General features: G+C 36.9%; 7 protein-coding genes and 2 long non-coding RNA genes across 51 annotated transcripts in view; 2 read left to right on the top strand and 7 right to left on the bottom strand.

Annotated features, from left to right (window-relative positions):
- osbp2b (oxysterol binding protein 2b) overlaps window positions 1–39,312 on the bottom strand; it is a 142,475-nt gene extending 103,163 nt beyond the window's left edge. For 5 of the 9 annotated variants that reach the window (XR_002458776.2, XR_012405999.1, XR_012405998.1 and 2 more), the window contains exons 1-3: window positions 38,921–39,312; window positions 3,513–3,721; window positions 1,970–2,011 (exon numbers count right to left, since the gene is read on the bottom strand). Coding sequence is in view for 4 of the 9 variants with exons in the window: in XM_021476216.2 (XP_021331891.1) it covers window positions 1,970–2,011; window positions 3,513–3,721; window positions 38,921–39,228 (559 nt within the window). In the remaining 5 variants the exon portion in view is untranslated. Of the gene's footprint in view, window positions 1–1,969; window positions 2,012–3,512; window positions 3,722–3,931; window positions 4,054–38,920 lie in introns of those variants that run through there. The other 4 variants (XM_068221228.1, XR_012406001.1, XM_073950573.1 and 1 more) reach the window with 4 other exon arrangements.
- An 8,223-nt stretch (window positions 39,313–47,535) lies between these two features.
- rasl10a (RAS-like, family 10, member A) lies at window positions 47,536–77,910 on the bottom strand. Of its 3 annotated transcripts, XR_012405629.1 has the most exons (5): window positions 77,377–77,910; window positions 76,997–77,267; window positions 55,899–56,023; window positions 48,779–50,603; window positions 47,536–48,382 (listed from the first exon to the last, which is right to left on the bottom strand). XR_012405629.1 is itself a non-coding variant. In XM_073949572.1 (4 exons), exons 1-4 carry the CDS (start codon window positions 77,436–77,438, stop codon window positions 50,333–50,335), a joined length of 729 nt encoding a protein of 242 aa, XP_073805673.1. In that variant the 5' UTR covers window positions 77,439–77,910; the 3' UTR covers window positions 48,720–50,332. The 3 variants fall into 3 exon arrangements, 2 of the variants coding, with proteins under 2 accessions (XP_073805673.1, NP_001121838.1); XM_073949572.1 differs by lacking the exon at window positions 47,536–48,382 and having other exon boundaries at window positions 48,720–50,603; NM_001128366.1 differs by lacking the exons at window positions 47,536–48,382; window positions 77,377–77,910 and having other exon boundaries at window positions 50,333–50,603; window positions 76,997–77,212.
- An 893-nt stretch (window positions 77,911–78,803) lies between these two features.
- Window positions 78,804–82,304, bottom strand: LOC141385811 (uncharacterized). The gene is made up of 3 exons (XR_012406853.1): window positions 79,962–82,304; window positions 79,661–79,755; window positions 78,804–79,569 (listed from the first exon to the last, which is right to left on the bottom strand). It is a non-coding gene; the product is annotated as an uncharacterized lncRNA (long non-coding RNA).
- Window positions 82,305–83,421: 1,117 nt separating this feature from the next.
- Window positions 83,422–139,833, bottom strand: ap1b1 (adaptor related protein complex 1 subunit beta 1). 16 transcript variants are annotated; one of them, XM_068221236.2, is made up of 24 exons: window positions 139,778–139,830; window positions 133,264–133,324; window positions 132,510–132,615; window positions 130,467–130,602; window positions 127,312–127,557; window positions 126,945–127,135; window positions 123,669–123,890; window positions 123,435–123,555; window positions 121,767–121,862; window positions 121,447–121,562; window positions 120,952–121,117; window positions 119,673–119,771; window positions 117,193–117,452; window positions 113,868–114,066; window positions 113,398–113,418; window positions 112,957–113,022; window positions 110,559–110,588; window positions 110,184–110,324; window positions 108,694–108,839; window positions 105,263–105,392; window positions 99,783–99,867; window positions 97,358–97,444; window positions 95,774–95,928; window positions 83,422–84,959 (listed from the first exon to the last, which is right to left on the bottom strand). In XM_068221236.2, exons 2-24 carry the CDS (start codon window positions 133,298–133,300, stop codon window positions 84,885–84,887), a joined length of 2,931 nt encoding a protein of 976 aa, XP_068077337.1. In that variant the 5' UTR covers window positions 133,301–133,324; window positions 139,778–139,830; the 3' UTR covers window positions 83,422–84,884. The 16 variants fall into 16 exon arrangements, with proteins under 16 accessions (XP_068077337.1, XP_073806744.1, XP_005165223.1 ...); XM_073950643.1 differs by having other exon boundaries at window positions 95,754–95,928; XM_005165166.5 differs by having other exon boundaries at window positions 139,518–139,830.
- LOC141385812 (uncharacterized) lies at window positions 90,015–92,753 on the top strand. Its single transcript, XR_012406854.1, has 2 exons — window positions 90,015–90,493; window positions 90,786–92,753. It is a non-coding gene; the product is annotated as an uncharacterized lncRNA (long non-coding RNA).
- A 3,531-nt stretch (window positions 139,834–143,364) lies between the features above and the next one.
- Window positions 143,365–196,798, bottom strand: gas2l1 (growth arrest-specific 2 like 1). The gene is made up of 5 exons (XM_695912.10): window positions 195,657–196,798; window positions 162,268–162,375; window positions 154,260–154,356; window positions 153,238–153,547; window positions 143,365–148,451 (listed from the first exon to the last, which is right to left on the bottom strand). The coding sequence occupies exons 1-5, from the start codon at window positions 196,350–196,352 to the stop codon at window positions 146,438–146,440; spliced, it is 3,225 nt and encodes a 1,074-aa protein (XP_701004.4). The 5' UTR covers window positions 196,353–196,798; the 3' UTR covers window positions 143,365–146,437.
- Window positions 196,799–200,698: 3,900 nt separating this feature from the next.
- ewsr1b (EWS RNA-binding protein 1b) lies at window positions 200,699–209,496 on the bottom strand. Of its 11 annotated transcripts, none has more exon segments than NM_212630.1 (16): window positions 200,699–201,037; window positions 201,130–201,340; window positions 201,422–201,519; window positions 201,602–201,734; window positions 201,811–201,924; window positions 202,018–202,147; window positions 202,230–202,342; window positions 202,591–202,623; window positions 203,040–203,077; window positions 204,992–205,121; window positions 205,204–205,460; window positions 205,928–206,111; window positions 208,040–208,193; window positions 208,465–208,516; window positions 208,601–208,637; window positions 209,443–209,496. In NM_212630.1, coding segments are annotated over 16 exon segments (1,737 nt in total). In that variant the 5' UTR covers window positions 209,459–209,496; the 3' UTR covers window positions 200,699–201,000.
- Window positions 209,497–209,771: 275 nt separating this feature from the next.
- rhbdd3 (rhomboid domain containing 3) lies at window positions 209,772–214,484 on the top strand. Of its 2 annotated transcripts, none has more exons than NM_001128359.1 (5): window positions 209,772–210,192; window positions 210,263–210,646; window positions 212,663–212,792; window positions 212,893–213,105; window positions 213,178–213,736. In NM_001128359.1, exons 1-5 carry the CDS (start codon window positions 210,030–210,032, stop codon window positions 213,332–213,334), a joined length of 1,047 nt encoding a protein of 348 aa, NP_001121831.1. In that variant the 5' UTR covers window positions 209,772–210,029; the 3' UTR covers window positions 213,335–213,736. The 2 variants fall into 2 exon arrangements, with proteins under 2 accessions (NP_001121831.1, XP_068077422.1); XM_068221321.2 differs by having other exon boundaries at window positions 209,775–210,168; window positions 213,178–214,484.
- emid1 (EMI domain containing 1) overlaps window positions 213,604–288,358 on the bottom strand; it is a 129,484-nt gene continuing 54,729 nt past the window's right edge. The window contains exons 4-17 of one of the 7 annotated variants that reach the window (XM_005165225.6): window positions 260,532–260,621; window positions 260,038–260,099; window positions 259,696–259,822; window positions 249,579–249,623; window positions 243,310–243,408; window positions 236,357–236,458; window positions 229,003–229,092; window positions 226,169–226,221; window positions 223,951–224,013; window positions 223,829–223,873; window positions 223,646–223,690; window positions 223,473–223,484; window positions 218,356–218,440; window positions 213,604–215,262 (exon numbers count right to left, since the gene is read on the bottom strand). In XM_005165225.6, the coding sequence (XP_005165282.1) occupies window positions 215,126–215,262; window positions 218,356–218,440; window positions 223,473–223,484; window positions 223,646–223,690; window positions 223,829–223,873; window positions 223,951–224,013; window positions 226,169–226,221; window positions 229,003–229,092; window positions 236,357–236,458; window positions 243,310–243,408; window positions 249,579–249,623; window positions 259,696–259,822; window positions 260,038–260,099; window positions 260,532–260,621 (1,055 nt within the window). In that variant the 3' untranslated portion in view covers window positions 213,604–215,125. Of the gene's footprint in view, window positions 215,263–218,051; window positions 218,441–223,472; window positions 223,485–223,636; window positions 223,691–223,828; window positions 223,874–223,950; window positions 224,014–226,168; window positions 226,222–229,002; window positions 229,093–236,356; window positions 236,459–240,148; window positions 241,804–242,501; window positions 243,409–249,578; window positions 249,624–259,695; window positions 259,823–260,037; window positions 260,100–260,531; window positions 260,622–288,358 lie in introns of those variants that run through there. The other 6 variants (XR_012406859.1, XR_012406858.1, XM_005165226.6 and 3 more) reach the window with 6 other exon arrangements.

The raw sequence follows: 288,358 nt of genomic DNA on the forward strand, positions 1-288,358 counted from the left end.
CCCCTCTTCCTCCTTTAAAAGGGGGAGTTCTCGAAAACTACCTGATCTTGTACCCCCTTATAGGCTCATCGACCAGGCAGGAGCCCTGGGCTCAATTATCTCCAAGCTCAGGGTTCTGTCCTGGGACAGCATATCTAACATGCTAATGTTATTAATATCTAAGTGCGAACTCTTGAAAGATTATTATGAGATTTTCCTGGTATGTGCGGTGTGCTAAGATTGACTTGATCTGCTCATAAATAAGTCGGAACATTACAATCACAAATCATAATTATTCAACATGTTGAATGGATTGCGATCAGAACACATCCAATCATGATGTGTGAGGGGAAGAACAAATGTGTATGTGTATATCACATAAAACAAAACAATATCCAATCAGAACGCAAGCTGACAAAAAGATGGAAGCATAACAACTGTCATGATGCAGCAACAAGTGAACTGGATTTGGACAGCAGAGATAGAGGATCAGCTTGTTGATTTGTGGCAACAGTAGGAATAAATTTTACCTGACAGCATGTTTATTCTTAAATTTTGAGGTTATGCGAGATTTTCTGTCTTCAAATTAAAATCCATAGGTGTGCGGTCTTTGTCACATCACAGAACACCACTTATTTAAGAGCAAAACTGTGAAGTCTAGAAGTGTTTTGTCATTATGTTTATAGTCTATAATCTTTTGAAAATGTCTTAAGATTTAAACGATTTTTAGAGTGTACCCAGGTGAAGGGGTGAAGAGATGGGCTATATCCAAAATTGCATAATACTCAGTAAGTACTGCATTTGAATTTAATTTTACTACTCAACTGTTAGAAAAGTAAGTTCTATACAGTATGAATTTGAGCTGTATGAATGGAACTCGGACGTACTATATTCGTCATGACCTTGTGACTTACCCACGTCAAACTTCTCTATCAAAATTAAAAGAGAGTGAATAGAATATACTGCTACATTTGCACCGACTGTAATAATGTGTGATCTGATTCTAAATAAGATTCTCAGAATAATTTCATTCGTATCTTAATATTTAGATTTGCACTTGAGGTTTTTGATTAACGAATGCTGTCATCAAACTGTTTATATCCATACCTCAAGAGTAAATGTAGCTGGAATCGTGCAGTGCATGTAAACAAGATCGGAAGCCAACAATGGAATCCAAAATTCTGAATAGTGCTGTTATATAAACATAAGCCATAAAATCATGCTCCATGCAGTCCTCAAAACCAAAGGCACCATCTAGCCTGGTAAAGCATTCAATTAATGATACTTTTAAACAGATTTATGTTTTGATTAAAGGCCAAAGGTTAATACCACCCGTTCATGTTCAAGGGATAGAAATATTTGAGTTGTCTGAAGCCAAGCAGTGACCCACATCAGAGAGAGCAAACAAAAAACAAACCCTGCAAAACAACATCTCTGACCCAGTGCAGTCCAAATGCAATCATTCCAGGGCTCAACAATAGAGGATTGCCTGAACAACAGCATGATGCTTTGATACCAGCTGACAGAGCTGTCTATTGTCTCATGAGGCCTGTGTTGGATTCTCACTAAGACTTGCATACAAACTCTTTAAAATTTCATAGTACGTTGTCAGTAATACATGATACATTTTGTGAGAGCATCCATGAATTCATAACTGTCAGAGATACATTATAGATGTTTAAGTACCAGCTCTTTTTGAGTAAATATTTTTTAATAATATATTTTTATATTGAATTAATTAAAATTTCTGATGATATGTTTTTGACTGAGTTTGTAATAGACATTATGACATAAAAACTGTAAACAAAACTTAAAATATGTATTTATTTATTTATTAATTATTCATAAAGTCATTATTCTCCAAAAAAAAAGAGAATGTCCTCGTTGTTGAGCCCTACATTTTCTTGCAAACACCTTGTATTTACTCTGAATTACACACCAACCCTCCAAACATGATGCAAATCCTCTGTAAGAATCCCAGTCACCTTACCAGACTGATAACAGTGTGTTAGCGAGGCTGTGTGGCCATTGTCTAAAAGCACAAACATTTCCCATTTAAAACCATTATGCTGCAAACATTTTCAACCACATGAAAATATGCCACATTGTAAAAATGCCTGAGTGTCATGAGGTGCTTTGAAAAGCACATTTTATTATGAGTTATGACATACTTATTTATTCCAAGAATGTTCAATCAAATAAACAGTAGAGACTATGACAGGTGTGATTAAACTATAGATGATTTATTACAATCACAATATTCAATTTAAAATCCCCATGAACTGTAAGTTGCTGACTATTACACTCATCGGCCACTTTATTAGGTACACCTTACTTGCTTACATGCTTTCATGTTGTTGATGCCAAATTCTGACCCTACCATCTGAATGTCGCAGCAGAAATCGAGACTCATCAGACCAGGCCGTATTTTTCCAATCTTCTATTATCCAATTATGGTGAGCCTTTGCAAATTGTAGCTGCAGTTTCCTGTTTTTAGGTGATAAGAGCAGCATTCATTGTGGTCTTCTGCTACTGCAGCTCATCCGCCTCAAGGTTGGATGTGTTGTGCATTCAAAGATCTGAGCTTCTGCATACCTCAGTTGTAACGAGTGGTTATTTGGGTACTGTTGCCTTGCTATCAGCTCAAACCAGTCTGGTCATACTCCTCTGACCTCTGGCATCAGCAAGACATTTGCACCCACAGAACTGCCGCTCACTGGATATTTTCTCTTTTTCAGATCCTTTTCTGTAAACCCTAGAGATGATTGTGCGTGAAAATCCCAGTTGATCAGCAGTTTCTGAAATACTATAATAATAGTATTATAAATATAAAAATAATATATAATATATAAATAATATAAAATAATTATTAAAAATATAATAATATTTGAACTGCAGCAGATCGTCTTGACCATGTCTACATGCCTATATGCATAAAGTTGCTGCCATGTGATGTGGTTAGAAATTTGCGTTAACAAGCAGTTGGACAGGTGTACCTAATAAAGTGGGCGGTCAGTGTATTTCAGTATGCTGATGCATTTACAACTGAAATGGAATATTGCGTAGGCTTTCTTTCTGCATCATTCCCTCATAGCAAACTAAAGGTAAGCGGGGTGTGGTTAAGAATGTTGTGGCTGAAGCCGTCAAACTAACATCAACAAATAAGCACCGCAACTCCAAACATGGACGAAAATTTTTTGACTTTGATTGAAGATTACTAAAACAATTGTGGATTAACTTGTGTCAAACTCCGCTGCAGCTCTGCACAGTTTAACTTAACTCTAACTAAACACACCTGATCAAACTAATTAAGTCATCGCACAGTTGAAGCAGGGTTGGAACTAAACTATGCAGGGCTGCGGCCTTCTTAAAACCAGAGTTTGACACCCCTGACATAAAGAATAACAATGTGTGGTAGCAAAATTAACAATGTACATTTTGATTTCTCACCGACTTTAAACTTCCAAAGTAACTTTTGCTTAATTGAAATAATACATTTTATCAGAAAATACAAATCTCAAAACTGGTCTTACCGGACTGATCATTCATCATGCGGATGGCTTTTGCCTTGGCCAGCTCCAGCGCTGTGACCCATCTCTGCCTTTCCACCTCTGTGCTGGCTTTCAGATGGTAAGTGCGCCCTCCACTGCTCAGAACAATATTGCAGGCATCTTCGGTGTCGATGTGCGCTGTGGCAAGGTTGATAGTGCCGCGACACGTATGGGCCATCTCTGCCTGCGTCCTGCCATGATCAACAGAAAAAAAAGAAACAAAAACAAAACATGAGGGGCACACAGGAAATGAGAAGGAGGTGTTAATACATGATGAAATAATGACAACATGGGAAAGAAAACAAAAATCAAATAATAAGAAGGAGAAAAAAAGAGAAAGTGGTTAAAATGATATATTTCATTAACAATAATTTCCAGTTTTACAAAAGATGTCAAAATACCTTAAATGTAGGTTAGCTTGTGAATGAATGAGGTAAATCAACATTGATCTGTCATGTGTAAGAGACAGAAACCGTGAGCACCTGCGAGCGTTACATTACTACAAAAGCTGCAAACTGAGTGGACAGAGAATGGAGTTTGACATGGCTATTGTGTGTCAGCTGACCAAACAACAACACTCAAACAATCCAGCCAGTGTCAGTCAGAGAGAGAGAACAGTGTGATCTAAACCCTGACAGAGACCAGACAACAGCAAAGCAAACTACTGAGGCCTATCCTAATGGAAACACAGCACACCTTAAGCAAGAAAAAGAGTTTATTTCTTTATGCATTCTTGTCTACAATACCACCAGTGGTGAAAAGAGTACTGAAAAATCATACCTAGGTAAAAGAGCCATTACTAACCTAAAAATGTAGTGCAAGTAAAGGTATTTGTTGTAAATATTACTCAAAGTATGAGTAAAAAGTAGCCCATTCAAAAGTAAGAGTAATGAGTAGTGAGTATTGCTCTGTCAAAAGCTGATGCATTTATATGTTATTTGTGGATATGTGTAAACATAACATTCTGTAGAGCATTTAATTATTGGTCAGAAGGCACACAACATCATAAGACATTAATATTAGGTTAGATTTAGGTTTTGATGTCAGGTGACCAAAATTCAATGTCTAGCCAGCTTCTAAGGACAATGTTATTTTGTCAAATGATGTACACCCAGCTAGCAAAATTCATGTGGCTCAAATCCGGCCCACACCAGACACTAACATCCGGCCCACATACAACATGGAATGATGGCACTTGGGCAGTCCACTCCTGTTTGCCAGATCTGGGCCACAGTTAAGCCATAGCAAAATCACATATCAGTCAGAATTCAACCACATGAACCAGAACCGACCCTATTCTGGGCCACAGATTGCTTTTATTCTGGCCCAGATCCGGCCCACACCAGACACTTACTTCTAGACCACATACTGAATTGAATGATGGCTCTAGGGCAGTCCGCTCCTGTTTTTCAGATCTGGGCCACAAATAAGCCAAAGCAAAACCACGTATTAGTCAGAATTCAACCAAATGAACCAGAACTGACCCTATTCTGGGCCACAATTTGCCTTTATTCTGCCCTAGATCTGGCCCACACCTTACACTTGCTGAGTGTGGCAAAGTACAACAATCCCAGCATGCATTGCAGTATGAATTGATTCTATAGATGCAGTTTTCATTATTTGCTTTTGATTTTGCTGTTTATGTTGACGTTGTTGATTTTGTCACTTTTAGTATCCTGTTTGTCATGTTTGTTCATTTTGTTAATTGTCACCATTGTTGAGGTTCATTTGCTTATTATTGATGTCTCTTGAAGTTGAACCATAACATTTTTTTTAGCTTATAAACCTTCATAATTCTGTGGCATTTGCAAGCATGTTATTAATTTACTTACTTTAAGGAAAGCAGTGGCGTAAAATAACCCAAGTAAGGGAAGGGAAAAGGAACAATACAATTTTTTTTAAACTACTTAGTAAATTACAATTTCTGAGAAAAACTATTCAGTTACAGTAATTTGAGTATTTGTAATTTGTTACTTTACACCACTGAACTCAGAAAGGCTTCATAAGTGTCTCTATATCAAGGGTGGCCAACCGTGTTCCTGGAGAGCCACCTTCCTGCAGATTTCAGTTGCTACCCATATCAAACACACCTGAACCAATTAATTAGGATCTGAACACCACGTGATAATTAAAGGCAGGTGTGTTTCATATGGGTTGCAACTGAAATCTGCAGGAAGGTGGCTCTCCAGGAACAGAGTTGGCCACCCCTGCTCTATATGATCATTAGAAGACCAATTAGCAAACAGATTTCCACTTTAAGAATATCAACATAAATAGGCATTCTGATTACAATAATAATTTCCTTCTTTCTTTAAACATTTTATTAAATACTTGTGTAAAATGGTATAGTTGACAAATAAGAGTCGGTGGATTTGAAATGGCAAACATTGCTTGTCATCTTTCTTGATAAATATGAGCTTATCTATATTACATGTTTTAAAATTTAGTAAAAGGAGTGCTGGACAGAGTAATCACAATTAATCACATCCAAAATAAAAGTTTGTTTAGACATAATATACATCTGTGTATTTTATACATATCCGGTATAAGTGATAGAAACAAAACTATACAAATTCAAAACAAATTATTTTTACATGTACAGTTGAAGTCACAATTATTAGCCCACCTGAATTATTAACCCCCCTGTTTATTTTTTCCCCAATTTATGTTTAATGTAGAGATTTTTTTCAGCACATTTCTAAGTTTCATAACTCATTTCTAAAAGCTGATTTATTTTATCTTTGCCATGATGACAGTAAATAATATTTGACTAGATATTTTTCAAGACACTTTTATACAGCTTAAAGTGACATTTAAAGGCTTAACTAGGTTAATTAGGTTAACTAGGCAGGTTAGGGTAATGAGGCAACTTATTGTATGACAATGGTTTGTTCTGTAAACTATTGAAAAAATGTATAGCTCAAAGGGGCTAATAATTTTGAAAATTTAAAAACTGCTTTTATTCATGCCAAAATAAACCAAATAAGAAAAAATATGATCAGACATACTGTGAAAATGTCCTTGCTCTGTTAAACTTCATTCCGGAAATATTTAAAAAAGAAGAAAAATGTAAAGGGGGGTTAACAATTATGACTTCAACTCTTCATTACATTTTGTTACAATTGATACTTAAATGTGTATATATATATATATATATATATATATATATATATATATATATATATATATATATATATATATATATATATATATATATATATATATATATATATATATATATATGTATATATATATATATATATATATATATATATATACTGTATGTATATATATATATATATATATATATATATATATATATATATATATATATATATATATATATATATATATATATATATAGTATATACATATCTAATAATATCTAAACAAAACAAACATTTTCTCAAATATATTCATGCATGTGTGTATTTGTACATTTATAATACATTTACAAAATGCACAAACAAATTATGTCAAAACAAACTTTTATTTTGCCCTTCCAACTGTAACCCAGTACTGGGAATCACCCATACACTCTCACATTCACACACACTCATAGACTACGACCAATTTAGCTTTCCCAAATCACCTGTACCGCATGTCATTTGACTGTGGGGGAACCCGGAGCACCCGGAGGAAACCCACGCGAGGACAGGGAGAACATGCAAACTTCACACAGAAATGCCAACTGGCCCAGCCCGTACTCAAACTAGAGACCTTTTTGCTGTGAGGTGACAGCGCTAACCACTGAGTAACCACAAAGTAAAGAACAGTAGAATAGAGTTTTTAAACAACGGAAAAAATAGAAGAACACTAGAATAAACTCAAGTGTACTGTCTATCTGTCTGTCCTTGACATAATCGAATCCCAGGGACAGACAGACAGACAGACAGACAGTCTGGGTGAAGGTGGCTGGTCTTTTGTAATATCTGTGTGAAATATCTCAACCCTGAAAGAATCCTGGAGTCTCTTGTGAGTCTGTCACTCGGAGGAGCTCTAATTTAACCAAGCCTAACAAAAGCCTACAGCCTCACAAAACACAGCCTGAGAAAGACAGAGATTCCCCACTCAGCTGCTTATGAAACACTGATTCAAACTCTGTCACCCCACTGTAGCTTTGCTAACCCACAGAAAGAGAAATCCACAAAAGTTGAGCATAAGAGTGACAGTAAGGGAATGAGACAATAAAAAGAAGAAGAGTCAAAGAAAAGCAGAAACCTCTCACTCTCTCTCTCTGTGTGTTTGTGTGTGTTATTGCTCTGGTTACCCAGTATCTGTTGCACATCTCTAGTGGAATGTTAAAGCTCTGACCCTCAAAGAAACTTTAAGCACTACTTGTTCAGAAGCTGTGTCTGAATTTGCATACGACTCTTGTATGTAGTTTGAATTTAAACTTATTTCACAACCATTACAAAAGCATGCTCTATACAGTATGAATGTAAGTAGAATGAATGCATCTGAGACATACTACATCATCACATAACCTACCCTTGTAAATTTGAGTTCCTTCACTCCCATTCATAAATTTTCTTTCATGGCTTCATGTGATAGTACAGTCTCTATTGGATGTTCACAACAGAATCTCACCAGAAATAGTAACTCATAGTTCTGGCCTACTGTTTTTTCAATAATATAAAGAAGTGTGTGTGATTTCGGGCAAACCAAGAGATTTTGTGTTGTTGGAAATTATCGGCTACTTTATTAGGAAAAATGTTTTGAACTCATCATAGCTAATACAAATATCTAATTAGCCAATCAGATGGCAGGACAACACATAAACATGACATCCTTTATTCCCCATACATAAAAATCAAATCTAGTAACATTTTAGCTGATTGTGCAACCTCTCTATCTCTACTGGAGGTGTCAGTGTCAGTATGGTTAAAAAAACACCATAGTTCTTACTATAAATCACTGTAGTATAATTTCATGTGGGTGTCTGACAACTGAAAACAGATCCGACATTAGATAGCGCATGCCTCTGCTACTTTTTACCTTTTACCAACTTTTTTGTTAACATTTATCATTATTTATTTAGAGTAAGCGTTTTTAAATACGGAATCAAATGCCTAAATTATTAATTATAATTAAACGACTGTAATTAAATGAAATATTCTTAAGAATAATATATGTGTTCTTTAAGTGTACATGCATTGTGATGATCAGTGTTTGGGGTAATGCGTGAGTAACATAAAGTAACATGAGTTACGTAATAATATTACAGTTCTACACTGCTTTTCTTAAGATTTTTTTGTTTTCTTTCTTGTCCAAATATCTAAGTCTTATATCAAGAAACATTTTCTAGGCAAGCAAAACATATTGTCTTGTTTTCAGAAATAATATGCCAAAATTAAGGGATTTTTTCCTTAAACAAAAACAAGCAAAATAATCTGTCAATGGGATAAGCAAAATAATCTTATGTCAAAAGGAAAAACAAGATTATTTTTCTTGTTTTAAGGGAAAAACTTAATTTTGGCATATTATTTCTGAAAACAAGACAATATGTTTTGCTTGCCTAGAAAATGCTTCTTGCTATAAGAATTTTTAGATATTTGGACTAGAAAGGAGACAAAAAATCTAAGTTAAAGCATTTTTTGCAGTGTACAAATAATGAGTAAAGTAACGCATCACTTAAAAAAATAAGTCATAACATTTGAGTTACTTTTTTAAAAATGTCACATGAGTTACTTTTTAGTTTAATGAATTACAGTAGCTTTAAAAAAATTGCTGAATTAAAATGAAAGTAGTCACAATGAATCACGCAGTAAATGAGATGATGTGTTCATTATTTTGAACACACCAAAGAAAAGGAAAAAGGGGATTGCCTCAATGAACAGTGATTTTACTTAAGACAAATAGTATAAAAGTAGCAAACATATCGCTTTAAACTTTCAGTAATCTGTTCATATGGCATATACAGCTCTGGGGTAAGGATTTCTCAGATAACATTATCCTAAAATATTATTTTATATATTTTTGAAGGTAAATGTAGGTGCAGGTTATAACGTGTGTTGTTAATTGCAGAACTCCTCTATTAAAAAAAAGAAAGAAAAAATAAGTTTTGAAAGAGATCAAGCTTCAGCCAGGTAATAAAAAGTAACACAAAAGTATTACTTACCATAAAAAGTAACTAAGTAACTCAACTAGTTTTGGGGGAGTAACTCAACATTGCAATTCATTACTTTCAAAGGTAACTGGTGATGATATTATATTGTCATTCTGCCATTTTATGAGTGGCATTAAATCTTAAAATGACAATAATATTGTTTATTGGAATATATTTTGGTGCAATATATCATACTACCAAAAAAAAAAAAAAGATATTGTAACAGGCGTAACTAAAAATGGCATGGTTGTGGGTGCCAGACAGGCTTGTATGAGCATATCACAAACTGCTGATGTGCTGGAGTTTCTACACAACCATCTCTTGGGTTAAGAGAGAATAGTGTAAAAAAAGAGAAATATCCAGTGAGCAGCATTCTTCATTCTGTTATTATTGCAGCCTGTCAGATAAAAACAAAAAACTTCACGGGCTCGCAAAAACTGAACAAAAGAAGATTGAAAAAGTTTGCCTGGTCTGATGAGTCTTGGTGTGATGTTCAGGTCATTTGGTATTGATCTAGGGTTCAGGTTGCTGCTGTTGGTATAATGGTGCAGAGAATAATATAGGCATATTAAATCCCTTCAGATTACACTGTTTTTATTATGTCAGTTATGACAGTCAAGATTATGATTATGAGATTTTGTCTTGATAAAATCCTGACATTCATTCATGCATTTTCTTTTCGGCTAAGTCCCTTTGTTAATTTGTTAATTAACACCCGAACTAAACATGAACATGGGGAGAACATGCAAACTCCACACAGACATGCCAACTGACCCAGCCAGGGCTCAAACCAGCGACTTTCTTGCTTTGAGGCGGTCATGATATTCACTGCACCACCTTGATGCCCCCAAATCCTGACATGTTGTGGGTAAAAATATGCCACACGACAAAAAATATATATATATTGAATCTTGCGTCCCGATGCCCATTTGTCATTTGCAAATCTTTCCAGAATCTAAAAAGAATTGTGTAATTTGAACAGGGCTTAAAAGTTCAAAACACTCTGGAGTACTTTTAAAAAAAATTTTTAACAGATTTGTGTGTGTTGAGCATCAGTTAAGACAACATAGGCACTGTGTCTACATTGAGATCTGAGAGAAGTGCTCCTCATTTATAGTGTTTATGTAAAAACATTATCTTTATTATGATATAACAAATTGTGGTCATGTGTATATGAAATTACGAATAACATATGTAGCAGGGCATTAAATTACTTACTGTTTATTTGTTAAACTTTGTAAACTATAAAATCATGGAACTCCATGTCCATCATGGAGCATTTTTTTTTTTAAATAAGTTTGAGGTAGACTTAAACCGAAAGCGGGATGCTTCAGGTTCTTCAAATCCCGCAATAAACCTGAAGGCTAAGTTCAAAAATCATTTAGAAACAACAGTTGCAAATGTTCTTATTCAGTCTGTGCGGAGTCTAAAATTAGCTCTTTGCCAGAGACAAATATGAGTACATTTAGCCGTTGGAAAAGTGTTACTAACCAGTTTCAAAAGAGAGGTTTCCCTGAGTTTTCCAAAAAATAAAATAAATAACTCTATGATTAAATAAATAGTCTTTCTGTCTTTGTTTTTAATAAAACATGTTAAAATGTATATATGCTGGGGCCTGTGCACTTAGTAATATTTAGAATTTTTTTTTAAAATTAAGTCTACTTTGAAAGTGATGAAACTTAGCAACTTAGCACGGTGGCTCAGTGGTTGGCACTGTCACCTCACAGCAAGAGGGTCATTGGTTTGAGCCCCTGCTGGGTCAGTTGGCATTTCTGTGTGGGGGTTGCATGTTCTCCCCATGTTCGCATGTTCCAGGTGCTCTGAACCGGTTTCCCCGACAGTCCAAAATATGCAAAATAAGTGAATTGAATAGGCTAAATTGGGCATGGTATATGTGTGAGAATGCAAATGTATGGATATTTCCCAGTAATGGGACATATGCTGGATAAGTTGGCAGTTTATTTCGCTGTGGCAACCCCTGATGAATAAAGGGACTAAGCTGAAGGAAAATGGATAAATGAATGGATGAATGGATGGATAAATGAATGAATGAATGAATGAATGAATGAATGAATGAATGAATGAATGAATGAATGAATGAATGAATGAATGAATGAATGAATGAATCTGAGTAAATGTGGGGATTGGAAAAAAAACACTTTTGTTTACATTCACAGGACACTATAGTCCCCCAATCATGTGTCATGAAAAATCAAACCTTCTAATGGTCTGATTCTCAAGCAAACCAAGTAATTGGCTGAATCAAACTCAGGTGACCAAGTCAGTAGGGGGAGGGAGAAATACACTTTCAGCTCACAGACCAAACATCAATTACCATATTCATTCTAACATGGCAAACCTACCCCTCCAGAGCAAAGATCTTATACTTAAACCCACCAGAACACAAGCAGACAGGAGAACGGGAGGGAAGTTGTGAGGAGGAGGAGGAAGTATGGAGGGGGAAAAGCAGAGATCTTAAATTAGCTTCACCCACCCTGCAGGGGACAGACTGGACGCAAATGGCAGTAAGTGGGTCAGAACTGAGAACATGAAGCCAGAGAAAGAAACTACCATGCAGAGCAAAGGAAGAGAGGCAGAGATATACCATTAAACCTGCAGAGAGAGAGAGAGTGAGAGAGAGAAAGCCAGAGAATGGAAAGAGGCAGACTGAAGACTCAGAAAAGAGTATGGGAGAATGATGCAACAGCAGAAATAGCAGATAACAGTTATAAGAATTCATCCAAAAAGAAAGAGGTTTTAAAAGAAGAAGAAGAAATGAACAAATATTGTGATATTAATAAAAGACAGTCTCAGATATTTTTTTTTTACATACTTCTATTTGGGGTTGTGAATTTTTTTTTCTTTAACAATGTGTGAGCTGACATTATTAAGTATGTCACTGTTAGATCATTTAATTTTATTAATTTTATTTTTTTGTATGTATACTTTTAAAGGAACCTCAAAATATTGTTATAAATTAATGTGCTTTTGGATATAATCACATGCTCAACTGTAGTTTTGTAATGGTTGGAGTGTGCCAGTTGCAGGAATATTGTGCTGACAAAGAATTGGGTACATGACTCTACAAAACAAATAGTTTAGAGCAATGATTAAGAACAATGCTTCATCATCTGTTTGTATGCCTGAATAAAACCTGGCCTCAAAGGTCTGTCCTTTGAGTAACCATAATGGAACCTCTTGTGCTTCGTCTGTGTTGTTCCTTTACTGAAAGAACATTGAATCTTTGAAAATGAATCTTGGGTCCTGGGTCTAATTTTTGATCTTGACAGTCACTTTTCAGGGGGAAAAGGGCCAATAGCATTCCCTGCATGCTCAAATAATTTAAAAATGTATGGGTAAGATACAAGTTAACAATAAATGATTACAATTTTTGACAAAAAATTTGTCTATATTTTAATGCATTTATTTTTGCTTGTTTTATTTTCTCCCACTCGCAGATTGCAAGGTCAAATCAAACGATGGTCCCTTCATAAGCAGTAGTGTTTTCCTTTTCAGTTGACCATATTATTAATGTCACATTAATTCTATTTCTGATGATGATGTTTTTTGTTTTAACAGCAAAAATCAGTCCAAGGCACTTGAAAAATGTAGAAAAAATATTTAAAATCCTTTATTGACATGGCTATTCCGGAGAAGCCATGTAGATTTTTGCTATTTTTTTCTGATGAATCCCTTACCCAAAGATAACCGACATGTTATTTAATCCACCCATGAGCACTTTTTTTTTGAATGATCTTTTGTTTTTTTGTTTGTTTGTTTCCCCATTTTGTATTCTTGATGATCAACTCTCCCAATGTCAAACAATTGACTGAATCAATAAATGTTGCTCTATGTTCAAGTGTTCAAAAACGCTATTCTCATGCAAGAGAAAAAACGTTCGAGGTTACAGAAGTAACCCTTCGTTCCCCGAGGAGGGGAACGGAAGTGCCATGAATGGGAGGATTCGGATCAGAAGCCGCTTGTCTGGAGAGTATTGAACGGGCCAATGAATGAAATTAATTGGCAGCGTAAGCTTGCGCAGGTGTGCGACATCTGCAATTATCTCAGCATATAAGCACACCTGAAGCCAGCAGACGCCATCCTTTTAAGCTGAAGAGACTTTCAAACAGCTAAGGGACAGTCATTATGGCGACGGAATATGGCACTTCCGTTCCCCTCCTCGGGGAACGAAGGGTTACTTCTGTAACCTCGAACGTTCCCCTTCGGTTGGGGAACTTCAGTGCCATGAATGGGAGAAGTATTGAAAGCGCCATAATGACTGCACCTTACCAACACCCCCGATGAGGAGATAGTCAAGCAAGCGTGACGCACCCACATCATGGGGGGCGCGGTCCTCCAACGTGTCCCTGGCCCTAATTTATCCTACTTCAACAGAAGTTTTACGGATTTAGATATATTTTTTGGGAAGTCGTGAGCATCTAGATAATTCTAGGAAATACGACAGTACGTTGGGAAGCGTGCAATCCCGATAGGGAGGACGCTGCGGAGGCCATCCGTTACCCAAGGGGGGGATAGATGGCAGAATTTACATATGGACTAGCCCTAAAAAGGGGGAGTACGCATAGCAAAAGAGTGGTTAGCGGAGAGGGAAGACACGGGTCCGCCCAGGGGGGGGACTTAACCGTGGCGGAATAAGCATATGGGATCACCTAGTGGGGATCACGCATAGCAGGCACCTATACCCAAAACGCGGGCTGACCAGCGGGCAGACCTACAACGTAGTGGGCCAGCAAGTGACTCCTCCGCTGAGTCAGTGCTGGGGGCCACGGAGGAATCTGCAGGGCTCACCTGACGGGGAACTTTACTGACAGATAAAAAAGGCGCACGTACCGTGTTAGGGAGAATGGCGCAGCAAGCGTGTTTCAACACCCTACCGAGTTGTCTCCTCAATCACCAAAGGGTTACCTAATACCCTTGAGGAAACCGGCTCCACTCGCAGATTGTAAAACCTTGCAAATGTGTTGGGTGTCGCCCAGCCCGCAGCTCTACAGATGTCTGTTAGAGAGGCGCCGCGTGCACGCGCCCAAGAGGATGCAACGCTCCGAGTGGAGTGTGCACGTACTCCCGGGGGACACGGCTGACCTCGACTCGAATAAGCGAGTGAAATGGCATCCACAATCCAGTGGGATAATCTTTGTTTCGATACGGCACTTCCCTGCTGCCGACCGCCATAACAGACAAAGAGCTGCTCAGATGATCTAAAATTCTGAGTACGGTCCACAAAAATGCGCAGAGCGCGAACTGGACAAAGTAAAGAAAGGGCTGGGTCTGCCTCCTCCGGGGGCAGCGCTTGCAAGTTCACTACCTGATCTCTAAAGGGGGTGGTAGGAACCTTGGGCACATAACCGGGGCGGGGTCTCAGGATGACGTGAGAGTAATCCGGCCCGAATTCCAGGCACGAGTCACTGACCGAAAATGCCTCCAGGTCCCCGACCCTCTTGATGGAGGCCAACGCAACCAGCAGAGCTGTCTTCAGGGACAGAATCTTAGAGATACTGATTCGAGTGGCTCAAAGGGATCAAATCACAGACTCGTGAGAACGAGGGCGAGATCCCAAGAGGGCATGAGAGGGGGGCGAGATGGATTAATTCGCCTAGCACCCCTAAGGAACTGGATGACCAGGTTATGCTTTCCCACGGTGCCGCCAGCTACCGCGCTACGATAAGCGGAGATGGCGGCCACGTAAACCTTGAGAGTGGAGGGCGACAGCCTGCTGTCCAACTTCTCTTGAAGGAAAGAGAGCACAACACTAATCTGCCAATTTCGGGAGTCTTCTCTGCGAGAGACGCACCATTCAGTGAATAGACTCCACTTCAGGGCGTAGGCGCGCCTCGTGGAGGGGGCTCTAGCCTGAGTGATGGTATTAACCACCGCAGTCGGTAGGTTACCTAAGTCTTCCTCGCGTCTAGGGACCACACGTGGAGGTTCCAAAGATCGGGGCGAGGGTGCCAGATGGTGCCCTGTCCCTGAGAGAGTAGGTCCTCTCTCAAAGGGATCCGCCAGGGGAGGGCCGTCGCGAGGAGTGAGAGCTCTGATATCCAGGTCCGGTTAGGCCAAAGGGGCGCAACTAGCAGAACCTGTTCCTCGTCCTCCCTGACCTTGCACAGAAACTGCGCGAGCAGGCTCACTGGGGGAAACGCATACTTGCGCATGCCCCGAGGCCAGCTGTGGGCCAGTGCATCCGTGCTGAGAGAGCCCTCGGTCAGGGAAAAAAACAACTGGCAGTGAGCGTTCTCGGGGGAAGCAAACAGATCGATCTGGGCCTCCCCGAATCGTGCCCATATCAGCTGAACAGACTCGGGGTGGAGTCTCCATTCTCCAGGGCGTAACAGCTGTCGTGAGAGCGCATCGGCTGCACGATTGAGCGTGCCTGGGACGTGAATGGCGCGCAGCGATTTCAGCCGCGGGTGACTCCAGAGGAGCAGACGGCGGGCGAGCTGAGACATGCGGCGAGAGCGCATACCCCCCATGCGGTTGATATACGCCGCCGCCGCCATACTGTCCGTCCTGACCAGCACGTGTTGCCGCTCCAGCACCGGTAAAAAGCGGTGGAGAGCGAGGAACACTGCCTACAGCTCTAGGCGATTGATATGCCAATGCAGCTGGGCACCCTTCCAGAGGCCCGCAGCCGCATGCCCGCGACACACGGCCCCCCAACCCGTGTTGGAAGCGTCTGTTGAAACAACAACATGGCTGGACGCCTGTCCTAGAGGCACACCGGCCTGTAGGAACGAGGGGTCGTTCCAAGGGCTGAGGGCGCGGCGACACAGCGCAGTAACCGAGACCCGGTGTGTGCCCGCGTGCCATGCGCGTCTGGGGACCCGATCGTGAAGCCATTGCTGAAGTGGTCTCATATGGAGCAATCCGAGCGGCGTGACGGCGGCTGCGGATGCCATATGCTCCAGGAGCCTCTGCAAGAACTTCAGTGGGACCACTAGTTTGCTGTCGAGCTCCCTCAGACAGTTCAGCAACAGGCGAGGTGCGCTACCATGGTGATCGAGTCCAGCTCCATCCCGAGAAAAGAAATCCTCTGCACGGGGGCGAGTTTGCACTTTTCTCGGTTGACCTGAAGCCCCAGTAGGCGGAGATGCCGAAGCACCTTGTCCCTGTGCATAATCAATTGCTCCCGCGAGTGGGCTAAAATCAGCCAGTCGTCGAGATAATTGAGTATGCGAATGCCCGCGAGCCGAAGGGGCGCTAGGGCACCCTCCGCGAGTTTGGTGAAGACCCGCGGAGACAGAGAGAGCCCGAAGGGGAGGACCTTGTACTGCCACGCTCGACCCTCGAACGCAAACCGCAGAAATTGGCGGTGGCGTGGAAGAATGGAGACATGGAAATACGCGTCCTTCAGGTCTATGGCTGCAAACCAATCCTGAGGACGAACGCATTGGAGAATGCGCCTCTGCGTGAGCATTCTGAACGGCAGCCTGTGCAGACAGCGGTTCAAAACGCGCAGATCTAGGATTGGCCGTGACCCACCGCTCTTTTTGGGTACGATGAAGTATGGGCTGTAAAACCCACTCTCCATCTCGGCTGGAGGAACCGGCTCGATTGCACCCTTCGCCAGGAGGGCAGCAATCTCCTCTCGCAAGACAGGGGCGGACAGGGGGTTGACCCTGGAGAAATACACGCCCGTAAACTTGGGGGGCCGTTTCGCGAACTGAATCGCGTAACCGAGTCTGATTGTGCGTATGAGCCACCGTGAGGGGCTGGCCCGCGCTAACCAGGCAGGCAGAGCCCCCGCTAATGGAGTCATCGCTACAATCGCTGACGTACCAGCGGTGGGGCAGCGCGGAGTGGGTGTGCTGATCCGGGAAGCACGAGGGTCCCGCGGAAGAGCTGGAGGAGAGCGATTCGCTCTGGCTCCGCACCCTGACTCCGGAGAGGGGGCTGGAGGGCTGAGGGAAGGGAGACCGTCCCCCCAGCGCTCGTGAGCCACTGGCGAAGCACGTAGAGTCTGCGAGCCGGAAGGCAGTGCGTCCCGGACTGGCAGAACTCGTGCAGTCACATCCGGGGAAGAGAAAAAGTGCTCTTTTACTGATGTTTTGGTGGCACTGAAAAGTACCGTTGTTATCGGGGCCCGCCCTCCAGCGGGGAAAGAGCAAGTTTCCTCTTCTCCGGATGGCCTGTCTCAGGGACGCTTCGCGGTCCGTTTACCGGACTTAACGGCGCCCTGGGCAGGAGGGGCTGCCTGCTTTCGAGGTGTACGCCGCGCCCGCTTGGCCGGAGGCGCAGGCGGGGGCGGGGCAGCACTCGTTGGCGGGCGCCCTCAGCGAGGAACAGCGGAGGTGGATGGCTCGGCGGGCGGAGCGGGCTTACGGCCACGCCGATAGATGACATTGCCCATCGCATCCGACTGCTCTTTCACCGCCTTGAATTCCTGGGTGAATTCACCGACGGTGTCGCCGAACAGGCCTGCCTGGGATATGGGCGAGTCAAGAAAGCGAACTTTGTCAACATCGCGCATATCGGCCAGGTTTAGCCAGAGGTGGCGTTCCTGAACCACAAGTGTGGACATCGTCCTCCCCAGCGCACACGCGGCGGACTTAGTAGTCCGAAGAGCATAGTCGGTCGCGGTGCGCAGCTCATGTAATAAGCTTGGGTTGGACCCGCCCTCGTGCAGCTCGGCCAGCGCCTGCGCTTGGTAGCGCTGGTAGGTGGCCATCGCGTGCAAAGCAGAAGCAGCCTGGCCCGCAGCCTTATAAGCTCTGGCTCCGAGGGAGGCAGACAACCTACAGGCTTTGGACGGGAGGCGGGGCAAACCCCGCCACGTAGAGGCGCCGCGCGGACAAATATTGACCGCGATAGCGCGCTCCACTGACGGGATCGCCTCATACCCCCTGGCAGCTCCGCCGTCAAGGGCGGTGAGGGCGGAGGCACACGCAGCACGGGCAGAGAAAGGTGCCCTCCAAGACTGCGTGAGCCTACTGTGCACTTCCGGGAAGAAGGGGACGAGAGGCTTCGAAGGCTTCGCCTTCTGGTCCTCTACGTAGCACCCATCTAGTCGGTCCGGCCGCGAAGCTGGGGGATAAACCATCTCCAACCCCACGGCCGAAGCAGCCCGGGAAAGCACGGCTAACATGTCCGCTTCAGGATGCGATTTGACAGCGCTCACCTGCCCGGAGGGGGCGAGCGGGTCCGGATCTTCGTCGGACAGTGAAAGCCCACCCTCCGATGCCGCAAAGGACATCTGATCTCCGGTGTCAGCGAGTGTGAGAGCTACCATCTGGTTAGACGGATCACTCCCACTACCCGAAGCTTGGATGGAGCGCCGTGAGGAGCGAGAGGTCCGCGAGCCCGTGGCCGGCGGATTATCTCCCGCTGAAACCCTCAGATCTGCCCGAGCGCCCGCTGCTTTTTTAGAACAGGAGGCAACTGGGGTGGCTCGCTCTCTTGCGAAAGTTAGCCGCGATCTTAGCTGTGCAACGGTCATGGCATCGCAATGACGACATGAACCGCCCGCGAGCACCGCATTAACATGCTGGACCCCCAAACATGCAATGCAGTGATCGTGTCCATCATCCGGAGCCAGGAAACCCCCGCATCCAGAAACGCACAGTCGGAGCGCCATCCTGAAAAGGACGTGCTGCACGACTGTGTTGCTCTTTTAGGAAAGTTTGCAACAATACGCACCGCTCTGGAGGACCGGACCCAAAGAACCGCAGGCAAGGGAGAAACCCAGCTCGACCGTCTGCCACCGCGAAGACCCACTCTGGACCGGGAGACACACTCGTTCGCTCTGAAGTGCTGATCAGCAAGAGGAACCCTCATCAACTCACTCAGAAAGGATCTGAAGCGAAAAGGATGGCGTCTGCTGGCTTCAGGTGTGCTTATATGCTGAGATAATTGCAGATGTCGCACACCTGTGCAAGCTCACGCTGCCAATTAATTTCATTCATTGGCCCGTTCAATACTCTCCAGACAAGCGGCTTCTGATCCGAATCCTCCCATTCATGGCACTGAAGTTCCCCAACCGAAGGGGAACACACAATCAGCAAATATAATTCCTTGGCTTGAACTACCCAATGCAGCACAAATAACTGAAGGAAGTGTGCAAGTGTCAGTGCACACATCGTGCAAAGGCTATGAATGACATTCTAAAACTCCCTGCTCTTGGTTAACCTCCCATAAACCCTTGAGGAACACAGCCTCCTCGCAGATCATGTGACTACATTCTTTCCAGCAGAATGGAGCATTTTCACTCATTGGAAAATAAGGTCAGGCATTGTCAGGGAGAAAATAAAATGCAAAAAATAAAATCAAAACATTTGGCTAATAGCCATTTTTGTTTTTATGTTGCTATTTTATTGTTGTACATGTTTTGTAAATTACCAAATACTTCTTTATGTTTTGGCTGATATGAATTTTTTTTAATCAGTTAGCATGATAAATTTTGCTGTTTCTGTTCAGTCAATGTGAAATAGCAATACACCCTATTTCGCTTCTGAATGTAGTTTAGCCAAAATGAGTTTAGCCAAAATGAGCACACCTCCTTTTGAAAATCAATATTTTTATTCATTTCTCTGTGAATCTAGCAATGTATTTTAAATTATTAAACACATATATACATTAACTTTCTAATATCTTTAATAAAAGAAATATAATACATTTAAAGTCAAAGGAGCTTTTGCAAAAAAATAAATAAATTACAAACAAAAAAACTGAACTAAATTGTAAATATTTTTGTTTCTATTGAATTTTTCTGTTAATTAAAATAGTTTTTAATATTTTTCCCCAACATATTAATTTGGCTGTACTAATTTTTGGACTGTGATCTATTTTTATTTTTTTTGTGTGTAAGATTGGTTATAGTTTTGGCTTTGGTACTGAGTAAGGTAAAGCACATTGCTGTAGAAAATATTAATTTTCATTTGCAGAGCAAAGACATTTGCCACATAATGGCAACAAAGACCACAGAATAAGTCCTTAAGGGAGAAAAAACTCGACGCTTTATTTTCGTGTTTCAAAATATAGCTGACCAAATCATTATAAAACAAGTGACATTGTAAATTGATCTCTCTCTTGTATTTTGTAGTGCTGTATTTATACCATAGTAATCTTCTAGTGTTTGTTTTGTTTTAAGTTTTTCTAGGTTAATTATTGTTAAAACGGTTATGGTTAAAATCTCTGTAGACTGATGGCTTTTCATGTCGTTCAGCCTTATAATCTTAAAATGTGAGCAAAATCACCTGTTTTGTCATCACTTTAGACATTATGCTAGGGAATCATGCTAATACTAGCTCTAAAGTGACATTTGTGAAGCAGTAACTGTTTCTGCTGTTCTGATGTCAGCGGCAGATGTGAATGAATGGCGGAAGAAAGTAGTTCCTCATACAAAAGTATTTTTGAGACTCTCAACGTCCAACTGTTGGCCTGTGGCCTCATGCCAATACACGCCTTCCATTAGTGCCGATACACAGCCATATCGCACTGCTATATAGCAGTCACTTGCTTAGTTTCTAAACAATTTTGCCATTTAAAGCAAATCATTTGAATAAACTACTATTTCTATTAGTATGATAAACATTATATGGCATCTTCAGAGCTGAGCCACACCAAACTATTAAAAAATTGGCAAAAACCAATGACACTAACCAGTTACTAGTGTTTGCAGCCAGAAAGTTTTCTCTAGCAAGCTGCTCTGGCAAACTAACATGAAACAAAACTTTGTTTTTGGCCTGATTTTGTTTTTATATCTAACCAGTTCCATGAAAAGGAGAACACTTGGCAATTCAAATCAGTTCCTCTGGATTTACAATGAATAGTTCTGCCTACTAATGATGACATTTGTTCTACATTTGAAATAAATATTTTCATATAGAGAAGAAAGTGTCAATTGGTCAAATTCAGAACACAAATGAAATGATTAGTTATTTTGTATTAATTAGACAACTGTAATTGCAAATAATAAATTAAATAGCAAATCAAAATGCTCTGAATAACATTTTACTATGAATTTGGAAGAAATTTAATCAGACTAATATAAAATAAAACAAATATAAACATTTTACTCAAACACACAGTATATTACCCCTAAATACAGTACACCAAAAAAAAAAAAAAAAAAAAAAAAAACCTGACAAATAACAAATGATCTTAGTTTTTTCCATAGTTGTTTATCAGGGCCTTTAGCAAACACCTCATCAACTAACTAATTTCCAACAATATCCAGATAATATTTTTATCATTTAAAAATACAAACACATTTAGAATCAGATCAAATCTTTACTATCTACATTTTTTATAATCACATTTTACCAATAATAAGTTCATCAGTTTACTAAAACAGCTTCCTATTGCAAACAGCTAAAATAAGCACATCCAAACGCATTAAAGATGTGGGAAAAAAACTATTATGAAATCAAATGTACATACTGTAGAAGGAAGAGATGAAGCAGAGTGAAAGGAAGTGTGTAAAAAAAAAGGAAAGATCTGTGACTCATCATGAGGAAGAGGAGGAGGAGGAGGAGGGGAAGTGCTGCGACCGAGTGCAATTTACGCAGGCCATTACACTTTAGCGTGTTTTAGCACTGCAGATGACAGAGGTGCGGTTGTGTGGGGGGTGAAGGTGGGGGTTCATCTATTGCCCTCTGTAAAACTAACACATCAGCAAAACACATCCAAGGCACATCCTATAGAAAACCGCCTTCAGCAATTTCCTTCAGCGTGACAGCACTACAGGGAGCTGAGTGCTTCAGAAGCGATTGATTAATGCGTCTCTTAGTAATGATCCACAAGTCTGTATGACAGCAAGATCAGTTCGATCCAGCCCATTAAAGCCAGCCCAGAGAGATGAAGACAAAGAAAGAGAAGGTGTCTGTGTAAGTATACGGAGATCAGCGGCAACATGTCAACAAAAGGATCATCGACTCATGTGACTTGCTGAAGACATGCATGACTCTCATGTCAGCTCTTAGATGCTCCCTACAAGTGGAGGAGAAAAGCAGAAATTCTGAAGTCGTAATTAAAAGGGCTCCAATTTTAACATTTTACAAATTATAAAATAAGCTTTTTGTCTCTCCAGAAGGTGTGTGTAGTTTCAGGTCAAAATAACTCTCATCTTAAAAAATGTCCATTTTTGAGTCAGAGGGAACTGTAGCTGTTGTGGTACTGTCATAGTCAGTCACCAGCAATCCAGCCCATGTAGATCGCTGGTATTTACAAGGATTGCTAACGGATTATAAATCCGCCATTTCATGGACTGCAAAACCCAGATATGCACCACACACACATACAGAGATGTTCCTGATACTGACTGATTGCACACACACCACCTGAGGATTGTCAAAGACTGATTACAGACTATTTAAGCAGCACAGACACCCACTCTAGTTGCTGAGTCTTGTTTACTTTGGCGATATTACAACGCGCTACCTTTGTCTTGTTTTGCCATGTTTTGACCCTTGTCTTGTTTGTCTGTTTATCCCTGTTTGCTGCATGCCTTCTGATCATCTGCCTGTGTATCTGACTATGAATCTGGATTGCCTGTATACATCTGTTTGCCCTTATGTTGACCATTCCTTACCTGAAGTTTCTATAAAAACTTCCTTTTTGGATCCGCACTTCCGTTGTCAGCCTCACATCCCTTTACAGGTGCAGTACAGTACGGTATGGGTCGGTACGGGTCACCTTTATCAGGCTTGCGTTTCCACTGCTTAAAGGGTACCAATTGTAGCCTTTTGATGGGCATGGTGTACGACAGAAAGTTTCAGTCTACGTCATTCTCGCTCAAGGAAATGTCAAAGGATCGGTCACATCATATGAGAAGCACTTCTTAAAACACAGATGCTTTATACACATAAATACTTGCATATAAATGTTCATTACTAACCTTTCTATGAACAGGAGTTGATTATAACTGCAGATAAATAATAAAAATAGCAATTAAATGTAAATGTAACATTTGCAATTGTATAAAATAAATAAATGCAACATATATGAACACATACAGCCCCTTACAGTCTCTGATATGTTACCAATTACAGAAAAACTACACACAGCATACATTAAGTCCTTATTTAGGTTCAAAAACAACACGCAACATATAGCCTATAGTCAGTGAAAACCTCTTATCTGTATCTTTTATCTTCAGCAGCAAATGTAAACTCTTGTTAGAAAGTAATTCCATCCTTCTGTGTTCATAATAGTCCAAAAGGTGATGATAATAGTTAAACATAGCAGTTTGTTCATGTTTCAGGTTGCTGAAAGAATCATTTGCTCCTTAGTTTTTTCTGGCTACTCCTTTGTGTTTTTGCGCATCACTCTCGCATTTGTCCGTTTCTGAAAGGATCGGATATCAGAAGCACTTCAATGATCACGCGAACATAATTTTTATCAGCTCAAGAAGTTTGTTATTTCAAATATAGACACGAAGCAAACACACACAAGAAAGCAAAACCGCTCTTGCTTTAGACGGCTTTGTAAACAACAACAGGGTAGATTCTGCTCTTTTTCTTGGCTTTGAGGCTGTTCATCAAGATGATGAAGGTTTGTTTGAGCTCGGGTCAACCATGGCTCGTTATTATACAGGGCATGAAATGAACCTTTTAGCTTGGTAGCACCGGTGCTCCTAACTTTAAAAATTTAGGCGCATCAACCAAAATTTAGTCACACCCACCTATTATAGGCACCGTTACAACAAGTTATATACGAACAGATTTATTGCATTTGAAATCACCATTGATCAAACTAACAAGCAAAAAAATATATATGAATGAGTGAGGAAAATATGTCTCAATGAAATTCCGTCATTACAAGAAAACATATTTTTATAACCAAAAGATACACGGAGCGCTCACCGGCCCTGCACGCACTGCTTGACATGAATGAATCTGTTAACGATATAACTGTGCTGTTCTCATGGGTGCTGTCTGATATTGAACTGATGCTTTTGACACATACTGTACTTCAATTTATGCATACGTCATGTTAATAGCAATACCGGTCTTTTCATGAGTAGTGATATTAGTTTACTCAGTGTAAGCCCGTTTGCGATGGTGTGTACGTGGTGTTTTATATATAGGAGCCAATTGCACGACGGACAGCATCTGCCGATTATGTAAAGGATTAAACAGCTCTCGTGCTAAATGTGGCAAACAGTTACCTGAAATTTTCATCCCACAGACTTTTCATAGCAGACTTAAAGCCCATGGAAGTCTTATCCACTCTTGGAAAAGTGTAGATGGTGGATTAACATTCAGCACAAGATCACTACTAAAATGTGTCATTATTTGTAGCTTTAGAAGGTTTCTAAAACAAAATCTGTCAGTGTTATTTTCATTCTCATCTTCAGCGCTTTACATTTTCAGGATAGTACCTTTCCCTGTCATCCCAAGCCAGAAGGCATTGACTGTGTGATTGACAGCTGATATTAACCAATCATTCAAGTTCAGTTCTAGAGCAGTGGGCCAATAAGAAGAGCGCGAAGGCGGGGAAAGCATTACGGACTTGGCTTTGTTTACTGCAATAAGTTGACATGACAACTGTTTTAAACACGTGTGCTTAATGCAGAAGTATAAATCAGCCTTAAGACTGAACCAGGAAATTTTCTAATGGGTAATGTAGTTTATTTAGCCTTTCTAGCTGCAAAAATGAATGAGCCACACACAAATGCCACAAGAATAAGAGATGGTAATACATGCTTGTCAATAATTATTGGTGAACAGGGAAATCACACTGCTATGTCACACTGTGGTGGACCTGAAAAATATCTGGGATTTGGATTCTAACATCAGGTAACTTTATTTAAAAAAAAAAAAAAAAAAACTTGTTGTTTAAATCAGTCCAATAGTGAACAACTATACCTACACAGATTTTGGGCCAAATAGTTTCCAAAAGTTGATTTTGCATGATAGGTGCATTTTAAATTCTGAAGTTAGTGTTTAACTTCAATTAAAGATCAAACAAAATTACCTGCTTTTAAAAAATCACGAGCCAGTAGCCTTGTTAAAGAAAACAATCTCATCACTGTTGAGCACTGGAGGAACGATGCTTCCCAAAATTAATACTGATGCACTTTTCTACGTCATTTTGTAGTATCAATAGTGTAAGCAGTGCATTCAGACTGAAAATTCTAAAATGATTAAGTGTGATGTACTTATTCATTCATTTTATTTTCGGCTTAGTCCCTTTATTAATCTATTATTAATAGGAGTCGCCACTGCGGAATGAACTGCCAACTTATCCAGCATATGTTTTATGCAGTGGATGCCCTTCCAGCTGCAACTCATCACTGGGAAACATACACTCTCATTTACACACAATTTAGCTCACCCAATTCACCTACATACAGTATAGCGCATGTCTTTGGACTATGGGGGAAACCAGAGCACCCGGGGGAAACCCACAAGAACACGGGGAGAACATGATGACTTATTCTACTGAAGAAAAAAAAAAACTTTTGACAAATGAAGTACTCATGAAAGGTAGACTACTATTTTGGTAGTTTGGTCATCTATTTCTGTTTGGAAAAAAGTTAGGGTTCCATTTGGGATGACACTAAACTTATATACTACATGGCTGAATGTTCTATATAATTGCATAAGCACATAGGAAAAGATTTACCAAACTGGGGAAAATTTATGCAAGTCGGCAATTCCAAAACATCGCGGATAGGCATGGAAATTTCTGCGGATGATTTACAAACAGGGGCGACACGGTGGCACAGTGGTTAGCACTGTCACCTCACAGCAAGAAAGTCACTAGTTTGAGTCCCAGCTGGGTCAATTGCCCTTTCTGTGTGAAGTTTGCATGTTATCCCCGTGTTTGCATGGGTTTCCTCCAGGTCTAAAGAAATGCGCTAAAGGTGAATTGAAAAAACTAAATTGGCCATTGTGTATGTGTGTGGATGAGTGTTTATGGATGTTTTCCAGTACTGTGTTGCAGCTGGAAGGGCATCTGCGGTGTAAAACATATGGTGGATAAGTTGGCAGTTCATTCCGCTTTGGTGACCCCTGATGAATAGAAGGAAAATAAATGAATGAATGATTTACCAAAAATGCACAAATTAACGAACAATGACATCAAATTTAAATTGCACATAGACCACAGGTGTCAAACTCAGTGCTTGGTGGGCCGCAGCTCTTAGTTCCAACCCTTATTAAACACAACTAATCAAACAAATTGAGTTCTTTAGGCTTGCTTGAAACCTATACAGGTAAGTGTGCTGATGCAGGGCTGGAACTAAACTGTGCAGGGCTGCGGCCTTCCAGGAACTGAATTTGACACCCCTCATATAGACCAATGAAATAGGAGAAGCAAAAATTTGTGGTGGCAAATAATCAAAGCCAATGCTCATGAGGTGTGGATTAACTACTATGACCAGGAGGCAAAACAAATAATCAATATTCATGAAGTTTCAAGTTAGCCTACTTCAATAAAAAAATCATCTTTGCAACCACAGGAAAAATAATATCAGAGTGTTAATGTTGTGCATACTGTACTGCACAAATAGATCTCTATTCCACTTGTGAGAAACACAATTAGAAATTTGAATTCATCATTATTATGATAATTGTATATGCAATATCCATTTTGCAAAGAGGGTTGACTTTTTTATGTACCAAGCGTTTATAGGATGTTTATCCAAAGTTGTCCAATCAGATGGGGCCTTGCAATGTTTAAACCATAGACTGTGTAGGGTCCAGCCAGTTAGTCCAATGACGGTATCCAATGGTGGATGAAGGTTCACTGCATGTTCGGTCTTTCCAGTGCACAATGTTGATTTATATTAAACTTAACTCATATCTGACTCCAATTTTAGTATGAGATGGTTTAGAATATTAATATGTTTATCCTCGTTTTATCTGACTCCAATTATAAAACATTGATAAGATTATTTTGTTTCCTTTCACATTATTTTAGATTATGATTGAATATTCTTTTATTTTGTTATTATACCTTATTCTCATTTACTCAGATTCCGATAGCATCTCGAGTCTTGCACCGGCCGGGTATACAATCTCTTAATACAAGCTTGTCAGTCTTGGTCATTAAACAGAGGCGATTAACCACACTCCTAAAAAGGCAGAACCCTACTTACTCAATTTAGGAGATTTTTATGTGGTCCCCATAGATCTGTTATCTACTTAATCAAGACAAAGTATTTTAATAATAATCGCACAGGATTATAAATTTGTAGATGAAGGCCTAAATATTCACATTTAAAGTAGTTTCAACAATATTTTGTTGTTCTAAATAGAAAACCCATAGTTGGCCTTTTGCAGTCTACGTATACATGAAATAATCCCAATTTGCTAGTCGGATCTCTAACAACATTGTATAGCGTGCCACGCTGCTCCGTCTAACATGTTTTAGTCCGTTACTAACCTGTATAGTGGCTTGTAGTGCTATGGACAACAACATTTATCAGTGATAATAACACGAGGTTTGAATAGTTTAAAACATAACAATTTATTAGTCTGTTAAATGTATTATGCCAATTCAATCAGTCAATTCATAAACGATCAATACAAAACATCAAATTATCAAAGATAAATGCAAGATTAAAAGATGCATTCCTGACTTTTTACATAACGTGTAAATTTTACATAACGTGGAGCCTGGGCTCCACGTTATGGGCTGATCTGGGTAAGCAGAATCGCCCTGAGTTTTTCTCAAACCTTGCCTTAAATAATCCAAGAATTCCCTCAAGGAAGGGGGTGTGTGTAAAAAGTCACACCCTTCACAGTGGTTCAAAAGATGCCTGAAGTTATATATTTATTGTGTTGATTATATCTATTTCTGAGAGAATGAGACCATTGTACCAATCGCACTGAGACATTTCAAATGATATCAAACATGATAATTAAAGTCAGTTTGGTTAATCTAAAACATTCAAACATTGAAATGACCATATGCGTGAGTTGGGGGGATGAAGCTGAGTCTCAGCATAGTCAGATGCAAATGCAGCAGGAACTGGTTTTTCACGCATTCCCCCCTGGTGGGTTGTGGAGTCCATTGGCCCTGTCTTCAGCTCATGATTTGAATTGTCAAAGATATCAGAATATTTGTAATATTTCAATTCTTACAACTGTAAAAGATATGGACGAAGTATCCGTGAAGTCACCCATAGGTTTCTGAAGAGCCCAAATGCAGCTACAACTAATGCATTATAGGTCTAAAGAAAATTATAAATAATAATAAACTTCAATAAAACAAATACATTTGTAGATATGGTATATACAGTAAGTAAATCATTTCGCTCACCTGGGAAAAGGAGGCAACTTGAATGGTTTGTGAGCACAATAAAGTGCACACAGCATGCCATATTATCTGATAATAGTAGGAACTAATTCCAAAAGGCAACTGTGTAAAGCCACATGAAACAAAACAAAAATACGATATGCCGAGTCCAGCAGCTAATCAGCCGGTAATAACATGACGGCGACCAGCAAGACCTAGCTGTCACTCAAGTGGCCACGCCATTGTCCTTAAATGCAGACTTAATATAACTTAATAAAAATGAAACAAATGAGTTATAAAACATACACCCCCTCACAGCTATCATAAAGGGTAATATTAGCTATATGCACCAAAACCATCTTTTGTACCAGGCTGTAAACATGTTTTTATCAGCTGTAAAATTGGCCAATTTAGCATTGCAGTCAGTGAACATCTGGACTTCCTGGAGCCAGCCCCCAGAGGCATGTCGATGAATTGCAGTTTCAGTTACTTGCTTATTAGCTTCACGAGGAGAGTGGGAGGTTGCCGCTTGGTTTATACCCACATCTCAGAAGATGCTATTATACTATTGGCCAGACTGTGCCTAAAAGTGAATACAGTGCCCCAGAGCAAAGACCAGAAATGAAATACTTTTGGCAGGAGTAAAGACAGGCGAGAGAAATGACAATGAATAATAACTTTAAATAATTTTCTATTTTTTATTTCAATGGTTGACATTTTTTTATTTATATTTTTAGTCATTCAGTGTTTTGCACTAAATGTTTTAGCCAGAATTAGGTTGAATTAGATCTAAAGCTAATACAAATTTTATTTCTCTACACTAAAAACCCTAATAAGTTGACTGAACTAAATTAATCGAGTAAACTCATTGCCTCAATTTAATTAAGTAATGAAGTCTCCCAAAACTTGCATATTTAAGTTTATTTGACTTGCTGGTTTTGTAGACTGAACTAAGTTTGGTGAACTGAACAATTTTAGTATAGTCTATAAAACCAGCAAGTTAAATAAACTTAAATATGCAAGTTTTAGGATACTTCATTACCCAATTAAATTGCGGCAATGAGTTTCCTCAATTAATTTAGTTATTAGGGTTTTCAGTGTAGGGAAATGTTATATCGGACATTTATACATCACATATCCCATAGTTTCCCAGTATCATGCAGCCTTGTTCTCTATACCAATTTGCTATGTGGAGTATATTGTATGGGCCCAAAGTTTTTCTGTGGATTTCTAACTGAATGGCCGTTTATGGCCGTTAGACTGATATCAGCAGAAAGTAAGAAATTGCTGATACAGAGCACTCTCAAGAGAGCAAGTGCTCTGCATTTAACTGCGGGGGGTGTAGTAATTGTGCATATTTAGCAACATGAAGCAGATTTGAGTTGTAAAGTCTTTCCACCTGCTTGACTTGCAATATACTGACCACTATTAGACTAATAAAATGTAGACATAAAAACAGTTATTTGAGTGCATTTGGTGTAGTGTGTAGTGCACATGCTCAGCTGTCCTTCAATAAAAGGTCAGTACATGGACAATCTTAATAAAACTTAGCCCTCAAAAATTCATTGACAACCTGTACACTATTTTTACATTTACAGACATAACTCCATAATACAGCCATAAACACATTACCTAAAGTTCAAGTCAGAATTATTAGCCCCCCTGAATTATTAGCCCCTTTTATTTTTTCACCAATCTCTGTTTAACGAAGAGATTTTTTTCAACACATTTCTAAACATAATAGTTTTAATAACTCATTTCTAATAACTGATTTATTTTATCTTTGCCATGATGACAGTAAATAGTATTTTACTAGATATTTTTAAAGACACTTCTATCCAGTTTAAAGTGAAATTTAAATGCTTAACTAGGTTAAGTAGGTTAACTAGGCAGGTTAGGTTAATTAGGCAACTTATTGTATAATGATGGTTTGTTCTGTAGACTATTGAAAAAATATATAGCTTAAAGGGGCTAATAATATTGACCTTAAAATTGATTTAAAAAAATGTAAAACTGCTTTTATTCTAGCCGGGAAAAAAAGACAAATAAGACTTTCAATTTAAAGGGGGGCTATTAATTCTGACATCAACTGTCCATATACAGAACAGACCAAAAGTTTAGACATATTTTCTAATTCAAAGAGTTTTCTTTATTTTCATGACTATGAAAATTGTAGATTCACACTGAAGGCATCAAAACTATGAATAAACACATGTGAAATAATATACATAACAAAAAAAGTGGGAAACAACAGAAAATATGTCATATTCTACGTTCTTCAAAGTAGCCTCCTTTTGCTTTGATTACTGCTTTGAACACTCTTGGCATTCTCTTGATGAGCTTCAAGAGTTAGTCACCTGAAATGGTTTTCACTACACAGTTGTTCCCTGTCAGGTTTAATAAATGGCATTCTGGCCTTATAAATGGGGTTGGGTTGTGCAGAAGTCAGGTGGATCCACGGCTGACAGTCCGACTGAATAGACTGTTAGAATTTGTACTATGGCAAGAAAAAAGCAGAAGTAAAGAAAAACAAGTGGCCATCATTACTTTAAGAAATTAAGGTCAGTCAGTCTGAAAATATTGGGAAAACTTTGAAAGTGTCCCTTATTGCAGTCACAAAAACCATCAAGTGCTACAAAGAAACTGGCTCACATGCGGATCGCCCTAGGAACGGAAGACCAAGAGTCACCTCTGCTGCAGAGGATGAGTTCATCGGAGTCAACAGCCTCAGAAATCGCAGGTTAACAGCAGCTCATATTAGAGACCAGGTCAATGCCACACAGAGTTCTAGCAGCAGACACATCTCTAGAACAACTGTTAAGAGGAGACTGTGTGAATCAGGCCTTCATGGTAAAATATCTGCTAGAAAACCACTGCTAAGGACAGGCAACAAGCATAAGTGACTTGTACATGCTAAAGAACACAATGGACATTAGACCAGTGGAAATCTGTGCTTTGGTTTGATGAGTCCAAATTTGAGATCTTTGGTTCCAAGCACTGTGTCTTAGTGCGATGCAGAAAAGGTGAATGGATGGACTCTACATACCCGGTTCCCACCGCGTGAAGCATGGATGAGGAGGTGTGATGGTGTGGGGGTGCTTTACAGTTGGGGATTTATTCTAAATTGAAGGCATACGGAACCAGCATGGCTACCACAGCATCTTGCAGCGGCATGCTATTCCATCCGGTTTGCGTTTAGTTGGACCATCATTTATTTTTCAACAGAACAATGACCCCAAACACACATCCAAGCTGTCTAAGGGCTATTTGACCAAGGAGAGTGATGGGATGCTGCAGAACTACATTCCAATCAGCCAATCAGAATTGAGGGATCAATTAACCGTTTATGTTAGGTTTAATCTTATGGTTAGGTTAGATTTATGCATTTCTACATGATTGTCATCTAACTATTATTCCCCTTTGATGTTGGGAATAATTTACAGTTATGGTTTGGTTTAGGGGTTTATTTTTTAACAAAAATTATGTTCCAGGATAAACATAGATGTTAATCCAGGATTGCATTGTACTTGGCTAAAACATGATGCCTGACGTTGGGTTCTGATGTCAACCTAATTTGGTTTTCCTACTGTGGAAGTCAATGGTTACAGGTTTTTAGCTTTCTCCAAAATATATATTTTAAATATCTCCATCTTCTAATCTTTTTAATAGTCTTTTCTCTATAATTCTCCTAAATAAAATGAAAAAATCAAATAATGTGTAATTTGAGGGGATTTTGAAGGGACTTCATTACCTTACTATTTGTATGCATCTCTTCTGGGTCAAAGCAGACCTAAATTCAATATATATAAGAACAACAAAAAAGGAGTAAACAATGGCAGAAATGTAGTTTCATAGAAAACAATACTAACCGAGTTATTTCATTTAAAGGAATTGTCAAGCAATTCTTCAAAATGACTTTATACACTAGCACTGAAACGTATTTACACATTTTCTGTTGCTCTCTTCAGCAACCCCGATTTGGCAGGTTGATTTGGCAGACATGAGCGCAGCACGTTATCCAGACACTCCATTGTGTTTGCCTACCCGTGAACTACTGCCAAACTCTCTGATGACAAGCAGATCTAGCTTTACACCACTGCAATCACCTTCCACCATAATAGACTATTAATAGAGGAGAGCAGCAAGACACATGCTTCTTCTCTTTCAGAGTCAGCTGAGTGTCGCTTTCCCCTTCAGACTCTCCAGGGTGGGTGGAGGGAAACCCTGTGGGCCACACTGTGAAGGGCTGCCCACTGGAGATATGGACTGACGGACGTTGCTTCAGTGCTTTTACAAGAGCCTTTGGCCTTATTTCATTAGCCGCTTGACTACAGATCTACCCTATGACGCTATCACGATGACCCTCATGACCATCTGATAAGCATTTGTTCCAGATGACCGTTGGCACACAATACACTTCTGACAAGACGAAGGCTCTGAAATAGACTTCCTGAATGTCTTCAGTGAGACTTGCCGCATTTATAGACAATTATAAAGATTAAACACTGCAGGAGTAAACCAACTTTCTTTAATGCTGCTTTGGAAACGCATTGCTCTGAGTCAGCTATTAAGTGGTGAGCTGGAAACAATGCAAAGACTAAATAAAACAAAAGATTTACATTGTCAGCAATGAACAAATAACTAGTGACATTTGGCTTATATATTTGCCCTTTTATTAAAGCATGAGGATGTTATGTTAATGTTTTAAGCACATTGCTTAATTGTTTGAATTTAAACCATTTATATGTTTTACAAAATGACCAATGTCATATTAATCAGGTTTTCTGCAGGTTGCAGGTCAAAATTAAGACCTTTAAGACCCTTTTAAGACCCTTTTGAATGAAATGCTTGACTCATACAGGGCTACACACTAAGGATTTTTTCTAATAGTCCAGTTACTCCTGTATATAGTTTTTGTATTAATGGAAGATTATGTAAAGGAATGTGTTATTTTAGTTTTCTTTCTTTGATAAAGGACTTCAATTTGGAGAATTTCTAGTAAACATATCAACTATAGCTGTTTGAATTGAATCTCTTTGCAATGAAAAAACTTAAATATATATAAATAAAGTTGTGTCGGGTGTCAGCCCGATAGGGTAGCTTTACTTGGACATAGGAAAATTAAGACCTGTTTAAAAGGATTTAAGACCTACAGCACAATATTTTAGTGAATTTAAGACTTTTTATTTGTTGCTTTTGAAATTCAATACCCCAGCAGGCACACAACATGACAAGACGTTAATGGGTTAGCCTTAGGTCATGAGGCAAGTTGACCAAAATTCAATGTCTAGCCCAGGGGTCGGCAACCCAAAATGTTGAAAGAGCCATATTAGACCAAAAAAAAACAAAAAACAAATATGTTTGGAGCCGCAAAAAATGTAAAGCCTTATATAAGCCTTATAATAAAGGAAACACATGCTGTATCTATAGTAGCTATATTAGCCTACTATAAAAATGACTAAGTTGGCTACAAATACATAATGAGCCTTCATGATTAAATAGCCACTGAAATCAGGTGGTTGGTGTTTATTTCGTTGTCATTTAAACACTTCAGCACAGCCTCTGGTCTTTCAGTGATATTAATTTGATCATTTCTTCTTGCGGCCCATCAGAGTTCATGCATTAAAGCGAATTGAATATCGGTCACATTACAGGCAATTGAGTATGCTGGCACTGAATTAATGTCCTTGGTTTGCTGATCGGTGATGTTACCTGCCATTTTAATAGCCCTTTCCTTCACTGTCTTAGCGGAGAGAGGTATATCTTTAATTTTTTGTATTATCTTGGTTTTGTTTTTGAAGTCTGCAAATAGGTGTTCTAATATGTTGATGAATGACTCCTTTATGTAGTCACCATCTGTGAACGGTTTTCCATGCTTTATTATCTCCCGGTTTATTTACAACAGCCACCTGCCTGGCATCCCGCCCTGCTGATAGAAACCTGTGTCGCAGGCTATGACGCAAATCTTCGTTGACAGAAATGTTGAAATTAAATATTAATTCTACACACTTTTACAGCATTGGAAAACGTTAAAAATGTTTGTCCTCCAATAGAAATCATATTAAAACAAAAATATATACTAACCTTCCCCATCTTTTTGAACATTTTTGAAAAAACTTCAGGGAGCCACAAGGGCATCGCTAAAGAGCCGCATGTGGCTCTAGAGCCGCGGGTTGCTGACCCCTGGTCTACCCAGTGTCTAAGGACAACAATATTTTGATGTCCAATAATGACATCAAATTACAATAACATTTGGTTGATTTTTTTAATTTGTGTTGGAAAGTGACCAAAATCCAACGTCTGATAGATGTCAGTGGTGACATCCACACAACGTCAAGGAGTAACATGATTAGACATTAATATTTTGTTGAATTTAGGCTGATTTTAAGTTGACATACCCACAATGTTGGAGTATGACTTCATATGATGTCATGTTGACGTCCTATGTCTGCAGGGACAATTTAAGACCCTGCAGACACTCTGATAATATAAGTGATTATATCTGATTATTGTCAATGTATTATTTTCACCAGTGAACTTTTTGTTTTTATAAGCTTTTTTACATATTAAAATAGTATGTAAACAGTTTTCTGTGATAATCAGTTTGTTTTTCACCAAATGATTTTGTCAGTTAAATACCATTACTTTTCCCAAACTTAAAAATAATTCATTCATGTTTTAGGGTAAATGAAAGCTGATTTTGAGCAAATCAAACACTCACTTTTGGGCACTACTGTAAAACTGAACTCAACATCATAAAAAATGATTCATTATCACTTGTGCTATTAAATTCTGTGCTACATAAAGAAACAGATGAAAGTAAAGTTATTATCAACATACATGTTTTCTGGTTTAGTATAATATTATGTATATTGATCAAAGAGCAGAAAGCAAGTCTATTCTAATGTTCATGGTTTGCCTCACATTTATCCCATGTATAAACGAGTGATAGGAGTGAATAATTTACATCACTTTGAATTCCGAAGTAGTTATTATTCATTACTTCTTACACAGTCTTTGTTCAGATTAAATTTCTTACATGTTATTTTCCAGCTTGAAGTCTGGAGTGATAAAAAAGGCTCAGAGCACATTGTAGCTGAACTTGAAGTCGGCATATTCTTTCTGGGGGAAAAAAACTCAATCACTTTGAGAAAACTTTTTGGCAAGTGCTGCTTCAGTATACTGTACAATATTTGACAACAAATAAGTTTAGTTAAAAGAGCTTTAAAGCAGAATTAAAAAAAATGCAATGGTTTCTTTCTGCTTTATTTTTGCATGTGCAAAAATAGTAGATAAAGGGGGGTTGAAGGGTTTGACCCACTCCTAAGTAATGCTTGATCGCCCCAGAAGGCGGTCAAAACAAGATATATTGAGGGGGTTGGCATTCATTTATTTATTCATTTTCTTTTCAGCTTAGCCCCTTTATTAATCTGGAGTGACCCCAGCGGAATGAACAACCAACTTATTCAGCATGTTTTACGCAGCAAATACCCTTCCAACCGCAACCCATCTCTGGGAAACATCCACACACACACTCATACACTTTGGACAATTTAGCCTACCCAATTCACCTGTACCACATGTCTTTGGGCTGTGGGGGAAACCGAAGCACCCAGGTAAAACCCACGCAAACGCAGGGAGAACAAGCAAACTCTACACAGAAACGCCAACTGACCCAGCCGAGGCTCGATCCAGCAACCTTCTTGCTGTGAGGTGACAGCACTACCTGCTGCGCCACTGCATCGCCCTTGGGGGGGGGGGGGGGGGGGGGGGGGGGATGGGGGGGGTCAGTTCTCTAATAATCAGAAATATTTCACTTTGATCTGTAAAAATCTGTAAATAATAGATAATATTAATATACATTTGAAATAGATTATAAATAGATTACATTTATAGATTACATAAATAGATTACATAGAATACATTTGAAGTTCAAACCATTGTTAATGCACAATTGTGCCAATTGGTCTACTCGAAGAAAAAGTCTGCAAGTGGCAGATCTAAAGCACAGATTGACATCATGTTCGCAAGACTTTTTTTCTCCTATAATAGGTGTTTGTATCTACAATTAGCCTGAAAATAAAATCAAATTAGACTCATAGTTTGTTCATTCATTCATTCATTCATTCATTTTCTTGTCGGCTTAGTCCCTTTATTAATCTGGGGTCGCCACAGCGGAGTGAACCGCCAACTTATCCAGCAAGTTTTTACACAGCGGATGCCCTTCCAGCCGCAACCCATCTCTGGAAAAGTTTGTAGTTTAACCTAAAGTAATTCTCTGAAATAGCTAATTAGAGAATACTGTAAATCAGAATACACTAAATATTTCTCAAATTGCTTTACACTTAAATAAATTTAATTAACAAACTAGATGTAATTAAAAGTAAATACATAAATGACTGAAGCATTACACAAACTAACAGTTGACCCCCCCTGATCATCAATATATGATTCGCACACTGGTCCAGCAAACAAACAAACAGAACAGGTGTTTGTATTTTGTGATGCTAGAACTGTAGAGTAAGATTACATTCATGTTGTAGAGTTGTGATAATGAGCATTACATTTCTCCAACACTTTTTCCAGGAAGTCCATTTCCCCCTCTTTCTACCATGAGAAATTCCAACACAGACTCGCTGGAAACAATGTAAGTGTGCGATGTTTTCAACATGCTTGATATGCAGCTATGCAGTCTGCCAGAAAGTTCAGTAACCTCAAGGTCACATTACGCAACATCTCAGAAACTGCAGAATCACCAGCAATATGAAACGTCTAATCTGTACAGCTCAGATATTCTAATAATTATTTCTCTGTGATTTTCATCAACTGAGCCACTTAATGAGCAATCACTTACACATTCCACTGAGCAATATTTCTGCTCGGCTCGATCATTAAATGCTTCTAACATGAGGCCTGAAAACTGTAATGAAGCAATTGTTTGCGACGGTCACCTCATCTGATCTACCTGTCTTCCTGACACATGGGGAGAGATGAAACACGAATACCACTGAACAACAGGTGTTACTGGCAGAGCTCACAGGTGACACATGTGAAGAAGGTTTAAATTTTAAACAGATACTGTATCACTGCATACATAGAGGCTTCACATCATCAGGTATCTCAAGCCGTCATTTGAGATGCTGTCACAAAGAGAAAAAAGATCTGAGTGTAATTTTCCAACAAATGTGTTCATATAAACATAAAAATATATTACATTAATGTGACTCACTAAAATCCAGCTTTAAGGCACTGTCAGGAATTGTATTGAATTGAATTAGTTTATATTTATATATATATATATATATATATATATATATATATATATATATATATATATATATATATATATATATATATATATATATACATATATAGGAAGCTGATATCAAATGTATGACATTTGTTCTGTTATGTTTTCAGGAAAACTGCGTACCATGACAAATGTTTACAAGGGATGTTCTGGATTGTTGCGTGTACGTTGGCTAAAAGCTAACGCTGGCTAACACATCTGTAGCTGGCCAGCGGCTGAAAACTGACCGGTATCAATTAATAATGACCAAGTTCGCCATAACATTAAGCCAGAAATATGATTAGCCCTAAATTTGTAAGACACGCCCACATACACACGCAAAAGTCGCCTGTCAGATATTAAAGTGAAACGACTCTCTCGTAAGCGTCACAGAGTATCGCTGTTGTATGACAGTATAGATGTTAGCACGAGCGCTAGCCGACGCGCTAATAAAAACAACGCTAACATTGAATGAGTAAGACATGCGTTTATCCGCTCATAATAGCATTTTAAAAACGTGGTTTAAAAGAAACACTTGCTCTTAAAGTGAGGTAAATAATGATTCGCATCTGTCCACACTCATGTTGTGCACTAGAAGTGTCCGCATGTGTGTTTGACAGCTCTCATGACCTGTATTGACATGACAGATGTTTACACTATTCGTCCATAGAAAACCATACATTACTTAATATAGCCTATGGTATATTCATATATTACATTCTCCAAATAAATGAGTTACATTAACACATGTTCATAATATTAAGGACCGCGCGCGTGTTTTACCGTTACCTGTAATAGGACAGCAGTCCATTGCTGAGCACGAACCATCTGCGCTGGTAACCCTTGATGTAGTTAGTCCATTTAAAGAGCCAGCCTTTGTAGGTGTCCGAGCCCGGGGCTGGTGTCCCGCTCGCCGGCGTGGACGCGGCACTCTTGCCCTGCTCGCTCATCCTCCTCCTGCCCCGCTCCACTGCCGCAGACTGATGGTGTTGCTGCCGCCGCTGCTGCTGCTGTTTGCAGGATAAACACGGGACTGCGGTGAGAAAGGACACGATCCTGCCGGGGCCGTTATTGCAGGGAGCGGCCACTCTCCCCATAAACTCGCCGCCGATGCGCTGAGATGGACGGGCTGCTGAGGAGGACGAGAAGGATGGTATGGGGCAGAGAGATAGAGATAGAGTGAAACAGCGCACTTTCTCTCCCCGATGATGACAGAGAGATGAAGAGCAGCGAGAGGACCGAGAGAGAGCTGGAGCGACGACCACAGGCGCCACAGCAGAAATCACCGTTCAGTCCGTCACATCATAGTACTCGTGCAGTAGGCCTGTTGAGTTATACAAAACATGTGTTCAACTAATTTAGTGTATTTATAGGACTTGATGTAATTGACGCCTTTGTCTATGATTCGTTTTATTTACATTTACGTAAAGAGTTTACTCAAACACATTTGAAATTTTAAAGGGATAGTTCACCCCAAATTAAATTTTACTCATTTTTAAGTGGATGCAAACCCTTATAACTGTATATATATTTTTTAGTTCTGTTGAACACAAAAGGAGATATTTTGAAGAAAGCTACAAACTGTAAACTGGAAAACTAACTGTTTTCTGTTGGAAAAACAAGTACTCTGAAAATCAATGGTTACAGGTTTCCATATTTCTTCAAAATATCTTCTATTGTCTTCAAGTGAAGAAAGTCAAACAGGTTTGGAACAAGCAAATGGTGAGTGGATAATGACAGAATTTAGATTTTTCGATAAACTATTTCTTTAATAGCTATGAGCTGACAATTTATTCTCTGGCCTTACAATATGTTAGTTGGTTTATTGTTTTAGCAGAAGTTGAAATACGTTTGTTTATTTATTTTTGCTGAAAAGTCAAAGAAAAGTAAGTCAATGGCTACTGGTAGCTGAGTGTCAAAAAAATGTGGCTTCTGGTGATACATTTTGCTTTTAAGAAGTAAAACCATCAGTCTGGAGAATATTGTAACCTATATGTACACTTTACAATAAGGCTTCATTAGCTAAAGTTTTATTTACTAGATCTAAGGATGAACAAACTTTTACAGCTATTGTTAATCGTAGTCCAACATTTGCTAATGCATTATTGAATTCCAAAATTTAGCTTGTTACAATTAGTTAATGCACTGAGAGTTAACAATGACCAACTTTATTTTCATTAACTGACATCAACAAAAGAATAAATAGCCAACTGTAATAGATGTTCTTGATTGTTATTGTTTGTCAGTTTGTTCATGTTAGTTTATAAACATCAACTAATGGAACCTTATTGTAAAGTTTGACCATTACATTTAATCTCAAGTAATTTTTTAAAAAGTTAAATGGTCATTGTTATTACAATAGTACCCTCAAAACAATAATGAATAGCTTGTGCTAAAAAAAATAATATTACACATTGTAAAATCCTGAGATTTTCACAAATATTTAATCTAATAAGGCAAGGGTCTCAAACTCAATTCCTGGAGGGCCGCAGCTCTGCATAGATAAGCTCCAACCACCTCCAACTGACACCAGCTAAATAGTCTCTTGAATGGTAAAGTCTATATCCGATACGCGGCTGACCAGAAGTGCGATATGCACATCAATATAGCAGCATTTTTTATGACACTGTATAACCATAATACATTTTTTACACTACTGTGATGATTGGGTTTAGGGTTGGGGAGGCGGTAGGGGTTAAAACATATTCATTTGGTAATTTAATAGATAGCATAAATAATACTCAGTACAACTACTGTTTTTACATTACTGTGATGGCTGGGTTAAGGGTCGAGGTAGACGTTGATAAAATACAACAAATGGGAAATTTAATAAATAATATAAATATTTTCATTAACTTCCGGCTGCAACCATATCCGATATAGCAACAACCATCTTGAACACATTGATTGTTTGAATCAGCTGTGTTAGATTAGGGTTGGAGAAAAACTGTACAGAGCTGCAGCCCTCCAAGAATCGAGTTTGAGACTTATAAGGAATGTTCGTATTCTTTCAGTTAATAGGTAATGTTTCCCGGTAGGTGGCAGCAAGTCACACAGTGAGTTTTCCAAATGATTCACTATACACTTTACCAGAAATGCCCAAACTAGGGCCAGTGGGCCAAAGTTGGCCCATGGTAACCTTTGATTTGGCCTGCCATTCCATCTGAGAAAAGAGAATGATTGGGGTTTAGAGGTAGTCATTTCAAATTTAATTTAATCTTTTGTTTGTTTGTTGTATTGTTAAGCTACAAAAAGCTAACTGAAGAGAAATTTCAATTTAAATGGTGTCAGTTAATCAGATTTAGTTTAAAATGCCATCCAATGTCAAAGGCAGATTCTGCTTGACTTGTGTATTCAGCATTGACTCCACTGTGTTATAAATGTGATTGTTTTTTTTCATTGCAATAAGTTATCATTTAAAAAGTTATACTGCATTAGTTAATACGATTCAAAGTAATGTTTTTTATTTATTTTGAAATACTATGAAATAAATTAGGAAATTACTCATGGCAGATTTAATATAATATAGTCTGGTATATGGCGCACGGTGGCGCAGTGGGTAGCACAATCGCCTCACAGCAAGAAGGTTCCTGGTAAGAGCCTCGGCTGGGTCAGTTGGCATTTCTGTGTGGAGTTTGCATGTTCTCTTCGTGTTGGCGTGGGTGTCCTCTGGGTGCTCTGGTTTCCCCCACAAGTCCAAAGACATGCACCATAGGTGAATTGCACCAGATTAATAAAGGGACTAAGCTGAAAAGAAAATGAATGAATGAGTTTGGTATGTTTATCTTCAGCCCACGGCTCTCAATGATATTTGTTTTTGGCCCTTCATAAGAAAAAAATTGGGCTTTCCTGCACAATACAGTATACACTATGTCACTGTGTCTAAGAGAGTCACCTCTTAACCCTTAAAACAGAATAACAAAATAGATAAAAATATATATGTATTGACAATATCATGTCTAAAATGGTTTAAAATAATAATGATAATAATTGTCTCTTATAATTACAGAACGACTTTTGCTCATAGAGCCTCATAGTGCAAGCTTCTGAAACTCAAGACCATTTGCTGATGCTGTGGTTTAAGGTTATGTTTTTTATGTATGTTTTTTTTTTTTGTGAATTAATAGTTGAATAAATTAACAGTAAATATTATTTTTGGGTAAACTATCACTTTGCGTGTTAAACTTAATTACAATTAATCTTAACTGCTATTCTCTGTTTCACACCAATTTGTTTTTTTAATCATGTAATGTTTTGATTTCTCGCCAGTTGATGGCGCCACAGAGCTTCAAAAGTGGCACGAGCGTTTGGCTTGAGTTTGAGACACAAGTGATGTATAAAATATTCAACATAAGAGGAGAATGCTGAGACGTAGTTCGAAACGGTTTATTAATTTTTCATTGATGAAACATTACAACTACTAAAAGAAAAAAAAAAAACACATCTGTTTTCATTTTAGAAAAAGCAGGTAGCCCTTTAAAATCTAAAACATTGACAAAAATATCAAACAGTCCTACCAAGAGATTCCATATTCATCAAGTCTCAATGTTCAGTCTATTACTGCCTTTAACATTACTAGCACAGGACACATTCCACAAGAACATGACATCTGCTACATGTTTCCTAGTCCTCGGTCCACAACCATGGCACTTAACACAGTGTGGGATGCAAACGTATGAGCCCACCTCGGCTGTTTCTTAACACTAGTCTGACCGTTTCCCCATCAGTTACACTTAAACCACATGCTAAGCTAATTCCACACTGACATTATATAAAAAGACTAATGCTAAAGTACTGTTACAGAAATCTGCTTGTACTCACTTATGTAGGCTAGGTACATCAGTGCAATTTACCCCTGAATAGTTTTCCCAGTTAAAGCATGCAGCTCCATTAAACACAAAACAGAGACTTTATGGTTAAAAAGAAGTCTGAAGCATGACCCAAGCTGCTAACTTTTCAGTTTTCAGCTCGTCATTGAAGATGTGCATAGATGGCTCTCAGAGTTGCTTTCGAAAGAAACAAGGGAGATTTTTTTTCTTTCCAAAACACACTGATATGAGAATATTGTGTCTGTGATATTTTTTTCTGCCTTGGGAAAGTATTTAGGGTGGGTGTGAGGCTTCTTAAAGGGACAGTTCGCCTCAAAAAGAAAGTGTCAGTTTGTTTACCATCAGGCAATGTAAGATGTAGGCATGAGCCCTTTCTGATTCTGACAGTATGATAACCTTGAATAAATATATCACGGTTTGACAGTATTGTAATTACTGCTCTAAAATATATTCTTTTTTTAAATGTCTGGGTAAAAAACAAAAAACATTTTTCCCCTTTGAATACAATTTCAATTTTTTTTTTAAATTTGAGATTTGAATTCTTCTGCTGTCTTCATTTGTTTCAAAACACAGATTTCTTTACAATGATTTATTGGATATCTTTGCATATCTTTTTCTGCTGGAGATACTGTTGTCCTATAAAAAAAAAAAAAAAAACATAAATCTTACATATACCGTAGAAACAGTATAGCAAAAAATTTTGAATATCAAGGTAAACCTTAATATTTCCAAACCGAAGTATACCTTGAAAACAATTATCGTCCCATGCCTAGGAAGATGTAGGTGACTTTCTTTTCTTCAGTAGAGCATTAAAAGTATAGTTCACCCAAAAATTTATCCCATTTGTTTTTCTTTATTTACATTCAATCCAAATAAAAAGATATTTTAGAAAATTCTGGTTGCTGAGACTCCTGACTTCTACACTGTTTTTTTCTTCCTAAGGAAGTCAAGGGGCATTTGTGTTTAACAAGAGAAAGAAACTTGTAAAAGTTTAAAACCATATACTGTAAGGTAGAGTCAATGATTTTCATTTTGAATTCATTTTCATTTTTGGATGAGCTTTATCTGTATTTTATATAATAAAAGTCAATGTCTGCCAGTATGTAACAAGCTAAGGCTGGATTTTGTACTTATGCGTCGAGTGATTGGTGTGACCCACGGCGCATGCCTTGCACATATGCTTGCATTTATACTTCAGCGGGCTGTTTGTGTTGCTCTGCAATAACACTTCCGAAACACTAGCTGGCAGGTTGGGTAGGTTTTTATGTTCCTCTGTGTCAACTTTGACTGTGTCAAACAATGGGTGTTTTGTTGTACTATGCTATTAGTAGCTAAAACTCCCTCATTCAGAGGTGGGAACTGGCAGACGTGCTACAACTTTAATCATAAGGTAAACACAAATCAAAAGTTTCCAACTGAAGCTCCTTCACGGAAATCCACACTAGTAAATATTTGCTCCATTGGGCTTGCAGCTCTCAGCACCGTTAACACTAGTCAGCGCTACCAAACCGACCAATCACAAAGCTTGCACTATGCATCTTTGCAACATGTAATTTTGGATATGCACATAAAAAACGATTGATGGAAACACCAAGATTCGCATAAATTTTGAAAATGCGCATAACCGAGTAGGATAAACTTTTTAAGAAGTGCATAAATTACGATAGAAACACTTTTACTGAACAAATTCCAGTATGCGCATTTAAAAAGCTTGTGATTTTGCTATAAGAAATCATGTGATGATAAAAAAAGTGCGTGAATGGACAAACCAGTTGGCTGAGCACATTGTAAAACATCTAAAAAGTTGTTTTGGACATTCTAAAATGTCTTAACCATCTCAGTATTGGTGTAAATATATTAATAATTACCTCCATATCTGACAAGAGCCCCTGTGCTCCGCATCTCATGCCTTTAAACACCACCATGCATTCATTGCATGTTGGCATTGTCTTCTGAGGCACAAGTCATTTATCAAATAAAGAAAGTATTCATGCTGCTTCTACTGCAGCAAATTCAGTTTTTACTGTTGATATTTGGCGCCAGTTAATCAGGAAATTACAATTATGTTCTCTGACCACTTTCCTTATTCGCACTTTATTCGTCTTTTATGCTATATTCCAGTGTGGCGCATACATTTAATTCGCATTTTTGGCTGGAAACATGGCTACTGTCGGCGTCAGCCACAGTGAGGGGCTCTTGACTCTAGACAAATGCACTCAGAACATTTTGTAGAGTCTGTGAATTAAAAGATAAAATGGACTTTCTTGTTTCACTTCATAAGTCCTCAATGTTTTGTAAGGAGCCATGGTAATTAATTTTGTTTAGCCCATTTATTTATTTTATTGACTCTAAAAGTACCAATAGATATTGACTTGCATTTTAAGAATAACCAAGAAGCACAGTTTCAGCTAAAATCCTGTTTAATCTTCTACTGATGAAAAGTCACCTGCAGCAAACTTTCATTTTGTTGTGAACTACCCATTTAAGCACTATCATTTTTTTTTCAAACCTTCAACCATTTATTACCTTACAAGCCAGTAGGTGACAGAATAGCTGCAGAAGTGTGACGGCTCTAACTGTGGATCAACACTTCCACACAGACAACCAATCAATCATACCGCAGACATGAGCTCTCTATATATTAGCCCATTTGAAGCTTATAGCCCAAACATATGCTCGTTCTCTACACACTAACAGAGTAGGATATAAAAAAAAATTAGCCCTGAATCTCACTGCAGACTCTGAAGCACTTTAACTTTAATGTATTCTGCATTCAGAAATACTCCAGAGAGGATGTGGATTGCGCTGTCATCTAGCGTACAGACTGCAGTCCACTGCAGTAAAGCACGTAGGCCTGCTCTGCATCTCGCTTCAGCAGAAATCTTCAGGTTTAGGGAAGCCCCAGAAGATCTGTTTGCTTTCCCAACGTTGCTCACAGCTCCCGGATTGTACATGCTCGCTGAAATATGTACACAACACCTCACTATCCCACCAGAGGAAGACTTTATTTTGTGCCTCATATCTTCAGTGATCTATTTCTAGGAGGTAGAATGTTTTAGTAGATGTAGCAGGGCATTTGCAGGGAACTTACATCAGTTTTAGCCAACAAGTGTATCAATAATTGTTAACCAAAGCAGAGACGATGAGATCTAGTGATGGGAAAGGCGGATCATTTTACTGACTCTGACCTTTGAGTCTCGTTCATTGAGATGGTTCAATTTGCCAAAATATTATTAAAATGTTACGAGTTGCTTCCAAACTCATCTACAACTAGCCCAGACTTTGACCACACTACAAACAATTCATAACTAGAATGCTATAAGAAAAGGAGAAAACAATCATTTATTGTTTACCTGCTCTTTTGTCTATGATTATGTCAGCTCACTTCTTCTGACAGATCTTTAAATTTGAGTGGTTCGTTCACGTCAAACAGACCAATATAAGCTTAAACAATGCACACAGTTTGAGCCAAAACGAGCCATGATTAGTTCACCCTTCAAGTCTTCTGGTTTTTGAGTTGTTTGTTCATCATGTGACAGCATGTTAAGAGAGATGACTCAAACCCGAATACTCGAGAAATAAACGAATCAAATCGTTTTCCGGCTCTACATGCATATGATTGGCTTCTGTCTCTTAGGTGATGAATGAGCAGCTCAACATCGAAAGAAGCCTCGAAAAAGGAACTAATTTTCTGTTCAATGCACAATTGTGTGTATGCGCATATGAACGAATCACTCAATGAGTACTCATCGTTCTCGAGTCATACAAAGTATTCGTTCAAAATGAATGAATCGTTCAAGAACAACCCATCACTAATGAGATCAGGGGGTTTTGCATGCAGTTACTGGAACTCAGTCATGGGAATTATCTCAACAGCACAAAAAAATCCCAACAAAACATTTTCCTTCATTTTCCTCAAAACATTTGAGATGCATACGCTCGCTAAGAACTTTGAAGTAAACTGTCCAACAGTGACATCAAGTAGCATATTCATCTATAATAATCGATCAAGAACTTGTACTATGCTGTGATTGTGTCATGTTCTGTAATAATGGAATGCAGATGTATAAGTTACTTGTTTGAAACAACTAAAAACCTGTAGTGCTACATATCATTGAGGCTGAGAAAAGAACACAACATTGCAGGTAAATGAGTTAACATTAGCCTCATTATAAAAACATAGTGATATATATGTACATTTCTGGAGAGCGCCAAATATGTACCAGAAGCTACTTTTTTTTGCATTTTGCAGTTTTTGTTTTCGCAAATCCACCAGAGGCTGCTGTGTACGCTTTTTCAGATCTCAAGTTTCTCTCGCGAGTGCCATTCGTGCCTGCTGTTCTTCCTTAAATCCACCAGAAACCACTGCTGACTGACTGACTGTCAGTCCTTTCTTAAACCCAACCAATACTGTTTTCAAAAGCACTGATTGACCTGCCCACCCACTTCCCTAAACACAACTGACAGTTTAAAATGCAATCCAGAAAAAGAAAAGCCCTCGCTGGATTTTTACAACATTTTTCAGATTTTACCACATTCTCAATCTGTTATTTACATGTTTATTTTTTTTCTTTTGGGTTCTGTTTTTTTGTTACCCGCCTTCTGGAATTGTTCTTCGCCAGACTCGTACCTTGTTGTCTTGTTCAGGTCCTCTCTGCATCTCAAGTCCGCCATTGTACATGGTGAGCTAACTGAACAAACCAGTAACAGCAGGAAAGCCGTCCATTCATAGGTAAGCAGTCAGCTGGTAAATGTGAACAGAAATGGGTCATACCAGATCTTAGCGTTTATTTTAACGATGAGATGCAGCCATACGTAGTTCTGGCTACATAATTCACGCTCTCCAGAAACGTATATAGTGCTACGTTTTCAGAATTAGCCTGTGTTGCAACCCAGTGTGCTGACGTTTTATATCGCATGCAAAAATGCTCTGGTCTTTTTTTTTTTTTGCATCATTCTCCTCATCTCATATTTACTAACAAGTTGCTGTCAAGAAACATAAATAACTCCAGAGTCTTTCAGCATAAGTATTATGGAGGTGTTAGCCATCATATGACTTTATATGTAATTAAGGCCAGGCAGTAGAAGCTGTATGAGTAAAGCTCACTATTCTGACCTCATAAAGTGCACTATAGTGACAGATACTAGATACTAGAGTCTTTAGCATTCTTGTTAGCATGTCCCATGAAAAAACACTGATTTAAATGTTGCTCTGAGAAGTTTAAGTACAACCGAGAGGATTACAGTAGATTTACAGTGCTCAGCATTTATGAGTACACCCCTCACTAATCTCTCTTTTAAATTCATATTTTTAATAGGAAGCTATACAATATTTAATTTGTGCATATACATTATATTAGTCAGTACTGAAGCCAAATCTGGCAAGTGGTGCTCGCTGCAGAGCCATTTGAGGAGAGGTGAGCTCCAGAGAGGGGGAGCTTAAGCTTGAGCTCCACCTTTTTTGCACTTCTTCTACGAGTGATGTCACTGGGGGTAGGGTTAGGGGTGGGGTTGATGTACGCATTAAAACAGCTTACAGGAGGAGGAGCGACAGCTCATGCTCCCCCTCTCTGGAGCTCACCTCTCCTCAAATGGCTCTGCAGCGAGCACCCTCTCAAATCTGGTGCTCATCTAACAAAATAACTTAAGATATTGGTCCAAAAACTAGTACACCCAAATAAAAAAAAAAACTGGAAAAATCAAGAGCAGCAAAAAAATTGAAAAATTATTTGAAATTTTCTAGGTTGTAATTTGTTTTTGCAATATTTAGTTTTAAATTAATTGTATTATCATTCAATTTCTGAATATGTTTGGTGACTAAAATATTATTTTAATAAATATATCTGTTTTTTTAAATGCATCAAAATACATTGCCTATATTCACTGAGAAATATAGGGAGTACTCAGTTATGCTGAGCGCTGTAGCAACAAGTAGTGGTATGAATCAGAATTCCCATCACTTTCTAGAACATGGATATTTACAAAAATATTCTAGAAATATTGAATAAAATAAACACAATGTTTATAGGGATTAGTTAGAGGAAAAACAGAAGGGGAGACTATTTTAAACGGAGAATTTAAAATGACGTGGTACTGATGGATAAAAATAGAGTATGATGGAAAATGTACAGCTTATTCAAGCAAACTTAGAATAAATTTGGTAACACTTTACAGTAAGATTGTACTAGTTAATACATTTACTAACATATACAAACAATCAACAACACATTTATTACAGTATTTGTCCATGTTAATTAATTTATGTTAAGTCATAGTGCATTACTAATGTTAACAAGAATAAATTTGAATGTTCAGGCCTGTAACCAGGGGGGTTTCGGGTGGTTCAGAAGACGCACTGAGATCTACATTCTTATTATGTTTACATGTGTGTGAGTGAGGAAACTTGAATGAGCTGGCCAGTTTGTTATTTGCCTAATAAGTGACAATAGGGTACAGTTTTTAATTTAAAACCTTAACAAATTTCTATTTTCTGTCGAATGATATATGATGTATTCAATTTGTATTTAAAAAAATAAGTATTTTCATATTTCTTTAAATCTTTAGGAAATATTTTTGGTACATTAAAAAGTGTGGTTGTGATGACCAACCAACAAGCTAATTTGGCTAAAACTAGTGCTTAAAATGTCACTAAAATGCAGCATTTAAATCTCACAACTAAATAAAAAAATGAAGTGAAAAACTGCAAAAATATCAACTTTTTGAGAAAAAATAACCACCCTTTTAACAGGGTAGCTACAGGCCTGATGTTAATAACGCATTAGTAAATGTTGAACTATGTTAATTAGTAAATGCTGTACTATTGTTTATAATTAGTTCATGTTAGTAAATAAATCAACTAATCAAACCTTATTGTAAAGTGTGACCATAATTTCTTTTGATCTAAAGTTCCCTAAAGCGGAAGTTCCACCCACAGTTTAAAATGCAGTAGAAGTGTTCATTAAAAAAGTGTGTAAAAGCTGCTCCAAAGCAATCCTCAAAAACTGAAATGCACCCACAGCATCTGAATTTAAATCAACGCAAAAAGCAGAAACACAATCCAATCCATTCTAACTCTAACCATGAAAGACTTGGCAAGATGAAAAAAATCCTTATCTGCTTCCATCGGTCTGCTTTAAAGAAGAGAAAAATAAAATCAGTAGTACCTAAGGTAATCCCTCAGATATATGCATCAGTTACGGAGGCCCCGAGGTGGTAGTTTTCCAGCCATTTTGATTGACAGAATGTCCTCAAAGCTCCATCCTTGTGGTACAGCAAAGTTGACTTTTCACAACCAGTTTCGTTTCAGACAGTTAAATCTGAGAACACAAACTGGTCCTAAATAAGAATTCATTAATAAAAGGCTACATATCCATCACATGACAGTACAGCGATTCCTCTGCAGTGCGCCCTGGAGGCGGATGGAGGTGTGGTTTGGGCGCAGTCCTCGGGACACGGCTATTCCCAGGAGCTCTTTGAAGAGCAAGAGCACATGCCAATTGTATTTGGCAGAGCACTCGACGTAACCACACTTCCAGGTCTTCTTTACCAGTACAGACACGGCCCTGCGCTGGGTGAACCGTTGCCGCTGGAGGTCCCGCTTACTGCCTACCACCAAGATGGGCACTTCACTGCTGCTGCCCACTCTTATGGAAAAACACAGAAAGAGACAGGAAGGGGACAGTAGGTGAGGACAGCCATGTAAGAAATAGATAAAAAGGCACCTATTATTAGAGTTGGGCGATACAGCAAAAATATTATCACGATATGTTTCATATTATTCAGTATCGAAAATTATTGAGTTAAAAAAAAAATTAGGAATATTCTGAGTTTTTTTAATTTATTTAACCACTTTATTTTAATTTACCAACATTACTAAGCCAAATAGTTTTAATAGTAAAAAAACAAAAATATTTAAACAAAATATCTGATCTCTTTATGATAAAATAAACACAAGTGTTAAAGAGACTCCTAAACTTGATAAATAAAGTGTGTGCAATGGTAAAGTGTAAACGCTGAACAATCAAAGCAAACTTTAAGGTGTGAATAAGGTGTGTTGACTCTGTCAACAAAATAAATTATGATAATAATAATGAACCAGTATTCATATACATATTGCAACATTACAAATTGTCAAGTTGGATGACTATATTTCCCCTATGATAAAAATTATTTCAGATGGGGTGCTAGTGGCTGAGATGCACAATAAAAGAAACCCAAAAGCCACTCTGGCTATGGCAAGCCATTTTGACTTTTATTCATTTTCAGGATATATACTCTTGATATCAACAATTCAGCTCAAGTCAAAACGGCTGGCCATACTTTGATGACATACTGACATCATTATCATAAACAGTACTGAGTGAAAAGCAGCCCTTTTAACTTTGCTACTTTGCCAACGATCTGCATTTTTAGTTGCTCTTTTTAAAAAGAGGGCTGGGGAGCACAGTCTCCACTGAATTTAAAGCGACAGTCACCAAAATGCCCCAATTTGGATCAAAGCCTAAAATGGACAGTTTCAATACAAAAGCATTATTTATGGGGTATTTTGGGCACAAACTTAACATGCACACTCTAGGACAGTGGTTCCTAAAGTGGGGGACGCGGGGCAATGGCAGGGGGTTGGTTGGTGATTTTCAAAAGTTTAAATAATTTTATTAAACTATCATGATAATTACCATATTTTACACATAACCCACAGAAGATAAAAATATTAGTTAATAGTTATATTAAAAAACAACAACATGCAAATAAAAAGCCATCAACCTTTAATTTTTTTTATAGGATTGGTGTATTTACATTAAATTGAACACAGCAATAGCATCAGCTTCAGCAGACTGATTTTGCAGCACCATGTTAAACTTTCTGACACCTTTATGGCAATCAAATACATTACAAATAAATACAGGCCACGACTGAACATTGAAGATGATCTCCGTGTGGCCGTCTCCAAAATTAAATCAAGCCTAGACTTGTGCTGAAAACATTGTGCCCACTGGTCTCATTAGGTGAGGTTAACATTAAATTAAACAGATGAATACATGACCATATAAATTATAGCCTATGGTTGTTAGACTGTTGCACATTTTGTGTTGTCAATAAGCTCATGTTTATAGCGGCCTATTGTTGTGTGTGTGCAACATATGTATATTTATAACCACCTGAATGTGGGGGTCTCGAGTCACTGGCATTGTTATTTTGGGGCTTGCGGGCTGAAAAATTTGGAAACTTCTGCACCTAACCCTACCCCTCACAGTGATGTCACTAGCTCCATTGAGATCTCTGAGAGATACAATTTCAGCTTGCATTATAAAGGCTGCATCCAGAATTATTGCACTCTAGGGACATCAGACATGTTGTAAGAGGGGGTATAATAGATTTCCCTTATAAGTAATTAGTAAGTCAAACAAAAGAACCACGTGGGACTGGATCTGTTTCTTAAACGACATTTATGCTGGACATAATATTTGTTCATGTTTGAATGCTAATATATTCAGCAAACATGCACTGGCAAACACACACACACACACAAACACACGCACACACACACTAATTTGAAAGCCGCTTTGCTCCTTGACAGGCTTCATAAAAAAAAAAGCTCTGAGCTCATGATTTGTGATGGGGAATGCGTGATGTGTGTCCTTTCTCAGTGCTTAAATGCTCTTGAAGGTCACACACGAGACACACACACACACACACACACACACACACACACGGGTAATGAAGAATGAAAGCGTTTCATGTTCAGAAGGCTTCAAAGGCATTTTGTTCAATTGAAAAATGTGCAATAAATTTAATTGGCAGTTAAATGTGCACAAGGAGCTGAAAAGAAAGGTTCACTTTTATATTTAATTTGCTCAAAAAAAAAAGTCCATTGTGACATATGTAGAAAAAAAGGTAGAATCTACTGTATGTAGATATTAAATACATTTTTGGCCACTCAGAGCTCCTTTATATAATAACAAATTACGGAAGGGCTTCATGCGCAAACAGATTACATGGCATAAATATTTGAAACTCATTAAATGTAATTGCTGACCCAAGGCCATTCCATCTCATTCATTTTGACATTAAAAGGCACACTATTATTGCTACAGCTCCTACAGTGCAGACTCATTTCATTTCTGTGAAATACTGAGAATGTTTGCTATTATATGAGTGTGTTTCAGTACATTTCTAAAGACAGAAAGAAAAAGAAAGTGAGTGAGTAATATCAGCACAAAAGAGGTGAATAATCTGTCAGATAGACCAGTGGCATTGTGTTTCATAAGCCCACACCAATCCCTCATGCCTGTGTCTGGGCGCTTGTGTCATGTTTTACGCTGATTTATCCTCCTTTCATATTGTTTATCAGCGCTTTCTCAGTATGACTTCCCGTCTACCACCTCGCTATCTCTCAAACCTTTCAAGTCCATGTTTAGTCAGAGCACTGTTGTGAAATCTTCGTCTACCTCAGCGCTTTTTTAATAAAGCCTCTGTAGGTGTTTTGAGTCTACGTTCTGTTTTCTACCACATTATATATACGCATACAGTGGCGATCAAAATTTCTGCATGGTCTTATTTAAAGTCATACTAAAAGGAGAACAAGAGAAGTTTTTAAACACATTTCATGAGTATTCTGAAGCACAGCATGACTTAAATGTGATAACTGAGAAAGAACACTGACCGATTAGAGAACATTTGTATATTCATTACAATTATTTGTTTCAGTCTCTAAAGAGTAATAGTCACAGCAAGAGAAGTTGGATGTTCCAAATCTGTAATTTCTATAACATTGCATCTTTACAACTCGTTCAAGTCCCCCAGGCAGGATGTCCTCAAAAGGCAAATGCATGAGAGAACAATATAATGCTGAGAATCTCAGAAAATGCAGCTGGACTTGTCAGAGAACTTCCAAAGCTCGTCCAAAGTTCACTACAGTCATGAAAGCAAGATCAATTTATTTGGGTGTAATGAAAAACAATTTGTTCCTTGTAAAACTGGATGAAGAATGAACCCAAAGTGTGTTCAAAAAATGGTCACATGACAAAATTAATGTATGCATGTTCTTCCTGCATTCGTGTGGGTTTCCTCCGGGTGCTCTGGTTTCCCCCACTGGTACAGGTGAATTGGGTAGGCTAAATTATCTATAGTGTTTGAGTGTGTATATGAATGGATGTTTTCCAGAGATGGGTTGCGGCTGGAAGGGCATCCGCTGCTTAAAATCGTGCTGGTTCATCTGCTGTGGCGACCCCGGATTAATAAAGGGGCTAAGCCGAAAAGAAAATGAATGAATGGATGAATGACTGTTTATGAAAAGTTCCTTCCACATGCAGTTTCTTCGTCAGCCAATCATCTAGCAACTTACAAGCTGTTATTTGCAAGCAGCTTGTAATAAATGTAAAACAGAAACAGGTGTAAGTGTGTGGTGCATGAAAGGATTTGAGGTTCTTTTGGTGGCAGATTTGTAGTTCTTCAGTGATCTGTATGGACTAGATTACTGGTGATTGTGATACAGGCAAGACAATTGGCTCCGTCACACAGCAAGATTGGTAAAATCCTTGAAGCTAAAAACATTGTGATTATAAAATGGCCAGCCCAGAGTCCAGAGTTAAACCTGATTGAGGATCTTTGGAAATCTTTGGAGACAAAATTATAAATAAGAATCCCACTACAGTCAGAGAACTGTGGATGAAAAAAGCAAGATCAGTGCACATTGGGGGCAATTTTTGTTCGTGCTTATTTCTGAAATTTAATGCCTAAAGAAAGGGTGCCAATGTGAGTGTTTACATTAATGTAACGCCAGGCTTAAAATACCTATTAAAAAACACTTATGTTTTCACAGGACATGTTAAAACTGTTGCAGTACACAGGACTTGACTGCACTCATTGGGCTAAATGGACTAGGTAAGCACACATCCCTAACAATGAAGAAGATGCATTGAGGCAAGATGAAAGTGGAGCTGCTTGTAGCATTGGTTTCTGAACACTGAGCTAAGCTGTATGATAAAACACTGACTCTCTTCTTCTTTATCCTTATGTTCTGTGCCACAAATAATCATACAAATGGGCAGCACCACCTTGCGTACTGGTGTATTTCAGTTGTTCGTCAAACACTATCTTTTTTTGTGTGTTTTTTGTCTAAGGTCAAGAAGTGATTTTGCACAAGCTTTTATTTTGTTTAAGTGTCTTGGTTATAAAATTATAAATGCAAAACTTTAAAACAAAAAAAAGTACTTGTTATAGTCACAACTAAAATTTCTTTAAAGTATAATACATGTTATCATTTCTGGAAAAAATAATCTAGTAAAAACCTAGTAATCATAAATGCTTCTCTAATTTTGATCTCCACGGTATCTGCATGCATTCTCTACAGAATATATTTACTACATCTGAATATGATGATCATTAAAATGATTCACATTCTCTAATTAATGTCATTTCTACTCTAAGCACATGCAGCAAAAACCCTAGCAGCATCTGTAAAACAGAGATGTGAGTTTGTGGGTGGAGAAAAGGGGTTAAAGGTGGAGACTGCAGATGATTTTCTGTCATTTATTCAGTTCACATAAACTATGCAAATGCGTGATCCTGCACTCAGTATATGGGCACAAGACCTGCATATATAAAAGAGGTTTCACACTTGCATCTGTTATATTCCTATCAGCTGGAGTGAATGGTGACCGTGTTTATGCTCTGTAACTGTCACTCATCCATATTCTCAAATGTCACCTCATTATCTCAGCTTCAGCCGGGCAAACAAGGGCCAACTGTTATTAAAAACATCAAACGCAATCAGTGGCTTGTCACTGCAGCTGATACTATCACATTAATCAGTAATGATGTGCTTCATACTGCTGAACTGGAGAGGAAAAGCTTTGAATGACCATAGTCGGCTTCATATGATAACACTATAATCGTTCTCTATTATTCTTTGTGGTGGGTCAGTTAATTTTTTGTACCTGTTATCCACAATTTGCTGTCGGATCATCTTGACATACTCGAAGCTCTCCACACAGCAGATGTCATAGACCAGAATGTATGCGTTTGCGCTGCGAACTCCTCTACACCGCGAGTCCAGCCACTCCTAACAGAAACAAACAGATAAACACTGACACTTCAGATCATGATTGGTTAACTGCTTAATAGAGAAGATAAATATGTGCTTATTTGTGATGATACGAGGCCACTGTACTACAAATTTATAAAATAACAAACTTTTTGGTTGCAGATAAGTTGCATGGAATTAACTTAAAAATTAACTTAAACGTTAAAAATATACAAAGATTCTTTATACTGTATGTCATATAGTTGTTTGCAAATATGACCACAATAAAATGTTTACACCTAAAACATTTACCTGCTTCTTTCAATATAGTTCACAATCAATATCAAACAAAATCCCATTGAATTTCTCTTTGTTAAAGAGGTGGTCCACAGTGTATTTTTAAGGCTTGGTTGTGTTTATAAAATCAATGCAAAGGACATGATGCAAAGGACAAAAATCTTAACGAATAAAAATACAGTTTGTGGCTCACAATCTACAGCTTTGCCGGTTGGAGGAGCTTTTAGCCGAATACAGCACTGAACAGGGAGAGATTTTGGAAGCTGCCCGTTGTCAAATGCTAGCTATATCTTTTTTATAATTCTCTGGAACATAATTCAATAAATTCTGTAAGCATTTCTGTCTTTGTGTCCTGTTCTTTGGAAGCCCAAATACAGAAACAAAAGAAGCTCAAATAGCAGCACTTGGACAGCATTTTAACTTTCTCTGCTACAACATTACAGCGCCTCTGGCCACGCCCATTCGCTGTGCGGGGTGTATACGCATAACCTGAAGCGTTTGTGATCTCACTAGCCTGGATGAATTTATTTATATTCCTCAAACTTTGTTCGCTGTGGGCTTTGCTAAGCTAACTCTGTTAAAGTCAGTGTCTCCCTTTGCATTGAACTTTAAGCTTTTACATTTAGAAATGTTGTTTTTGTTTACACAGCTACTTTACACATCCACTAAAGTTTAAAATATGATATAACAGTGGACCACCCTTTTAAACATCAGATAATATATAAAACAGAAAAAAGTATTGCATTTATAAAATATAAACAAAGCAATAAATAAAATAAAGTAAATGCCAAGGATGGAAAGAAAGAAAGAAAGAAAGAAAGAAAGAAAGAAAGAAAGAAAGAAAGAAAGAAAGAAAGAAAGAAAGAAAGAAAGAAAGAAAGAAAGAAAGAAAAATGAAACATTCATTAATTAATCTAGTTTTTCTGTTGGTACTTACAAAGAAGGCTCATACAATTTAAGGCTTTTAATTGATTGAAAAGCATAAAAAAGTTAACTCGAATTACTTCCTTCAATAAATCGTTTCATTCCTACTTTAAAAAGGTACAATTAAAAACACAAATCACACTTTAATTAAGCAAAATCAAAATGATATGTCATGGAAACGATCCTAACCCAAGAGTAAAACAAGAGTACAAAACAACTGTAATTAATATATTCATTCATTGTTACCACTAATTTAATAAAATCTGATTAATGAGATCAGTCCTCTTGATAAGGTTCACAGAACAGAATGTGAAAAAAGCAGGAACAAAACATAAAAAAAAAGAAATTAGCACAATTAAATCCATTTCTTTGATCCACAGTTTGCTTTGTTGCTTTGTAATGCCATCTCTCTACTTCAAGGTATTTGCACAATGTGTCATTTACATGCAAGTATGTTATAGTGGCTAATCTCAACAGTTCAATAGAGTGCAGGAGAAATAAGCTTGCAGCCAATGAATAGTAATGATTTTGTGAATTACATGAGAGTGCTGAATAGAGGACAGCTGAAAGGGGCAGTGAGCACATTTCTCCAGCATTGACACACTGACCTCATCTCCTCTGCTCCTCTCAGACGAGCTCTCGTGATGTCAACTGAATATCAATTCCCATATTCATTTACACCGTCAAGTGTTGTACCATTTGTCATGTCAAACCATTTCTATTAATTGGTCAATGATATATCTGTTCTGCAGTTTAGAATCTACTTAATGCATATATACAAATGAGCAGAAAACAGACTAAAGGTCTCGATCCCAGAAAGAAGAAAAGAATGACAAAATATATTTAAAGAATGTTGATCATTGACTTCCATAGTATTTTTTTCCATATACCGTAGATTTAACAGATAATTCATATTCTAAATATATAATAATAATATCTATGATAATTAATATAATTAAAGATGAGTGGTGCAGTGGGTAGCACGATCGCCTCACAGCTAAAAGATCAGTGGTTCGAGCCTCGGGTCAGTTGGCATTTATGTGTGGAGTTTTCATGTTCTCCCCATGTTGACATCAGAGTACTCTGGTTTCCCCCACAATCCAAAGGCATGCACTACAGGTAAATTGAGTAAGCTAAATTGACAGTGTATGGGCTCTATTTTGACAATCCAGGTGCAAGCGATAAATCAATCAAACAAACAAACAAACAAACAGAAATTCAGATCTATAAACAACAAGCCTTTAAACTTTTCTTCAAATATTTTCTTTCTATTTTTGTCTTGATTTATATTTATCCCCATTCTAGTTTTATAGTATCATTCCAGATCAATCAGAAGTAAATGAATGATTTGTAGTCTGCGCTGAAATTCTGCTCTCAGGAATGAAAGCTCCTGTCGATTAAGGTCTAAACAACAAATTGCACTTTGATTGACTTATTACAAATATGACAAGTGGTATGGCAATGTGACAAGTGGCATCTTTTCTGAGAGCACCTTAACCCTGGTGAAAAAAAAAACAGACTTCACCACACACCAACCCAAAATACAATCAGTTCTGAGCGTGCCTCACACAGGTGAGTAGGTTTAACAAACAATCTGTAGAAAACGGACTCATTCATCTCACTGACACATTAACCGACACAAACACTGCATTTATGAAGTGTGCTTCGCACAGTGAGTGGGCTTGACAAACCACCTGTAGAAGCAATTTCTCTCTCTCTCTCTGTCACATCCGTCTGTGACCACCTGAGGGCGCTGTAGCGCTCTAGGACTTTGTAGGCGCTACAGTGCTCCAGGAAAAAACTACATTTTCATACATGCCCCGCGCACACACCGGAACACCTACACTGACCTGCCATCACATCTGTTTTGTGTTACCGTTGATTATCTGGACTATATATTCTACCATTCCATCTATGTTTGTCATCGCGTCGTTTGTCTTCCTTGTTCAAGTTTCCAGTAAGTCTTAGATTTCCAAGTTTGTATTTCTGATCCTGTTCTCGTATGTTTGCATTAGTCTAGTTCGTGTGTCATTTGTCTAATCTGTTTTCTAATTAGGTTTAGTTGTTTGAGTTTGTTTTTCCTGAGCCTCGTCTCTGATTTAGTTTCTGGTTTTGTTGTTTATTTGTTACTTTGTATTATCACCTTGTTGGCTGCACTGTAAATAAATAATCTGCACTTGGATCCGCACCTTTCTGTTTTTTGTTTATTGTTTTTGATCACGCTAAAACGTGACACTCTCTCTCTAAAAAAAAAAACTCTAGCACTGTTACTCTAGCATTAAATTCTCTGAACATCTTGTTTTGTGTTCAATAGAAAAAGAAAATCATACAGGTTTAGAAACACTAGAGTTTGAGTAAATGATGAGGAAATTTTCATGTTGGGGTGAATTATCTCTTTAACAACACTAACACTATACGAGCACATCCTCATAAAACAAACTCTAAATCAGAGATGCCCGAACTAGGGCCAATGGGCTAAAGCTGACCCATGGATAACATTTGATTTGGCCCTCCATCCCATCTGAGAAAAAAGAGAGAATGATGAGGATGGATTAGAATTGTCATTTTAAATTTAATGTAACTTTTTGTTTGTTTGTTTTATTGTTATGCTACAAAAAAGTTAATATAAATTAATAAATTTCTATTTAAATGGTGTGAATTATTCAGACTTAGTTTACAATATACATACTGTCACCTGACAGATAGGGGACTTTGACAAACAAATCAAGGGAAAGGCTCACCTGTGTTTAAAATGTGATTGTTTATGGTTTTATTGCAATAGTTATAATGACAAAAGTTATATTGCATTATTTAATACAATTCAAAGTGATGTTTTTTATTTATTTATTTTTTTTATATCAGGTAATGAAGTAGGATATTACACATGGCAACTGTAATGTAAAATAGTTTAGTATATTTATCTCCGGCCCATGGCTATATGATATTTGAATTTTGGCCCTTCATAAGAAATAGTTTGGGCACCCCTGCACTAAATAATTAGTGATCACACTAGATAGAGCTTGCATGTGTTGAAATTCCAGCAGATCCTGTTTAATTACCATATCGATCTGCATTTGTGTGTATCTTGGGGTCAGATAGAAGAAAAATCGAGTGAGTGGGGGAAGTCAAATTGAAGCCATTCGTCACAAGCTGATCTTGCTTGTAAAGAAAATCGATGTCAAGTGTAGCAAAGACTGTGGTTCCGCATTCATCTGAACAGGGGAATAATTACCTTCGTCCTCTAGCGACGTTAGAAAAACAGACTCCTGCTAATATTTCACACACAGATTCCGATGCAGCGCTGAGATTCACACTCGCACATTAATCTAATAATGAAAGCAATCAGGCTTGTAGATAAACACACCGCAATATTGTGGATCGCTATTGTATACAAACAGACAAGGGAGGAAGGGAAATTTAAAGAGACACTTCACCCCAAAAATTAACTTTTTTCAAGCCCTTCAAACGAACTTTCACTCATTTTTCCAAAACCACTTTTCAACGTCCTTGAACGATCATTTTTAGCATTCAAGACACAATCTTCCAGCTTCTGACGGATCTATAAATCCCCCCAAAAAGGAAGAGAGTTCATATGTGCGCATTTGGGTTTAAAACGGTCCTTAAGAAGTCTCCTTTTTTCCAGTCTCTTTTTGCTTCATTCTTCTTTTTCAATTTTCTGCACCTCAGAAGCAGAAAGCCTGACCCTTAATCTCCACTGGGAAATCTGACGCTTCTCAGACCTTATTAAGCCCAAAACTCAGCACTGGATGAGGTTCTGTGTGGTTCTAGCTCAGTAATCATTCATTGGTAGACAAAGCAATTATCTGCTGTAGTTTTGAGCATTTACTGTGGAAATGTTGCACGTGAGCCTCAAAGCTTCCGGTCTTTTCTGCTGAGCCCTGTTCTTACATAAACGCTTCCCTCAATGTGCCTGTGAGATGTTTCAGATGCTCTGCCATCCCTGTGAAAGCTAAAAATAGAAGCTTGTCTCTCTCTCCTCTTGTCAAACCGCAGTACTGTTCCTCCCTGTGATTGTGAGTAAGAGGAAGAACATATTAAAGTTAACTTTCATCGCAATTCAACAGTTTTGTCTGGGTGAGGAAAGTGTGCACATTAAGGAAACGAACTTTGAGAGGCGTTCAGATATTTCGGCATGGGCAACTGTGCTGCTGAAAGCTACAGGCGAGTTCACCAAAGAAATGCAATCTGAATCATGAATGTGTTTCATGATGTTGTGAATGAACAGCTCAGGCTGTTAGACTGCAATAGCAGGATAGGAACTAATTAAGGGTTTTAAGAATATAATTAAAATTTAATTAGTGATTAATAATGTTTCTGACTTGTATATTTAGCACATTTTAACAGATCTTCTAACCCTAACCAACAAAGTAAAGCTTTCTAAATAAATAAACAAACAAATAAATAAATATGTAATAAATCAATAATAATAATAATAATAAGCAGTAATAATTCCTTTGATTTATACAGCTCTTTTCAGTACACTATACTGCTCACTGATCCGGCACCTGATTTTACCGATCCCCCTCCTCAACCGCCCTCCTCCCCTGTCCGCTGTTCACTTTCATTTTCTTCTGCGACTCCACAACCCTCTTCACTTTCGTCCGCGACAACCCCCACCTCACTTTTGTGCGCGACACCTCTCCATACTCGGGTAACATGCCGGATCCGTTACCCCTATCTGTTCCGACAGCAGGTAGACCACCTTCTCTGGCCTCACTAACACAATTTCCAGCAGCAACCTACTGTAGCTTTCCCATGTGGTCTCTCATTCAAGACAGTTCTCGCTGCAGCTCCACTGCGTAAGCCTACATCTCCCCCTACCCTAAACCCAACGGTCAAAGTAGTATGTGCGTTATCTTAGTGAATGGTACAAGGTCCACTACTTATTGGACCTGGTCCAGTACGTCATCGTGATCACAGACTGCAGCAAGGACATCTTGTCCCATCCAGGTACTGACCAGGCGCAGACCTACTTAGCTTTAATAGGCGACCATGTGAGAGTTCCAGAGAGCTACAGTTGAAGTCAGAATTATTAGCCCCCCTGTTTATTTTTTTTCCCCCTATTTCAGTTTAGCGTAGAGAAGATTATTTTCAGCACATTTGTAAACATAATAGTTTTAATAACTCATTTCTAATAACTGATTTATTTTATCTTTGCCATGATGACAGTAAATAATATTTGACTAGATATTTATCAAGATGCTTCTATACAGCTTGAAATGGCATTAAAGGCTTAACTAGGTTAATTAGGTTAACTAGGAAGGTTAGAGTAATTAGGCAAGTTATTGTATAATGATGTTTGTTCTGTAGATTATGGAAAAAATATAGCTTAAAGGGGCTAATATTTTCTACCTTAAAATGGTGTTTAAAAAATTAAAAACTGCTTTTATTCTAGCCAAAATAAAACAAATAAGACTTTCTCCAGAAGAGAAAATATTATCAGACATACTGTTAAAATTTTATTGCTCTGTTAAACATCATTTGGAAAATATTTTGAAAAGGAACAAAATATAATTCAGATTTCAACTGTATCTGCTGGCAATGAAGAATTCCACTATAAGTGCACTACATATAGTGCACCACTTTAACTGCACTACATTAAGGCCACTTGAAATAATCAATACAATCTGAGTCAAAGACGAAATATCTAACTCAATAAAATGCAATACATGATCCATTCATTTTCCACCTAACACTGAAGAATCTTTCTCTCAATGCCCCCTGTTTATTCATGACTAAACACAAACCAAAGTCATAATTTAGCACAGCATTCATTCATCTACGTGACGGTCTGTTTATACAGTGCCAAATGGGAATGTGGAAATAATCCAGAAAAGCACTAAGACAAATAACGGCATGTCTCATTTAAATCATTACATGCCAGGGAACTAAACTGTTTGTTCATTACGCAACATCTTTATCCCACGGCTCAGTCCCTGATAATTGATGGTGTAATTACTGAATTACATTTCTTAATTCTATGCTGAGGTGTGTACAGACGGATATGTTGTACGGTTTTCTTTTTTATGTCTTCCTGACACTGTGACGTATGACTACTACGCATCCTAAAATAGAGATTACACCTTTCGGGCATGAAGATAATAAGAATATCCATCCTTGAAACGGAACTGCATTTGTTTTAAAGGAGACTGTAAGAGTCTTAAGATTGTATTATTGTGATATTTTGTCATGTTTTATGTTACAGATTTTGAAAGAGGATCTAAAAAGCTGTGAAAACTATGTGTGAGTAGTTTCATCTACATTCATCTAAATTAAATTATCCAGGAACTCTTATTAGGTCATTTTTTTCCACAAAAGCAAATACATAATCTCTAAACAAGCTGTTCACTGAAACCATTAGACAGCAAAGATAGAAATAATGCTTAAGGAACTTTGGCATAAACACTACTAAACAAGGTGTGTTTCTATGTAAAGTGTTTTGGAAAGACAAAAAACAAAGAAAGAACAAACAAAGTGCTGGAGAGAAGTTTTGATATTTTCAAATGAGTGTAGAAAATCTTCTAGTATGCTAACTAACCACTGTTAATATTACTGGAGAAAACACTACTAGCTGAAAAGATCCGATGCATGAGATCATGAAAAAACTCCCTTTCCTAATGCAGACTACTAAACAAGCATCTTGGTTAAGATCCTAAATGTCAGTGAAAATCTAAATGGTGTCTATCATTAGCCCAAAAAACACACTATAGTCATCAAATGGACCCTTTTCAGTCATAACGGGTAAGCCATGTGCAGTAAATAGGAGAGTGCAACTAGCTTTTTTGCAATCATATTTGCTGAAATAGAATTTTAAATTTGTTACAATAAAGCTGTAATCTGTAGACGAATTAGACAGACTTCACTTGTGTAGACATTCATGTCTATAAACACTTTTCACAAATGTTTTATGATGCGTCTAACAGTCATCAGCATCTTAAATGCTTGAAAGTTTTAAATATTTAGATTTTTTTTAAATAATGCAAAAAAAAAAAAAAAAAAACTCCACGATGTTGTTATTAAAACTTTCAGAAAAAGGAAAAGAGTAGTTAACTTATTTTTAGTTGACTGATAACGGCAACCAGAAAAGAGAACAATGTCAAATTTACTCTCTTGCCCATTCACTCTGCATTACAAACACCTTGCACAAACGGGGATTTGTTTTTTTGTAATTTTATGCAAATATGATATAATACATAGATAAATACATCTAAATGTGCATTATTTAAAAAAACTAAATATTTAAAACTTTTAAGGATTTAAGATGCTGATGACTGTCAAACACATCATAAAAATCTTGTGAAAAGAGTTTATAGACATGAATGTCTACACAAGTGAAGTCTGTCTAATTTGTCTGCAGATTACAGCTTTATTGTTACAATTTTTAAAAGAAATGATCGAAGACATTTGTTTTTATACTAAATCATGTCTTTCTGACCAAAAGCAGTCAAAATACTCATCAAATGACTGGGTAAAGTTGAGCACAGTGAATAGGAGAGTGTAACAAATACGTTTCTATTAGCTGAAGTAATAAAAGAAAAACTCCAAAACGCTGTTATTAGGACTTTAAAAAAAGGAAAAATAGTGTCAGAGTGATAACGGCAGCCAGAAGAGTCTAATTTACTGTCCTGTCCATATACATTGCATTAAAAATGCATCACACAAGCATTAATTCGTTTTTTGTAATTTTATCCCAAGAAGAAATAATACATGTATAAATACATCTAAATGTACAGTAGTTTTTTTTTTAATCAAAATATTAAAAACTAAACGCTAAAATCTAAATATTATTACTAAATGCGTCATAACAGTCTTGTGAAAAGGGACCATAGAAAGGAATGTCTACACAAGAGAAGTCTGTCTAATCTGTCTACAGATTACAGCTTTAATGTTACAATTTTAAAAGAAATGATCAAGGACGTTTATTTTTATTCTAAACCATGTCTTTCTGACCAAAAGGACTATTTGAAATTCGTAAAGGCACAGATATACTGATAAAGATCTGGTAAAGGTCTGCTAGTTGTCACGCCTGTGGTGGGGGGAGCTCCATGATGCCGATTGGTCAGCTGAATGTCTCAGATTTGGCTTTTAGCCACATGGTCAAGGAAAAGATGGAAGAAGATTAACTGATTAACTGTTGCTCTCGCTCTTTTTCGGGCCTTTTCCCCATCGGTTTCTGTCTAGAGGCTCTGCTCTTCTCTCTCTCAGGCAGTTTTCTACTTTTATCCCAGGTGCAATTATATTTTATTTTATTCATGCCATCTATTTGTAATCAGTTCAAGTGTAACCATAACAAAAATGCTACGATTAAACCATTTCAGTTACAGATTACATTTCAGCTGCTTTTAATTTAACATTTACACTGAGTTCCTACCTACTGCGGTACAATATAGTCATATTATAGTAACACTCTCCCACATATTTTGTTGTTAATCACCATGATTTTCAAATCATGTTGCTGTGGTGCATGTTTGTAAGTTCAGGTATGAAAATCCGGTGAATTTTCCTGACTTCATAATTAGTTATTAGCATTTTAATTATTATTATTTTTTAATTATGAGTTACATGATAATTGGATAAATACCCGTGATAAATAAGGGAAAGGACAATTAATGAATAAACTAATATTTAACTGTTAAATGTATTTAACAAACATCTAATTATTCATTTTCAGGTTATGTACAATACACAATTAACAATAACAAAGACACAAAAATAGGGAGTGCCAGATCAATTCAGATATTTAAATAACGGCTACAATAGTAGTGTACAGGTGTAATACCTTAACCCTTTAACTGCCCCACCAAGAAAAAAAACAATTGGGTTGCATTTCTTCCCAGCAGGCACACAACATCACAAGACATTAATATTATTTTAGATTTTGGTCGTGACATCAGGTGACTAAAATTCAATGTCTAGCCAGCATCTAAGGACAATGTTAATTTATATTGGATTTTTTTATATTGTTTTATTTAGAATCTATTTAAAATAATTTGGTCTTACACTTCATATTTTCAGATTTTCTTAGTATATATATATATATATATATATATATATATATATATATATATACTATTAAAATCTGAAAATATGAAGTGTAAGACCAAATTATTTAAAATATATTCAAATTAAAATATTATTTAATACTAAATCATTTTTATTTATTTAAGTATGCCATAAAATATTTTAGATTCTCATTTAACAGGTTTTGTTGTTGTTGTTGTTTTCTTACAATAAAATCAAAATCAAGAGTAGTAGTGCAACAGGTTTATGTTTGTATGATTTTTTTTTTTTTTGTAAACCAACAATGCTGTGTGTGTACACAATTATTTAAAACAGTAGCACTCAAAATACGGTCAACCCTTTGGTAGCAGGCAGTTAAAGAATGAAGTATTAATTAAATTAGCCTAATCCTCTTCAATTTAGTCATTTCAGTATTTCAAACTTTTCTAAAACACTGCAGTGGCTTATCTGGCTTTAAACACAGACGAGTGATAAATCAACCTGATCATTTCTAAACAAGAAACAAACAATCCTTCACATAACAAATGACTCTAAGGCAGGAGATTGAAAGAGACAGAGCAGTTGAGAGAAAAGCAAGGGTCATAGAAGAAGAGGACGAGAATGAGAGGAAGAGTCAGACTGTCAGAATCAATGAAGAGTATTTCCAAAATGAGAGTTGGCAGTGTGACATTGGCAAAGCCACCGAGTGACGACCCAGAGCTGAAAGAAAAGAGACCTCAACAGAGAATCAGTCACGTCAGCGCTCAGAGCAGGAAAAAAACGAAACCCAAAGTTAATATTCCTCAACCTCAGCAGCCAAACGAACAACAGAAATCTCCACGGGGCACGAGCACATTTTCCTGAGCAGAAGGAAGCAGGCTCTGGGCAGAGTGAATTCTCTCACATTCTGAGGACCATTACATGACCAGGGAACTGTAGACACGGGGGAACGTGTCACTGAGCTCTCTGTTGACATAATTGAGGGAGAACAAGAGCGAGAAAGAGAGGCTGGCAGGAAAAGGAAATCCTGAATCATGCTGCCTTTTGATCTGCTCCATCTGCCATGGCATCATGCGAACAAGCTGCGACACTCACACACCAAAGTTGCCAAGCAGTCAAAGATTATTATTCACAGTTGTCTATACGATGAATAGCAGTGGATCTGCATGATTCGGTTTCATTTTGCACTGCAGCACAGAGATACAGCAAATATAAAGACATCTATCTAGGTTTAATGTCACCGTTTGTTTATCACTGAAGCTGATGTTGTGATTTACATTGGGCAAAAGGAGGAAAGCTGATTTAAGTGACTTGCTTGTTTGGGATATTTCACAAACTGCTGACTTGAATTTGTATTTTCACATTTTTACAAAGTGGTCCAAGAACCATCCACAACCTAGCAGATCTGTGGGCAAAAATGTCTCGTTGATGCCAAAGGTCAAAGGTGTTGATGTAAAATGTTGACTTGATACAATAGAAAAGTATCTCTGAATGCACAAGACATCAAATTAGAACAGCAAACTAAGGCTACTATTCTCACAGAAGAATGTAAAAAAAAAGTTGCCTAGTCTGATGAGTCTTGAATCTGCTGCCAAATTTGAATGATGGAGTGAGAATGTGCCTTGAAAACATGACAGCATGGGTCCATCTGTATCAAAGCAAGTTCAGGCTGCTAGAGGGGCAATGGTGTGGGGGAGATTTCCTTGGCACACTTTTGGGCCCCTTAGAACCAACTGAGCTTCATTTAAATGCCACAGCCTAACTGACAATTGTTGCTTACCATCTCCGTCCCTTTATGACCACAGTGTGTGCCCATCTTATGTTGGCTCCGCTTGTTTTAGTATACCTCGAATGTTAGTATGTAAAATGTTTCAGCATACCAAAAAGGTTGAGGTATGGTTTATGTTTATGCTAGTGAGACAAGTGTGGTGCTAATCGACAAGAGGAGGCATCGATAACAGCCTAATCAAGCAATACAACTGTTTATTGCTAGTACACACAGCTGATATCAATTATCACAATAATAGTAAATAATCATGAATCATACTCAGGAACATCATTAATCCAAAAGGCTTATTATGCGATATAAAAAAGAGTAGTAAGGATTACATTGTAACATTGTAACAAATTCCACTGTTACCCCTAAAAGGGTCTGGGATCGTTCTACGTGAGTTTACAAGACCTGGGGCCTAATGTACAAAGACTTGTTGAATTAATACTAAAACATTACGTACGGACAAAGCTATAAATGTGCGTACGCAGTAAAAATTCAGTTGTATAAAACACTGTGTACGCGGAATTCCACGCGTATCCTCTTTTTACATCCGAATTACTATTAGAACTGATCGCACATGCTCAAGCGCAAATCCCCTCCTGCCTCTGCCCCCCAATAAATATGGTAATGACTGTACTTTGGCAAAACCAAACGAAAAACCAATGACAAAAGCAAACAAGAAGAGAAACTTCACAGAATGTGAATTGGAGGTGCTCCTATCAGAGGTAGACCGGAGGAAAAACTGTGTTATTTGCAAGTTTGTCCTCCGGAATTAATAGCAAACGAAAAAAAATAGAGTGGGAAAGTTTAGCTGACGCGGTTAACGCAGTGGGGTCTGAACATCGCACTGTGAGTGAATTACAAAAGAAATGGTCCGATGTAAAGGTGCAGGTTAAGAGGAGAACATCAGCGCACTGTCAAAGTGTGGACCGAACAGGCAGAGGAACAGGGGATGCTGAACTAACAACCTTTGAGGAGAGAGTTGCTTCAATTGAGTTTAAACAGACAAATTAAGTTGAACATTTCTAAATTTAATTTGTTTCTTTAAATTCAGCCCATAAGAATCGTTTGCAACCACTTACCTTAACAAATGTAGCAAATCCAATAAATCATTTTTTCGGTGTACTTTCAACAGGATAATGCACAACGACAAAGCTCAAATCATCTTAAACAGGAGTTTTGAATTTGATCATCGTATAAACGGCCTTCATGGTCACAGGATCTAATCCATTAGATGTTGTAAAAGGGGAGAATTTCATCATGAATGCACAGCTGACAGATCTGCACAAACAGCATGATATTATCAAATCAATATAGACCATATGTAGAAATGTTTTATGCACCTTGTGGAATCAATGCCACAAAGATTTAAAGCAGTTCTGAAGTCAAAGGGGGTCCAACCAGTCAGCATATAAAACCAGCATTTGACACAAGCAGCTAGAAGCATTTTAATAAAGATATCACACACACACACACACACACACACACACACACACACACACACACACACACACACACACACACACACACACACCTTCTCCTCTATGTGCTCGAGCCTGTCGCGCTCTGAAGGGAGCTAAATGGCATTTAGCTGCAGCAATCTTTGGCTCAATTAGATTGCGGTATCTTAATGTGCTCACAGGACTGAAAGCAATGCCCTCCCTCAGCACCGTCGCACAGAACATTCATGATTTTTATTATTCCATTTTGCTGACGTGACATGAGAACCACTAACACCTCACCGATTCCCAGTGGGAATATCATGAAACTACCGTAAAGATCAATCCTTTTTTTATTTCTCTATTCAACACAGCCATCAGTCTATAATAGCATTTCTTTCTCAATGTTTTGCTGGTGTCGACACTTTACTTCATAGTTGGTAATAAACAACCTGACAACAATCAGCAGAATCACTTGTTGCCGGGGCGACCTTGGGGGTCTGCATTTGAAGTGGGTCTTCAAGCTGTGTGAAGTGGTCACGATGCAGTTATTTACTCCCAAGTACTGCCAGGGAAAATGAGGTAAGAAAATCCATTTCAGTTATAAACCCTGACAGAATGTCTCAAGAACAAATAGCATCTTGCATTCTGCAAGCAGCACAGAATCTTTCAGATGACAAAGCAAAGGCCACACACACACACTGGAAAGTTTCAGGACTGACTAAGGCTGCATGATTTGGAGAAAAATCCAGTTGCAACTTTTCTGATCAAATTTGCTATTTAAATTGTGATTTACTACTATTTTATTAAAAAGCTACAGGTTAAATGTGGTGTTTAATCAGAGAAAAAAGACAAAGCATAATCACAAGGTAAGCTACAGTACGTTACTCTTTATTTAAAACCTCCTAAACGTTGTTGGCATTTTTTTTAAATAAAGTTGTCAGTTGTCATGAAAAAAAGAAGAAAAAAACATGACTATAGTGTCTTAAATAAAAGAATTGGTATATAATGTACTGAGGAGATTTTCAGAAAATCAGTCAGGCAATAAATTAACTCAGGTTTCTTTCTAATTAAAGACTTTCACTGATTTCTCATGCAGTATAAAATTTAACTCTGATGAAAAACTGTTGCTCTGTCTTTCTTTTGTTTACTCTCCTATCTCGTAGCATATCTTAAAACAGTACAATAATGACAGAGCAAGCCATTACAAACCGTAATAGTGAAATCAGCAAAAATTTACACAGATTAAATGGATTAAATATGTATTCAGGCTAACTGACAGAGCTGGAATTGCTTGATCTCAGTGCTGCATTTGACACTGTCGACCACAGCATACTTCTACATAGGCTTAAAAACTGCGTTAAGCTGTCTGAGACGGTCCTCAAATGGTTCAGATCTCACCTTGTAGGGAGAGGTTACTATGTCAGTATAGATGACCATAGGTCAAAGTGGACACCCATGACATGTGGAGTCCCACAAGGTTCAATTCTAGCACCTCTCCTGTTCATCCTCTAAATCAGGGCTGTCAAACTGAATTCCTGGAGGGCCGAGACCCTGCACAGTTTAGTTCCAACCCTGCTCCAACACACTTACCTGTGGGTTTCAAACAAGCCTGAAGGACTCAATTAGTTTGATCAGGTGTGTTTAATTAGGGTTGGAACTAAACTGTGCAGAGCTGCGGCCCTTTTGGAACTGAGTTTGACACCTGTGCTCTAAATGCTCCCCCTGAGCCAAATAATGAGAAGGAATTCTCCAACCACAGCTATGCTGATGACACTCGAATAGGACTACAGCCAAATTGACACCCTCTGACAATGCATTGATTAAATTAACAGTTGGGTGTTCCAAAGCTTTCTTCAGTTAAACAAAGAGAAATCTGAAGTCACTGCATTTGGGAACAGAGACGAGGTTCTCGGTGAATGCGTACCTTGGCTCTAAGGGTCAAACAACAAAAACGGTCAAAATCTTGGTGTAATTCTGGAGTCAGATCTGAGCTTTAACAGTCATGTCAAAGCAGTTAGTAAATCAGCATACTATCATTTTAAAAACACTGCAAAAATTAGATGCTTTGTTTCTAGTGAAAACTTAGAGCAACGTGTTCATGCTTTTATTACCAGCAGTGTGGATTACTGTAAAAGACTCCTCAGTGGCCTTCCCAACAAGACAGTCAGACACTTGCAGCTCATCCAGAACGCTGCGGCCAGGATTCTGACCAGTACCAGGAAAACAGAGCACATCACACGGGTCTTTAAGCTGACTACCTGATCTTACACTTTTTAGAATCCAAACACACTGTAAACTATTTAACATCAGTACAACACTGACGACAGTTTACATTAAAGGTTGAAACACAGCAAACAATTTTGGATTTTAAAGTATAAAATAAATAATGAAATGTGTCTACTTCATTAGCACATTGTCGTCAGTATGACAGGATGTGCAATGACACTAAAAACGCAAGAATCCTCAACCAAAGCTTAATGCTTTACTGTAAATTGAAGGCTAGTATGATAGGTAAAAAGCATCAAAAAATTTAGAAGAATTATTTAATAATTAAGTGTAATGACTGACACACAATGGGTCACAGATCAACACACTGACAACTGACAACTGTGTGAGCAAATGTGAGCAAATTTTTTTTATTTACTGTAGATGTACTTTCTTTATAGATTTGGATATTGTTCATATTGAAGAAAAGCTGGATTATAAAATCAGCCAATGATTAGTTTTGGAAATTAATGACTATAGTGCCATTGATTTATTAGCAAACTTCCTTTGTGTTTCATGTTCCTCACACGGATTTTAATATACATATATATTATTGCAATAGATGCATATGACTTGTGAAACTATGTACATTATAAACATAAATGGCTTAATCTGCCATTGATAAACTGTATCAATTTAAAGGATTAAATGATTGTTAATTAATCACTGGCATCAATCACTAGTAAATAATGAGTGCATTCTGCTGCCATGTCCTTTTTTGTTGTGGGTTTTTTTTTTTTTTTGCTCAGCTCATAAAGCAATCAAATGTATTTATTAAGTGCATTTAATGAGAATTATTAGACTTTTATTTTGGCTCACCGTGAGCTTGAGTTTGTTTGCTGGTCATTCAGTTTGTTTCTATTCCCACTTTATGGATTTTTTGTGAGTTCATTCGGATGTTAAATGCAGTTGTTGCTCTCATAAATCACTCTAAGCACACAACAGAACTAAGCTGTAAAAGGTGAAGTGACAGCCGAATTAGCTGCAGTGTGTATGTGGCCTAAAGGTAGTATGAGAGAACTGTGTGAAATTGTGTCTTAAATCATACAAGTGTAAAAAACTAAACCTATATTTCATTTCTTCTGCATTCTGGAGGTTATAGCAGCTCTCTCACAGCAAGCCTTAACTTTTTGATTTAGTGGCTAATTCATAAAAACTTGTATGGTCATATTTATTCACTCATTCATTTTCCCTCAGCTTAATCCTGTTATTCATCGGGGGTCACCACAGTGGAATGAACCAACAACTTGTTTAGCATATGTCTTACACAGCAGATGCCCTTCCAGCTGCAAGTGAAGTGGATTTTATACTTTTTAAAGTGTGAAGTTAATATATATATTCAAATTGTATGTATATAATCTGCTTGTAGACTTGCATACCATTAGAAGAATTACCATATCACAAGAACTGGATAAGTTATATAGTTACCAGGTTTGGGTCAGGGGTTAATCTAGGTGGAAATTGAGGTCAGGGGTTAACCTAGGTGGAATTTGTATGACATATGTAGAAATAAGGGAAAAACAGATGACAGAGGTGGAATTTGGAGTCAAGGGTTAAACTAGGAGGGATCTTGTGTGACATATGTACAACAAAGGCAAAAACAGAGTATTTAAGGAGGGAATTTTTCAGACAGAGATGCTACTGGGGGTCTCCTGAAAGTTCTCCTTTGTTGTCGACAATAAAGTATATTCTTCTGATATTCATAACCTCCAGACTGAGTTTGATTTAGTAAGAGAAAAACCAAGAAAACCACTACACAAGCCAGTTCTGGGATGCACCCATACAGTCTAACGTTCACACACATACATTACGGTCAATTTAGTTTACCCAATTTACTTATACTGCATGTCTTTGGACTGTGGGGGAAACCAGAGCACCCAGAGGAAACCCACGCAAATATGGGGAGAGCATGCAAACTCCACACAGAAATGCTAACTGACTTAGCCAGGACTCAAACCAGCGACCTTCTTGCCACCATGTCACCTTTTGTATGATCCCATTCATGCATTTTAATAAGATTTGCTCATCCATCAATAATGGATGGGCTCAGTGGTGGGATTTTGGGGCACCCTTCCTTTTAAAGTGCACTGAAAAAATTAATTAATTTGGATTTACTACATTTTTTTAAAGGTAAGTGGTTGCAGACAATTTATATGGGCTGAATTTGAACAAACAAGTTACATTGAACATTACCAAAGGTAATTGGTTTGTTTAAATTCAGCCCATATAAATTGTTTGCAAACACTTATCTTAACAAAATTCAATGAATGTCTTTTCTACCAGTGTATGTTCTTTTTCGTACATATAAAATAATTTGAATTGTCCATAAAATACATCCAGAAAATAATTAAATTTCCTCGTTAGTTCATGCTGGTGTACTCTGAAGGGACCACCATGGCTTTCAATACTTGCCCATGTCTTGAATAAGAATTAGGAGGCAAGCAGATTTCTCTGGATTTGTAGGGATTTGTAAGGATCTAGCATTGCATTATGCTGCTATTTATCAATTTTATATAGCGGATTAATTGCGGCAGCTTGAATTATTGTGATTTTATTAATCGCGTTGGATAAATTAAAACGTCTGTAATTGTAAATCTGATATAAATGTTGAAAGCACAAATGTATTAACGTCTTAGAAGATCAAATCTATTTCCAGCTCCGATCAACGCAAATGTGGCAGGATTCTTGTGTCCATGCGCTGTCTGTGTTTTCCCATTGCCCAGTGTTCCATGTGCGTTTGTTTATGTCATGTGATCCCTTTGTTCTAGTTTCCCGCCGTTATTAATGTTTATTAGTTTCACCTGTGCAACACACCCTGTTTGTGTTCAGTGTAATTATAGCCCTGTTTTGAGTTCAGTCTTTGTCTGTCAACGTTGATGTGTTTCCATGGTCAGTGTGTAAATTAATGTGTTTTTGCTCATTCCTGTGCCTTCGTGAAAGAACGAGATGTGACAATATGAAACTGCAAATCAAGCTTTTTATGTTCATTTACACTTTTTAAAAATACTTTGTAGTTAGAATTAGCCTGCGACAAAAGTAGACCTCAGAGATTGAGCATGAGCAATACACCACAATTTGGTTTCAACAAGTCATGTGATGCAAGAACCTGTAAATGGTATAATTGCTAACAAAATATGCATCTAATTTTGCCACTTTCCCTTTTTAAAATGGATTTTAATAGTTTTTTGGGTGAAAATTCTGAAATATTGGCAATTTGAGGATCATCTTAAAAGAAAAAATTGGAAGTTTTTCTTTTTTAAACTGCTAGATGATTAGACAAAATAACAGGAAGACTAATAATGTGTGTGAGTGAGGTGGGGGAGTACAGAGGGGGAGAGAGAAATATTTGCCAGAGGGGAGGATACAGAAAATAAGCTTAGAGATGCTCTGTTCAAGCCTCGTCTCCATAGCAACTACTCCAAATGAGATTTTTTTTTTTTTAGAGGAAAGCCCCTCTCCTGAAGCATTACACCGACATTCCTGAGGAATCTCTATCTATAAATGGATCTGTTTAAAGATTCAGTTCAATCTAGCTGGGATGATTGCAACACAAAACACTTTTTTTTTTTTTTTTGAAGCGACTGTGAAGGTGTGAATAATGGCATACCAGAGATGGTCTGTGCTATAGGTCAAGCAGGTGGATTATGAATGAACGTGTTTAATGAAAGGAAAACAGAACTATGGGAATAGGTGTCAACAATGCATTTCGTTATGCAATTTATTGTGCTTTAAAACAATATTCCACATGTATACTGATGTTTAGACATAGAATTGTCTTAATTTTAAAATAATTGGATATAATTGGATAATAGAGAGCAATAGTCTGGTTCTGTAAGTTAAAATCCAGACACACTTCTCACTTCGAACACAAGTTGGAATCTTATAATTGCAGTATTTCTAATATCTGGTTTTGTGTGCATACACTGAGCTGTTAATGTTGTCATCTTAAAATGGAGCAATTGTGACTAATTGCTTGGAATCAAAGTTATAATATTGTAACTGTTTAATTTGGTTCATGAATTTTCCTATGGAAAAAAGAGGGACTAATGCACTCCTTACGCGTGTATAGACATAAACCACATAAAATAATTGTACACTACAAAACTGTTGAACTTCAAATATATACACACACACACACACACACACATATATATTTACATTTACATTTAGTCATTTAGCAAATATATATATATATATATATATATATATATATATATATATATATATATATATATATATACATATACATAAATTTAGAAAAATGTATTAGATATTTTAACAGTTAAATAAAGACAAATGTGACCACAAAACCAGTTGATATGGATAAGACAAATTTGGAAAATCTGAGGGTTCATAAAATACCTAAACATTAAGAAAAAATGCCTTTAAAGCTGAATTAAGATCTTAGCTATGGATTTTATTACTAATAATAAAGAGTTTTAAATATTTTTATAGTGAAATGTTTTTAAAATGTATTGATGGAACATATTGTGATGATTTTAGAAGAACATTTTTGACTGTATTGCTGGCCATTACTTTAAATATACACATGCATTTTAAGACTGGTTTTGTGCTTCAAGATCACAATTTGTAAAAACTGTAAAATAAATAAATAAATAAATTCTTAATAAAACACATCTTTGGGGGGAGGTGGAACAAGCTGAAACTTAATATTTAAAATCATATTCAAAAAAGAAATACATGTACTTTCAAAGAAAATTATTATTATTAAATATAATAATTAATTAAATTTATTGAATAAGTGTTGCATTATGCACTGAACAAAAAATAATTCAAAGATAATTTTTTTGGATTTACAACATTTTTTGGTAAAATAAAAAAAGTTAAATGATTGTAAACAATGCATTTGGGCTGAATTTAAACAAATTAAGTTGAACATTACGAAAACAAATATGTTTAAATTCAACACATTAATTATTTGCAACAATTATGCAAAATATTTTTTTCAGTGTGTTTAATGCCCTTGTGTAGTCTGATAAACAAATTAGGGGAAAACAGGGACAAAATGACGATTTTTCATGAAAAGCTATTTTAATAGATAATGTTTTAGACAGAAATATATAGGCTATTTACTATGTGTTTAAGTGTGCTTTATCAATATGGTGGTATTTAGTACAAAAGTAATAGCACAGTCTACTTTCAAAGAAAACTAATATTTCTATTTTACGTTCTGTAATTTATTTCATCAGTGTTGTCTTATGTTTAATGGTCTGATGCATACACAAACTGTACCATCACACATTGGCGCTTTTGAAGAGTGTACAGTACCTGACTCGGGCTTGAAGGAAAGGAGGATATTGGCGGGACATCCAAAATCTTCAGGTCGTACATCACACCGTTAAGAATGACGGAGGGTCTGTAGACGTATCGCGTTTGGGTGGGAGTGTAAGTCTCAGAGAAGTCATTGTAAATGAACTGACGGATGATAGAAGTTTTCCCGACTCCAGGCGCTCCGATGACGGCGATGCTCAACGTCTCCACCATCCCGCGCCGATCAGGACCGAAGCCAGCCACTGCCGACCGACACACGCGGAAACCTCTTCAACAAACCAAAACAATGCCAATTGTAAACCTGAGCCTTTTTTTTTGTGGCTAAAAATTCCCGCCTCCGTCGATTACAAGACACTTAAAGATAAGAGTTTGCTCACAGATGTGTTGTCTTCTGGTACATTTCGTTATCTTTTTTGGTGAAACACACAGTCAGTAGCATCCGAACGGATCAACAAACCAACTTCATTCACTGCGGCAGTTGCGCTGTCTTTTCTGCATTCCATCGGGGAAACCTTCACCGCTCCACTGTGATCCTACGCAAAGCTCTGGGGCTGCAAAGCGGTCGTTTTCCAACAGTATCCGTCTGGCTGCTGTCGGGGTTGACTGTGCTCTTCGATTTGGAGGTTACCATTGACCCTTTCTCCTCGTAACCTCTCGTGCCTTCCCCTCATCGTCTCAGCAGTGCGTGTTGCGCGGGCGCACCAGGGCTCGTTTAACCGCGCACCTCACCGCCAGCCGAATGCAGTTTGCGTAAAGGTCCATCGTGAAGCTCCGTGAGACTGTAAAGGTGGACGGTATCTGCACTGAAGCTGCAGGTGAAGCAGAAACAGTGACCCTGCTGTGTTGTACTAAGCGCTGCTTCTCCGCGCGCACTCATGTGGTTCAGCTTGACGCGCGCGCATTCATGACTTGTGCTTACTGGCTACAAACAGGTCTAAAAGCTCACTCGTCGATAATACCAGGAATTTACTAGCATAATTAGAAGAGTACACAGTGGAAATGGAAGCGTGCTCAAACAGCAAACACGAGCTTCGCTTGTTTGTTAAACAAGTTAAGGAAGTCCATTAACATAGCTTAACACCGCGTTGAATTTCTGAACAAAACTGATTTGTCAAACATTTTATGTAAGCTAAGTTTCCATTCAACTGTAAAGTTAGTTTGTGAATTTCTTCAATAAGAAACATCGAGTGGACATGTCCTCTATTAAAGTCATTAAGAATTAGTAAATTCCAACTGATAATGCTCACCCTTCTTTGATTTCAAATATGATTTTCTTTCTTCTGTTGAAAACAAAATAAGATATTTTAAAGAATGCTTTAACCATTGACTCCTGTAATATCTGTTTTTATACATGTGCTATATAAATACACACATTACATTAATGTATATGATAAACTCTGGCTTAAGATTTGCTGAAGTCAACAGTCTGTTCTCTCCAGCAAGTTGATGCTTTTTATGTTCATTTGACGTTCAGATATCAGATATAGATATTCAGATATTTCATGGTAAAACCATGAAATATCTGAATATCTACACAAATGAAGAATGCTGTCTGTAAAAAAGTGCAAAAAAATAAAACAAAAAATTGGTTCTAAAATGTTTACAAGCAGGGGCTCCACGGTGGCGCAGTGGGTAGTGTAAGGCTTGAAGCTTACGCTGCTATTCTGAACCAATAATCGGAAACAGGAAGCAGTTGAAGGATGGCGTGTTTAAATCCATTATTTATCTGACTCCATTGTAATTAATCTGACTGTTGTTAGGTCAGTTGTTATCATCATTGATGAAGAGAAAGAATCTCTACGTCTTAAAGCGGGCAAAGTTGTTTATTAAGTTACAGGTTTAAATATACAGACATTAGAATGAAACAAACTAACATACTGTATAAAGAAATTAGCTGTAACATATGCACTGCTGAGCAACAAAGACAGTGAAACTGCCTTTGTTAGCATATGAGGCTACGCACTGGTGTGCGGGAGATGCAGAGTAAAAGCCATTCTCCCCGATCAACAGTTACCTTTCCTTATTATACCCTGAGCAAAGCATTGTCAAACATGAGTGAAAATCAACCCCCAAAACCAGCTGAACGTGAGAGCAAAGTTGAAGAGATGAAGTGGGGGAGAAGTACATTAACATACTCTCCTCAGGCCATGACCCAACAATAGTAAATATATTGTAGATTGAAATACAATTAATCAATGTCTCTGTTGATTTCATGACTACAACACTGAAGTCATAAACTGTCAAATGACACCAAACATGACAAAGTTATCTGAAAGAAGAACACAAGCAGATTAATTGTGTATGGTGAAGAGCACATGGTTAATGTAAGCAAATGGCAGAGATGTGTATCAGAGCTGTGAGGAACTCTGCCTCACCAGGAGGACCCATCCCATGCTTGGAATGTCTCAGTAGTCCTTCATTAGCATAGAAGGAAATATATATCATATTTTCTCAGCTTACAGTAGCACAATCACGTCACAGCAAGAAGGTCACTGTTTCGAGCCCCAGCTAGGTCAGTTGGCATGTTCTCCCTGTGTTTGCATCTGGATGCTCCGTTTTCTCCCACAAGTCTAAAAAAACATGTGGTATAGATGAATTGGGTAGGCTAAATTGTCCGTAGTCTATGTGTGTGTGTATTGATGTTTCCCAGTGAGGTTGTACCTGGAAGGGCATCCACAGTGTAAAACATATGCTGGATAAGTTGGTGGTTTATCCCGCTGTGGCGACCACAGATAGGTCGCCACATAGGCACTAAGCTGAAAAGAAAATGCTAATGATGATGATGTTTACAAGCCAAAGAACTACCTTATAAATAACTGCTAAAGAACCAGTTTGTGTGTGTGTGTGTGTGTGCGTGTTGTCAGCTATCAATTGCATAACATATTAACCTTTAATCATTTCACACAACAGAGTCAACATCGGAAAACCACTTCTAAATCGCAAATATGAAATTTTCCTTTACCTGGGGTCAAAAGCGATGTTCGTTTTCTGCTCTTCTGCTATGAGGCCCATCTGCAGGAATATCCTCACAGTCCCTAATCCAGACGAGGAGACACTCATTTGGATAATAGAAGTGGTGGGTATCAGAACAGCATGCAGTGTAATCTAATCTAATGACATTTGGATTACTGACTGAATTCCTTCACCCATTAGCCCAATTTGATTTACACAAGAAAGATTAATTCAGTCCACATTTTAAAAGGTGATTTTTCTCCGTCTGTCAGACCTTTAGGCCATTGCTAAATCCAGTGAAAGATTCAGGATCAGTTGCAGTTGTCAATATTCACACACAGCAACACCAATTTAGCATCAATCACACATGCTATAACATCTAAACGCAGCTTTCAATTGCCATGCTGGTGACCAGGCAGAGTTCATTAGCATGAGCAATATAAACCAAGCCTCCTGTCTTCCCAATTTAGATTGCTTGTCATCAGATTTGAAAATGAGCTTCAGGCTTGGTGCATGAATGTACATCCATGAATTACATGGTTGAATACACAAGTCCTTCAGCTCCTTTAATATGACTAAACATTACAGATTACTTCAGGCTAGTAAACAACTCTTACATGGCTCAACAGGAGTAAATATCGCACTGGCAAATTTAATGTTCATCATAGATCATAGAAGAGGAGAACATTAAAAAAACGACAACAGGAGTATTGCTTGGACTCTAGAGAATGCCACTTCAGTACAACTAATTATGAGTAACTACAGAGGCTGGTTTAATGAAGGACTGAATGAGGCATGCCTGCAACCCATAATAAATGACATTTCCTGAAACCTTTTCAACCTCAGCTTCGGCAAGGTAGCCTATTAGCATCACTCATGAAAATGTCATTAGATAAGATACAGACTCAACTCGTGACCCACAGGAGATAACATTAACCTCTAAATTTTCCCTGAATATAAAAAAAGGTGATATTTGGAGGTCTACATGTTAAATTCAGAGGCCTTTTTATTAGTGACACCAGTGGCCGTTTACTTGCTAATGCACTCATTCATGCACACGCAAGAGCCTGAAGGTGATTCAAGGTCCTGATACTCATGGCAAAGTTTCTTTTCAGGTTTTCTCTTTAATTAGAAAGAAGAGTGGACAATTCTGATTATTGAAATATAAACCACATAGAAAATGCAGATAATACATTTGAGTAACGTTTTTGATTTATTTAAAGGACTAGTTCTCCCAAAAATAAAAATTCCCGAAAAAGTGTTCCAAAGCTGTTTCTTTCTTTTGTTAAAGAAAAAACAAGATATTCAGAAATTTTGAAAGCAGCAGCCATAACCCCTTCCACACTGTGATAGCAGTAAATATCCAGAAGGACTTTACCTATAAATAAAAAGTGCTGTTCACATAGGCAAGCACGTGGGGGATTTTTCTGGAGAAGACCATTTACACATCTATTCCAAAATACGGGTAAATTCTAACATCATTAACCAGAAATGAGCTCTAAACGGTTGTGCTTGTATTTCTAAACATAATAGGGGTAGGGCTTTTGTTGATAGTTTCACTTTTATCTAAAGCTTTAGCATTCATGTAGCTGATTTTGTACCAGAGACATCCAAATGCAGAGGCGCGAACCGCAGCTAATTATTTACACATTTGACTACATTACAAAATCTGTAGATGGATGGGTATTGTAACTTCGATGAAAACATATGGAGGTACACTTTCGCATGTTGAGATGTACATGATGCGTGTGTGTGTGTTGGAACTCATGGTAACGCACGCAAGCAAGGTAAACAAACAGCGGCTAATCATAAGTGTTTTATCAAAATTTTTTCACACAGTAGGCATTATGAAGGAAAATAGAAACGTTATCTGACTAACATCAAGCAGCTAAATGTGTCAGGAAAAATATTTAAATGCTTTTATTTTCATAAACAGCGCAGATGTGACAGCGTCTGAATGTTCTGATTGGCTGGAGTAGATGTCTAACAAGAGTGCCATCTAAACGCCAACACGCTCATTCTGGCAATTTTTCTACTGTATTCACACCCGTCATTGGTTCACACAAGGTAGAGTCTAGATTGGACACGCGGCCAGCCAGAAGTGCGGTATGCACATCAATATAGCAGCATTTTTTATGACACTGTATAACAATAATTAATATCTTTACAATACTGTGACAGTTGGGTTTATGGAAGACGTCAGGGAAGACGTTAATAAAACACAATAAATGGGAAATTTAATAAATAATATAAATAATTCTCATTAACTTCCAGCGACAACAGTATCAGATCTAGCAACAACCTTCACACAGATCAGCATTCCGGCAAATTACCGGTAATGTTACAACTTCCCTTTCCTGAAAATTGATGAAACTAATTTACAGGTATTTTCAAAAAGGGGCTGTTTACACATGATCTCTTTCCAGAAAATTGCCAGTAATTCTCCAGAAAGGTCTATATGTGTGAAAGGGGCTATTGACTTCCATAGTATTTTTGTTCCTATGGATGTGTTTTTCAGAAAGGGATAATGTGTGAATGGGCTCTTTTTGAAAATACCAGTAAATTTGTTCCGGCAATTGTCAGGAAAGAGAAGTTGTAACTTTACTGGTAATTTCGGTAATGTTGCAAAAGGAACATTTCTGGAAAGACATGAGACGTCTTATCCAGCCAATCAAAACATTCAGATGCATACAAATCCGCATTGTTTATTAAAATAAAAGCCTTTGAATATTTTTCCAGACCCATTTAGGTACTAGTTGTTATTCAGATAACATTTCTATGCTCATTATTAATGCCAACTGTGGGAAAAATGACCAATAAGATACTTATGATAAACCGCAGTGAGTTTATCTGCAAGCTCATGCACGTGAAAGATAAGCGCTAGCACAGAAATAAATTTACATCTCTATATGCGAAAGTATTCCTCCATTTGTTTACTACGAAGCCATTTACAATACTTATATGTAGTGAAATGTGTAAACATTTAGCTGTGGTTCGCATTTCTGTCTTTGGATGTCTCGGGGACAAAAGCAGCTACATGAATGCTAAAGTTTTAAATAAAATTGAAACCATCAACAAAAGCCCGACCCCGATTATGTTTAGAAATACAAGCACAGCCGTTTAGAGCTCATTTCGGGTTATTGATGTCAGAATTTACCCGTATTTCGGAATGGATGTGTGAATGGTCTTTTACAGAAAAATTCCGGAATGTCCTTGTTTTTTTTAATTTACCGGTATCACTGTGTTAAAGGGGCTAATTGCTGCTGGTTTCTAAGATTCTTCAGAAAATCTTGTATTGCGATCAACAGAAAAAATAAAGTTAGACATAGTTAGAATCACTTGCAAAAAATGGTAAAGAAATATACATTTTTGCATGAACTATCCCTTTAAGAGATTCAAAATGGACCATGCTCACTGCTTTTCTTTTCTTCAAACTCAGAATAAGGCTTAAAAGATTACACTAGAATATATGGGTAATATACTTTTTTAATTTGCTTAACAGATGATGCATTCATGACAGAACTCAATAAAACGTAAAGCAAAATTCTTTGCTGGACATCTCCTTTTAGTCACCCTCATGACTAAGCCCACAGAACATAACACACACACACACACACACACACACAAACAGAATCAAACACCAAACTATGATTAAAAGAAAAACAATCATCAATATTACTTGGAAATATTTAAGCGCATAGAGCATTTTGTGTGTCAGTTCAGCAGTATTTAGTCTGGTGGTGTGTTTTTTTTTTTTTTTTTTTTATCTTGAGAGAGATACGTAGTTTGTCCTGATTGGAAACATGTATAAAAAAAAAGAAAAAAAAAGAAAAGAAATAAGACGATTTTAAAAGTTTAGCCTTAACTCCTGTCATAAGTCCCATTAAGAATGGTGGAGCAAGTTGTTTTGCCAAGTATGAGACCTTAAACGCATCATGTTCAGTGTTATCTGAGATATTCCAACCATAACCATAACCTTCTGCAAATTAATCTGAACAGCCGAGTAGAGTCTCCCTCACAGATTGAGCAGTTTATCTTGCTTGCAACAAAAAGCGCAGACACTAAATCAACAACCTCCAGGATATGTGGGCATGTGTACACAAACAGACTGATGGAGGACAGGGAAGATTGCCATAAGAGGGAACAGAACATGCAGAATGTTGCACCTCCAACTCACTCTCACACACTCATAACTGGTACGCAGCACACGACACACAGTAGTGACTAAAAATAACCTAAATAAAAATAAACTGTAGAAACAAAACATGACTGCAATCGTAATCTTAACCAAATATAGAGATGCTGAATCCAAAGACAAGTTATACTCAGCAATGGTGTAGTGCTTCTGCATAAACACACAGCATTCCCTTCAAAGAAATAATGGAAAGACCAAAATTATCGAAGAAAGAGACGAGCGTTACCGAAACTGAAGAAAATAAATAAATCAAGACTTAAACTTTGAATTTTCAAGCAAAAATGCTGATGACGAAAGCTAAATTAAAAACAGCAGTGTTGAAGGTTTCTCTCAACTGTGGAAAACAAACCCTTCCCACCACTAGATGGTTAAAAGCGAGATCTCCCTCATGTTTGCCCACCATGAGTGGTGAAAAAACGTTTACTGGGAACGCACAGGGAAGCGATCATACAGTAGAGGCAATGAGATTTGCTAAGAAGAACTTCTGTGGAATAAAGTTGATATTTTTTATCATTCATGTTGCATTTTAGATATCATGAGAATGGAAACAGAGGGTGTTAGGAATGGAAACGAATAATGAGGAAAAATTCCTTGGGATTCAGTCAATGCTGTGAAAGCACAGTCTGAGGGAAAGTAAGACAGTGGGGGGGTTCTTCCTCTGACTGGTCCAATCGAGTTTTGGGTTTCAGTCACCCGAAGAACTCCCGGTGAGATCCTTCTGGTTTCCCCCAAACTTCTTCAGTTCTTCAGCACCAGCTCATAGCACTGGTACACAAACTGAGAGACCTCTGGCGCTCTGCACTTTATTGACAGCTGAGGACAGAAACCACACAGAGATTAGAATAAATCAAAGACACGTTGGCAAATACTGTATCAAACGCTGATTTACATTTCAGAAAAATGTTAAGATGTTAAGATTTGAGCTCATGCCACAATAAGAAAGTTAAGACATTTCAAGGTGAAGAAAAAGGTGCGAGAATCTAGTAAACCAATGCTGAAAACCTGCCAAACCTATAATGTAATATAAAGCTTTTTCACTGCGCCAAGCGCAACCACGAAACGAAATTACAAACAATGTCATGTAGAGGATCACAACAAGCTCTGATTTTATGGCTAACACGTCCAATTTTCACTCTTATTATAAAGCTGCAGCAAAGGTAAGCGTGATGTTAGTTTTGTGTTCTAAAGCAGTGTTTCTCAACCGCGTTCCTGAAGGACCACCAACATTACATGTTTTGGATGTCTCATGTCACACACATCACAGGTCTTTTAGTCTCTGCTGATGATCTGAATCAGGTGTGTTTGATTTAGGAGACAAATAAAAAATGTGCAGAGCTGGTGGTCCTCCAGGAACATGGTTGAGAAACACAGTTCTAAAGCATAAAATAACTCTAAGTTCACTATTGTTCAAAAGCGTGGGGTCTGTAAGATTGAATATTTGAATCTCGATGTCTGGCGGGAACACTTTTAGCTTAGCTTAGCAAAAGACTATAGAATGTACAAGACATGTCACGTCGATCGCTGTATGGTGAAAAAGCCCACCTTCTAGTATAGGAGCCAATCATCAATCACTACAGACTGACGGTCCACAGGGGAAAGGGCTTGGACAAGATTCGAGTTTCTGCAGATTTTGTGTGATTTGGAAGTTTAGAAATGAAACTAAATAGACAGTTGTTCTTTAATTTGTTTGGTGATTCTTAATATGAAATTCAACTGTTAGCTTGGCAAGCAATTGTGGAGAACTTGATGTTTCCCTATTCAAACAGAATGCTAGAGCATACCGCACGAAAGTTGTTTCAAACATGGCCGCGAAGTGAAATGACTTGCTTTAAAGGGACTTTGGCTAAGCATAGATCATTGAATCAGATGAGACCATTAGCATCTCGCTTAAAAATACCAGTTTACTCATGTAATAAGGCCAACAGAAAACAAAAAGCTGCTATTTTCTACAGCAGCAGGCACGATGATATTACACCGCACCTGAAAAAAGACCCCTGATAGGTAAATGTACAAGCAAATAAGCCAATTTTCAAGCACTGCATAATATCATTACAGAATGAGTATATTTCCAACACATATCAGCCTAAAATTAGCAACTTTGTCATCTGTCTTAGTACACAACGCTACAATCAAAGAATCAAGTTTTAAATAGGAAAATGATTAAAACATGTCATTTTTGAACGATATGCTAACGGTCAAATCTGATTCAATGATCTATGCTAAGCTAAGCTACTGCTAAGCTAAACTAAGCTAAGCTCCTGCCAGACCCAGAGAAAGAAAGAGATCGGCTGAATGAATTCCTTTAAGTGTTAACATTAAATTGTGTGGGATCTGAAAGAAAAAAATAATAATTAGGTAATGTTTATTACAAATTAAAGGGTACATGAAATGACTCAAAAAATCTGTAAAATCTTTTGTGTTTATGAAAGAAATTTATTACAAATAAATGCTGTTATTTCTAACTAAAATATTTTATTTATCATATAATCATAAAAAAATTTATGACTTTCCACAGAAATATAAAAAAAACTTTAAAATCAGCATTAATTCAGCACATTATAATGATTTCTTAAGGATCAAGTGACACTGAAAAATGCAGTAATGTATTTTCGTAATTCAGATTTGTCATTACAATGAATTACATGGAAAATAGACATTTAAATTGGGGGTAAAATTCTATGAGTTCTGCCTTTGTGAGTCAACACTTTCAAATGTTTCTGCAGCAAACAACTGCAGCAATGTGTAAGTAAGCAGTGTTTACTTGCTGAGAACTGCTTAAAAAAGCTGTTCCTCCTAAAAGGATTGCATTTGGCACGCACAGAGTATCAGACAAACAAATGCAGACTAATGTCAGAGGAGCAACTGTGCTTGGAGAGGTCACAGTGAGTGGAGACCTTCATCTACTGCAACACCTGCTTCCTCTTTGTCAAATGAACCTGAGGCATCTCGCAGACCAATCCTACAGAGGATAATCAGAAAGCCAGTAGCTAAAGCGCAAGAGGACACTGCATGTGTGAAAGGGAAAGAGATGAGCGTGAGGGAGAGATCAATGGCACAATTTATCCTTCCTGAATCCAGGAGTTCTCTCTGGGTTTTAGTGAGATCGCCCTGCAGCTTTCCAATGGGCTTTGGCAATTGTGAATTTTCCACTAGTGAATAGAAAGAAATCAGTGCTGCTAACACTCAAACAGACTACTAATACAGTGCTTACTCGATATGATAACTCCAAACAAACACTACACATCTGAATAAAGTAAAATGATTTATAATAGAACAGAATCAAAGCTAACAAGAATAAATGGTAGTTTTTTCCATTTGTGTATTAATTGTTAGATATAGTTAATTAAATACATGAATAATCAGTATTTTAATGTCTGTATTTAAGTATATTATAGTACTATACTAGTATATTAGTAAATTAATAATTACGTTTTTGCACACTTTTCCTTTTGCTGCATCACCATGAAGAATTACAATTAATACAATAAAATGGTCAAACCTTCAGCTCTCGCTATTAACAAACATATATATATATATATATATATATATATATATATATATATATATATATATATATATATATATATATATATATATATATATATATATATATATATATAYATATATATATATATATATATATATATATATATATATATATATATATATATATATACACACACATATATATGTATACACACTATATATATTAATACATAACTTTCACCTCAAACTCTTAATTTGATGCTTATTAATATTTAGTAATGGTTAGGTTTAGGTATTGGGAAGGATTAGGGATGTAGAATATGATCATGAATAATTAATAATTGGCATAATATACATAGTAAGTACAATAAACATCTGATATATTAATATTGAGCATGTTAATAGTAAGAACTGTAATAACTAGTTAATTGAGAACTGGATCCCATTCTTAAACACACCAGATTTTTCTGAAAATAGGCTCATTTTACGACTCCCCTAGAGCCAAACAGCTGAGTTTTAGCATTTTTAAATTGTTTAAGTCGATCTCTAGGTTTAATGTCACAGACATAGAGATTAGCTTAGATCATTGAATCAGATTACACTATTATCTTGATCAAAAAGTTTTGATAGTTTTCCTATTTAAAGCTGGACTCTTCAGCAGTTACCCTATATATTGAGAATGACAGAAAATGAAAAGTTAATGGCATGGTTACACATTATCATTCCCTGGATAATGCTTTGTCAGGTCGCGCTGCTCTTCTGAAGTAATTCACAACTTTGTCTTGATGGCGAATCTCCTTCAGAAAGCGTTTACAAGTTTGTGGGCGTTTGAGTAGTTGCTCTCATGTGATGTGTGTTTGACAGGACGAACTGTACCTCGCATTCGCTTCATACAGATATCAAAAAAACATTTGTTTTCAAGTGAACTTGGTTCATTTAAAAGTACAGATTTCAGGCTTTATGTGACTATATTTTTTATGTCTTTGAAAAAAAGTATTTTCTGAGATTACAGTGTGTTTGTTGACCACAAAATCTGTTATAAAAGCACACGTCTGGTCCGACCTTCTCCCCCCGAAGTAAAGTCAGTCTATGGCAATCTGTGATTGGCTCCTCTACTAGTAGAGGACTACTTTTTCCCCCATTTAAAACTATACAAGTGACACGTCTAGTGTATTCTTGAGTCTTTGATAATATATTGCACCTAGTTCAGCCATTGTACAGCAACAAAGTTCCTTGATCATCAAGTCCAAATGAGAGTACAGTTCCTAACCATAAGAAAATAGCAACTTTCTATCATCCGAACTTGTCTGAAAAGCTTAAAAAAATGGTAAACTCAATAGTTTACCTCTAAGAGATTTGCAAAACAAGCCTCTTTTTTTTTTTTTTTTTAAATGGAGTGTTCCTTAAAGTATTACCAATGACATTTGAAAAGCTAATTTAAGATAATTTGCTAACTAGTAGCTAGCTCTCTGCAACTCTCACATGGCTGCCCTCTAAAGCCAAACAGGGCTGCACCCGGTCAGTACCTGGATAGGAGACCACATGGGATAGTTACGTTGCTGTCGGAAGTGGTGTTAGTGATGCCAACAGGGGATGCTCAACCTGCAGTCTGTGTGGGTCTTAACACCCCAGTATATTGATGGGGACTCTATACTGTTCAGTGAACGCCATCTTTTGGATGAGATGCTAAACCCAGGTCATAACTCTCTGTGGTCATTAAAAATGTCCTTCGAAAAAGAGTAGGGGTTTAACCCTAACATCCTGGCCAAATTTGCCCACTGGCCGCTGTCCATCATGCCTAACCATCTCCATATCATAATTGGCTTCATCACTCTGTCTCCTCTCCACCAATCAGCTTGTGTGTGGTGTACGGTCTGGCGCAATATGGCTGCTGTCGCTTCATCCAGGTGGATGTTGCACACTGGATGCGGAGATTCCCCCCATTGTGTAAAGTGCTTTGAGTGACTAGAAAAGCGCTATATAAATGTAAGAAATTATTATTATTATTACATGACGATCATGCTATAAACAGCCAAAAACATCAGCAGAAGAAATATGCTAAGAACATCCAAGAATGAGTGAGCATATCCCCAATCAAATCCCACTTCGCACTCCCATTAGGTCTGTCAGACGTGGAGGATTTTGTCTTGCTTTCACACAGAATGTAGTGGGAGCAAACACACATACAGTGATGACACTGCTGACTTTCTTTGTGGCATCATCTTCCTGTATGCAGAGGCGTTTCATTAACAGTTGCATTGTTCTATAATTTGACTCGAGAGATTAAGTGAGAGAGGAAAAAAATAGGAACGAAAAAAAAAAACAGATACTGCACAGGTGGGTGGTGGGCAAAAACCACAGAGAGCAGGAAGAGTGGATGGTGTGACTTGAAGACTTGGAGATTTGGCAGCGGGCTGCGACAATGGGGAAGAATGTAATGAAAGCGCAAATGAAAACAGATGAGATGGTGGGATGACAAGAAGAGTGGAAGCAGCAGGGTGCTGCATGGAGGACTGTGGAGAAATGCTTCAACCGATTCCTGCCATTAGACGCTCGCTCGCAGTGTGTAAAGGGGAAACAGGCCGTGCCATTGGATGCTTAGTTGCCATAGGGATGATGAACAGTGACAAATTGTAGAGCTTTATAGCTAACAGAAACATTGATGGATATTTGGAAAGTACAGTATATCACTATAGTTCACAATATAGCCGTTTTTCAGGGCGTGCAGATAAATATTGCTTGTGTGCGACAACAGGCAGGAACAAAACAACCATGATTCATGGAGCATGTGTCTGAGCTGTGAGGAACAGTTCTATCCCTTAAGGCGGCTGTTAAAACGGAAGATTTGCAGACCCATAAAGGTGTGTTTTATGTCAGTAATTTTCCAACAAAAATCTGTGCATCTTACAATTTAAGTGCAATTTTTAGTCTTATAATTATTTACAAATTGAAGATGTATTACAATGTTTGTCCTTGGTCTTCAAATAATTATTCAAATAAGCAATCTAAAATCTAATCTAGCCAATAATCTTGTTATATGTTTTTGCATGCAGTGACAGGAGTAACTGGTTTTCTCTGTATCATACTCTTATCTCGTCACATTTAATTCAGACTGGCAGCCCATATCTCAGATAAAATATCATTTCTTTGCAGAAGCGATGGAGTGCTGCTGCTTAAAAGCGCCGCAGGAAAGGCTGATGTGTGTAAAGGAGACCGAGTCTAGTGCACATTAAAAGCGCATGCCGTGAGTGGATGGGCTCCTGTTGAAGAACGAGTCCTTTGATGAAGGCTATTCAATTTGATTATTCCTGGAATGAAATGTGAAAACAATTCTGAGGACACAACCTCTGCCCCCTTTCCATAATTTCATGCTTGTTTTATGTGACAGACATGGAAAATTTAGAAATGTGACTATTTCTACACAATTCCTCATACTGTCAATATTCAAACCAGTTGCTGGAACAAGACGTCATGTTTTGTTTTGGGTGCATAAATGAATACATTGTCCCATAAATAATAGGGATTAATTATATTACTTTCATTTTAAGATTTTTATGCGACTGATTATGTAATGATAATATTGTAATATATCATAACCAAATTTGAATAAATTGCACTATAAATATACAGTTAGTTTTCTTCAGTTTAAAATCATTGGACCACATAATCCAAAAAATAAATTACACAAAATTTTCAGAAATGTCTTTGGGACAGATAAGCATCTATTGAATTTGTCATGGTTTTATTTTTTGCTCCAAGATTCAAATTGGAACGAATCTTTGCATATTTTGGTACAATTACAGCTGGATCAGATTCTTTTAATTAAGGGATGTTCTGAAGAAAGGCATTAATTAGTCAGTAAACAAACTGCCAAGGAGGTTTTTGCTATTGTTTTGGAAGAAAATAGGGTATATGCAGAGCTAGTGTTTTTTCCATACTGATAAACTTCCGTTGAACGATTAATGTGACTTTTTCCATTTTATGCAGTTCCTTTTACAGCATTAATGTTGTAATGTAATTAAAATATAATCAGTTGGCATTCATTTGGTTGTTCAAGAAAAAAACAAGACAAAAAGCCGTTAACTCACACACGCTCGTCAGAATCGGCAGGCTAGCGCAGAAGCTCCATTAAATATACTGAGGTAAAATACATGTTCATATTTTAAAGACATGGCGGGGAAAGATGTAAAGTGAATTAATGTAGTGTTCTTGTACAATCTGAGACCCACTTTATATGGTATATCAAACAGACCTTAAACACCGGCGGTGCTTAACCCACATTACTGACAAACTAAAAGTCCTTTAGCATACTTCGGCATATAAACCATAAGAGACTTCAACGTGTAAACTATGGTTTTACATTTTAATCTTCTTGGGTACTCTTGAATGGAAACCTTAAGCAGTTTTACCAAAATCTTGGCATCCATGTTTGCATTTTTTCCTATATCATGTTTTGCAATTTTAACAGGAATATAGAAGGGATGGTTTGTGATGAGGGGGTTTTTTGTTATCATTGCTCGATCTCTTTTCTCTATCCTTCTAATTTTATTGCAATCTTTGTTTATGTAATATGTATACAAATTATATAAAATTGCAAATCCTTTTTGAATCTGTGTTCAATAAAAATTGAAGAGATGATCCCAAGGTATCCTAAAACGTGGCCCAAGCGGTATCCCGAGCTGATGCTGTTGTGGTCATGGAGAAATGGAGTGCATGAGACTGATTCTGAAGGACCACCATGACAAACAAGTCCCCGCATTGATCCTGTGGGCCAGCCTGACCTCCCGCAGCTCCACACAGAAAGTTTGGCCAGAAGAATAATGGTCGTGCCCAACAGAGCCTAGTTTATCTCGAGGCTTTTTTTTCCCTTCACTTCGTCAATTGGTGAATTTTTTTCTCGACAGTCACTGCTGGCTTACTTGGTTTGGGACTTGTGGAGCTGTGCTTTGGTGTATTTTTTTTAGTGTTTGAACTTTCAGAAGTCAAAACTAAACCACACTCAACTGAACTTCAACTGAAATCTGGACTTTACTAGAACTATGTGAAGTTACTTTGACACAATCTACATTGTAAAAAAAAAAAAAAAAAAAAAATTAAAAAAAAAAAAAAAAAAAAAAAAAATCGCTAAATACATAAACATGAATTAAATTGAATAATTGGCGGTTCATTCCACTGTGATAACCCCGGATAAATAAGGGTCTAGGCCTTAGGAAAATGAATGAATGAATGAATGAATGAAATGCAAAAAAAAGTGCAGGATAATTTACTATAGTACTTAGGTTAGGGTTATTGACAGGTCTAGTCATGCAAGTGTGACATACAGCACGTACTCAACTGAAACAAAGCTGCATGTCTGTGTAGTCATAAAGTAAAATGTTACTGTTATACTGCTGTATAGTTGGAAGTAAAAGAAAGAACCATGCTCATGTGAAAGCTGCAAGGCGTTTGAGATATTAAGTGTTTAGTTTGGCAAAGATGTTTAGCTCAAGTAAAAATATTTTTTTTGGGATTTAAAAAAAAAAAAACACCCAACCTCCATTTCCTGCATTGAGATGTCATCATCAAAGGTGAGTGGAGAGATGAGCAAAAACACAGGGGACAAAAATTAAAGAAAACCAACACCACATTCATTAATGTACTGTATGTGCGTTTGTTAAAGGGGTGGTCCAGAGTGTATTTTTAAGGTTTGGTTGTGTTTATGAGATGCAAAGCAATGTGCGTTCATGCTTCATTCGTAAAAAAATGACGTTATTTTTTTATTTATCTTACTTTGATTATATACTGCTACTCAGCTAACATGAAAATGACGGTCATATTTCCTAGTTCCTCCAAAAGGTCCACCGTCAAGAGGCTCTGATTGGTCAGCTAACATAATGTGCTGTGATTTGCAGATTGGCTCCATGTCACCAGGAAAAGTGTCATGCCCCTACAAGCACGCGCTTTTGCGCTGTGTAAACACTGTCAGAGTAGCTGTTAGCCGTTTCAGTTTGTGCCTGAATCAGATAGAAAATGAAAAGGACATAGCTGAACCTTACGCCTGCTCTCTAAAATAAAATCCAACAAGTGTACTTCACATATATTCAGAATAAGCATGTGTAAGTAATATGTAACATTATCTTTTACGAGTTCGTTACTTAAGATGTATATCGCAGGGAAAGCAGCCACATAGAGAGACACTGCAGAGCTGCTAAAGATTGTGGGTGTTTACAGCGGTTTGACGAAAAAATATGAATTTGTAGCTAAATTGTTAACAGTGCCAAACAGCATTTCCCATTGTTTACATCCTTGCTACAACATACCGTTAATGCTAGAAACTGTGCATGTAATGGATCAATTTTAACAAAAAAACCCTTACAGGTTGTGGCTCACAATCTACAGCTTTGTCTATTATGGTTGGAGCTGCTCCTTTTTTAAAGAGTTTTTAGCCGGATCCAGCACTGAACTGGGAGTGATTCTAGAAGCTATCCTTTGTCAAATGCTACAGCTATATCTATTTTTTTTATAATTCTCTGAAACAAACAAAAAAAAAATAATAATAATAATTCTAAGCACTTCTGTCTTTGTGTCACGTCCTTAAGAATCCCAAATACAGAACCAGAAGAAGCTCAGTGGAAATAGCAGAGTTTGGACGGCATTTTAACTTTCTCTGCTATAACATTACAGCATCTATGGCCACCCTCCGGTCCATGCGTTGGAGTGTATGCGCATGGTGAATGTGTGTAGGCCAAAACGTTTGTTATCTCACTAGACTCTGTGTATTTTTTATATTTCCCAAACTTTGTTCGCTGTAGGCTGTGCTAAACTAACTCTGTAAAAGCCAATGCCCCCCTTTGCATTAAACTTTAAGCGTTTTACATTCAGAGAGGTTGTTTATGTTCGCGCAGCTACATTACACATCCACTAAAGTTTAAAATATAATATCGTAGTAGACCACCCCTTTAATGTATTTACTAACATGAACAAACTAAAAAAATGATGTTTGCTGTTTGTTACAACTTATTTAAAATGAGCTGCAACAATTAACGTTTTTTTCTTAAAAACTTAATTGTTTTATGTTCAACCAACATAAATTTGTAAAAAGTAATAGGTTAACTTAATTTCTTTATGTTGTGTTGAACCCAGCATTTTTCAAAGTGTAGAAAATGAAACTTGTTCATGTTAACTCTCAGTGCGCATTGATATTAACAAGCATGAATTCGGATTTTAATAATGCACTAGTAAATGGAGATCTATGATTAATAAACGCTCTACAAGTACTGTACATTCTTGGTTCATGTTAGTAAATACATTAACTAACGAAATTGTAAAGAGTGTTCAATGGGTTTAGATGCCTTTATATTAGATAAGTTTATGTAACATATCTAAATCAAAGCAAAACTCTGTCAAATACCATTTGTGCCTCTTTTGCTTAAAAGAAAAATCATTTAAAAATGTACCGGTGTAATTATACCAATTAAATCTGAAGGATTTTTTTAAAAATGCATATGATATTAATAATTAAACGCTTTTCGGTGGATGTATATTCCACTACTGGGAATACACGCTGCTGTTGCACACGATACTAGCTACACTGGAGATCTGAAGGAGACCTGCTTTCTTACAACTATGCTTGAGGCATGATTCATGTGGGAGAGGAACATGAGAGAGAAGAAACATACTCTCTGAGTGATAAGGACAAATCCCTCAAACCAAGGGGAGGATTGACATGTTTTTCCTGACAGGCTTCTCTTCTTACCTTCACCCACCCAGGATTCATCGAACACAATGTTTTAGTCTCTAACCTACAGCATTCAAGCTGACTACACAGCATTTCTGGACAAAAAAAGCCATTAAAAGGCATGCAGCTTGCTAGATTTTAAGACAGCGTTTGATCTTCCCAGCAGTCCTTTCTCCTCTGATTGTCGTCTTCTCTCAAGTGTGCACACCAACACACAGATCTTTCTCCCATATGATTCATTAGGAAGTAACAAGAAGGTCGTTTTGTGAAACACTCTCTCTCCAGCATATCCTCTTGTATTTATCGATCTGTGTGTGTGTGTGTGTGTGTGTGTGTGTGTGTGTTAGAGTGGTAGTTTGCTAGTCTCTTCACATCCTTTTAAAAGCCACTGCAAAGTCCTCTACCTCTCTTTGTTTCTATTTACCGTATAGTTAGGGTTGCCAGTTTGCACACGCATTTCTGCCAGCACCCAGATGCCATTGGTGAGTTTGATGGACTGGTAGAGCATGTCTTGGGCATCCACTGTCCTCTTGGCTATGGTGAAGATATTACTGCCCTGCAGCTTGTTGCTGGCTGCATCTGTGAGGAGAGAAAAGTTACTCATTAACAAAACGCACAGATTTTCTGAAAACAAACGAAACCTGAGAGAGTCTCTATGGCAACTCTGCTGCTAATGTGTATTTTTACTCGCACATTGCCATATGAAGCCAGTGATTAGTCTGATTTAAAAGAATAGTTCACCCTGATGAAATGTATATTCCTCAACCCTTTTGTTCAAGCTTTAGATTTTAATTTCTCTCTAAAAGAAAGAGATCTCATGTGGAGATTGCCTTATTTTACAGAACTAAATGATGTATTTTCACTTCATTAGGTATGTTTCCATCAACCTATTTTTATGCGTATTTTAAATATTGAATATTAAATTTTAAATATTAAATGTTGATGGAAAGATGTGCATGAATTTACTTATTTATAACAGAGTGGGATAAACTTTTTATTCTAGAAAAAAAAGCACTACAAAAGGAACACTTTTACTGAACAAATCCCAGTATGCGCGTGTGATGATAAAATGTGTGTGAATGGATAAACCAGTCGGCTGAGCAAATTATTAAACATCTGACATGTTGTCTTAGTCATTCTAAAACACCTTAACCATTTCAGCTTTAGTGTTATTATATTATCAATTACCCCCAGAACTGTCAGGAGCATCTGATGCCTTCTTCTAAGGTGCAAGTCATTTATCAAGAAAAGATTCAAGCAGCTTCTACTACCGCAGTTAACTCCATTTTTATGATTGATATTTGGCACCAGTTAATCAGGAAGTGATTTTGTTCGCTTCGACTCATTGCATGGAAACGCTGCTTTCTGTGCTTTATTCGCAGGTATTTTATGCAATATTCCAGTTTTTCGCACAAATTTCATTCGCATGTTTGGATGGAAACATAGCTTATATTTATATATTATGTCATTTCATTTTTTTATTTGCTACCCACTCAGACATTCTAAAATTAAATTCCATCGAAATTGCAAACCCAAATCCTGATATATATTTTTTTTAAATTCTGTGGGTCAGCAAATTCTAATATGTTTAATACCAACCCACATGGAGTGTAAAAAAAGGAGAGGGATTTAAAAAGAGCACCAAAGACACCCACTGTGCATTCATTAGCAATATCACTGAGTATGTGTGTGCATGTTCATGCCTGTGTGATTCACAATTATTTTATGCAAACAATCCTGCGGAAGTGGATCGCTCCTTAAAAACCTTCCTTGAGTTAATTACACTCAGACATGCCATTGGATCAGCACGGCTCTTCAGAGACAGCAACAGGACAGTGTGTTCATTTTAAAAGATGTGTGTGTGTGTGTGATTGTGAATATAACACCAAGCACAGATATGGGTAGAGCTCGTTTTGCCATCTTTTCTTTTATTATTTGTTTCTCTCCATTCACTTTCACCTTCCTTTCTTAATGCACTCATGCATGGCACACCATTTATTCCCATTACCTGAGTTGAGGTGTACGTCTTTGATTTGGAACTGTGCCTCGTTGTCATTTGGGATGTCCTTCCAGGTGGCCAAAAACACTTGACGTTCTAAAGAGCAGAAGGACACAAAAGCAGCATGTGAGAGGACGCCCGTGAAAAATGAGGAGAATGAGAAGACGAGAATAGTTTGGCTTTGTCTGAAACTGAAGGTTGCCATTTTGCTGCCAGGAAGACGTTTCTGTTTTAGACTACAATGTCATGTCTAAAGATGTACAACCAAATATAGTGGGGATTAGAGATTCCAAGCAAATATATACTTGTCTTTTGGTGCAAACAGAAATAATAGGTAACATGGAAAATGTAATTATTACAAAATAATGATTCTTTTCTTCATTAAAACTTGCAAAACCATCTCGTCAAAAAAAGTTCTGTTCCAAGTGTAAAAATGTATACAAATTCACTAGCTATAAAAAACTCTGCTGAAACAAAATGCATGAAATATGATGTAAATGAGTAAAATATATATATATTTTTTTTTTGCCAAATGGGGACATTCTGTTTTAAAGGTCAGCTTAAGTGTATCCAAAAGTACAAACAATTGGCTGTTATTAACAATGAACATATTGAAAACAAACATAATAATAAGTAATAAGCAAAATAAAAGGTCTAAGGCACTTGAAAAAGTGAAAAAAGGTAGCCTGATAGACCAAATTACCATGTTCATAAAGTCTTTTAAAGGGCACCTATTTAAGATTCTGTGTCTTCAGAATGTGTCTGTAAAGTTCCAGCTCAAAACACCTATCAGACCATTTATTATACTTATAGCCGAATATTGAATTTCTGCTTTGAACACAATGTAGCTGTTTGTTATCCCTGTGCCTTTAATGCTAGTTCTTCTTGCACACTGTTCCTGCATGTCAGTGTGCACCTCAATCTCCAGCTGTGATAAACAGTACAGTGACAGACGTAAAGGAAGCAGATCTCATATAAAGTTTGTGAGAAATACTTCAGTAAGAGCTTTCCCAATGATTATTTGATGTATTTGTTGTGGAGTTAATACAAGCCTTTCTGCGGCTGTGGTGATAAAATAAAGACAGTAAAAATCGCTGTAATTAATTACACGCATGCACTATTTGAAAACTGTTTAAAATTTGTAAAACTCATTCTTGGTAACATTTGATGATGATTGATAATCACAGAGAGCTGAACAGCTCTTTTAATCTCAGTTGTTTTGCGAATGTCTTGTCTTGTTGATACGAGTATACACGTTACTACAGAGACATATTAATACGCGACTGTCAATCAAATTGGTGGAAAAGGAAACCCCACTCCTACGTCATGTTGTGGTTAGCCTCAAAATTGGAGGGATTTGGATATTATTTTAACTTCAGAAAATTTTAAAGAGACGTATTGTCTTCATATCACTCCAATATGACTGTGGACACACAATACCTACACACAGTTGTCCAAACAGCTTACAAAAGATGATTTTCATCATAGGTACCCTTTAAAATAATTTTCACTTTTTTTTTTTTTGAGTGCCTTGGACTTATAATTTTGCTGTTTATATTTATCTTTATGTATCCTTTACCCAAAGAGCAGGGACACATTATTTACATTAATAACCCTTGAAGCACTTTTTGTTTTATTTCAGATTTTTAAAAAACTATAACCTTTCAGCTTCTCACCATAATGAAATCCAAAAACATCCAACATTCTGTAGCATTTTTTGCATACAATTCCATATTCACTGACTACTTCTCTTGTTCGTCAATGCAATAACTTGTTTTGTTAAAAGCCAAAATCATGTCTACCATCATACAGTTTATCATGTGCGCCACTAAATATTTTTTAGCTTATTGCCAATGTGTCTAGTTGTAATGACTACAAATATTTTCATACAACACTGTGCTTTTTTATAAATAATAATAACACAAATACAATTAAGAAAAAATCTTTACATTTAAACTAATGCGTACAAATCAAAAATATTGCCCAAACCTTGGTAGAAAACAAGATAAAGCATCCATATGGACGTTAAAATTTCCAACCCTGCACAGCGCCCCACTTGAAACGTGCCCAGATGCCCATATGGTTTATCTGAACCTGATTGGAGTGTGCCTTTCTATTTTATATTCTGCCTAGAAAGACAGTTTTTTTTTTTAACCACAGCCAATGTGCATCTGTATGACGCCCTGGAGATACTGAACTCCATTTAAAAGACTCCTGAGGAAAGCTGTAAGTACTCACACACTTCCCAGGATACACATAAACGTCCTTTTGTGCACATGCTCAGTTGGTCACAGATCTGCTCACACTCAGATGCATATAACTCACAGACAGGCACACAAAAACAATTATCTAAAGGACTGACGTCACAGTCACCGCTGCTTGCGTGTGAAAGGACGCATGCCGCGATTAAAAGCACACACACACACAAACTCACCCATCTTTCCATCCTCTACAAAGAGCAGGCTAAGAGGATACTGGCAGCTGAAGTAGAACACGTCAATGTTATTCTTCACAGCTACCTGCAACACCGACAAAAAGAGAGAGAAAAAACACATTATGAGTGTGATTTAAGACACCCTGAGGTTGTGGACAAGGCACTCAAATCCTGTTAAGGGCAGGCAGGTTTCGTCCATAATTCTGACAAAATAAATTGCCCTCTTTTTCTTCAGTGCTTTGAAAGAATGGCACACACACACAAACAAACACACTAACAGAAGAGAGATAGATGGTCCTTTGATCATGCCTTTCTTTGACATTTTGTTTCTCTCTCACTCTATTCTTTTGTTTAAGCCCCTCTGTGGCTTTGCAAGGGTTGGGTTCAGGTCCTGCGTGTGGAGTTCACGTTTGCACGCCAATATGTGAACTTCAAACATGCACGAAAGCCTCAGAGGCACAGCCTGACTAAGAGGATTGAAGATGTTCACTGACAGCTGGAGAAAGCAGAGCGAGTGTTTCTGTCCTGGTTGATCAGATTCAAAAAAACAAAACAAAAAAACACCTGCTTTAATGAATAATCAGCATTGAAAACTTAGAGACCCTTTGAAATTTTCTAGATTCTTTGGGTTTACAGTTTATGTACTTACATTTTAGTTTTATATTCCATAATGCAGTCTTTCAAGACATTTATATGTTTTGACAACTTAATTCAAATTATGTTTAGGTAATAAAAAATAATATAATAAAATAAAATGACTAAAATAAAATAAACATTTGTTGAAAAAACCCTAATATTAACCCTTTGACAGCGCCTCTATCAAACAGTTGACCATGTTTTTACTGTTTTAAATAATGACTGTTAAAGTCATTTAAAGAATGACTGTTTTAAATAATGGTTAACAGACACAGCATTGTTGGTTTACAAAAAGAAAAAGAAAAAAAACATTCTGTTGCACTACTACACTTGATTTTGGTTTTATTGTAAAAAAACAACAACAACAACAACAACAACAACAACAAAAACAAGAAAACATGTTAAATTAGAATCTGAAATATTTGACGGCATACTTAAAAAGGGATATTTAGTATACAATAACATTTCATTTTGAATATTATAAAAACTTAATTGTTCTTACATTTTATACTTTGAGATTTTTCATAGTATATATATTAATTCTGGTACTTTTACCAAAAACCGACATATCAACCATTTGGTAGAGGCTGATATTTTAGATATTATGGGATGTGTTGAAAAAAATGCATTAAGTGTGTTAACTTACAACATTAGGAGTTAAAAAATGCAATCCACACATTTTCTTCTTGGTGGGGGAGTAAATAGTTAAATAGCATCCCATTTTACTCAAACCTATACCTAATAAATTCTTAAAATGCTTAGAAAATGTAAATGACGATTTGTTTTTGTTTTGTAGATAGCTCTATGTATTTTATAATATTATCTGTATTATTTGGATTGCACTGCATGTGATGATCATGACTTTTGAAACTCAGCCAAAACAACAACAACAACATCAGAAACACCAGAGAAACCACCTGCTTTAATAAATAAACAGCAGTGTAAAAAAAAAAAATTAGGAGACCCTGTTGATTTTTTTATTTTTTGGGGGGGTTTACAGTTTCTAGTTATGTACTTGAGTATAATGCATTTTCTTTGTTTTATATTCGATAATCCACTGATAACGTTTCATAATTTAAAATAAAAATTTCATATAATAAAATGCAACCTTTTAGGGCATATTTATAATTTTAGAAGACGTGATACTATTATCTTTAGATAATTAAAAAATGTTAAAATAAAAATAAAATAAAATAAATAAACAAACAAACAAATATTTGTTGAAAATTTTTTTTTTAACTAGCAACCTGTAAAAACTCAATTTTACTCAAATTTATAACTAATAAATTCCTAAAATTCTGAGAAAATGTAAATGAAGTGATCTCTTATTTTTGTTTTTGTAGTTAGATATGTATTTTATAATATTACCTATATTATTTACATTATACAGTATATGATGATCATGTCAATTTTGAAACTCAGCAAAGTTTTAAAAAAGCTAAAAATAGTAAAAACTAAAAAAAAAGAAATAAATCCAATCATTTCTTTAAATTTTAAACATTTACACTTTGTAAAGCAATAGATTTGCAACTGAAAAACAAAAAACAAAAACTCAACACCACATTTTCATCTGATTATGGCTGTAAATCTTTTGAGAGCATGAGGGATTGAAAGGCACCCAGGGGAGCTTTGTTAAAGCTGACAGCAGGTGCGCAGCATCCATCAAAATACAGGCTACACAGACCCGGATAGGGACAGACAGTCCCGCATAGACATCCAGACCTGCTACACTCTGCCTCTGAATAATTCATCCAGCCAAACCGCTCTGAGCTGCACATGCCAACTTCATTCATCCATCACTTATATAACTGCAGTTAAAAACTAAAACCACCTGACAAAATAATATATGGAAAAATATAAATTCCCAAAATAATGCCAAATCAAACACTTCATTCATTCATTTCCTTTTCACTTAGTCCCTTTATTAATCAGGGGTCGACACAGCGGAATGAACCGTCAACTTATCCAGCATGTTACATGCAGCGGACACCCTTCCAACTGCAACCTGCCACTGGGAAAAACTCATCCACACTCATACACTACAGCCAATTTAATTTATTCAATTCACTTATAGCGCATGTCTCTGGGGGGAAACTGGTGCACCTCTCGAACCAGCGGCCTTCTTGCTGTGAGACGATTGTGCTATCCACTGTGCCACCGTGACGCCCCAAATCAAACACTTATTAAATTTAATCAGGGATGCTCCAGTCGATCGGTTAGAGATCGGTATGTGCCGATAAATCACACTTCATGACTCGATCGGTACTCGCTGATCTGGCCGATTTTACAAACTGATCACATTTGTTGGTTTACGAGTTTTCAAACAGGACTTATAAGAACTGAAAACTTTCTAGATTTCAGAATTTAAAGTTCTGTGTTTTCAACAATATTGCAAGTTAATTAAAACCTGGCTGGAAATATTAGGGGGAAAAAAATTTTACTTTAATATTTAGTAATATAACTTATTGCAATAAACACTAGTTTACAAACCTATTTCCTATTAGTAAACAAGCATTGGATTTAGAGGTGTGCGCTTTAACTTCTTATTCATCAAATATGCACTCCAAACGTCATTGAGACATGCTGAATTCTTCTTTCAACATTCGCAATGTCTCCAAATTGCTTTGTTAGTGATTATTCTTACCAATATATTTAGATCTATTTTATCTATTATTTTCTGGAAAGCTGCTTCTGACCATGATGTGTCAACTCTAAATGGTTATTAGAGAGATTTATAAGGAATTCAAAAAAGGACGGTATCAAACTTAATAATAAAAGTAAAATTTGCTTTATGCATTATAAAGCTTAAAGCATCAGACTCGGTACTTTATATCGGCATGACAAGGAATTGGTATTCGGTATCGGCTGCAAAAATCCAGTTTGGAGCATCCCTATAAACTGAATTGTTAATTATTTTTACATTTTAATTATTTAATTATATTAAATTATTCAATTATCTACAACAGGGTGCAGGTTTCATCATATCAAATTTAAGAACTTTTAAGACCCCTTTAAGCCCATTATAAATGAGATTTTAGACTTCTACAGGGCTAAACACTTAAGATTTTTTGTTATGTTCCGGTTGGACTAATGGAATTGGAAAAAAAAACGAATGTAATTATTTCTTGACCACGTTTTAATGTGTCAAAACAAGAAAACTGTAGTTGTATACACTTTTTTTCAATTAATAAAATCTTAGGTTTCATGACTATTTATAAATATGATGTCCACTCACCCTTACTTCTGTAAATAGTTTTTGTGTAAATGGAAGATTATGTAAAGGGATATATTGCTGCTATTATCATGAAGAATTGTGTAATTGCTGTTAGTTTACTTTTTCTTTTTAGGGGATTTAATGAAGAGAATTTGCTGTAAAATGTCTAACAGCTGTTGTGAAATAAACATCTCTTTGCAAATAAAAAAAAATATTTGGATGGGTTGTCGGGCGATTGGCTAATTTTACTTTGACAACTTTTAAAAATAAGACCGGTTAATTAAGACCTGCAACACAATATTTCTGTGAATTTAAGACTTTTTATGGCCTATAAAGTTGTTTTTGAAATTTAAGACATTTTAAGATCTCACAGACACCCTGTATAACTACCAGAACCAAAGAAAATGTATATTAGAATCGGTTTCTCTCTTGTTAAATGCATCTACAATTTTATTGGCCTTGATGACAGTGAGTCAAGCTGCAGGGAGAAAAAAAATAAAACATCTTTCATTCAGTGTATGAGTAACTAGGATTCACTTCCTGTGATGCCATCGAAGTGAATAACTGATCTATTATCGGCAGCCACGTGTGAAATTAATAAAGCCACAAGACTCTCTCAGCTCTGGAACTATCAACTGGTGTAATCCACGCCTGCAAAGATTGGAAACGCATTGTAAGCCAAAGCCCATCCAAATCAAAATCCACGTGCTGAAGCGGTGAGCCGCCTGAGCTCCAGAAATATTGTTACATCAGGCCTGCAAAAATGGAGATATCTAAAGAAAAAGTGTGACAAATCCCATAATCATCACAGCTCTCCCAGCCACTAAAACCCCTACTGATGACTTCAACGATTAGCATAGAGCGGAAAGTGAAAGAGACACATTCATGAATAACCATTTGATGTTAATCTAACATGTGAACTCCGACATGATCTCCCTCTAGGAAAGCTCAATACGTGCAACCAATCTGAAAATGGCACCCTATAAAATCTTCAGATTGAATCTTGAGATTAAAACGCTACATTATCTGAATCTTTTTCAGCAGCTGAAACCCTCCATTCTACATTTTGGCATTTGCTGCATCCAATCATAACAGTTCCCAAAGCTCAACGCAATCTTCTGCTTGTGTTTTAATTACTACCAATTAGAGACTCTGTGTTCCACAATGCATGTGCCTTCATTTACTCTGTTGGCTTTGTGGGTTAATCCCTAATGCGCTCGCTAGAGAGAAATGTGAATGACTCCACTGAGGGAGATAATATGCTAGAGCTAAATCAGACCTATTGCTGTGCTGTTGCAGACCTACATGATGGATCGATAGAGGACTGAAATGGACATGGATGTAATGATAGGAGGAGAAAGGTAGAAAAAAGACAATTGCAGAAAGGGAGAAGCAAAGGGGAGCCACTAATGATGATTTTTTTTTTTACTGAATCTCAGCTGCTCTCCTCCACAAGCACCCACACATAACTGTCTCTCACTGGAGTGGCTTTTTTGGGCTGCAGCATTTGGTAATAATGCCCGCAGGGAGCTTGTTTTATTGCTTAGTGTGCTGAAATGCATATCGGAACAGCACTGGTTTCATATAGTGCATGAAGTATGATGCAGCAGAAATGCAATGCAAACGTCACCTGGAGATTGTTGAGTGGTTCCATTTTCATGACAGGGCCAGTTGTGCCGAGAGGCAGACTGACATCAATCGTCTGATTTGGGGTCAGAGGAGTCAGAACCTGCAGGGGGCCAGCAGGGGCCAAACCAAAACTACAGAAAGAAACAGAAACACAATTAAGAACAGTGACGGAAACACGTCTTACTAAAATACCTAAAGTCAAAACATACCCAAAAGCAATGTTTCTGAAATGAACAAATGTGTAACTGTATTTGGAAAAAATAAGTCAATAAGGTTATACCAAAATCATACTGCATGATTTTCAGAGTAGTAATGTCATAGATCTTTTCACACTGCATGACTGTCTGGGATAGCATTCTGTTGCTGCTGTATTTACACTGTTTAAACTGCAAGATGGATCGGCGATAGGGGGTTTCACACTGCATGAGTTTACAATATGAAGAATAGCCGACAACTTTGTCTTGGTCAAACCAACCAAACCCACGCGAAAAGTGACATAGAACCAATGGTAGGTCACAACGTATATCTTTTTATTAACTATATAATGAGAAAGAAGCTTTAGTGGGGTAGAGAATGTACTTATTTTGCTCACCAGACTTTTAAAGGAAATAATTTGTCCCTCACCCTTTTTGACTCCTGCCAAATTTACACTATTTTTTCCTCCATTTAGAATAGACCAAAAAGAAGTTCTTTTAACTTCCCCCCAACCTCCTGCTGGCCTGCAGATACCCAAACTAGTGGAAGCTGCGCTCTCATCGGCTGTAGGTTATTTTTAATCAGAACACATTACACACTGCATGATTTGAATCGCTAACAGCTCCAGATATTTAGCATGACAAATATCTCACGGTTGTCTGCGACTCATCTGCCATAGTCTCAAATCATGTCTATGATAGTTCACAATGTCTGAATTTTACTCATGTGAATGAAATTTCAGGCATTTGTCTGCAAATTCTCAAAACCTGTCTGCGAGTTAAAATCGGGGCTAAAATCATGCAGTCTGAACTCGACCTTAGTGGTGGTATGCAATTTAACATAATTTGTTTTGATTGAATTTTTATTACACAGCACTTGATTCTGATTGGTCAATTACAACATTCCAAGACATGTTATTCACTGATAACAGCCAATTATACAATAACATACAATACAATACAATATAATAACAAGCTGCTGATAAGCCTATCAGGTTTCATGTCAGGGATACTGTACATCTAGGCAGTTGTTCTCACAGAATAAAGTCTCAAAGGGTGTAAAAAATGTTGAAGAAAAAGCTGACAGTTTTTAAAAGGGCTGCATGGAGTATACATTAACCTACCATATTATTAAGACATAAGATAGCATCAAACAGTCAAAAACAGCCGCAAAACAGACAAACATATTAACAGATATGGATGTATTCATGTTCAAAATATGATTTGAAGCACCCCAGATGAGTTATTCAGCAGTTGCTATCTTAGAATAAAATACCCTGGGATTTTGTGACTGACCAATCAGAATCATGTAATTTACACAACCATGTATGATCTGCGATAACAACCAGCGGCATGTATATATCTCTTACATATAGCATGGTGGTCCTGCGGGGGACAACTTTTTATTCTATTTTGGTCAGAATACTGGAATTCAGAACCAATTGGTACTGAAATAAATTTTTTTTAAAAAAAAGTCAATTCCCCACGAACATTTGAGCACTGTTCAGCACATTCTTAAACGCCACTGATTTACCATCGTGCTTAACAGAAATGACTGTGATTGGCCATGAAGATCATTAGTTCACAGAACTCACCACTGCTTATTGAGTGTAAACACAAATACAGGGACACTGGAGTGTTTCAAAGTCTCGTCAATTAGCTGTTATGTCGATAAGCTGACATATGAGCGATGCGCTAATGAATCGCAACATTAAAACGCTTGTATCCCTGTATCTGTGATTACAATAAGTAAACAGAGGTGAGTTTGGTGAACCGATGACCTTCACAGCCAATCACAGTCATTTCTGTTGAGCATGTGAACAAAACGACAAATCAGTGCTGTTTAAAACACGCTAAACAGCTGTGTCAAATGTTCACAGGAAATGTTTTTTTTTAGTACCGAATTTCAGTATCATGACAACCCTATTCTATTCTACATGTCAACATATAGAGAAATCACAACATACAAATGCTCTTCAGAAATTAGCTATTGAATTATGTTTCAGCCAAACAAATGTTATATATTCCAGCAGTGCTGTCAAAAAATATCTATATTTTTAATACATAGTGATATATAAAACATTCAGATTCACTTTTCTTTACAGTACTGGCACTAGATACAGGCTCTCTTGCTCTCTTCTGTCTGACAGCAAGTTCACTAAGATAACAGTACTACACTAATGTCTCCTCTCATTCTCTCAGCAACACAGTCTCATTAGTCCAGCTGAATCTCGTTATAGTGCTTCAGTGACAGCAGTCTAAATAAACCGCCTGCCGCTTGTTTCATTAGTGTTAATCAACAAAAGACAAAGAGAAAATCACTCATTGCTCTTGACTGATTTGCTGAAGGAAAGATAAAATGTATCTAAATTAATTAGTCGCACTTATTTTAAGCTACAACTCTTTCTTTTAATAAACCAGTAACTATGACTTTTGCCTTAGTAAACTCCTAATCTGCAGCCTATTAATAGTTATAAAGGTAGCAGTTGGGTGTAAGTATTACAGTTGGCAATGTCAACCACTTTGGCATCATACAATGTCTGATGTTAAACATCGCAATGGACGATGGCATCGTCGTCATAGGTGGCAGTGAATTAATTATTAATGAATAATTAATTAATTCATAACAAATAAATTGTTTATAGCCTACCGTTTCAACAACCTGACCCACAAGATTGACTTATTTAAATCTAATAGAAATGTTGCACACTTAAAGTTCAGATTTTTAATGCAGTCGTCTTTCTTTTTTCTAGCATTGAAAGCAAATTCACTATAGCAACCGCAACACCCTGTCAATCACTCACAATAGGTTAGCGTTATGTGAGTGACATGACTCAGTATGGTAAACAATAGTCTGAATGTGCTCTGCATTTGACCCATACAAGTGCACAGAAACAGCAGCAGACTCTGTGGCAGTGAGAAAGCATCACTTTACACATAGATAAGAATATGACCTTCTGATGCCCTTGTTTTAGTAGAAAGACCGTAGTATGTATTACCATTTCCAAAAAAACAGACTTTACAACAGTAGAAAGTATTTCTAGACAGAAATCCTTAACTGACATGTAATGTGTATTTGAAACATCATCATTATCATCACCATTAGGTACTTGAATGATTCCACTGATCACATTCCTGCATAAATAAATGCAGCATTTTTCAAAGCATACCTCCAAACTGATTAGGAAGCACAGCAGATACTGCAGAAAGAAGCCTCCTGTTCTGACAGTTGACTCACCTGTTTCTGTTGAACTGAATGGCGAAGTCAGTCATAACGCTCATGGCTTTGTTGGTGAGAGACAGATCCATCTGAATGATGCCGCCACGTCGGGCAAATGTCCCAGAAATCTCCAGCCCTTTAGCCTTCATTGCTGGTAAAAACAACTGAACCCACAGTTAAACAGGTGAGAGTTAGGGGTGTTTTTCAATAGTTTTCTCATTTACTGTGAAAAAAAGTGCATTAGATGGACATTGAATTACTTATGCAACGTACAAGCTTTTTTTTCCCCTAATGCTATGAGATTTGCTTTTTTTATTCCAGTTTCTATTGAATATTATAAAATTATAATATAATACTGATTCAATTTGACTCTGTATTGAAAACTACAGTGGTTTTTGTAGGGCTTTTTTGTTTTCTATTCAAAATTATTCAAAATATTCAAAAATGTTCAGGATTATCTCTTCTTAAGTGCATCACAGTAATGCTTAAACTAATTAATTATACAAGTAATATTAATTATTCACCTTCATAATCATGTTCAACTCCTGTCTCTATTACTATGTAGGAAGTCATTTTATGATCAGTGTTTTATGCCAGTGGCCAGTCACCTGGACCAGAGGGACTTTTGACCACCTCTGTACAGGCTGCTTTCTGGTTTAGGAAAGGCTTTCCTCTCCACAACAGCCATCTCAGTCCCAAGTGAAAGAGTTTTGTTCATCAGCAGGGGACATTGTAAATGTGCAAAGACTTCAGCTTATCCCAGAAAACATAGATATGCTGACATAATTCTTTTTTTTTTAAGTTATTTTTAAAATAGCAATTTGGTTACGGCAGAAAATATATTGTTTTGCAAAAAAGTGCAGCATTAAAGACAAAAATGAAAGGGCTCTTCGCCTTAAATATGTTTCAAATTATTTCTTAAAAAATAGTGACTAAATCGTATCATGAATCGTATCGAATCATGAGTCAGGTGAATCGTTATATCTCTAGTGCCAAGCGTTTGTGTGCTACATGTATAGGCTGTTTTTCCAAATCTGACCAATCAGATGCAACCTTTCAGTCAGGTTTTCAGTCATTTGTGGTGTTTTCAAGCCTAAATTGTGGCATCTTGATAGAACTTTTTAACAGGTATTTATCTAATTAGCTCAGAAAACTATGTATTTATTATTTATTAATAATCAACAATTTAATATTATTATTAATATTGTTATATAAGTATTTGTTTTAGTATGATTATAACAAATATATTATTTTAAATTGCTTATAAAAAAGCATTTTGCAAGTTTGCTATATTGTAAGAAATATCCTTATTGCAACATTCAACAATAATATAGCATATTTCATATTTCCAAAGTATCATGCAGTCCTTATTGCATGCTCCCTAAGAGTGTAGGAAAAGCTGACACATAACAAAACAGAGTTGAAAAAGCAGAGGAACTGCTTATATATGATTCCTGAAGTCACAACCTAAGATATTAATTTACAGTATTGATTGATTCTATACTTACAGTTTTAGGAGCAACATAGAATCCCGTTGGCATGCCAACACCCCCACCGAGGTCAAAAAGGTCTCCCAATCCACCTCCAACAGCCGGAGCATTGCTCAGAGCAGCAGGCATGGCTGCAGGGGCCCCCAAAGCAGCACCCATCTGAGCAGAAAGAAATTAGCATTACAGCTTTACAAGACAATTACAAAAAGGGAGACATGAACAGAAGTTAACTAAGATAAAAGACTTAGAAGGGTGAAATTTCACAGCTCTTAGATTAATGAAGGCAAACCCCTATGTTGATGCTAATGCTTCTCTGATAAAGCACATTTATCAAAGTCTGCATGAACTTTGCAAAAAAAATAAATAAATAAATAAAGAAGTTCTCTGACTTACCGAAGGACTTCCACCGATGTCTCCTCCCAGCTGGCAAAACAGAGAGAGGACAAAAAGTCAAAGTAACGATCAGTGAACAGGGAAGATGGTAATAATTAGGAAGAGGTTGATGAAGGGTGAACGAAACTCAGTGAAAGCAAGTCAGGGTATTGCTAAGAAATCTGCCAGACCATTCAATTTAACACTCTTCTTGCATTCTAAACACTGACTCCTTTAAACTACTTTCAACTAGGGCTGGGCGATATAAAGCATCAATCAATAATAAAAAAATAAAGTATGTAGTTTATACTGCTGTATGCTCATTGTATAATTTACAATCATACCTGTTTTCTTAATGATCATGCATTGCACATAAAAAACATACAAATAAAACCACTGATTAAAAAAAAAAGTTAAGATCTTTAAGTTTGATCAATGATAAATATTCTAAAATTTCTCCAGAAGACACATTTCCTTAAAAAAAACAAATCTGAACAAAAATTCCCTCTCATATCACTTAAAATGTTCATCGCTTTAAATGAAGGTTTTATAGTGAAAATATTATTAAAGTAAAAAATATATATTTTTCTTCACCCTTGCAACAAAGGAGTGTGGGAGACTTAAATGGCCAATTCTACAACTTCACTGTGAAAAATGCTGCGTTCCACAAAATTATTTTGTTATCCCTACACAAATTGATTAAGTTAACTTCATTGTTTTTACCAATTTAATTGGATTGAGCATAACAATTGTGTTGTCCCCAAAAAACAAGAATTGTGTTTTATCAGCTTATTTTAAATATGTAGTTTGAACTAGCAGCAAAAATATATATTTGTAAGTGTTGCATGTACAACCTTGTCTTGATTTAACAACAATAAATGCAGATTTTGCTTAAATAAACAGTTCAAACTTATGAGCGGATTAATTCGAAGATTCTGTAACAATTATTCGATGTTAAAAAGTCCCACTACACCACTGTAAATCCATAAAATACATATTTATTTATTCCTTGTTTATACACTGGAAAAATGGTTCATTGCAAATTGCTGCAAAACATTTATAAAAGCTGAATTTAAACAAACAAATTAGGTTGAACATTACTAAATTTAAAGGTGCAGTATGTAAGTTTGACACCAAGTGGTTGAACTAGGTATTGCACTCTTGACTACAGCCTAAACTCTAATTTAAGTTGTGTTCTAAATAAATGCAACGGCACGTGATAGAAGGAATATTTTCATATTAAAAGGAGGTTTTTATCCAAACAACATGTGGAATTTCTTCATTTTATAAACAGCTTCTATTTCTCACAGGTGAACAACAGAAAACTGACAATGATCACCTCCATAACCATTTGAAATTGAACTTTAGAACTCTGAAATAATGCAAACCAACACATATCAGTGATCCAGCATCTGCATTTAATAATGCTAAATATGTAATAATTAGATTATAAAGCTTACCATTTCATGGGTGTGTGCAGATTCTGTGCTTCTGAATGGCTACATTTAAATTTCTGTCATGTTTCGTCTGGTGTAAACAGCCAATTTGCTGATCATAGCAAATCTCGTTACGTAACGTGTTGTTAGGACACAGGGTTAGAATGTAACCTGCTCACCTAATGTTTAGGTTCGTAATATTTATATTATTTGCTAATTAATAACCTTATGTGGCCTTCTGAATCTGCATCTCATTTTGGAGTCTGCTACTGTCCACCAGAGGTCGCATTTTGGTCATGAACGCATGCTTTGAGAGCCTTCTTGACTGAATGAACGAAATACACAGTTTTCCAACAAGGCAACCCGGGGAGCTGAAAAATAATTGGCTAAAGTGGTATTGGGCGGGTTAAAAAAACTGAAGACATCGTTCCGGCACATAACTCACATCTGACTTTAGCATTGTTTTTCAGATAAACAAGAATGCTCGCTCATGTTTCTTAAATATCTGAAAACATATTGTGGTATTATTATGCTTTAGAACAGTCAAAACTTGCATATAGCACCTTTATTTGGTTTGTTTAAACTCAGCCTATATAAATTGTTAGCAACATCTTAACTTAAAAAAAAATTAAATCCAATGAAACATTTTTTTCAGTGTAGTTTCAATCAAAGACAAATAATAACAAATCAGCTTTTTTGGTGATATGTATATCATTAGTGTGGTATCAAGATTTTAGTCATGATCGCCCACCCCTACTTTCATCATACTACACACTTTATACAAGACGTGCCTACATGTGCAGAACTACAACTACCACTACTAAACCCATATATTGGGCCAAAATAAGAGTGGAAAGGTGCTTAGTGTTCCTTCCAAACTGATCTGAGAGTAATTTATGTTATGCAACAGAGAATAGTCTGAGATCAGCACAGAGGAAATATTTAAGGATGAGCAAGGTGAGAACATCAACACCCACACAGACCTCTCTCTCAGAATAATCAGAAGATGGCTGAGGAGACTGCATCTCGGTCCTGTGGGAAACACCCGGCTGACAGAGCAACAATGACAAACGGATGAAATGTTTACAGTGAGTCAAAGCAGAAGAAATGAAGAGAAAGAGACTGGGGATTTATATAACTATATAAACATTTATGGTGTAATGTGGTTGCATCAAGCCTTGGATTTTTTATGATGCCCAATGACATCACAGATAAATCACAGCCATTGAGATATATTATTAATGCCGAGAATCTTTAAATGCAGGAAAAAGTGGTGGTTGTAAATAACAGGCTTGTGTTGTGGCTGTAAGCAGCCCTCTGCTGGTGTGAAGTGTACATCTGTATACCAATACAAATCCTCAATTCAGACTAATGAAATGGCATGATATGAAAGTGTCTGCTTCCTTTTGACTAAGTTTAATTACCGTATCTGATTCATCGCCCATCTGCAAGTGTAGCGAAAGGATAAAAGAGAGAAGGGGACGGAAAAAATACAAGAGTCAAAAAAGAGAAGACCAGAAGGGAAATGAAAGCAAGGAAAGTCAACTCGAATTATGCACGAGCATCTGTGATTTCTCAACAGACACAATTACATTGGTTAAGGGACTTTGGATGTGTGTTTAAGGAGAAGGCAGCTGATCTGGGATCAGAATCTACACGGATGATCTTGATTTAGTAAAGTAGGTCTGGATGCCAGCCAAGTCAATGCCAACTCAATATAAATGTCCTACAACACACGCGAGTTGAACTGACAAACACATAACCAAAAGCCTGGATGCCACAGTTAATGGACACACAGATGGGACAGATGGCTGTATTCATTCAGGCAATTACACAGTTTTTCTTCTACGTTAATCTAATTTCACCACAATGGGGTGATCATGTTTGAACTTACCAGACTATCCAGACCTCCTCCAAGTAGGTCCATGGCTCCCATCTGCATTGAAGGCTGAACTGAAGGAACAGTGGTTGTGGCCGGGGCCAGATCCAGGTTCAAAAGGTCCCCCAGGAGATCGCCCTGTGATGGAATGACTGCAGGTGGAGCTTCAGAGGTTCCAGACTGGCCAACTTCAGGGCTCTCGGCACTCTCTCCACTAATAGAGACAAAAATTTGACAATCATTTATATACAAAAAGAAAAAAATTATTTTTTTTTAATATCAGGGATGCTAAATCCTGTTCCTGCATATCTACCAAAATGCAGAGTTGATCAAACACACAAGCTGCGTCCCAAATGGCACACTATACACTATGCACTTATTACATTCATATACTGTGCTGTTGAGAGTGTCGTCCCAAATGGAAAACTAAGTTTTTTTAACCAAGCAGAAATTCATACTGTGACCCTATGATGTTTGATAGTTGCCTAAATAGTGAAATAAATGAACAAACTACCAATTAATACCTGCCATGAATAACCACATTTACCATCAAGAGGTGTTATAATCACTCTCATAGGAGAATTTTGCTTTCGCAATACAAAATAAATAATCCAACATCAGTGCCCGAAAGCTCTGCCCCTTCCGCTACGCATGCGAAGCAGCTGCCATTAAGCGAGTGAAGTGTCCAACATTCCACACTTCATTTTACTGGTTGAATAAGTGCATCATCCAGGTATTTACAGTGCACTTACTATTTTTAGTGTTTCAGTGTGAACGCACTACTTGCACTATAACCAACCTTCTGTCTCGCTACAATCCAACTCGCTCTTTAAGATCTCAAAACTCAGGGCTTCTGGTAGTACCTAGAATAGCAAAGTTGAGTAAAGTAGGTTGAGCTATCTCATTTATGGCTCCTAAACTCTGGAATAGCCTTCCTGATAATGTTCGAGGCTGAAACACTGTCTCAGTTCAAAACTAGATTAAATACCTATCTTTTTAGTAAAGCATACACTCAATGCATTACAAACCGGTATTTTGCATGAATGTGCTCCACGCAGGTGAGCTAGCTTGACAACCACCTGCAGGACACACTCCTCTTCAATACACAAGACATTGTGTAAGAAACTCTTATATGCTTTACATGTTTGTTTCTGTGTTTGTTTATATAACTGGTATTTTCATTTATACCAACATCTTTGCATCTCGTTTAAATACACTATGAACAGCAGCTATGCTAATTATTCTCATTCAGAGGTCCATAAAAACTATGCAGCGCTGTTGATGCGATTCCAAGAATCCATAATCCTAGACCAGGCAGTATCCTGAGCTGATGCAGTGGTCGTCATGGAGGAATAGAGTACATGAGACTGATTCCTGAAAAACCACCACAACAGAAGAGTCCCACACCTGCAGTTTCTCCACAATGGACGTCCAGCTTCTCCAGCCTCCGGCACCAAGACTACAGTTCCACACAGGAAGTTTGGCCAGAAAAACAATGGTCATGTTCAACAGAGCCTGGTTACTCTCTGGGTTTTTTTACCAGCAGGACTAATGGCTAAAATAGACAGGTCAGGAGACCTGCTGCACTGAGTCTGCATTTAGATCTATGATTCAGACCCGGGGATTGAGGGAGAAGTCCTCATTTATAGTGTTTATATGAACACGATTATCTTTATAATGATATAAATTGTGGTTGTCTGTATATGAAATTACGAATAACAAATGTAGCAGGGCATTAAATTACTGTTTATTTCTTTGCATTTTAACTTTGTAAACTATAAACGCATGCGTCTCCTCACGGTTTGACTCATTTTGTGAGCTAACTGACATCAACAGTTGTTCGCTCCCCTTCTCCCCTGCTGGCCACGCCCACTCCTGTCCTATGCTCGCGGAGCTCCACACCCATTAATCATGCATCTTTTGAAAAAATTCTGAAGTAGACTTTAACCGAAAGTGCGGGGTGTCATGGCCCTTTAAGCCTCGATCACACTAGAGCTTGAGCTTGCGAAATTCTGTCGTAAAGCACTGTGAAAAGAGGCTAAGTCAGTTGATTAGACGTTTAAAAAAAGCGAGCAATTGCTCCATATTTAAAATTTCTGTACAGAGAGGTCATGTTTTGATCTTCTATTAGTCCCGTGCTATCATGTGATGCTATTTCGCAGGTCAGAATTCCCCAAGCTTAAACTTTTTGCACAAAACTTTAGCTTGCGTTTTTCGCATATAAATAGAATTCTATGGGGCAAAAAGTGAAGTGTTTTATATGATTTAAATAAAGATAAAATAAATGAATCCAAAAAGTAAATATATATAATCGCAATGTCAAATTTTTTTATATGTACAGGTATATAATGAAACTAACATTTTGATATTTAGCTTTTCTGCCATATATTTTGCGATATACTTTGTTATACTTGTAAAGAATTTTTGGTCACACTTTATTTTAAGGTTCAGCTCTTGCTCTAAGCAAACCATTTTGACTTTTGCTACATTCATTCATTCATTTTCTTTTCAGCTTAGTCACTTTACTAATCTGGGGTCGCCATAGCAAAATGAACCACCAACTTATCCAACATGTTTTACGCAGCGGATGCCCTTCCAGCTGCAACCCATCCCCGGGAAACACCATACACTCGTTCATTCACACACATACACTACGGACAAATAAGCTCATCCAATTCACCTATGTCGCATGTCTTTGGACTTGTGGGCAAACTGGAGCACCCGGTGGAAACCCACGCGAACACGGGGAGAACATCCGTGAAGCCAACTTTTGCTACATTAAAACTTCTAATTTGCTCCTTAACAGTTATTAAAGTAGATTAGGTATTGGGTAAGATTAGAGATGTAGAATGATATCATACAAAACATGTATAATTAGTAATAATATTTAATTAGAAGTACTAATAAGCAGGCAATATCTCAATGCTAATAAGCAACTAATTAACAGTGAGAATTGGTTATTAACTTCTCATCATAAATTTTAATTGACTGGGATGACTCTGTTGGAGAGTGAATCATGCAGAACATGTAATAAACAATTTACAAGCATAGATAAATCCAACAGCAAAGATAATAGTGAAATAAACAAGACACTATTTATGGTTTCGTATAAGTAAATGTTAAAATAACACTGCAAAGTCAACTCAACATTGCATATCGTTGCAACGTGACTATTGCAGATGCACACATTGTAATATCAATGCTAAAATGATATACAGTGCAGCCCTAATAAATACAAATAATTAATGTATTCAAAATTTCTTAATTTGTAAATACCATTGCACATTTTTAAAATATATTAAAAATATTTATAATGTCAACAAAAGTTAGAGAGACTCACGAGCCAGCACGAGCAGGAAGTCTCTTGTGCTGAACACCACGGCTGCCTTCCACAAAAGCACTGGGAGGTTTGTGGTAGACTGAAGCCAGAGTCCCAATGTGGCAGATGAGCTCGTCCAGCAGGGTGGGTTCAATCAGGTCTGTTTCCTCTGAGATCAGTGGCTTTTCAGCCAAAACCACCTCTTTAGCAGCCACAGGGTCCGTGGAGAGCAGACGCCAGTAGATGTAGCCACGGTCACGCAAGTCAGGGTTATCAGAATCCTGCAAAGAGAGCAAATTACAAGAAAAGTGAAATTTACAAATAGTGGAGCGAGGGGGAATATATATGCTTTTGCCTTTTTTATACAAAAATGATGCAGTATATGTGACCGTTTCTTCAACAAAGTTACATCTGAAGGACAGAAACTTGTGTAAATAATGCAGAACTCCTTCCAAGCTTCAATTCTTCTGCGTGATAAGATCAAGTGGTGCGCCAGCAACACCCAGAGCAAAACAGCGGTGAGAGAATTAGATCTGGAGGCCATAAAACGGAACCTGGGATAAAGGAGGACATTTTGTATTCTGACAGAACCCTGGCGGCGAGAGCAGCCTGTGGCACCGAAGCTCAAAGTTAATAATGACAAGATTCAATCTCAGATCCCAGTCTGACAGTGCAAGCTCGCAGCTTCTCTGAATATTAATGAGATCACACACGCACCCTAGTGCTCACACACACAAACATTAAACTTGTTTATGCCATCAGTTTAAGAAGCGCATAAAGTCAATTTAAACTGACGCATAATTATGAATAATGCAATTTCCTACAAATCATCAGAAGTGACGGTGTTGACTCCTTTTATATACAAAATGATTATTAAAAAAAACAAACAAAAAAAACAGCAAGGAATTTTTCACAGTTTCCTGTAATATTTTTTCTTCTATTTTATTTTGGGTAGAATAAAAGCAGGTTTTAATAAAAATTAACAAATAAAAAAAAATAAAAAACATTTTAAGGTCAATATTATTTATTAAGCCCCTAAAGCAATAGTTTTTTTTTTCTGATTGTCTATAGAACAAACCCTTTAAGGGTGATTGGACTTTTACACTTGGACTTTTGTTTCGGAACCTTATTTATTCAATTCAATTCAATTCAGCTTTATTTGTATAGCGCTTTTACAATGTAGATTGTGTCAAAGCAGCCTCACATTAATGGTCATAGTAAATTGGAACAGTGTAGTTCAGTTTTTAGTATTTAAGTTCAGTTCAGCTCAGTTCAGTTCAGTGTGGTTAATAATCACTACTTGGGGCCTAAACACTTGAGAGCAAAAAAACAGACTATTTATGAGAAAGTCTTACCTACGATTTTATTGCTCATCGACATAAATTATAATCAGGACGCATGACAGCTGAGCGGGACTCTGAAAATAAATCGTGGAACTCTGTCTAATGTGAGGACATTTACTCGCACAAGACTTGTTTTCGCTATTCTGGTCGGTTTAGAAATGTTGCCGTGTGAAAGCAAACCACACCAAGAACAACATGCAACACTAACAATTTTAATTCTTGTTACGGAAGAAAAGAATAGATCCACAGGTGTGAAAGCACCCTAAATGTCACTTAAAGCTGAATACTAGTATGTTGAAAAATATCTAGTAAAATATTATGTACTGTCATCATGGCAAAGATGAATGAAATGAGTTATTAAATCTATTATGTTTAGAAATGTGTTGAAAAAAATCTTCTTTCTCTTAAACAGAAATTGGGGAAAAATATACAGGAAGGCGAATAATTTAAGAGGGCTAATAATTTTGACTCCAACTGGGTATAGGGTATAGTATAGTATCTTCTGCGATTGATTCATGTTTAATTCAATATAATTATCAGTAAATATTTGTGTGCACACTACTAATTTGAATGGTTTAAAGTTGTTTAATGTGGTAGCATCATTAACATGAAAAGATTTTTTCTGATAACGTCACAAAAAAATCCTCAGTAGAGTAAGGAAGAAAAAGGAAGAAAAGGGCTTACTGAAATTACTAAAGCCTTTTTTAATAAACATAAACCTGTCATAAAACCTGCTGTTTTAATGTGGTGCAAAGTACAAAATTCTAGCCCACAAGCACCAACCTTCATTGTGAGAGAAATAAGAGCGCTTTAGTTTTTAATACGAACAAATATCATATCTTAAAATTGATAAAGTCATATTTTACAGAATTAGAGGAGTAATACAATAATACATCTGATAATCACCATCAGTTCCTGTTAACTTTTTTTTTTATCTGCTTGAGTTTAGCAATAACCAAGCAAGAATAAACATGTCAGGGTGTTCAGCAACAATTCCTTTAAATATCTCAGTTTTATTTTTGGAGTGATTCTGCAAGTCCAGTGTGGTCTTGCTACTGAGCTCTGACATCTGAGGATGGCAACACCTTCAGAGTGTCCATGAAGGTGTGAGCAAATATAGGCGCTGTGTTTTGAGAAGTGTCCATGTGGATTTCTCACCTGTGTGGCGAGACTGAGCACTTGTTGCACAAGCTCCTGGGTCTCAGTGGGTTTCTTCAGGAACAACTTCACAATAGCTGTCAGCAACTGAAGCTGCACCTGAAACAGAACCGAGAAAGAACATTAACACAGACAAAACATGTAGCACAACCTCCCGAGACTAGTTCATGCAAGTTCACTAAAGCATTTAATACAGTACTATTGTATGATTGTCATGATACCAAAATTTCAGTAGTCATTATAACTATCTGATTTTACTCCCCTTAACACGAGAACATGCCAGAGGTTATTGTGTATCTACATTCCACCAATGATTAAAAATAATGCGCACATGACAGTTGAAAGTATCGCTCACCAGACGCGCACATTTACATGCTATTTAAAATTAAAGTATTTAGATGGCACTCTGTGGCACGGCAGAAATATGAACAGTGTCCTGAGTCGTGGTTGGGCACCGTGGACAGTCGCCAACTTTTGACACCGGTGTGTGTACCCTGATAGAAATCTAAATTTAGAATCCTGAAATGCATGGCGCAACGCATTGCGTCGCTGAGCGGCGCTTCTGGTGTGCGACCTTCTTTATAGTCTTCAACTATGATGCTGTGCAGCCCTAGAATGTATCCCTTACCACTGGATGGCAATAATTATTCATTTTAAACGTTATTAAAAAATACCATTTAGGATAACTAGATAACTAGAATGTTTAGTCCATTTGTCTCCCAGTTAAACTGCTTACTTTCATGCTTTTTTAGGAGAAACTGATGAATTAACATGTTGTAAATCCAGCAGCTCTGTATACTCCTACAGTGTACTAATGCTCAGTTAATATTCAGATCAAATAATATGATCATTAAGCTGATTAAATGACTAAATACATGTTCTTACACATATTTGAGAATCTGAAAATTTCACATTATTTTGAGAATGTTTGTCAATATTTGGAGAAAAATGAAAAAGGAAATAAAATGCTATATGCATAAATCGTTGGGCTGTTGTGTATCATGCGATAATCTTGATAAATCACTAAAAAAACTTTATATAAATGCATTCTAAATAATGAGTAAAAAAAACTCATGCATGGAAGTCAGCGAGAGTATTTAAACCTTATGTGTAAAAGAGTTGTAAATAACTCAGTTTTAGCTAAAGTCGTTGACTGGGATACATGGATATTTTATTGAAAATCTGTTGGGTGTAGGCACATTTTACTATGTGCTAGTTCTAGTAATAAAACTATTTCACAAACAAGATTTATCCTGAAGCAGTTTAAAATGCTCCTGACCTGTGTGCTTTCATCATGGAAGCCTTCCAGGAAGCTCTCCAGCAGCTCATCGGCATTGTCAATCCTCTCTGCATATTCACCCACAATCCAGATCATGGCTGCCCTTGCCTCGGGCTCATCCAGAGAATCCAGGTTCTCACACAGAGTGGCAATCACGCTCTCATACCTGACAACACATTCAGCCAGAAAGCATCGATGAAGCAGCAAAAAGACAAAGTTGAAGATGACTGGTTTTTAAGGAAATACAGTACGGTACAGTAAGGTTTGAAGTGGATCATCACCTTTCATTCTTGTCTTAGGAAAATTTAGAAAAACCTTTTTGATCCACTTCAAATATTGACTACTGTATTTTGTATATGAAAGGAAGGTTCAAGCTGAGGCTATACAAGGACTGTGAGCCTCAGAGAAACAGATAAGGATACTGTTTAGAAGGAGAAAAAGAAGGGTCAGGGACAGAGGAAACTGTAAAACAAGCTCAAAAAAATAAAAACCTACTTGTTGGGGTACTTGCGGAAGATGTCCTTGATCACCACAATGGCTTCCTGCACCACATAATTGACCTTGGTCTGAATGAGGTCAAGCAGTGTGCTGACACAACGCTCTGCTGATTGCTAAAACAAAAACAGGACAGACAGAAAGAGTCATGATCTATTAGGACGCCAGTGGGATCATCCAGAAATCAGGCCGTTGGCTTTGACTCATATCAAGTTGAATTGTTTCATTAGCAGAGATGAACTTTACAATTAAAACTGAACACTGATCAGACAGCTGGTGGAAATGATAATGTGATCCTAATCAGGGTCAGGCCAGCTCACCTCCACTTTAATTGCACAGCGGCCAATGGCTCGTACAGCTTTACGCACAAAGTCTACATCCACTTCAGTGGCATATTCCTTTAGCTCAGCCAGCACCTACACAACACAAACACACACAGATTTATCACAGACTTGCATACGAGAATGAAGACTGAAGTTAAAAGATTTAGCATTTAAAAAAAAAAAAAAGAATGAACATTATTAGGGTCTGCAGCTTTTACGAAGCTACATTTAATACTTTAATGTGTTTAAGACCAAGTAAAGAATACTTAATTAATTTTTTGAAGGGAACACAAAACATCAGTGTGTTTCTTTAGGGAGCACATGATAAAGTATTAGCAACACAAAAAAACACTTTGTACCAATTTTCATTACTTTTTAATTCATATGACAAAATTACAGTTAAGGTCTGAACAGTCTGCTCCCAAATAAAAGACTATGAAAATGGTTTTCATTGTACCTTCTGATCACACAGCAAAATGAGTCATGTTTCTCAGAATTGTTGACTTTTCTTGTGCAAAATATTCTTAAAACACACATTTACTTGGACTTGGAAAGCTACAACACAAGATGAAAAAACCTTCTGTTCTGTGAAACTTTAAAGCAGGGGTCACCAAACTTGTTCCTGGAGGGCCGGTGTCCTGCAGATTTTAGCTTCAACCCTAATCAAACACACCTGAACAAGCTAATCAAGGTCTTACTAGGTATACTTGAAACATCCTGGCAGGTGTGTTGAGGCAAGTTGGAGCTAAACCCTGCAGGGACACAGGCCCTCCAGGACCGAGATTGGTGACCCCTGCTTTAAATGAAGAGAGTTTATGATTAAAAACTAGAACAAATGTCTGCCAATGGGCTTGAAAAAAAGCAGAATATGTATACTTCATACTGCATTGACAGATTTGTTCTTGTTTTAAGCATAGACTTACTTTTGGGCTGTTTCTCAGAAAACAAGACTTAAACCTCCCTAATTTTGCATCTCAAGTAAATGTATCCTGATTTAAAAGAATATTTAGATGAGAGATGCCCAAACTAGGGCCCGCGGGCCAAAGCTGGCCCATGGTAACCTTTGATTTGGCCCACCATCTCAATTTAAGGCAGTATTTTGTTAGTTTGGTTGTTTTATTGCTAAGCTCTGACAAAAAAAAAAAAAAAAAAACTAATTGAAATTAAAAGTTGAATTAAATGTTTTAAAATGATTTTTTTTTTTCTCAAAAGTACACACTGTCAGACAATGCAGAGACATCAGTGAGCAAATGAAGGCAAAGGCAGATTCTGCTTGACTAGTGTATTTAGCATTGATACCAATGTTGTAAATGTAATGGTTTATGTTTTTATTGTAATAAGTTATCATTTTATTAATTATACTGCTAATTAGCTAATACAACTTAAAGTAATGTTTTCTATTTATTTTTAAATATTATGAAAATTTGATAATTACGTATGGCAACTTTAATGTAATAGAGTAATAGAGTTTGGTATATTTACCATCGGCCCACAGCTCTCAGTGATATTTGGTTTTTGGCCTTTCATACAAAAACATTTGGGCACCCCTGATTTAGATGTTTGTATTAAAACCAATAATACTGAACAAGGTTTTTTTTTGCAGTGGTTGCAACATTTCATTCCAAAACTTTAACTTAAGAGCATCCATATGTGTAATGTGTTTACCTGAGCAATGTTGGCCTGAGAGGCCAGGCGGATCATTATATCCAGCTTCTCCAGCTTGACATAGATTGGGTCATTATATTTCACAAAGAAAACCTTCATCTCATGCTTTAGGATTTCAGGCCTGGTGGAAACAGTAAAAATGAAAAGAGAAATGATCTTCAAAAAAATAAATTTAAACCCACAAATCATCTTTTCATCTTCAAATAATCATATTTCCTCCAGATCTGCACCTACCGTTTCTGTACGATGAGGTTTATGTTCCTCAGGGCAACATACTGCAGTTCAGGTTCAGCGGAGAGCAGCGTTACCAATGGAGGAGCAAGTTTCTTCAACAGAGTGCCATAATAATCTAGATCTTTCGGCAGCATCTCCATAAACTTCATCAGAACCTTCACAGCAGACAGCACCACGGCCGAGTTAGCATGAGAAAGCCGTGGAGTCACACGCTCGCAGATACTGTAGAAAAAAGAACGAAATAAAATGTTCAACAAGGTAGAAGAATACGATTTTTGGGGGGCAAAGACATGCTGTGTAGTTTTATTGCTTAACACTAGAATCATCAGGGGTTGCTGTACACATAAAATTGCCAGTGTGTAAATTTTTACCCACACGTGCACATTTCTGTTTAGAAATGGCAAAAAAAGTAAATAAAAAAACATTTCACTGTATTATGCAACTGTTAAAAAAAAGAAGCGTCTAGAGTCATAAAATAATGTCTAGTCATCAACATTGTTTATGCTGTTGTTTTAGTTTGAGTGTTTTTATGCAGGCTACACAAATCACTTTCAAAATGGTTGTCTATAAGCTAAACAAATCACATTGACATTTAGAAGTAAATACATATTTGAGTGGTGTAATATAATGCAATGCTGTTAATCATATATTAAGATGTAAATTTAAATTAAAATTACAACAATGAACAATGAACAACAATAACAAAGCGATGACTAATTGAAGCGCACAGCTTTAACTAATTAACAATTAATTGGTTATAATTCATAGTTTAAATAGGAGAACAACGCCAATAAAGTTTATACATGAGTTTGCTTAAACATCTCAATTTGACTGTGCGTTGCATCTCTGAGGCTCTGGATGGCTGTAAGATAAGTTGTCAGATACTGAGGCGTCCCAGGTCGCATCACTTTTCCTGCCATTAGACTTAGTTTTTCATAGCATTTTGCAATTCTACTACCACTACAAAACGCCTCTTTTACTCAGTGACTTTATTTATTTGTTTATTTTAACCACAAATTCACTGAGTTAAAGACATTGCATGGCAACATTCAAAGTTAAAATATAAATCAAGGCATTATATACAGGGTTCATACACATTTTAACACTAAATTCCATTACTTTTCCATGATTTTTCCAAGACTTAAAGTAAATTAAATTTCATGACCTAAAGATTTATGCAATGTCAACATATGTGTGGTAAAAAACATGTTAAAATTTATTACAGCATAACGTAAAACACGCAACAATCTATTTAGTTTCAGCTTATATTTATATCTATGTAAAATTGATTTAGATAATGCTTACACCATACTATTAATGTGAGAGTGTGATTGGCCAAGGAAAGAAAAGAAATAAATAACCTATATTTAAGCACACAGATATCTATTTTCCATGACTTTTCCAAAACTTTGTGTTTTTTTTCTGATTTTCCAAAACTTTTCCAGGCCTGGAAAATACCATGTCAAAATTCTATGACTTTTGCAGGTTTTCCATGACCGTATGAACCCTGTATATAGCAGGTAAAGATGCCCCATTTTTAGACTTAGTTTTATTGAAATGTTTAACACGGGGATCTCAAACTCAAATCGTTGGGGGGGGGCCCATTGCAGTGACTGACAATTTATAGAAGAATTAATTTTCACATTCAAGCACAAGAAAAAAAGTGGAAACCTGACGTAATTGATGCACCTTAGGACAACATACATGACGTTTATATTTCAAGCATTACCTGTGACCAGTGATAATGCAAATTAGCACATTCATCCATCACACAACTACTCAAATATATCTGTGGCCGTTGTGTAAATGGCCGAGCACTAGACACACACTCAGTTATTCTTCCACAGAGTATATGCAGTCAAAACTCCAGCTGTTTTTTCTTGTTGTACATATTGAAGGGGTAGTTAAATTGCTAAGAAAACAATACAATTAATAGGCATAATAATAATAATAATAATAAATTATTATTATTATTCTGTCCCAACCAATTGTTGCTTAACCAAAAGTTTAACAGATATCCTAAAAACAGCAGAAAGCTGGGTAACTTTAGTGACTTAACTTGCAATTGTTCTTCTCAATATGTGTTTTTTTTGTAAAACTACAACACAGTAAAAGTATGTACATATTCACATTAACTTTTAAAATGTTCAATTAAACCAGCAATTAAATTTTAATAATGTACATAGTTTTTAAACAAATCTTAATGAGAAAAATCTATTAAATGGGATAATTTCCCTGGGTTTCCCTGTGGTTGTTCTTCAAAAATTCCAGAAAATATAATTATAAAAAATAAAAAATAGAGCACTTACAGAAATAAATGTTAACTTTTAAATCAGCCACAGAAATAATCTGCATTTGCGTTATTCTTGACTACACAGACTGAAAGTCAAAACCACAAGTGGCTACAGTACAGGTGACTGCACAACAATGATAGTGATTCAAAAATATATATGTTTGGAGAGCCGATTATAATATATATCCATTATATTTTGACGTCAGTTGTGGGCCAGAGGGAGAAAGAGGGGGTCATAAATGGCCTGTAAGCCGGCAGTCCGAGACCCCTGGTTTAAAAATTTTATCTCAATGTTTTAAATCTAAGAAATGTTAATTAATTCATATATTTATTTGATATTTTTCAAACAGGAAAAGATGAAAATATAATCGGGCCTGACACAGCATGAATGCTGTTTTTCAGCAGGTTGCGGGTCTGCAGAACATAAAAACGACAGACACCCTTACCATCTCATCCATCAACATATAAAAACAGTACAAACAATCACCAAACATACAAAATGAAGAGACAGGCTACTATCTACAGCGATAATTGAACATCAGATGATGAGCATGTGATTTAAAAAAAAGGCTCAGTGTTGGTATTGTTTTCAGTCCCATTTCAGGCTTTTGTGAATGCATAAAAGAAGGATCTTGGTCCATAAATTAGTCAATTTTAGCAGAAGTGAATGACTGGGAGGCTTAAATGTTTTAATAAAGCCTATGAACATTTGGAAAACAGCAATGAGTAAAATTTACCCAGAGCAGTTTTACTGTTAAATTAGGGCTAGTTTAAAAAAAAAAAAAAAAAAAAAAAAAAAAAAAAGAAGCTGATTCTGAACAATCCAAATTTGATTCTTAATGATTCATTTAGATTAAATCAATAGCAATTTCAGGCACTACATTGCTTTATTAGTTAAGCTAATCAATGTATTACGCAGACTTCATTAAAGAGAGTGTTTGAGTCCACCACCCTGAAGTGATGAAATAACAGTGTCATCTGACCTCTGAGACTCGCGGTCATCACGGGGCGTGTAGTTGGCCAGGCAGTCAAGGATGAAGATCTGGCCCCATTCAGTGCATTCATTAAGGGCTGTCAGGAGCTTATTAATGGTCTGAGGGTTCAGGTCCAGAAGGTTGCTGTTAGGATGAGACTCTGCTATCTCAGACAGAGCTGCTACTGCATTTGCTACCACCTAATGGAGGAGAAAATAACAAACACATTAAACACAAATTTGTAGTGTGTCTGCATGGTCTTGAGTTTCACACAACACCAGCATGTAATTCCACACCATGGAGACTGAAAGCACCATGGATGCCTTTAAAAAAACATAAGTGCATGTGCAAAAAATGTCTAGTTTAAAGGTCTCACCATAGGGTTGGAATCAGAGATAAGGTCTTTCAGTGTGTCCAGGAAGCCCTGGTCTTCTACCAGCTGGGCGTTAATGTCATGGAGCTTGGCGACACAAACTGCAGCAGTCTTCCTCACGTAAGGGTCTTCATCTTTTAGACACTTCCTCAGAGGTTCACACAGATACTCCGTGATCTTGTCCACTCGGATGCAGCCCATCGTGCGCACAGCTAGAGCTCGGATCAGAGGATTCGGGTCCTCACAATCCTATAGAGAAGACACATTAGACCCAAAACTTGGGCATTACTGGGTATACTGTACAGTTCGCTTGTTTGGAGTCGGCAAGTTCCAATTAGAGTGGGAGAAATAAGTATTCAACACGCCACAATTTCTCTCAGAAAACTTATTTCTAGATGCTGTAGACTTGAAATTTTTACGAGATGTTGGTAACAACCAAAGAAATCCAACTATGAAAAAAAATATTTATATATATTAATTTGTTTACAAATGAAGTTATGTGTAATAAAATAAATGACACAGGAAAAAAAGTATTAAACACATGAAGAAATGAAGGTCTAGAAAGGCAGTTAACGCCCAGACAGCAACTGAAATCTCTTAGTAGTTATTCAGCCACCCTCAGCCCTTCCTCATTGTAAATTAATATTAGCTGCTTTAGTTAATCTACATCAGGGGTGTCAAATTCCTGCTGGGCCGAAGCCCTGCACAGTTTAGTTCCAACCCTGCTCCAACACACTTACCTGTGGGTTTCAAACAAGCCTGAAGGACTCAATTAGTTTGATCAGGTGTGTTTAATTAGGGTTGGAACTAAACTGTGCAGAGCTGCGGCCCTTTTGGAACTGAATTTGACACCTGTGATCTACATTATCAGGATGATGAAGATGAAGCCAGAGTGGATATTTCAGTAAGACAATGAACCAAAACACAGTCAAGGAAACTCTCTAATAATTTCAAAGTAAGAAAATCAAGCTGTAGTATGGCCCAGCCAATAACCTGACTTGAATCCAATAGAAAATACAAAATAAAGATCAGATTTGACAGACGAGACCCACAGAACTATTCACATTTTTAAACTCTGTCGAAGTCTTTGACAAACTCACATCCGAGCAATTAATGTGATTTCATTCCCCATATGAGAGCCGTCTTTAAGCCGCCATAAAAATAAAACCCTTCATATATAGTATTAAATACATTTCAGTAGTTCAGTACTTCCTCCTTGTATCATTACATTGTTATAACACATAACTTTTTATTTATTTATTTTGTTTTAATTGTATGTTTGGATTGTTTTTTTTTATCAATTCCATGACAACAGATCGTTTAGAATATTTTTCCCAGAATAAAAACTAAAAAAAAACAAAACATGAGTGTTGAATATTTTTCAACAGTGCATTTATTTTATTTTAAATACATTTGCAGAAATGGAATTTCTACCATTAATGTGGTAAAACAAAATTTAAAACTGAAAATGGGTGAGAGATAGAGGGAAATAGGATTTTAAAAAGTCCCTGAGCTATTAGATCCAACAAGTGTTTATTATTATTTTTGGTTCACTAATATAATAATAATAATAATAATAATAATAATAATAATAATAATAATAATAATAATAATAATATAATAATAATAAAAACTTAGAAAACGCATAAAAACATGTCTTTTTCAAGTCATGTTGGAGCTCTGTGTTTCTTGTCTGGCGCGAAACATTTTTACTGTCTTTTAGAAACTTCTTTACTGTGAAGTTTATTAATTTCCTCCAAAAATCCTATTAACTCTAGGTTTTTTGGTCAAGTTTGTTGAATTCCCCTGTATATTGCCGTTAATTGTCACACTTTATCTTGATAGTCCATTTGTTGAATTTAAGTTACATTGCAACTAATTCTCATTAGATTTTAAGTAGACTGTTAGGTCGGGGTTGGGTTTAGTGTAAGTTGGCGTGTACTTGCAAAGTTTCTTATAGTCAGTTAAATGTCTGTTGAAGGAGCAGTATCAGCAGATATTAAGCAGACAATCTACTAATACTCAAATGGACCATCAAAATAAAGCGTTACCCTGTTAACTACTATATAGAAAATTTTGATTTTTTAACAGCTACTGTATGCTATATAGAGACTTGCTATTTTTTCTCCCATTATCTTTTTAGGAAATACCATTATCTCAGAATAAGATAACCATGAAATAGATGCATTTCCCCACAACAATAAAAAAACAGAGCCCCACTGCTTGAAATAACTTTCCTTTTGATTTAAAAAAAACAAGCAATACTACCACCTCTATTGACCTTATTCTAAAATGCAGAAGTGCGTTTTCGCGATTGTTTTAGAACTTCCGATTCAGTCGCCTATGAGAGAAATGACTGGAATAAACGGCAGAAAACGGTCAAACTACTTGCTCTACAAACAAATGTTTGCATTATGTAAATGTTCATATGATTTGTTTATTATACAGTCTTTTAGTAGATATATTATGAGACTTGCTTTGATTACCAAATAAGTGGATCTAATTGGATTTGCATTGTAAATATTAAAGAAAGTTAAAAAGGTTTTTTTTTTTTTTATATCATGCATTACGATTTTAGTTACAATACTCCTAAAATCATAACACATAAATCCACAGTTTCTTACAAAATCCTTCACAGAAATAGCGAAAAAATGTCCGCAGATAATGTCTGGCCCTAATTACATGCAACTCAACATTGTGACAAATAGAAAATATTTATATATAATAAACCACAGATCCAGGAGGCCCTGGAAATGTTTCCGTTTTCTTATTTGATGTGATAAGCTATATGACCCACTAGTTGGTTGCTTTATAATGATGTCTATCTATCTGTTCTCAGGTGTGTGGGAGGCCAGCAAAAACTAATTAGTGCTGATGGAGCACGCTGACCTGCAGACGATATTATCCTATAAAGACTGACTATTTCAGTCTTCAAAGAGATGCGTTTCTCTGCTGTTACCAGGCTCGTGATGAGGCTTTTAGGCACTTCACTTTTCAGAGCAGCGGTTTTAGCTGTCTAAGTGTTTCATCATGCATGCATTTCAGCTTTTTCCATTGGAAAGTAAATGAAAAACCTTGTAATCATGTCTCAGGACAAACAATATGATAATATATTTACAATAAAACTATTGGCCATTTTATTGATGTACGAGTCCTACCTTCACAAAAGTGTTGACTGCCATAATGGCCATGTCTGGCTGGCTCTTGGCATAATTCATCAAGTACAGATAGACCAGCTTTTTCAGTTCCAGGTTATCTGTCTGCATGCAGTTGACAACATCAGGAAACAGAGCACTGGGAACAAAAAAAAAAAAAAATATTCAAACTACAACCATACTGTACCAATGGAAAAGAAGGATGGTTGACATTAGGAGTATGCAATATTCATCATCCACAAACCTGATAATACTGTAATCCTTTTTTTTATGCAGATGACATCAAATATCATATAACTAAAAATACTGTAGGCATGGGATGATAACTGTTTTCAAGGTTTATCGCGGTTTGGAAAAGTTAGGGTTTTAATCCCACTAACATTTTCTGCTACACCATTCCAAAGGTGTATATATAAGTTTTTTTTATGTGTTTATGCGTTTTAAATCTGTGCTTTTGAAACTAATGAAGATAGCAGGAGTAAATGGTTTATTTTAATTATTTAGCCAGACATTTTTACTGTTCCAAAACATTACTATGAAATATATTGTGTTAAATAGGGGGGAAAAGTTGTTGGTTTTTACCCAGACATATAAAAATAACTTCTTTTAGAGCAGCAATCACAATATCGTCAAACCGTGAAATTAAATTTAAATTTACTAAATCCACCTAATGGGACAAGACTAATTACACAACTAAGTGTAATTAGTTGAAAAATCCCTTAAGATGCAATAAGAAATTATTTTAACAAACATAAATGACATTTCACAAATACACTAAAATGTAAAATACATAAATCTGTCAAGTAAGTGGTGGTTCATTCCATTGTGGTAACCCCTGATAAATCAGGGACTAAGCAAAAGGAAAAAGAATGTATCTGACAAGTAAGTGCATTAAGTCAATAACATTAAAACTGGCATTAATAAAATCTCATCAATCTATTGTCATTTCTGATATTTGGGATTTAGATTTAATGCAAGTAGAACAAAGTAAACATTGTAAACTAAGCTTGATTCAAATAATGTATTGTAAAATGTACAGTGTAAAATGTAGTGTTAAAGTAAAAGATTTTTGAAGTGTGTAAACATTGAAATAAAGTGAATAAAAACCTATTCCCCTTGCCCACAGCTATCATAACATGCTATGTGCAAAATGCAGATACTATAAAAATATTATCAATTCAAATATGTTGGTGTACTGCAAGTAGAAAAGAGCAAAACATTAAGAAACATCAATATCTGTGCAATATCCATTTATACAATAAGCTTATCAGACATATAGTATAGAGTAATATTAATGATGTATAGTTTATATATTATATTTATGTTTTAAAAATAGTTATATATAGTTTAATAAAACACAAATAGGCTACTGTGCAACAAAAAGGATCTAAAAGTGTCAGAGAGACCGAGAGAAGCTGTCATTTATTCATCCTAACCATACTTAAGGTCTTGATCGTAACATCTATTTTTCATCTCTTCTGTTTATAGCATGTCATAGCATTCACGTGGAGAAAAAACAAACAAACAAACGGTATCTTGTCTAACTACGCCTTTCATGAAATGGAGTCACCGTTTACTGTATAGTAAATTCTGATTGCTTTCTGATTGGCTCCCGGGATATAGCGGCTTTTGCTTTCAAATGCAAATGGCGTTTAGAGGCTTTTGCAAACAAACTGTTATTTCTGAATGCGCTGATGCTGCAATTTAAATGATTTGAAGCAGAAATATTTGTTGAACGTACTACGTGCCTAAAATATTCTCTCAATATCATTATCTCATTTTTGGCAGAAGTGGCGTTTAGCGAACTCTTAGATTAGATTTTTTAATTATTATTATTTAAAGATTTGATAGACTACAAGTAATATCGCACACTAAACAGTACTATTTCCCCTTCCTGAAAATGTTATAGAATACTTTTTTTTTTTTAATATGCAGTGATATGCATTAATGCTACAGTGAATCATTCATTAAGACAACCAGCAAAGTATTGGCACTAAAAAAATTCCCAAAGCAAATATTCTGTAAAAGAAAAACAGCATTTCATACCTGACATCTTTTCCAACGGTCATAGATGCAATGACCTTCTTCACAGCCTCCTTCTTCTTCTCTTTCTTATCACTGTTGAGCTCTGCCTTCAGCTCAAAGATCTCTCCTGAAGAGTCAAAAACACATACAAACAATTATGAGTGAGAATGAAGAGCATTCAATAAACAGTGCAAGTACAGAAAAACTTTTTTAGTAAAGTTTTTTTTTTTTTCTCAAATTGTATAACATTTACATTAGATACATTTCAGAGATCATCATACATCAGAACACACCCTTAGGCACACATACATACACATACTCTTTCTGCCACATATGATATCCTATATGTGCAAATGTAAACATATGTTGTATACATAAGAAAAAATAAGACAAATAGGGGAAAAAAAAGTAGTTGTACTAATTAAATCCTTGTTCTGTGTACACTTTCTTGGCTTGTGTGGTTTAAATTGCAGTAAACACAATGTGCACAGGCCTAATCATGTGTTTGGAAGTAATCTAAATAAAGCAAGAGACTCCAAATCTTATTCAGACGTAAGCCTCATTAAACTCTACAACTAATGTCAGTGTACTGTGAACGAAACGGAGCATGAATATCTAAAATGGTGCTTAATGTAGTTCAGTATATCTGCATTTAAATGTGTAATGTGGGGTTAATGACCAAACAGACACAGTAAATGATTAAACTTCTGACATAATACGATACGCTAATTCTAAAACCGCTGTATTTGAATGCAAAAACTGAAAAATAACAAACCTTTCTTGGTAGTGGTGAAATATTTGGAGTCTGTCATCTTGGATCCCAAGCCTCGGTTCTCCTACAGAGCAGCAAACAAAAAGCAGACAATAAGAAAATTGAGGAAGAGACTAAAGGGAGGTGGGATACTGAAAAAAGTGCAAGCGAAGGGGAATAAGAGGAAGTGCAGTCCCCCGTCCTGCTGATCCTTTCCCTGACGGTTCTTAGAGATTGTGGAGCGAGAAAAACATTGTGCAGAAACACACTGCTAAAGCTTCTTGTTCTCTTTTGGTCAGCAAATTACACTCTCTATGTGCAATGATTGCTCTCTGTCTCTAAATGTGCTGTGAAGAGTTTCCCATTTCCTGTTATTGAACATTAGACTCTCGCCGTCACCTGAAAGGTCTTTTAAGAGGAAAAGAAACAACAGTATTTCATTGAATTTAGCTGACTTGATGACAAGTTTTTTTTTTAATATATAAAAGTTTAAGTGGAGTATGATTTTGGAATGCTTTTGAAAACTTACAGTACAAAGTACAGTATAAAAACTAAAAGCAATTTTGTGAAATATTATTTTAAAACATTAAAATAAAAACAGCTATTTTATTTTTAATTATTCATTTATTTACTTTTGATCATTTTACGTCCATGCTAAATATAGAGGTAATGTCCTAAACAAACAAGTATGAATATGACCAGAGGTCAGTTCTCCGTATGTGGATTACTCAGTTAGCTGGATTTGGTTACTGATCATTTGACACGATCCAGGATCGTTTCGTACTTCAAAACTCATCCAAGAGATGTTTTCAAAGCAAAAGTACCTTAAACCTGCTCCGGAGCAGGCTTATTTCATATAAACAGGATTAGATCAGCTCTTTTCAAGCAAAGGTAATACTGAAAGCATGTACCAAATGCTGAAATTTTCTGACATTAGTAGTTATATACACTTGGAAAAAAAAAAATGAATAAAAATCATATTAATAATAATAATTATTATTATTATTATTATTATATACATACAAGTTTTAAAATACAAAATCTATGCAATCTGTACAAATAAAAGTAGGACCTAGAAAGACCGTCAAGAGGTGGTTCTCCCCAAGGGGTTCAAAGAGGACATTTATTAATATGGGCTTTTCAGCTACAAACATATACTACTTTAAGGTACTATTTAGTACAATTAGTGTATGATTAAAAGACATGCACAATATTTGACTTTTTTTTAAAGGAATAACAATTTTATAATAAAGAAATATTTGCTCTAAAGTAACCGTTAATACTAATTTTATGTAATTTTGCTCACATGGATAATTGAATATTCATCAGATGATGTTATTATGCTGCTGTGCTGATCATGATTTTGAGAATCGATAAATCTGTCCTGCACAACACGCGTATCGATCTCAGATCAGTTCAAAAGGAGGCGTGGTATCCAACCTCAACCTAAATCCCAATTGTCATTAGGGGATGAGCAAATCGCACCTGTATGAATGAGATTGTATGAATTCATAGAATTTAGCCACGAAATCAAAAAGTTACGAATTGCCATGAGATGGTGTTGTTTTGTCTTGTTATTGAATTAGTGCAATTCAGCAGTGACATGGGTTACTAAATAATTCCACATTCATTGCATTTTTGTGAAGTGCAAGACAATCAGTATATCAGCAACACGGTAACACTTTATATTGTGCGCTTCTGGTTTCATTAGCTAATGTATTTACTAACATAAACAACATATAAGGGAGTTCATAAGCACAGCATTTAGAATTTTTCAGAAGTCACTACTTTGTGATATACACAAAGTAAAAACATGACTGTTGAAAATGATTAAAAAGCTCCAGTTTTACTATTTTTCACAAATCATTTTTGGTGCAATTTTACCCTTTAATGAACAACAAAACATCATGTTAAGTTATCCGCTTTTGCAAATAAACTAAAATAAATGTTATAATGAATACATACTGTAAACAAATTGCTAATCCTAGTAGGGCTGCACAATATTGGAAAAAATGGACATTTTGCAAAAATACATAATTTCATCAGATGACTTGAAAACTGCTATTTGGGAAGAATTGATTAAATTAGATTCACTCATTTTCTTTTCAGCTTAGTCCCTTCATTAATCAGGGGTCACCACAGCAAAATGAACCGCCAACTTATCCAGCATATGTTTTACGCAGTGGATGCCCTTTCAGCTACAACCCATCACTGGGAAACATCCATACGCTCTTATTCACACACATACATTAGATTGATTGGGATAATTCTGCAGGAAAGTTAATTATGCATAAAATATAATAAAAGCATTATAGGATGAATACAAAAGAGTAAAGACAAAAGCGTGATTAAATAGCGTTTTTTGTGGTTTTCAGGGCAGTCAAACAGTATTCAGGTACAGATTTTGAATAATCAAATGTAAAAAAAAATACTGCAAAAGAAATGAATGTATAAATAATTCAATAAAATTATTCTTTATTAAAGTTACAAAGGGTAGAAATTCTTGTGTCTGAATACTTTGAGCTCTGTCAGGCCTTATAAACATATGCAAATGATTAACTTTCACTCAGTTATGATTAAACTTTTCAATTACTACACAATTCTGAAGCGTTCTGAACTGTTTCTCCTGGTCAGCTATAATCATTATAACTCAACACTGCATATCCAGCGTTGTGACTAATGCGGATGTGCACATTGCGATATCGATGCTGAAACAATATATTGTGCAGTCCTAATCCTTACTTCACGTTAGTAAACAAGCACATTAGCTAACCCAAACTAAATGAACTTTATTTTAAAGTATTACCAGCAACCTAAAAAAATACAGAGTATCTTTAACCTTGTATCTCACTAAACCATCCATGAACCTGTTAACCTACAGCCAGCCTTTTCTTTCTTTTGTTTAACTATATAACAATACAGAATGTTTATTCTGACAGTTATAATAAAGAAGCTTATGATCTGAGCGCCTCAATAACCCTGCTCACCGTTTGCATGTAAACAGGGTCATCACACCTCATCTGTGAAATATAGCACTTACTAACATTCACACCAGTCTAACTGCCACCTGAAGAATGACAAGCAGCACTCACAGATAGCTGGGTGCGCACTGTGCAAATCGTCTGATCCTTGAACCAAATCTGTTTGTCATGCTTGCCAACAGACGTTTAATTAAACTGAACAATTCACTTAATTCTGAGGCATCTCCAGTGTGCCATCTCCTGATGTCTATAAAATAGATCAGTGGGCCTCTCCAATGACCACCATCCCCAAGCGAACCAAAACCAGCACAGATAAAACCTCATTACGCAATTATTAGTAGTAAAATACATCGTTTCAGCATCAAAATCACTGTGTGAACATCTGCAAGTCACATTGTAGGACCATCAATGTGAAGTAGGAATTATTTTTGACCGGAAGTCACAGTTTTGGATGCATGTAGTTTGTAGATTAATTGCAAAATTAAACCATTGTACAGTTATTATTTAGAATTTGCATTTGTTTGTTTTTTTCCTGTTAAACATATTGAATGAGTTTAAAAGCATTTAGGCACAAAAAATAAGGTTTGTAGCTTTAACAATGAATAATTACATCCTATTTATATACTGCATGCTGCAAGTGCAAAGTGTTTTGTATTTGAATTTGTATAACTTGTATCCTGGCTGCCATTAAGACTTCCAATAAATGTCCAGAAAAGTCCAAGATTTAACAAAGACCAAATCATGTGACCAAAACATTGGATCTTTACAATAACAGTGGTAACTACAGTTTCATTTTTTTAAAGAGCTATCGGCAATGACATATAAAAGCTTAATATGAAAAACTAACATTAAAGGAAGAGTTCATCCAAAGCTGAAATGTACTTTCTTCTTTCTCTAAAACGCAAAACAAATATAAAAATCTTGAACTTCTTAAAGCATCACATGGTTACAGTTGAACCATTTAAGTAACAAAACTTTTTCCCAATGTTTTGAGTTGAGCAATTCAAGCGTTATGGATTTGACATTTGCAGTAAAAACTCAAAACATAAAATTACAAAGAATGTATACGTTAACATTATATTGAAGCAATTGTTTATATATTCCAAAACAACTAACCACAGAGTTAAGATATCAGAAAAATATCAATCTGTAAACATGTTTTGTTTTAAATGAGAAAAATAAACATACGTTGTGGATGCGACCAAAAAAGTTAGCAAGTTTACAGTATACAACATACTTTGTAGAAAACCTGTAAATTAAACTGCACAACCCAAAAGAAACAATGCTAATCAAAAGGATAAGAGTTTGCTTTATATAGAACAAAATGATTGCTTTTATTTTATTTGACATTTTTGCATTTATAAGGGGAAGCTTCATTATGGATGTGACAGAAGTGAAATTGCAATTTTGTGACTTTGGTAAATCAAATATAATAGTTTGAAAACAATGACAGACATTTTTGAGTATTTTTAAGTAATGTAAAATGGTTGCACAAAAATGTAAAAACGGTTTCTGTATATTGGTGAAAAATTTTTTTCATGGTAAGATTGACATCAGTATGGAATTGCTCAGTTCATTTTCTAGATTTTGAACATCTCAAAACTGTTGCTGTCTATAGGGGAAAAGACAGCTCTAGGATTTCATCTAAAATATCCTAAATTGTGTTTAGAACATTAAATATTTTTCTCAGTCTATTGAAACATGTTGAGGGTGAAAAATTAATAACAGAATTTTCTAATTTTGGATAACTAAAAACTAAATATTTTTTTCTTGAAGAAAGTTAAAATTGATTCATTGTTGGACCACCTATCTTGATTTCCCCCCTCATATTTCTGTTCAAGACAAGCTATTATTAAAGATAATCCCAGAGGTTGTTTGAGTTTGCTAAGTGCCACTTAAATTCTGCATGAGAACGCAGAGCACTGTAACTGAATGCATCAAGGACTGCTGTAAAACTCCAGATGAGCCTTCTTGCATGTGTACATTTTTAACAAGTGTTGACAGTACTCCATAATGCCATTAATGAAAACTGAAACTGCTTAGCAAGACGAGAAGATATAGGATGAGCAACAATGTAAAAGCACTATTATAAATCATACAGTGTGCAACAAGCTTAAAGGCAGCACTGTCAGTACACTAAACTCTTAGCATGCATACATTATTAATCAAGAGCTGCTGTGGTATTTGATTACTAAAACATACAAAATTCACTACACCGTCTAAACACATATTTAAAAAAAGATGCCATGAACAAAAGTTTCTGCAGAAATTATTATTAGAAATTCAACATTTTATCAGTTATTGCATATTCAGCATTAAACTGATTAAAAGTAACGTTAGCAGTAAAACTAGGTACAACAGTTTTGGAAAAGCAGTCAAGATAAAATGTTTCTATAACAAATAAATAAATAACTGTTCTTCTGAACTTTCAAAACGAACAAATGCTGTTTTAAATGAAATTTGGAATGGCTGCAACATTCTATGAAGACCACAGATTTATTAACAAAAACGTGAACTTTACAACAACTGATGGCTAAAGAGCCATCTGCAAATATGTAGGAATGCCTAGCACTGAAAACTAACATTAAAGGGATAGTTCACCCCAAACTGAAAATTCTGTCATCAAGATATTTTGAAGTATGTTTTGTAAACCATTAACTTGAATCCATAGTATTTGTTTTTCCTACAATGGAAGTCAATGGTTACCAGCTTATAACATTCTTCAAAATATCTTCTTTTGTGTTCAACAGAAAAAAGAAACTCATACAAATTTGGAACCACTTGAGGGTGAGTGAATAGTGAGTAAATATCCATTTTAGGGTGAACTATCCCTTCAAGCCAAAAGGTTGTATAATCAATAGTTGGACTCAAATGTAAAGCACATAGCAAAGAGTTTAAAAACACACATATGTATATATCCATAAATACTCCAGCCATTCCATCCGGTTGACAATAATTGATAATCTCTCTCTCAACGTGTGAGGCGGCGTCCTATCAGGAGCAGTGCAGATAAAGTAACTGTCAACTGTCAGAAAGCTGTCAAGCACAAACTAAACCACCAGAAACATCATAAAAGCTGGGATCTTTAAACCGTAACATCAAACTGGTTAAAATGTACGTGGCACAACTGTGATGCAGCAGGTGACAGTCACACAAACCACAACCGCTTCGCTGCAGGTGAAGCCAGAGCTAACCAGCAAAACACGTTTATTACGCCATTTTCAAACCAATTTCGAAAGCCTAAACTGTCTACGACCCCTTCGTCTAACTACACGAGCGAAATGGACCTCAACTCACACAAAGCTGACTTGCCCACTCCATTTTTGTCCGATGAATGAACCTGCTCGCGGAGATGTAGATGCTCGACGGGTCTGCTAGCCGAATGCTAACGGCTCCAGAGCTAAAGCTTCATGACCTTCTTAATCAGGGCTTATGAGAGCGCACTGTTAAGCCTTTAATCTCGCGGACTGTATTGCTGTCCAAGCCCTCAACGCCAAAGCCACACATAAACGGAGACGAGTCACAGTACCTCAGTTAAACACAGAAACGCTGCTTACCGAAGTGAAGAGTGAGTGTGTACAAGTCGGCCTTCTTCCTTCCCTCCCACCTTACATGTTTTGTCATCATATGATTCACACTTCCGTCTTCCGTTTTCATTGAGGAGTTTTCAGCTCATATTACACACTCTGTTAAATGCACGACTATCTACAGGTATAAGATACTGCAAACTACCGATTGGTATGCCGTTAGCTTTGTTTTAATGTACGTATTAATCATTACAGAATGGCTGCAAATGTAAACCTGTTGTTTTTAATTCAGTTCAATTCAAAAGAGCTTCATTGGCATGACTTGTCAAGTATTGATAAAGCATTGCAGATTACATGAAGAATTAAAAAAATTGTAAAGTAATTATTTTAAATAAAGCATGCATATATATATATATATATATATATATATATATATATATATATATATATATATATATATATATATATATATATATATACAGGAGAATAATTTGATAAATACATAAAAAACACATAAAAATAATATTAGGATTAAAAAGATAATGAAAGAGGGAAAAACAGTATTACAATAAAACAAGATAAAATACAATAAACAACTGTAGCCCTACATTCATTTAATCATTCAATATTTTTAATTATATTTAGTATTATTTGCAAACTCTAAACAGCGAAATCAAATTAGCAGCCAATGACTATCAAAGTTCATCATTGTTCACAGTCAAATAAACAGTGTTAATGTTGTTTTCAAGTCATACTTGCATGCTAATTCCGATCGAATATTCAAAGTAACATGGTAAACAATATAGGGAGTTCTAAATAAACAAATGTGAATATAACACCAACTTTACCTCTGTCTTAGAACAGAACCCCAGGCTTCGCTCTCCCCAGACACTTCCTCCAGCTCCTCCTGGGGAATCCTGAGGCGTTCCTAGGCCAGCCGAGAGACATATTCCCTCAAGCATGTCCTGGGTCTTTCCCTGGGTCTCCTCCAGGTGGGACAAGCCTAGAACACCTCCCTATAGGTAGGCATTCAGTAGGCATCCGAAACAAATGCCCGAGCCCCCTCAGCTGTCCTCTCTCGATGTGGAGGAGCAGCGGCTCTACTCCGAGCTCCTCCCAAGTGTCAGAGCTACTCACCCTATCTATAAGGGTGCGCCCTGCCACCTTGCGAAGGAAACTCATTTCGGCCACTTGTATCTGAGATCTTGTCCTTTAGGTCATGACCCACAGCTCATAACCATATAGGTGAGAGTAGGAACGTAGATTGACTGGTAAATCAAGAGCTTTGCCTTTCGGCTCAGCTCCTTCTTTACCACATCAGACCGATACACTGACCGCATTACTGCTGCCGCTGCACCAATCCGCCTGTCAATCTCACGTTCCATCCTTCCCTCACCCTTGAACAAAACCCCAAGATGCTTGAACTCCTCCACCTGGGGTAAGGACTGTCCTCCAATCTGGAGATGGCAAACCACCTTTTTCCGGTGGAGCACCATGGCCTCAGACTTGGAGGTGCTGATTCTCATCCCAGCTGCGTCACACTCTGTAGCAATCCACCCCAGTGCATGCTGACATTCATTTAAATGATTCATAATCATTCTGACAAGTTTTGTCCACCAGCTGACTCTCTGCTGATGCTCTCTCTCTTCAGCTCAAATCTCTCTTTGTCAGCATTTGCTAATTGTAATAGGTTAAAGCCTTTATTTTGGTTCTTATGTAATATTTTCTTTTAAAATGTGGTGAAACGTTTTCCACAGTTTATTTGTTTATTCCTGGTTTGTTTATTCCTGGTTTAAAATATGTTAACAAGAGAAGATTACATTGGCAAATGTTTCATTTTGTAATAGGAAAGGCTAAACTCGGATAAAAATAATGAAAAGTTTTTAGGTAGGCTACAAGAAAGAATCTTGGTTGATTTAAATTATTATAAGTAGGCTGTATAGATGATCTTGACAGCTTATTTGGTATTTTGGTGTTTCAAATATTTGGTGTTTCAAAATAGTGCATTGTGCTGTATAACTGAAAACGAACGGTTTCTTCTTGTATTTTTATAATATTGTTCTTGGTAAATGGGTGACGCAGTGGCGCAGTAGGTAGTGCTGTCGCCTCAGCAAAAAGGTCGCTGGGTTGAGCCTCGGCTGATTCAGTTGGCATTTCTGTGTGGAGTTTGCATGTTCTCCCTGCATCAAAATGCTAAATTGTCTGTAGTGTATGAGTGTGAATGTGTGTGTGTAGATGTTTCCCAGAGATGGGTTGCAGGCGACTGGAAGGGCATTCAGTCGTTCATTTTCTTGTCGGCTTAGTCCCTTTATTAATCCAGGGTCGTCACAGCGGAATGAACCACCAACTAATCCAGCAAGTTTTTACGCAGTAGATTCCCCCTTCAGACGCAACCCATCTCTGGGGAACATCCACACACACACATTCACACACACTCTCATACACTACGGACAATTTAGCCTACTCAATTCACCTGTACCACCTGTCTTTGGACTGGGGAAACCGGAGCACCCGGAAGAAAACCCACGGGAAGGCAGGAAGAACATGCAAACACCACACAGAAACGCCAACTGAGCCGAGGTTCGAACCAGCGACCCAGCGACCTTCTTGCTGTGAGGCGACAGCACTACCTACTGCGCCCGGATTAATAAAGGGATAAAGCCGAAAAGAAAATGAATGAATGTTATTGGTAAATGTTTATATTTATATTATGATTCCTGTAAATTGTGATTTACCAATCACAATATTACTAACTTACACAAGTTATTTGTATTAGATTCTTTCAAAATGTATTTAGGCCTGGATGAAAGTTTAGTAAACGTCCCTCTCTCTTAATTCAATTCAAACTTGCTGTATTAGCATGACAAATGTTACATATGTATTGACAAAGCACTTGTGATGTTTACATTAAATATGAAAACAAATCACATAGTAGTAGTGATAAAAACAAAAAAAAATTCTCCGAAAAGAAAATAAATGACTGAATGATCAGAGTCATATGTTTTAGTGAATTCAAGGAGCCAAGATTAAAACATAATCAGAATTAAATGGATATACATTTTCAAATTCATATTTCAGTTTTGTTTCAACATGTTTTCTTCCAAGAGCGACATGGTGGCTCAGTGGTTAGCACTTTCGACTCACAGTAAGAAGGTCAGTTGACATTTCTGTGAGGAATTTGCATGTTCTCTCTGTGTTCGTGTGGGTTTGATCCAGGTGCTCCGGTTTGCCCACAAGTCTAAAGATGCAGTATAGGTGAATTGAATAAACTAAATTGGCTGTAGTGTGTGTGTGTGTGAGTGTGTGTGTATGTGTAAATGAGTGTGTATGGATGTTTTCCAGTACTGGGTACCAGCTGGAAGGGCATCTGTTTTGTAAAACAAGTGCTGGATAAGGCGGTTCAATCTACTGTGGCGACCTCTGATGAATAAAAGACAAAGCCGAAGGAAAATGAATGAATTAATGTTTTTTTCCAATTATAAAATGTTCTCTAAATGATCATGGTATTAGCATAATACAACCTATTTACAATAAATATTATTATAATAAATTATTACAGCCATCATATTTTCTTCCCCAATTCGACACACAAAAAATGAAGTCAAGCACAATACAAATGGTTTCATCCAAAACATTTTAATTACAAGAATTAAATTAACAGCAATTGGTTTTCAAAGAACAGTGGAATGTTGGTCTTGCAATATTGCTATTCAACACAGACAAATTCCACAATGTCAAGACCTTACATTTCATTGTCAACATTAAAAAAAAAAACAATCAGCCAAAAAAAATAAAAAAATAGACGTGAAAAGTAAAACCACCAACATTCAGATTTAAAACCATCCAACAACCTTTTCATGAAACCAGAGCATGACTATAGATTCAACATGCATTTTGTAGATCACATCTGAACATCATATTCTCCTAACGCAGATGGGTTTGCTCAAGTAAATAAAACGTGAATCTACACAATCCTGACACCAATAATGATAAAGAAACAGAGAACCCATCCATGCAATAAATTATTTAAACAGTCCAAATCATCTTTCAGTAATTGTTCATTGTCTTGTAAAAGCAAAGCAGAATGGTTACAAATGGATCTCAAAATGGGTTTACTGTACAAGTGTATGGCAGTTAAAGATTAAATAGTCTGTAGTGTTTATGTGTTCTAAAGTAAGATTTAGGCACAGCAGCTATCAATATAAGTTGGCAGAAAGCTCGACTGTCCTTATATATAATCCTCGGGATGAAATTTAACATCCTAAAGTGTCACATCAGATGTTTAAATGGCAACAAATGTAAAAACAATGTGTAGTGATGAATTCTATTGCGTTATTTCATACAGGAGGTGTTGTGGAATTTTGACAGCCATGCTAACAGTAATGATTGCAGTCAGTTAGGCGAAAAATAAAACAATAATAATAATAATACTGTAATGAATTCCCATTCACTATTCTGACCCCTTTTTGATTCAATGGAACAGCAAACATCAGAAAATCTTTCAAAACAACACTTGAGCTCATTAATACACGCCGATAGAAATCCTCCACAAGAAAACATACCAGAAGTAAACAGTTCATTCATTCATTCAGAAACATACGTCATCCCTTTATTAGAAAACAATTCAATCACCAAGGCCTAATAACTTACTTGATATAAATAAACAATCCACTGCCAAAGCACTGTGTGTGTAGTGTAATTTATAAAAGTAGTCGATGTTTTTCCCCTATAATATGCAATGCTCTGTCAGAACAAATGTGTTTGAAATAAACACACACACACACACAGATAATTTATGATAACTCACGTTCATACTGTCGATTCAGGTCAATCAAACTTTGCTAGTGACGATATTTTTGTCAAGCTGTTTAACCGCTCAACCACTTGGTGGCGACATAGACTTTAAAAGAAATTGGTCTGATACCACGACAACTACTTTATAAACAGCTTTGGATTCATTTGATTTCCTTAACAATTTCCATTTTCTATCCATAAGTTTTGATTTCCATTTTTGGAAAAACCTATTGATGGACAATATGGCACTATCTTTCGTTTAACATCCTTCATCATTTCTCACTTGTAGATAAATCAAGTAATATCTTCAAATTTAACCAGCTGCTGAAAAAAAACAACAAACAGGATCAGGTGTTACTCCTTTAAATCGCGATTGTCTCACAGTTTACAACGGGTCAAAACAGAAGATCCATTCAGTTGAACACATTCCCTCACACGCTAACAGATTTGACCATACTTTACACTTCTCATTCTTACTTTAAGGCAAGAAAATTTGTCAAGGCAACATTCAATAGCAACATTGCATAGCTAAGGCAGAATTACCATACTGAAATAAACAGCATACTTTTTTTTTTTTTTACATTAGTTCAATTAATTAAATTCCATTAATGAATTTAAATTTACTACCACACATTAAAGCAACTGAACATATATTACATATAATAAATGTACACATTAATCAATTATTTTGTACAGAACATGTTACACAAATACAATTTTTTCTTGTTTGCCGATGTTGAAGTTAAGCAGACAATGTATGAATTATAATATCTTGAGAATTGTAACAAGTTGATATGCAATCCTATTTAGCCTTGGCTAAAGATTTAGGTATTTTACAGTATTTCCAATACAGATTTCACATGGCTGAAATATCATTTAAGTGTTTTTTTACACCAAAATTATTCAGCCATGATTATTTTTTTGCCCTGTGGATTTTATAGCTCTTTCTTTTTACTATACACTCTCAGAAATAAAGGTACAGGAGCTGTCCTTGGAGCTGTACCTTTCAAGGGGTACAAATTTGTACCTGAAGAGTTCATATTGGTACCTCATAGGTACGTTTTATGTACACTTGGGTACTAATATGCCCCTTTGAGGTACCAATGTGGATTCTTTAGCTACAAATATCTATCTTTTGAAAAGGTACTGCCTCAGTGACAGCTCCTTTACCTTTATGTCTGACAGTATACAGTATATTCTGTATATTACAATTCCCTGATGGAAATACAATTTGTTACGATCCTAAATGGAAAAATAGCTAAAATTTGTTCTCATGGAACAGCTCATGAGAAAATCAAAATGAAGCATTAAACACATATATCCCTAAATGGGAATTGCAGTGATTTCCATTGTCAAACTAAAAACTCAAAGAAGGAACAATGACCCAATGAACAAATCTGAACATAGCAGATCATAGATCTCAAACACAATTCCTGGAGGGTCACAGCTCTACACAGTTTCAGTTCAACCCTATTTAAACACAGCTGATCCAAACAATCGAGTGTTTAAACGAGGCTTGAACACCTTGATCAGATGGATCAGCTGTGTTTGATTAGGGTTGGAGCAAAACTGAGCAGAGCTGTGGTTTGAGTTTATTATTATTATTATTTTTTTTGAGTTTGAGACCTATGGCTCAGATGGTGCATGGAGCATTTTGATTTACTTAAATACAGGCTATGTTGGTCCAAGATGTCAAAAATGGCATTGGTAATGTTCTTAGCCACTTCAGGGCAAATGTCTCCAGTGAAATGACAGTGATGGTTCCAGCATCCTGCTACATGTTTTACACAACAATCAGATGTGCATTCAAGTCTCCTAGTCTCACGAATGTGCTTTTTTGCCGCTCCTCTTTTTATTCTGACTGTAAATCAGCTGAGTGAGGGAACACAGAACGCTTCACGACATCCAGGCCTCATTATCCAGGCTGGACTCTGAAGAATAAGCACACTCCCTAGAACCCATAGCTGTAGACCGCTGTTGGGGTTGGATGAGGTCAGCGATAGCCTGATGCAGGGCTTTGTGTGAGGGTTGGTGATTGTTTATTCGTGGGGACTGTGGGGGCGTCTGGAGGGGAGACGAGTTGGCAGGAGACTGATGACAATGATTTGCATACCGTACAGGCGTAGGGATGCGTGATGGGCTGTTATCGGGTCTGTTGTCAGTGCGAGGTCGTATCCGTGGACGCAGCTTGAGCTTGTAGATGGACGGGACTCTCTCTGCCTTCTTTTGACTTTTCTTGGCACGGAGGACAACTGTGCCATCCGCATCCCCATTGGCCAGTGGCCGAGGAGGAGTGCAGGAGCCCTCAGATGGAGGCTCACTCAGACTTAAGCACATGGAGGAGCTTTCACTGGAAGAGTCCTGATAGGAACAGTCATCAACAGGGGGTGGAGGGGAGGGAAATGATTCAGGTAGAGGCTGGTCAGCATTGTCATATGGCAGGTCCGGGTGATGTTCACATTGTGGCACGTCTGCCTCCAACCCAGGCCATTCCACCAGTTCCTCTTGGCTCTCCATTGGTACCTCAGTCAAAGGAAGGCTGCCATTGATGTCTTTGGGGTGGCACACTGACCTTGATAAGCCTGGATTTGAGGTCTCCCCTTCCTCTATGGAGCTGGAGATGGCTGGGAGCTTACGGAGACCGCTTCTGCCACCCCATCGCTCTCCTTCCATCATCCCCCCGTTAGTGAGGCCTCCACGAATCTGGCTATGCAGAAGGGCAGGAGGGTCTTCGAGTGCACAGGTACGAGAATTAGTCCGTTTAGACTCTCGCAAATCAGGCAGGACTCCCACTTTACCTCCAACATTAAGAGAAGACGTTGAAGAGTTAGAAGAAGAGTAAGCAGAGTCTGTAACGTTAGTGTCACCAGAAGAGTTTGGGAGTACCCCTAAAGCTTGTTGAGAGCCAGGGAGCTGTAGTGACCTCATCTCCCTTCCAGCAGATGCTTTACCGTGCCCAGCCTTAGCTTGTTGCGTATTGGCAAGAAACTCTGCCTCAAAGCTGCGATACAGGTCTTGCTCCCTTTGAGGGTCAAGACTTGGCAACAGGTGTAAACTAAATATGCTGCTGTCCTCCTGGCTCTCCTGCTGTTGGTTGTGCGGATTTGCCCAAACTCTTTGGTCTCTTCCTATAGATCTTGAATTATGAGCAGATCGAGGGGAGCGTGGTGGATGATGACTTGAACGGGGAGAAGAATGTGGGGATCGCCGTCCTGGTTGTGTGACAGGGGGAAGTAACTTCCGGCTTCCAGAGGATGGTGACCGAGGAGCAGGAGGCCTTGGCATGACCATTCCTTTTTTCGCAGGACTTCCACTAGTGCAGCCCTTCGCAGGTGAGTTTGAGCCTGAGGAATTTGCTTGTCTTCTAGGCATACTTCCACTTAATTTTGGGGAAGCTGTCGGCACGTGCTTGGGTCTTAGTTCCTCTCTTCGATCTATGGAAAGAGGATGAGGGTCTTTGCGGCGGGGAGATGATCCAGGACTGACATCACCCAGTCTACCTCTAGGTGTCTTACCCTGGCTAAGGGAGCGTGGCGTCTGCAGTTTTCGTGGACCATCAGGCCCCAAAGATCTGCCTCTTTCTGTATGGGGTGTTCGATGTACCTCTGCTAGGCCCTGAGGTGGACTAGGTTTCAGGATTGTACTGGCCTGCTGTGCAGGGCGCTCTCTGGAAGCACTGCGTGCACGGGTCTGAGGGGTTCTCAGGGCTGGAATCTGTGCTGCCCCTCCAGGACGTTCAATAACATGTTTTCCCTCTTTTCGGTTCACCAGCAGAACCACCTCATCTGCATGTGCATGCCGTGTACCCAGAGAGAAGCGGCCTCCTCCTGTGCTTCCTCCTTTAGAAGAAGCAGTAGAAGAGTCACTGTCTCCTGAAAGCCTGCGGGCTGGAAGAAGAGATTCCTTATTTCTGTGTGAAAGAAAAGAGAACAACTTAGATATGGCCACATATGAAATTAAACATAATCAAGTTCAAACCATGCATCCACTGAATAATGTTATGCTTATCTTCTGTGCTTACGAAAGTTGCATTTTTTCCCAACAAAAATAAAGTGAATGTGATAAAAAAAGTGATAAAAAACTTGTCAATGTTGTCAAATATTAAAACCATTTAAATTAATTTAGATTTATTCTTCTGATTGAAATTCAGCTGTCATTACTCTAGTCTTCAGTGTCACATCAACTTTCAGAAATCTTGTATGAATAACATTCATGGTTTTCTGTAATACTTGTCATTCAACAGACCTGCTGAGAGCCACATGCAGGGCTGTATCCTTAGAAGCCATTTTCTTCAATATTAGAGAAACTACCATAGAGGTAGGGATTACTTGCCTCTGGCATTATCAAACATGTGCACACACCTTTTTCACATACGTGAAATACAAAAAAAATTAACTTTTAAAAATAAAAGTATCAATTGCTATGTTTTCATCCACCTATTTTTATGCACATTTTTGACATTCGCATAAAAAAAAACGGTTGTTGGAAATGCCAAGATGCACATAAATTTACAAAATGTGCATAAATAAATATGGGCATATGTTTGTGCTCTACGTCTCACCACACATTTATTGCATGTCAGCATCGTCTTCTGAGATGCAAGTCATTTATTATTTAAAGAGAAGATTCACACAAATTCTCCTACCGCAGCAAATTCTTTTTTTATTCTTGATATTTGGTGCCAGTTAATCAGAAAGTTAACTTTTTTTAATGATTTTGTTCTCTTTGACTCATTGGATGAAAATGCTTCTTTATTCGCATGTCTTTTTATTCGCATGATATTCCAGTTTTGTACATATATTTAATTCACATTTCTGGGTGGAAACATAGCTACTGTCATTCTTTTCTTTAATTTTAAAGACTAGTTTATGTACAATGAAACAATACACAGAGACTGCATAAGAATAAAACCTACTTCAAAATCAATCCTGAAACTTTAGCCGCTTTTCCACTATTGTGCTGAATCGTTCTTTATGCTGAACCGTTCCATTCCGTGCCAAACTGGGCCAGACAGCACGGATACGGTTTAATTTTCCACTGTCGTGCTGCGACAAAGCTCTTTGAAACATTACTAATTAAATTTAAATAATAGCTGAAACTAGTTTTTTCATGTTCATAAAAGCGAAAGCAACTTTGTGATCAACACTGTTTTGCCGCTCAATCAAATAGGGTTGCTAAATATAGGTAGGCTACATATGTCAGAAACCTTATTTATTTAGAGGTATGTTGTGCAGCTAAATTTTATTTAGAGGGAAAATGACCAAAATGTAATGTGATAATTGAAAATGATTGGAGGGGAAATAAATAATATATTAAAATCTCTGAACATAACAGAAAATTAAACAATGATAAGGCAACAATAATAGTGTATTTAAAGTGGCAGAAATATATTTTTGGACAGGCCTTGTCAAAAGTGAGAGGGCACTTTCTCTAATAAAGATATAGCTTATAAATTATTTCGGGCCGAGAACAGTTTGTAATCGTGCCGCGCCGTTCCAGGCTCAGTGGAGAAACAACCGTAACCGTACCGAAGTGTTCTTAGAAAGATTCGGCACAATAGTGGAAAAGCGGCTAGCTACAATAACATACGGATCCTAAGATCCTCTTTAGAAAAGTGGAATATTTTAGGATGTTTTATTTAATTTTATTCAAGTACACGTTCTTACTTAGCCAAGAAAGTGAGATACACATCACCTGGCATCCTTCTTCTGTAATGTAACCTCCATAAACCGTTTGCTGACCTGTTTCTGAAGTGACAGACCTGGGGCCTGAGATTATCCTAATCTGCAGTAATCCAACCTGTCTCACCTGCAGGTCTGGGAGTGCAAGTGTTAAAGTGTGCTGCTCTGACGCTTGGCCTGCTTCATTAGTCAGACTAAGGAAACCGAGGCACACGGCCAAGGTAAACCAGCAAGCTGTTCATGGTGCAGTTATACAATGCCCTTGCTGCACTTGGAAACACTGACGACAACAAGTATTTCCCGCTATCTGATGGAAATAATGAAGCACTTTTTGAAACTTCAGAATTTTAGGAAATGTCTGTTGTCATTTTAAGAGTTGTGTATATTATTGAACAACAAGGTGTTTCCAGTTATGGTTAAACGTTTTGTTTTTGAGCAATTGTAAAAAAAAGAAAAATGATACTTACATTATAACTTTCCCATTACCATTAAAATAATGACAAATAAGAACATTTACAGTCATGCGAGACCATGCTATCACTTGCATTATTAGGCAGGACGATCTCCCATTGTAAGGTTGTCATAATCGTTTTCTAACACAAGGTGGAGTCATTAACTGGACAACAAGGGGATGGATGACAGGACAATGTCACCTGGGATTTGCTCAAATCTCCTTGCAATAATCTGTATGTGTGTCACTGTGTGTGTTTATTTGTGTGCATGTGCACTGTTGCCTGAAGATGCAGATCACTTTTGAGGTACAGTGCATGAGCAGTGTTATTACTTGTGTTGAGTTAACTAGGTCAGTGTGAGCAAATGGCAGACACCCTGAGGGATCTCTTCAGACAAAACAACCGTACAAACATGCTATCATGCATGTGCTCCAGTCATAACGCTTCAAGCTTCAGTTCTTCCCTCACAGAGATGGCACACTTTCATATTCAAACATGCATGAAGTCATTCTATGAATTGGTTTTCTTTTGTTTTATTACAATTTTCTCTCTATGTCTATTTAGTTTAGCCATTTGGTCAGTATTGATATTTCTTTTTGTACAGAAAAAATATTAAAGTAATAAAAACCAAAGATCAATATTAATATTATTGATTAATTTTCCTTCGGCTTAGTCTCTATTTCAGAGGTCGCCACTGTGAAATGAACTACCAACTATTCCAGCATGCTTTACACAGCGGATGCCCTTCCAGCCACAACCCAGTACTAGGAAACGCATATTATCAATAAACAAATATTATAATATGAAGCAGTCTTCTTAAATGTGCATGTTCAAAATTGTTTTATTTATAATTTACAAGATGTGTCATGTTTACACTTCTATATTCAAAGAAGATTTTCTCAAGAAAATGTGAAGGCTTTTGTTTTTAAGTTGCCTTTGGCTCGGGTGTGTTTTTTAGGTACTTTTCTAATTAAGGTACTTTCCTAAGGGTTGTAAACATGCACATGCCACTTCTGATCCATTTATTGCATGCTAAATGAATGAAAGTATTCAACCTTTTAAATTGTGCTGTTTTTGCAATCAATTGTCAGTATGAATATTCTTCTTTTGAACGATAACATAGTTTCAACTTAATTTGTATCTCTGTGATTTTATATAACAGGCACATCAGAAAACAAGGGGAATCTGTACAAGACATGCTGTGCGCCATATGTACACAGTGGCTACTTTCTCTGTCAGCAATTTCCTTGCGATTTCAAAAATAGTAATTTACACATTTCTGACAATCAACAACTTATCTAAAATGAAAAAGCGGTGACTTTACAATTATTGTCTAGGTGCATTTTGATTCAACAGTGACTTTCAGTGGTGGAAGAAGAACTGAAAAATCATACTTGGGTAAAAATACCATTACTTGCCTAAAAATGTAGTGCAAGAAGAGTAAAAGCATCGGTTGTAAATAATACTCAAAGTAACCTATCAAAAGTACTTAATAGTAGTGAGTATTACACTGGAAAAGGCTGATGCATGTACATGCAATTTGTGGGTGTGTAAACGTAACATTCTGTAGTGCATTTAGTTTGCCCAGCAGGCACACAAATTCATAAGACAATAATATTAGGTTAGATTTAGGTCATGATGTCAGGTCACCAAACTTCAATGTCTAGCCAGTGTCCAAGGACAATGTTATTTTGATGTCAAAATAACAACATCAAATGACGTGGACATTTTGTTGATTCAGGTTGTGTTAGAAAGTGACCAAAATCCAATTTCAAGCCAACATCTTAAACCAACATCATATTGACGTAAAATACTGACATTTATTCGTCAGGTATGGCAACCAAAATCCAACATCAGATAAATGTCATAGTGGTAACGTCCACACAACGTCAAGCTGTAACATCATTAGACATTGATATATGGTTAATTTCAGGTTGGACGTTGGACACTGACAGCGGCTTGGCACTGAGTTCTGACGTCAACTGATTTTCATTTCCAAACAAAATGCAGCGCCCCCGCGACATTGGAGTACAAAATCAATCTGACAAGTGTTTAAGGCCATTTCGGTCTTCATACAGTAAGCATCTGTCATTTTTTCATCAGTGACATGCATCAAAACAGTCTCTGGGTCAATGCTTATGATTTTGAACATCTTCTTAGACACTCTGAATGTTTCCAAAAAGTAAATCGCCCATGTCTTGAGGTAGTTCATTATGATACGATTTAAATTCTATGTGCGAATTGATTGGACAGGAATCACAGGACTGATTTTTCTAATCCCCATAGACAAGAAAACATGAAGTAGTGACTGCAGATGGAAGGAAAGTACAGGAGTAAAAGCACCGATACAGCACTATAGATGTACTCAAGGGAAAGTTAAAGTACACTTTTTAAAAACTGCTTAGTAAATTACAATTTCTGAGCAATACTACTCACAGTAATTTGAGTATTTGCAATTTGTTACTTTACACCACTGGTGACATTTAGGTACTTTCCTATAAACTGTAAACACACACACATCTTTGTAAATCCACAGCTAAACACCCAAACACACCGCACTAACCTGAGCGGATTAAAGTGGCGTGGCTCTGATCTGTCTCGTGGTGGTCGAGGCAGCAGTGTTGTGGGCCGTCCTGTGTTTGTGTCCATCTCCACAGGCACGGCTGCATGGTGTGACCTGCCGGGTCTTGATGGAGAGGATTGCGCAGTGGTGCCCATTGCAGGGTCCAACGAGCGTCTGTCGGGCATTTTGTAGGGTGCGATGCCCTCATTACGCCAGTGAGGTCCTGGGCTTGTTGAGCGGGAAGAATGAGTGCTGGAGCTCTTACTGTGAGGAGCCTGGCCACTCGCTTTTGCCTGCTGATACCGGTGAGCTGTCAAAGATAGAAGTATGTCAGACAACCCTTTTAAAATTTATAAGAAAATAATAATTACCTCATAAGTGAATTGGAAATCAATACTGATATACAGTAAATGGTCATTTCGAAGTGGTTTGTCAAGTAATGACTTCCCAAAAAGGCTTTTTTTTTTTTTTTTAAGTTCCCAGGTTCTGCAGGTTACAATGTCCCGAATCTTGCTTGCCAATCTTAAGCCAATTGTAATGTATTGTTTGTATCAATTTGGAATTTTCCCAACCAGCGCAAAACAAGGGGACCATAGTGAGTGCTCCGACTTGGCCCCCCCTGGTCCACAAAAAGGCTTTTTTTGTGTCTTCTATACTACTTTATAAAAGGTTGAGTCATTTTTAAATGAACAAATACTTTTAATCAGCAAAAATAGAAAATCTGAGTATTTTTGCATACATTTAAGTATTATTTTTATGGTAATAAATAAGGAGGGCAGCTATTATCAATCTGTTCCAAACACATTCACAAATAGATTGAAATGCACTATAAGCTTTGATATTGGCCTTAAATGAGTGAACTGACTACTATTCACCACGAAACACGAGACAAAAAACTTGTAGAACTTGAATTTATGAAACTGAAAGAAAGTAAACAAGCAGACTTGAGAAACACATGTAGCTTTGTTTAAAAATTTCCAAGAAGTCTTAGAGACAGGAAATGACACGAGTGGTGAGCTCACCGTATGCAGCACAGCGACAGGGATCGTGTTTGTCGAGGTAATGCTCAAGTGTGTCCCAACCTCCACCCACGCGCACCATCACATGAGTCCGTAACACCTACACACAACATAATAACATAACATATTAATTACATTTGCCAATTATATAAAGTAATCAATCAATTGAAAGTATGGTCTTACTCTATTCTAGACATGGGCCGGTATAAAATTCTGACGGTATAATAACTATGGGTAAAAATATCACGGTTCCACGATATCATGATATTGTAATTACTGCTCTTTAATATATTCTTTTCAAATGTCTGGGTAAAAAACAACCTTTTCCCGATTAAACATGGTATTTATTTTTTAACATTTAAAATATTTTGAAACAATAAATGTCAGGCTAAATAATTTAAATAAATCATTGACTTTTGCTGTCTTAATTAGTTTCAAAAACACTGATTTATTTTCAACTTGAAAAGGCATCTTTGGAACTTACACATACCATAGAAACAGCATAACAGAAAGTTTTATTGACTTTTCAAAACATCTGTAAATTTTAAAACTGGTTATCATCCCATGCCGACTCTATTCATCTGGAATGTGTTGTCTTAAATAACAACAACAAAAAAGTAACAAAAAATAAATCAATGATTACTGAACTAGAAATGTTCACAGTTAGGTTAATGGCTCCAGATGAGAAGATCGATTGTTTAGTGGTAGATGACGTAAGTTTGCCAAATGGAAAAATACAAAACAAAGTACAGGGCATGAAAAGACTGCATCAGAATGTAGTAAGCCATATAAAAACATCAGAAACATGCCGTTTTAAAGGTATAATATGTCGTCATTCAGTGCAAAGAATGACTATGGAGCAGAGTTGGGTGCAACTGTATTCCCATTCAATTTTGAGGAAACGCAGCAATATAACAAGTTAACTTTTAAATTTGTGTGATTTGATTACAATTACTAAAGTCAATGTAATTGTTTTACTTACATTACAAATATAGCTTTTAGGAGACAACATTTGCTTCATTTAAATTATGCTTTCAGCTGCAAAGTCAGTTAATGAGCATGGGGTTTTAAATAGCTGGAGAACATGAGCTGGGGAGAGTAGTTGCTTCTTCAAGTGGAAATACAGACATTACTTTGATTACCCAAAAACACAGCAGCGCAAATAGGCTAATTTGGATTTTTATTCAGGATTGGGAGTGAATGTATCTTCTGAAAATGTGAAGAGAAGTATAGCTACTTATAGGGGCTGTTTACATGTTGCATCTTTTGCATCAATCCAGTTTATTATTTCCAATGGAGACGCATATTGTTAGCGAACGCACTTTCATATTCCTGGTTTCAATTCAACATTTCAGTATTTACATTTTTTCTCCACAAGCACAAACATAGCATGTGTTTTTCCTACTATGAATGCCAAGTATCCAGTTTTCTTCAAAATGTCTTCTTTTGCGTTCAAAAGAAAAATAAAAGACAAACAGCTTTAAAACAAGTGACAATCTCTTTAAATCTTTTGAATTTGTCAAGCTGCTGTGTTAAACGCATTGTAATGTTTTTCACTGAATGTTAAATTACTGAAAGCTGCAGTTTATTTTTTTTATTTTGTATTTTAGATATGTTATAAAAGTAACAAAGTAATTAGTAATCTGATTACTTTTTACATTAAGAAATTAGTAATGTGAGGAAGCATGGTGGCACAGTGGGTAGCACAATTGCCACACAGCAAGAAAGTCACTGGTTCAAGCGTCGGCTGAGTCAGTTGGCATTTCTGTGTGGAGTTTGCATGTTCCCCCTGTGTTTGCGTGGGTTTCTTCCGGGTGCTCTGGTTTCCCCCACAGTCCAAAGACATGCGGTATAGGTAAATGTTTGTGTTTGAATGAGTGTGTATGGTTGTTTTTCCTTGATGGGTTGCAACTGGAAGGGCATCCGCAGCGTAAAACATATGCTGGATAAGTTGGCAGTTCAATCTGCTGTGGCAACCCCAGATTAATAAAGGGACTGAGCCGAAAAGAAAATGAATGAATGATTAATTAGTAATGTAATCCAATTACAATTTTCCAGTAGTAATCAGCATTTTTGTAAACTGTTACTTTTTTAAAGTAATTTACCCAACACTGCTAAGCAGTAGGTCTCTTTGTAACATACAGAGCTTCAAAACAAGAATTAACATGTAAATTAGTTTTTTACATATTCTGAGAAAAAGAAAAAAACGCTGGTAGTGCTAGCCCATGCAAAATCTGCTTCGACAGAGAGATTGCTTAGTTGACATTAGCTTGTTGCTGGGGTATTCTGGGCGATTTCTCACTCAAAGGAAGCCCACCCCTAGTCTTTCTTCAAGCCCTTTAATGTGGCTAATTTTTTTGATATGTTTTATTTTCCCCAAGGCAAAAATCATAAGCCTGAACACATAAGAAAAGACATATCATATGTTTACATACTGCAAAATCTAACTTCTTCTGCAAAATCCATAGCACAAACAGTACTGCTAGTTATTTAAAGTAAAGTCAAGTCAAGTTGGCTTCATTGTCATTTCAACAATATACAGTGCAGTAGACAGTGAAACGAAATAATGTTCCTCCTGGACCAAGGTGCTACATCAAACAACATGAATTGACAACATCACAGAGGACTGTGCACTACTATAAAAATGATAAGAATTAAATAAAATAAGATAAACTAAAATAAAAAAATAAGTAAAATAAGAATAAAAGTGCAAAGTGCGGTTTGTGCAACATGTAGTGCAAATAAGATTGTTGACCAGTACATGATGGATGTTGTGCAATTATTGGATCAGATTTAAATACTGTACATGTAAACATTTGTCACTGAGGTAGAAATGTTGCACAGAGCAGTGTAAAAATAGCATTTGTGCAAATATTGCTGTCATTGTCCATTCATTTTGTGTATCAGTCCAGTTTCTTAATGTTTATTTTAAATTTTTTTAAATACTGTATATCTAGGCAGTAATAATAGCAACACATATCTTCAAACACCGCTAATAGCACAGGTGAAAGAGCATGCCAGTGAGTCAGTTGATTATTATAAGATCAGCCTCTTATGCCTTATAGCAATATATATACAGTTAAAGTCAGAACTATTAGCCCCCTTTTGTTTTTTTTTCTTTTTAAAATATTTTTCCCAGATTAAGTTTAACAGCGCAAGGAAATTTTTACAGTATCTCTGATAATATTTTTTTCTTCTGGAGAAAGTCTTATTTGTTTTATTTCAGCTAGAATAAAATGAGTTATTAATTTTTTAAACACCATTTTAAAGACAAAATTATTAGCCCCTTTAAGCTATTTTTTTTTTCCGATAGAGAACAAACCATTATTATACAATAACTTTCCTTATTACTCTAACCTGCCTAGTTAAAGTAATTAAGCTAGTTAATTATTATTTACTGTCATCATGGCAAAGATAAAAGAAGTCAGTTATTAGAAATGAGTTATTAAAACTATTATGTGTAGAAATGTGTTGAAAAACAAATCTTCTCTTCGTTAAACAGAAATTGGGGGGAAAAAATAAACAGGGGGGCTAATAATTCTGACTTCAACTGTATATAAAACCAACCAACACTCACTGCTGCCTCCATTGCCTTCATTAACATGACAACACACTATGACAGAGATGAAGAGAGAACAGAAAGACACCACACTCTCTCCCTCCCTCACTCAACCCCCACTTCCAATGGAGAAGATTTAGCACTGACACAGCCCTTCTATTTAGCTCTGAGCGTCGACAGGGAGAAATGTAAGATAAAAGAGTGCTATTGATTCTTTCATCAAAAAACAGCAAGTAAGGAAAACACACTCTTTTGCAGTTGTTGACTGTGTACTTCGAACCTGTTACAACAAGGCTCTTTACAGTTGTAGCATTGCTGAACTCCATCTGCTGAGCACATGGTAAGGAATCATCATGTGATGAGTGTCTGTGTGCCGTTGCTATGAAAAGAGAGCACATCTGCCGGCTGGCACAGTGCCCACCTGTGATAACTTACAAGAACTGGAGCACCCGAGAATTCAAGATAAACTTTATATGCAGAGTTGCACAAATTAATTAAAGAAAATATCTTTGTGAAGATTAATGTTTCAATCTTGATTTATTTATATGTAAATTCAAGCGATACAGTTCTCTACACAGAGTGGGGGGGTAGATACTGTAGGCAATATTTAATGGCTGTAGAAATTTTTGTGCCAATAGAGTCATGATGAAAAGAAGCTCTAAATAGACAAAAATAGTTAATAGGATTTTACATTTCCCAAGATGATAGCATCGGCCATGAAAGGCAGTTTTATAAATATGGATTTAAGACACATTTTAAAAGGGATAGTTCAACCAAAAATGTATATTTACTGTTCATTTACTTATTTGGAGATAGTATGTCATTTTTTTTCTTCAGAAGAACAGAAGATTTTTATTTTTAGTGGTCTTTTGTGATTTGTACAATGCGAGTCAATGGTTACCCGTTTTTTGGAAGCTTCAGCTTGTTGCCCAATCTGAGGATTAAAGCTAATATTTTATATAATGTTCAATTTCTTGCACAAACTGATTGCTTCTCTTCATAAAACCCTCAGTCTATAATCAGGAGCCACTGGGATTGATTTGGACAGATTGTATGTGTTTTTCTTTTCTCAAAAATGGATAACAAATGACCTGCATTATACAAAACACCACAGACCATAGATTCAACAAAAAATCTTCATTAAGGGTCTATTGAAGACAACAATCACCTCTATCTTTAGTGTTTTGAGGGTGAGGACATTAACTGCAAATGTAATTTTTTGGATATACTACCTCTAGTTAATTTTCACCAATCTTGTATACTTGTTTTGGATGCATTTCCGGCATAATGATAATTAAAATAAGTTCCATTAATCACAATTACAATATCCTAAGAAGTAATAAACATTTACAGTATTTCCCAGTGATGCCTTGCAGCTGGAGGGGCATACGCAGCGTCAAACGAGCTGGATAAGTTGGTGGTTCATTCTGTTTTGGCGAACCCTGATTAATAAAGGGACTAAGTTGAAAAGAAAATGAATGAATGAATGAAGAATAAACATTTACAACTTTTTCATATTAATGTAAATACTAGGCTGTCAGTTAAAGATATTATCTTAAAGCAATAAATCCCGACAACAGCAACATGATAAAAATTGAGTTCAGTTACACTCAATAATATAATAAAAATTCTATAAAAAGAAATCTGCCTATCATTGGTTATATTCATGCTTGATTCTTCATCTAAACATAACGTTTCGGAAGACGGCAGTCAGTCTACACCCAGCTGCTAATACAAAGCACCTTGCCAAACCACTCTTACCAAAAGAAGGCAGGACAAAATAAGCTGAGCTGTTCACAAAGCAGCTGTACAGGCTGAAACAGAATATAACAGAATGCAGGGGAAACAAGACACACATTCCTGCCTACACTCTCTACTGTCCTGTTTAACAAAGGTTAAAAAAAACCTCAAAATGTATAAAAATATGAAAAGTTTAAATGAAAACATTTATAAGTTAGCAAAAAATGCATATATATTTTAAATTAATTCTGTTCTTTTGAACTTTTTATTTATCAAACCATCAAATAACCCATCAAAAACATTAAGCAGTACGACTTTCGTCAACATAATATAATAATAAGAAATGTCTCTTGAGCATTAAATCTAAATATTGATTTCTAAATGACAGAGTCACACTGAGGCCTGGAGTTATTGAGTAAAAAACCTATTTTTACATATTAAATATAAAAATGCATAATGTCCCACAACACTGATCATTGCACTGAATTTTTGATCAAATATAGGCCTCTTTCACAGGTACAAACTTTTCCGGAAAACTACCAGCAATGTTCCAGAACAGGGATCATGTGTGAACAGGCCCTTTTAGAAAATACCGGTAGCTAAAATCGGTTCCACCAATTTTACAATTCACTGTAACAATTCCGGTAATTTGCCAGAAGGCTGCACTGCGTGAACGCAAAAAGAAAATTGCCAGGAAGAATGCATTCACGATTAGAATGTGCCAACACGAGACGTTTACTCCAGCCAATCAGAACATTCAGACGCATTCACATCCGCGCTGTTTATGATAATAAAAGTCCTTCTAAATCATCATAATTTGTAATGTTGTCAAATGTGTAAACAAAGCTTTTTTTAACTGCGGTTAGCGCCTTCAGATGGTAGCATTTTTTCCCCCATACCTATTTTGTCTGACTTGGACTTGACTTATGACTTATGTTACAAGCACAGCCGATTACAACTAACTTATCGTTAATGGAATCAGAATTTACCACTATCTTGAAATGGATATGTGAATGGTCTTTTCTGGAAAAATTCCGGGATGTCCATGTCTATGTGAACAGCATTTATTTTTATTTAACAGTAAAGTTGTTGCAGTAATTTACTGGATATTTGGTGGTATCACTGTGTGAAAGGGGCTATAGAAACTTTGGAGGGAAAAACATACATTTAAAAAATGCGCAGACCCCTAATTTTGAACTCCTACTTTAATTCCTTTAAATCATCATAATCAGTAAAGATGTAATTATCTTCAGTGTGTAATTGTCACCCCTTTGCATTTAGGTAAATGTAGCTGCAGGCAGGTTTGCTTTTACAGTAAGTCCTAATGTAACAATTGAATTGTAGCCAATATGAGCATTGCACTTTTACAGCTTCACTGCTCTGGCCTTTAAAAACCCCTTGGGATTCAACCCCTGAGTCACCATGGCAACAGGCGGAAACATGCTGAAACCATAATTATGATAAACAATAAACAAAGCTAATGCTCTCTTGTGCCAAGGCCTCTGTCTTCAGGGCTTTCAGCAATTCAGTGAGTTTAATTTTCTTTTAACTGACACAGATTAAACCGTGCGACTGAATAATGTGAGTGTCCAAATGATGATAGTCTCAATCTTATTGCCCTTCACCTTCCATCTTTTCTTACTGATGTCATCACTCTGCCTCTGCTAGTGGAGGATGATGTGTACATGTATAATTATAGGCTCAGCAAATAAAAGGCTTCTAGCAGCACCAGCTAAGTTGCAAACACAAACACAAACACACACACAAACATAATGAGGAAAAACATTAAAAACAGGAAAAACCAAGACTGATGACGACTGAGAGAAATAGAGGGATATAGAGTTTCGATCACACCCTCCATGCGGAGGTGAATGAGACTAAATGGAGTTTGATTGATTCAGCCCTGCTGCCCTAGAGGAGGATAAAATTCCATCCAGAGTTTCAGCGAGTAACAATCTGTACGACAAGTAAGATGCATAAAGTGCAAATAAATACCCATAGGCACCCACGCATCAATCCAGAGAGTTGTGTACAGAGCACAGGAAATGACATAGGTCTCTATTTCTGTCCGCATTATGAATGGGTGTGGGTTCTTTTTAGATGAAGCTGGATAACAGACTTCAAGTCTTGAATAGGTCAGCCTGGCAACTGTGTAAACACCATTCAAACCTCGGGATGACTTATTATGGACCTATAATTATTATAGTCTGGCCTCCATTCTGGGAATGCTAAAGGTCCCAATGATACAGTAGCACAGATTCAGGAAGTAAATAACAGAATCGATGGCTTGATATGTGAACTCAGAGTGTGGCATTAAATGAATATGGCCAAATGAATCAGCAAAAATATCTATTTTATTAGGCTATGCATGATGTACCTCTCTGATTTATAATTGCTGACGATGTCTGTGGGTGTCACCATTCAAAATGAAAGTGCCCCTTTTTGCTTATAATGTCTCATTTCTAATCATCATAAATTAAAATAAAAACATATGACAGCTGTGGGAGTCCGAAAAAAATACAACTCTGACCAATGTAAGGAAAGTTTACTGGCACGTGACTTGTTTTAACTGTAGTGGTCCGTTTAGAAACTTTGCCATGTGAAAGCGAACCGCACCAAGAACAAAAATAAAAATTGTAACAATTTTAATCACTGTTTCAAAGCAAAACAATCAATCTACAATTGTGAAAGCACCCTTAGAGTTGTACATACCCTGATGAAGATGAGAGCGCTGGAGTCGCCCACTTTATACTTTCCTTCTGAGACTTTGGTCATGGGGAACTGTGACGGACAGGAGCACTGGCCCAGAATCTCCCGAACCTACAAACCATAAAAAAACACTCTTAAAATACATAACACACAATATGTTGATAATCATGGTAGTTCAAAAAAACATATTAATTGAAAAGATTGTCTTCAGTAGCACACATATGTGCATATGCTGCTCTATACATTAGTCCATAGTATGAAGCTTTCAAAAAAAAAAAAAAAACAGTATGAATTATAACTTTAATCAATGTGAATTATATATACATTACTGTGCAAAAGTCCCAAGCACTATACATGCTTTTTTGGCGTAAGACTTTGGCACAATATATAGTCACTCAGTCTCTTTATTAAAAAAAAACAGAAAATATATAAAATATGTACAAAAAACAACAGCATAACATTTCCTGAAATGTTCTGAAATAATGTGCTGTGTAATATCAGACTTCTTTTAGCTCTTTTTACTTAGCTTTACTTTTTACTTAGGTTTAAAGTATATATAGTCATATAGTTCTTTTGGCCAGGTGATCTCATACAGGCTTTATAATATTCAGGTCTGGACCCTTTGGAGGCCCTTTCATTTTAGTCTGTGTTTCATCAGCTATTCTTTTTCTCTAAATAGACTTTCACTGCAATTAGCAGATCCTTATCATGCTAAGAATGAAAACTGTTACTTCTAAAGTACTTTTAGTAACAAATGGAAAAATCTGTACTTTTCAACATTCACAATTCCATCAATTCAGAAATGCAGCTCAACCAAGGACAAACAGCATTTTCTAAACATTGTCTTTTACATGTCTTAAACAATTAAACCAAAAAAGTTTAAACTCTAACCTAACCTAACTCCAATCCTAACAAACCATACATCATCTGAAAGATAATTTCTTCACCCTGCATGAATCTCAATTTTTAAAAAAGACAAACAATTTTACACTTTTGGCTGGTTTTCTGGTAAAGGGTCACATAAATCCATTATACCATTAGTAAAACAACAAATGTAATGTTGACCTAAAACTTTTGCACAGTACTAACTGTATATATTTATTAGGAATGTTCAGATCTGATCTTGTGATTGGAAATTGGGTCCAACCATCCCCATCTCATTATTTTTTTAACACATCTATATTTATGCGGGGCACAGCGTTAGACCTCTTTCTTGACTTCATACAGAAACAGCAACGTATGCGGCATGTTGCATAAATGCTATTGGTTAAATGCTGGCAAAGTAGAACATGGAAGGAAGGTCTGGGGGTATAGTTATTAAATTGATGAGACTTTTTAGTGCTGTAGCAAATGTCCTTGAGGTAGAGATGTTAGAGGTAGAGATGTTAGTTTTCATGAAGAAAAACATACATTTCCTTCTGTGAACGTTACTACTGTGATGACAGTAAGAGTTAGGGGTGCAGTTCCTAAAAGCACAAGACTGGCTTTGCAAACATTGTGGCACTTTTATTTGTATTTTTTTTGTTTACATGCTTGCCGGGTATTTTAAGTTATTTATCTGTTATTTATTACTTGACTGTTCAAGCTACCTCACAGAAGTGCTCTGTTTGTTAACAGATATGCTGAATGTTAAAATAAGGTAAATTAAATAAAAAATCCTGGATCTGTTTCTTCGCTCTTTGTTTATTCTTTTTTTAAGGTATTATAGAAGTATCTTATGGGGTTTCGTATCGGTAGATGCTCAAAATCAATTGACGGGCTTGAGGGCAAAAAACCTGATCGGGACATCCCTAATTTATTATTTAGGAAAACAAGTCAATCAATCAATTAATCAATCAATATGTTATCACTGTTTGATTACACAACCCAAAAGGACTTAAAAGTGCATTGCCAAATAATTCAGTCAAACACACAATCACACGCATACTTGTAATATCTAAAAATCAACACATCTACATGCAAAATGCAAACAATTCAAAATAATGTGTATTTTTTCTTAATTTCAATAGTCTCAGGATAGCTGAAATACACAATTGATCTCCAAATGTGGAGTAATTTTATAGCCTTTAGTTGTTTACTAGCTCAATGTAGACTATAAAAGGCATTTAGTCACACTCATTCCACTGGATGCTCAGCAGCACCTGAACAGAAGCAGTTTCCTCTGAGTCACATCCCTCACCTCACTTCAACTCTGTACCAGAGAGTGCAGGATGCTGGGAGCATGTATAAGCGTGTGAATGTAACTTATATATGATGCATCATAGGTCGATCTGTTATTGACTCTTCTGCTGAGTTCCTGAGGTGATTGACTCATCGTAAAGAGCCCGACCTTTCCAATTCCTGTCACACCTAAACCAAATCCCTCCATGGGGAAAATAAACAGTCTCTCTCTCTTTCTTTATGCATCTCTCGCTCTCTCCAAAGCACAGAGAAACAAAGAGCCTCAAGTTGCGTCATATCCTGATCAGAATCTGGGACTTGCCCAATGATTAACTCAAAGCCACGTATGGGTAAAACGTAATTCTGGATGTGAAAGAGAGGGACGTAATATTGTGTATTGTGATTTAAAACGGTCAGGTTGGTTGAAAGCGCTGCGCTGGGTGGAGTGTTTGTGAATTTGCACAGACTTCTCTCTATTCTCTCTAGCTCACTCTGATGTTGTTTGTTGTCTTTGAAAAGACTGGCGTAAATGAATGTGGCACCAGGACAACAAACACGGCAAAAGTCCAGGAGATCAATCAAGATCCGACAAGGGAGAAGCAACGCGAGGACAGGGTTGAAACTCAGCAAGACAAAAATCTGACTCACACACACACACACACACCTTTGTCATTTAAAAACGGATGAAGACACAGACACTTAGTCAGCAAATAAGGAGCAATTATCACTAATTAAATGTCAATGTCTGCATATGGGTGTATCTTATAAAGATTGATGTCAGTGTTTTATTGCAATCCAAAATAAAAAGATGGTTTCATATAAACACTCGAATTACTGAGGCAGCCATTTTAAATTTGACAATTTTGTTCAAATAACACACATATATACTATTCTTGATTATTCATGGGATGTAAACAAAAACAATGATCCCAAAGTATTTCCTGTTTTACATTTTTGATTTCTATAGCTTCAGAGAATCTAAAAAGAGCCACATATTGATAAATAATATTATGATAGCTGTTTTAACACTAAATTATGATTGAATAGCCTTTTGTTACAGTTATAAAATAGTTTGATAACAAGCAGGAAATGTTCATGGGCCAATGACATGACCACATTGAAATGGTCTATATGAACTACAATGGCCTGACTTTTCCTTTGTGTATGTAAATTTCTTTTTTCTTTTTTAAATTACAAAACACAAAAGAGTTCTGTGTATATCCAAAGAGCTTAAAATGACCAAGAGGCGACACTCTGGTGTAATTTGGGAAACAGCCACTAGAGGGCGCGGCGGCCATTTTGGAATGAAAACTCCAATAGAACAACATGCATATTATAAGTCTGTAAAATAAACTATTAAAAGTGCTGATGTTCGTGATAATATGTGTTGTATTGTCGTCTTTCAGGTTGTATCTCAACTTTAATGCGCTTTTTGAATAAATAAATAAAAAACAAAGCAGGTGCTTGCCATCGCGACAGTAATGAGATCCAATGGACGGCCAATCACTTTCACTCCAAAATAAGACCTCACTTTATAATAATACTTTAAGACCTCATCACCATGTCAAGTTCTAGTCAGTATCAAACCTTTAACTTAATAACATTCATTCATTTTCTTTTTTGGTTAGTCCCTTTATTAATCTGGGGTCACCACAGCCGAATGAACCACCAACTTATCCAGCATATGTTTTACCCAGCGGATACCCTTCCAGCTGCAACCCATCACTGGGAAAACTTAATAAACAGTTGTTAATAATCGTTTGTAGTTGAGTAAATCAATGTAACACAACCGTGCAACAAAACTCAGATAAGCTCGGAGAAAAAAAAACAAAGCTTGAAAGAATAAATGACGTGGTTGTTTTCGGTGACAAGCATAGTTAAGCCACTGCTTAAACTCGTCTTTCTCCAACCAGGATTAGGCAAACTCACATTTTCCCATTTTGCCGTCTGTTTCGCTGTATAGTTTCGCTACATGTAAAGAGTGTCACGTCATCTTTTTGCGTTTGTTGCAAATTACGTGACATCACCTGGACGGAGGAGCTTGGCTGGACACATCCCGGCCTGAACCAATCAGGTAGATCTAGCACGCCATTGTTAATATTAGAAGAAAAAAATATATATTTATGATTTTTTTGTAGTCAAACACTTTGGACAACAGTTGAATAAAATTGAAGATCTCGTAAAAACGCTTTTAATTTTTTTTTACTTTAAAAGGGCTACATTTTCTCATAATTGATTTAGCAACACTTAATACTTTTTAAGACCCTGCAGACACCCTGTTTTCTCATAGCAAAAATAACTTTGTTCCAGAAAAGACTTTTCAAAACATAATTAAAAATAAAATTAAAAAACTGCTCATGAGCTATATTACCAAAAGATTGTATCTTTAGGGAAATGGCTTCATAAAATATGACAACAGACATTCAAGGCTTAATTCTAAAATCTCAATTGAAGTTTTGAATGTAAATATACTGTAACAAAAATGTAATTCTGTACAGTTTTATTTGAACAGTCAGAATGATGGCTATAACCATCCTAGTAGCTGAACAATTCTGTTAGTTTTAATTTAAAAATAAAATCCTAAAAAGTTAACAGCAGCTAGCTCTCTGCAACTCTCACATGGTCGCCCACTGAAGCTAAGCAGGATTGCGCCTAGTCAGTACCTGGATGAGAGACCACATGGAAGAGCTAGGTTAGTGAGACCAGCAGGGGGTGCTCAACCTGTGGTCTGTGTGGGTCTTTACGCCCCATTATATATATGGGGACTCTATACTGCTCTATGAGTGCCGTCTTTCAGATGAGATGCTAAATGAGGTCCTGACTCTGTAGTCATGCTAAAAAGAGTAGGAGTTTAACCAACCCAGGGTCATTCTGAAAATGTACCTCTATATACATTTCTGGAGAGAGCAAAAAACGTCACAGGAGGTCCGTTTTTTTGCAGTTTTTATTTTCACGAATCCGCCAGAGGCCGCTATGTACAGTTTTTCAGATTTCAAATTTCTCCCACGAGTGCCATTCGCACCTGCTGTTCTCGCGTAAATCAACCAGAGGCTGCTGACGACTTACTTACTGACTGATGCACCCACCCTCCCCCTTCCCTAAACCCAACCAATAGTGTTTTAAAAATCACAGACTAACCCGCCCACCCACTTGTCTAAACCCAACCGCTGTGTTTTGTAAGGCAATCCAAAAAAAAAGAAAAGCCCCCGTCTGATTTTTACCACGCTTTCAGATTTTACCACATTCCCACCTTGTTATTTTTTGTTTATTTTATTTTAAGCCTTTTGTTTTACCTGCTTTCTAGAGCTGTTCTTGAACCCTGGACTTGAACCCTGTCTTTGAGGTCAACTCTGCTCTACATCTTAAGTCCTAACTATTAAGTAAAAACTATTATTATGATCATAAATAAAAAGAAATAAAAAGAAAATTAATTAACAAGTTTAATTCAACAGCACACATTAATGTACGGGGGAACGCTGTTTTATATTTTTATTGTTCTGAAAACCTTTTTTTTTTTCGCTTTAGCATGAACAATTTAAGCTGTCCTTGATTTCACATTGAACCACTTGTGCAAACACAAGCAAACTCATCTTTGTGCTACATGGACAAGGAGTTTCCACAGCCGAGAGGTGGCAGTTTTCTGCTGGAATAATGAACCAGATTTTCTACCACAAACACAGACTGTAAGACTTGACTGACTGTAGTTTGACTTGGAGGCTCCAGAACTGCTTTTTAATAATTTTCATTTTCCATATTATTGGCCTGCTGGGAAGATTAGAGGCTAAAAGCTAGAATATTCTATAATTAGAGCGAACTTCATGTCTATTTAGACAGCATGTGTTTGACTGTTACCACAGAGCCAGAATGAGCTTTTATATAGACTCTCTCTCTCTCTCTCTCTCTTTGAGTTCTGTGTCTCTCATGCTTCACTCTCTTTGTCTAGACATCTGCTCTGGAAAGTCAGTAAGCAGTGACTCTTTATGGTTTCTTTCCATTACATTGTATCTAAACCACTTGTAAGTGATGTGACAAAACCAAACGTCTTCTATTAAAATCATCACAGTCATCAACATTGCATACAAATATTCTTACAAGACGTGGTGATAATTAATAATATCAGATTTTGTTATAAACAGAGTCAGTGCAAACGTCTGAATATAGGTGAATTTCAGCAACGCAGTGTGAATGACGCGAAATATAAAATGTGTTTAGCATGAAGGTGGAAATAACGCAAAATCAAACTTTATATAAAAATTCGCTTGAGATAAAAAACTTTCCATACAGTAAGCAAACTAGAACAAGTGATGCATGGTCTGAACCCAGCATTAATGTTACTTAAAATTTACTAATAAGACTTTTAAGTGTTACCGACTGTATTTTATAAACCTTTTGAAGTTTATTTGTTTAAACACTTATTAACTTTAAATATTTATATTAAAAATTAATACATCAGCAGAGTTCCAATAATTATTGGAACAAAACATATTGACACTCTCAAATGCCTTGCTGTTACCCATTTTAAAGAGCCCCGATTATGGGTTTTTGAAAATGACCTTACATGTAGTGTGTAACACAGCTCTAAGTGAAGTGAAATATCCAGCTAAGGCTTAAATCTGAAAGTGTGCCATGTTTAAAACTATTGATTCATCTACAAGAGTTGACTCAGAGTGGTCCAAATGTATCGTCTTGATAACAAATCTTTAGTCGTGTCGGCGTGACGTCGATACAGAACGCAAGTCCTGCCCACTTGTTGTGAGTGCAGAACCAGAAAATTAAAACCCCTGGCTCCGCTCACAAACACTGTAAAAAGTAAAAGAGGAAGACAGACACTGTAGCAGATACTGGTTGAATCATGTCATGAAGACGCTGTGCTCTAAAGTGTGTGGGAAAGTTAGTGTTATTTTTTTCCTACACAAAGATGAGGCAGTGAAGAGTCAGTGGTTGAAGTTTATTTAGCAAAAATACCTCAGCATTATAGCCCCAGCCCTGTGTTGTGTTCCTGTCATTTTTCTGACAAGTGCTTCAGCAATCTACATGCTTACAACGGGGGATTCATTGGACGTTTGTTAAAGGGAGGATAAGAAAAGATTATTGATGTATGGGAATTTGTCAGAGTTAAACAGGAACTTTACAGTACACAGTTCATGGACCAGTTCCTTCCTCCATTTCACAGGTGTAAGTGAGCGTCCATGTTTTCTCTAGCTTGCAAATTATGTTTTTAATTGTTTAGTTTTATTTGTAACTTTGTCTAACATTTGTATCTGGTTAACTCTTTATATTCTCATATTGCATCTAAAACCACTTTGAGAATGCGATACCACTTTGTTCACGGATTTAAATGCATTTGTGAGCTTGCGATCCTCTATTGTTTGTTGTTGATATGGCCACTATCAGCTGTTTCTACACATGTGTGGCGATCAAGCTTTAACATAGTTCAGCTTTTGCCACTGTGTGAATTATTACTGAATGTGTGTTATGATTAAGAATAGAGCAATATGCTGGTGTTTAACTGCATTGCTTTAATGCACTCCTGCACTGGGCTCACAATTACACTCTGCACTCTGACTACTTCAAAACTCTCTATCTTGCGCTGAATGCAGTCGACCAATCGCAACAGACTGGGTCATCGGACCAATCAGCCCAGATTAGCATTGTGCTAAGGAGGGGTTTGGGAACAAATGAATTGCTGAACGAATCATATGGGAGTCGTTGAGATAATTAAGTAAAAAGAAATGCTTAATATAAGAAAATGAAAGTGTTTTTTGACCTTGCATGCATATCAGACTGCTGTTGGAGACCCCCAACACCAAAATATGACATTTTTTTAAATACATAATAGTTGCTCTTTAAATGTGAACAGGTTGGCTAATCAGTACACAAACCATTAAATAAAAATTGTATTAAAGTTGCAGCAGCAAAAACAGTTGACTATAGACTAGTGTTTCTTTTAGTAACAACCACACATTTTTAATAGATGTCGGAAGTCAGCCTCTGAGACTTATTAGAAGCTTGAACGCAATACAAACAGAAACTGACTTCAAACAGAATAAATGGACATGAGGGAATACAATTAAAAACTACAGAAGTACTAAATATTGAACTTCTATGCTCAATAAGAGAAGAATCAACTTTATATAGAGCTTTGTAGCTGAACTGGACTCCCTCTAACGTTTTCACAGCATTTCTTTGTTGATTTTAGCATGTGGATCCGCCCTTGCCAAATGTGAGAAGTGGAGACGTTATTTAAATGGCTACCAACTACTGTCAGCAGCATACACACAATGTAAACATTGCAGACAATGAGACGCTTCTGTTATAGACTGGGAAAATGCTGCTTCTGCATTGGTCTGAAAACTGTGATAAAAGAAGAAGACCATAGATGAGACAGAACAAGCCATATAACATCTCTCTCTTTCTCTCTCTCTGAAAACTGAAGTCTGTGTTATGCATACAAACATGTCCTGAAAAACATACTGGCAGACTGAGAGAGCTGGACACCTGATGCTTCTGAATGAATGGATTTGATAATGCACAGGGGGTAACAATAAAGACAAATTCACTGAAAAAAAAAATGAAATGAATGACCACTGGTGAGACACTTATCCAACCTGAAGTGCAATTTCTAAAAGACATCAGCAGTAATAAAACTTTCACTGACTGGGATTCATTTTCCTGTAAATGATGGAGAAATTTAATTTTAAAGGGATAGTTCACCCAAAAATCAAAAATGTCCACACCGATTACTCGCACTCAAGCAGTTTTAAACATTTATGAATTTCTTTCTTCTGTTGAACACAAAACAAGATATTCTGAAAAAATGTTAGTTAAAAAGAATTCATTGATAAACTTAGTAGAAACAAAAAACAGTCAATGGCTGTTCACCCCCAGCATTCTTCAGTATCTTATTTTCTGTTCAACAGAAAAAAAAACTCAAATAGGTTTTGAACAAGTGGAGGATAAATAATTAATGATAAAATTTATATTTTTGAGCAACCTGTCCTTTTAATTATCTATTTTTAATTTTAATTAAAAATTAATATAATTAATAGATATAAATGTTAATATTTTTAAAAATATGTATAATATAATATAAAAATCAAGAATCTCCAAACACTAAACCAAATGAAATGAATGATTTATTATTGTGACAGCTGCTACACAAATAAAATTGAACTGAATATAATATTTCTGTGACGCACCATTATGCAGTCTTGTTTCACATGTACATACAGTATCCTACATACTATTTACTCATCCTGATCCTTACATAAACTGGATAATAAGACACACTCCCTAAACATACACCTAAACCTAACAATAACAAAATTAGTTACATTACGTAACCTAAAACATTCTAAGGTAAAAACAGTATTAGCACACGTTTAGTACGCCTACTGTAAAATAGCATAACCATTATTTCTAATAGCAATCTGGTCAAAAGTCTTTTGAACTCATTCTCCATGTACAGTACGAATAATCCAAATAAGTCACTCAGATCTCAAGGCGGTTTGTCAATACTGTGTTCTCGCCTGCAGAGTAAGGGTAACAGAGTCTTTGCAGTAGTAGATCCAAAGTTATGGAACAACCTGCCGAATTTCAAATAAAGTAAAAACACATCTTTTCCCGTGTTTTAAAATTGTAAATAATAAATGAGTATATTTGTTTTTATTTATATTACTATGCTTATCTTTTTCTTTTCTTTTCTCTCTGTGTTCTTTTGATCCTTTGTTCAGCACTTTGGCCCACTGAGGTTGAACTTAAATGCGCTCTAGAAAGTACTTTCCATAGCAATAATGGCAGCACTTTATTTTCCAGTCCAGTTCTACAAAAATACTATGCACTTGTTACAATAATTGCAATAACTGGGTAATAACTATGTACTAATGCTGAACCTACCTCCAAACCTAACATTACCTTAAAGTGTGTGTAATTACATGCAACTAACCCTAAACATAACCCTCATCCTAACCCCAAACATACAGTATAAGTACATGAACTGAATTAATATTGCTCTGTACATCAATCACACTAGTGACTTTGTAACAAGAATGAAAATGGACACTTAACAAAAAGAACTGTGCTCATGTGCTTTCAGGCCTCATCTTTTTTTTTTTTTTTTTTGTACCAGCAGACTATCCCAAGGTCTGTTATCAGGGCTGCTGTTTTGCCTGAGTGTGTGAGTGTCTGGAGGGAAAACTCTGTTTATCACTCTGCTTCCTCCAGTACGGCACTGAGGGAGCCCGAATCAAAGACACAGCGCTGGGTGCGCCAGCCTGGAGATGCAGAGCGGGAAATGGAGCATCTGAGAGATAGTGTGCTGTATCTGTCTCTCTGATAACTGCAGGCTACCTGATAGACACACGCTCTGACAGAGGTAACATGCAGGAGGATGGCTGGGTGAGTGACTGAAAGACCCTTCCGGCTTAGATATAGAAAGGCCCTGGGTGTGGACTGTTTTGGAGTAGTGGAATCGGTTCTCAGTAATCGCGTGACTGAGTGTCTCAGAAGAGTTCTGTCTAAACAGACGCTGTTTTTCTGTCCCTCATTGTCTCTCGGCTAAAGAGAAATATAGTGGCAGACTTGCCTTCACACTTAAAAACTGCAAGCTGTTTTTTAGGACTCTTTTTCTAATGACTGTAGATTTGTTTTTAAATGTGAATGGGATTTTATGCATGCTTATTAAGTCTGGGCGATTTGGCCTAAAATCAAAATCTCAAATTAATTGAACATTTTAACTCGACTACGTTTAATGAATGCTTTTTTTTATTTATTTTATGTTTTTGCACTCATAATTCACTGACAAGTTTTGTACAGTAAATATGCTCACATATTACAACAAGTGAGAGATTTCTGAATGAAGGGTGTATTACTTGATTTTAAAATAATTGAAGGAAACACACACTATGATTTTTTATTGAACATCAACACTGACCAACTGAAATTAAACACACGTTGCCTAAAACATGGCTCTCCGTGCCGCCCACCGTGGTCACCGCTACCAAACCGACCACTCACAAAGCTTGCGCTATGTTTTGTAGTGATGTGTAGTTTTTTTTAATTATAATTATTTGGGGGGGGGGGGGTTCACCTTTAATAGACAGGACAGTATAGAGTGCTGACAGGAAAGCATGGGGAGCAGAGAGATAAAGGATTGGCATAGGACTACGAGGCTAAGTGCATGTATCGACGCACTAACCACTACACCACTGGCGCTGTCTTGTATAATATTAGCACAATAAAATAAGCATAAATCATAATGTAATGATTAAAAGTATAAATTAGCCTTTACAAACCAGGGTCACGTGACTCCACACACAGTAGGGAAAGTAATTAAATAAATTGACCTGGAAATTTTTGATTGACTATAGGTTTTGAATATCGATTTCGATTACTTTGCGATTAATCGCCCAGCCCTTATGCTTTTGACAACTCTTATTAAGTGTTATTTGCTCAGTTACAAAAGATTCAAAGTAGGTCGGCACACTGCCATGAAGCCTGATGAATACACCTGATGAAGACCATGTCGGTCGAAACGTAGTGTTTTTGTAATTTTGACTAATAAAATTTTTTGAGAGCTAAAGTGGCAGTGTGCCGACCTACTTTGAATCTTTTGCTACTTATGTTTGTTTTTTGATCGTGCACCTGCCTTCAAGTTTTTTTTCTAGATGTGCGCACATTTCTGTTTTTTGCAAGATTTGCTCAGTTACGACATTGTAAATACAAAGATGACATTTTTATGACAACTTATGACAACATAACCTGTTATAAATCTGTCATAAACATGATTGTCATGAGGCATTATGTTTGTGTCACGATTATTTTCCTGATTACGTTTTCAGTGGAACAAACTGTATTTGTCATTAAAATGTTTAACTAAAATTGTTCTAACGGTCAATTTTTTTTATAAGCATCATTGATATTTAATAACATTTTAATGACAATTCAGCTTGTACCACTGTAGCTGAAGAAAAATATTAATGACACTTTTATAAATTTCATGACATTTACAATGGCTTCCTGGCTTTCCTGAGCTTGCATAAAATCTCATTCACATTCTTGATGTGTCATGTAATGATTATGAAGGTTTAATGAACACCCCTTCAAGTAGAGTGTTAACATTTGGGGTTATAATATTAACTGGATAAACTCTTAAAATGCAATTAGAAATAAAAAACATGCAGTAAATGAAAAGGATACATTCTTAATATATCAAATAAATTCCTTGATGTAAACAACAACAACAACAACAAACAGATCATGTAATGGACAACTGAAACAATCTGAATATCACTGCACATCATATCAAAATGTTGTTTTCATTCTGAAATGCTTAAACCAAAATAAAAATGCTTTGGCTAAATTATGTCCCATTACTATCTTACAAGATTGTGTTCTCAGAAGTCAGCGACATCCAAACACAAGACAATATGCCAGTTGTTATACCACGTGCCACCAGCATACTACAGCAGCAAGTTAGTGTAGTAAAAAAAGATAGTCTTTTTTTTTCCTCCAAAAGTTCCAAAATATTCTCATTTTCATATGTAAGTTTAGATCACAGCTTTGAATTGAAACTGTTTTAAGGGCAGGTGTTTTTAAAGCAATTTATATCACATTTATCAGATGCATTTTACTGCATAGACACAATATTTAAACAATATGGTGCTGTTTGAGCCAAATACCTCACAGAGAAACGTTTGTTGTTTCAGTTGTGCAAGAATGAGAAATCTGTTGCTGAGAAGTTTATATCTGATTTCATCAGGAGATAGAGGCTGGGTGGACTCCAACCTAAATACGATCATGCCTTGAATTTAATGCACCGCTCAGGGCTTTAGGGGTGTCTAGCAAAACAAGACACATATTTTTATGTGGAGTGCGAGTGAATTGAGCGATATCAGCTGAAATAAACCTTACACAAGACTAGTAATAAAGTGCAGACATATAAAATAATTCCATGATATAGTTCAGTTAAATGTTCAGCATTTAGAAAGTTTTTCTTTTGACCGAAAATGATAATACACACAAAAATGACAATTCTGTGGGAGAATTCCAACCGGAAAAAATATAACAAAACATTGGCTACATCCAGACTTGCTGCCTCGCTGCACCTCGTAAAAAAATAATTCTAATACAACATAACAATTCAATCATGTCCATCAGAACAAAGAAAGCTTTAATAATAACCAATGACATATTTGCTTACAATCCTAACTTCTCACTAAAAATGCCACTAAAAAATCCAACTAGACCTGTGACTATATCCATTTTATGTGGTACAATATATAGCACCAAAATTTATTGTGATGAACAATATTATTGTCATTTTAATAGCCTTTTGACACTATAATACCATCATAATACAAGTACACTCTTCCAAAGAACGCACTTTTAAAATAATTTTATTTATAATTTTTATTATATTTTATTTGTAAGACTATTTCAGTTAATTATAGTCATTTTAACTATTTAATAATTAGGTATTGGAATTAGATTGTAAAAAAACATATATACTAAATAAATAAATAAAAATATTAAATGTCCAAACTAAAAAGAACTAGAAAAAGTAACAGATCTATTTTCAGTCGTCAGGCACCCACAAGAAAATATACTATAGTAATTTATAGTATAGTGTTTTTGTTTTACACACTGACACCTCCAATAGAGATAAAGCATCTGCGCAATCAGCTGAAATGTGGTTAGAATTGGTTTTTATGTATGGGCAATATATATTGCATCACCAAAATGAATAAAGACATGTTCACGCACTGTGTGATAAGACAATATATTAAATATTGTGATTGTTCTAAGTGCAACACACTGTTCAAAAACATACATTTAGGCTGGGTGTCCACCGAAGTGCTTTTTTGTCAATCTGAGCATTTGTTTCCTGTTGATGTCAACGGTAGCTCCATGTTTTATTTGAGCGCCGGCAACACAGCGAGGCGCTGAGCAGGCGTTGTAAGGTCAGTGCTGAGCGCTTGGCATTTTCGCAGGTGTAGCAAGTAGAAAAACAGTTACTTTTAAGATAGCCGTCAAATCACAGTGGAGGAGGGGCGGGACCTCAACTATCGCCACCACTACAACAACTTGTAACGATGTTCAGTCGATTTGTCCTACCTTGTCAGATTGTCCTACCTCCCATTCAAAAAGTAGGTAGCACATTTTGATGACACTTCAGATTTTGCTACCATGTATATTTTAATGTAGAGTAGTGTGATATGAAGCTGTAATATTCCCCTAACCTACCTAATCCCTAATCCCAACCTCAGAACCATTCCAATACAGTGTTGGTAGCATAATCTGATGAGTGGTAAACAGCGCTCACATTTCAGCAATAAAAGAAAACACTTCAGTGAGCACTCAGCCTTACACAAATACACATCCTGGTGGCACTTCAAGATGCCTCAAGAGTCTGAGATAGCTCAACAGTCAGAAATGTTACGCACAGGATTGTAAAATATAAGGGACAGTGAACAACACTAACACTGCCTTCAAAATTTGATCAGCAGACGGCACCTCCTGAGATGAGAATTGAAGCAGAATATGGATTTGAACATGCTTCGATGCCTTCCCACCTTAAAATGCTGCATCTAAAGAGAGAATTGAAGAGTTTTGGATGCAGCAATAGAGAGTGGGTTTGACAGGTTTGACATCACATGTGCATATGGTTGAATAAATGATGACAGATTATTATTTTATTTTTATTTTTTTGGTGAACTATCCCTTTAAACCAAAGCCAAAGGACATTTGTGACATTTTCAGTTTCAGCAAGCAAGCAGTGATCTGAGATCAGGGATTGTATCACAAAGAGCAGTGTGCTTTTCCAGCAAACTTACAGATGGAGGGAAAACATAGGGGAAACCCCCACACAAACATACATTCACACATCTCTCTTATCTGATTGTCAACCGCAATTAAAACGACAGTCCTTTCACCACCAAAACCCAAAACACCACATATTTCCTCAGACGCATACAGATGAACACAGGCCTAACCAGACAAACCAGCTGCTTTGAATTATTGGGCGTATCATGAAAGGCTTAACATGAACTAAATGTTCCCTTTCAAATAGTAACCTAAAAGATTTAGTTAACACGGCACAATGATTTCTGTTTAGTCAAGTAAGCAATGATGTACACTGACTGAAATCTGATGGTCAGACTGGAGTAAGAGCAATATAAAGGCTTGTTGTGGCTTGTGCTTAAGGGCAAAGTAAAATATGTGTCCAATCTAAGAACTAAAGAAAGTCCTCCTCACAAGCCTCGGCATAAGACTATCACAAGCTTGGCCTTTTATTTCGAGGCTTTATGACAAAAACCAAAGCTAAGTTTAGGGAGACAGACAGAGCTATAATTTTACACTAGTACCAGGAACATCAGGTGATTTTCGAGTCTGAATGTGGTTACGTATAAAATTCACATGACTTAAATTGCACATGGTGTAAAATCTCTCCAGCTAATTATTATCTGACAATATCTTCTTCACATTTGCTTTTCTCACAACGTACTGTACAGATTATGTAACACATTTTCATATCTTAGCCACAGTTAAATTTGGCCATGGAAAATCTCTATCAGACCACAAAGGAGAAAAAACATGCGGGTCATTAAGATATTCAAATACTGAACTCGACTGTAGTGTCAATGTGAAATCAGTAGACGTTTCATTACAGTTACATTTAGCCGACTCTTTTGTCCAAAGTGACTTACATATGAGGAGGCATCCAGTGATTCAACAAGAAGAGGCAATACACAAAAGAAGTGCTAATTATGCAAAGAAACTGTTTGTGCTTAGAGAGCAAGTGCTAGAGTCAGAAAAAAAAAGGGGGGGGGGGGTTGAGAAAGAGAGAAAATATTGTTTCTACAGGTCAAGCCTACTCACCTGTGTGAAGCACACTTCATAGATGAATATGAATTTATAGCTAAATTGTTTACAGTTTACATAATTAGTTTATGTCCTTACTACAACATACCGTTAATGCTAGACACTACACATGTAATAGGTAAATTTGAACTAATGAAAATACTTACAGGTCGTGGCTCATAATCCACAGCTTCATCTATTATGGTTGGAGCTGCTCCTTCTTTGAGGAGTTTTTAGTCGAATGCAGCACTGAACTGGGAGAGATTCTGGAAGTTCTCCTTTGTCAAATGCTAGAGCTATATCTGTTTTATATATCTCTGGAACATTATTCAATTTAAATTGTTAGCACTTCTCTCATTGTGTCATGTCCTTTGGAAGCCCAAAAACAAAAAAAAGAACAAACACTTGTGGAAATAGCAGCATTTGTTGATACTCTTGTGAACAAACGTTTTTAAAAGGTTTTAAACAAAGATAACAATGTTGTTGAAACTTCTTTTCACATGGATCTGGAAAAATGACCAAAGATGCTGATCATCAATGATAGATGGTAGGTGGTGATAAACAAATAAACAAACAAAAACGCTATGATCTGAGCAGTGCTTAATTTGTGAATTGCGAGGTCCCGAAACAGACCAGGGTAACGGATTCAGCATGTTACCCGAGGATGTAGAGATGTCGCGAATGATAGTGAAGAGGGTTGGGGAGTGAACAGCGGACAGGGGAGAAGGGCAGTTGAGGAGGGGGATTGGTAAAATGAGGTGCCGGATCAGATTTCAGAGGAGTCGGATACGGCACAAATTAAGCCCTGGATATGAGTTTGCATACAAAAATAGTCCTGAGGTCCGCCATAGTTTTTTATTAAATTGTAAAGTACATTGAACATTTTGGTGATTTACAAAATATTATGATATTATAGTACTTAAAAACCTTGAGCTTTGAAACACATCTTTAAAAGTCTACATTTTTAGGCTCACAGAATGCCACTGCTGTGAAAATATATAGACAAAACACATAGCAAGATTCTCTTTTTAGACAAAAAACTGCGAAAACATTAATCTCATAAAGGGATAGTTCACATAAGAAAGTAAAATTCAGTTGTCATTTACTCATCCTTCACTGTATCAAAAATGAACTCACTCTCAAGTGTTTACATACCTAAGTAAGATAAGTTTCATTCTTCTGTTAAACAAAAAAATGTTAAAAATGTAAAAAAAAAAACTGCAACCATTGACACTAATAATAGATGTTTTTCTTACTATGTAGTCATTGGTTACAGGTTTTTAGCTTTCTTCATCTCATAAAGTCATACAGGTTCGGAAACACTTGAGGGTGAGAACATTTTCATTTTGGATGAACTATAAGTTATGAAAAAGTAACCTTTAAGCCATACATTTTTCCTTTAGTCAATAGCCAATAATTTTATCATTAACGAATTGGAAAAGTACAATTTAATACATTAAACTGATAAAAGATATGTTAGTGCTGTCATTCAGTTCGCCCACTTCAGTAAAATCCTTACTTTCCAACTGGTAACAGTCATATTGTCATCAGGTTTACTGTTAAATATGATTTAAACCAAAATGTATTTCAATTTAACTTGTATATTTCTCATTCTATGATACTGTTACACACAGAATACCACTACATTACCATGGCACAAGTACAAAAACAATGAGCTCACATCTTGTCTCACAGGTCATTCAAAACAAACTGTAATAGGAATGGCATCCATGCTGTGATTCCATCAGCCACCAACAGAGTTAAGAAAGCACACAGAGCAGATACAGACACGACCGCACACGCACCCAGCTCCACATGCTCACCTAAACACGAATGTGCATACACATGTGCACACAAATCAAACGCTGAGCTTAGACAGATGCTGTGCGAAATAACTGATAACAAGAGTATTACTGAAGCAAATCACAAAGAGATACGTCTTAGAACAGCCAAAAATAAAGCATACATCAGAATGAGCATCATTAAAAAAAAGATGAGTTTACATGGGAAATATGCAGAGAGAGAGAGAGGGGGAGAGAGATACATTCTCTCAGCTTGTGTGATTCTGACCCAGCATAAACTGCCATGACCTACTTTTCTCTCTCTCTCTCTCTCTCTCTCTCTGGTGTAAAATCCATCAGAGGCGGGTCTAGCAGTCTGTACAGTACACAGGCACCTCTGGCAAACCGGCTCCTGCTTATTTTTGAATGCATGTACTGGACTGTAGAGCAGGGTTGTTATTGTAAACTCAAACTAAGACATGGAGTGGAGTTCGCCTGGATGATGCAAGCGAAGAAGCTTGAACAGCTTTATTTGGCTAATTCTTCTCTGAAAATATGCATATGGTGGGTTGATATGAACCAAAATAACACAATAGAAAAATTAGAAACTACTTATACAACCTAAAATAAAGCATGTGTTTTTTATCAACCTAAGCACTCTATATATGAGAGAAACCTGGCTTTCACTGGTGTGGGTGAAGTGAAATCATCCCATAGGCAATCTAGTGTATGAATGAAGCCAGCACATTTACTGTTTCTGATAATAGAGAGCCACAATGAACGGTAGAAAATAGCAGAGGACTCTGCATTCTCTTTGTGTAGTGAGCAATCTTATTTAGTGTCATTCCTTTTATGTCGAATCCTCACAATTTGCCCAATTTTAAATAGTCATTTGCAAACTGACATGAATTCAAGTTTGGGCTTAGTAACTTTTATTTAATATTTTTGAAAGAAAACCCAAGACCCAAGATCAGTGGTCCGGTCCCCACCTATTTTATCACCACAGAGAGGTCAACGCTTGACAATTTTACAGCAGCCTGGGGGGTGGGTATATGTAGACTGTTAGGCAACCATTAACTGTTTTCAACCATTGCTGACAAAATGCTCTCAGCATTCTGAGGATGTTTTCAACTGGGTGCACCTGGTTACTCCAATATGTGCGCAAAACCCTTTCGCCTCCATTGGAAATAATTAACTTGCATGCGGAAAAGAGGTGATATTTAAATGGCCACTGTCATTTGCGATCTCCAGCAGTTGATCTTCGTCTTGCACAGACACGCTGGATTCACCTGATTTATTGACAAATGGGTGGCGGATTCATACCTTTGGCAGTTTGTAGGTCCTTCACTGGGTCTTTTCCCCTTTGCAAAGAAACTTCAACAGACGTCTGTTTCTTACTCAGTTTGCTAGCTTGTGGGTTAAATTTTGGCATTCAATAGCCCGAGATGTAACCAAGAGAATACAGTCATTGCTCAAAACAAAAGTTATTATTTTTTTATTAAGGATCATTCAGACTTAAAAATGCAAATAATTAATTATTTCTTCTTCTGCCAGGTACCAATTGATCCAAAGACTGGTATCGGTCCACAACCTGGGGTTGGAGGCAACTGCTATAAATAATAGTAAAATAATGTATGTGTCAAATGTTTATGTTTGTTTTATTTTACATAAATAATGATCTGCTTATATTTCTGTTCATCATGAATTCTACACAAATATTAAGCAGCACCACAATATAGAACATTACTACTAATAAGAAACGTTTCTTGAGAACAAAACCAGCCTATTGGGATTTCTGAAGAATAACATGACATGGAATTAGGGCTGCACAATATTGGGAACATCTGATATTGCGATATTTGATTTTTCTTCAATAAATTAAGAGTTCAGATGCAAAAACCTCTTAGTGCCATCTGAAATTTCCATAAAGAAAGCCGAGAATAATGCTCATTTTCTATGTTGAGCTATTATTACACTTTGAAGACCATGCAAAAGACTTACACTTTGCCTCAAAAGTGAAAATGCTAAACCTACACACAGAAGCCTGATAAAAATGCTAATTTTAGAAGACGGATTTAAGACGGCATTTAGAGATTTTTGCTCTATATGAACTTTTCAGATATGATGATTTTTTTTTTTTTAGTAGTCTAACAGTTTTCTGGTACAAAAAAAATGCTTTACTTACTTTGCTTTGTCTCACTTCCAATCCATATATCAAAAAATTCTTAGATAAAGTAAAAAATTCTGTTTTGTTTTCACCTTCAGAAGAAATAAGTCAAAATTAAGTGAGTTTTTCCTTCAAACAAGCATTATCTGCCAATGGGGTATGAGAAGTCAAGCTTTTGCTTTGAAATGTGGATATTTGGACTAGAAACAAGACGAAAATGATAACTGATGATTATCCATAAATTGTATAAAAAGTTACATTTAATTATTTTTTGTAACAAACCTCCAAACATCATCATTTCTTGTGCCCGAATCTTTTAAACCCTCTTGAAATGCCCTTAAAAACACATGCAAATGATAAACTTTCACTCTATTATGGTTAAACTCTACAAATCACATGTGTCCTGTGGATCTTGGTCTCCTATGATTCCCACTCAATATCTTGCAATGTGACTATTGTTAATGTGCCTATTGCGATATCGATGCTGAAACAAGATATTGTGCAGCCCTACATGGAATACTGGAGTGACATTAAATAAACAAATAACACTTTAAAAATATTCAAATAGAAAACAGCTGCTTTAAATTGCAGCAATATTTCACAATACAGTTAAATCAAATGCAGCCTTGCTCAGACTTCTTTTTTTTTTTTCAAACAAACACACTAAAATAATAATGGCACATATAAAAGAGATTTGCCAATATATTTGTTACACTACACTCTGAAGTAAATTTAAAATTGTTATTAAAGAAGAGCTCACTTAAAAACGTATTTAGCTGTGAGGCTGACAGAGCAGCAGCTCACCTCAGCTGCCCTCACTCTTTTCGCAGCTCCCTTTATTCTCCATCCATATTTTTCTCGTTTCCCTGTCCTCATCTGCCCCCTGTTCCGTTTCTTTTCCTGCACTGATTTCTTCTTTTCTTTCGCTCTCGCCCCCACACGTCTTTCATCCACTCTCTACCAACTGTTTTTTCCATATCTTTCACTGCAAACCGTTCTATTTTCTTCTGACTCCACCTCTGTGAGATATCAGCCTCTCTCCACTGTGATTGTCCTTCGATTCACCTCTAGCTCACAGCTATGTCTCTCCCTTCCTCCCTCTCTCACTGTCCTCACGTTCCTTTCAGCCTTTGGGGGATTGCAGTTCTCTTCCATAAATCTCAATTGTGACCCTTGAGGAAAACAGCATATAGGAGAGCATACGAGTGGTCAAAATCCTGCTGGCATTTTCTGCAAGAACATCAGAGAAGTGCTTTTGCAATATGTGGTTAGTGCTATAGGTGTATGCTGGGCAATTATTATGTAGTTTTCTGGGTGGTTGCACACAGGCCCAAGTCAAAAGGGCCCACAATCATGTCTCTTGCTGTGTCCGAAATTATATACTATCTTTAAGTCTAAAGATAAGTGAACATTGAACATTCAAGTTTCAATTACTTTTTGAGTAGCACAACTGTGTGTAATATAGTAACTGGATTTTTTTGCATCCCTTTTTGCTGCATACTGTATGTATGCTGGCAAATTCTGACTTAAAGGTTTTGTTTAATTGTAAATAAAAGCCTTGTACATAGTCTTATTATCTTTTGGGAGAAGCCTGTGTCATTTCTAATCAAATAAACTTGCTGCTTGCATAAAAGCAACATTAAGTCAACATTTGTCAGGGATTTGAATATTTTGGGGTTTGAATGTCTATACACACAAATATATACAGAGACCCAGAAGGGAAGTGATGGTGGGGGGAAAAAATGAGTGGGAGAAAAAAAATATGTGGGAAAAAAAAACAGTGATAGGAAAAAATAATAATAAAATAAATAAAAAAATAAATTTATATATATATATATATATATATATATATATATATATATATATATATATATATATATATATATATATATATATATATATATATATATAAGTTTTTGCATTCCCTCGCAAGGACATTTTGCATTATCCCACATAACTGTTTTTCCACAAACACTTCCTGTTCACTTCATGCATGTCAACCCTCCCATTTTTGCAGAGATTCTTCCGTATTTTACCATTCTATCACTCTATCATTCTATCATTAATTATTTTCCCATATTTCTTGTGTATTTTCAATCTTGAAAGCACGCTGAATATAAAAATGTCTGCATTCACTTTCTTTCCATTAAAGATCTGCGTCAATCACCGCCCTTCATTTACAACCTATGAATCAGGCAATGCATGTATACGGACGCGCTCCTAATGATAAACTGATCCCTGATCAGCTTATGTACATTTTGCGAGATAACGCAAAACCTCTTTGCGAGGGAAAGCAAAACATCTTTGCGAGAAAACGCAAACATCTCTCCCACTCAGTTTTTTTTACTTCCAGTCCACCCATTTTTTTCCCCACCATCACATCCCTTCTGGGTCTCTGTATAAATACATACTAGGACTGCATGATAAATTAAAATGAAAATTGCAATTTAGCATAAGCTTCAATTCAGATTTGCTGACAGATATTGCAAAAATGCTAAATGATAACGATATGATATCATTTGTTAATTTGATATAATTTGTTAATGCTTCTGAATTTTCAAGAGTAGCCCAAAACTAACTGAAGCCACAGAAATTAGAGGATCCATTAAATGGCATAATATTTTTGGCTGATAAATTTGCATTGGCAGAAAATTCAGTCCATCTCTAATATCGACACACTTTTAGATTCCCATTGCTGCACATTTCTGCCATGTGATTGGCTCTTAGATCAAAGTCTAGAGCTTGTCATTGTTACTGACATAAACTTTGTTGCAGTTTGATATAATATTGATTATCGGCCCAGCCCTACTTCGATTGTCACGCACATCTTGTCAGAGAAACATGGCTTTGTGTTCAGGAGTATATTTCCTCCAAAGGCCAGAGGGCGCTCTCATGCGGAAACTACATACACCACATGAAGATATGCAGAAATTCAAACAGAGGTCTTAACCGTGTTTATCAACCTGTTAAATCATAACATATGAAATATCATTTCCTGGTCCAAGCCGCTACTCATTTGACTTTAGAAAATATTCGTTTATGACCACTTTTTTGGCATATCATACATTAAAGGGAATTTTAAAATCCTGGTGTACACAACAGTTTCTGGACTTGCTGCCTCACAGACACCAATATTTTGACAAATTTTAAAAATGAATCACTCTCTGGCCATCAGATACAATGCATATATATATATATATATATATATATATATATATATATATATATATATATATATATATATATATATATATATTATTATTATTATTACTATTTGTTGAGTCTCTCCATACAGTTTGATAGAGCGATTGGACGTCAAGCGGATTGATTTCATGTGACTAATAATCACATGACTATAGAATCATCACAACTCAAAGGTATGAGGTGAGTTTGGAGTAAAAATTGTGGTATTTTCACATACTTCTTACACATCGATCTTTACAGTCTTGTTGTGGACTGTTACAACTCTTTTTGCATTCTTGTTGGAACTCACACTGCTAGCGATCAAAGATTTATGTTTATTTGGCAAGCCGAACGCATTCTGCACTGTACATGAGACATGGGGTATATTGATTGACAATGGTCTACAGCCAATCAGGAAGCAGAACGCAATGCGCTGTTTTAAAAAGCGCATATTAAATTGCACTAAAAAAATCTGCAAAACTGTGAATCCGCGAAAGGTGAACCGCGTTATAACGAGGGACCAGTGTATATACAGTTGAGATCAGAATTATTAGCCCCCCTGTTTATTTTTTTCCCTTTATTCTGTTTAACGGAGAGCAGATTTTTACAACACATTTCTAAACATAATAGTTTTAATAACTCATTTCTAATAACTGATTTAATTTATCTATGCCATGACGACAGTAAATAATATTTTACTGGATATTTTTCAAGACACTTCTATACAGCTTAAAGTGACATTTAAAGGCTTGACTAGGTTTATTAGGTTACCTAGGCAGGTTAGGGTAATTAGGCAAGTTATTGTATACTGATAGTTTGTTTTATAGACTATCGAAAAAAAATTGAGCTTAAAGGGGCTAATAGTTTTGACTTTATTTAAAAATTAAAAACTGCTTTTATCCTATAGCCGAAAGAAAACAAATAAGACTTTTTTCCAGAAGAAAAAATATTTTTAGACAAATCCTTGGTTTGTTAAACATCATTGGAAAATATTTTAAACAGAAAAAAAAAATCAAAGGGGGGCTAATAATTCTGACTTCAACTGTATATATTATTTTCAATTGAATATTTTATTTGGACATCATGGCTTGCTTTTTGTTGTTGTTACCGTCCCATCTATGTTGTCATGTAACCACCAGTTTGCAAAAAGAATTGTTCTACTGTACAAAAGCAATAATAAAAATAATAATAATAACTCACAGAATGATTATCTTTGATTTAATTTTGGTTGAATTATTCGATTGAATTGTTTATGACTTTTATAATATAGCTGGCCAGTGATCTATGGCTCTGTGAAAAAGGTGTTGGAGATTTACAGCTGATTACAGAACCAACTTTACTGACAAAATGTGCATTATGATTATCATAATAATGTAATAATCAAAAGGCAGAGTGGAAACTCACTACAAGTGTTTTTATTACAGGTAAAAACTAATATGAAAGACGGCTTTACACACTTTTAACAAACAACAGCCCAAGATGCAACAAACATACAATTACCGCTCAAATTAAACACAAGCACAAATGTCACAAAACACAAAGTTGTCACATGGAATTTGGGAATTTATAGATTTACACTGAAAACTGGAAACAAAAAAATGCCTTTTCACTATAATAGTGAAGTAATATTTTGCCATTAAATAACAAGAATTGCCTCGTTAAACGTGTAACAGTTTTTATCAAACATACACTAAAAGAAATGTGACATCTAATTAGAAAATTTGCATTTGTTCAATTAAATGTATGCATTTATACCAATGTATAACTACATATTATGGGAAATATTGAATATAAACGTCTATTTAAGAAGCCAATGCAACTCACTACCATTAACTGGTAGTTAAATTTGTAGATTTTCAGTGTACAAACCTCTTTCAATAAAAATAACTCAATGGGAAATTTGTCTTGGCATTAAACCTTCAGCAACAGCACATTACTCTACAAGTCTCCAAGATTTGGGATTATTAATGTCTGATCTTTATGAGGAGGGCAGCCATAATGCACTGCACCAGCAAAAAGCTTGTCCACTCTTCCCTTTCAAGCTCAAAACGGAGACTATATGTGTATTATATGCATGCATGTGTGTGTGCGTTTGTATGTGCGTGTCAGAGGAACAAAAACAGAGGGAGACTACTGGGGCTGTGCATTATTGACAAAACCATGAAGCAGAATGTCAAGGCCTCGGGGGTGTGGGGTGAGAGAGAAAAAGAGAGGGGGAGAAAAACACAGAGAAAAGAGTGTCTGTTAGATAAAACAGCACTGATGTCTTAGCTTGGGCATCCTTTTGGTCATATGCCTTCATGTCTTTTTATTTGGTGTTTCTGACAAGATGCTGTCTGTTTTGCTGTTTATAAGAGCATTTGTAAAAAAAAAAAAACGGACATCAGCACTGGTAATTTGTTCTCCTGCCTTCATAATGTGGCTTAAACAACAGCATCATTTTGATTCAAGTGATTTTATCAAAACTTTTACTAAATTTGTTCCAGTTGTGGAGGGTCACAAGTTAATTACAATTATAGTTTTACATCTATATTTGACCACCAAACCCATGTCTCTGCCAGACTTAATTCATACCACAAAATACAACAGATCAAGCTTTCTGATAAATGTTTTCATTTTCAAAACTCCTGATATGGACTGATGGATGATAAAACTTGCAGAATCAGATCAGACTCAATATAACAAAATAAACCTGTAAAGAGGCGATCTAGTACTTTATCAAGCATTTGTTCACTGTAATTAAAATTTTATCAAAATCATTTTACCGAAATGTATGTAGTATTAAATCATCCAATAAAAGGGGTCTATTACACAAAATGCACTTTTACATGACATTTGAACATAAATGTGCGTCGGCAGTGATGTGGTGTGCTTCGGATGTGTGTGCTGTGCTTAAAAAATCTGTACAGAACAGTTTTGTGAACGCGATTTAAACTTACCGGCCACTTTATTAGGTACACCTGTCCAACTGCTCGTTAACGCAAATTTCTAATCAGCCAATCACCTGGCAGCAACTCAATGCATTTAGGCATGTAGACATGGCCAAGACAATCTGCTGCAGTTCAAACTGAGCATCAAAAAAAGAAAGAAAGGTGATTTAAGTGACTTTAAACATGGTTGTTGATGAGTATTTCAGAAACTGCTGATCTACTGGGATTTTCATGCACAACCATAACTAGGGTTTACAGAGAATGGTCCGAAGAAGAGAAAATATCCAGTGAGTGTCAGTTCTGTGGCGCAAATGTATTGTTGATGTTAGAGGTCAGAGGAGATGTCCAGACTGGTTCGAGCTGATAGAAAGGCAAAAATAACTCAAATAACCACTTGTTACAACCAAGGTATGCAGTAGAGCATTTCTGAACGCACAACACTTCTAACCTTGAGGCAGATGTGGTACAGCAGCAGAAGACCACACCGGGTGCCAGTCCTGTCAGCTAAGAACAGGAAACTGAGGCTACAATTCACACAGGCTCAACAAAATTGGACAATAGAAGATCGGAAAAATGTTGCCTGGTCTGATGAGTCTCAATTTCTGTTGCGATATTTGGATGGTACACTGAAAAAAGTGTTGCATGCAGAACTGTTGCAAACAATGTATTTGTGTTGAATTTAAACAAACAAATTAAATGTAATAATGTTCAACTTAATTTGTTTGTTTAAATTCAGCCCAAATAATTTGTTTACAACCACTTAACATAAAAAATGTAGTAAATCCAAGGAATCATCTTTGAATATTTTTTTTTCAGAGTAGGGTCAGAATTTGGCATCAACAACATGAAAGCATGGATCCATCCTGCCGTGTATCAATGGTTCAGGCAGGTGGGGGTGGTGTAATGGTGTGGGGGATATTTTCTTGGCACACTTTGGGTCCATTAGTACTACTTGAGCATCGTGTCAATGCCACAGCCTACCTGAGTATTGTTGCTGACCATGTCCATCTCTTTCTGACCACAGTGTTCCCATCTTCTGACAGCTACTTTCAGCAGGATAACGCGCCATGTCATAAAGCGCGAATCAACTCAGACTAGTTTCATGAACCTGACAATGAGTTCACTGTACTCAAATGGCTTCCACAGTCACCAGATCTCAATCCAATAGTTGGGATGTGGTGAAACAGGAGATTCACATTATAAATGTGCAGCCGACAAATCTATAGCAACTGCGTGACGCTATCATGTCAATATGGACCAAAATCTCTGAGGAATATTTCCAATGCCTTGTTGAATCTATGCCACAAAGGATTAAGGCAGTTCTGAAGGCAAAAGGGGTAGTACGTGATTATGAAAACCAAACCTGTTTTTCTGAGTATCACAGGGTGTTACGTCTCCATCGTCTTCTAGAAAGACTTAAAGAGACTTTTTTTGCTTCACAAAAAGATCCGTCTACAGCAGGAGGGTCCAAGCTCGGTCCCGGAGGGCCGATGTCCTGCATATTTTAGTTACTACCCCAATTAAACACACCTGAACCAGCTAATCAAGCTCTTTCTAGGTATACAAGAAACTTCCAAGGAGGTGTTTTGAAGGAAGTTAGAGCTAAACTATGCAGGACACTGGCCCTCCAGGACCGAGTTTGGACACTCCTGGGCTACAGCACAGTATAATAAATGTCATATTACATCTGTGTATTACGTCTTAAACACAAGAGAAAATGTTCTCTTTATACTGATTAAACGAGGTGGAATGCAGTAAAAAAAAAAGTGCAACAAAACACTTATATTTAAAAGAAGTTTTGAACTTTCAATCCTAAATGATACCAAAACCCTAAAATGAAACCTAATATCGTAAATTTTAAATAACTAATATCTTGAAACCTAACCTTGTGGCTTTGAGGATATGATAAAAAGTTAAAAACTCTTACCAACCACAAATTAATTTATCGTTATTGTTTAAGTTCTGCTGTTGACATGTCATCTGAGTGTATTACTTCACACATTATATTGTCACAAACACGTCAGAGTGCTCAAAATAAGTATTGCGAGCATTCTGAGAAGCTAATAATTCTGCAGCTTTATGAAGAATGATGTAATGCAATGAGACAGTGTGTCTGTCAGCAACAGAACTTACACAAGCAAATGACGAATGTGCTGAGAAAGACGACATAGCAAAACCATACCGCTCTCTATCAACTTTGGGTTGAGCTCCACTGCACTTGTATTTATGTGACTGGACATTTTTAGCAAGACTAGGATGTACTAAATAACACTCTGAGGGGAAAGCAGGCCTGCCTCCCCCATACCGTCTAGCAATGGAAAATCCCAGGCAAACTCAACAGTGATGAGTAAGGCTTTAAAGAGAAAGATGCAGAGGAGTGTTTGCATTAGTGTTTCTGTAACTAAGAAAAATGAAGAGGAACTGCAGCATTGTAATTCAAATACACTCATATCTCAGAGACGCTTCTGCTTTTCCTCATAGCGCGACTGTTATTTCAGATCACCAAACCCTCTTGGGAAGTAAAATGTGTGTGTGTGTGTTTCTCTGGTTGAATATATAAGAGAAAATAATGGAAGGTGAGCATCAGGCAAAACTACCACTCATGCTCCTCAGGGATGAATAGCATTACCATGACCAAATCTGAGCACATCCATCTTATATCCTGTTTCCATGGAAATCTTTTTGAGAAATTTGAGATCAATGTGGAATAATCCTTATGGCCAGGTTTTTATTTCACAATCACAAATCTTTTGTGTTGACCGTGACTGTGTTGTTGGTGTTTTTCAGTCTTAAATGTTGAAATTTATTGTGACCAAGCTAATATCCAATAGATGAGAATGGCTGGATTGCACCCTACATTCATGTTTCTTACAGACAGCACTCAAGCAAACTGTATGTGTCTTTGAAAAAAAAAAAATATCTTCATTATCAAGACATGAATTATGATAAATTGAATTAGGGACAGTAAGTTAACAGAGTCAATCTCAGTTACATTACTAAGATCATTTCACCTGATCTGATCCTTGACTAGGCATGGGACAATAACCGGTTTCAAGGTTTACCACAATTTGGAAAAGTCAAGGTATTTAACAGCAAAAAAAAGAAGAAATTATAAACCGTTCCTAAGGTATATGTAAAGTTTTTTTTTTTCGTATTGTACAGTGTTTTTGAAACTAATTAAGATAGCAGATTTATTTGAATTATTTAGCCTGACATGTTTACTGTTCCAAAATATAAATGTTTCCTAAATTGAAATATATTGTGCTCAATGGGGGAAAAGTAGTTGTTTTGTACCCTGACATTTAAAAAGAGCATATTTTAGAGCTGTAATCACAGTACTGGGAAACCATGAAACCATGATGTTTTTATCCAAGGTTATCATACCGTCAGAAACTTATTCCGAACCACGCCTACCGTTGACTACCACTTTTGCTAATGTAATCTAATGTTGTCAGTTACACAGATGCAGTTTTATTAAATAACACTATGTAATGGACTGTTCACTCAAATAGAATTTTTCTCCACAATTTATTCTGCCTCATTTTGTTTCATATCTAAGTTTTTTTTCTTTTTCTTTTTTCAAACAATTCAACTAAATAGAATAAAAACACTGTTTGGTAATAAATAATTGTTGTCTTCTTTTATGTTGTGCAGGGGATTAAATAGACCACTTGTTGTTGTGTGCAATATCCCATTCATTTTAAATATGATTTATGCTGCAACATTAAGCATGCTTCACATTAGCATTAGGATAATAAAAATATATTCACATTAATCATGCACCAATATTTAAAATCTGTTATAAATAGATACAAAAAAAAATAGTCATTTTTTATTACAAAATAGCAAAAATCTTTTCAAATAAACTATACCTATAATATACCTACAATATTTATTAATTTTTCCTTCGGCTCAGTCTCCATTTCAGAGGTCACCACAGCCAAACGAACCACCAACTTTTCTACCATATGTTTTACGTTGTGCCTATCCAGCCAAAACCCAGTACAGGGAATCACCCATACACACTCAAAACTGATTTATACTTCTGCGTCAAGCACCGTCACATTGAAATGTAGCACAAGCTCTGTGATTGGTCATCTTGCTAGCTGTGACAAGTGTGGGCGGTGCTGAGAGCCTTGAGCCTGATCGAGCGAGTGTTTACAAGTGTCGAGTCCCGTGAAGGAGTTCCAGATGGAAACTTTTGTTTTGTGTTTATCTTATGATTAAAGTTGTTGCGCATCCGCAGGTTCCAGCAACTGAATGAGCGAGCTTTAGGTACTTGTACATTACGGTTGTGTTCAGAAAAAAATAAAACACCCATGAAGAAACTCGATACAGAGAAACAGAACAGGAAGAGCAACCAAACAGCACTCAGAAGTATAAATGCACGGCTACGTGCAAAAGCATGCGGCGTTGGTCATGGCAATCACTTGACGCAGAAGTATTATTCAACCTTACGAACAATTTAGTTTTCCCATTTCACTTATAGTGCATGTCTTTGGACTGTGGGGGAAACCGGAGCACCCAGAGGAAACCCACGCAAACTTAGGGAGAACATGCAAACTCCACACAGAAACGCCAACTGGTCAAACCAGGACTTGAACCAGCAACCTTTTTGCTGTACTTAAGACAATATGGACAATATTTTCTTAAAATATAAAATAATAATAAAATAACCACAGTTAAAAGATGTATTTAGGCAGCAGTTTGAAAATGGATTTTCATAACTTTAAATAAGCGCTACATTATATATTGTGTTATTTTATTGTAACTGTCTTTGAAGTGTGTATCTGTGTAACAACTGCCAAGTCTAAGAAGTCATGGGGTCACAATGCAAAGTAAAAATATTAATAATAATCACCTGGAACTTCCATATTCTCAAATTAGCTGCACGATAAAACAACAAGGCTTTTGAAGATATATAAGAGGAAGTGAGTGTGGAAGTATACTTGACCCAAACAACTGTCATAACTGTCTGCATAGCATATCTCTCAATTCTACCAACAAGATGAACTGTAAATGAACCAAACAAATGATCTGTCCAAACTTGTCTGGCAGAGACCAAAGGCAGTGTGAGATCTTATAATTACAGAGGGGAGGTAAACAAACACACAGATCAACACAGAAGACATGAAGAGAGAGTGATGACTGAATTCTGCTGAGAGCATCAGTATGTCCTGAAGCTTTACTGTGATGATGTTGCAGTGTTTGGACTTGCTGCCTGTCACTGAATCCCCGAAGTCTCTGCAGGAGAAAGCCAGCTGCTCTGTTCGGCAACATGGCTCACCGGATAAGATGACTAGCAGCTGCGCTAGACAATCCAGACAAGGTCAGCCATAAAAAGGGACAAATCAAACGTGTCTACTGTGCCAGACACCAGACAAATCTCAGAGTGTACACTTTAAAATTAGGCATACACTGGGTAAAAAAAATGCTATGGAATGATTTAACATCACCTGACGTCCACGGTTTCTTCATGCTGCCTGAACTTATGCTGATGCTTGCAGTTCATGCTCAAGGAAAAGATGCTTACACATTCACAAGAGCTGACGGCTGTTTCTCTGATGGACCAACACTAGATCAACAGCTCAATTTATAATGCAAGTGCAGATAAGGGCTGCTTGCACATTGATCTTTGGCATGATGCATCTGTTGACAGGTTTAAGTGGTGAAAGTAAAAGGAGTGAAGAGGGGGACTTTTAGAAGGAAATAACCACAGTTGCACACAGTAACTGAGAGGCAGTCTAATGAAGTCCCGGAGCACTAGTGCTTGTGGGAGATTGCAAATTTCCCCCTGTAGTTCCCATAAACATGTGGATGTCGGCATAACTGAGAGCAGATCTTGACGACTGGCAAAAGCACTATGCAAACTGAAGGAGTCTCTTTCTGTAACTCAGCCATGTTTGCTTTTCTGGCTAAGATGTTAATCAAATAAAGCGTGTTTATCAGCCACTTAGTTTATAAATATTTATCTGTCTTAGCTTGTCAGTTGGCTAACACAGACCAGGATCCAATACCTGATCCTAAAGAAACAACCTTTAACCTCCTCAAGAACACATCTAGGTGAGATATGGGATGGAGTGTCAACATTCTACATCAGCAGGTGGAAAGCAAAACATGCAGGCTCACGCAGCTCCGATACAAATCACACACACTCTCTGACCTTTCCTCCTGCCCCTTCAAAAACACACAGAAACGCACTCACATGATCAGATTGTGTCAATCATAAGGATTCGAGATAAAAGACTGAACAAATAAAAGTCTCAAGAAACTATTTGGATCAATCTGGATTAGAGCTTGTTTGTGTGAACCCTCTCAGTGGTTTTACTCAACATGGGTCACTCGAATCAATCAGAATTTTAGAAGTTCATTTATCATTCAGCAATTCAATCTCATGAATAGACTAAGATGGTTTCAGACTTTGAGGAGGTCTGACACAGGACTGTGTAAAAGTGTAAAGTGAATTGCTGAAATAAGTGCTTCACTATGAAGGATAGCTTTATTTCATCTGATATTTATAAATGTCTACTTTATTTCTAATTTGTAATGGAACAGTAGGGTTAAAGATAGATAAAAAATTTTTTTTGTGTGATCAGATGATAAGAAATGCACTGAAAAAAGGATTTAAAAATGATTTCTTGGATTTACAAAAAAAAATGTAAGTTATGAGGTTGGGTTGATTTATTTGGGTTGAATTTAAACAAACAAATTAAATTGAACATTACTAAATTTATTTTGTTTGTTTAAATTAAATCCATATTGCAACAAGTGATATATATATATATATATATATATATATATATATATATATATATATATATATATATATATATATACATACATACATATATACATATATATATATATATATATATATATATATATATATATATATATATATATATATATAATTATAAAGAGATAGTAAAAAGAGTAACAGTTTTGTTGTCATTGCAAGATTCAGTGAAATGGCTTGCACTAATTTGCTCTTCTAAACTGAAACTTGTGATGTGAAGCGCTATCTGAGAGAAGATCTACAGTAGCACTGAAAGTTCAGAAGCAAGGGAAGAACCTTTCAATAACCTATGTGCAGTTTCTAGTCGAATAATAACACATTGTAACACAATAACCACTGACACCACAAATCAACATAATCACTTCAATAGTTGCGTTTTAAATGCAACACGTGTTGAAGCACTTCCAGCATAGTTCCATCTTTACTGGTCAATAACCCACCAGTAGACCAAATTAATAATCTAGTTTGTGATTATCATGAACTTGAGAGCCTATGCTGACAGCTGTCAAACTCACCAGCTCGTCCAGATTGCGCATATCCAGCAGAACTCGCTTCTGCTGCTCCCGCCAGCGGGCCAACAGCTCCGGGTCGGGCTCACCGATGCTCTGCTTGCGAGTGTACGTCCTTTTCGGCGGGCTCTCGGACTCCCCGGTCTCCCCCATGACCTCCGTAAGGTTCTCCTGGTCTCGGATCTCCTCCTCGATCTCCTCCTCCAGTTGAATCAACATGGGGGCCAGCATGCCGAATTTGGCCCCGCGGCGAGCCACTTCCAGCAGGCACAGCACGAAGTTCTTCTCGTTGCACCTCTCCACCAGGTCGTTGGTCTCAAACATGAGCACATCCTTGATCCAGAGCTCCTGTCTGCACCAGCCGATGAAATTAGACACGTTGTCTCTGGCCAAAAACGACCCGGGAATGACATTCCTCGACTGGAAGACCACGTCCTTGCTGGGTATCCGCAAAGAGAGCGCCGCATCTGGACAGTTCGCCTTGAATTCGTGCGCGGCGCGGTTCACGTTGTTGGCATGCCGACAGAGCGCGCAGCCGGTCTCCAGACCCTCCATAAAAGTGTCCGCCGTGATGTCCAGATCGTACAACGTGTTCAGCCATTCAGCCAGATCCTCCTTCATGGCATACAGGTACTCCTCGCTGGATTTAAACGGCCTGATGCTTTTGGAGGCGGCGGACTGAATGTTGCTCTGATCGGCCATATTATGGGAAAACGTGAATCAATCAAGGCACGAAATGACGCACGCCTGTCTCCTACAGTAATCCTCCATAAACAGCGCTGGGAATGGCATAACGACGCGCGGCAGGAGCTCCTAGAGCGGGCCGCTGTGACTCTCGGCCCCGCTGTACAGCTGTGGGATTCCGCGATGGATTCCGGATGTCTGAGAGATACCCGCCTCCTTCGATGAGCACATAGCGATTACTCATTCCCCTGTGGAAGTCCAGACCGAAACAGAAACATGACAATTATCATCCGTACCTGACAGCTCGACGGCTCACTATCCCAGTCGACGCTCTCTCGCGTGTGAGGAGCGTCCGCATTGGCTAACCGCGCTCCGCAACGCCTCGTTTGTTCATTCGTTTACACCGGGAGGACGCATGGCTGATGGAGACAGGAAGACATCCCGGTCTACTGGGACACTTTAATAATAATCTTCGTCCGTTGGAAATGATATGACCGTCCCATGCGCCGCCTCCTGCACACGCGCTGAGCTGCTGCAGTGGCTTATACATCGAGTTACATCTCATTAGAGGATCAACGGCAACTTTATCCTAGCGCATCCCATTTATTTCAATTGCAGAAGCCGCCAGCAACGGCCAAAGCGTTTACATTTGCATACGACATTCAGTTGATACTAACGATCATTTGTAGTCAAATACAGTTTGTGTTTTGATGACAGCGCAAGTCGAGCAAAAATAGTAACGTGGACGTTGCCTTTGACTTATCATTTATCTATGATTTGCATGTGAGTTGATGGGGACAGGAGGTATTCAGTGATAATATCATGCTTGCAAAGTCGATGAGGTTTAATCTGCGCGAATATTTGATCATGTATTAGCCTGTTTGCACGCGTTCCTTGTCTGTTCAAATCAGTCCACGTGCTTGATTATGAGCAAGCAGAGGCAAACTATCTGATGTGTTAATTACTCTTATGTCTTCATGTTTTGAATTTTGGAAGGGCCATAAGCATAATGTGCAGCTAATGCAAAAAAAAACGCTATGGTAATATTTCCAGATTTTTACACTACTCATGAAATAAATAAATAATTAATACAATATATCAAGTAATAGGCTATATGGAATTGTGTATAAGTATAGATTATATTAACTTGGTTCAAAGTTTCTAGTAAAAAAGTTAGTCCAACAAGAAAGCAAATTGTTCTAGCAACAAGACAAACAATACGACAATTAATATTACCAAATAACTTCAGAAAATTCTGATTACCGTTCATGTTTCTTATTTCTGTGGACTAGTTAATAAACATAGGATTAGCTTCATTGACATCCAACGTAGCGCACTAACAAAGGCAACCTGTAGGCTGCTTTACTCCGTCGACCAGTGCCTTCGTGTTGTTTTAAACTTCTAGTCAATGCTCGAAGGCTTTCCAAATACTCCAATACTCAATTTTTTAAAGAACACAATTTTAATAGTAGCCGTAGTTACGGGTTAATTACATAACATTACCACAAAACACGTTTCTGACTGAATGAAAATAAAGAGGCCGCGGAGTGATCTGAGGCAGCAATCTAGTACCGGTATGTTGACAGTAAAATGGCGCGATTTACTAATGAAGACTACGAAATTGTTACATTTTGAGGCTGTCAAACAATGTAAAATAGTAACAAATGATTTACCCTTTCTTTACATTTTCATAGGATCCCGATAACATCACAGAAAACTAACCAAAAAAGTGAGTTCACTGAAAAATAAAAACTTGTACTATTTTTACTTTAATAAAATCATTTAAGTTACTCGCCCAAGTGATTCCCAAAAATAGAAAGAGTTTGGAAAAAGTGTGGATGACTAAATGATGACAGTTTTAATTTTAGGTAAACTATCTTGAGTAGGCTACTCAACATATTAAGTTTTAAACTAACTTATGTTGTGGGGAGGCTTTTTTTTGTAACAAGAGCAATGGTTATGTTGCCCAAGGATATAGCAGGGGGGTGGGGGGTCCCCCTCACTTTTAGAGTCAGACCATGAAACAGGTGATTAATAATTATGAGCTAAACTGTTGGATCTCATTCAGCTGTCCCCTTCACTTTTACAACGTCCACTACGCCCCTGATGTTGCCAGTAGTAAAATGGCGCAACTGACTATTCACAAATTAGGCACCTGTGAGCACATAAATACTGTAACAGCAATCTTGCTCTACTCATGTGAACAGTTTGAGCTTAAAATAATCACATTTCTATGTATGAAGAACACTTTTAAAGAGATGGTCACTATATCTACTCCATTACTAAGAAACACCAGTCCTTCTTTGATCCAAATCCCCAAAAACTCTAATTGCCAGTTTTTAATCAGGATTGTCATATTAAATTAATGAGGCTATCCAACAATCTCTGTTCCTGTTTAGTCTCTAAACTTTCAATCCAGGGCAGGCTCACTCACTCTACTTTGCCAACGGTCTTGGTCATCAGCAAATGAAAGAGGCCATTCTGAACAGACAAAGGAAAGACATGAAGACATCATCATGATGTTAATCACCGTTCATTCGTCTCCTTGAAACAATCGATTCCATGTCTGTAGAACAAGTAAAGGCCTGTCTTTAGAAACCCAACTCTTAACAACCTCGTCACTTAAGGCCACATGCCGTGAAAAATGCAATGGCCAAATAAAGTTGAGGAACAGCTCTTGAAATGGATAAATATAATCCACCTTTTAATGTATTGTAATGTTAATGCAAGTGGATCAGCAATGATCCTCATGAGGAAGACTCAAGAATCCAGCTTCCCTCCCCAGAGTCAACCTATTTAAAGAGTCACTTCTGCTCTATGACACCAAAGAGGCCAACTGCAGATTTAAAACACTCCCACATTGCTCTAAAAATAAGTGCTTTTGTGCACTGTTTAGCCTTTTTATATTCATGATCCTATAACACAATTGGCATTTGAGACCACAAATGGAAATGCTATTCTCTTCTTATTCATTTGACTTCCTGCTCTTTTGCTTAATGCCAGTCAGTGTGTTCTTTAACTCGACTTGGACTGCTGCAGTTTGAGGGATTAATCCAACAGCAGCCGTGCAGCCAAAGGGAGGCCCTTGTTTTCATTTGAAAAGCGCCGGTTGTTTCTTTAAGAGAGCTAGACAGAGGGGAGGACGCACAGCAAGCAAAGGAATGAGATCACTCTTCAGGGCCCGGATGAATCAGCTTTTCTGTGAACACATGCACAAAACCCAAGTCATTCTACAGCTCTCCAACAAGTGAGCATTTGGCCTTAAAAAAAAAAAAAGGCGTCAGTCTGACACATGGAAGTGAAAGAGCATTCTTTGATGTTTGGAAAGGAAATAATTGAGTTTCCTTTGCTTAATTCAATTTCTGACTGTAATTAAATTTAGATAGGAACATAAGGTCTTTGTGAGAAGTCCCTAAAGCTGGTATAAGCATCATCCTGTCAGCTCCTGCCAACACATCAATTAACAAGAGCAAGGCTTCAATAAGCTTGTGGAGAACACATGCTTTACAGATGAAGTAAAGCTTTGAGAATGGTTAAAAGCTTTATTGAAAACCTGTTTCAACTTGTGGGCAGCATGATGGCGCAGTGTGTAGCACAATCGCCTCACAGCAAGAAGGTTCAAGCCCTGTGTTGGCATTTCTGTATGGAGTGTGCATGTTCTCCCAAGGTTGCGTGGGTTTCCTAAGGGTACTCCAGTTTCCCCCCACAGTCCAAAGACATGTGGTACAGGTGAACTGAAAAAGCTTAATTGGTTGTAGTGCGAGTGTGTGGGTGTTTTCCAGTCATGGCCATCCGCTGTGTAAAACATATGCTGGATAAGTTGGCAGTTCATTCTGCTGTGGTGACGCCTGATTAAATAAAAGAGACTAAGCTAAAAAGAAAATGAAAGAATATTTCAACTTGCTTTATGGAACAGTTCAAGAGTGTAGCAGATTTGCAAAATATAAATGCCAAAAATCTTTAACGATTGCAATATGAGAACACCGGACACTTCTTGAAATAAGGCTTTTTATAATTTTATTGAAAAAAAGGCTAAAATCATATTATGTAGATCCAAATAAACCCACACAATGTTCATCAGAAGGCCCTAATAGAGGCTTAGTCATGCTCTGAAAAAAGCTGGCATCATTTTATACAACACTCAGCAGATAAAGCTGTTCTCATACACGTGACAGATGAAAACATTCCGTGTACCTTAAACAACTGAGACATCTAATGGTTCAAGTCTGAATTGCAGTCATTACAGTGCATGCCATTAGGTTACTCCATGAAGAATACTCCATTGTAATAAAACCATGAACTTTTATAAAAAGTTTAATATTTGCTAACTTCAATACACAAAAATGACAAAAATGCAAAAAAACTGGAGGTGGAAAAGTTTATTTAAAAAAAAATTTGTTTAAAGTACATACAGCTACAGAGACATGTAAGACGTACATCCCCAAAAATAATGACTACAGGGCAACTGAGTATTTTTAATATAAAAGAAATCAATTACAACATACAAAAACGCAACAAGAGTTTAACTAAAACCAGTGGTACTGAAATAAAAAAAAAACTAAAAGCAAGCAAAAGAGATAACCATGTATAAATATGGAATCATAAATAAAAAGGACTTTTAAAATTTTTTCCTCTATGTAAATTTCCTTTTGCTTGATGCGTGAACTTAGTAGGGTCTTTCCCTGCGCTCCTGACGATGATCCCTGTTGAGAGAGCAAAAGAAACGATCTCTATATGCACCCCAAGCACTAAAGCACTTTGCATTTTGTTAACATTTGCAACATGTGATGCTCACCTCATTTCCATCTTGCCTGGGGGTCCCATGCCTCTTCTGCCTCTGTCCATGGGAGGACCACCCCTGCTACCTCCTCTGAATCCGCCCCTATCCATCCCACCACGGCCTCTGAAGCCTCCGCGATCTCCTCCCCAGCCTCCACGCATTCCTCCCGGCCCACCACGGTCCATGCCCCTGCCGCCCCTCATGCCACCCCTGCCACGTTCACCTCCTTAAACACAGTTTAAACCACAAACTCAGACACAAGTAGAGATTACTAATCACAGCTAACAGATTTTGAATCAGAAAGTACCTGGAGAAAAGGGAGGAGAAGTTCCAAGGCCTTCGGGTTTTGGAGCTTTACACTGGTTACACTCCATTCTCCAGGAGAAGTTCTGATTTCCACAACCACTAAAAAAAAAAAAAAAAATTAATTTAGATTTATGCATATTTACCAGCCAAAACAATTCATCTAGTACGATGGATCTCTCACGCGTTAGGACATTCCCAGTCTCCAGCTCTTTTCTGCACATTTCCTGGTTGAGGGCCGCCGTTCCAGCCCATTCCACCTCGAGGGCCACCACGCGGGGGAAAGCCGCCTCTCTCGCCTCCTCTGCCCATCATTCCTGCATTGCACAAAGTCATTAATAAACAAACACCTTCTGGTTGAACGTCACTTGATGCCTTGGGGGTTTATCATACCTCCACGATCCATTCCAGGGCCACCTCGCATTGGCATTCCTCCTCTCATTCCCCCAATCATGGGCTTCCGGCGGGCCATAGAGACCTTTAATCTCCTGCCCTGAAACTCCTTTCCTTTTTTTTGAAATGTAAAGTACAGATGATAAATTCAAGTAGCAGAATAAAAAATCCAAAGTTATGGCAATATAATAAAAGCAGCAAACAAACCATCAAAATGTTCAACTGCAGCTTTGGCAAATGCAGGTTCCTCATAGGACAGTGTGGCATCCCCCTTTGGCTTGCCGCTGTCTTTATCTGTATAGATGTTGATGGCTGGTTGATTTAAACGCCGATTTATCTGCAAGAGAGATACCAAAGTCATCATTAAAACAGTCCAACCAGTTATTTAGAATTAACCACCTAGATTCATATTTTCTCACCCGAATTGCTCCAGTGTGCTTGAAAAACTCAGCCATCTCTGGTAGAGTGGCATTCTCAGTGAGACCTGTGATATAGATGGTGCTGTTCTCAGAGTCCTGCTCTCCTGGATGGCCTGTGTGTTTAAGAAAAAGATTTAGCTACAATTCTACATTTGCTGTAAATCAGGGTAACTGAAATGCTGCAGAATATTAGAGAACATCCTTATTGAAAATGATCCATATTGAAATTGGCTTTTTAATTTCTCAACATTACTGTATAGAACAGCATTTGAATTATCACAATAAGGCTTTCCCATCTCTTTATTAGTTCAATGAATTTTAATAGTCTAAACAGTGTGCATGAAAACAAGTGAAAACGTACCCATATCACGATCCATTCCACCCCTCATAGGTCCTGGGTTTCAGCAAAAATCAAAGAAAAACAAGAAATCCTATTAGTAAATGATATCATGACTTACAAAAAAAAACCTGACAACCTGCCAATAAAAAAAACTGAGCAGAATTAAATGCATTGAAAAAATGTGACCATTTTCAGGATTACCCTGGACCACAATTGATTCTCAGAATAAAATGGAAATGTCAAATGTAGAATTAAAAAAGACGCTTTGTCAAAGGACACGTCAACTTTTGAAGAAATCCAAATATATACACACCAAATATAAACCACCAGAACACACTGTTGTAGTTTTTTTTTTTTAAAGTGGCAAAAGTGGCACACCAAATGAAAGGTTTTAAGGACACATAGGCGTGAATAGCCTCTATATCAAAAGTCGAGTGGACTAACCAATGGATAACGCTTTAGAAACTTACCACCAGGCTTATTGAAGCCCCCTCTGTCTCCAGCGATGCTAAACATGAAGATATGAAGGCGATATTCCATTTAGTCTCCAACCATAGGACTTGAGTAAAAAATGAACACAAAATCCCCCCTCTAACTATGCAAAGGTCTCATGTAATATTTCACAATATTTTGTTAATTACTGGAACAGCTTTATGATTTCTATACATTCTTCAGTTGCAAAATTTAACATATTGTAGGCACCAACCAATCTTTTAAGGATAATATGGTCTGTGACTTGTTCGTTTCTATACATTCTTCAGTTGCAAAAATTAACATAAACAACCACACAGGACCAGAAAGACATTGACTTGCTGTAAACCTTTTGTAAAGTGGGAAAAATTATGAAGTTAGCTTGATGCCTTATTCTTTTGGGTTACAACCACACAGAAAATACAGCAATCTTGTGGCAAAAAAAATCTTTAGCAATCTGAACCCAAATTAACCCAGTAAAAAAAGTCAGCATTGAACAAAACAGTACATTCAAAAATACTGAGCACAAATGAACGTTTACAAAGGGTGATCCAAGGAGAAAAAAAATACATTTCACAAATATGCTGACTAAAACAAAATGTTCCAAAACAGTAGGTAAATTCAACAACAAAAAAAATCCCTAAATCAAAAACGTTCCCCATGGTTCGAGTTGTTGCCTTTGAAAAAAGGTACTTAAGAATAAGTACTGCTGTTCTTACATCGATCTTTGATACCTGCAGCGTATAAATGTGACAATGTTAAAAACAAGACCTTTGAAATAAGAAACAGTTCACAAGTGCAAAAATATTTAAGAACATGAAAATGTATCAATTTTAATATAAAAATTGTGTAAAATGGCATGCTCACCGTCCCCTGAAACAAATTCAATAGGAACACAATTTTGGTGAACACATCTTATTTCGTTTACAAACAATGATTAGTTTTATGGGTTAATAAAAAGCACCTACTGGGAAGCACTTAAAAAGTTGCTTTCACAAAATAAAATTCTTACCTCGTTAAAGAAAGTACATCACTGTGTCCGTTAAATATCCAAGGATTGTCTTCAAGGTTACTCCAACCATTTCTTTAAATGTCTTTTAAACTGAACCAACTGTACAACTTGCACTGACCCTCTTAAAACCTGATCATGATCCGCATACTCTTAATACAACAATTTCCTTTTAAATATAAAACCCAGCAAGGATAAAACTTCAAAACCCAGAATTGTGCCACCATCTGCCAAAGAAAAAATTTCAGGGAAAACTACCAAATTCTCAAATGTCTTAATGTGTTTGCCAAGTTTTCCTTTACCCACAAAGACCTAACAGCAGTACTGTACAGAGCCTTAAACAGCCAAACCAAAGGGTTCTTTTAGTAGACATCTTGAATTACAGAAAAACCACACCTCCAAACAAAACCTTAAATATGAATTATAGAAAGAAACTTAAAAAAAAAAAAAAAAAAAAGATTACACAAAATGCAAAAACTGTAAACTTGAGAGAAAAAAAACCTATCCCGAAATATGCGTTTAATAAGGGTGCCCAAACTCTGTCCTGGAGGGCTGTTGTCCTGCATAGTTTAGCTCCAACCTCAACACTCCTACCTGGATTTTTCAAGTATATCCAAAAAGAGCTTAATTAGCTGGCTCAGGTCTGTTTAATTAGGGTTGGAACTAAACTCTGCATCACCAGGTTTCGGCATCCCTGTACTAAAATTACCCCATAAATAAAAATAACTACAATAAATGAACCCAAAGTAAACTCTGCAACAACACCCTTGTGGTCATAAAAACCTCTACAAATCAAATAATGTTTGGACGAGCTAGAGAAGAAACTTCACTCTTTAGACGCCTGCACATACAAACCCTGGAGGTGGTGATGATACACTCAGTAAAATGAGCGAGAGGGAAAACAAATGAACTGTTAGTTAGACTAAGAATGTTTGAACTTACCCCATGCCACCGCGGCCCATACCACGGCCTCGAGGACCTCCACGGTCATATCCATCTCGGCCACCATCCTGGTATCCACCACGCTGTGACCCTGGGTAACCTCCGCTCACGCCACCCTGGCTGTAACTGTCTACAGGAAAGATTGCACACTAAGCACCGGGCTCAGTACTTGATGAATAACTGGAAACACTACCAGTGGAATATGGACTTACTATAAGGATTTTGCTGGTAATCATTCTGTGGCGCACTCTGTTGGCCATACTGAGTCTGTGCATAGGAACTGCTCCCCTGAGGAGGGTAGGCAGCAGGCGGGCCTTGCTGGTGCTGTTGAGGTGGTTGTCCCTGTCCATAAGCACTCTGCTGTTGTTGTCCATAGCCCGGTTGCTGAGCCTGGTATCCTGGCTGAGAATAGCCTGCAGGCTGCGAATAGGCACTTTGGTTGTAGGCCGGCTGGCTGCTTGCACTGTAACTAGGAAAATTTAATACATTAAGGAATACATGCTACCAAATTTTTAAATCATTTAGATGTCAATAAAAATATCAAATTGAAGAAAAATGGCAATTTATTTTTAATTTAGCTATTATTTTAGTAAAATTCAAATAAACTTAATTTACCATTCAAATTCACCTAGACACTTTCTATACGTTAATTTTTATTTTAAATAAGAATGTATAAGAGGCTTGTTTCAAAATTATTTTTGGCTCGGATTTGTATGACACTGAACAGGCTTGACAAAACAGTATTAGAATGGAAGGGTAATTGCTACTTTGCACATTAAACAGACTTGATGTTTTTCACCACAGAAAGCAGAACTGTGAGATAGAAGCTGTGTTCAGGTTTACGCAGCGTGAGGGTAGTACAGCATATGGAGATACTGCAGGAGGCTGCATTTCTGCATTCTGTTGATGTGCTACTCTAGGAGATGGTCCAGTTACCTCTGAGGAGCGGAGGCAGCAGGCTGCTGGCTGTAGCCAGAATAGGCCGGCTGGGTGGAGTATCCGGGCTGAGAGCCATAGGAAGCCTGAGCAGCAGGGGCAGCAGTGGAGCCGGTGTAGCTGCTGGCCCCGTAACTCTGTGCAGGCTGAGTATAGGCTCCTGGCTGTGGAGTTCCATATGCAGCTGAGGAGAACAGTTACCTAAAATTAGCTAAAGTAATCATTTTCTGTATGCACCTGAATAAACAGCACTACCACACAAGCAGGAGAGCAAAATAAGGAAAGCAAAAGTGAACGAGTCTAACTTGAAGAGGTGAGGACTACATGTTTTACATAGGGTGTTCACCAGCACTGTAGTGCCAAAAAAGGTTTAAATTCTGCTGTTTTGTGTATAAGCCATTAGGGCTGCATGATTAATCGGAAAAAGATTACGATCTCAATTCGACCCCGCACAATCTTAATTCTGCTTTTTCTACGATACAGCCAATTATATTTTTAAGGTCAGGAGCGAAGCAAGGCAGTCGCACAAGTCTTCACAACAACATCAACGCCTTCAAAAGGCGTTGAAAGTGTCACATACTGTATTTATTATTAAGGTATAACTCACCCAAAAACGTAATTTCGGTCTAAATGTAATGATGTATTCGCAGCCGCGAAATCACACGCGAGGTGACCCCCAGCTGTTTGCTTACTTTTGAGAACATGCACGCCAATGGCGCATACTTTAGAGAACAGAACCTGCATAGGCTGCGAGCAACAGGTAATTAAGTTGTAAATAACATTTAGTTTGTTGCACGGAGCGATTATTTGCGGGCCGTGCGATTCGCATGCATGTGTTTTTTTCTCATTGACAGCAGCCATGAAAGTGAAATTGAAACCTGTGTGCACATCATTTAAATGATCATAGTATTTAAGAGTTAGGTTTAGCATTTTTTTTTCTTTCATAGCGAACAGTGTTGTGCATAAAAATGAATGTTTGTGTCAGTATAACAACCCTAGCCTATATACGCTGTTAAATGTAATGCAAGAAATCTGATAACGACAAAATTCCAATTTTACCAGTGAAAACAAATGGTCTAATAATGTTGTCAATGGCAGATGACAAGCACATGTCTTTAACATAAATCAACTTTAAAATTATGAATAGCTATTTTTTACTGTGAATTAACAAACAGGACATATTGAAAGTCTGTTCAAGTCCACCATAATATATATACAAAACTTTGCATTTTAAGCAACAGTATACCTACACATCAGCCTAATATTATTATTGTTGTTTTACCATGTTTGAGAATTAACAATAATAAGCCTATTCGTATTAACCTTTATTTTAAAACAGAAAAATAACAATCTTGATTTCAAGCAAAAAAAAAAAAAGGGGATTCACATTTTTGCCACTTTCTACAAAATAACCATCTTTAGAGAAACGGTCCATGTGACCCACTGAAAAGTAGGTTCAATATGGGGCTTTAGAACTTTGCTTGTTAACCCAGTGTTATTTAAGTAAATGAAATCCTGGGATGTGTGTTCAACTTTGTATTTCAACCCAAGATAAAGTTCTAATGTGTGGCTTTAATGTCAGTACCTTAAGTATTTGCATATTGCGTTAAAATTTGTACACTGTAAAAATCTCTTTTCTTTAGGGAACAGTAAATTTAAGAATAATAAAGTAACGACAGTGAAACTTAATTAAATTGGTTAAATTTGGATGAACAAACTATGCATGAAAGACAAAAATGTAAATTCGCACCTCCTTGTGATACAAATGTTATATAAACTATTCCAGCAATGGTAAGTTTAATATATTGTGCAGTCGAAGCCCTACTTGATTTTCCTACTTAAATGCCGAAATAACAGTTTATACAAATTACAATGTTTCCACCACTGCGTCCCCAAGGATCCAGACTTATTGTTTACTGCTAAGCACCAATCTGTTGAATTCTAACACCCTTTATAAATGATAGGCATGACATTTGTCTGCAGTAAAGGTTCAGAACAATTATAAATCAGCATTACAAATTAGTCATGGGTGGAGTAAAATCCATTAAAATAAAAAACGTGCAGTCTCGCTCCAGCTATTTTCATTAACAGACAAATACACTGAATAAGCACCTGGTGCTGCAGCCGCTGTTGCTGCTGCTTGCCCGTATGTAGATCCGTATTGCTGTTGCGCATACGCTCCAGCAGAGGGCGCTGCCTGACTGTAGGTGGCCTCGGGTGCAGCAGCGGGTTGAGCATAGGAGCTGTAATCTTGCTGAGTATATCCCTGCTGCAAAAAACAAAACAAAAAAAAGTTATTAATTATATGCCTGTTTTTATTTTACACAAAACAATACATTAGACTGCTACATAGATGACTGCTAAATTTAGAGAAAAAAATCTTAACTTTTTTCTAACAGTAAAAAATGTATTATATTCTAACTAACAGGCTCTAAAAATGCTTTAAGGCCCTAATGGTCTACTGACTTTGGGTAGTGTTAAGCAAATAATGTCAGCCATGTAAATGTGCTAAGTTACATGTTGAGAAGTGATTGTACCTGTGCAGTCTGTCCATATGTCTGAGCAGGAGGTGCAGTGTATGAGCCATACCTGCGTAAAAAAAAACATTTTATTTGATCAATTCATACCCAAGCACTATGTTTAGAGTTTAGTAATCAATCGAGGTGGACTTACGACTGCTGTGCTCCAGCTTGGTTGTAGCTGCTATAATCTACGGGGAAATAAATCATTACAAAAGTTAGACGACCTGCAAACTGCTGACTGGACATTCAGGGTTTATTATGGTCCAATAACGATGCAGGACTTGGGCAAACACAACAACAGACAAAGAAGAGCAGTCTCTTTTGAATTCCAGCCATTCGGTTGGAACAAACCTTGCATCAACAAGACAGATTTGGCTATTAAAGCATTGAAACTATTTCAGGACACACGAGTTCAGAACAATGAGTGACCACGCTTACGTTAGGGTTCAGCTAACACATTAAACAGTGCAAACTTTAAAGTTTTACTCGTTAACTTTACATTTACAGACGAAAATGAGTAATAATATAAAAAAAAATGCTTACATGAATTTAAATTTAAATGTCTTTATACAAAAACGCTAAACAAAGAAAACTAAACATTTTGTTCGTCATGCGCACTCAATCCCGCTGTTTTTAAACCACGCCTGCTACCATTTACGAAACAACGAGCCGAGCGTGAAACATTAAAAACACGAGAAAAACGCATCAAAAGTAAACTATTTGATTCTAAAGTGAGCTAGTGTTGTTTTTATTGAAAACATGGAGTTTAAAAACCAAGCTGAGTCGAGTTTTGGAGCGGTTAGCTTCAAACAAACACCTTGACCTAAAAACACAAACTTAAGGCCGCACGCTTGAAAAACGTCGGTTATCTAAACAAAACTCTCTCAAATTCGCAATATAACTTAACATTTACTTAAATATAAGTGCTTAATTTCAGCTGCTAACAAATTAAAGATTCGAATTTCAAACAAGAAAAACGATTTAAAAACTCACTCGTGACTGACGCCATCTTTCCGTTGGAGAACAGTATGCTGTGTGAGGCGCAACGGTGCATGCGCGATAAGTACGCATGCTTGAGAGCAAAACGGAGCGTACCAACAAGACAACGATTATAGAGGGTGGCAGACAGAAATATGTTTCTAAATATTAACCTTTTATTCACCTTAAAATTTTACAATTAATTCGATAAATTGTTGAATACTACAAATCCTTTCAGTGTATTATATCAACATGTTGATTCCCGAATACACAATGTTAACGTTCACAAAACAAATCCGTAACCCCCCAAAGTGAATACGCTCTCCTGTTATAGGAAGTTACTCGCTGTCAAAATAAAAGGGATGTCAAGTAACATCGGCGTTGTTTGGTCTCTTTAATAATTTACAATTAATAAAATAAATACGACATAAGTACAGCTGGTTGTAATTACACTCGTCGTTATCCGTTGCTAGGATGCTAGCGTCTGGCAGTGAAGTGCAAATGAAAACATGGATAGGGTTAACATTACCTATGATACATCTGACATAAGCATATATTGAGGTATATACATGTAAACATTGGTATGCGTTTGTCAGTTTACAATGCTTAATAATATCTTTCCGGCATGGATGTGGTCTGGATCAAACCGTCCAGGGTGTTGTAGTGGAACATTTTTAATCCTATCATTAATTGTGTCGACTTGGCTCTGTGGTATTCATGCCAGTCTAAGTTTAGGACCAGGTGGGGAATTTCCTGGATTTTATGGTAAGCAAAGTACTATTATATTATACTTAAAATAATGTCATCAACTTATTTACTTTCTTGTGTATTGCAGATTTCATCTTCTACGCCTTCAGTAATGAAGAGCTGACCTCATTTCTCCACAACATCTCCCTGCTGCTCTGGATTGGGCCCTGTCAGGAGAGAAGATGGGGGACTTTTACCTTCCTCACCCTCTCCTTCATCTCGGCTCTGCTCCTTCCTCCTATTTATGCCCTGTTTCTTTTTGTTACTGGAGATGAAGCCAGCAGGGTCTCTGGATACGCAGCCATTCACCTCGCCCTGCTCACGGCTCAGTGTCGACAGGTCAAGCAGAGGAGAGTCCTGCGCTTTGTTCCTGTCTGGTTCTTACCTTGGCTCTTGTTGATTTTTGACCTCTTCCTCCTTCCCAGTGCTCCAGGCCTGCTGCACTTCTATGCCATTTGCCTGGGACTCAACTGTATCCTTTACTACACCAATGGTTCACAGCCTTTTTGACTCCTTTTGTCTGAGACAATATTTTAAGATCACCATACTAGCTATTTCGTTTATTTTCCTGCAGTTTTGACAAATATTTTGTTTTAATTTCATTTAATCATCATTTTACTAATTTCAGACTGGTTTACACTTTTTAAATATATTATTATTAAATAGGCCTGTCACCATCATACATTTTGTGCTGATGATTAATTCTCAATTCATCATACAATTATGTTACAGTTTTTATATGCATAATTTTCTTTCTATTTTACCTAACGGCATTAAACTTGCCTGCAATATTTCCTGTCATGCTTTAAAAATAGTAAAAGTTCTATTTAATATTTATATTTTTAATTTTATTCTTGTTTTTTTATGATTCACACTGGAAACCAGCAAATTTTATATTATTTTATATTATAAGAGAGTATTTTGTCTATGGGCGACGTGGTGGCGCAGTAGGTAGTGCTGTCGCCTCACAACAAGAAGGTCATTGTTTCAAGCCTCGGCTGGGTCAGTTGGCATTTCTGTGTGGAGTTTGCATGTTCTCCTCGTGTTTGTGTGGGTTTCCTCCCGGTGCTCTGATTTCCCCCACAAGTCCAAAGACATGTGGTACAGGTGAATTGGGTAAGCTGAAATTGGCTGTAGTGTACGAGTGTGTGTGTGTGAATGAGAGAGTATGGATGTTTCCCAGTGATGGGTTGCGGATGGAAGGGTATCCGCTGCGTAAAAAATTGGCTGGATAAGTTGGCGGTTCATTCCTCTGTGGCAACCCCAGAATAAAAAAGGACGAAGCCGAGAAGAAAATGAATGAATGAATTTTGTCCATAGGCCAAGCCTGAGAAAAGACAGAACTGTGGCAATTCTTTTTAAATAATGCTTAAATTTTTAAAGTTTTGCCAACAAAATGAAAGCCTATTAACAAAAGATATTGAGTGTAATGTTTTTCTATCTAGGGTAAAATAGATTTTTGAAAGGAAATGAGGGTGAAATATTAAAATCATTTTTGGGGGGCATTTTTTAAATGCCAAAATGATTATAAGATTAAGCACTGATCACGTTCCATGAAAATATTATGTAAATATCCTAACGTAAATGTGGTAAAACTTTTTTTTAAAATTTATAATAATAATAATATTAATAATTACTTAAATTTATGTAGTGCTTTTTTGGACTCTCAAAGTGCTTTGCACATTGGAGGGAATCTCCTTATTCACCACCAGTGTGCAGCATCCACCCGCTAAACCCTACTCTTTTTTTTGAAGGATATCCTGGGATTTTTAACGACCACAGAGAGCCAGGACCTCGGTTTAACATGCTCACCGAGCATTATAGCATCCCCATCAATATACTAGGGTGTTAGAAGGACTCACGCAGACCACAGTTTGATCGCCCGATTCTAGTCTCACTAACACCACTTCCGACAGCAACCTAGCTTTCCCATTTGGTCTCCCATCCAGGTACTAACAGGGCGTAGCCCTGCTTAGCTTCAGTGCGAGTTGCAGAGAGCTAGCTGCCGGTAATTTAGCAATATAATATGCATTGCTGATAACTTAATTTGGACAACTTTAAATGCTTTAAATATCAGTATTTTGATTGTTTTAAATCTTAACATTCCATATCTTCATATGGTTATGATTCGGCCGAATATTGTTCAATGCTAACAAAGTGTACATCAAAGGAAACCTTATTTATTCACCTTTCAGATTTGAAAATTGACAGTTCTGACTTGTTTTGTTGTCTAGCATCACAAAAGTTATCGTAAAGTAAATGAAGAACTAATGTCTTGAGGGATACACAAAGTGTTTTTTTTCTCATTTTACATTTACATTGTACAGTTATCTTACCTTATTACAAACATACCAAATAAACCTGATCAGATGATTAATTAGTAACTGTGGCAGGCCTAACTGATCTTCAATTAAAACTAATTTAAAGGTATGAAATGATATCTCTTTTTAACCACATTATAAAGTGATGCCCTTAATATACGCTACAGACAATAATGAGTTAATCGAAATGCTGGAGCAGATAGAGAGACTGGGTGCATGTGCCTGCTTGCCAAAATGGGCCTACATCCCAGTCACCTCTCGTTCGCAGCTACCAGTTTACAACAACACCTCAACAAGGTCAGTTCAATCTCTTTGCTAATATTACCCAAAAATTGTTTTCTCAGATCACATCAAATAACTAGAATTAACAAGCTTAATTACTGTTGTTGTGCAATAGACCGGAGCCATTTAGCAGTGCATTCCAGTCTGAGAATTATTCAACATGGCAGCAGTCTGTGTCAGAGTGGCCCCAGGAATCTCCGTTGGCAACAGATTCACAGTTATTAGAGGAGCAGATGCTGAGAGCAGGAATATTAGCATCTCTCCACGACGCACCTGAGGGTACAGCCGACAAAGTGGAAGTACCAAAGTCCTCAGTATCCTCATTACGGTTAGTGCATACCGCAATTATAAGTAATCATAAGTTGAGCGCTTGGTTTTTATCAATCTTTTTCACCTCCAGTTTGCAGCAGCTGGAGAAGATGGGCTTTCCCACAGAGAAAGCTGTAGTGGCTCTGGCAGCTACAGGGCAGCTGGATGGAGCCATCTCTTTGCTTATCGATGACCAGATCGGAGAAGAGACTGTGGTCATATCGAAGGGGAAGAAGTCAGCATCATAGTTCAGGGAGATCGCTTCATATTGAAGCATTGCCCTATTGCTTTACTTAGGCAAGTTGAACTGTTATTAAGCATTTACTTCTTTTTTTGTGACTTTGTGGTGTGCAACAGAAAGCTCCAGTGGATTATGGGTGGTGTGGAAAATTATTATAGCTATACAATGGTTTGGCAGCTTTCATGATGAAGTTTGAAGAAAATCATGTGGTTTCTTTGCTAACATTTACAACAAATTAAACATCCAGCAATTACTGAGTAATGATGAAAATATGGATTGTCTTAAAAAAAAGAAACAGTTTATTTTGTTTTTAACACCAACTGGTAAGACTGCACACTGGCAAGACAAATTCACACAGAGAGGCTAGAAATGGAAAGAAAATACAGGTGACGTTACATAAATTGGTATACAGTATAAGGAAAACATCAATTGCTAATAATCATCTATAAATAATCAATACAACAATATTTATATAGGAATACAGAGACATGGAAAGGTATTGAAGAAGGAAACCAGTCCTATGCATGTGCATGTAACTCTGATGGAAAGACATGCATGCAACACGAAAACAGAATTCAAGTTATACGAGTCTTTTTCCCACCACTTCACCTTGTGCTCGGATCAGATCTGGTTTATGGTTCTCTAGCCTAGTGTTTCCCAACCCTGTTCCTGAAGGCACTCCAACAGTACACATTTCAACCTCTCCATAATCAAACACACCTGAATTAACTCATCAGAACATAAGAAAAGACTCCGAAATCTGAAGTTAATGGGCTCAGATAATGGAGACATCCAAAATATGTTCTGTTGGTGGAACAGGGGAAACTGCTCTGGCTAACACAATTGAAAGAGCATAAGACTAAGAACCATTTAAATTCACACTCACCTATACAGAAAAACCATGTACGCAATCACATGTTAAAATCACATTAGTTAAACCATGTGATTACTTTTTTTTATTTTTATCCACATACGATTTTTATGACTGCTTATGTGGTTTATATTCTGTTATGTGCATGTTTTGACAAAAAAATATTGTAACAATTTCAGTATTTCTCAAATCTAATTATCGTTTCAGTCCGTTTTAAAGGGGAGATGAAACCAAAAACCCTTTTCCATCACAATTGAAGTGTCTATTAAAAGTTTATACACGTTTATGTCCTTCAGTCATCATTTCTCTTTAAAAAAACAAGGTGATTCTCTATCTACATAGTGCATTTAATCCAAAGAACAAACGAAATTGGGGAAAGTGTGGCGTTTGGCTGAATAGCAGAATCGATATGTGCATTTTTTTTCCTCATACAGTACGTTTGTTGAAGTTACCACGAGCTCCTAACAGCAGCTGGAAAGACGAATATGGATTTGTTTGATCCTCTCCTTAAAACGTTTGACATGTCAATCGCATTTTGTACCCTTCTTGCCCACAGTTGTACAAGCACCAATACTGTTTCTGTATATCTTACTCTAAAACATGTTTCCTTTTTTCATCTAAAACAAGTTGAACAATTCCTTTTGAGACAGATTCTGCTTGGTTATGTCATGACAACATGATGGCAAACCACGCCAGAGGTGCTAGGAACCGGTGGAGTCCCGTTTGAGGTGATTCATTTATACAGCACCATTTGGTCTTCCCTGAGGGATTAACTATAGTCCAAAGCATCTGGATCTGTAGAATGTGTGTGTTTTTGTGTGTGTGTCTCAGGAGACTTGTGTGTTTGTTACCAGTTCAGTTGAATTTTTTTACGGATGATGGAATCGAGATGGAAATGATGGCTTCGCTTTTTTCGGAATAGTCAGACTATTTCCCTCGAACCTTGGTCTCAGCAGTGATTAAAGGAGAGTTGATGCGGAAAGATGACATTTTTGCCCTCTTAATCCGGTAGACGTCTGGAGATGGTGTGCCAAACAGGCCATCGCCTGACCCGAGGTCTGCTTCTGTTGGAGGAACAGAGAGTTAAAGCTGCTAAGTGCTAATCTGTTACTTTAAATACTGTGCAAAGTGGCTATAATCTGACAAGTTCACCATTATTTTGGATGGAGTTCAAAGTGGTCATTTTTACATAAAGAAAAGTGGCAACAATGGCTTGAAACTATGACTAAAATGAAAATAAATAAATGCATTAATTTAAAAGCTATTTATTCTTGTGAAGTTGAGTCATGTGCTTAAATTGTGCAAGTAATGACTTCTAAATCACAAATGATTTTAATGAACCAATCCTTTTTACAATCCTTAATACAGTCTCATAATTGATTAATGTTGTGTACTTTGTTAAATGAAACTTAAGAACTAAAATAAAATATAAAATAATATAAAAATCTACAAATTACTACTGATTGTTTAGCAATTAAAATATTTAAAAAATAATAATATATATATATATAACTGATTAAATAAAAAAAAATGATTAAATCATTCAAATATATAAAATGCCAGAATACACTCAATTTGTAATCTTGAATCACTTTGTATGAAATTTTTCTTCCTTATACAAAAATAAATGAAATGTATGACACCAATACAATCATGATCACCAGAGTAACAGGAACAAATTGGAAACAAAAGTACAATAAATACAACTAGAAAACACCCTGGTATTATATATTCTATAAACATGCTTTATGCTGTTTTTAATCACATCAGTGACTACGTTAACATGGACATCAGTAATCAAATAATTTTCCTTAATCTGAATAAGACAATAATATGATTAAAGTGTTTAAATAAGCTGCTTTTTTTTTATGTTTCTTTTATGATCCTGTTTAAGATGTTATAGCACATAATTCGATTCATGTCATTGCATCAACACGCTATCCATATTTCCTCCAGAGTTTCATGTAATTTCAGGTGTTTTATTTTCAATTTGTTGACTTTAACTGCAGTTTGGCACTTTCACTTTCATTCTGGAACATTTCATGCATGCCCTCCATGACAAACGAGATATTAGATGCGAGAATGAACTGCTGGAATAATTTTATATTGCACGCCGTATGGGAAAAAAAAACCTTGTTTGTATGGAATATCCTGTCGCTAAATACATGACGGTAATAGTTTGATTAAGGTGTTAACATGTCTGTACTGCACTTCAATAATGTAACTAAAATTGGGATACTACACGTCTTAATTTGATTTCTGTTTAGTTTACTTTAGTTAGATTATGGTAATCAAAATATCTGTTTACATGGTAGACTTGTAATCAAGTCAATGAAATAATGACTTTATTAATCTTCGTAAGAATGTGATTAATTATTCACTTATCTGTCAGAGACTGCTCTATGGTTTTAAAACCCTTTTCAAACTGTACGGTTTAGACCTGGACCATGCCTGATGACTAGCGTGCTGTCGCTGAGCCAGCTGTGGTAGCTTGGCAACAGAGCCGTGATGTCAACACACAAAATCTGTCAGCACAGTTCAGCAGGTTGTCTAACCGTGCCGAAAATTCCAGGCCGAGAACGGTTTGTAATCGTGCCGCGCCGTTCCAGGCTCAGTGGAGAAACAACCGTAACCGCACCGAAGTGTTTCTAAAACGGTTTGGCACGATAGTGGAAAAGCGGCTTTAGTCAGAGTATTGCCTTAATCATATTAAAATTGGATTATTGGTGTTCATGTAAACATATTCGGAGATTGTTTAGGATGTGCACTCAATGTCCTGAATAACTAATAACAATCTTTATCAAGTCATACACCTCCTAAATGTCTCCTTTTAGGAACCAAATTCAACCTGGTAATTTTTAAGTCCGGAACCCTGTATTTTTACTGTGTTTAGTGGGTAATGATGGGTCTTCGTTCACAGGAAGAAGTGGTTAGAAGTAGTTTTCAGATATTTAGGGGTTGATTTGCAAACTGGTGATTTACCGTGGCTCCATCATCACACTATACTCTTTAGAGAAACTTTGAAACCAGGTTGTTGCACATTTATATCTATAGTAAATGTACTTTTTTTTCAGAGTCATCTACTAAATACATAGTGGTTATGTAGCACTCCAAAGCAAATCTACTTAAATGTAGGACAGCTCATCAAAAACATTTGCTTTTTATTTACTTGTCCTCATGTCACCCAAGATGCAGGTGACTTTTTTCCAGTGAAAATGTGGTTCTTGTTGTCAACAGGTACCAGTACATTGAGGTTATATTCAAGTCTATTGAAGCAAGCTGATTGCTCTGTTCAAGAATCTGAACATTATTCAGTTTAATTCAAGTTTCAAGTATAGCGCTTTTCACAATGATTGTTGTTCCAAAGCAGCTTTACAAAAGGTGCACATTATAGCATTACAATCAAATTGGGAAAAGTTAAGGTTATTAGTTACTAATAACTTTAATTTACTAGTAACTAATAGTGTTTAACAGTTAAAGTTATTATAAATATAAATATAGTTAACCTGCAGTTATATACATTATTATTTTAACTATAAGATTTTCTTCGTTGAACGGAAATTGAGGAAAAAATAAACAGGGTCTAATAATTCAGGGGGGCTAATTATTCTGACTTCAACTGTATAACCTTATCCATAAACATATGTGCCGATAGCTGATGCCAAGCCTTATGAATAGTCAAGGACCACAGTTTCAGCTAAAACCATCTTGGAAATTCATCTACATCTTGGATGACCTGAAGGTGAGTTTTAACAACTGTGAAATACTGCTGGAGTCTGGTCCTGGTCTTTTCTGTTTGCTGATCCTGTAACTGGCCAGGAGATGGCAGTAGATGATACGAGGCGGGCATTACCTGGCCAGATGATCGCCTCCAGCAGCTGCACCCTGCGAGCCAGCAGCTCTAAGTCAGCCTGCAGGACTTGGAACTTCTTCAAATTAAAGTCCTATCAAAGATCAAGAGTTTTGACAAGCATGGTGGCGGGTGGGCTCAACGGATAGCAGGTCGAGCACTTGGAGCCCCCCTGTCCTCCGCCACACTTTGTTCCTCGCTCACTTCCCAAAGGTGTCGTGTGGTGAAAGATGCACTCAAATCTCTGACCCCTGCTTCTAAGTCCTTTGAAAACAGACCTAAACCTATTGTCTGGCCTCCTACTCACCATGGATACCGATCATAGTCTCGAGGATTAAAACCCTCTCGGCTAAGATCTTCAGGGCCTCGCGGATTTGGTGTATCCCATCCCCCTGTGGAGATAGATACAGCCGTCAAGGTATTGGGCACAAGCCAAACAAAAGCGCTCGCCAAGATGCAAAAATCATTCTGTTAATCAATTACATCAATCCATTATCAGTTAGCGGGTTAAGCTCTCAGCTCCATTCTCTACCAATCTCCAGTTAACTACACATCAGATTTAGCTCTGCCTGTCTTTTCTCATTCTTTTCGTCTGTGGCCATGCCGTAAGTCTTGAGAACAGGGCATGCATTCATTTAAAGGCCAGGCCAAAGGCTCCGTCAACCAAATCAAGACCAACTGTTCAATCGTTTTAGATTTGAACATGCATTTAACATTCCCAAAACATTCAGACTATGTTAGGGAAAGTCCTAGAGATGAGCAGCGTTCTTCAAACTAGAGAGATGTTAGAGCAATTGGGGATCATTTACAGTTTAGGCATTTACTCATTCACGATATAACGATATTGGTGGGGATGTACATCCCTAGAGCGCATGTATTAAACAGCACATGCTTTTAAAAAAACTTAATTATACAAATAACAATTAATGAAGCACAACCTATGCTGCAAATGTCAATTTACATGATCTAACTGTAATCTGGCTTTGAGGAGGTATTAATTAACAAAAATGTAGAGAGGTGACTCAATTTGACCGTATAACCAATTCAAGTGCATAGAATTGGCATGGACGGAGGGGACATGTCCCCACCAATTACTGAACTGTCCCACCAATAGTTTAATCGCCTTTAAAATAATGCTCTGCCAACCCTTAGTCACCTAATGTGCTCAAAGGGTTATATCCATAGACATATTTAATGTATGAAGGAATAAAACGGTAAAATGAGTCACATACCTCTCTGAATTTCTGTACATTCATACCTCCTCAAAGCCAGATTACAGTAAAATCATGTAAATTGACTTTTGCAGCATTGGCCGTGCTTCGTTAATTGCTTTAATAATGTTTTTAAAAGCACAAAACAGAATTTGTGTTGTTTAATACATGCGCTCTAGGAATATACGTCCCTGCCAATATCAAGAGCAAATCTACGCCCTTGAATTGGGGGTTCGGTGCCTTGCTCAATATTGAGGTGGATATTCCCACCAACAGTCCCTGCTGGTACCTGAACTCGAACTTGCTACCATTATGGCGCGGCTGCCCCAATAATAATTGTAAATAGCTGACCATTAACATTTCTTTAATTTTTTTTTGTCTGCTCATCTGAAGGTAATACATGCTCTACCAAAGCCACTATCATCATCAGCTCAAATACTGCTGTCCAATTAGAGATGCCCAGCAAACAATTGTGTGTTTAATAGACGTCTAATAGACATCTAAAAGTAGACAGCTTGGGTACAACAAGGCTAAACTTGGGCTGTCAGTGAAAATCTAATAGACGTCTAAGAATAGCCCAAAACTAGACTAGTGGTTAAATAGACAGATTAGATAGACTTTATATGTGTGCTCATTCATTTCTGTTTATTTTATGACTAGTCTAGTTTTGGCCTATTCTTAGACGTCTATTAGATTTTCACTGACAGCCCAAATTTAGCCTTATTCTAGCCAAGACGACTATGTTTAGACATCTATTAGACATCTTTTAGTAAAAAAGAAATGCTTGCTGAGCAATGACTCATTTCTATATGATGAGCTAAATATAAATATATCAGACCACATTCATTTCTTGAAATTAAGGTTGGGCATCAATAAAGATAATCTCATTCAGTTAAATTCTGAATCATAAAATCCCAGTTTAATATTTAGACAGACTTGTGTCTTTTTGAACTATTTGTATTTTTAATTAAAATAAAAGTTTCCAACTGTGAAAATGAAAGATTTTTTTTATTATTGATTTACATTTAACAAAGTCTGCTAAAAAGTAAATCCCTGGTCAGATCACACGATTTCGGCAATATTTTCTTGACGTAGGGTGTCGTGGGGATTCGAAAACGACAAATGGGCATCGTTACAGAAGATTCAGTCGTTTCTTCTTGAGTAATGTGGCATAATTCATGACAACCGATACCATGTCTGTGACGCGTTATGACACCATCTCAGAAAGTCTAGCATGCTTAATTTTTTTCTTATTCTTCATGACGAGTTCTGTCACGTGGGTGACTGTGCGATAGGAGGACATCATTTCTGCTGCCGTTAATGCGCTGGTCAGGTTATCAAAAGATAGGCTGCATATTTACTTTTGGGTGGGTCACGAGTGGATAAGATCAATCATTGGTTATGCAAACTTTAAATACCTTTTCTAAAATATTAAGGTGTTTTAAGCAATTTTATCTGACAGACTGGCACAAATATGCAGACATCTTCATTCTCACAACAAGTTTCTGAGTTCTCACAGCCTTCCAACAGATTTTGTTCTTCTGAGGTAATCTGGGAACATGTTCAGTGCTGCAAATACATTGTAAAAGCCAGTCCTGCTTATTCAAATTTGTCATTAATAGTGGAAAATGTTGGCTTCACTGAAACTGATTAGTTCACTTAAATTTTTTTTATTCTAGATTATTATTTTATTTCATGTTTTGGCGCATAAAGCAAACTTGTTTTGAAGTGCATCACCTCAAATGTTATTCGTTATTTTTATTTATAGATAACTGACCAACAAAAAATGCATTAAAATTACGATAAAATTATAGCAAATGAAATTTGCTTTAAAAAGATACTTTTTCCAAGAAAAATATACAAATTATATTTTTCATTGTGCCCCTGCACTACTCAACTCTGCGGGTGGATGGTTTATTTTGCTCTGTGGAAAATAAGGAATTAATTAATGATTTACTTTAATTGTTGTATTCACAAACCTCTGTCATATATTTGCAAATTTTTTAATATGTCATTATTTAAAAGATTATGTCTTCTGATGCTTTTATCTTCTCCGTCTCAATCGCGACAAGTTCAAGTGTTTTATAAGCAACCCATAACAGGAAATTATACATTACATTTAGATTTCAAAGAAAATATCTTAAAATTAAAAAGGAATCATAAGTTTGATCCTATCCATGTTGTAATGAATGCACTTGAATAATGCAGTTATTAGCTGTCAGCAAGCATCAGTGTTTTTTGAGGTTGAAATAAGATTTAAAAAAAAAATGAAATTGAGATAAATAATATATTATATAAACAACACTTGTGACTGCTTTGGGAAAAATTGATCGTCGTAGACATCACAGGATGACTGACCATGAAGCAACGTGTAGTCTGGCACATTTGTTACACACGACAAAGTCGAGATTTTATCAAGAAAATCTGACAAAGTGACTTTCGTAACCGACAACAAAAGTTTTGTGATCTGACAGCAGCTTAATGGAGACAAAGCTTCAGGGCATTGTTCAAAAGTTTAAAAATAAATATTTTTGTGAAATCTTAATTTTTACCCATCCTTGCATGAAATTTGAATTCATGGGCATCCAAAAAGCTCTAACACTTTGTGTAAAATTCTAAATAATCCTCTAAATTCCTGAGGTTTGTGGCTTTGGTAGGCATTTCTTGTACAGTGTAAGGAAACCAGTCACAATACATACATTCTACACAACAATCCCAAGCTCAAGCACACATTAGAAACACGTTAGTCATTGATGAACTCAGGAAAAAGTTATGCATGTATGGCTTTTGTAAAAGTTAGTGCCTGTGAGAGCAGGAGTTAGTCCATCTAGCCAAATAAAACACCAAACAATATATATATATATATATATATATATATATATATATATATATATATATATATATATATATATATATATATATATATATATATATATATATATAACATCATTCCTTGAAAAAAAGCCTTATTCATTAACAAGATACAGGTATGGCTGCTGTCCAGAAACGTTCTCCATGGTATTTAAAAAGCGCCCGGCCTCACGTTGATAAATGTGAAGGGATTAATCTTCAAATAGTTAAACGGTATTATGTGTACATCTCTAAGGAGTCTAGATACAGCATAGGAGTTATACATATAGGATTTAATCGAAAGATCTATCTTATGATTAATAACACACAAATGGCTCACATCTTCAGGGTTTAACAGGCCATGCGGAAAACCATTCATCACCTTGTTGTGAGCTAAAAGGCTGTTCGGTACATCAAGCCTTTTATAACGCAATAGCGTAACGTATTTTAACAGAATATTTGCTTGACTATTACTCGCTTTATGCTACGAAACCCAACATCAAATGGTTAGATGCACGTTAAGGAGGCAAAAAGTTAAGATAACAAGCAATGCAATGAGATGGGAACATGCAGCAATGCATTGTGGGACACTGAGGGATAGCTGTATCCATCAACACATCCATCCACACACCAAATCCCTGCAAATGCTAAAATGGAGCATATAGACAACACACACTTTTCAGTTTTGATCATTTTGTTACAACAATTGGTTGCTTGAAAGGTCTGATTAATCAGATCATCGTTATATCATCAGGTTATATCAATAATAGTGTTTCCATATTGTCGTGATTGAATAAATTCGTCTGTGTGTTGTGTATATGCCAGAGATGTCGGCTAAGAGACTGGTGGCTGTGAAAGGCAGCCATGGAGACAGTCATGAAAGAGGAATCAGCTTTAGAGGACAGGGGAAACACTCAAGACAGCCCAAACCACCGATCAATCAAAAACCAACAACATAATTGCACATTCAGAATAGATTTTGCCCTTATATGCTAATCTCAGACTACTTCAATAACCCCTAAACCCCATTTTACATCTAGAAGCCAAAAGTGCAGTCTCAGATTAGCCATAAAGGGCAACCTCTTCTTCAAAAACATATGGAAAACACTCAAAACCAAGACATATAATGTGCTAAACAGTGAGTACAGTAAGCAAGCAATGAACAGCATTTGTGGAGCAAATCCTCTCAGTGGAGTTTTCATTCGTTCTCTAATTTTCCGAAGATTTAGTCCCCATGAAAAGTCCACTGATGGATTTAACATGATCGCTTATGTTAACACACAGATGAATGGCATGTTTGAGCAATGGAAATCGTAAAACCAGGAATAACAAGAACATCATGGCAAATGTCAAAATCTCTTACGTTCAATTCGCTCTAGAACAACGATAAGCAGGCATAAGGAAAGAGATTATTAAAAATCAATGCGGTTAAACAGTGAGGAACTCATTTTCTCTCCCACGCTGCTTCCTGTAAAGGTTTAGCATGATCAGAGAGTAAGTGTGTGGCTAACAGGGCTCCTGATAGACTTGTCTTACCGGAAGACCTTTCTCCCCTGGCTCTCCTTTAGGTCCTGGCTCTCCCTGGGAAGAGAAAAAACATGAATACTAATCTAAATTTCAGGGTGGTTCTCAAACAAGCACTGAACATCTTTTTGATACTCGATACACAGCTTTCATACAGTGCTGTCCTGTTATTTGCTAAGAAAGCAGGCATCTTACCGGCTCTCCTTTGAACCCTCTCTCTCCTGGATATCCAAGAGGTCCCTGTTAATTACATTAAAGGTGAGAAATGCACTCTCTCTCTCTTTAAACTTTTGGAAGTTTTAATCTTGTGTACTCACTCTTTCACCTCGATCACCCTTTGGTCCAACAGGGCCTTGCAAACCAGGAGCTCCTGGCTTTCCCTGAGTACAAGATAAAGATGATATGGTTAGTGTGCATGCATGCTTACAGAGAAATAAAATGAATTAACTATATTATAATGGGGGCGACATGGTGGCTCAGTGGTTATCACTGTCGCCTCACAGCAAGAAGGTCGCTGGTTCAAGTCCCGGCTGGGGCACTTGGCTTTTTTGTTTGGAGTCTGCATGTTCTCCCCATGTTCGTGTGGGTTTTCTCCAAGTGCTCCGGTTTCCAACAGTCCAAAGACATGCGGTATAGGTGAATTGAATAAACTAAATTGGTCATAGTGTATGTGTGTGAATGTGAGTGTATGGATGTTTTCCAGTACAGGGTTGCAGCTAAAAGGGCATCCGTTGTGCAAAACATATGCTTGATAAGTTGGCGGTTCATTCCGCTCTGGCGACCCCTGATGAGTAAAGAGACTAAGTCGAAATGAAAACGAATGAATGTATTATAATAAAGGCGACACGGTGGCTCAGTGGTTAGCACTGTTGCCTCACAGCAAGAAGGTCGCTGGTTCGAGTCCTAGCTGGATCAGTTGGCATTATTTCTGTGTTTGCACGTGTTCATATGGGTTTTCTCCGGGTGCTCCGGTTTCCCCGACAGTCCAAAGACATTGGTCATAGTGTATGTTTGTGAATGAGAGTGTATGGGTGTTTTCCAGTACTGGGTTGCAGCTAAAATGGCATCTGCTGTGTAAAACATATGCTGGATAAGTTGGCGGTTCATTCTGCTGTGGCAACCCCTGATGAATAAAGGGACTTAAGCCTAAGGAATGTATTATAATGCTTCTCACAATATGATTACAGAATGTTCCCTTAAGAAACTTGTGGTGTGAGGTCATTTAAAAAATTCTGATCCAAAATACAAAATTTCTCAGAGGAATGTGATACTTTTGAGAGAAGACGCACATTTCGGTTGGAAAAATGAGGAATGAAGCATTTATAAGGCAGCTTTCTGCTTGCTGCTTGTTATCCAAAGTGGGTCTCTCATCACCCCTCTTGATGAAATGACAGCAGCCACAGAGCCAGTGATGTCATCACACACTAGCTATTGGTCTTTGGGAGAGAGGGCGACAGAGCCAATTCAACGGACAGGCATAATGAAGAGGCCATGACTGATATGAGGCGATGGAGGGATTTATGAGGTTTTTAATTACTGCAGAGAGTCAAGACCTCAGTTAACATCTCACTTGAAGTGCAGCGCTTTATACAGTACAATGGCCCTTATCACTATATTGGGACACACATAGACCTTCGAGTAAGAATCCCCGTTCTAACCGAATTTGAGTTTCTCAGGAAGTCTTCTTAGGCCTCGTTTACACAGCCAGTGAAATGTGACCCACCCCGATTTTTTTGCTCATATGTAACACAGATCAGATCTGTTCTATGACTGTGTAAACACGAGAAAAAGCATGCTTTTGGATATTTAGAGATCAGTTTCAGGCCTTCTTCATATGTGGAAATAAATTAGATATAAATCAGATATGTGACAATGCGACTATCATGTAAACAGGCAGATTGGATTTATTGAGGCATTCCGTTTTGTACGTCATTAAACCTGTGACAATGTGGTACTTCTCCACGGATTATTGACATAGAAGGAAGAGCGTGTGTGGAGACGCCGACGCGGTAAACAACAACAACAACAGAGGAAAGTGGTGTGTGGACAAGCTTTGACACAGCATATTAAATGTTGGTTTGCTCCTCCTAAAATTTCAGACCCACTACTCCTCATTAAAGCCTGACACAATTTGACCCACCAAACCCGAGATCTCTCTCGTACCCACAAATTTCTCTGAATGGTGGAAGACACCACCATAGGCGCAAGCTGCGATAATGGCCCTTTACCTCCTCCTCCACCTGGTTGGGTGAACTTCGCATATTTCGCAGACCTAAAAGCAAGACAATTTCTTCCATCGTGGATAGTGTGGCGCAGATGCTACAACCCGCCTTTACGCATGTGCAACGTCGTAAATTGTATGGCAAGTGTAAACACATGAATCGGATATGGGTCACAATTAAAAGAACGTGTAAACGGTGAGGCAAAAAGGCAACAAATCAGAATTGGGCATCAAGCCCTGACAGTGTAAACGTGAACTTAGAGGCTCCGTATACATTCACACACACATTTTTTTCTCATCAGCCTGTAACTTACAGTTTGCCCCATAGGGCCTGGTGGTCCACTTGGTCCTATCGGTCCTGGGGGTCCTAAAAAACAGAATTAACTTATCTGAAATAAAACCATTCATGAGCTCACATTTTGAAATTCGTGTATGACAGTTCACTGACATATTTCATGATGCAGCCCAAAACAACACATGGCAAACATTAGGATTCCTGGCACAGTATTCAGATGATAGAACAACGATAAATACTGTCCACTCGGATCAAATCAAACCAAATCCAATTGATTCAAGATTACAACACGTTTGTAAACCTGCTGTTCAGAAAACTGAAACAGAATATGCGGCTTAAATGTATATCATATTTCATAGCACAGGTGGATAACATGAGGCATAAGAAGTCTTTCATATATTAATGACAAATAATATAAAAATTCTGTCATGGAAATATAATGGCCTGAAACTATTCAGGGATTTCTTTTCAATTTAAAGCTTTTGAGAATTTGTAATAATCTGACTTGATCAAATGAATAAGGACAAGAGAAAAGCCTGACAATGGACTGCTGGAGTTCAATTTAAATTGTTAAATTCTACTAGCATCATCACTTTCTGGTTCCTGCAGAAAGACAGACAGCTTCCAAACACTCTGAATCTACATTATCATGCATCAGATGGCTGCTAAACATTTGGGTGCTAATCTATTTTAAAGAGTAGCAGATGTTAATAAAAAGAACGAAAGAGAACAGAAAAGCTGGATTTGTGCCCAAAGAATGAATAAAAGAGAAGTCTTATTGAATGCACAACACTGTCATATTTTTGTCTTGGGGTGTTATAAATTCATTTTCATCACAATGATCAAGTCCTGCGAAAATTTAGTTTAGTGCAGAGATGCCCAAAGTAGGGCATGGCAACCTTTGATTTGGCCCGCTATCCCATCTGAAAAGAGAGGGAGAATGATGGGGAGGTGGTTGGGGCGAATGCCTTTGACAGTGATGGTCATTTCAAATTTAACGCAACCTTTTGTTTTTGTTTTATTGCTGAGCTACAAAAAAAGCCAACTAAAATTAAGTACTAAGCCCTTAAGCCCTAAAAATTTAATACTGTAAATAAATCAGACAAAATGTAAGTACTGTCACTTGACGGATACACCAGAAATCTGCCAGTAAATTAAAGTAAGCTTGACTAGCGTATTCAGTGTTGAACTAATAAATGGGATTGTTTATGTTTTACAGGGTTCATACACACTTTTCCAGGACTTTCAAGTCAGTTTTCATGACCTTCTGTTTCATGTAATGTCTACATATACGTGGTAAAACATATGAAATGTTTAAATTTATTACAGCATATCATAAAACACGCAATAGTTTTAATTTATTTTTATATCTATGTAAAATAGATGATGCTTACACAGCACTAATAATGTGAGAGCATGTCTTTGGCCAATAAAAGAAAAGAAGTAAAAATAACTAACCTCCATTCCAATATACAGATATTTGTCTGTACTAATTTTAGATAATCTTAAAAGTTTGTTAAACTAGTAATAGCAGGTAAAACTATTTCTATTATAAAGCTGCTGTCACACTGCACCTTTCGCTCCTTATAGACTTCCATTCAGGCAAAACAATTTCGCATTTCACTGCATTCGAAAGTTCAAGCTTGATGAATTCTTACCTGCAAGATCACATCAGGTGATTGCATTAGACCAATAGAATATAATTTTAAATAAGAATTGTAAAATATGGAGCAATCACTCACTTTTGTTAATGTCTAATCATATTGTTATAATTTGAAATAAGAAATGTAAAATGTGGAGCAATCGCTTACTTTTGTTAATGTCTAATCATATTGTTTAACCCTGCCCCTTTTCGCAGCACCGTGCGACAGAATTTTGCAATCACAAGCTCTAGTGTGACAGCAGCTTAAGTTGCTTTGGACAAAAATGTCCATGACATTTCCAAAACCTTGTGGGTTTTTCTATTTTTCCAAAAATTTTCCAGGCCTGGAAAATGGCATGTCAAAATTCCATGACTTTTCCAGGTTTTCCATGACTGTATGAACTCTGGTTTTACTGTAATAAGTTCATTATTAAACGTTAAAAATGATAGTGCATTAGTCAATATGTTTTCTAGTTATTTTAAAATATTACTGAATAAATTAAAAAATTTCCCTCAATCAAGTTTGCTTTTTGGCCCTTTATAGGAAAAAGTTTGGGCACTGCTGGTCTAGTGTAAATTAGTATTGTGTGATATTTTCAATATACAATTTATACAGTATGGAAATACAAATTCTGCCAGTATGAAAACAAATCAGATCAAACGTGAAAAATGAATAGTGGCATAATAACAATGAGTTAATACTTTGAAATGTGGGGCATAAAAAATTGTCCTGCACCGTGAAATTAAAGACGATTCAGTATGTTTGACCTTCATCTCATGGATGTTTTTATATACAGAATGCTGCTGCCACTTCTGTAAATATGCCAAAAATTTGTACAAAATGAAAATATTTCAGTCCTCTCTTATTTTTAAATTAGTCTTTCAAAAGATTGTACATAGACCATTTCATTGTGGACATGTCACCAGCCCACAAACATTTCCTGCTTGGTATCAAACTATTCTATAACTGTAACGAGAGGCAATTCAATCATGACTTAATGTTAAATCAGCTATCATAACATTATTTATTAATATATGGCTCTTTTTAGATTCTTGGAAGCTATAGAAATTAAACAACGTAAAACAGGGAATACATCAGGACCATTATTTCTGTTGCCTCAAAATGTTCTATAGTTTAATCGTAGAGATCACAAATGGTATGCATGACCAATAATGAAATCAAAATGTTCTCTTAATTCTGATTTACTGACCGGTTGGTCCAGCTGGGCCTGGTGGTCCGTGCGAGGGGGCCACTCGAAGGTCTGGGAAGTTGTTATGAAGCAGACTTTCTTTTTTCAGACCTGTGACAATTAAAAACAACACAAATCTTAATAAGGTAGTCCATGGCTTGATGAAAAGCATCATTATAGCTACTTGCCTGTAGACGGCGCTATTTAACAAGAATAAGTGATGTGATTTGTGGCAGGCTGTAAAATATTGGCACACCATAAATTCTAATATTGGTTGTGGCATTTTGATGTGTTGGCTTTTATTTTCAGCCACAAGAAGGGAATTAAATAACAAAAAATGACAAGCCAGCAGTTTTCTTTCGTTTTGCAGCCTAATGGTTTTCTTTGTCTTTTTCTTGTGTGAGGGCTGTAATTTCTCCTTTACTGACCCACATGCAAGCATGACAATCAGAGCAGACATTTAATATGATTATAAAATAAAGCAATAAAGACATACTGTACAAATGCATGCTTTCATTGCTGTTATAAATGCTCATTAATGTCTTGCTGAATGTCAATTAATTTACTGATTTAATTTTTTTACTGACACTGTTGTTGGTGTGTTGACGTTTATCCATTATTATGCATTGTAAAAATGATTTTTCAAAGTTATAACAATGAATATTGAAGTACATTTTTACAAGAAAACACTAAAATCTTGTCTTGTGTGCTACTTTTTGTAGTTATTTTGACCATTTATAATCAATTTCTGTGTGAAAATAGCTTTAAAATCCAACATCAGATTTTTGTTTACAGTCTGAGCCACAGAATACCGTGAAACTGAATGTTGGTCGTCTATGCGCAGTAGACAGAGCAGACGTTTTGTCTGGTCTCCTCAGATTGGTTTTTAAACTGCTAGCAATTTTCTCACAGCGGGTCTGTCTGCTTGTCTATCTGTCTGTCTGTCTGTCTGTCTGTCTGTCTGTCTGTCTGTCTGTCTGTCTGTGTCTGCCTCTTTGTGTGTCCATCTATCTGTCTCTGTCAGTCCATCTTTTTTTTGCCTGTATGTCCATTGTCACTCTCTCTTTGTTAGGTTGACTGCCTCTCCGTCAATGTCTTGTCCATCTATATGTCTGTCTGTGGAGCTCTTTTCTGACTGTATCTGTCCAGATCTCTGTCTGTCTGTCTGTTTGTCTGTCTGTCTGTCTGTCTGTCTGTCTGTCTGTCTGTCTGTCTCAGCATGCGTATGTCTGTCTGTTTGTTTGTCTATCTGTTGGTCTGTCTGTCTCTCTTTCTCTCGGTCTGTCCATCCATCCATCCATCCATCCATCCATCCATCCATCCATCCATCCATCCATCCATCCATCCATCCATCCATCCATCCATCCATCCATCCATCCATCCATCCATCCATCCTTCCGTCTGTGCCTTTGTGTGTGCCTATCTTTCCATCTCTTTTCTGTCTGTCTGTCAGTCTGTCTTTCTCTGTCTATCCATCTGTCTGTCTGTTTGCACAGCACTTTTCTGGCTGTCTATCTGTCCATACTTCTTTCTGTCTGTCTGTCTGTCCATCTGTCTCTCCATGTGTCTGTCTGTCTGTCTATCTGTATGTCTGTGTGAGCCTGTCTTTACATCTCTTTTGTCAGTCTGTCTCTATCTCTGTCCCTCCGTCTGTCTGCCTTCTGTCTGTTTGCCTGTCTATCTCTATTCTGTCTGTCGGTTCACCTGTCTTTCCTGTTTGTCCATGTGTCTGTCCATCTGTCTATGTCAGTCTGTCTGTCCATGTATCAGTCCATACGTCTTTGTGTGTGTGTCTGTCTGTCCGTCTGTCTGTCTGTATCTCTCTCTCTTTCTCTCTCTCTGTGTCTGTCCATCCATCTGTCTGTCTGTCTATCTGTATGTCTGTGTCTGCCCGTCTGCCTTCTGTCTCTTTGCCAGTCTGTACATCTCTATTCTGTCTGTCTGTTCACATGTCTTTTCTGTCTGTCGGTCTGCCTGTCCATATGTCTGTCTTTCCACCTGTCTCTCTCACTTTCTATCTGTCCACCTGTTCGTCTGTCCATCTGTCTATCCATGCATCTGTCTGTCTTTCTGCATGTATCTGTCTGTCTGTTTGTCTGTCTCTCTCTTTCTATCCATTCATCTGTCTAGCTGTCTATCTCTATGTCTGTGTGTGCCTGTCTGTACATCTCTTTTCTGTCTGTCTCTATGTCCATCCGTCTGTCTGTAATCTGTCTTTTTGCCTGTCTGTTTATTTGTCTGTCTGTCCATCTCAATTCTGTCTGTCTGTTCACCTGTCTTTTTTTGTCTGTCAATCTGTCTGTCCATGTGTCTGTCCATCTATCGGTCTGTCTGTCAATGTGTCTATCTGTCTCTGCATTTCTGTCTGTCCATCTGGCTCTCTCTCTTTCTGTCTGTACATCTATCTGCTTGTCTGTCTGTACATGTTTTTTTTGTCTGTTCATTTGTCTGTCTGCTATCTGTCTCTCTCTCTGCCTACCTGTCTATCCATCTGTCCCTTTCTCCATCTCTCTGTCTGTCCATCTATCTATCCACCCTTCCATTTGTCCATCCCTCTGTCTCTCTGTGAGTCTCAGGCCTCAGCAGGTAAGTCTGCTGTAACCTCTGTGTCTGCAGGGCATTTCTGAGCTCAGACGCAGACAGGAAACTCCAATAAAGACAGTGTTTTTCTATTGAAGCCCCATGCGGACCCTTTAATTGTCCTGATTACTTTGAAGGTAGAATCATGGGAATAACAGCTTTAACTGAGTTATAAAGTTCTAAGGCCCCTAAATTGAAAATTCTCAAACTTTATGAGGTCTGGGCAGGCCTGTGTCCCGTTCAGCAGAGAGCAGATATAAAACTGAGGCGAGGTGAAGTGTCAGTCAGCTACACGGGCCAGTCCTCCCCGAGAGTGACGACACACACACTAAAAAATTATTGCTTCTATTATAAAACACTCCCTCGTGCTTGGAGCTTAACTGAGTGTACGTCTCAAAACAGAGTACACACACACATGCTGTTTTGGCTGTGCACATCTGGAAGCGGTTGAGTGACATCAGCAGCAGGCAGACAGACAGGTCTTTTCCCCCAGCATGTGGCTGTTGAGTCTAGCCTGCATTACCTCCTGAAACCTGCCATTTTAATCAATGGCGGGACGGAGGGGAGGAGTAATGAGAGAGGAGATGCCCTGAAGTTAGTCTAATTCCTCAATCCAGCCCTCTTTTTCTACTTATATTTATTCCGGGCTCATTTAAAGGGGTCATGACATGTGGAATCAAAGCTGTCTTGATCTTTTTACATATAAGAGATTTTTATTCGATTAAAACATTCAGCACGTTTTAATACATGAAATTTCCTCCTTGTTGAAAACAAATCATTTATGTACTTATACAAAAGGAAAACAGAATTAGCATGCTTGCGTTTTTGTACAGATTTCAGGAGGTATTGGGAACAAGTAGATTTATTCAAGTATATGTTTATTTTTAATAATACATTTAAATTTGTACTTTTTAAACATGTTTTTTCAGTGTTTGACTGCAGACTATTTTGCAAAGGCACAGTGTAATGGAAAGATCTTCAAGAGGATTTTGTAGAAAAAAAGCAATCAGCTCTACATGATCTTACAGAAGGTATAATTCATTTCACAATGCTTTGCCTGCAATTCAGGGTTTTATTATGGATAACTGTTGTCATATATATATATATATATATATATATATATATATATATATATATATATATATATATATATATATATATATATATATATATATATATATATATTTGTTTTATTTTCTAGCATTAGCCAATCACAATATTTTACCATTTACTGACAAGATTTAAAGGAACTGCACATTAAAATCAGGCTTTTCACACACAAACAAACATCTTGAAAATATTTTTTCTGCATATATTTGTATTTTTTTAGTATAAAAACATACATAGTATGTTAGATTTTGATGATAGAATCATGCAGTTGCAGCGAATCTCCCGTTCCACCACATCCCAAAGGTGCTCTATTGGATTGAGCTCTGGTAACTGTGGAGGACATTTAAGTACAGTGAAGACATTGTCATGTTCAAGAAATCAGTCTGAGATGATTCGCGCTTTATGACATGGTATGTAATCCTACTGGAAGTAGCCATCAGAAGATGGGTACACTGTGGTCATAAAGGGATGGACATGGTCAGCAACTATACTAAGGTAGTATGGTAAAAAAAATAAAAGGTAGGTACACCACCTACCTTTTATTTTTTTTATTAATTTTTTTTATTTTCATTGATACGATGCTCAATTGGGCCCGAAATTGGGCCAAAGTGTGCCAAGAAAATATCCCCCACACCATTACACCACCAGCCTGAACTGTTTATGCAAGGCAGGATGGATCCATACTTTCATGTTGTTGATGCCAAATTCTGACCCTACCATCTGAATGTCACAACAGAAATCGAGACTCATCAGACTAGGCATCGTTTTTCCAACCTTCTATTGTTCAATTTTGGTGAGCCTGTATGAATTGTAGCCTCAGTTTCCAGTTCTTAGCTGACAGGAGTGGCACTTGGTGTGGTCTTCTGCTGCTTTAGCCCATCCGCCTCAGGGTTGGACGTATTGTGCACTCAGAGATGCTCTTCTGCATACCTCAATTGCAGTGAGTGGTTATTAGAGTTACTGTTGCCTTTCTATCAGCTGGAAAAAACAGTATAGCCATTTTCCTTTGACCTCTGGCATCAACAAGGCATTTGTGCCCACAGAATTACAAATCACTGGATATTTTCTCTTTTTCGAATCATTCTCTGTAAACCCTAGAGATGGTTGTGGTAAAAATCCCAGTAGATCAGCAGTTTCTGAAATACTCGGACCAGCCCGTCTGGCATCAACAACCATGCCACGTTCAAAGTCACTTAAATCACCTTTCTTCCCCATTCTGATGCTTGGTTTGAACTGCAGCAGATCGTCTTGACCATGTCTACATGCCTAAATGCATCTAGTTGCTGCCATGTGATTGGCTGATTAGAAATTTGCGTTAACAAGCAGTCGAACAGGTGGACTTATCAAAGTGGTTGGTGAATTTATGCAAACATATTCAAATAAATAAATAAATAATAAATAAAAATCCATTTGTGTGACTTATTTAAAGCTTCAAATTCACCCGGTTGCAGTATAAAAGCCAGTATCAATATAAAAAGTACATTAGTTTGACTTGTATGTCTCATGAGTGGCTACTATTAGGGTTTTATACTTAAATAACTGAACATGTTTTATATCAAGAACAACTGACACAAGTGCATGTCTGGTTCTGCACTACAGCAATTTCCCCAAAAACTCGATAATAGAGGTGTGAAAAATCTGAAGAGCTCATGGGAGAGATCAGCATATATGGCTCTTGAAGACAGACAGATTTACAGAGAGGCAGGCAGGGAGAAAGACAGGGCCAAAAACAGCAAAAGGGGGCAATTGTAACAGCTCTCTAGGATACTTGATTTTGATTGGTCATTTGTGGAACACTGTGGTCAGATGTTTTTGTAAAATGACCACAAAACTGTAACTGACTGTTTTTGCAGGGAAATGATTTCCAGTAGAACTGTTCTAGATTTATGCCTCTCATATCACTCCGCGGTCTGTTTATACTTACATAATAACCATTTAAATCAGAGCTACATGTCCAGTTATTTTGATATTTGATAAGAAACCGCTCCTGTTCAAATGTTTGAGGTTGAAAAGTTTTGAAAGAAGTCTTATAGTCACCAGTAATATTGCAAAATGTTATTACAATTTAAAATAACTTCAATTTAATGCACTGTAAAAATGTAATTTGTTTATTTAGTTTTTTCAGTATCATTACTCCAGTCATCAGTGCCACACGATCCTTCAGAAATTATTCTTTTTTGCTGAATTAGTGCATCGGATGCTGTTAATGCTGTTAAAAACAGTTGTGTTGCTGAAAAATCGGTGAAAAAAAATCTAGATATTTTTGGATGATTTGATAATGTGAAGTTCCAAAGAACAATGTCATTTGTGAACTATATATTAAGACTCATTCTTTCCAAACACACGTCTGACAAACTATATTTTCAACACATTTAATTTAGCTTTAGGAGGTATTTCCAAACATCTATTTAAATAATAGTTCAATTAAGCCATTTCTTTTGTGGGAGTTTATTTGTAATTAATAAACAGCTTTGAGAAAGATTAAGAGACCAAATGTTTAGTTTGTTCGGATCTCCTAGATTTAATTGTGATGAGATTGAGTACAATTATAATATTTGTTTTATTCTATAGATATCTGATGACATGTCCAAATTTCAAGCTCAAATATTTATTTAAAGCATTTTTTATTTAAAGAATGATTTAGATTGAAAATGCCACCATTTTTACTAGAGATGTCCATATCTGATCTCATGATTGGAAATCAGGCTCGATCATGCAGTTTCAGACTCAGTCAGAATCAGATATTACCTCTTATATTATATCTATATATATATAATCTTTACTTCAAGCTGCAAGTAAAGTAGGCCCTTTATTAACCAGACCTCTCTTTCTCAGGGGTGTGTTTTCAGGGCTGGAGTGGGACACATAACCAACCAGCGATGATGATTTTATGTGTTTGTGAATGTGGTTTCATCGAGAACATGATGATTGGCTTAGATATAGTACATTTCCATCGTTTGCCAATCAGAGGTAGAGTAGTGCGGGTGTTCACAGTCAGAACGATGGAAAATCCAACAAGTTCAAAGGTAGTGTTTACAAACTGTAAATTTATGTACTAATTTCCCCTCATTGAGGTAAAAGGAAAGAATGTTTAAGTATGGTGTAACTTGTTCCCAAGAAAAAATCTGTGGCATCCCTGTCTATCTGTGTCGGTGACAAGTAATTGTAATCTAACGAAGCGTTGTCACATGCCGCCACGAAATAAGTGGTTAAGAAGGCAGGTGATCGTTAGAGCTCTGCTAGCTGTTTATTATATATTTTTATTTGTTTGTTGACAAGACTTGTGAGTTGGGGTCTGTGCAATAAATACCTAAAGTTCTAAACCATTGGTTGTGTTTTATTGTGCAACTAAAGTAATGTCAATATTTATGATGATGTAGAATTTGATGGTTGTCTCTCACATTGTCCCACAACAACATTAAAACAGTTTAGACAAGTGTACAATGTTTTATATTTATTTTATAGTCATTTGACAAATTAGAATTTTTATTTAAATAGATAGTAACACAATAGTTACTTTCCCTGGTAATTAGTTACTTTTAGAATTGTGTAACTCAGTTACTATTTGTGAGAAGTAACTAGTAACTATAACTAATTACTCTTTTAAAGGAACGTAGCCAACACTGGTGCTGATAAGCGGATGACAAGCAGTACATTATCATTTAAGCAAGATGATAACACATACCATCTTGTTCAGGTACAGGGGCTGGAGGTCCAGGGGGCCCTGGAGGACCTGGTGGCCCAGGGAGGCCTTTCTCTCCTGGGAGTCCCGGTGGTCCCTGAGGACCTGAGGAGAAAGCATAAAAAAGCATGAGAGAGAGAAAAAAATACTAAGTGCTACCTTTCAGTCTATCTTTCCCCTGAGTGGTCAATCATAAGGCACTGTTGTCCTATTCAATGGAAACAGGAGAACAAATATAGTGTTTCTGCACACTGTGTTGAGCACCTACACTATATGATAAAAGAATTCCTAGGAAGTCACAGGATGTTTAAAGCATCTTAAAGGGAAGGAAGTGAAAGAGAGCACAGATTGAGGCAGAATACAGTATTTCATTTCGATACTCTTCTAGGAAATGGGTTAATATAAGAGTGGTGTGTGAGTGGGTGACTGTGTGTGTGGGCTGTAATTAACAGGAGGGGGTTCGTAATGGCCATGTGCTGGACTCTAACAGGGAGAGCTGGGAAAACTCAAATAAACACTGCTAAATGCCGGAGCATATTAGCGACTCTGGTGTGTAATAAATTAAAACCTGGCCGATGACTGCGCTGATTCATACAGCTCTCTGTCTAGATGGATGTGTGTGTGTGTGTGTGTGTGTGTGTGTGTGTGTGTGTGTGTGTGCATCTACAAAAGATCCTTCCAGCTGGTTTATTGTTGCCTGATAGCTTAAAATAATGAAGGAAAGAAAAGCAACATGTCACGGCTGGTGAGTGTGTGATCAGAGCAAAAGTTTCATCTGCCTGTCTTTGTGTGTTTTATTGATTCTTGTGTTTTTTTTTCATTTCCTTTTAATACTCATCTGTGATATCCTTCCTTGCTTATCACCCCATTTCTAGTCAGTTGCTTCTTATGTGTTTAAAAGTTGATGCAATGCAATGCAAAATAAATTATTTTGGAAAAGAGGTTAGATGAGAATTAGCGTACACATCTTTTAAAATGATTATCTATAAAGCTAATAAGATAAACAATTGTGATTACCCCCCCCCCTTTTTTTTTTTACCTATTACTCACTAACCTCGAACAATCTATTTGAACCAAGAGCTAATGTCATGTTCAATACACACTGTAAAGTTTAAGGATGAAATATGAGAGTGAATCCACTAAATAATCATATGGAAGTGTGTGCAGAACTCAACTCACTCTTGAAATTGTGATGACTGAAAGCATGGGAATCAATGTACGTCAATGTTATAGCATCTCGCAGTTTTGACATTAACTATTTTTGACCAAACATTCATTGTTTGCCAAATTGCACCAATGATATTATTGTAGTTTGTACTGGAGGACTTTTTAACACAGCATGTTCAGTTTGCCTCTGATGCCAAAACTACTTATTATAAGCATTTTTGTAGATTTTAATTGTAAAGGAAAGTTTGTGAAATTGTTCAACTGATGTTGTTCAGTAATTTTCACAATATATTTCTAAGTTATAAGTTCATGACTAGCTTGTACTTATTGACATTTGTTTTCAAGCAAGATCTGGCAACACAAATGTGTCAAGGCTTTCCGGTGACCTCTTGCACATACAAAACAGAAACATATCTCTGACATCTCTTTATGGGTTTCAACTGTGACTCCATGTGAACTATCAGTGTTTTCGCTGTAAGCGTGCATCCTTTAGGTGTACAATCTACATATAAATGAGACTTATTATTTTGGCCTGCTTTAAATAATACCAATAGATAAATTTCTATGAAAAATAAGCAGACAGCATGTGTGTGAAGTGGACTCAGACAAGTGTCACTGCATAGGTCACACGTGTCTACTTTGTGAAATTCTAATTGAGTGAATAACAGTTCATTGTGTATACAGTATGCATCATGTAAAGAGGATGTCCTGTTTTCCTTCAACAGGAAGTGCGTGGAATAGTGTTCTGCTGAGTCATGATCATAACCACACAAAAATAGAAAGGCGTTATGATCACTGAATTTGGCATTTCCAGTACCATCCTTTCTATCCCACTTAAAAAAGGACTATGGAATTGCTATGATTTTTTTTTACATGAATTCACCAAGTAGGACATGTCCATGCATCAACATCTTTCAAACAACATGCCTGTCCAAATATTTTGTCTTTATCAATCCCTATTCTTAACTTTACCCCAAACCTAATATCAGACAGAAATAATAATTCAATAAGAATGGTGTTGAAGCCCCAAAACTTGCCAGTAATTAAACATATTCCACAAATCTAGTTGGTTGACTGGACAGATGTTCATGTGGGAACATGTCTTGGCAAAATCATGTTGGTTGTACACTGGAGCATAGGCTAGTTGTGGTTTTAATCTTCTTATATTAATTTTATTTATACATACATAATGTTTTACTTTCAAAAAAAGAAAGACAAGATAAAAACCATGGTAGCAATTTAGTTTAAGTTACATCTCATACCATAATGGCTTATTACCTGCCTATTACTAAGCTATAATGTTCACGTTAATTTATTTAAAAAGCACATTTAAAAGTCTTGTACATAAGACACACAAAGATTTATTAAAACTATAAAAACATATATAACATAGAAAAACCAATAGAAACAACATATATATTCAATAAGAAGGGTGTTGAAGCCCCAAAACTTGCCAGTAACTAAACAGTATTATTTATACAACATAATATTTACAAACAAAGCAGTTGACGAAGCTATTAGTATAATACTAATACGCCAAACTGAACAGCTAAGTTTTCAAAAGTGATTTAAAAATAGATAGTGATGGTATCTACTATATTGACTGTTTATTAGCATTATAAAATATGATCTTATCCTAAATATATAATCCTACCCCATACCTAAACCCAATAACCAGCAAATTAGTAGTATATTGAGCTAAAACTCTTAGTTAATGGTTTGTTAATAAAAAAGTGTAATTGGTGAATTGGACATTAAAATAAACTGTGACCAAAATCAAGTATGTGAATCATCATTATTCCATTTTTACTACCCCCCCCCCCCCCCCCAAACCTGATCCCTTTTAATAGTGCTGCAGTGTAAATACATTTCCAAAAGTACAAATCAATTAAAGTCCATGTACACGAAAAAAGCGATTAGTTGATTTGCTTTAAAAAAAGGGAGTAAACCAATTGCCTTAAAAGCAACAAGTTGATTTTACTTTTAAAATGTCAGTAAACCCATTGACTTAACTTTTATAATTATAAACATAGGTCATTTACTTAATAATTACTACTAAACGAGTAACTCTCTTTTTTTTAAAAGCAAAGTCAAGTAATCACTTTTTACAGTGTACTATAGTCTTACTTAATGCGTCATAAAACACATTACTCATGAAAGTCAAAAAAGCTGAATAAAACGGAGAATCAAAATGACAACACTGGTTCATTGTGAAAACATACCCTTACATACATTTCTGTAGAGTGCAAATTATGTAGCCAGAGATACGTATGGATACATTTCTTCTTTTTAAATGAATGCTGCGGGGTGGTATGATGCTGCTGATGGCTTCTCTTTCTTTTCACGCTATTAGCTGACCACTCTCCTCTGTGTGGACGGCTTTACCTCTGATACAAGTTTGCCCAGTAGCTCGCCGCGTAAGTCGGCAGACTTGAGACGCAGAAAGGTGTTGATTAATGATAATGGGTTTTAAATTCAGCGAAGAATAGTTCCAGTAAGAAGGTAAAGCAAAAGCCAATAAAATAAAATAAAATAAAATAAAATAAACAAGTAAATAACAGGGTGAGAACGTGGTACATACTAAAAAAAATTTAAAAATCATGCGGCTGCGAGGGCTTTTTTTTTTTTGGACCGCTTTTAAAAACTGTCATTTCTGGGTTTAGGGAAGGCAGTGGGTGGGTCAATCGGTACTTTTGAAAACATTATCGGTTGGGTTTAAGAAAGGGGTGGGTGGGGGATTGGTCAGTTGGTTAGTCAGTCGGTCAGTGGACAGCTGCCTCTGGTGGATTTACGCGAGAGAAGCAGGCATGAATGGCAATCCCAGGAGAAATTTCAGATCCGAAAAAGCATACACAGTGGCCTCTGGTGAATTTTCGAAAACAAAATCTGCAAAAAAAAATAGCTACTGTGACATATTTTTACGCTCTCCAGAAATGTATATAAGGGTACATATTAATAATGAGCCTGGGTTACAACATGATGTTTAAAATTTAAGTTTAAAAACAGCTCATCACTGCGGGACACCTCAACTACCCTTAAGTATGTCATGTCAGCTGCCCATATACCGTGACGTTATTTTCCTCCAGATCTACCTTGCTTTATTTAAACATGCCTCTCTTGAGAGAACACAGCAATCAGATACAGTTCATTGTGCATGACATGGAGGCGTAAAGAAAAATCTGAATCCAAGAAAAACAATACATTGGCAAACATATGGAAGAAATAAAAAGCCAGTATTGTATACATATCTCGTGTTCACTTTAGATTGGATTCACATGGCAGGAAAGGGTGAGGGGAAAGACCTAAGACCCTTTAAAGTCCTTTCAGTCAGTCATGGCTCTGGCTAAAACTCCATTCATACCTGTGGCCATGTTTCAAATATCATAACAATACTAAATTCTGTACTATCTTTGTGTCTCGGGGTAAGCGGTATGTTAGCTAATGTGTGTTTTTAGGCAAACCCCAGCAAAGCACTACACGCTGTGAACAAAAAAGGGTTTTTTTACAGTGTGGTCTGAGCACAAATATTTTGGCAAGTGGACTTGGGGCTCAATGCTGACTCGGCAGTGTCTTCATATAGTGTCTCTTATGGCAGAAAAGTTAGCATGGTGAGAAACCGCATTCTTACAAGTCATAGGTCAAAGCTCCACAAGCAAACCAAGCTCTGTTATTAATGGATATGGGTATATAAACTTATACACAAAGACAATTTTCGCCATCTTAAAACAAAGACAAAGTCTGCATGTGTAATTTCAGTGCTTTTTTTTATATAACACCATTAGAGGACACAGCTACTCTATGTTTGTGTTTAGTCCAAGAGTGATTTATACCTCAGAATCCTGTTATAGTGTTGTTTATATTTACATTTAGCAGACGTTTTTGTCTAACGACTTCTAATCGAGTAGGCCTTCAGTGATTCAATATACACAAGATTAGCTAATTATTCAAAAGAACTATCAAGTCCCTGGTAAACTTCATAAAGGTTGGTTTTTGTTTTTTGTTGGATGCCAAAATAAGTTTGAAAAGATTGAGTAGACTCCTAAACACAACAACAATGGCGGCTGAGAAAGAAGAACAGTTTCAAATAAGACAAACAGATTTCTCCAGCTTGTCGCACGAGAAGCATTAAGCGACATGCCACTATTCTTTCTATTTGCCGCAGATATGCACAAAATGGAAGAATGAACTTTATTAGATGTGGCATGATGGGGTTGTGCTTTAAGTCTGGTGTGTAAAACTCTAAACCAGGGGTCACCAATCTCGGTCTAGGAGGGCCGGTGTCCCTGCAGGGTTTAGCTCCAACTTGCCTCAACACACCTGTCTGGGTGTTTCGAGTATACCTAGTAAGATCATAGCTGCGTCCCAAATGGCACACTATACACTATGCACTCATGCACTATGTACTTATGCACTTACACACTCAACAGGGTAGTATATGTATGTAGTGTCGTCCCAAATGGCACACTAATGTTTTTTTTTACTAAGCGGAAATTCAAACCGTTTCCCTGATGACGTTTGACGGTTGCCAAATCATTGAAGTAAACGGCCAAATTATCAAATAATACCTGCCGTGAGTATTGCCGCAATCACTATCGGGAGGCGCTATAATCACTCTCGTAAAAGAATTTTGCTTTCACCATCCAAATTAAATAAAGTTATTCAACATGTGCGTCCGATAGCTCCGCCCCTTCCGCTACGTAAGCAAACCTGTGGTCGTTGAGTGCGTGAAGTGTCCATCATTACACACTTCATTTTAGCGGCTGAATGAGTGCGTCATCCGGGTAATTAAAGTGCACTTATTATTTTTAGAGTTTTCAGTGTGAACGCACTGCATACACTATTTATACTACAAAATGGCGTAGAATAGTGCATAAGTATGCGATTTGGGACGCAGCTCTTGATTAGCTTGTTCAGGTGTGTTTGATTAGGGTTGGAGCTAAAATCTGCAGGACACCGGCCCTCCAGGAACAAATTTGGTGACCCCTGCTTTAAACAATCTTTAAAAATTATCTTCCAGTGAGCAATCGAACATCTACTCAACTGTCTAGTTCATTTATATTGCTATATTGGTGTTGTTGTGCTGGATGTTTTTCTCCTGTCAGACTCTAAACTACAAAGCACATTAAAACGGTGGAATTCCAGAACACATCCACTGACTGCGTAATTGTCACAGATCAATGGTAGCTCAAAGGTGTTTAGAAGCAAAATGAATTCCCCAAAAAGTTTGCTTTGGACAGCTGTTTCAAATTGCCAAAGTGAACTCAAAATCGTTTTGGCCGGACTTTGTTTAAAATTACAAGTCCAAACACATGTGGTATAAGTGAATTGGGTAAGCTAAATTGTCCATTGTGTATGTGTGTTAATGGGTGTTTCCCAGTGATGGGATGTGGCTGGAAGGGCATCGCTGCATAAAAAATATGCTGAATAAGTTGGCGGTTCATTCCGCTGTGGTGACCCCTGAATAATAAAGGGAATAGGCTGAAAAGAAAATGGATTAATTAATGAATTAATGAGTAAAGAGGGGGAGTTTTCTTTTGTAGAGAGAAGAGTGTTTCTACAGGTGGTTTGTCAAGCCCACTCACCTGTCATAAATGCACATTTTTTTTTGTTTAGAGAAATGGAGTGATTGTAGGAAAGTGTCTTGTGCAAATGTGAAAAAAACTGCTGTAGATGTGAGTAAAGTGTCAGTGAAAGAATGTGTTTTCTTCGAGTAGTTTTGTCAAGCTCACTGACCTGTGAGGCACACTCAGAATTGCATAATTGTTGTGGGACTGATTTATTAAAAGTACCTGGAGGACCAGCTGTTCCTTTAGACCCTGGAGCCCCAGATGGTCCTCTGGTTCCAACGTCCCCTTTGGGTCCTGGAAGACCTCGAGACCCTGCTTTACCTACAGGTAAAGAGAACACATATAATGTATGTTAGATATCAATATGGCCAACAAACTGAAGCTCGAACTATGAAATCTGTATCTGATAACGTGTAACCTGAAATGCACAAACCACAAATGTCTAGTTATTCGTACAAACCCAAAGTCCGCAAATTAAAAAAAAAGTTGTTTTGTTAAAAAAAATTCACAAACTTGGTTAAATATTTAAGTATGATTTTTACTTACATTCTCATTTAAAGGAAGACAAAAAAACTGTTTTTGATATTGTAAATTTTATTAGTAGTGTACATTGCTAGGAACTTAATTTAGTCAAATTTAAAGGCAATAATTCCAGTATAAGATTTATTTGAAGCTTTCGATTCCATATTTTCTTGGTCAAATATTTATTATATATGTCATATTTTTTCTTGGTCAAATAATTTATATTATAAATATTCAGCAAGTGGACATATTACTGTATTTATACAAATTTAATATGATGTAAAAGTCTTAATTTTAAACAATTTAAACCTATGACTAATTTTACGGTACAGGATCACATTTATCCTGTATTCCCCCTCATTCATTTTCCTTCGGCTTAGTCCCTTTATTCATCAGGGGTTGCCACAGCGGAATGAACCACCAGCTAATCCAGCATATGTTTTACACAGCGGATGCTCTTCCAGCTGCAACCCAGTACAGGGAAACACCCATACACTCTCACATTCACACAAATAAACTACGGCCAATTTAGCCTATTCAATTCACCTGTACTGCATGTCTTTGGACTGTGGGGGAAAACGAAGCACCCAAAGGAAACCCACGCGAACACAGATTCCCCCTCATGTTATTTAATAAAACAGACTTTTGAGTGCCACAGGAGAAGTCAAATCATACAGTTTTGAAATGGCCTGAAATTGAGTAAATGATGACATAATTTTCTTTTTAAGAGTTTTCATAATTGTTAAAAAGGTAACTAAAACATATTTTTTCATATTATTTATTCATGCATTGAACAGTGATGACAAAACATAGATAACTAATTTACTGTTATAGAAGACTAATGTACTGTTACTCTAATTTACTGTTGAGATTTTCATTTGTCTTTTAATTTCATTTAATGAGTAAAGTAAGGTCTGGGGTAAACAAAACTTAATGACACTGACATTTTGTTTTACACTCCTAACTTCACACACTCACACCCCAAATATTTTCATATTGCTACTTATTAGAAACATATGTCATTTTAAAAATAAAAATTACTGCTTAAAAAATAGTTTTCATTATGAGTGTAATGCATGTTGTATAGCAAAATGTCGAAGATCTATCAAGATATGTTTAACACAGAATGTAAACTGAAAAAATCCATTTTAAAAACCCACCAAATCTCAAGGGAACCAGTGCTGAATTATTGTAATCTGAGTTTAATGTCATGGCTCCAGCACTCTAGTGATGATGGGATAATGGGCTGCTAGGCCTGTCACAATAAATAATCTAATATTATAAAACATTGTCCCAGATATTAATGCGATAACTTGTTATTTTATGCCAAAGAATATATAAAGGTGATACAACAGCATGATAACACAAGTAAACCTTTGCAAAAACGTTTCATTCTTAAGGTTATTTAGTTTCTGTAATTTGATGTTAAAAAGTAAATGTCCTCACCTAAACATTGACGCCAGTGATGAAGAATGTAAATGTGCTTGTAAAATGGCTTTATCGTTATTTATGAATGTGTGTCACTTTTCTGGAAGTGGACTGCAGCTTTGAAACAGAGCTCTTTTGGAAAACTTCTTTCAAACTGTCAATGGTTTTCCAAAAAATAAATGATTGTTTTCGAAAGGGAGTTACAACAGAGATTAGACGAGATGGCAGAGGCTGAATAATCAGATCAAATGTCATTGACATCAATTTTTAAGCAAACACAATGGGCGAAATATATTGCATCACCAAAGATTTTTGAGGTCATCTCCATTTATTGACAATAAATCAAGACATTGATTATTGAGATAGGCATACTTGCTGCTTTTAGAAATGTTCTGCCTAAAACCTGACAAAGTGAATGGGCAAATGGGCAGCAAAATTCTATTGTGAGTTTCCATAAGTGTGAATTTGTGCTTCCTTTAGACTTAACTCAAGAATAAGCCCACATGGAATGTGTACGCATAAAAACCCATAGATTAATGGCCCATGATTCAATTATTTTTTACTTATGTAGCTGTGTGTAAATATATGTTTATTCAGTATTTATATTAATTTCAGTAACATTATTGGTTGGGAGTTGGGTGTAAGGCGTTCCACAGTAATGCGTTACTTTATTATAATTACATTTTTGTTTTACATTTACACAGTAATGTAACAAAATAGATTTAAAATGTGTGTAATTTGATTACAGTTAGTAAAGTCAGCATAACTTATGTCACTAATATAGTTTTTGGAAGAAAAAATGCTTCTTTTAAATCACATTTTCTGCTGCAACGTCAGTTAAGAAGCATGCGCTTTTAAATTGCTGGAGAATGTGAGCTGAAATAGCTGCTCTCGAGAGTGGCTGCTTCTTCAATTAGAAATACAGACATTACTTTGATTGCATTAAGTGTAAAAACGAAAATATTGCTGTGAAATGCAGTCTATGTCCAGTCTTTAAAGGGCCATGACACCCCCAACTTTCGGTTAAAGTCTACTTCAGAATTTTTTCAAAAGATGCATGATTAATGGGCGTGGAGCTCCGCGAGCATCGGGCAGGAGTGGGCGTAGCCAGCAGGGGAGAACGTGAGCGAACAACTGTTGTAGTCAGTTAGCTCACAAAATGAGACAAACCGTGAGGAGACGCATGAGTTTATAGTTTACAAAGTTAAAATGTAAAGAAATGAATAGAGCTTTAGTGCCCTGCTACATTTGTTATTCGTAATTTCATATACACATAACCGCAATTTATATCATTATCAAGAAAGGTGTGTTCATGTAAACCCTATAAATGAGGACTTCTCCCTCAATCCCTGTATCCAGCAGACTCAGTGCAGCAGGTCTCCTGACCTGTCTATTTTAACCATTAGCCCTGCTGGTAATCTGGAGGATTTAGGCAAACACAGCAGCACAGTGATGTGTCTGAATGTGAACGAACTCCTGATAAAAGACAGCGTCCGCCATTCTCTAATTCTCGTGCTGCTCTCCCGACAAAAATGCTAGCAGCACACACACAGCTTTGCTGTATGATCGGCCATGACAAGATCGCAGGGAAAACATGCAACAAACCCCGTGGATCATGGAAACAAATGCATATGAGCCTTCATGAACGGCTAAAAACTGTGTGCTTGGGTCCGTGTCTCAGCTCGGGCTTGACTCTGGCAGGTCTGGCAGGTCTCATGAATAATTAAGCAGCCGGCTCTTCTCATAGGATAAGAAAACTCCGCTATGAATAATAATGAGAAACCGACGCGTCATCATTGCACTTGCAGTACTGGGCTACGTCGCCGATTTTGATCCCGCCCCAAAAATCATTTTAAACCCGGAAGCTGAAATTAGCTGACAAAAGCTCAAAAAAAGTTCTCCAGTGTGTCCTGAACCTTTAAAGAACTTTCGACTGCTTTTAACTCGACCAGCAACTTGTTCAAGCACTTGAAAAGAAAGCATTTAACGACAATACTTGTCACCAAGGAGGACTCCAGTGCTCAAAAACACAGCAACCCAAGTCAGCCTAAATAGATTTTTTTTGTGCAGGATCGGGAGTAAAGGTATCTTCTGAATGTGAAGAGAAGCATAGCTGCTTATGGGACTATTCACATATCGCGTCTTTTTAGGAGCACATATTGCACACGCTCCCATTTCCCAGGCACATGTAGTTGAAAACCATGAGTCACGAAACAAGAACTAACCGATCAGCTTCATACTTTGGAATATACAAATTTCGGTAGACTTATTACCTCAGACAAACACAGAACACTCAAACACTGCAGAGCTTTTTCATATTATGGATGTCAATGGTTACAGGTATCCAGTTTTCTTCTTTTGTGTTAAAAAAACAGACAAACAGGTTTGGAACAAATGAATGATGAGAGAATTTTAAGTTTTGGGCAAATTCTTAAAGAATTTTGAAAATGTCAAGCTGCTGTGATCAACCCATTATAATGTTTTTCTGTGAATAATAAATTACTGAAAGAGCTGCAGTTTATTTTGTATTCTTATAGATATATTCTATGTTTTAAAAGTAACTTAAAGTGAAGTAACTAATAATCTGATTACATTTTACATGAAGTAATTAATAATGTAATCAGATTACAATTTTCGAGTAGTAATCAGTAATTTGTAATTTATTTCTTTTTAAAAGTAACTTACCCAACATTGTTTATATGATTTATGTACATTAGAGTTTGTAAAGTACCTTTAAAGAGCCCATATTATGGGTTTTTGAAAATTCCCCTCCATGTAGTGTGTAACACAGCTCTAAGTGAAGCGAAGTATCCAGCTAAGGCTTAAATCTGTAAGAATACAGTGTTTAAAACGGTTGATTCATCTATAAAAGAGTCGACTCATAGTGCTTCAAACGAGTCGCCTTGATACCGACTCATTAGGTGTTTCGCCATGACGTACGAACGAAACCAAGTTATTCACGTGCACGCGCAAACCCGGGAGATTTCAAACCTGAGGCCCCGCCCTCTGACGCAGAAACCCAGACACACACCCACAAACACACGCACACCCACAAACACACGCACACAAACATGCCGGTCGATTGAAGTCACACTGCAGATGGATATATTGAGTCTCTACCCAAAGATGAAACCTCAGCATTATAACCAAGCAGTTGGAAACTTCTGGAAGCTACATGCTACAAAGAATACTTCATCTGAGTTTGTTAAAGGAAGGATCAGTAAAGAGTAACTGATGGACGTCAGGATGGGTTTCTTCCATTTCTCAAGTGTAAGTACGTGCGGTTAAAGTTGTTGCCTCGTTTACTCTTGCTTGCAAATGTATTTAGTTGTGATTTGTTACTTGTAACCGCGTGTACTGTATCAGGTTAACTGGATATTTGATCTTATCGCGTGCAAAGTCACGTTAAAAACGCGACGCGTGCTGTTTGTTTATGGAGCTCCGTGCTAGAGTTCTGCTCCCGCGATTTATTCGGAAATTTATTCCCGCGCCGCAGAAATCTGGCGCGGGGACAGCCGCGGGAATAAATTTCCGAATAAATCGCGGGAGCGGTCGGTAACGGGTTTAATTTGGGACGGGAGCGGGCTGTCTAGCAATATCACGGATATTGCTATGCGAATTAGAAAGAGAGAGTCTGCGTGGTGCTTGTGTGTGTGTGTTAGTGCGCACGCGCGCGTATGAGAGAGAGAGAGAGAGAGAGAGCGAACGAACGAACGACAGCTTGGCTGTCTGGACTGTATACTGGGTGATTTTTGGTTGTGTTCTCCGCTCTAGCGGGACCGGGCGCGGCGGGCAGAAAACGGAGCGGGTTCTCAGGCTAAAACCTGGCGGGTGCGGGCGGAAGCGGGAGCGTTGTCATCCGGAGGTGTGTGTGTGTTTTTGTGTGTGTGTGGTATGGCGAGTACACGACTGTCTCCTTCGTTCGGTTATCCGTGGCACTATCCACTCACCATAGTGTGGCAGCTAAAATCCACGTCTATACTATCGAGCGTGTATGAACTGTGATTACTTTTTAAATTGCTGATTAGCTATTGGCCATTTCCCTCTCTGACTGAAGGCAGTCGACCAATCGCGACAGACTGTCATCGGTCCAATCAGCGCAGATTAGCTCCGCGCTAAGGAGGGGTTTGGGAACAAATGAATCACTGGACGATTCATACAGGAGTCGCTGGGATAATTAGGTAAAAATAAATGCAGATTATAAGACCATGAAAGTGTTTTTTGACCTTGCATGCATATTAGACTGTTGTTGGAGACCCTTACAACCAGGATATGACCCTATTTCATGTATAATATGGGCTCTTTAAGAGGATATTTTATAGGAGTCTTACATTAATTACCAAACAAGTGGCTCTAATTTGATTTGCATTGTAAACCTTAATTTGAAGTTCATTTCATGTGTCTACTTTAGTTTTTAGTACTCTCAAAACCATTCCACATAATTCCACATAATTAGCAAAAAATGTCCGCAGATTCTGTCAGGCCCTACTCAAGGATGAAAAAATACTCTTAGAAAGAAATAATTAATGAAAAAAACTCACCGTCTTTACCAGGTGAGCCATCCCGTCCTCTCTCACCCTGTGGACCTGAAACAAAAACAAACAAAATTTACTATTTCAAAGAAAGCATAAACATCCTCCAGATATTAAGCTCTCTCTGCTGCAGTCTGTAAAAAAAGTCAATCTTCTATGCTAAAGTATCTTGCTATCGGAGCGGTCCAACAAGCTGATAAAAAGCAGGGGGTCGCTGAAGTGCCTGTTGGCAGGCACAGTCTAAATAACACTGAGCTCATCATGTGAGATCATCATCTGTGACATCACTGCAGAGACAGGATTCCCTAAAGGAACAATTTATGAGCTGATACATCGATATATTTACACAGCCTCCCATGTTATTCTCCCCTGAAAGGCTTTAAGATAAAATATAATCTCCTCATGTTTCTTCCCCACTAATATGGTGGCCATGAACACGTCCACACAGTTTCTGTTGCAGAAACATGTTGACTGTTTTTAACAGTAATGCAACTTCAGCAACCTTTTTTAAGCCTGTTAAATAGCCCCTATGAGGATATCCCAAAGCTTTTGTAGTTTAGATCTATATCGGCAGCCAGGGAAGAACAAAAAGCAGACTGCAATTGAATCTTCTCGTCTTTCTCTTTAGAGAGATCTTCTGATAGACAAACCCTACTGGACATGCAAAAAGTCAAACAGAGATTAACATTCAGCTTCACTGAATTCCCCACTGAGGTGCAGGATAGTTTTTTTGGGTATACAACTTAATCCTGAGTGAAAGACTTGTTCAACTGATGTGCCCTACGCCAAGCATCCAGCTTGCCAATGTCTGCTCACTTGAAAACATGCTGGATGAACTAAGAGCCAGGAACACATCAGCAGGAATCCAGCGAACACTGGACCTTCTGCTTGACTAAAACACACTGCTCTGGCGCTGCGCCGCTGCCCAATCAACAGCAACACTGTAAGAGAGCAATGTTTTAGTGCCTATATATAACCTTTATGTTTTTTTAAATGGGACTATAAAACTTTCTTTAAGATTTTAAAATAAAAGGTTATTAATTAGACTAAAAATTGCCAATCTGCCAAAATGGGGGTGAGGAATGTGTTATTTCATTACTTCGTAGTCTAACAGTGTGTCTAAACTCTGCCTGTGAAGTGAAAGTAAAACTGTTTGCATTTTGTTATTCCGTTTGATTTCTCCATGCTTGACAAACCTGCACAAAAAATTTAATTAGACAGCAAGTCAAGGCTTTTGCTTTCATTATAGATGAATAATAGATTTTTTTTTGCAAAGTCACCACTTGTTCCAGTAGTATTGCATTATTTTATATTAATAGTTTCAGATTAAAAAACAAAATAACACATCTATAAAGAACATTGAGAAAGAATTAAACCACACCCTAACCAGATGAAGAGCAATTAAAATGTAGCCACAAGCAATTTGTCTTTAAATTAAAATCCACAGCCAATTAAAAGGCTGTGTGGGCAGGCTCTTACTTTGAAATAGACTGAATATTAAGCCAATAACATTATTTAAAAGACAGAAGCCTTGTTGTGTTTCTGAGATACATTATCATACACTTATTAGCTGTCATATTTCTTTCTTTCTTAAGTAAATTATTCATTGTTGCTGCCAGTATGACCGAAAATGTCATACAATAGCATTTAACCTCTCATTAGACACTTTAAAATTAAAGTTATAGCTGAACTACAAGTATAACGTAAGTATAGTACAATGTAAAAACCCAAAAAGTTAAGATAACTCAAACCGATTGCAACAAACTATTTAAGTTTAAAAACTAGCACTAATTGGTACTGTGAGCTTAATCCATTTGAGTAAATGAAGCAATTTGAGCAGAGTAAAACCCAATAAATGAAGAGAACTCAAACCAACTGAGTACTGTAAAACACAATAAGTTAAGACAACTCAAACTGTTTGAGGAAACCAATTGCAACAAACCATTTGAGTAAAAAAAAAATAAAAAATCTATATGAGTACTGTGAACTTACTCCGTTTAAGTTAAATTATTGAGTAATTTAATTAACTCATTACCTTCAACAATGGGTTCAAAACTCTTTATAAATGAGTAGAATTTACTTTCAGTCAATTTTGAGTTAACTACACTCATTTCAGTTGATAAAATTGACTGTTGGGTTTTACAGTCTATGACCAGTGTAAAACATGATTACAGATAACCCAGAACTACATTTTTTCCAGGGTTTGGGATAACCCAGTGTTAACAATATCAAGAGTGAAAATCCTTAATGTGTATCAATGTGTGAAGATAAAAATGCATGGTATAGGGACCTTTTTTTCATTTGCTCAGGACATGGTATTACCTAGAGCGATTTACAGTATAGTACACAACCCTTTTTTTTTTTGCTGTTGGGGATGTTTTTTCAGCAAATGGAATTATTTTTGGTGACAAGTCTTATTTTTGACACATATTTTGGAAAAAATGCTTTAAATTCTTTCAAAAATCAACAATATACTCTGGGCAAATTTACTATCTTTTCGTTATGTTCATGGCTGTTTTTGCCCCATTAGCTTCCATTATAATGACATTTGTCGATTGCAAAAACTTAACACCATTTTATTATGTATTCTTGATTGTTGGTAGTTTTCCCTGTTTGGAAGAGGTACAATTCGTTTTTTTTTTTGCCATTGATCATCAGTTAAAAAAAGCCGAGTTTCTTATATGGTTTATATGTTATATGGTTTATAGTGTGTGTGTGTGTGTGTGTGTGTGTGTGTGTGTGTGTGTGTGTATGTGTGTGTTTGCATGTCTGAGAGAGACCTTTGCGCACTTACCTTGATATGAGAAAATCATAATAAGCACCATAGCTCTCAGAACATAGTATACATAGAAAGTGTATTTATGCACACACACTATAGTTTGCTTTTATACTCCATAGAACTTCAAGCCAGAAACTTTTTTGCACAGGCCTACACTCACCGGCCACTTTATTAGGTACACCTTACTAGTATGGGGTTAGATCCCCTTTTGGCTTCAGAGCTGCCTTAATCCTTTGTGACATAGATTCAACAAGGCACTGGAAATATTCCTCAGAGGTTTTGGTCCATATAGACATGATAGCATCACGCAGTTGCTGCAGATTTGTCTGCTGCACATCAATGATGCGAATCTCCCATTCAACCACATCCCAAAGGTGCTCTATTGGATTGAGAACAAGTGACTGTGGAGGCCATTTGAGTACAGTGAACACATTGTCATGTTCAAGAAACCAGTTTGAGATGGTTCACGCTTTATGACATGACGCAATAACCTGCTTGAAGTAATGGGTACACTGTGGTCATAAAGAGGTGGACATGGTCCGCAACAATATTCAGGTATGGCGTTGACATGTTGCTCAATTGGTACTAATGGGCCCAAAGTGTGCCAAGAAAATATCCCCCACACCATTACACCACAACCACCAGTCTGAACCATTTCATGCTGTTGACACCAATTTCTGACCCTACCATCCGAATGTCACAGCAGAAATCGAGACTCATCAAACCAGGCAACATTTTTCCAATCTTCTATTGTCTAATTTTGGTGAGCCTGTGCTAATTGTAGCCTCAGTTTCCTGTTCTTAGCTGACAGGAGTGGCACTCGGTGTGGTCTTCTGCTGCTGTAGCTCATCTACCTCAAGATTCGTTGTGCTGTGCGTTCAGAGATGCTCTTCTGCATATCTTGGTTGTAACGAGTAGTTATTTGAGTTACTGTTGCCTTTCTATCAGCTCAAACCAGTCTGGCCATTCTCCTCTGACCCCTGGCATCAACAAGGCATTTATACCCACAGAACTGCTGTTCACTGGATATTTTCTCTTTTTCTGACCATTCTCTGTAAACCCTAGAGATTGTTGTGCGTGAAAATCCCAGTAGAGCAGCAGTTTCTGAAATACTCAAACCAGCCTATCTAGCACTAACAACCATGCCATGTTCAAAGTCACTTAAATCAAGCTTAAACCCCATTATGATGCTCGGTTTGCAGCAGATCGTCTTGACCATGTCTACATGTGTAAATGCATTGAGTGCCATGTGATTGGCTGATTAGAAATTTGTGTTAATGAACAGTTGGTAAGGTGTACCTAATAAAGTGGCCGGTGGGTGTATGTAAAGGGTTAATGTGACCAACTGATGATCAACAGGTCAAATTACAAAATTAATTTGTTGAAAAACCACCAACAATCAAGAATGCATGATTATTTGGTGTCAAGGCTTTGCGATTAAAAAAATGTTGCTATGATGGAGGTCAATGGGGCAAAAACAGCCATGAACTTAACGAAATAGAGGTAAATTTGAACAATTCACAGGGGTTAATAATACATGTTGATCATTCACAACATACCATAATATACAGTGTTACTAATTCTCTGCATTTGTGCAAATTAGATCCACTAGTTGGATTTCAGTCAAGCTAAAATGCGTTTAAGTGACGGCCCTGCACAGCATCACACACAAATGCTCATTTTTGTCAGCAAAGCACCAGACTCCCTTTCACATTCTCCATCTGTCTAACCAGCACATGGAAATAATCCCCTCAAGGGTAATTTGTGCCTCATCCTTAAACCACAATCCTCTGTGGCTGCGGTCTTTCAAATGGATAGAGGATTGACTTTGCGCTGAGGTGGAGAACTTCTGGGCAACACATCTATTCAGTGTTCTGTGTGGAAGGAACTGAATTGCCCTTGATTTGCTGAAGAGTTCTGCCAATTCAGCACATGAAGGAGGGACAATGGATAAGTGTGACGAGGGTTTACGGGATTTTTTTGGGGAACAGTCTGGCTAGTCATTTTAGAAATCTCCGGGGACTCTCTTTTTAATCTCCCCCACACTTCAAGTGATGATAGGACTGAGCATTGACAGAGTGGGTAAGGGGAATTAAGGAAGGGTATTTAAAAAAAATGCATTGCTGAAGGATGCACTTCACTGAGTGCTGACAGCCTCAAAATAGCAGAGGTGATTCGTCATTTTTACAAAGTATGATTTGATTATGTCTTAAGAGGAAAATCTAAAAGAGAAGACTAATAAAAAGATCCAGCAATTGTAGAAAAATATTTTGAAAACTAGAACAATCTGGTAAATGTTTCTCTTTTGGTTTATACAATGAAAAAAGGCAAAGTCATTATTTAATAATTGATTTGATTTGCCTTGGCTTTAGTACAATATCAACATAAAAGATAATTATTGATGTTTATACACTATCGCTTGAAAGTTTGGAGTGAGTCAAACATGTTTTTGTAAAAGAAAATAATGCTTTCATTCAGCAAGTATGTACTAAACAAAACAAAAGTTACAGTAAATATATTTATGAACATTTGCCCGATTTAAGTCACTCTTTTAAACTTTATATTAATCAAAGATTAATTCTACAAATACCACAAAAAATGTGCTTATGATCTAATATGATAACGTAACAGTAACAAAATAACATCTAAAACCATTTTAAATAATATTTTAATAATAAGGGGCAGTACGGTGACAGTAGGTACATCTCTAGATATTTAAAGAATGTTTAAAGTAATTTTTAGTCCATTTACTTTGATCAAACTGATCTAAAACAACATCAAAATTTCAAAATAATGAATTAAATTTCAATAGCTAGCACTGTCACCTCACAGCAAGAAGTTTGCTGGTTCGAGTCCCAGCTGAGCCAGTTGGCATTTCTGTGTGGAGTTTGTATGTTCCTGCTGTGTTCGCGTGGGTTTCCTTCGGGTGCTCCGGTTTCCCCCACACTTCAAAGACTTGCGCTATAGGTGAATTAAATAAACTAAATTGCCTATAGTGTATGTAAATGTAGTGTGTGTGAATGAGTGTATAAGGGTGTTTAGCTGGAAGGGCATCTGTGTAGAATATATGCTGAAATAGTTGGTGGTTCATTCTGCTGTGATGACCTCTGAAATAGAGACTAAATTGAAAAAAAGGAATGAATTTAAATAATAATATATTTTTAAACATTCATTCATTCATTTTCTTTTCGGCTTAGTCCCTTTATTAATCTGGGGTCGCCACAGCGGAATAAACCGTCAACGCCGCAGATGCTCTTCCAGCTGCAACCCATCACTGGGAAACATCCATACACTTCCATTCACACACATACACTACGGACAATTTTAGCTTGCCCAATTCACCTGTACTGCATGTCTTTGGACTTGTTGGGGAAACCAGAGGACCCACGAGGAAACCCAATGCGAACGTGGGAAGAACATGCAAACTCCACATAGAAATGCCAACTGACCCAGCCGAGGTTCGAACCAGCAACATTCTTGCTTTGAGGCAATTACACAACCTACTGCACCACCGCATCGCCCATATTTTAAATAGTACATTAAAATTGCTAATGTTGGCGCCAATGGCCTAGTCGTTGGTGCTTCGATGCATGGCATTACAGTGCTCACAGCGACCAGAGTTCAATTCCTGCCTCGAGGTCCTATGCCGATTCTTCCCTTCTCTTTGCTCCTCACACTTTGCTGTGTATGCTCTCCTACTGTCCGATCAATTAAAGATGAAAAGCTAAAAAACAATTATTAAAAAAGCTATAGCTATAGCTTATTATTATTAATAAACTATAATTAATTTTTTTATTAAAATTAAATAATAAATGTTAAAATAAAAAATATAAAAACAGTTATTTTTAATGGTAACACTTTATAATAACTACACACTATGAATAATTTATTAAGCATTAGCAAATAGTGAATTTATTATTTGTTAAGCATTAACTCTACATTAATAGAAGTTAGTAAACAGTTTATAACTGAAGCTACAAATGCTCTATTTTTGACTTGTAAGCACATGTATAATGTGATTAATAATTGTACTTTCAGACTTTGTTAATGATTTATCATTACTAAATTAAGTATTGCACTATTTACAAACCAGTTACTTGAGATTAGTTAGGTGTTTTTACCATCACTCAGAATGCTGAGTTAAATGATTAATAAACTATTCAAATTAACATTTGTAATTATTAGTATTCAGGCATTATAATAATATTAATATAATAATAATAATATTATAATAATAGTGCCTAAACTTAAAAATTAATAAATAATCTATATTGAGGACAATTTATGCTTTATAAATCCTAATTTATAAATTTAAAAATGACAATTAAAGGCTTAGTTATATTCTAAACAGGAAAAAAGAAAATAAATGACTTTATTAAATTCTATTCATTTGAAGATACACAAATTAAATTGTATCAAATGAAAACTAAATCGTTGCAACCTTCTTTCAAATAAAATTATAGTGCAGTTTAAACCTTACTAAATAATTTTGAAGTGTTGCATCATATTATATTGTAAAATAAAAAAAAATCTGACCAATGACCGATGCCATTTAGCATTTAGCACTTGTGACCTTGGATTACAAAGTTGCATGGTGTATTTTTGGCAATAGTATTTTGGCAAAGTTGGGATTGAATGATTCAAAAATATAGATTTTTCTTTTATGCCTAAAATAACAAAGTAAACATCTAAAAAGAAAAGATTGGCTAATTTCTAAATGTAAATATCACAAAACTCTATTTTTGATTAGTATTGTGCATTACTATTTTTAAAAGTTGCATATTGGCCAAAAATTGTCTTATACAAACAATACATCAAAAAAAGCTTATTTATTCAGCCTTTAATTTTAAACAATGTACACTTATGACTGGTTTTGTGGTCCATGGTCACAAATGTAATGCTTTTACAGTTTAGGAAGGAAATCGTTTTCCTTAGGAGTCCTAAGACTAAACTGAATGGGTCTTAAAATAGTTCTGGAACAAAGCCTGCTTAAAGAGTCTTTAGCCACTGTTCGGTTGCCAACAGTTTGTCTGTTGGAAATGACATCTGTGACACTATCAATTGCAGTCCCACAGTTTTTACTACACAATTACCCCCTTCAAATCGTAGCAAGCCTCTAATATCTCAATACTACATCTCTATGGAAACTGCCAATGAATTAGTGTGATTCAAACCCACATGCACCATGGCATTTCCCCAAAAAACACCCACCACCATCAGCGCTCACAGCATCAAATGCACATACAATTTAAGTCTACTCTAATCTCTCCGCAGTGAAATCCCCAACAACTGTGCAGGGAGATAAATGAAATGGCGGGTGGATCCTGGATTATCATTATTGTTATAGGCAATGGGATTATCTCTACAAGCTTGCTGGCTAATAAAGTTTGCTCCATAACTTGGGGTAAACAGACCCACTGATGAACAGTCATGAATACTCTGCAGAAAAATTTAATTTTAGTTAGAACACTTGACTTTGGCATTGGTAGTGCAATGCTGTATTGTTTGAACTATAGGAACAATGGCCTTTTGTCTAGTGACTCATCAATGTTTGCTCTATTAAAATCAGTGGAAAAGGAATGTGTGCTTATTGCAGCCTTATACAGCAAATGGCATCATTACAATTATAGGGCCAATGTATTATTAATGTAGCACATAACTCATTATGCACACAGTTGAAGGCAAAACTATTAGCCCTCCTGTTAAATCTTTATTTGTTTTCAAAAATTCCCCAAGTAATGTTTGATAATGCAAGGACAAATTTCATAGAACTTCTCTTTTTCTGGAGAATTATTTATTTTTTATTTATTTTAGTTTGGCTGGAATAAAAAACGGTTTTAGTTTTTTAAAGATAATTTTAAGGTCAATACTATTAGACGGCTTAAATTTAAATTAGTATTTTTTAAGTTACATACAGTTGAAGTCAGAATTATTAGCCTTTAAATGTCAATCTAAGCTGTATAGAAGTGTTTTGAAAATCATCTAGTAAAATATTATTTACTGTCATTGTGGAAAAGAATAAATCATAAATAAATCAGTTATTAGAAATTAGTTATTAAAACTATTACGTTTAAAAATGTGCTGAAAAAATCTTCGTAAAACATAAATTGGGGAAAAAATAAACAGAGGGGGCTAATAATTAGGGGGGGGGAGGTGGATTATTTTTGCTTTCCAGAAATAATCAGCAATTTTATTTATTGTGTTTTATGAAATAGCCTGAGATATTATATAAAATATGTATTTTCTGATTGTAATACAAATTAGATTACATGTAGTTACTTTCAGCTTCACTTTTAAAAATCCATTTAGGTTTGACAATTATAATAGAATTTGTGAAAATAGTGAATTTGACACTATGGGCCGTATCATACACTCTGCGCAATAACGGGGTGTCAGCTTCAGCGCTTTCCATTCACTTTAAATGGTAGAAGTGATGCATTGCCAAAGTGCATTGTGGATCCGTCGGCGCCGCTTGCTGACTAATTTTATTGGCTGACACTGCTATGGCGATCGCGTCAGCCCCAACTTCAGACACGCCCACTGTCAAGCATTGACACTGAAGCCCCATGTGAACGGGGCGTAAGGTGCAAGACGCGTTCGGCGTGATTTATTGCTATTTTCAGACCAACCCTATTTTTTTTTTACGTTTTGTGCCACTTAGTTTAAATAGCAATTTACTTCCATTTGCATCATTTTGTGAACTCATTGGCGTGCTTGTCTAAAATAAATGTATATTCACTTTGTTATGTTGTGTTAAATTTTTTTGAGAGGAGTGTGTCAGGGTATGCAACTGTTAAATTAGCATTTATGATGGAAAATTATAAGCTTATTTGATATATCAAACTACAAATTTCCCATTGATGTTTGTGAGAAAGGCATGTGCATCTTTTGTTATTGTCATAGCATATAATTACATATTCGTTTAATGTGATTTTACCAAGACATGTAACTGGATCAACATTGAAATCAGCCAATCAGATTTGAGGGATAAGTTTACAGTTCATGTCAGGTTTTTGGCTGACAGTTATGGCTATGTCCTTCTACATCCAATAGTTAATCCCCTCTAATTTTGGGAATAATTTACAGTAAGGGATCAAACACAGGGTTTAGGTAGGAATTAGATTTTCGAACAGGAATGATACTCCAGGATAAACATATGTGTTAATCCAGGAACGCATCCTACTAACAAACTTACCTAAACGGCAATGCCTGCAGTGCAGACAGTGAGATGTTTGCTAACAGTTTATTATTAAGCATAAAACAAGCAAAAAAAAACGATGTCTAAGAAGAACAGAAGAAAACCTTCAATGTGAGCATATTGGGGTTTAACACAAGAGATCAACAAACCTGCAGGACCCTGAGCCCCAGGAGCCCCTTTAGCAGGTGTAGCCCCCATGAGGAAGGAGGAGTCAGGTTCCTTTTTTAACTGCGTCTGTCGATGAGACGTGGATGCAGGGGCAGTAAGAAGCTGAACCTGAGAGAAAAAGCGACAAGAACAGAGAAGACATAAAGGGTTATTGATCGCACAGTGTTGGACATGGATTGTTTGAGTGATAACAGTGGACTGGAGTTATGGGGCCTGAGCATCGTAAAACACTGAGGTGCAAATAAACAAAGCTATCAATGGATGCAAATTTATTCTTAGTGAATTCCCCCTGAAAACAGCTTAGAATGGAAGATGTGTTTTACCTTGGTCTCCAATGAACTCAGACGATCTGTGAGGGCAGTAATACGACTGCAGTTTAGACAGTCTGAGAGACAGAGACGAAGAGAAACGTCATAATCAATTATCAACTACAGCTTTCACAGCATTTCTTCCAAGGTGAGTTCTTTTAAAGACAAGAAGTTTTCTGAATCACCTAAGTAGGTTTTTAGTTTGTGAGGGAAAAAAAAACTTTATGTGAATGCTAGACAGTTAATTAAGATTCCGACTGAAAAGGTGCTGGTTAAAAGAACTTGTGCGTGGATAATAAAAAAAAAATGGGCTGTTTACTGTTACAAGCCGTTTACGTTATTTAAGCCTTGCAACAAAGGGCCTTGGGTAAAGGTTCTAACAGTTCCAGATGGACAAGCTGCTTTAAAGGTGTTTTATGTATACATGCTTTTGTCATTATTGGGCTTTTTCATTGCTGAAGCGAAGCATATTTTGAGTTGATAGTGAAGATTAGAGGTTTGATTCTTACTCGAGATCTGTTCTCCAGGTTTGGTGGCAGCTTTCAGAAGTGTAGCCTGTTTCCTTACAGCCTCCTGGGCCACCAGATTACTGGAAGATCCTGCATTAAGAGAAGATGAAGACAAAATGATGAACTGCCATGCTTTAATACATTTATCATACCATAGTGACATTTGTGAAATAGTACGCAAATATCACGGCATTTAAAAGTAAAGACTGCTAATTTCAATAAATGTTAGGATAACAGAGAAATACATTACAATTTAAAATACATTCAAATACATACAATTATAAACATACAAGACAGCTACAATAAATGCAAAAAAAATATGCGAAATACAACTACACTGTGTTTAAATGCTATGGTGACTATTAAAGACTTAACTTATTTTTTTAAAAATACCCAACAACCCATACTTCTGAATAGCACTGAAAATACCTCTACAAAAAATTAAACATATAACAAAAGCTTGTTTATCGGCGTGGTCGCTTGACGATTTCCAAAAATCAACATTTTATTAAACTATAAGAATTACCATAATTTATCCATAACCTACTAGAAAACAAAATAGTTAATAATTATTAACATGTTTATAATTAACATTAAAAAAACAACATGCAACTACAATGCCATCAGCATTTCAAAATGTTTTGTTTTTGCGACCCAAGGGATGATTCCGTTATATTAAAGACACAGCAATAGCATCAAACATTGATTTTATGGCACCAGGTTAAACTGTCTGACACCTTTACCTCATAAAAAATAAATACAGACCACAACTGAACATGGAGGATTGTCTCCGAGAGGCGTTTTCCAAAAATAAACAATGAATAGACTTGGGTGTATTGGTATGTGTGCACCGAAGTGAGCAAGATTTATATATTTATAACCACTTAAGATGATATTGGGGTTTGCGATTAACTGGTATTGTTATTTTGGGGGTCAAACTCAAAGCCTAAAAAGTTTGAGAACTCCTGGTTTAAACAAGCAGTAAAAGTCATTCTATCTCAGAGGTGGGCAAACTAAGGCCTGCGGGCCATATGAACACTTTCATCCGGCCCTCGAGGGAGTTTTTAAAATGTTGCTTCTGAGTAACGGTTTGCGTTCAGATTAGTAAATTAATGATGCAATACAAGTGAACGCCATTTGATGGCAGTATTGCACGTGGTACAGTTAGAATTAGAATATATATTAAAAGGCACTGGACCGTTAATGACTGAAAATAAGTCAGGCAAAAAAAATTGACTCTGAATGTCATGTGTTTAAGGAAAAATGGACAACAAAATACTTCACCAATATCGGAGAGAAAGAGGTAGGTCTAATATACCGAACTCGCATTTACTTTCCAAAAACGTGAGGTGCACCACATTGCCTTTTTGTTGACAAGAAAAAAAGAAGAAGGAAAATAAAAACTTGATGTCGCCCTCGGGTCTAAAAAGTTTGCCCACCACTGTTCTATCTCATCTCTACTCTGATGAAATTCCTATGAAATGCTGATACTGTAATAGAGTTTACATGAGGTATTGTGAACAACCATTTTTTTTTATAAAGAATCTCTCTCTGTTCGGATCTGTTAGAAATTGAAGCCAAGCAGCAGTATATATTTAACTCTAGGCTTTTCCTGTGCATAGGGATAGTTACGCTCTGAAAAGCACTAATAATGCTGCTTCATATCTGCAGAGACAGGAAAGGCAGCGAGGGGCCTCTCTGACAGGTAAGCCCACCCAGAGCCCTGAGCAAGGGGAAAGAGTCCACAGGGTGGGCTGAAACCTGGAACAGTTTTTCATAAGACAAACTCATCTCTTGGTATATTATGTGTTTAATTTTGTCTTGCATTAAATCAATCTATGACAGTTTCTCTATCTTCATAGCGATCTTGAGGAGGAGAAGGTTACTTTTGGCAGACAGGAGCACATAGAGGCTCACATTTAAAAAACAATGGTTTCCTTGTGCTGCTCAAATGGACCTCAATTCATTTCCCCAACTCCTCTTTCTCTCTCTTTCTCTTCTTCTATCTCTTTTTTCCTCTTTTGGTAGTGAGAAGTTTTAATACTCCCCGGACTGACCTGTTTCAGATTACTTCAGCAAACGGCTCTTATATTAGGCGGTCTGTGGCCAGCTCAGGTGCTCCAGACATAAACAACTGACCCAGTTCAGAGTTTCATTACTGGCTAGGGACAGGAAGTCTGCTTAGCCGTTCTGACGTAACTAAACCACAGCAGCAGAACCGAAAACCATGAAGTAGGCACCTGCCTGCTTCACAAACCTGCTACAGGAATTGTATATTCTCAGAAGTCAAGTGAGAAAGATATATGGGAAAAGAAAAATTATGCACTTTATCCTTTCTTCTTCTTTATTAGGTGCCAGTTTTGGTCATACCTTCCACCATTCATCTTTAATATTCTGTAAATTCTGGTCACTTAATAGTTTCCTGGGCAAAATAACAAAACGGGAGGGTGGCGGGGACAGGGGCATGTTTTGTGATTTTGGGGCCCTAAGCAATTCCAGCCATAGGGCCCAAGTCCTGAAATGCACCCTTTCAACTTTTATTTCATTCTAATTTATATTTATATAGTTTTTTAAATCACTTCTTCTTTACAAAATTTTAAATCAATACATTACTGCTATCCCTACATTTTAAATGATTAGTTTTCTTAAAATAAATTTTCAACTAAAAATGATATATAATTTTTTATAAATTTGACTGCCGGACTGCTCCATGATGGATATTTTATTTTGTAATATTATTATTATTACATAACATTACATTACTATAATATTATATTTGATTGTATAAATAATATTTCATCACATTAACATTGTATTTGTAACTCTCACCATACAAAATGTGGTAAAAACAAAGATATATATATATAGTTTACCTTGCTTATTGGTTAAATCAGGCCCTTAGCGGGGGATGGGTGTGAAATATGGTTGGAGGGATAAACAATATCATATCAAATCGCAATACAATTCATGCTTATAACAGTGATAAGCTCTGGACAATTTTACTCAATATTCATTCAAGACCCAATGTTCAATATTCATTCAAGAGCCATTCACACAGCAGAAATATGCAACAGTGGTAGGGCTGCACAATATATTGTTTTAGCATTGATATCACAATGTGTGAATGCTTAACCTTCACATTGCAGGATCTGTAATGTGAAGTCAGGATTATAGTTGATCATGTACAATTGTGTTTTTTTTTAATTCCTTCATGTCATCAGCAATTTGCCGTACCTTGTAAATGTTTTAAAACGCAATTCAAATTGAAGCATTTCACAATGTGACTGTTTTAACTGTATTTTATTATCACATAGAGTCATTTCAGCAGAACACATTTCTTTCAAAAACAAAATGACAATGTTTCTAACCTTTTTTAACAAATGTATAGGTGTAAAAATAGGTGTAAATAGATTTTTCCATTTAAAGACGTATGGTTAGATTGGACTAGACCAAAAAAGGAATACATGTGCTTTAAGGCCTGTGACTGTAAGCATTTTAAATGAGCTTAAAGCATTTGGATACAAGGAGCTATTGCATTTTGTAGATTTACCAAAAGTTAATTTTATTTAATAATGTATATAATACAACTTTATTGTTAGTCTAATTAATTTATTTTTGTACCCGAATACTGTTAGACTCTTTCATTTATATCGCTGCTTTAGTGTATCTATGCTGCCAATTAGTCTATTATATTTTCTGCAGATGCACTCCTCTACAGAATCTTCCCAATCAATATAAATGTATTAATTATTCAAAATAAAGCTATTTAAGTCAGGGGTTCCCAAACGTTTTAGCCCGTGATGCCTAAAATAACAATGCCAGTGACTCGCAACCCCCAAATTCTTCGGAGGTGGTTATAAATATACAAATGTTGTGCACACAACAATAGCCCTATATAAACACGAGCATATTGACAACACAAAAAGTGCAACAGTCTAAGAACCATATTTTTATAGTCATTTATTAACTTAGTTTAATATTAACCTCACCTAAAGAGACTGGTGGAAACAATGTTTTCAGCACAAGTCTATTCTTGGTTTAATTTTGGAGACTGCTAATCAGAGACTCTTCTAAATATTCAGTTGTGGCCTGTATTTATTTATAATGTATTTGATTGCCACAAAGGTGTCAAAAAGTTTAACCTGGTGCTATAAACCTTTAATAAAACTTTAATAATAAATTTAGTAAAAATTATAGACTTTCGGAAATCACCAAGCGAACCTCTGACAATGTCCCGTGACCCCCCACTTTGGGAACCACTGATTTAAGTTATTTGGTGAAATATTGCAATATAAATCGCATTAAATAAAAATATCGCAATGTACGTTTTTCCAATATTGTGCAGCCCTAAGCAGTTAAGTGTGTTGATAATAGAGGCTGAAAATGATAATCTGGAAATGATTTTTGCTGCATCACCCAGTATTGCGGAAAGCAGAGTGTGTGTCTTGGTCAAAGTAAAAGCTCAGTAATTTTAAAATGTTATTTAATTAACACTCTAATGTTTGTGAGTTTGTTGGGATGCTCTTTTAAAAGTGGAAGCAACAAAAAAACTTATATCGAAATATATATATCGCTATCGATTATTATAGAAAATAATTATTGAGCTTGCATTTTTTGCCATATTGCCCAGCTTTGTGAAATACAGAAGACTCCCGGGAAAAAAAAATAAGAGTGTTGGCAGGTTTGGTTTTGGTGGATAAATCCAAACAGAATACAAAACGCTCTGTGTTAAATAATCCTCACCAGTGGAAAGAAGTGTATGGTAACAGTTTTGTAGTTAAACCATGAAACCTGAGGTAAACGCTCCCCTCAGGAACCTCTTTTGATTTACTTTTTGTGTGCGTGGAGGAGACAGAAAGGAAATTTCCCATAATGCATTGCCCTTGCCGATGGTAGTATTTTTTTCCAAATGGCCCTGTGATATTAAAATATAGACCTTTCCCACCTCCATGCAGGCCCAGCTCTTTTTCCAAAGGCAAGTCTACACAAAGGAGCTAAGCTAACCACATCTAAATGCTTACAGCTTTCCATCTCCCAGCATTGCCTTTGGATGGATAGTTTACCTAAAAAGTCTTTCTTTTCTCAACACAAAGAGAGACGTTTTAAACATTGTCCACGTGTTTTATTTTCCCAGACAACAAATACACGTAGGGACCTGGGTCTACCAAAATTTTGGCCACAAAGAAAAAAAGAACGATTAACTTTACATTGACTTCAATGTCATTTTCTAGAACTTACCAGCCATTTCGTTAATTTATCTTATTAAAAAACCAGCCTGATATATAATATAAAATGTCTTTTTTTGCATGCATCATAAAAGGCACGTGTGTGAGTTTATGTGTCGACACAAATCAGTAATGTAAACAGCATCTCTCTTCCTCTTTTGTACACAGTGCAGCACATCCAGCATGAGAAAAGGTCTACCCTTAAGTCAACACAACTTGAAAGCACTGTCAACTGTTTTACAGCAGATAAAGAATCGAAAGAAAAAGGTGTGAGCACACTGTAAAAAAATGATTGTGCCAATTGGTTATGAAAACTTAATATTTTGAGTTATTTTAACTTATCTGGATTGAAAGTGTTGACATAACTTATATATCAAAGTTTTACTTGGCTAAACTTATTAGACTTAACAAGAGTCAGCTGAACTTGTATATAATATTATAACTTTTTCAAACATCTGAGCTTTAAATAGTACAAATATGTGCAAATAAAAGCGAATACACTTTTTATTCATCCACTTTAAACTGTATTTATATGCCCTTTGTAATTATATATTACATAAGCTCCCACCTACCTGGGGCTTCAGTTCGCACGATCATAAGCCCCTCCAACCCTCTTCATGCAATATATATATATATATATATATATATATATATATATATATATATATATATATATATATATATATATATATATATATATATATATATATATATGTATATATATATATATATATATATGTATATGAATGTATACAATAAATGTGTGTGTTTGTTTGTTTGAGGTTCTTCTCATATACCTGCTTCTTTGGTATTGTGTTTGCAGACTTCAAAAACTTGTTTCTAGTATTAAATGAAACATGGTCTGTTAGTGTAAACATTACGTGGCAACAATAGTTAGCACTGTCGCCTCACAGCAAGAAGGTTTCTGGTTTTGAGTCCCAGCTGGTCCAGGAGGTATTTCTGTGTGGAGTTTGCATGTTCTCACTGGATTTGCTCCGGTTTCTTCCCCAAAAGCATGTGGGAAAGACAACAACATATTAACAACTCACCCCAAAGACAATAACTTATCTATTTACGTTAACTAAACTTAGACCATGTCCATCACACTTGTATTGTCAAGTCAACTTTACCCTGAGTTAAGACAACTTCACTGTTTAAGTGAAGTAAACTTAACATTATAAGGCAGCACGTACACTTACATTTTTAAAATTGAAACAACAAAAAATGGGTGACAAGGTGGCTCAGTGATTAGCACTGTTGCCTCACAGCAAGAAGGTCACTGGTTCGTGCCCCGGCTGAACCAGTTGGCATTTCTGTGTGGAGGTTGCATGTTCTCCCCGTGTTTGTGTGGATTTCCTCTGGGTGCTCCGGTTTCCCCCACAGTCCAACACTCAAAAAAAAAAAAAATGTTTTTTTGCTTGTTCAAATTACCTATTTAAAATAAGCTTGATCAACACAATACTTGAGATTTCATTGAGACAATTTTTTTTACTATATATTCAATCCACATGAATTTGAGGTGTTAAGTGTTAACTTAATCGATTTGTGTTGGGACAACATGAATGAATTGTGTGGAACCCTGCATTTTTTACAGTGAAAGCATGCACTATAGGTCTGATGGGTAAACTAAAATGTCTGTAATGTATGTCTGTGAATGTAAGTGAGTTTAACTGGGTTGTAGCTGAAAGAGTATCCCGTGTGTAAAACATATGCTGGATAAGTTGGTGGTTCATTCCGCTGTGGTGACCCCTGATGAACAAAGAGACTAAGCTGAAGGAAAATTAATGAATGACAATAAAAAATGTTTTACAGTGCTTATAAGAATGCATGACCGATTGTCTTTAACGCAACACATACATGTCACGGCTCTCTCATAAACAGGAGACAGATATCTACCTTAAATTGAAGATATTTATTGTTTAAAAACTTATTTCTTGACTTCTGACTAACACAAATCTTTCACATTCATTCATAATAGTATGATTAAAACTTCTGGAGTCGCATGAAGTACTCTATATATAAAGCTATTGGATGAAAAGAGTTTCAATGGAAGTGCAGAAATCTTTGTGGTTTCTGTAAAAATATGTTTGGTTCAATAGATTTGGAATAACATGAAGGTGATTAAATGATAAGAGAATTATGTTTTATAGATGAAGAGTTTTTTAATGTGTGTTGTGCTTTGAAAAATAGCTGGCTTCCTACCGTACACCTGAAATGTACAAAAGAAAAATGGCATCTGTATGTCAGTTTTAATACCTTTAGATCTCAAAACTGTGTTTGATCAAACAGATAAGTGGGACACATCATTTAAAACTCAGTTGGTCTTTTATAATACACTCATTACAACAATGGCTATGAGCTTAGCAAAGTGAATTTTGGTTGCTTGCTCATTTACTGAATTTTTAAAGATTAAAATTTCCAACATTCAAATATTTTAATTTAAATGAACATAAATCAACTGCTTAAAAAATCAGCAATATTTGTTAAAACTACACTGTGTGATATTTGAACTATACATATGAGCTATACTGTCATACTGAGCTATATCACCCTTCAGATTTTAATATCTCTTCTTGGACTAATAATATACCTCCCTTAACCAGTGCCAAGAGTCACGTCAACCTGCAAACGTGTGTGGGATTAACCTTTCACCCCTGGGTGTGTGTGGATGTACAGCAGGGGGGAACAGCCGTCGATTTTATCAGCAGGTTTTTAATAACCAAGTTCCCTCTGAGTCTTTAAGCAGCAGAAGGGATGGTCCCATCAGTTCATGTGATAAAATCTAAACTCTCTCAGCTCCGACAGGTCAGAAGAGGTGCCTGTGAATGTGTGTGTGTGTGTGTGTGTGTGTGTGTGTGTGATAATTCAAGGCTTGGAAGTTCTTAACACCATTACGAGGTCACTTCCCGTTAAAAATCCTGGAAAGGGTTATCGGTGAGTTCGTTTGACTAAAATATCACAAAGGGGAAAGAGTATCCCCCCAAGACTGAGTAAAAAAGACTTTTCTATTTGCTTGTAGGAACAGCATGAAGTGTGGGAGTATTTATGCTGTGAGGTTTTCCTGTTTATTAGCTTATATACAATTAGAGATGTTGGTGGAAGGAAGCGCTTTGTGTGTGTGAGTGTGTGTGTGTGCTTTTCTGACTTATCATGACACAAATGTGTTAAATGACATGGGTATGACACATGTATTACAAGGAGGAGGTGAACTATGTGACAATTTCCAGGGGAAGGGTTAAGTGTAGAGTTGGGGTTGGGCAATAGAAAATACTATTTGTGCACTATAAAAACAATTAAAACCTATGGAATGTCCTCACAATTCACAAAAACAAACCTCTCTCTGTGTATGTGTGTGTGTCTGAGAGCAGGCACGTGCACACATAGGGCTCAACCTGTGCAGTGCACATGCCCTTTTTAGTCTTGGATAGAAAGTGCCCTTCCAAAATGATCAAAAGTGCCCCCGTGACACGGCACACCCTCGGTCCCGCTCTTCAGTAGGCGCGCGACAACACCGGTCTTGAGTACGCGCGTAACAACACAGCTGATCAGAACGCGCGCGACAACACCGCGGGCCTGTCTGAGAGAGTTATGATGCAGTGTGAATGGCTACAGATGTGTTTAGTTAAGTGTGGGTGCACTTATTTTGACAAACTGTCCATTACACAATAAACCAACTGGTATTGGTTTTGAACTAATCTAATACAGCTGAGTTTCACCTTTCTAAATGCTAGACAGAAAAAGAGCCCTTAAATGGAGACAGTACTTCTCAATCACTGGTAAATGCACTTTATATTATATATTATTGAATAGTGCGGTCAAAAATATCGATATATCGATAAATAGCGATACTGAAATATTTATGATACCATCTTGCTTTTGGTTTGTATCGATACTGGCTTTGCTCTCTTGTATTCTCTCCTCTCACCAGCAGTGAGATGATAAATAATTAATAATATTAAGACTTTAACACTTTTGTTTAAATGAGATGAGATGAGATTGCACTAATTTAGTTTTTTTTTTATTGCTTTTTAGGCTTTTTGAGATGTTGACAGTCATAGTCCCATGTTGCTAAACACACTATTAGGACACATATATTTAGGTAAAAAATGAATATTGGTTGTTTCTACGTTGTTTAGAGCAAATTAGTTTTTAAAATTTTAAATTCGTTTTTTTCGGTTCCGGCTGTGTGTACCGGCCGGAAAAAGTGACGTCAGTTTTCAGCTCATCTGCTCATTAATTCATGAAAAAGACTTGGTTTGAACCTATCAGCATGCTTTATTGTGAACTCCATTAATATGCATGATATAGCTTTGAAGACTCCTTTAACCTGTTACAGTGTTCAGAGAGACGCCATGTTGTGTTGCCAACCATAATTCAAACAAGTATAAGAAGAAGAAATGTCTGGAGACATGGGTCGTCAGTGTTGCATTTATAAATGTGCCGCAACAAAGCACTGCATGGTGTGTTCATCACTGTATAAGACACAGACATATATTTTTGTTCTTTGTACAATAAATTATTTTTAAGTGATTCATATGCAGTTCAGTCAACAATGGGGCATTCTAGAGGTTTGGGAATAGATGATATTGTTTTATTTATATTACTGTAAACAATCCTTTTGACTAAGGTATATCTTTTAAAAAGCTGAAAGAGTACTACTGATGATCCTAAATAACTAACTAACTAACCATCTGAATAAACATAAACAAAGAACTTTGATCATACACTTACCAAAACTGTAGAGACAGGACAATCAACAGCAACTGGAACCATGTCTTTTTAAAAAAGAAGACGAGTGGCAAAGCTAGAGTTCACTATTTCCAGAAGTGAAAATCTCTTGGGTAAAAAAATGTTCCTTACAAACATATTTTTGTTGCGTGTTGGCAGACCACTGTAATCCACAAATGTGGGTCCACATGCGAGCTGTGCTCTCATCCCGGGGAAATGGAAACAAAACCTTTGTTGCGCCACATTTATAAAAGCAACACTGACGACCCATGTCTCCAGACATTTCTTCTTGTTCTACTTGTTTGAATTATGCTTGGCAACACAACATGGTGTCTCTTTAAACACTGTGACAGGTATACTCAAAACTCAAAGACGTCACATTGTCACTGCCGGTACAGACAGCCAATCTACACGCTGGAATTTACACAATGATCTCATGGCCGGGACGTTGCTTTAAAATTCTTTTTTAAACTGAAAGAAAAAATTTGCTCAAAATAACGCAAAAACAACCAATTTTCACTTTTTTTATTTGAAATATGTGTCCTAATAGTGTTTTTAGCGATGTGGGACATATAAATGTCTGTTAACTACTCAGAAAATGTGCTTTGGTGTTTCGTGACCCTTTAGGACTGCTGGTGTAACTGGTATAAGCATTCTATGGTTTAGTTATATTTTCCCCCCTTTTTACTTCATTTGCATATTTTTATGTTGTGAAAATTGTTCCCTATAGTATTAAAAATGGTATGGAATATTGATATTCTTCAAGGTATTATATCAAGGTTGGAAATTCTAGTATCCTGACAACACTGTTATTGATCTATACAAGCAGCTGAGGAAGCAGATGTGTGTGCCTGGAGAATTATGGGTATGCATATTGGGCCACTTTAACTCACAGGAATAAGGCTCCTTACTCAGCCCTGAAATTATTAATGGTCCAAGGTCAGCCCTTAATACTCCTCTCAAAGTACTAATAAACTTAGCCCCACTTTATCACAGGATATACAGAAAGGTCAATCTCTAATGCAGAGCTCCTTTTCTAAGCCCAACTTTAACCTAAAAAATAAACCGAACAACAAGGATTTGCATATGAAACAACTCTGTAGTTTTTAATATATTTATTATAGTAGTAACAAAAAAAAAACATGGTAACTTGTTGGTAACTTTTAATAGCTAGTAAAAAACAATACTATGATGCTAAAGCAACCCTTTTTGCTGTACTATAGTCTACATTTATAGGAAGATCTAAAATTAAACCAAATACAAATTCAGCCTTTTTACAACAACAACAAAGCCTTGCTGTTATTACAGCTATTACTTACGATTATGCAGCACTATTGTTGGTCCAACTGGCAACAAACTGACCGGAGACTTTATTTAACCTGATTAAACTCTGAGTATACAGTAGAGAGGAGAAATGAGGCTGGCCGAGAACACAGCTGTAGACGACTAAGACCCAAAAACGTGGAAATATAAGAAAGTCTCCATCCATCTCTGTCAGCACAGTCTGCTGCCCTCAGCACCACAAGCTCATTAGAGACCAGGTGGTAGTGATGAAAGCAGGTGAGCTGTGTGTGTGTGTGTGTGGGACGGAGAAGTTTAAGTCATGCTCGCTCTATAGAAAGTCAAGCCTACAGGGAGTCACTTGTGCTGAGAAAGCACTCTGTGTTTAAGATAGAGTGAGGAAAGCTCTCTCCCTCTGTTCCACATAGACCACATTGTTTCTGAGGGTTTCAATGTAGGTCCTGAGTGTTCAAGGTCAAACGTGACTGCTGTTGGTCATATTCGTTTAGAATGGACATTGAATAACATGAAATATTCCTCTGACATTTGTTATTCTGCAAAACTCAAGATATTTGCATTATCTATATCAGTGTTTCTCAACCACATTCCTGGAGGACCAGCTCTGCACATTTTCTATGTCTCCCTAACCACTCACACCTGATTCAGATCATCAGCTCGTTAGCAGAGACTGACCTGCAATGGGTGTGACAAAGGAGACTTCAAAAACAGTGGCTGCAAGTGTTAGTGGGCCTCCAAGAGCGGGGTTGAGAAACACTGATCTATATTGTAGTGATGCATGATCTTGATGTTTCATGACTGACATCAAATGCTGATTTATTTATTTTTTCAACAATCATTTTTGGTTGATACCAATTTCAGAAAGTTTGGGAACAAAATATAAAACATGACTATATGAACAAGGTATATTTTGCTTTCTTACACATATCTGCAGTGGCTTAAAATGTAGGTAAAACTGCACTGCAATCACAATCCACATAAAAAATATAAGACACATGTATTAATTTAAATTAGAGTGGATCATTTTCAAATATGAGCAAAACATACATATTTTAGCTTTAGCTTTGATAAATTATACTACATAAAACAAACCATATAAGATATCAACATATTTGCAAAAAAAATGGAATGAAGCCCATTAATAATATATTTACTGTAGATGTTTTACAGATTAAATCAATATATACTTATATTTTTTCCCAACTTTTTGAAACGCAAAACCTGTGATCATCTAAACATGAGCTATAACAAAAACTGCTTTAACACAAACGTCTCATTTTATTTATTGCTGAAATTATCACAGAATCTTGAAAGTAAGTGTAACACGATCATTGCAAGTATAATGATTTCACTATATTTTCCTCTTGTTTATTCACTTATTCATTTTCTTTTCGGCGTAGTCTTTTTATTAATCAGGTGTCGCCACAGCGGAATGAAATTCCAACTTATCCAGCATATGTTTTACACAGTGGGTGCCTTTCCAGCCGCAACCCAACACCAGGAAACACCCATAAACTCTCATTCACACACATACATTTCAGCCAATTAAGCTTATTCAATTCACCTATAGCGACTGTGGGGGAAACCGGAGCACCCGGAGGAAACCCGAGGAGAACACGCAAACTCCACACAGCAATGGCAACTGATCCAGCTGGGGCTCAATCCAACAACCTTCTTGCTAAGCTAACTACTGAGCCACCGTGACAACCCACACAAGAAATAAAAAACCTTTTTAGCTTAAAATGTTTAAGGTTTACAATAAAAATTCATTTAAACCACTTGTTTGATAAACAGCAAGAAATATTTTATATCTACTTAAACCCAGAAAATATTACTTTACAAAGTAAAAAAATTAAGTAAAATCATACATAACTCATATCAAGATTTGCATATTTAATAATATTACGGAAATTAATTTGAAAACTGAACAAATACACACACACTCACTCACTCTCTCACTCCCTCCCTCACTCACTCACTCACTTACTCACTCACTCTCCTTTGGCTTAGTCCCTGATTTATCAGGGGTCGCAACAGCGGAATGAACTACCAATTACTCTGGCATATGTTTTATGCAGCAGATGCCCTTCCAGCCACAACCCAGCACTGAGAGTAGACTAACCTGTGAACCCCCAATGCAGGGAAAATACCATACACTCTTATTTAATATTCACTCATTCATACACTACGGCCAATTTTGTTTATCCAGTTTATCCAGTTCCATTTAAAGGAAATCCACATGAACATGAGGAGAGCATGCAAACTCCACACAGAAATGCCAACTGGCCCAGATGTGACTCGAACAAGCAGCCATCTTGCTGTGAGATGACAGTGCTAACCACTGAGCCCATAAATACACAGTTAAACAAATTTACATGAGTAAACATATAGACTCAATGATGGACTTAAAATCTATGGATTTCTACAGATGCAGATTTCATGTGGGCCTAGTCATATGTTACAATTAATGTAATGTAGTTTGTATAAGAAATAATAACAGAACAATTGACTATGCACTGACCATTCCTGGCAATTTTTGGCCAGCTGATACAGTAGGTGCATCTCTAGATATTTTAAAGAATGTTTTAGTTATTTTTTTGTCCATTTACTTTGATTACACTGATCCAAATCAACATCAAATTTCAAAATAATGAATTCAATTTTGACAGCATGGTGGCTCAGTGGTTAGCACTGTCGCCTCACAGCAAGAAGGTCGCTGGTTCAAGTTCCAGCTGGGTTCCAACTGCATTTAGTTTGCATGCATGTTCGTATGGGTTTCATGTCCCGTGTCCAGGTGCTCCGGTTCCCCCACAGTCACAACACTTGCGGTATAGGTGAATTGAAGCTACTAAATTGGCTGTAGTGTATGAGTGTGTGTGAATGATAGTTTATGGGTGTTTCCCAAAACTGGGTTGCGGCTGGAAGGGCATCCGCTGTGTAAAACAAATGCTTGAATAATTGGCGGTTCATTCTGCTGTGGCGACCACTGAAAAAGTAACTAAGCCGAAAGTAAATGAATGAATTAAATTTCATTAATTTCCCAGAGATGGGTTGCGGCTGGAAGGGCATCCGCTGCATAAAAACTTGCTGGATAAGTTGGCGGTTCATTCCGCTGTGACGAACCCCGGATTAATAAAGGGACTAAGCCGAAAAGAAAATGAATGAATGAATGAATAAATTTCATTAAATCAACACATATTTCATTATATCTGTTGTGTTCCACCGAGGAAATTAAACGTTCGGCCTACAAATGAACAATTGTTTGAGTAAAAAGACTGAAATCAGATGCAGGCAAAAAGCAGCAGACACACACTTGACCCTTAAACCTACAATGAGTAGTTGGTGCAGCCTTGGAGGTCCTGGAACAGACCAAAGCCAAGCCAGAACAGACGGTGAGAGGGAGTGACGGAGGGAAATGAAGGGGAGGAGGGCGAACTCACCTCCTCCTACATCTCACCTCATCAGTCAACATTCCCCCATGATCACACAAACACACACTTTAGTTTGGCTTCACACACACACCCACACACTTCACATTAAATTACACTCAAGACCATAGTGTGACTATACACCTAATGCCACTGCCGCACAACTGAACTATATGTAGACAGAAAGCGGGAACATTTATCTATAAATAACAATATCACAGCATTAACAATATCACAGTTCGGCCTACATGCTGATTTTCAGGAAAAAAAAAACAGCACAATTGGTAGGGTGAAGCTGCTTTTATGCAATTATTTTAATACATGGGTGTGTTCACTTGGCATGGTTGATTTGATTAAAACACACTCTGTTTAAATAAGCATGAACATTGTCATTCAGCTGTCAATCAAACAATGTTTCATTTCTAAACAACCTTCAATTAAAGGTGATTAGCCTGAAATAAAAACACAACATGAAACAAAGACATCTTAAGAAACAAAAACTGAGACATGATGCCACAAGATCTAACTGTAACAACAGACAGAACGCTAAAGCACAGCTGATTTTCTCTTCATAGTCTTAAGTAGAGAAGCTTGAAAGAAATTGTGTTAAAGAACTCCACTTGCCATTGCATGTCTCAGAGTAACACACAGAAGCAATGTTAGATATATGAATTATTCATTTCACATCATAAAACACTTTTTATGAACAATCCCGCCCAAAAAAGATCTCTCAGGTTGAAGGACTATCAGGGTTTGATTTGTGGAATAGCTTGAATACCACATGTATTACAGTATGTATATGCAGTCACAGCATCTTTCTGCATGGGTCTTTGAGAATTAGAAAGTTCTCACATTGGACTGTTACGATACTCACAGACACGCTTGCTTCCTAATCAGCCGGATGACAACTATCACTCATCCTGCATCAGTTAATCAGCCCTCCTCTAAATACATGCCTGTCATAAGCATCCAGATGTCCACTTGCATGCAGTCTGTAATCTTAAAAAGAACAGTAATATCACTCTTTCTCTCGCTGTTTGCTAGACACTTTTCCCAGACCATCCTAGATTTAGTGGAACATTTTCACACTGGCTGTTGTCGATGTCAATTTTTAAAGAAAGTATTCAGTTTATAAATGAATCACACAAGCCCATGTACTGGTTATGTAATACCTATCACATCATTTTTCTATTTTCAAGTTTGCATTTTTTAGCCCCAACACATTTATTTTATGTAAATAAATGTCCAAAATGTACAAAAAAATCTGTTTTAAGTTAAAATATATAATAATTAATAAATAAAAAAAATTATAAAATCAATCTATTATAAGTTGACATGGCTTTATGGACTCACTGAGACAATGCTTCTAGGACACGTTAATCTTAACCAATCAAGGGTTAGTTCACCTAAAATGTCAATTCTGTTAATAATAACTCATCCATGTTTTTCTAAAACCCCTGAGACCATTGTTCATGTTCAGAACACACATTAAGATATTTTGGATTAAATCCAAAAGGTGTCTTACTCTCCATCGACAACAAGAATCACATTTCCAGAAGTCCAAGCCCAGATGGGTACCAAAGCCATCTGTAGTGTTGTGAGGCTACAAGAATACTTATTAAAAAAAATAAAAAAATAATTAAGGGCAGAAATCAAATGTTTCGATGAACTAGTTCTTTAAATGTGTTTCACCCTAACCCTGGAGCAATAACAAATCTCACAGACATTCAACAGAATAGAACTTCATTTAAAATTAACAATTGTGACTCTATAAATCAATGAAGATCGCAAACTCATAAAACAAAAGGCTTTGTTTTCTTCTGAGTGCATGACCCTCTTACTCTGACATTGTTTCTCTTACATTTCCTTACTAAAATGAATGAACAATGTACTTTTCATCAAAACTTTTTGCATGAATTATTTTGAACAGTAGATTTGATCTATTTTGTGATTAGAAAAATATATTGTTTACCTATGAAAAATCCAGAATCCAGTTATTTTACAGTTTGATGGACAGTCCCAAAATTATGAGATTTGTCCCACGTCCTGGAAGATGTAATCAGTGTGCCGTATTTAAATTTTGACTTCCCTAAACTTACAATACCAAAATAATACAAAAATGATAGAATATTGTTATAAATACTGTTAAAATACACTTGTAAAGTTAATGAAGTCACTACTTATGGAATTTAAATGGATTTGACCTATTCTATTATATTCAGTTCATCATTGTTATTAGATTGAATAGTTCCCATTGGATAAATGGAGGCTCTTTTTGACCTTTTGGTCAAAAACATATATTAATAGTAAACAAGATTAATTATTTTTTAGCATGGCACAATTACAAACCATTTTTAGTCCTGTTCCAGTGATTAAAAAATCAGCTTGTTATATCCAAGTTATAACCGATGTTGCCACTGGCTTGCTTTTTTTTTGGACTTGTGAGCTGCGCATCAACAGATTTGCTCTTCAGTGTTTGGACTCTCAGCAGTGAAAATTAATTCATACTGAACTGAATTAAACAGAACCTAAACACTAAAAAATTGGACTGACACAGTTTTAATTTACTATAATATTCTATGTTAAGCTGCTTTAACACAATCTACATTGTAAAAGCGCTAGAGAAATAAAGATTAATTGAATCGAATTAATTTCCAAAACAACTCAAATACAATTTGAGCTCCAATTAACAGTAACACACCTACAAAGACACAATTCAAATCATTTTCACGATGGTTGCTCGCAGGCCCAAGTCAAAAAATCCCAAGTAAGCACCACTAATCAATGGCTTCTATAAAGTGGTTTCCTGAATAACAGTGTCAGGTTTGAAACCACTTAAGCTTCTTCCCTCATAAATGTCTGAGAAAAAAAAAATAGATGCTAAAAGCGCAGGCTGCTTGCTCTCTCAATTTGCTTTGATATCCTCCAGCCTCTCTGTGGAAAGCTTAAAAGATGGAAACACTTTTCTACAGGAGACAAGCAGCCATGTGGTATCTGTGGAAGATCTAAAATAAGGCCTGAGAGCATGTGTAACCATGTAGGCCACAGACCAGCAGTCCCTTAAGCTCTTGAGATGAGACGCTCCACACCGCAGCAACGCCTCTTGCTTCTTTCACACTTCCTCCCACACTAAGAAAACAGATGTTGAACAGAAAGAAGGCTGGCCCACTTGTCCTTCTTTATTAGGCTGCAACACAAAACATACAGATTCTCTCTCCCATCATAAAACACCGTTTCTTTCATGTCTTAGTCCCGTGACCTCAGCTGACCTCACGCCAGACATGTGCCCATGCCATCTCACTCTCACCCTATTTGTCTCTCATAATTTCTCTGAAACCTGTAATAGAATTCAGTAGCAGACAACCCCCCTCTCCACCCATTTTTCTCCTAAAAGAAACAACAGTGGGTGCTACTGAAAAACTGCTCAGTCTGAACCGCAGATTGTTGTTTGTGAGGGAGACAGGCAGGGAGGGGATCATGTCGGCTGCCCACACTGACCACTCCAAACGCTCCAGAGTCATTAAAAACAGCTCAGCTCAGCGGACACGCCACCGCAAGACATTCACAAAACAAGCACAGGAAAACAACGCCTGCCACATTAGGACCTCACAAAATCAACTCCACAGCGCTGAAATTAACAGGCATCAAAGAGTTGAGCCCTAAAAAAAGTAAATGAGAGCCTAAAAGTGCTGTGTATCATCAATACAGTGCTTAAATGAGAACAAAGAGCTGTACTGTTGTTCTATTGTGCCCGAAATAGTCATTTTATTTCAAATGCACTGTTGCTTGACAAGCAAAAATAGGCTTTAAATTAAAAGACATTATTTTATGACAATAGTTTTGAACTACTACTCGACAGTTTAACTGTTTAATCTAGAGTTTAAAAGCTGATTCAAAGAATGTGGCTGATAACAGATCTAATTGTATTTAAGAATCATCACAATGTTATAATGAACAAAATGGTGTGTATATATAGTTGAAGTCATATTTATTAGCCCTGCTTTGATTTTGTTTTCTTTTTAAAATATTTTCTAAATGATGTTTAACAAAGCAAGGAAATGTTTCACAGTATGTCTGATAATGTTTTTTTCTTCTGGAGAAAGTTGTATTTGTTTTATTTCGGCTAGAATAAAAGCAGTTTTTAATTTTTTAAAACCAATTTTAAGGTCAAAATTATGAGCCCCTTTAAGCTAATGTTTTTTCCCATAATCTACAGAACAAACCATCGTATACAATAACTGGCCTGATTACACTAACCTGCCTAGTTAACCTAATTAACCTAGTTAAGCCTTTAAATGTCACCTTAAGCTGTATAGAAGTGTCCTGATAAACATCTAGTCAAATATGATTTACTGTCATCATGGCAAAGATAAAATAAATCAGCTATTAGAAATGGGTTATTAAAACTATTATGTTAAGAAAAAAATCTTCTCTCTGTTAAACAGAAATTGGGATAAACATAAACAGGGCTAACTGTATATACACATCCAGTCGGAGGAAAAAAGTATTGAAGATGTCACCATTTTTCTCAGAAAGCATATTTGTAAAGCTGCTGTTACTTAAAAATTTAACCAGATGTTGGTAACGACTAAAGAAATCCATTTATTCAAAGAAAACAAAACTAATTAATTTACAAAAGTTACAAGTTATGCATAATAAAATGAAAGGACACAGGGAAAAAGTATTAAACACGTGAAGAAAGGGAGGTGTAGAAAGGCAGTGAAAGACCAGACAGCAGCTGAAGTCTCTCAGTAGTTATTCAGCAACCCTCTGCCCATCGTCATTGTAAATTATTATTCGCTGCTTCACTCCAACATCTACATTAGCAGGATGATGAAGATGAATCCAGGGTAGACATTTCAGCAAGGCAATGATCTAAAACACAGCCAAGGAAACTCTCAAATGCTTTTAAGGAAAGAAAATCAAGCTGTAAAATGGCCCAGAGTTCAAACGAATAAAAAATACTAAATAAAGATCAGATTTGATAGACGAGACCCACAGAACCATAAAAACCTGTGAAAAAGTCTGTGAAAAAAAAATCACCCCTGAGAAATTGATGTGACTTTATAGTTAGCAGTTCATTCCGCTGTGGCGACCTGGACTAAGCCAACAAGAAAATGTATGAATGAACGAACTTCCTCTTTGTGTCGTTCCATTGTTGTTACACATAAATGTCCAAATTTTCTTTGTTTTGTTTTATTTTTATGTTTGTATTGTTTGGGATAATATCTGGTTCAATTGCATGTCAACAGCTTTCCTCAGAAATAATATAGCCAGGAAAAAACATAACGAATAAGTTTTTATTGTTGCAAATCAAGTTATTACGCTCCTCTGAAGAAAAAAAAATGGTATTTTGCTGTTTAAAAATTAATACAATCATACCTGAAACCACAGCACATGCAAATAAAATGCTATATATTTTTATCTACCAGTTTCCTATTTATATAGGTATTTTTTAAATATCAGTCATTTTTAAAGAAGTAAGCTAGGGGTTGTTTTATAGTGATTTCACCAGAGCTAAGAGACGCATGCCAAAAACCACCCATTACATGTGGTAAAACCATTGTGAAGCGTAGCCTCAAGTGGCTTATTGTTATAATTGAAGAAAAGAAGGAAAAGTGATTTTGCGGTTTGTGTGAAGCTCGAGGTCAGAAACACTATTATAAATGTGGCACATCCTCCTGCGCCACTAGCCAAAACAGACAGTTTAAAAAAGACACTGTCTCAGATCCTCTGAGGAACCTGCATGTCCCACACACACAAAAAAAGATCTCAACTAAAATAATTACACTAACTCTAGTGCCTGTGTTGTTAAAATCTGCAGAGTTTTTTATTGAGTTAGCTCACAGTGAGTTCGAAACAAATTCACAAAGTATTTTTGGCCACCAGCTGCATTGTAAGTACGGCATGATTTTTAACAAGACCTTCAGGCTGCATGAGCAAAACACAGATGGCCAAATCTCATCCCACCTTTAACCCCCCAAAAATAACAAAAACATTTTGAGGTGCACTACAAAAACACTGCTCCCATGGCAACTCCATAACTATTGCGTCAAGTCCAGGAACTATATCATTATGGCTGTATATTTCACCAGGCCAGAACTAAACACACGTTCCAATACTCCTCGCAGCATCTCCTGTCCTAATCACATATCATAAACCTGCATTAAATGTGCTTATGAATGCACTCACGATCAAATTGTGTGGAAAGCTGCCTCGTTTCACCCTTTGAAAGAATACCTTTGCTTTAGGCCCTATTTAAGTGTATGATCCAATTTTTGGCATCTAGCTCTACAAAAACCTCCTGTCTCACAATTTCAGATCATTTCCTTGGACACACTTAATGGAATTTCGACAATCCGCTTTGGAAGTGTTCTCAAAAGTTGACTTTTTGTCAGCAAGTCTCTGTAAAAAGGTATTATACGAGAGGTGAAAATGTTTTTTTAAAGCAAAGATAAAACAGCAGATGTCAACGGGCACTCAGAAAACACTCTCAAAACATAGTCCCTTTAGAAATGTAGAATTCCACAATCATTCGAAACGAGATGAGAAAACTGTCTGGAAGATTTGGAAAGCCTCCGGTTATTAATCCCTGTGGATAACGATGGTGTGCGGATAACATAAACACCATTGTCCTTTATACAAAACAGCATGTGCAACTAAACAGCAACAGTAATACAAAGAACTTTGAAAGAGAACAGACGTGTGCTAAATGTGATACTGTACAGGCAACACACCCGCCGTCCTGCAAAAAAGAAGATGCTCTTTGTTGTGAAGGCAAATGAGTATAAAAAGGTGAAGGCTTTTGAAAGCACTGATAAATAGTAATGTAATGACAAAAGTGCAGTAATTGCTCCAGAACTAACCCACACTCATTCTAAAAGCGTGATGCTGTATACATTTCTAAAGAGTGCCAAATATGTCCCGGGAGGTACGTTTTTTTTGCAGTTTTTGTTCTTGCGATTCCACCAGACATCGTTGTGTACGCTTTTTCAGATCTCAAAGTTTCCTTGCGAGTGCCATCCTACCTGCTGTTCTCATGTAAATCCACCAGAGGCCGCTGACGACTGACTGATCAACTGACCCACTCACCCCCTTCTCTAAACCCAACCAACATTGTTTTCAAAAGCACAGATTGACCTGATTGGCCATACGTACTTCTGGCTACATAATTCGCGATCTCTAGAAATGTATAGGACTACATTTTCAAAATCAGCCTATGTTGTTCAGAACACTGTAATTTCTGGAGCTTGCCCTTTTACCAAAGTTGAGATAAGGTTAGTATGGTTATCTAAATGTGAGACTTTCAAAAAAATATATAGAAATACAATCATTGGGGATGTCCTGAGAAAACCTCAAACATTAGAGTCGATCAAGGCATTTTTAAACTGATTGTTTTGTGATATATGAAGAGAGAAAATTCTTTATTTTACATGAGCTATCTTAAATTCTGGAGAGTGTGACATGAGCAGCTAAATTATCTGCTGAACCAATGAAATCTCAGGGCAATTCATGAAACCTTTTGATTTTGGGTGCTTTCACGTTTTGTTTGACTTTGGTATGAGAGTTTAGTATGTTTAGTTAGTGTCAACAACGTCTTATAAACTCCTCATAAGTGTGCACCTGTGAACCGTATCTTAGTCCACCTGAAAGAGGTGATCTGGGGTACAGTTTGCGCAAACTCTGGTCCAGTTCACTTCTGATATGAATGGAGTCGTGCCCAATAACAGAAGTGAACCACCAACTGTACAACAAACTTTAGTTTTTAGAACACAAACCAGCCGCGAAGGTGGCAAAGGGGGGACAATCAAACTTGGGTTTAAACCAGGCAATCAATCCAAGTGTGAAAGCACCCTTAGACCGTACTCACACTATGTACAGTTGCCTCGAACTGGGCCAAAGCATGCTTGCCCCCCGCGCTCAGGTCCACCTCTTTCAACTGAGCCAAGGCCAAATGAACCATGCCTGATCCCGATTCAGCGCACTGACACTTCTCAAACGATCTGGGAAACAGGCCTGGGCACGGTTCGGATAGCATAGTGTGAGTACGCTCTTAGTTACTAAATTTTGTGTGGATTTGTAGTGTCTCTTTCGTATGTTTAAAAACAAATTGATCATCCCCAGTGTGGAGTAGGTTTAGGGGTGTTTCTGGGAACCACTCCTTTAAAAATAATAGGTTTTTGTTGAAATTACTTATTCATTATTTTAGCTTAGTCCCTTTATTCAACAGGGTTGCCATAGCGGAATGTACCGCAAACTTATCCAGCATATGTTTTAAGCAGTGGATGCCCTTCCAGCTGCAACCCAGTACTGGGAAACTTCCATACATACTCATTCACACACTGTAAAAAATTGCTGTTAAAAAACGGTCAGATTCTACGGTAAAATAATGTTTTATCACTAAAACAGTAATATTCTGTTAAAAACAGTGCTTTCTGGGTAACATTTTTGTTTTCGAGAAAGTAACCAACTGCAGAAAACTGTGAGCTATCAGAGTTCAGATTCGATGTTTTGAAGTCTGTGTTTGAAATCACACTTTGTGCCCTTGTTCACTATTTCATACACTAGTTAACTAATATAGTTCACCTGACAGTTTTAATGAACACTAATGAGTGAATTCAGACACTGATGAACACCTGCTGTTAATAATTACAATTACTGAAGAAAATAAACAAGAAACACAAACAGTGACTTGAGTTACAACATTAAATAAAATCAAATAAAATAAAACAGCTTCAGTCTCAGCAGAGGATCATTAAACAACTCCACAAACAACAGCAGACACACTTATTACTGACTGATTTGACTTCCATACTTTTTTCATTGAGATCCAACAGAAATTAAGGTGTTTTTTGTGTCACCGTAATGGAGTGAGGGGCTGGTTTAGTTGGGCTCTTCACCCTTGAACTTATTAATTCAGACTCTCTAATTACTATAATAAAAAGTTAACAAAATGCTTGTGTTATAGCAATAAAGTTGGAAAGTCAATAAATAGATAAATCTATTTGTCTGAAATTAGTTCTGATAAATGTTTTGGTATAAATCTGGAAGAAGAGCCTCATGCAGTAGATTTTATGCTTAGTTGCAGGTATTAATGTAATTAATGAGAAGTGGAAACAGAAAAGATACCTCTGTAATTACTTAACAGTTAAGAAATAACATACAAAAACAGTTCAGTTATGACAACTACACACTCAGACCTCATGAATCTGACCTTGTATCTCAACAATGGTAACATCTCAAATGTTTCATGCTGCAATGCATGCTGGGAGTGGCACGGTACAAATTTCCCAGCATACATTGCGGTATAAATAAATGTTGTATAAAGGTCTCACACTTTTCTTTATTTGTGTTTGATTCTGCTGTTGTTTATGTTTAGACTTTCAGTTGCCTGTTTGTGAGTTAAACTGTTAACTTTGTTAAATTTGTTGTCACCATTATTGAGGTTCATACGCTGATTATTGATTTCTGTTTGAGTGCGATATGCACCATAGAGCAGTGTTTTTGTCCAAGATATTCTTACAAACTCCCAGAAATCATTGCCATATATAGTAAAACAATAGTTTTAACATTGAATAGGAGCAATAAATTTTATTATACTAAATGAGAACAGACTCTGCCATTTAATAGCAACATGAACATCACCAGATCTTATTTAGGTTTTTGGCTGGCTTGCCACAACAAAGGAGCTTTTTAAACAAAGTTCTTAACAATTGCAGCAGCCAAGATATATAAATGTTAAAAATGACAGGGCTAAGAGCCCAACTAAAGCAAACTCTGTTCTCCATGATGGTGACGTAAAATGTTAACCGTTCTCTCTAGAAGAACTTTAGTAAATGTTATACAAAAATACATGTATTAAGTAATAAGTGTAGCTGGTGATGATGTTTGTAGAGTTGTTTAATCATCCGCTGATCATTTAAATGATTTAATCATTTGTTGTTCTTCAGGTTATTTCATTATAAAGCTGTGACTAAAGTTTTGTATGTTCTGTTCTTGTTTTTTCCCTTCAGTATTTCTTCATTTGTTCATTGTTAATCCTCAATTATCATTTAATTAGTCAGTTAATTAATGAAATTACTTCAGCTTTGCTCCATGTTTCTTGAACACTCAGTAGTGTGGACACTTCAATTAAAACTGAAGTATATGCTCTGGGGTTTAAAGAGTTAAAGGTGTGAGAGGTAAAAACACAGTTTAAAATGTATTTTAACAGTAATATACTGTTAATTTACACTACGGAAATAGACTGTAAAAAAACAGTAGATTGCTGGCAACCACAGCTGCCAGTAGATTACCGTTAAATCAAGGAAAAAACAGTATTTTACTGTAAAACCTGAAGCTAATTTCTTCTGTCTGTCACCGTTGTGGAGGAGAGTAGAGCTAGTGTATGAGTTAAAGATGAACAATGAACTGCCGATATTATTCTGCATGTTTTTTTTTTTCTATTTAAAGATAGCGGCTGTTTAGTTGCTGATGCAGCCAGAATCTCTCTGGTGATTCCAGATTTACATGTATGTGTGCTGTTGTGAAAAATAAGACATTAGAGTTAAACCGAACTTTTCTAATTAACTAAAATAATTTATCATTATAAGTATGCTTCTAAGCATATATAGCACATTACTTCATAAACTCATTAAGCAGTTGACCAAGTTGAGGCAGTTGCTTTCAGTGAGCAAAATGAGTTCACTTGAGTATTGTGTAAATCAATGTAGTCCATGTATTTTTACAGCAACATACTGTAAAATAACAGTACATTGCTGGCAACTGCAGCTGCCAGTATTTTACTGTTTTTTAACAGGACAATTTTTAACAGTGCACACATACACACGGCCAATTTAGTTTATTCAATTCACCTATAGCACATGTCTTTGGACAGTGGGGGGAAACTGGAGCACTCGAAGGAAACACGGGAAGAACATGCAAACTCCACACAGAAATGCCAACTGGCTCAGCCGGGGCTCAAACCTTTTGTACTAATTAAATTTTATGAATTTAATGGAATTGACCATTTTTTCTATAAAAATGTGAAAAACCTATGTTTTCTTGTGACATCAAGCTGGCAGTACAGAAATGCAAAGGCTTTCCAACAGCAGCAGGGATTCATTGAATACTACCATTCTAATATGTCACCAAACAGCAAAACCCTGGAATATGATCCATTCTTTGGTACCATGTTGAACATCACAATGCTGTAACTTCCTTCACTGCATTTTCTTCATTCATTTCTTCCTTCCTTCATTCATTCATTCTTTCCAGACAGACAGACAGACAGACAGACAGACAGAACTATGGACTTTTCATATTTTTTATTACAAAGAAACATGACTATTATCACTCCATTTAAAACAACTTCTTAAAACAGAACCTTTGCCTAATGCTTTAAATGCCAAAGCTACTTTGCAGTATGGCCATGAGAAGAATTATGCCCCACTCATCCAGCCGTCCAAAGGCATTTAGTGTGTCTGTGCATGTGTGTGTTCCAGTGCATATATAATTAGTTTCAAAGTCAGAGTTAAAGAGAGTCTAAGTGGTCGGTGAACTTCAGGGTGGCCAAAGACCATTGCAGGAGCAGTTGCTGTGCTTTTTTGTGGTTGTCACTGCCTGTAGTAAGTCACATGAGCAATCATGCCTCAGTGTTTCCTTGTGTTTAACTCCTTGAGTTAAAACCTAATTAAAACACTAAAGCCAAGACTTTACATGGCTGTAATCAAAGACCCGTGGCTGCTTTTCTAATCTTGTCCTGAATGCGTTTCTGTGAGCTGTGCATTCTACGCATTTCTCTGGATTACAAATGTTTCCTTACCGGAGGTCAAAGGTTACAGTGAAAGCTGCTCTAAATTCTGACTTTACACAATGGAAACTCTTCATCGAAAGCCATGGCTGAAGTCACTTTCTAATTAGATTTAATGTATTTGACAGACGGCGCATTCATCTCTATAACAAAAAGGCCACGGGCTGATGAAGCTTTTAATGAGATAGTAAAATAGTTAAGCAGATGCTTTTAAAGTAAAAATACTACTAATTGTCCAGTAACCAGAATGCCCAAAATTTGAAGAAGCCAAAAGCAGGATCAAATTTTGATCACATCTCACAATTTCATTTGGAATTGAACCTGTAACAGGTGTTTGCAGCCCAGAATCATAACCATCCAGCAACAAACTATTTTAAACTGTTTAATATCGTTAAACATCTTAAGTGGCTGGTAATGTGAAACGTCAAAACAGAGACTATCAGAATCACATCACTAAAAATGAACCACATGTGCGCACACACGCACGCACGCACGCACGCACGCACTCACACACACACACACACACACACACACACACACACACACACACACACACACACACACACACACACTTACTGAGCCTGATTCTAGCGTGCAGGAATTCAGACACCTCATCTGAAGTGTGTGCTTGAATTCAGAGCTTCCAGACTCACACTAAAATAACACCTGGAACATGATAAACGTGGACACCTGAATGGAAAGGGTACATACTATCAACGAGACGCATACGACAAAAGCCAAAACAATTCATTCAAGAAAAAAAGATAATCTTATAGAGAACTCTCATTTTATATAAGCAACAAAATGAAAACTAAAAACAGATGACACATTTCTGACTTCAAGAAATATGATCTGAATTGGAAGATATTAACTCAAAATTGTGAGAAAAAACATTTAAATAATATAAAAATATAATAAAACAAAACTAAATAATAATAAGATATCACACAATCCTGGCTTTTTGTCAGAACAGCAAGATTTAAAATTGTAATTGCTTGTTTATATCAACAAATTTGGCATGCCAACTTGCATTTATGAGAAAATAGTCTAAACTGTGAGCAATGAATGATTGAGTACAAAAATGGCAGTGTAACATATCACTCTAACATTGTGCATACGCAAACTAACAAAATAAAATAAATATAGGCTTTTATTTCATTTTCTTCCATTTAGTTATGCAAAAAAATGCCTCTCCTTGTCCTGAAAATATCAAGAATTTTAAACCTCAATCTAGTGCAGCTGAATGAATAACAATGAATACATATTAAATAATAATTTATAGTGTTCAGGACTTGACATTTTAAACCAGTCACTTAAAACTGAACTACAGCTAATAAAAAAAACTTGATCCACTTC

This window comes from Danio rerio, chromosome 5, assembly GCF_049306965.1.
Source record: "Danio rerio strain Tuebingen ecotype United States chromosome 5, GRCz12tu, whole genome shotgun sequence".
Lineage (NCBI taxonomy): Eukaryota > Metazoa > Chordata > Actinopteri > Cypriniformes > Danionidae > Danio > Danio rerio.

Bases quoted from the DNA above. Each gene is read 5' to 3' on its own strand.
- ap1b1 (XM_005165166.5), bottom strand. From the start codon at position 139,541: ATGGAGTGGGCAAGTCAGCTTTGT. The intron at 123,556-123,668 runs GTAGGTGCAGAT...TGTTTCCACCAG, and splicing joins AACCTCATCGTACAGAAACG to GCCTGAAATCCTAAAGCATG. The intron at 105,393-108,693 runs GTGAGTCAACTG...TTCTTTCTGTAG, and splicing joins ATTCAGTTCAACAGAAACAG to TTTTGGTTTGGCCCCTGCTG.
- gas2l1 (XM_695912.10), bottom strand. From the start codon at position 196,352: ATGGCCGATCAGAGCAACATTCAGTCCGCCGCCTCCAAAAGCATCAGG. The intron at 153,548-154,259 runs GTGAGCTCACCA...TATCTTTGACAG, and splicing joins CTGTCGCTGTGCTGCATACG to CTCACCGGTATCAGCAGGCA. The intron at 148,452-153,237 runs GTTAGTGCGGTG...TCTTTCACACAG, and splicing joins CGCCACTTTAATCCGCTCAG to AAATAAGGAATCTCTTCTTC.
- rasl10a (XM_073949572.1), bottom strand. From the start codon at position 77,438: ATGCTACTGACTGTGTGTTTCACCAAAAAAGATAACGAAATGTACCAG. The intron at 56,024-76,996 runs GTACTGTACACT...TGTTTCTGTTAG, and splicing joins TTCCTTCAAGCCCGAGTCAG to GAGTGGCTGGACTCGCGGTG. The intron at 50,604-55,898 runs GTACAAAAAATT...TTTTTCCATAAG, and splicing joins CAGCAAATTGTGGATAACAG to AGTGGGCAGCAGCAGTGAAG.
- ewsr1b (XM_073949813.1), bottom strand. From the start codon at position 208,695: ATGTCCAGTCAGCAGTTTGCAGGTCGTCTAACTTTTGTAATGATTTAT. The intron at 205,461-205,927 runs GTAACTGGACCA...AAATTTTCCTAG, and splicing joins GCTGCCTCCGCTCCTCAGAG to TTACAGTGCAAGCAGCCAGC. The intron at 202,343-202,590 runs GTACGTTTTCAC...TTAAACACACAG, and splicing joins TGGAATGGATCGTGATATGG to GCCATCCAGGAGAGCAGGAC.
- rhbdd3 (NM_001128359.1), top strand. From the start codon at position 210,030: ATGCTTAATAATATCTTTCCGGCATGGATGTGGTCTGGATCAAACCGT. The intron at 210,647-212,662 runs GTATCCTTTACT...TATACGCTACAG, and splicing joins CATTTGCCTGGGACTCAACT to ACAATAATGAGTTAATCGAA. The intron at 212,793-212,892 runs GTCAGTTCAATC...GTTGTGCAATAG, and splicing joins TACAACAACACCTCAACAAG to ACCGGAGCCATTTAGCAGTG.